Source organism: Pseudopipra pipra, chromosome 16 (assembly GCF_036250125.1).
Source record: "Pseudopipra pipra isolate bDixPip1 chromosome 16, bDixPip1.hap1, whole genome shotgun sequence".
Taxonomy (NCBI): Eukaryota; Metazoa; Chordata; class Aves; order Passeriformes; family Pipridae; genus Pseudopipra; species Pseudopipra pipra.
The window spans coordinates 747,978-1,022,281 of NC_087564.1; the positions used below are offsets into that span (position 1 = coordinate 747,978).

A 274,304-nucleotide genomic window follows, 5' to 3' on the forward strand; every position below is an offset into this window, starting at 1 on the left:
TGGGTGCAGCAATGGAGAGTGATGAGGAGGGTGGAGCACAGCCCCCCCCCCCCACTCTTCCAAAGGATTGGGCTCTCTTTAGTGAAAAGCAACAGATGGATATATCTGGCAAGTTCGGGCTTCCAGGGCAGGGGCGTTTAATGATGTCTTTAAACAGTGTGAGCGTGTCCGTCTCTCACTCGTGTCCCTTCTGCTGTGCAGTGGGGATGCCTCTCCCCAGGCCGATGCCTTGGGAAGAGCCCTCTCGCCAGCAGGGCAGGTCAGGGAGATGAAAGCATGCCTGCGAGTCCCAGCTCCCACCTCCTAGGAGACGGACATCGCCTCCCAGCCCGGGGACAATGGCGGGGTCTGGTCCCCCCGCGTCGTCTCTAGGTGATGTCACATCGATCAGAGCAACCGTACTGAGGGGAGGGGAACAAACACGCCTCACACAAAGGAGTCTGCTTTGAAGTCCCGCGGAGGAGCGTGCCTACTGCCTCCGGGCTGTCCGAACCTCCCGGCGCTTGGGCCGCGGCTGTGTGTGAACGGGGCCGGGCCGGCTCCGCACGGGGCAGTGCGTGGACAGGACAGGACACCGGAGCCCGCGAGCATCCACTGTGCTTCCGGGATCCAAAGGGATGGAGGCTTTGTTTCCATACGCCTGCGCCTGCCACAGCTCTCCTCCAGCTCGTGGAACTGAACTGCTTTGCCAGGGGCTGTGAAAGCCAAACCGGCCTTTTCGTGGCCAGATGGATGTTCATGGATCCTCACAATAACCTCACCAGCCACGCTGGGTTTTGAGTAGTCACTCTGGGTTGGCAGACAGTGGTGCTACCGGCAGTGACAGAGAGTCAGTCACTTGGCCACCCAGAAACAGGGCTTCCATTGCAGGTATTCATTAAATATGTTTGGGTTCTATGCATTTCTTTCCTAATGGACCAATTTTCTCCACAGCTGATAGGCCTGGGAGATTATTCAGTAAAAATGGAAACCCTTGTTGCATCACAGAATTGCAGGATCATAGATTCACAGAATGGTTCAAGTTGGAAGGGATCACAATGGGTCATAGAGTCCAACCTGCCGGCTCCAGCAGGGACATCTCAGAGCACATGGCACAGGATTGTGTTCAGGTGGGTTTTGAATGTCCCTGGTGAGGGAGACTCCACACTCTCTCCAGGCAGCCTGTTTGGTGCTCAGTTACCCACAAAGTGAAGAAGTTTTTCCTCATATTCAGATGAAAATTTCTGTGCTTGAGTTTCTGCCCATGGCCTCTTGTCCCACTACTGGGCACCCCTGAGCAGAGCCTGGTCCATCCTCTGACCCCTTCCTGCAGATCCTGACACACACTGGGGAGGTCCCCTCTCAGCTGCATCTTCTCCAGGTTGAACAGGCCCAGCTCCCTCAGCCTTTCCTCATAAGAGCATCACATGACTTCAGGAGCTGGAGATTTGCTGGGAAAACACCAGGATAAATGCTGCATGTGCTGGCCACTGCCATAACCGAGCCTGTGCCTTCAGCAGCTTGTGAAGCAGAAAAGATATGGGCAGATTAAAATGCAACAGACTGTATGTATCAGTGACAGGATTTGCCATCAGATTTTCTCCTTGGCTGTGCACAGCAATGGGTCCCATCCACAAAAGAAGGAACATGAACCCACCACCCTATATCACGTCCATCTTGCTCTTGCTTCAACCAATGTTGCTGCACTGGAGGCATTGCTGCATTCGCCAGGGTCCTTCCAGCTGCCTACTGCAAGAGGTAAAACACATGAAACCCCCATGGAACAGCCCGGGCCAGACCTCTTGGTACCACAAACGAGGGAGATGAGCTCAGAAAGCTGGGTAGAAGAGCAGTGAGGAGCTGCTCATGTCTTCAAGATGAGCACATGGAGCAGGGGCAGTGACAGCAAACTGGATGAGTTCTCATCCATCAGGAGCTGTGTCCCCAGCCCAGTCCAGTGCTGGTGGGATGGGGAACATTTCCCATTGACTTCAGAGTTCATCTCAGAGGCTGCACTTACTCCTCAGAGAATAACTCACAGATTGATATAATTTTCACTTATTTTACACACCCACTAAATGCCACATCGGTGCCAGCCACCCTGGTTTCAACCTCCGCCCAGAGTATAACTTCTGGCCTTCGTCACATCACAGCTGAATGAAGTAAAAGAAACTGTTGGCTCCAATTTTTAAAAAGTGACTAATTGTTTTCAGCATCTTCTTTTTAATTAAAAAATTAGGGATCAAACCAAAAACACCCGAGAAGAGCTTGATTTTTAGAGAGAGCAGCACACTTGTCATCTGGAAAAATCAGACAGCAGGCGGCTAAAAATAGTGATCTCCTGAACTCTGGAAAACTGTGCCCACTCGCGCTGGTTTTCTTCCTCTCCAGCCACATGCGAAGCCACCAAAGTCTTTTCCTCTGCTCCTCTGTTTGGGCACCAGTTTAGTCAGACAGCCCAGGGAACAGCGTGCGCCGGCAGCTGCCAGGGGGGCTGGCAGACGAGCCCTGCTGACAGGCAGGCTCTCTGTAAACTGTGGCTGCAGCGTTTGTTTGCAGTGTTAAATGGCCATGAAAGTGGTGGCAATATTTAAAAATAAAGATGTTTTTTCATCTTCTGAATGGAAGTCCTGGCCTGGCCTGTGTCGTTGTAGAGAGGCACTTACAGTCCCTCAGGAGCCAGGAGATGCTGCAGCAGCTCCCACAGTGAGGAGGGTGACATTCACACCAGGACTCTCTCCTGGCTGCCTCTGCATCCTCCGTGCCAAGCTGGCACCGGGTCCACTGTGACCTGCCAACATCCCTGTTCTCCTAACCCCTTCGGACAAAGGACACACCTTCGTACCAGGTGGGCTGTGCCTGCCTTGGGAACGCAAGCTTGCTGATGCCCACAGCCTGCCCACACATGCCCACACTGCCATCCTTGCTGGTGGAGATATGAGTGTGCAACACCCAGGGTGTCCAGCTCTCGCCCTCACTGTGTTGGCAGATGTGCCTATGTGGCACCAGGCACAGGACGTTTTTCAATGGTAGAGCATCTTCCAGGGCATTCCTGCATTTAAAAGAACCCCCTTGGAAGCTTGACATGGAAATCTTCACAGACAACTGAGTGGACAGTCCCATCTTGCATCTGTGTGTTGGGTCTGCTGCCTCACACTTGGAGAAGACGAGACACCCAAAAACGAGAACTCAACCAACAAAAGGAAAACACCAACACCACCATGCACGGCCTGAGGGGATGGGAGGGAAGAGAAAGACATGACAAATTAGCTAAATATTTAAGCAAAACTTCTAGGGGATCTGAAAAGGAAGGAGGTAAAAGTACCATCACGTCCTTCTCTCTCTGCTCCCGGTAGAGCTCCTCTCCCATAACAACGCAGGGCATTATTGCCCCTGTACGCTGGCAAACACTCACTAACCAACCGATGGAAAACCCCTGGGCTTTCATTTTCCACCCAGCAGGTACATTTCTTTGGCATCTTGGATGTCAAGCATTCCTGAGGCAACACGGTGAAAACACACTCAGCTTGCAAATGGGGGATGTTTCGGGGCTGCAGTAAACACCAGAGCTACTCCCTTTCGGGGACTTCTCCTCCCCTCTCCGTAACCTAGACTGCACCACAAAGCAGCAGATGCTGGTGCTGCTGCAATTTATTTTAATTCCAACCCCCCCATCTTTTTCTTCTTTTTTTTTTTTCCTTTTTTTTTCTTTTTTTTTTTTGATTTTGCGTGTGTCTGGGTAAATTTAGTTCCCATAAAAGTGAAGGACTGTCAACACCAGCTTTGGAGCCAACCATACTGCCGGCAGCTGTTGTGCGGGCTGTGCACACAAAGCCCCCGAGTGCACCTCGGTCTGTCCCCCCAGCCCCCACACAGCCCTCCAGCAGGTCCAGCTCACAACCTCTCAGCTCCATCCCATGTCCTGGAGCCCCCGCTCAGCTCAGATCACACAGCCCTCTCCCTGCCTCCAGATTCCTTCAGCCTGGTTTGATACTTCCTGATCTCAATTCATCCCCACACCCAGGCTGCTTTTCCCAGGCTTCCTCTCCTCTCCCATCTCCCACAACCTTCCAAGGGGACAGCCAGGCTGAGGTATCATCCCTCTGGCCAAGGCAGTGCCCCAAAGGCAGTTGAGGAGAGACAGGATAGGGTCCTGCTGAGGGTGCTCTCCTTGGATGTAGGATCTCAGTAAGAGAGCTCTCCTTGGATGGAGGATCCCACTGAGGGAGCTCTTCTTGGATGGGGAATCCGAGTAAGGGAACTCTCCCTGTACCATGACAACAGGGATCTCACCAAGGGAGCTGCACATGGCCCAAATGGGATAGCCATGTTGGAGGGTCCTGCAGCTCTCCCCACTCCCGCCCTTCTGCCCTCATCCTCTTCTGAGCATCCCTTGGCTCACTCTGGGCACCAACGGAATCCCAGGGGAGCTTTCAACCCACCTGGATCTCTGCCATCGTGGGGTTGCTGCGTGCAGCCTGCTGCAGGCAGGGCCTGAGGAGCTCTGCAGGCAGCAGCCCTTTGCCAGCTGCTCTTCCACCAGCAAAATTCAGGTATTTGGGGATTTTCCTGAAGTTTCATGTGAAATAGTATCTGGAGGACATTTGGTAGGAGCATGTCCCCTGCAGAGTGGGGCCAGCCCAGCCCTCACACCCGGGCTGTCACCACCTCAGAGCACAGGGGAGCAACACTTGGGCTTGGGGTCACAAGCCTGTTCCTTGGAGTAGGAGCCAGAGAACAAACAGAGCTTATGCTCACGGAGCAACATCACCTCCAGAGTCCCAGGGAAGCAAATTGCTTGTTATTTGGGTGCTGAGGGACCCCATCTCCAGTGTAGGCAGCCCAAAGGGAACCAAGGGTTGAGAGCCTCTCTCCACTCCCCCACAGCTCCAAGATGGCAAGGGGAGGAGACCCTTGAGGAGAGGGGCAGGTGAAAGATGAACCAGAGGAGGGAAAAGAGGGAACTGGAGAAGCAGAGCAACCCATGTTAATTTTATTACCTATATATAAATGTGAAGGTTCGCATGTGCCAAGTGGAGGTTTGCATGACCTCCAGAGCAGGCAAAGATGAGCAGATGTGACCTCTTCTCCCCGAAATTGTGAGCTGGCTCTTCAAAGCTTGAGGGAGCATTTTGTTTTCATACCGCTCTTCCAATGGAGAAGTTTGAATGTGATGTTGAATGTGTTTTGTGTTTTGATGGACCTTTGCTGGTGCCTCCTCGCTCCTCCCTGCGGGGGTGCAGGACACCCTTCAGCACCGTGCTGTTGGCATTGCCCACACGTCCTGCTGCATCCCTCTGCCCCTGGGTTGCCAAAACACTCAAGTTGCTCTTGCTGCCTCTTGGCATCACATCTGCACTACCTCTTGTGCAGCTCCTTGCCCTGCTAGAGTGTCCTGATTTTGGTTGGGGTTAAACCACAGCACCAGGGCTGCAGGTCCTGCAGAAGAGGCAGCACAGGTCTGGACCTCTGGGCTTCCTCCATCCCTGGAAACATAGTTCTCCAAGGTAAGGGGAAGGCAGATCCTTGTTAGGCCCTCTTCTCCAGGTGGGAGACAGAACCTCTAGCACAGGGTCAAAATTTCTTGGGGCATGGCCAGAGGGACTCCAAGTCCCAACAGGAGCTTGATCTCAGTAAGAAACGCAACCCTTCCTTGTGGACTTGTACCAGCAAGCCCTGAGAGGCTCTCCAGAGCATTCGATACAGCTCTGCACTCCACATCCCCTCTCAAATTCCTAAACACATCTGACAGGAGCTCTCAAAGTCTGCATCAGAGTCTGCTGAGTGGGCGAGGAGGACATATGAGCAGGTGATGCTCAGCCTGTCCCTGGCACTGCTCAGAGGGATGTCCTGCCAGTGCGCTGCAGTCCCATGAGGACTCGGTCTGCTGGCGAGCCCATCCAGTCCCTCCGAGCTGCTAGTGGGTTGTCCCTGCCAAGGACTCATCCTGCTCCTGATCCACTGGGAAGCCAACTGGTCAGACAGCCAGGCTCGCTCACCCTCTCCTGCTCTGCTCTCCGGCTGGAACCTTCTCCATCCAGCACCTCCAGCAGCCCACGTGGCTCTCCTGAAGGCTCACCGTGACTTTGGATGTGCCACTAGCCTCCTTTGTCCCTCTTCCTGGGGAACAAAGGGTGGTTCAGGAGCCGTGGGGCAACCTGGAAGTATGGCAAGGTGACATTTTTGCCAGGGACAACTTTACCTTGTTTGGAGGAGATAGCTGGGAAGCGGTTAACATTTGGTACTGGATTGATTTCTCCTGAAAGGAAGGAAGTGTCCTCATGCAGAAAAAATGCAGAAATAACAGGGTTGGGGTGTTGTGTTTTTTGGTTTTTTTTGGTTTTTTTTTTGTTTGTTTGTTTGTTTGTTTTGGGTTTTTGGGGGGTTTTTTGTTGTTTTTTGGGGGGTTGTTTGTTTGTTTATTTGTTTTTGTTTGTTTTTTTGTTTTGTTTTGTTTTTAAATAACTATTCTTTTTTTCCCAGCCATCTGTGCCATTTGCAGCTGATGGGAGGGGGGACGATGCTGGATGGGGGGAATCATTTGGGTTTGGGACTGATATTGCATTTACAGTGTACTAAACAAGGGAGGACATCTGTCCCCAGTGGAGTATTACGCACAGATCCAGGATTTTAACGTTGTGCTCACGTCCAGTGCTATCACTGCAGATGCACAGAGATGGTCATGCATAACCCTGAGCTCCCTCCTCCTTGCTGTCCTCCTCATCTGCAACCCGCCATGGCTCCCATTGCCCATGGTCCCACCATTCCCAAATGTCTGAGTGTTTTCCAACCTCCTCCTGCCCTTCACCCATCCTTTTTCCTGCTCATTGATGCTTTGGGGAAGTAGCAGGCAGGAGCCAAAGGCTGGTCCTTCACACCTCTCCAAAGCCAGCCCTGGAGAACAGAGCAGGGGTCTCCAAGACTAATTCAGGAACAGCCCGCAGAGAGTGCAGACTCATCCGTCATCCAGATAAAATGTCATTGCAGACAGCAGCATGCCAAGTGCTGGATGTGTGGTGCTGCAGCTCACCTCTTTAGTGAGCCTGGCCCCTGACTGTGCTCCTTGAGAGCAGCAAAATGGCATTTCTGCCACAGCCTGCCAGGCTTCTCTGCAGAGGAGGGTCTGGGTGCTCCTCTGGTGCTTCCACACTGGAGCACGTTGGCTGGTGCAGAGCAGTGGAACCGCTCGCTGGGGAACGGCTGCTGGGAGCATCCCAAGAGAGGAGGCTGCTCCTGCCAAAATCCAGCCCTGCCAGGAAGATGGCAATGCTGAGATGAGACTTTGGCTGGGATATCCTTGGGCACAGTCCTGTCACTCGGACGATGGGCCCTCACCAGCCCTGCCCAAGGTCCCTGGGCAGGCTCTGACTGTGGGCAGTGTGGCTTTGCCAAAAGCTTTTCAACAAAACCTTCAGCCCGACTCTAGCTTTCCCTTTTGGCGTGTCCCTCCCCTACCTTTCCAGGTTATTTCCAGTGGTGTGATCACCCAGGTAGTATTTTCAATCCTGCCAAAAGAGGTCAATTGAGTTGTTAGTGAATACTCTAATGAAGAGAGATGCTGCTCAGTTGGCTTGAGTGACACAGGACCCAGTTGTGTGCAATGTGCGCAACATGTGAGGGCTTCAACAAAGAAGAGACATGAGGAATTTGGCTCTGCTGGAGAGGTCCCAGGTGCCCTGCTCCTGTCCTTGAGGAGAGGGGCAGGTGAAAGATGAACCAGAGGAGGGAAAAGAGGGAATTGGAGAAGCACAGCAGCCCATGTTAATTTTATTACCTATATATAAATGTGAAGGTTCACATGTGCCAAGTGGAGGTTTGCATGACCTCCAGAGCAGGCAAAGGTGAGCAGATGTGACCAGGAGGACAGGCAGTGATGGCAGGGCAGAGAGGCCTACCAGTGGCTGGGAGAACATGCTCTTACAGCAGGGAAGTGAGCACGTGCCCCACGGCTCGTTACAAGCAGCTCAGGCAATTAATCTCCCTTGCCTTGGGACTTCGGAAGAGAGAAGCAGCAGATTGGTGGCTACGTCCCATGATTTACAATACATCTGATAGTTCTAGCCCATTAATAAAACATGCAGTTGGCCATGAAAGGCACATCTGCCTATTTTAAAGACTATAATAATGGATAAAGCTCTGACACATGGATTTCTGTAAGAAAACTAGCACTGTAAATAGCATTCCAAAATTATGTATTCCGTCAAATTCAATGGGACAGTTATTGTATGTTAATTAAATACTACTGAACTATTCAACAGTTGGATGGTGAATAGAGACCTGATTTTAGAAAGGCACACAGTCCCTCAGAACACCCACAGATTCTCAAGGCTTTTATTGGCATCCCCAGCCTGCAATCAGCTCTGATAACAGCAGGCAGGACAGGAATTCACAGGTCAAGTGACCCATCTGTAAGGAGCTCTGGGAACGTGAGGACATGGTTTAGTGGTGGACTTGGCAGTCCTGGGTTAATGGTTAGACTAGATGATCTTAAAGGACTTTTCCAATCTTAACTGTTCCATGATTCTATGAGCACAGATGTAATCCACTTTTCAGGTGATTAAATGATCATGAAAAAGGATTACTCGTCCTCTCTTCTGGAATCAGACCATCCAGAGCAAAACCTGCTCCACAATTTCTATTTGCTTCTTAAGAAGGGCCTCCACACCCTCCTTACTGTTGCCTCTTCCCCCTTCCTGGGATGATCTCCTGACTGCACTGCCTTCCAAGACCTTCTTCACTTTGGTTGACCTGGGCCTGTTGGATGTCTGTCTGGGACCCTCCAATCAGTGCAGACCCATTTACATCCAGGGTACGAACAAAGACATAAGAAAGGGCTGACTGCAATGGCAAGGCCCATATTTGCAATGGGAAGAGAAGTGGGATAAAAGAGACAGGTTTTGCCCCAGCTCTAAACTGATCCACTCCAGGCTTGAGATGTTCCCTGGCAGGGATGGAGAGGCCTGGTGGGGGGTCTCCAGGAGTGATGCTGTTCTCCATGATCCCACGGGAAACCCTTCTCCGAACTCCTGGGCTGTGTCATATCAGCTTTCACCCATCTCCTGCTAGTGGGGTTTCCTCCTCTTCCTTCTCCACAAACAGCCAGACCAAAAGCTAATGAAGTAGAGACAGACAGACAGACAGACAGAGGTACTTCCAAATCTTCACTGGTGCCTAATGCAGGAGTTCCTAAGGGGATCTCGTTCTACCCGGTGCTTTGGTCTGGGAGCTTTCCCATGATCCAGCCCAGGACTGCCGAGCTCTCTGCACCAGAGCCGAGTATTGATAAAGCCTGTGGACACTTTCAAGTCTGCTAAAAAGATGTTCTGAGGTGACAGATCTTAAGCAACACACAGAGCCGAGCGCTGCTTTGCTCTCCACACCCTTCCCCGCTGCCAGGGAAAAGCAGCCACTATCAGTGATAGCTGGATCCAATTTATTAGGCGCTTCGAGGAGACATTCATCAGGCAGGGAGATAAATAATCTTCAGATGGGACAATTAAATTTAATTGCCTGAAGATTATTTGTCTCCTTCCCTGATGATTGTCTCTGCTGAGCGCCTTATAAATTGGATCCAGCTATCAGCAATATTAACGGCGCTTCCCCTCAGGACTGGCCCAGCTGCCCAGACCAAAACACTGGGCTCAGAATGAACTTTCGCTGTTACAAACTGTCACTGTTATCGAAACTGATGCTGACTCAAGGCTTGTGGGTGTTTTTTCTTGTGGTTAGACAGGTCTGTGCTTAAGGTGGCTGGGTTTTCTGGTCCCTGCTGGTGCATCCCAAGCTCGGCAGAGCTGCCCCCACTCCGATCGCCCCCTGACAGTGATGTCCTGCTTGACAAAGGCTTGAGGAGGGAAGTGCTGAACCCCAAGGTGGAGCATGCAAGGTTTCAGTGGGCTGGATTTTGTTGTGGCTGCAGAAACAAGGAGGCTGTGGGGTCCATACCACACTACGGAGCAGCAATGGCATATTGTGCTGGCCATGAGAAAAATGTTAACAGAGCCACATCTTGGACTAAAGAGACCTTCAAAATGTGTGTGGGCTCACAAATGCCTGTCCCAGCCAGTCTGCCAGCTCGACAGCCAGCACACCGTGGGAGCACAGCCTTTCCATGCGGAGACATCACCAGGGTAGCCACCTTAGTCATGCTACTCCAGGCCAGGACCAAAGCTGGAACCTCTTCAACAACCTAGGAGCCATCAACTCCCTCCTCTGTATACGTCTTAAGTCTGGAAAATATCTTAAATATGGGAGAGGAAAGGGAGGGGTTTGATCCTCAGCTGGTGTAAATCAACGGAGCTCCATTGACGTTGTTGGACGATTACTAAGACTTATGTCCTCTGACCCCAAAAATTTCTAGGGAGGGAGGTAATGACTGCAGAGCATTCCAGTGTTGCAAGAGATCTTCCTCCAGCCTGACTTCAGGAAGGCTATAACTCCGGGGGCTGGGAAGCAGAGGGATAAGTGTCTGGGTGAAGGAAAGGGAGAAGGAAAGACCCAAGATTCCCAACTCTAAGTCCCAGCTGGAAGCCAAGCTGGAATCCAGCAAGGTGGAGCTGTATGGACCACACAACATGGGGAGATCTCATCCTCCTGTACCTTTCTGAGGGCAGAGGATGGATGGGGGTAGATGTGAACACCATGATATTCTGCCCTCACCCTCCTCTGGGCAGTGGTGGAGACTAAAGCATCTGTGATTCAGGACCAAGTCTAACTGCCCTGGTGCCTGCCCTACACATGGTGTACCACGGAGCAACCAGTGGCTCGCCCCACATCATCTACCCTGCCTGCCTTGGGAAAGCTTTGGGCTGTTGGCAACTGCCAAGGGCCACGGGCAACATAACCCTTGGCTCCAACACCGCCAATCCTGTGACGGATGAGCTGTGTCCAGGGGTCCCTGAGCGAGAGGCAGCGCTCGGAGGTGCAGGCCAGGGGCCAGCGCTGTGCGCTCCTTCCTGCGAGCAGCGCCGAAAAGACCCTGGAATCAACATGTTTACTGACAGACTCCTGCGCTGTTGGCCTGGTTTTCTAAGGAAATGAAGCTTGTGCAATCACATTGTCTGGGGGTGTCTGTTCCTAATAACTTCTCAGTCCACCAGCCAATTCCAACCCAATTTGTCGGAGGGGGAGAGGTCTCAAAGTACTGCATCCTCCCCAGTCTCCTGGTGGCACTCTGGGTGTCCAGCTGGAGTGCAGGTAACTTGGACCAGGCAACGAATAGGAGCATCTTCTACACAAAGTCACTGAGAAGAGCAGCAAGGTCACAGTTGGTGGCCAGTAGGTAGCCCCCAGCCCTGTTGGGAAGAGGACCTCGCCAGCTGTGGCCAGAGCCGGATGCACACCATCAGCTGAGGGAAACATGCGTGTCCGGAAGGACGCGAGCTCCAGCTCGTTAGCACACGTCTGGGCAGAGGAGGACAGAGTCTGCAGCAAGCCATGGCTGCCAGAATGCGTAGAGCTGAGTGCTGAAAAGCCTCCAGCTCCCTGAAGCACCGGGACTGAGGGATTCTCAACTGGAAGGCATGGGCTCCCAGTGGGCAGAAGTCTCTCTTCCGTGGGGGATGGACACTTCCAGGAGCGGAGCCGCGCCGGGGGCACCCGGCCAAGCAGTGTGGGACCCACGGCACGCCTTGTCTTGCTTCAGTCTGACAGGATCTGGACAGTAGTGCCTCGTTTCTCCTCTAGATGCTGGTTTAATTTGCTGAAGGCATTTGATGGTGCACATGGTCTCTCTAGCTCAGCCTTGCCAGTAACATGAGCTTAACAGGGCTGGAGAAGACTATTTTTTTAAGCGCCTATACAAACATGATTTGTTTTGTAATAACTCTTCTGTTCTGTTTTGAAGGGGATGATGGCTCTGGGATCTGAGGGGCTCAGAGACAGCTCAGAGCAGCTCAAATTCTTCCCCACATGCTATCAATTAACATCTTCATTAAACACCCATTCAAAGCCACTTCCAGCCAGAGCATGACGGTGCAACAGAGCTTGGCTTCATGAAGTCACCCACAGTCAGTGACAAATCAAAAAGGGCTTGGTGTGTCCTGTACCAGCCTCACATGGAGATGGGAGATAGCTGCCGATGGAGGGAGCAAGTGTCCCTCCTCAGCTCCTCATCACCACCCAAGACCCAAGCCATGGTGAGGGACCTGTTGCATGTGCACTTGTTGGGAGATGCACTCACTGCAGCAGTGGATCACATCCCCTGCTCCCAGGCCAAACCTCTGGTCCCACCAGCATCAAGAGCAACTCTCCAGTTGACTTCACTGAGACTTGACTTTGAGTTAACCTGGCAAAGCAAGAGGACTGGGAAAGCCATCTGGAAGGAAACATCACTACAAAATTGTCCATATGGGTGTTTCCTAGAGACACTCCAATGTATCTTCTGCCTCTATTTTACTTAAACTATTGGCACCCAGGAAACTCAGCCCCTAGCAGAGTACAAGCTGCCTGTCTGCACCACCATGCACATCTTTGTGCCCTCAGGGGTGACCACCAAGGGGACACAGCCTTCTGCTACCATGACTCCATCTCTGCTGGCCGTGGCAGCAATGGCACCAGTTGGCCCTGAGCCAGTCACTCTCACATCTTGGACTTGGTACAGATATCTGTGCTTCAGCCTGGGGCAAAAAGGTATGTTTCCATTTCTGGTCAAAATCTGGGATTTAAATACCTGTGGCAGCTTGGGTGCACCGATAATCCATGCTCAGTGCTCAGCCTAGGCTGCAAACCCTATCACAGGGTCTCTCCCTTTGTTAGACATCAAGAAAGCTGAACCTCTTGGTGAAACCAGACAGCACTGGGTCCCACCATGCAGGCAGCCCATCCACTTCTCTTCCCACCCTCCTTCCTGGTCCTACCATCTTACCATGGTTTCTCTCTAGGTGCTCGCAACACTCAGGGTGGCAGGACAAGGCAGCTCCTGTGAGAGGATGAGACCAGGAATAGCCAGGGCCTGTTCACCAGCCTGGGGGTGTGATCTACACTCGTGTTTTACAGGGTAACAGTGGGTGGGATCTTGGAATATCCTCCCCCCTTGCTTCTGTGCCCAAACACACACAGTATTTGTGTCTGTTGTACTGAATGTTACCCGAGGGACCTTTTCTTTAAAGATACCATAAAATCACAGAATCATAGTGTGGTTTGGATTGGAAGGGACTTTAAAGCTCATCTTATTGCAACCTCACTGCCATGGGCAGGGACACCTTCCACTAGTCCGGGTTGCTTCAAGCCCTGTCCAATCTGGTCTTGGACACTTCCAGGGATGGGGCAGCCACAGCTTCTCTGGGCAACCTGTGCCAGGGCCTCACCACAGATTCAGCTATATGGATCTATAATTAGCTGCTCATTTCCCCCTTCCTTAAGATAAATTTAGCAGACTTTGGCAGCTGGTTCCAGTTTGCTGGTGTCATTGTAGGGCAATCTGAGGGCAGTGACAGTCCAGCATGGACAGAAGTGGTGCCCTCCTCTACATCGAGCTGTTGTATGAAAGCCTCCACCCATGACCTGCTTTGCATTGATGGATGGCACCAGACTGGGTTTTGCTCTTAATGCAGATCATTTAACTGGGTGTGCTGCTCATGAAGGATCAGGAACAACAGTGCTGGGACTGGGAATAGGGAATATTAGAACACTTGGGGACACAACACCTCCCAGTACTCTGCCCCACCATGTCACTGACCTGTAAACCACAGCACACGCTCTAATCCTTTCTGGGACACTTCACCCTTCTCCACTCCCTTCCCACGCAGTGTGTCCAGGGGCTCAGTGGGATGGATTTCTATGGCCTTGCACCTTGTGCATTTGATTTCCAGTTTGGGGGCATTGTCAGCAAACAGCTGTGTTGTGGGAAAACACTGGGAATCAGATTAACTGAAGCCATCATGGTGACGGGTTCCCTACACCTGCAAGCAGGAGAGGTGATATTTGTTTGCGGACTGCTCTGTTGTGGTTTGGTTGTGGCTGGCTTTGGGGAGACCTTAGAACCCTTTCCAGTGCCTAAAGGGGCTCCAAGAGAGCTGGGGAGGGACTTGAGACAAGGGATGGAGGGACAGGCCAAGGGGGAATGGCTTCCCACTGCCAGAGGGCAGGGTTAGATGGGATATTGGGAAGAAATCCTTCCCTGTGAGGGTGGGAACAGGTTGCCCAGAGAAGCTGTGGCTGCCCCATCCCTGGAAGTGTCTAAGGCCAGGTTGGACAGGGCTTAGAGCAACCTGGGCTAGTGGAAGGTGTCCCTGCCCATGGTGGGAGTTGGGACTGGATGGGCTTTAGGGTCCCTTCCAAGCCTAATCGTTCCATAATTCTGTGAAGTCAAGGACTGCGCTCCATCAGTTTAAAAGCTTTCAAAAAAAGAAGAGCAGAATCATAATTTGTCCCTATCTCCATGTACAGATCAAGTTAAACTTCATCAGGACAAGCACATGGGCATCTCCAAAGGTTCTCTGAAGCCCAAGACTGCAAAGCGCACGCTCAGCTTTGAGCATGTGGTTTATGAACTATCACATTGGACTGGGGCCTGAGGGAATACTGATATAAAAACATTGTCTTAACACATTATCTGTTGGATTTTTCTTTTTTTTCCCTACCAAAACCAATCAATTTTAGCCATAGTATAAATGTCCATAAAGGATTCTTGGTTTCAACAGAAGGTATCCTCCCTAATTCTTGAGTTAGAATAAACTTACAGATAGTCGCCAGTCAGTTTCCATGTTTTGGTTTTTCAGGTGAAAGTGAGTTTTGTTAAAAAAAAAATCAGGTTTACTTTTCATTTTTAAGTGGAAATGAAATAAAAAAAATGCAATATTGCTTTCCTGTGAATTTATATCTTCATATTTTCAGTTCCTGTTTTCACAATATTTTATTTTTCAGGCTGCTTTGGGAACAGAAGACTTCCCTGTGTCCCAGGAATTTTCTTGGGATGGAAACAGTTGTTTTCTGCCTGCTCTATACGTGGGTTTGGAGAACCTCAAGCCAAAAAATCCTAGACACACCAAAGCCAGCCGGAGCTTTCTGATGGTGCTAATGTCACCCGGACTCTCATCTCCTCCAGCCCAAGTGTCTTCGTGGTTGGGAAATTGCAGTCTTGGTCTAAACTCTGTGTTGTCCAGCCCCGTTCCACATGGGAAGTGGCTTTGCCCACAGCGGACAGAGCAGACCAGTGTGTGTGTTCTCGGGGAGCCTGGGCTGCCTGAGCAAAGGCTCCTTGACACAAGCCTTGGGCCAGTGGTGTTTTGCTCAGCAAAACCGCATCCTCCGTGGGCATCTCGGCTGGCCATGGAAAGTGTGGGCAACCTGCAACCCCTTGATTCCACCCGCCATAAATGTGATCACAGCACATTTCAGTTCCACGGCAGTGCTATTTATAGGCCACGTGGGTAAACAGGCTGTGTCACTGCACAGGCGTGGTACAGAGTTCCTACAGATGGTAGAGCACAGATTAACTTGGTAATTGCATGTGCCAGAGCGGCCCTGGAACTTCCACTGTGTTTTGGACGGCTGGGGTGGCTCTTGCTTGTGTTCTTGCCCCTTGTTTGAGGGTAGAAAGGCTTCTGCTGCCTTCACTGGGGCAGGCTCAGAGCACCCTGCCTCTGTGGCCACTGCAGCAGCTCTTCAACTTTCCTATAACCAGAGCTGAGGAAAGAAGAAGCGTCCCAGGCAAAAAAAGAACAAAGAAGAAGGGACAGGGGAGGAAGAAAGAAAAAGGCAAAAAAAGGGAAAAAGACCCAAACCTCCAAACAACAACAACAACAAAACCCAACAAAAAGCCCCACCTAATCAAACAAACAAAACAAAACACCCCAAACCCCAAAACATCCCAGTGTCTCAGACTCAGAGAGAAAACCTTGAGAAAAACTCAGAGAGAAAGCCATGAATCCAGACATAAAGCTGGATTCATGTCTGATAAACTGAGCAACTCCCTTCGGATGGGATAAAAGCAGATCAGATGCTTTAGAACTGATGCCAACAAGCTCCTGATTTTGGGCAGGAATTTCAGTGTCACAAATTGTGTTTATTTCTATGAATATGCACAATGTGAGCAAAACACCACTGAGGCAGGGCTCCTCTGGTGATGGAAATGAAAACATTCCCATTAACCTCCATGGTTAATGTACTCCAGTTTTCTCCTGCTGTGCTTCTGGACCTGGGTCTATCTCCAAGTGGAAGGAGGAGAAGACCTGTTTGCCCCCCTGCACAAGCTGGTATTTTGCTTTCACTGTGCCCAGAAGCAAAAACTAATACACTGATCTGCATTCAAATGCTGTTAGTGATGCAAGTGACCTTGACAGAGAGACAAGAAAAAAGCCCTCACAAAATACAAATTGTTCTGCAGCGTCATCTTTTGGTGGTCCACAGCACCTGGAAAAGGAGCCCACACATCCCAGCTGAGGAGAATGGTCCCTGCCTCCAAGGGAAGGTGGGAAATGCCTTCCCATGTGGTGCCCACTGCTGCCCTCAGCCCCTTTGCCCCACCTCCCACGTGGCACTGCTCAGCCCGACCCCTGCTCAGGGCAGATTTTTAGGGATGCACATCTCCAGCTTGTGGGATTGTCTGTGGAAGGCTGGAACCAAACCCAGGGAGGGGTGCTGTGTGTGGGCAGGGTGTTGGGGTGGCAGCAGGACCGGGGCAGTGCCCATCCCTGTGCTGGCACTGCTGAGGCACCTGCAGCCCTGGGGGCAATTCTGGGCCTCTCACAACAGGAAAGACATTGAAGGGCTGGAGCGTGTCCAGGGAAGGGAACGGAGCTGGGGAAGGGGCTGGAGCAGCAGGAGGGGCTGAGGGAGCTGGAGGGGCTCAGCCTGGAGAAAAGGAGGCTCAGGGGGGACCTTCTGGCTCTGCAACTCCCTGACAGGAGGGGGGAGCCAGATGGGGCTTGGGCTCTGCTCCCAGGGAACAAGGGACAGAAGTGGAAATGTCCTCAAGCTGTGCCAGGGGAGGTTTAGATGGATATTGGGTAAATTTCTTCATGGAAAGGGCTCTCCAGCCCTGGCACAGCTGCCCAGGGCAGTGGTTTAAATCCCTGGAGGGATTTAAAAGCTGTGTGGATGTGGCACGTGGGTCAGTGGTGGCCTGGGCAGTGCTGGGGGAGCAGTTGGATTCAATGATCTTAGAGCACTTTTCCGACCTAAATGGTTCCATGATTCTGTGATACCAGTGCAGAGGGGTTAGTGAGCACTAAAGGTGCCCACCTGGGCTCAGGTGGGTGCAGGTACAGGTAGAGGTGCCTCTGTGCCTGGGACAGGCTGTGCGACTGGGGACATGGACACCACAGGGACAGTTATATCTGTCTGGGTGACACAGGTCTGTGCAGGAGCAGTGTCCCCAACCCCCTGCATTCTCACCTGCCTTGCCCATTAAAATACTGGAGAAAAGGGACACTACAAGCCAAATGATGCCTCTTCCATATCCACCTCCACTGCTTCCCCAAGTGGGGAGAGAGCAGGGCTGAGGTCAGGTGCTCTGGGAATTTTCCTCCATTACTGGTACCGTGGGGTGCATGCCAGGTCCCCATGGAGAAAGCTCCTTCACCAAACCCCTGCACCACTGTCTGGAGACCTACCACAGCTAATGTTTTCAATCCTTATGCTGCCTGGGGTGACTGCTCCTCACCTTTGCATGCCATGTCACCTCGGGCAGCCACCTTGGCTCCCCACCGCCCTTAACATTGAGACTGCAGCCTTAAAAGCTGCCACAGACAGAGCCTACTGGTTTCTATTCCCATTCCTTGGCCACGGAGAAGGTCAAGAAAGCATCTGAAGGCTTTGCAACCTGTTCAGGAAGAAAACATTGGGATGTACCCATGAAACCACCCAAGGAGAGAATGAGAATGTGAAAGGAAGCAACCACCTTGCAAGTGAAGACTGAGAGGAGGCCTCATCAATCTGTACAAATGCCTCCAAGGGGTGTCAGAGGATGGTGCCAGACTCTTTTCAGCGGTGCCCAGCGACAGGAGAAGGAGTAATGGACATAAACTAAAACACAAGCTGTTCCACCTCAACATGAGGAAGAACTTCTTTCCATGGAGATGGCAAAGCGCTGGAACAGCTGCCCAGGGAGGGCTTGGAGTCTCCCTCTCTTGGGACCTTCTAAACCCACCTGGACATGTTCCTGTGTCACTTGCTCCAGGTGACCCTGCATGGGCAGGGAGTTTATGATTGACCGGATGATCTCCAGAGGTCCCTAATTATTCAGTGATTCTGTGAGGAGTGTGTTGCATCAGGACATCACACATCCTGGTACCCCTGGTTGGAGGGCTTCCTATGCAACTGATATGCAACTCCTACCCTTCCTACTCTGACTGATCCAACTCTGCTCCTACCCAGGCCCCTGCTCTTTCCCTCTTCCTCTTCCAGGCAAGGGGAAGAGGTCCCATAAACCCATGTACTGTTCCTTGCAGCCAAGTGATACATGTTGCTGTGTGGCCAGAGAAAATCCTGCAGAAAAGCCTTCACAGTCAGTGAGATCCTTCCACAGGCAGAACTCCCCACAGAGAAGTGTGGGCAACCAGCTCCCAGCAGGGTCCAGCTGGTCCATGTCCACCCTGGCCAAAGAGCCAGCATCTGGCTTTGGGCCATGGCTCCATCTTTCTCGATGGAGCAGGGCTTCTAGGAAGGGAGAACAAATTCGTAAGGAAAAGGGAGGCCTTTTTCCCCTTTGGGGTCAAATAAAAGGGCAGCAGGAGTTGCACGGCTCCATGCTGAGGAGCATCAGGAACCCAGATGTAGCTCTCTGTATGTAGCCCTGATCTAACGCTCTATTCATTCCGTGACTTCCAGAAAGCCATTTAGTTTTCCACCAGTCGTGCCTTCCCTCTCCCCTGCCCCAGGCTCTGAGCATCAGTAGGTGACACATGTGAAGGGAAGGGCCACCCTGCAGCTCCTGCCTCTTTGGGATGTCAATGCCCGTGGATGCCCAACAAGGACAAACTCCATGGGAACCTATACACTCACCAACCCACTTCTCCCCTGACCCGGGAGAGTGGGATTGGTTTTAACTTGAGGCAGCAGACAAGCAAAGGAGAGAGGAGATGGGAGAAGTGCCTTTTAAAGCGCTCCTTTGTCGCTCGCCTCCACGTCCCATGGTGGTGCCTGCGCTGACGTCAATGTGGTGTCGTTGATTTGCACCAGCTGAGGGGCTGGCACACGATCCTCCCCTTTCAGAGTGGCTCTGACGTGGGGCGGGGAAGGGCTCGTGCTGGGATATATCCCTGCCCGTGCCACACAGTGTGTGCCGCAAGGCGAGAGCCACAACCCTCTGAGGAGCGGCAGCAGAGCCATGTGGCTGCCCACAGAGCCCCTCCTTCACCCCAGCACCCAGGGATGGGGGTCTGCTGTCCAGCCCTAACCCCTCTATGCCAAGAGAAGGGCAGCGAGGTGGCTGCTGAAGGGCCATCAGCATCAGGAGCCTCACCTTGCCAAGGACCACCCGACTCACACCTTGCTCGCAGTGCCTGTGCCAGCTGGGATAGACCTGGGAGCTCTCCTGCCTTCCCACTCCTCTCCTGGGCTTCTTCCCTTGCTGGAGGCTGTGGGACCAGATCAATGCATTGAACTGCAGATGCTCGGGCCCTACAACCCTGGGCTTCCACTATCACGTGGAGGTGATGCCTTGGCATGCCCAAGCTTATTCTACTGCCTTCCAGAGCAATGGAGCCTGGAAAAACAACTTTAACTTGCTCTTTTCTCCCCCACACACGATTTGCATGGTAATGTAACGCTCCGCAGCCTGGAAAGCTCCTGGGAAAGATGAGCCCAGCCCTTGGAATTGGGGCTGGTTTGGGAGATCACAGAATGCTACGCGTCAAGCAGCAAGAAGGACAAGGGATATGCAGTCAGCAGCAGTCATTTTTACTATGGACCACAGGAGATCAGAAAAATTACCTTGGTAACAGGAGACCTAGTGGCTAACAAAATGTCATGCTGTAGGACGTACAAGAGAGGCCAAGCACAGTCACCAGAACAAAACAGCACCCAGGAGGACAGGGAAGCCCAGGGGGTTGCAGGAGATGCCCTAAAGCAAACCTCTAGTGGTATTGACATGTCTGCATGAGCGTGGGGTCCTTGGAAACAAGTCAAAGGGTCTTTACCTCTTCCCCAACTCCAGTGGCTCTGGCACAATGATTATTGACTTTTCCAGAATAAAAATAATAATATAATTTTGTTCCAAGAACTGTGCGCGAGAATCATTTCTCCAGGTGCAATGAAAGGAGGGCAGATAGGAAAATACCCTTCCCAGGGCTGGCCTTGTGGCTCGTGCCCTCTCCTTACTGACACTCCAGCCCTCCCCAGCAATCCTTTGTGGTTTTGCCTTCAGTGAATCCCAAACAAGGTTTTTCAGAAAAAGAAGAAAGGGCATAAAAAAGGTATTGCTTCTTCTTCTTGTAATATTTTTCCTCTCTTTCTCCCCCCTCTTCCTCCTTAAAAATGTTTACTTTCAAAAATTCCATTCCTGCAGAGATTCCTCCCGAGCTCTGAGGTCTCTGCACTCCACCCTCCTCTTCCCCTGTCAGAAAAACTGAGTCTCCATGCCTCTTTGGTTAAAAAAAAAAAAAATTAAAAAAATAACACAAACAAATAACACACAGCCCAGTATGATCCCATTCCACCCTGCGGACGCCTGATGAGAGGGTGTCTGTGGAAGAAGGAAGCATCAGAGACGAGCTGTCTGCTCTGGAAGCTGAGGTTCCCGCGCTGCCCCATCGGCTCTCCTCCTCTCATACGGTGGTCGCCGGCCCGTACTGGAGCACCAGAGGGGAGGTCTCCTTGATCCGGACGTAGAACTGCCCCTCGGGCCGGCTGGTTTGGAGGGACAGAGGCAAGAAGTCATCGGGAAGCCACCGCTCGCTCTCGTCGGAGGCGAACACCAGTCCGAAGTGCTCCAGCTGCTCCTCGCCGTAGCAGACGGCAGCCGAGCTGCCCAGCACGCCCCGGGAGATGTCATTCATCTCCAGCACCACCAACTTCACCACCTCCCCGGCGGACGTCTGGCTGGTGATGTGCAGCTGCAGAGAGAGAAAGGTGGGAGAGACGGATGGTAAGGGGGTGGAATGAGGAGGAAGCAGGGGCCAGCGGCAGCACACGGTGTGGAGGAACAGTGAGGGCGGAGGAACAGCAACCCCAGTGGTGCCCAGTGGTGTCAGGGCCCAAACCCATGGACTGCTGTCTCTGAGTCCTTACTGCTCAAGTCTTGCATGTGCCACCTACAGCTCTGCTCAGGCTGCCCCACCACCAGCTGTAGCTAGAGAGGGACAGTCCCAGCCTTGCTCCTGACACCATGGAGGGACCTGTGTGAAGTCCCTCTTGTGCGTAGGGTCCAGACTATCAGACCAGCTGGACCACAACAGCTTGGCCAAACTACAGCTGAAGCCTCTTCGGGACCTGGTGCTAAATTTCATCCCATTCACAAGCAGCAGTCATCTTTACTATGGCGTTCTCTCACCAACAGCCACCCTTCCCCCCCTCCACTACCCTGGGGACAGCCCTCTGAATCCCAAATACTGTCGAGAGAATGAGCTCAGTTGGCTGCTACCAACTCTGTGAGCCACTACTTGACTTCCAAAGCCCGAGGGTAGGACATCCGTCCTCGCCCGGGCACGGTGATGGTTTCCTTTGGCACATCCGTAGGAGCTCACAGTGCCCTGGCAGGGTGGTCCGAGCCCTCGGCCCACGTGAGCCCTGCCAGCTCTGCACAGCCGTGGCAGGGCTCAGCTGATTTATGCCAGCCGAGGAGCTGCGCCTTTGAACTCGGCTTTCTTTGAGTGGAGCATCGTAAAACGCTTTCAAGCAGGCGTGTCCAGAGCTTTGCAACTTCAAAAGCCACGTGGGCAGCCCGCCAGAAACCCGAGGGCTGCACTTCAATTCCATAGAAATCTATGGGCATTCCTCAAGTGGAAAAGAGTACTGCAAGGCAGAGCCCTCTCTGCTAGGATGTCTCTGCTGGGTGCAGAGACACCGGCTATCAAACCTCCCCAGCAACAAACCCATCAGCTCATTGGCTCTGTCCTTCCTCTGCCCTTTCTTTAGGGTCTGTTTCAACACGAAGTACTCGATGATTTAAGGATTTTCTGCTCCATCATCCTCAGTCCTGGGCACCAGGAATGTCTCAGAAGGGAAATTTCAGCAGGGGAAGGATCTCCATGGCTGGGACCAAAGGAGGCCGCAGATCCAGAGGGTGGCCTGTCTAGGATGTTTGTCCTGGGGATTGTCCTCCATGGGGGATCCCACCTGGAGCAGCTGTGAGTGATCAGAGCTGGGGGGTCAGCTCTTGGCAGCAAAGCTCTTGTGGAGAGGACTCATGTCACAGCTGCACCAGCAGAGCCCAGTGCCTGCAGCACAGAGGCAACTCTGCCTGCTCCCCCAGCTGGGACTGGAGTGAGTCCTGCCACTGGAGTTGCCACGGGCTGGAGACGAGTGGCTTCTGCTCTCCAGGGGAAGGCTGGAGCTGGGAGCACAGTCCCAGGGAGGGGAGGCTGTGGGAGGGACATGGGCAGGGCAGAGGGGTGACAGCTGAATTTCAGCCGGGGAGGATCATGTGTTTGAACACCAGGACATGGTGAGGGAAACCCACCAATGTGTCCTTTGGTCACTGCCTGCCCACACTGGGTGATGCCAACCTACTGTCAGCAGCTGAACCACAGACCAAGAGCTGAAATGCAGCTTCACTGCCCTGTACCCTAAATTCCCTACAGGTGGCCCTGGATCACTCCTTCCACAGCAGTGGCTGTCTCTCCTGCAGAGCCATGTACCTAGTCCTGCCAGGAGCCTCAGCACTACAGCAGGGATTCAGGGCAGGAGTGCTGTGGGTCTCCAGGAGACCTCACCCCTTGGAGGATGGGAAGGGCTGTGCCTGGGTGGGCATGCAAGCCCCACTGCCTGTGTCCCCATCCTGCCAGCCCCATCCCTCCGGGCGCGGCAGAGCCGCACCACTGCCCACTGCAGGCTCCAGTACCTTGACACTGGTCTCTTTGGAGAGTCCTGTTTCATACTGAGGGCAGACCCGCAAGGTGACAGAGCCCGGCTTCTTCCCTTGGTCGGCCAAGAACCCTGGCTGCTCTGGCTGCTGTTCTGGAAAGTTCTGAGTCCACTCATCTGAGCGTGTCCGGCAGACAGGCTCAGAGCCCTGCCCGCCCCGGCGGTGCTCAGGGCTGGGCGTGGAGCCAGTCCCCAGCCTGAGCTGGTCACAGTGGCCTGTGGTCCTGCTCTCTGTCGGGGAGCTGTTGACAGAGCCAGGGCAGGACTTTCTGGGGGCCTGGCAGTGGGGTTTGGGGAAGTCCAGGCTGCTGGTCCGGACGCAGTATGCCTGTCGCTTCTCTGTGATGCGCAGCAGCTCAATCTGCCGGCTGGGCAGGACGAAGTCGCTGTCGTAGAGCTCAGGGGGTGGCCGGTGCTCCTCGGGCGGTGGTGGTGGCGGTGGTGGTGGGGTCTTGAGCTCGTGGGTCTGCAGGACATCCGGGGCGCTGTCCCGCAGGGTGCGGGCGGCTCTCCGGCTGCAGCACTCGGGCCCTGAGGGTGAGTACACCAGGTCGAGCTCCTTCGGGCTCTGAGCCCGGCTGGAATCGTAGTCGCTGTCGGTGGCCAGGAACACCTCCGATGAGCCTTCCTCATCTGACAGCCCGTGAGAGTCTGCAAGGGGGTGAGAGAAGCAAAGAGGGGCTCAGTCTTAGTGTGGACAACCCCAGCTGAGGGTTTGCATCAGGTGGAATCCAAGGAAGCCCCCGAGGTTTTACCCCCTTGTCATACACCCGTGCTGCACTCGCCACGGCACAGGCAGAGCTGAGACTGGCTGCCCTGCCCTACTCCCGACTCCATCCCTGCCTGTACCTTGGGTGCAGCCACTGCAGCACCTCTGACCCCCTGAGCATGGGCAGCCCCCTGAGCCCACCAGGCAGGAGCATGCACAGCCGGGCCCCTACCAGAGTTGAGCTTGCGGCTGGTCTCTGGCGAGGGCACCGGGGAGGGAAGGTAGTCGAGGTGGGATGAGGAGGATCGGGTTTTCTCCTTCATTGCCCCCCCAGCCTCGCTGAGGAAACCGCTGAGAGACACCCCACAGGAGGGCTGCTTGTAGCGGGCGTGCTGCAGGGCGTCCATGATCCAGCGCATCTCCCGCCAGATCTCCTCCATTTGCTGCCAAAATAGGAAACGGAGGATCCCGTTCAAACAGCAAATTACAGCAGCAAAAAAGCCCCACGGCAAAACACGGGCTCTGCCCACACACCTCTCCCAAGAGCTCTGGGGGAATCTCAAGAAAGCACTCTCAGGTGGGAGGGTGCTCCAGCTGCTGGTTCAGCAGGACCTGTCTGCTGCAGGCAGGGTGCTGGGGACAGGGGTAGTGTGGGATGCTTTTTTGCAAGTCCATCTCAAAATGTACTTGCAGGCCCTTTTCTAGCAAGGAGGGGACATGCAGAGCAGAAGCCTTTGTCTCTTTCCTCCGGATTTTTAATGTGATCAGTGCAGTAAGAAGTTGCTAAAGTAACTGCAGCCTGGAGAAGAGAAGACCTTAGAGCCCCTTCCAGTGCCTAAAGGGGCTCCAAGAGAGCTGGAGAGGGACTTTGGACAAGGGTCTGGAGTGACAGTTCAAGGAGGAATGACTTCCCACTGCCAGAGGGCAGGGTTACATGGGATATTGGGAAGAAATCCTTCCCTGTGAGGGTGGTGAGGCCCTGGCACAGGTTGCCCAGAGAAGCTGTGGCTGCCCCAAGCCTGGAAGTGTTCAAGGCCAGGTTGGACAGGGCTTGGAGTAACCTGGTCTAGTAGAAGGTGTCCCTGCCCGTGGCAGGGGGTGGAACAAGGTGAGCTTTAATGTCCCTTCTAACCCAAACCATTCTGTGATTCTATGAAAGCCTGGTCTGCTGTTGCTCATCAGCCACATCAGAGAAACCCCACGGGGTAAAAGCCACCAAGGCCAGGGAACAGCCCCTGCTCAGGTGCTCCTGCATGACTGTCCTGGCAGGTCCCATGGCTCCCACCCCATACCTGGATGTAGTCCTGAACCTGTTGGTGCCTCTGCTTGGCAGTGGAGAGCTCAGCATCAGAGAAAGCCTCCCTGAGGCTCTGCTGGGAGAGGAGTGACTCCAGCTCCAGGAGGGCAGACACCTGGCAGTACTGGGTGATGAACTCACGGTCGTACGTGAAGAAGTGGACTGGGGAGAGGAAACGAGAGGGGGGATGAAAAACATCAGGTCCTTTGCTGTGGATGTCCTACACGCTCCTCCCTATCAATCAACACAAGGAGGAGGCAATGCTGTCCACTAGTGCAGCCAGACAGCCCTCAGCACATCCCTCCACTCCTCCTCTCCAGGGAGGTGAGGGAGCTCCAGCCCACCCCACTGCCCGACCCAGCTCTCAGGAGGTCTCAGGGGACAAGGGGGCCAGCAGGATTGGGTTTTGGCATCCCCTCTCCTCACCCAGCTCAAAGATCTGCAGCGGCAGCGTGAGGAAACCAGAGCGAGGGGTGTAGGGGTTGTTCTGGCCTGGAGCAGTGCAGACATCGTCTGATGGAGGCAGCAGTAGCAGGAAGGAGACCTGATCCCCAAAGTCCAGCACTTCTTGGCTGTACAGACGGAAATCTTTGGCCTGCAAGAACACAGTGAAGGTAGCAATGACAAACATCACCTGGTGGGCCCTCTGCCAAGTCCTCATGCATAGAGGGACCACCTGCAGCCAGGGGACACTGCTGCTTCAGCACACAATCAGAGGTTCCTTGCTTCCAGTGTAATCTGCACTTCTCACTTCCTCTCCATTCTCCTAAAAGTCTCCAAACTACTGGTTAAAGTTTCCATGACAGGGTCTCGGGGAAGAAGTGCCACACGATGATCTCAGTGCAGGGAGATGCCCTCACAGCTGCCCAACCAGATGCATGTGCCTTGGCACTGGGGCTGCTGGGCACCTTCCCAGCAAATACTTGGCATGGTGGAAGAGGGTTTCTCCCCACACAGTCTGACCCCAGGGGCTGCAGCTCCAGCCCACCACTGACCAAGGGCCAGCCTGCTTCGGAGGAGCAGAGTTGGGCTGGTCTCATGCTGCCCAAGACTAAACCATGTGCAGGCAGTAATGCAAACCCAGATTCACTGTCCTTGCTTTGGAGGTACAGGTGAGGGCAAACAGCTCCTGGAGACACTGTCCCTGGGATGGCAGATGCTTCAGACTTGCCCATCACTCACCTTCTATTTGCACAGGACTGAAATGTCATGGGTGCTTCATTCCCGTGAGGAGGGCCCGGGGCAGAGGTTCCCCACCTGCTGCAGTGACCAGCACGTGCTCACAGCCCCTTCCCCTCCCTCCTCCCCACACCTCGGCACCTGCCTCTACCTCTTGCAACGGGATGTTGACCAGGGTCATCAGCTCCTTGATGGCCACTTGGAGCTCATGAAACAAGGGGTTCTTGGAGGTGTCAGCCTCTGGCTCTGCAGGAATGGACTCCTCCACACTGGCCATTTTCTGCAGCCATTCCCACTCCTCCCTGGAGAAGGACAGAGACAGGCAGATGAAGGAGAGAGTAGCTCAGGCTGGACCTGGACACACAAGCTCTATGAGAGCTGTGTTTGTTCAGCTGTTCCTCTCCAAAAAGTGCAGCATCCCAAGGAAAGTGCGAGCTGTGGAGGTAGAGAGTGAACTTGGTTTGCACCAGCTCCAGGCTGAATCATAGAACCAAAGAGTATCCTGAGTTGCAAGGGACCCACAAGGATCATTGAGTCCTGCACAGCATAATCCCAGCAATCCCACCTTGTGCCTGAGAGTACTGCATGGCAGGCAGCGGGGATTAGAGGGAATATTGCGCTGCTGCCAGGAGCTCGGGAGCAGAAGCAGGAGGTGATAGTGCTGTCAGGCTGGATGGGACAGAGCAGCCTGGCTGCCCTGGCTGAGCTGCCCTGGCTGAGCTGCCCTGCAAGCCCCACCTGGAGATGTTGGGGTTGGAGCGAATCTTGACGTGGCACAGGATGTTGGGGAGCTGCTCCGGTACCAGCACTCGGATCTGATCCACGGCACTGCAGAGCTTCAAGTAGCCCAGGTAGAGGCCCGGGGAGAGGGCATGGCTGCTCCTCTGGTGGTAAGCCAGCTTGTCCTGAGGAGAGAGGCACTGCTGGACTGAGCGAGCCCTCACAGCACAGCTCTCACCTGCCTTTGTGCTGATGCCATGGCACAGCCAGCCCAGATGGAGAAGAGGAGAGGCAGAGCAAAAAACCCAGTGCTGCCAGGGTGACTTCGGCACCAACCTGATGCCTCCCCTTGAAACAACAGGATTTTTGGAGGCTGGCTGGGCTGTGCTCCCTGTTTGCCTGCAGCCAGGACCAGACCCTTGGTGGCCTGGGCTCTGCCATGACCTTTCCAGCCCGAGGGGGAGCAGGGAGCACTGGTGGTCCCCACTGGAGCCCACTGCAATGCCCTGTCCCAAGGGCCCCGACACACACCTGGATGGAGATCAGCAGTGTGTCCAGAGCTGTGGGCTCCTCCGGGGAGGACACAGACTTGCGGTTGGTCTGCAGCTTGCAGATGGGAACCCAGCGGACACTCTCGAACGTCTGGTTGGTCTTCACCTCCTTCAGGGTGACGATGAGGATGTTGCCCTGCTTGTCTTTGATGGGCTCAAAGAAGATCTGGCCCAGGTCCTGAATGCCCAGCAGCCCCTGCACAATGGGGTGGGAGGGCAGGAGAAAGCAGAGTGTCAGGGGACATCCTGGAGGCACAGTGCTTGTGGGTCTGCGCAGCTGGGATGTGACTGCAGCTGCTGGAAACCAGTCTGCCCAGCAAAGCACCCTGATGGCCCCCAGGCCTTTGCATGAGACTGCCATGATGCCTGGCACCTCATTGTCCCACAGCCAGGGTGCTGCCAGGGAGGACAAGTCAGGGACATATAGTCCATGGACCAAGACATGGGCAGGACCGGCAGACCCCAGGCTTCTCCTGGTTGTGCTGCTCCCAAGGAAGTCTGGTCCCTGGTGTCCCACCAGAAGGGTTTGTTCCCCAGCCAGGCTCACCCTCACCTGCATCTGTGAGATGGCCAGCAGCATCTTGAAGCGTGTCTGCAGGATGCAGGAGCAGGACGACTGGGACACGGTGACACACTGCCGCAGCCACAGGATCTCATCCCACATGCACGACACCTGCAGCACACAGCACACCAAGGGCTGTCACTGCCACAGATGGGTCACAACGAGGTGTTTGGGGGAAATCCATGTGCCTTTCTGGTTGAGCTGGGTTAGGAATGTGCATGGGCACACAGCACCTCTCAGCAGGGGTGCCAATCCCCGTGCCACAGACATCCTGATACGCCTCCAGGGCCTGTACCAGGCGTGTCCACTCAGATATCCATCTTCCTCTAGGACCTTCAGTTTGAATAGAACTAGCCAAGGGAGTAAGGGAGAAGAAAGCCTTCTCCATCAGTAGATAAGGACCATCCAGCAAACTATTTTGACCCTGAGCTGCCCACATACCCTTTCCCTAAGTCTGCTGACAGTGGAGGACCCAGCAGCAGCACCCTGCACCTCCTACAACAGAGGCAGAGTTGCTGTGGCAGGATGCTGAGGTGAAGCAGTTCAGCAGTTGAGAAGCCACTGCCATCCCTGTGGAGACACAGTGCCCACCCATCCTGGCACACAGCCTGCCTGGTGGGGCACTGGTCTGTCGCACACCTTTAGGCTTCCAGGGACTGGGATGAAATCCTATTCCCTGGTGGTTTCCTGGTCTGTGCTGAACCCCAAACATCAGGCCCATGGGCTGCCTGCACTGCCAAACCCCAGAGCTTGGGCTGGGGGGGAAGCTGCTGCCAGCCAAAGGCATCAGTGGTTGCCTGATGCCCATTTGGGTCACCCTGACACTCCCAGCTCTCCCAGTACAGGGTCCCTGGGCCACCCACCTTGGTGAACCAGAGAAAATCTTGCATGAGCAGGCAGGAGTAGGTGTCATCAATCTCCACCACGGGGATCTGGTCTTCGTGGGTCACCAGGATGTTGTCATCCTTGTAGAAGATGGCTGTCAGGTAGAGGCCCCTGCATGGGAGGGAAGACACACTTCAGTGTCACCCCCCGCTTCCAGCTTCACCTCCCAAAGGGCCTCTCTCCTGAGGGAAGATGAAATGCCCAGCCCCAGGGCTCCGCTTCCCTCCAACAGCCCATGGCAGCAGAGGCCCAGGGCCAGTATGGGAGCAGGAACGGCAGATGCCATGGCCAGTATGGGAGCAGGAACGGCAGATGCCCTGGTTGATGCGCTCCTGGCACAGGGGAGGGTGATGGGGCCAGCGCAGTCCATGCAGGGGACACACTGGAGTGCCTGAAGGCCAAGCACAGGGGTGGGCAGTGGGAGGGTGCTGGGGTCTAGAGGAGGTGGTGCTGGGTGACACTGGGATGGTGCAGGGATCTGGGTACCAGCACAGCTTGGCCAGTCCAGATGGAGATACCAAGGAGAACGTTTCATCTCTGGGTCATGGGACTCATCTGCACTGACACCACCAGCTCTCTCCAGCTGAGGACACACGTCTGAGCGCCCTCAGCCCCCACCCTGCAGGCACAGCTCCTGGTGACACCCAGGATGGGCAGATCTACAACCCCACTGGGAGAAGGGCTCTCCAAAACCCCATGCACCAGCCTCTCACCGTTTCAGCGTCTTGAGAAACTTGCTGCCGGGGTGGAAGAGGTGCTTGAGGCTCTTGGAGACCGAGTGCTTTCTGCTCTGGGGCTGGTTCTTGCAGGGCTCTGTGGAGCAGAGAGCAGAGGATGCTGCAGCAGGAGATGAGGAGCTGCAGTGGCAGCCTCTGGCATGGCACATCAACCCACTGGGAAGGCTCTGCCATGGTCTCTACTGCCTGAGCTGTCTCCCTGCTATGCTCATCCATGGCACAGAGCTATTCCTGGTACCGCCCCAGCTCCGTGGCTCACACCACAACCCTGGGGGACTCAGCTGGACCCCCCACCCCAGCCTCCCTGCAGCACCATGCCTGAGCTCACCGTGGCAAATGCAGTGCTGGTGGACGGTCTTCACCTGGCCCAGAAGATGGTCCAGAGCTTCAGCTTGTCCCCTCCGCCGCGGGGCCCGGCCGTCGTACTCCCGCCAGTCTGTGGGGGGACAGACTGACATCACCCCTGGCACTCCCTGGCCTGGGGGAAAGCGGGGTTCCTATCCCCTCCTCCCAGAACATCTGTGTCCCCCAGGCACAGCAGTTGTGGATGCTGGGCACCTCTGGGGGTGCTGGGATTCAGGAGATCTCCAGTTCTGTGCCACTCTTCCCAGGAACTCCCAGCTCTGCCCAGCTCCCTGTGACCACTGGCCAACCTGCAGCGTGGGAGGGACATGGCATAGGGAAGGAACAAGGTCCTGTCTGTTGCTGCTGCGCTTTACTGGCTTTAAAAAATAAAATTCTTTCCAGTGTCTTCCTCCAGGTCTTCCCCATTTTCTCTGGGCAAGTGCTGGGAGCTGGGCTCACCTCAGCAAACACATAAATAAGCTCCCTCCACCTCCACCCGTTGTGGGACAGCAGCAGGACCAGGAGTGGGGTCAGGGACCTGCTGGCTCTTCACCCTCAACTTTACATTAATTGCTTTAAACACCCCCTGTGTCCTGCCCGCTGCTGTTTTCCATGGAAAGTTCAGCTCTGTTAACTTTGGCTGGGACTTGCCACTATTTTTAGTAGCTTTAAAAACAGCCAGGGAGGTGCCTGACTATATTCTGTTGGGCCAAGGAGGGATCTCTACTGAAGGGAGAAATATTAGTGGAGATAAAAATAAATAAACCCCACTCCTGTCTGATTCACTTCAGCCATACTCGATTGATGCTTCTGGGATCTCGGTCATGGGGAATGTGACCCATGTGGGGTAGTAAATGGGCTTTAAAGGGGGTGCAAACATGACAGGGACAGGGTAAAGCCCTGTCAGTGGGCTGTGCTGTGCCCTTGCTATGTGCATTCATAGACATGCAAATGGATTTCTGGCAGTTTCCATACCAGAGCTATGTGGATCTGCAGCCAGAGCTGCTCATGGTGCTGCACATCTCTGACCATTGCTGTTCACCTCCACCTGCTCATGGTGCCCACCCCTGCTCCCTGGGCACCATGGTGGCAGGGAACATGTCCCTGCCACCTGCTCCTCGGGACAGGCTCAGCCTCCCCTGAGGCTGCTCCTTACTCTTTCACAGCACTAGTCCTGACGGACCACCACACAGCAGGGACCTGTTTTGGGACCTGAGGCAAGGGGCAGAGGCATCCTGGAGCCCCCTCAGCCCTGAACTTCACCACTTGGGCTGCTCCTTCCAGGTCAGTCCTCCTGGCCTGTCTCTGCCCAGCATTCCAGGGTGCCTTGTGTGACATTGGGTGCCTGTTCCTCACCACTTTTCCTGGTGCCAGCATGGGGAGGAGAGTGCTGACAGCCCAGAGCCGGTCTCTCTGGGGTTTGTGACCTCCATCCCAGCTAAGTGCCAGGGAATGCAGGTCCTTGGGGCTGGGCTGGATTGGGGAGAGCACGTGGTGGCACAGGGGGGGCTCCAGGCCACTGCCACGCAGGACTGGGACACTGAGTCCTGGCTCTTGGCCACCTCCTTGGCCTGAAATGGCTCAGCCTTTCCCAGGTGGCGAGGAGAACTTAAGGCTGAAAAATTACTATTTGGCAAAGCACCTGATGGCTGGAGGCAGCATCCCAGACTCCCAGGCACAGCCTCCCTGCCTGGCCTGAGACCCCAAAATTCTCCTGGGTCCACCAGCTCCCATCCTGGCAGCAAGAGAGACCCCCGGGTGGCACAGGGAGCTGCCACCTGCCCCACCCACCCTGCAGCTGGTGCTGCTCCCATGGGTGTTCCCAGTGGTACTTACTTGAAGGGATGGCACACGGGGGCATGGAGGCTTGGGGGGGACCCCAGCCCTTCATGTTGTAGGCAGACACCCGGACGTAGTACGCTGTGCCCTGCAAGGAGGGAGGCCCCACTCAGCACACAGGCACCCCTCCCAGCTCCGTGTGCCAGGGCAGGAGGGTTCCCCCCTGCCCAGTACCCCAGTATTCCATGAGGAGCACTGAACTGGAAGCCCACAGCCCAGGTCACAGACTCTTACCTGCTCCTCCTGTACATAGCCCTTGTTATCAGACACTAGAGAATCCCCGTGGCCCAAGTGGGAGGGTTTAGGAGGGGCAAAGGAAGGACTGGCCATTGCAAATGCTCCTTGCCAGAGGTGCTCCAGCCCCACAGACATGGGGCTTCTGTAGGTTGGGGTGCTGCCGTGCCCCTGGGATGTGCAGGGATCTGGCCCCTGGAAACAGGGAGCTGGCCAAGCACTGTCAAGGGCTTGTGGCACTGTGATAGTGATTAAATCCTCTGATTAAAGCCCAGCCAAGCTGCCAGATGTTGCCAGGCCTCCAGGCACTCATGGAAGCAGACAGGAGCCCGGGAAGCAGCTCTGAGAGTGTGATTGATGGGCTCAGACCAGCTTCTTGCAGCAACACGGCTCCAGGCTCTGCTCGAGCCCCCTCCTGCCACACACCAGGGCAGCTCTCCCACCCCAGCAGTTCCTGAGCTCCAGCACTGCTGCCTTGGCTAAGCCCCTCTGACTCACCAAGGGCATTCCCCGCTCCTCGAGCCAGTGGTCTCTACCTGCCCACTCCTGGTGAGGGTGACCCCACCTATCCCAGCATCTCCCCGTGTTCCCATCCCGAGCTCCATCCCACCACAGTTCCCAAGCCTGCCCCTTCTCCCCGCTGCTGGCCCAGTGCGTGCTGGAGACGGGACGGCAGCCCCGGGGAGGGGACAGCTGACAGGCAGCGTGGCTCTTGCAGTTCTCAGGGAGATAAAACAGTGGGGAGCCACAGTCCCACCAGCCCATGACCTTGCCGAGCTCCCGGACATGGAGACGGGGCCAGTCCCCCCCTCAGTGAGCGACAGGGCTGGTGTGACCGGTTGGACTGTGCAGGTGGCAGAGGAACGAGCCACTGATTTATTGCACAGGAAGAGCCTGCGTGGAGACGGGAGCCGGGTGGGGGACGGAGGATAAATCAGGAACAAGCTGAATGGGCCCATTCTGCCTGTCACTGCCCAGGCACCCCGTGCAGGGCGGTTCCCCGCTCCCAGTGGCTGCAGCCGTGCAGGGACAGACAGTTGCCTCTCCCAGCCCCGCACTCTCAGCTCTGCCCAGGCTGTGCCCGTGGAACGCACCACACCACAATCTTATTGTTTCTGCTCGGGATGATAGTAGAAAAAAGAATTCTAAAGGTTGCAAAAAGGCCTGTAAGATCACCGAGTCCAACCATTCTCCCAGCACTGCCAAGGCCACCATTAAACCATGTCCCCAGGTGCCACATCCACATGGCTTTTGAACACTTCCAGGGATGATAACTCCCTGGGCAGCCTGTTCCAATGCCTCCCCGCTATAGCTTCAGGGAATGACCCTGTGGGCTGCCCCGTGGCCAGTGGCTTTTCCCAGCTGTGGGCTCTCCCCCCGCAGCCCTGATCCCTGTGGGGGTTCCCCAGGGCTCACCGACACCAGCCCCTGGATGGTGAAGTTCAGGTTCTTCAGCTTGTCAACCACAGCCTCCCCCAGTGGCGGCGAGAAGGTGGAGGAGCAGCTCCACTCCACTGCAAGAGAGAGACCCCAAGGTGTCACATGGCCCCAGAGCAGGGACAGGTCACCAGGGCACATCACTGGTGGCAGCTGAAGAGGGACCCATGGGCAGCACAGAAGCTGGGGGCAGCGGAATGAAGGCAGGGAAAAGGGGGATTCCCAATGGGGGGAGTGTCACGGGGACCTGTGGTTCTACTCACAAAACCACATTAGATGGGGTCAGCACCTTTAATTTATGGGCCAGAAGTGGGGAATAGAAGAAATCCTCCCAGAAGTTAAAAGTATCTGATTCAAGTGGGTGAGGGGCTCAGGAGAGGCAGCACAGCAAAGCCCTCCCAGTGTGCAGGATGAGGGGGCAGCAAACAAGTGGCACCCTGAGTTTTGCCTTGCTGCAGGGTGGTATTTGGTTTAGCTCAGAGCATTTGGCTGGTGGCCAGGCTGTCCCGCAGCCCTGGCTCCTCCTGTGCTCAAGTACAAAAGTGACCAAGGGCTCTGCCATGCTGACGTGGGGCATGAGGGGTGCCAGGCACTGCCGTGGCTGTGGCCCCCCTGCACTGCTGCAAGGATCCTGGTCCTTACCTTTATACTTGGTGACAACGGCTGAGTTGACGCTCAGGGGCTCCCAGAAGGTCACCTGCACCGAGGAGCTGCTGGCCACCGAGAGGTGGACGTTGGTGGGGGCGTCTGGCACTCCTGGGGACAGAAAGTACAGGGACCACTACAGCGAGGACGGTCACTCTGCCCCCCTCAGTGTCCCTCTTGGGCCTCCCCCCAGTCCCAGGGACATACTCCCTGAGTGGAACACATTCTCCCTGCCACGCACCCATACTGTGAGCCCTGGTTACAGGGAGTGGGGACATCGATGGGTGCTGCCACAGCCCCGTGCCTGGACCACGCACAGCCCTGCTCCTTCCCCCAGTGCAGGGGCTGCCCCCGGGCCCCCCAGCCCTCCTGTGGGCACTCACGGGCGTGCTCAAACCCTGCCTTCATGCGCTTGTAAAGCCGGAACCGCCACTCCCAGGCCTTGAGTTGCTTCTCCTTCTCGGAGCAGTCGGTGTTGGGCGCCTCGTTCACCACCTGCGCCGTCAGCTCGTTGACACGCTGCTCCGCCTCCCGCACCAGCGTGGAGAGGTGCAGGGAGCGGCTCTCTAGGCTCACGACTGTGGGGAGGGGGGGACGGCCGTGGGTCCCAGGAGGAGAGACAGGAGAAAGGAGGAGAAGGTGCTTAGGACAAGCCCCGGCTCTGCTGGTAACGAATCCCCACTCCCAGATGCCATCCTCCCCTTGGTGTCCCAGTCCTGGGATCCACTTGAGTGCATGGCCCTGCTACAGCCTGCACCAGAGCCCAACGACCACTTCCCCACCCATACCCCACTGCCTGAGGTGCCCTGTTCCACCAGGCTGGAGACTCAGGTGATGGGCACAGCACAGCTCCCTGTCCCAACTCACAGTGTGGACTCTCCTTTGCTCCCGCCTGCAGCAGGGCCCTGGCGATGGGAGTGTTGTTGGTCATGATAGCGATGTCCAGGGGCAGGAGCCCCTCGCTGTTGGGGGTGTTGAGGTCCAGCTCCTCGGGGCTATACTGCTTCAGCAGCTCCTGGACCCTGTCGAGGTCCTGCAGCTCCACAGCCTCGAAGAGGGCAGCATTGCTCTGGAACTGGGTGGAAGGAGAAACACAGGCGGGCTGAAAATGGGGCACCTTACTCCACCCCACCTCTCACCAGCACCTCATGAACCCAATCAGGGAGAGGGTGCCCTTGTCTCAGAGGCTTGGGAGCATCATCTCTTTGCAAACACATCTGGATGGTGCCAAGCAAACCAGCTCCAGCTGAACTTGCTTCAGGGTGGCTTCACTTAACACACTCTTGGGCTTCTACCTAGGTGACAGCATCACCCACACACAGACCCTCTACCCCCATGGAGCCCCTGTCCCCCTCTGGATGGAGCCCAGCAGGCACTGACCAGGTAGGACTTGCGGAGCTTCTCCTTCTCGCCCCGTCCCACCAGGCTGCCCTCGTCGAAGGACATGTAGTTGACGCGGAATTTCCCCGACAGGTTCCGGTAGAGCCTCTTGGCCGCGTTGGGTGAGGAAGGGCCTGGTGGTTTCCTGGCCTGTGCCAGCTGCAGGTCCCGCATCTGCTGCGTCATTTTAGGGGAGGATGACCTGGGAAAAAGCAAGGAGGTGTGAGGAGATGAGGCACGGAGGGTGTGCCAGAAGGGCAGAGGCACATCTGCAGCATCAGGACTGGGACACAAATCAGGAGAGCCAGAGCAGTGCTGAGCAGCACCAATGTGAGTGCCTGCAAGCTGGAGCCAGTGCCAGCAATGCCCTCCTCCATCTGTTATCACCTGAGGCAGGGCTGTTTCTCCTCCTCTCCACTGCTGCTGGCCCTGCAGGCGTCTCAAGGGGCTCATAGGAACCCTGCAGGTGAGACCTTTCCTTCCAGACCCAAACTGAAATGCCCAAAGCAACCTCAGGCTGCTCAGCCCTGCCACTGCTCTGGATCCACTACAGCAGGGCAATCTATCCTTACTCCCAGTCCCTAGCATTCAGCTCCTACAGAGACAGGTTGCCCCATCCAGGGCTGCCCAGACCCCTGTGGCAGTGGAGGCTGCATGGAGTGACAGTCCTCAGCTCTGTGCTGGGTGACCGCTGTCCACCACACCATTGGCTTGGGATGGCCTTGTGCACCCTCTCCATGTCCATCGTAGCAGGAACCCACATCCTGCACTTATCACCATCCCTCAGCCCTTTCTGGTACATGACTTTCCTTGGGGTTATTATTCCAGCAAAGGGTACCCTCTGAAATTGAAGCGGGAGCAGGGAATGGACAAAAGGCCATTTCCAATGTCATCAAGACAATGCCAGGTCCTGATGGGGACCAGTGACCCCAGTGTCCTTCTCATCAAGAGACCCAGGCTCCACAGCTGCTCCTCACCTTCTCCATCCACATTGATTGTGCTACAAAACCTTTTCTTCACTATGATTAGAGAATCAAAGGCTACTTTGGGCTGGAAGGGACCTTGAAGATCATTTAGTTTCAACCCTCTGCTGTGGGTAGGGACATGATTTTGATTGCTGCTTTCAATAGCCATCATAAATATCTACAAGTCACTAGGAAAGCCAATGTCTTTTCTGGGGCTTCCCAGAGTGGGAGCTGCCCCTCTCCCTGCAGCCAGGACCCTCCTGTCTCCATCAAGACCTCATCCCACCAGGGAAAGTCTCTAGCTTTGGTGTGAGCGTGGCCTCATTGCTGTGTGGGGCTTTCACCCATAAGTCATCCTTTACAGCATGGATGGTTTCCACTGGCATCAAACATCTGATCCCCTTCTTCAGTGCTGGAGCTCTGGCACACTTCCTAGACAAGGAGCATCAGGTCTAAAGAGCATTTAGCATGACTTAATACAGCTTCTCTCAGTTTTGACCCCATACCCCTGTGTATAAGGACAGATATTTGGGGGCAAGGTCTTCCCCGAATTGCTTTATTGGTTAAATATCAAGTGTGATAAAAGCATGACATTTGGCTGAAGGTCATACCAAAAAGGCTGTGCCTGTGGTGATGATGTTTATAAAGCCATCATCAGGAGACAGGATATTAATAACCACCTCGCTCCGCGCTCTCCATCGTCCTGATTTCAGATGAGGCACCGTGGGCTGCAGAAAGACTTCAATGATTATAACCTTTTATTGCTGTGATATTTAAGAGTGGAAAACGCTGGGGAGGTTGGCTCCTGGCAATCATTCATCTCACCAGCTTTAGCCTATGGATTTAGAGGTCTCCAGTGTGGCCCAAGCCACGGTGTCAAGTTGCTGCCCTGGGTTGTTCCAGCACTGGATGTTATTTGAACAGAGGCTTTTATGGATCAGACAGTGAACACCAACCACACCAACCAATCGGCCATCTGCAAAAGCAGCCATGCAGAGCTGGGTGAGTTCTGTGCAGCAGGGTCCTGCTGGTTCCGGGGGGGAGGAAGGGATCAGCACCCACCAGGAGGGTCTCACCACAAGGTGAGAGGCCTGCACAATGCAGGGAAGGGCTGGAGAACCGGCCCTGGGCTCTCCTGGGCCTTCCCAGCTCCTTACACAGAGTCCTCAGCTTGCAGCCTGAGCACATAGTGCTTCATCATGGACATGGAGCAGCTCCTGGCACGGCCACTCCTGAAGTCTCCTCATGCCAAGGGCTCACACATGGCACATAAAACCTTCTACAGATGGCAAGGACAAGATCCCAGAGATCACAGGAGCAGGAAAGTATCACACAGCCCTGCTGTCACTGGTGGACAGAGATTACGGGAAAAACCACCCGTACCTGAGCCAGCAGAGTGTTCTGGCAGGAAGAGGCAGCCAGGAAGGCAGGTCTGACCCTCGGGCAAAGCCTGAGACACAAAGTGCTGCCTGATATATTTAGGAAAGAGAAATAACTGATTCGAGAGGTTCTCCAGCAAAACCTTGCCCTTTCTATCGTGTTTAAGAGTTTCCTGCTGCCCAGGTCCTCTTCTCTCAACCTCCAGCTGCTGCTCAAGGGTGAAGATGTTGAGGCTACTCAAAAAGATGTCTAATTCCACTGCGTCTCCCCTTCATCTGAGGAGGCAACAATGCTCTTCCCTCTACGGAAGTTGAAGGAGACCGTGTTGTAACAGATCCCTGTTCCATCCATGCCTGCAGAATCAGGGGTTTAAAATGAAATGGTGCTTTGGAGCAAAAGCCTTTTTTTTCTGCCAATTAAAATACATGGCAAACGACCCAGTACAGGCAGACTTCACAACTGGGTGGAAGCTCTCTCAGAGAGGGTAGAAACTGAGGTGAATAGAAATTTCTCCCTGTTTTCCCTCCTCTGATTTGCTTTTAATGAGAACTAAAGAGATGGAAATTATTCAGCACTCAGGAGTGAACATCTATCTATATTAGATCAGCTGCCCCAGAGATAAGAGTTTCCTGTCCTGTGGTTATGAGTCATCTGGACTCAGTGAAATAGTCTTGATTTATCTAGAGCTAAACTTTGCCCTGGAGCAACTGATAGCTGAAAACAACACCCACAGATGTCCTGCCCTTGGGGGCCGACCAGCCAACACCAGTTCACCCATGGCAAAGCCCCATCCTGCAGAGAGGTGTGGGAGGAGATCCCACCTGCTCTGCCTTTAGAGTCTCAGTGCAGCCAAACTAAATTTATCTCAGCCTCAATCAGTTTCTGTTGCTAATTATTGTCCTACCTTCTGCAGAGAGGGGACAGGTGCTTTGCCTGCCCCAGCAGTTCAGTTCTCTGGCCATGGGGTGTGTTTGTGACCATCAGGGAGGTGGTGTGGACACCAGGTATGCACTGCCATAAAACCACATACCAGCAAAAGTCCAACACCCTCTCCATGGAAGAGGCTGAGTTTCTGTGGAGGGATGTGTTAGGGCTGGACAGATCCATCAGATTTGGACCTCTCAGACAAGAGAGACATTGAGGGACTGGAGTGTGTCCAGAGAAGGGAATGAAGCTGGGGAAGGGTCTGGAGCAGCAGGAGCAGCTGAGGGAGCTGGGGGAGCTCAGCCTGGAGAAAAGGAGGCTCAGGGGGGACCTTCTCCCTCTCTCCAACTCCCTGACAGGAGGGGGGAGCAGAGGGGATCAGGCTCCCAAGGAACAAGTGACAGGACAAGAGGAAATGGCCTCAAGTTGTGCCAGGGGAGGTTTAGGTTGGATATTGGGAAAATTTCTTCACAGAAAGGGTGGTCAGGCCCTGGCACAGCTGCCCAGGGCAGTGGTGGAGTCCCCATTCCTGGAGGGATTTAAATGCTGTGTAGATGAGACACTTGGGAACATGGGTCAGTGGTGGCCTTGGCAGTGCTGGGGGAATGGTTGGACTCAATGATCTTAAAGATCTTTTCCAACCTTTGTGATTCTGTGATTCTGTCTCATAAAACAATGCAATAGAGGTGGTTTTCTCTTTTTTTAAAGCACATGAGGATGGATGTGCATAAGGCACCTTCATTTTCTCCCTCCTCCTGCATCAAACACAACCAAATCCACTGGGTAGTTCATAATGTTATGGTTTCTGAATATTCTGGGTTGTAATGGTTCCAACACTGCAGAACTTGGCCTAGTAAACAGTGTTAATAATTGTTGTAATTCCACGATTTTAAGTGCATTTTGTTGAAGGGTGTAGCCTCTCTAAGTCTCCAGCAGAGAACCAGTCCCTGTAAGACACATCTGGTCTGTCTCACTGGCAGAGTCCAGAGACCAGGCTGGCAGAAGGAGCCCAGCAGGTACCTGACCAGGCAGGGGATGACCATCCTGCCCAGAGGACACCAGACTAGACATAAGGAAGAAATTTTTTATGCTGAGATTGGTCAGGCCCTGGCACAGGCTGCCCAGAGAAGCTGTGGCTCCCCCATCCCTGGAAGTGTCCAAGGCCAGGCTGGATGGGACTTGGATCAGCCTGGGCTAGTGGAAGGTGTCCTGCCCATGGCAGGGTGGTAGGATGAGATAAATGATCTTGAAGGTTCCTTCCAACCCAAAAGAATCTATGATTGTACGATGGGGCTGGTGGGGACCACGGTGGCCATCCCACACCACCTCCCACCAGCGGGAGCCCGGGCTGTGAACAGGCTCATGTGCAGGCAATGCTGCTGCTGGTGGCAATGACCTTCCAGCCAAAACCTGAGGCTGCCTGGTCCCTGCTGCCCTCCATGCTGGCTGTGGAAAGGATTAGCTCATGGGTGCCTGCCCATGGAGGCAGTGAGAGGGCAGATTCCAGGCTGCAGATATGAGGTCAGCGCTGCACTCTGGTCTTTGGGGTCAGTGTGGGTGGTTATCCCTTCAGGGAGCTGCTCCCCACCATCTGCAGCCCGACGCAGCAAAGAGAAAAACAGCAGGGCTCTGTGCATGAGAAAAAGAGTCTGAATGATGGAGAATGAAAGGTGCTGATGCTGGCGTGGGGAGGAGAAGAAGGACGGGGTCCTTGCAGATCCTGTAGCCTCGTGGCTCCATAAATATCAGTTGTCCATTAGCACAAGCTGCCAGGGATGCTCTCCTGAACCGTGGTCCAATGTAGTCTATAGGGTTATCCAAGAAACAGGCAAAGGACAGGAGAAGCCAGTTATCAGGGAGAGACAACCCAACCTAGCCAAACTCATCCTTGTGCACACAGAAATTCATGTGCCATGGCCACGGACACTCAGGCACTGAACACTCTACAGAGGAGCCCAACACAGAGAGCAGCTCCTCTCCAGTAACAGGGACATGAATCAGAAGTGCAGTGTCCAGCATGAAGAGGAGCTGCTGATGCACTTGTATTTTCCACTCTTTTTGCCCAAGTATAAGCGATTTTTCATGACTGGCAAAATATAGAGACTGGATCTAAAGTGGAACATGAAGAGTGGGATTTCATAACCCACCAAAAGGCATACTCAAAACTAGGACCAAATTCCATGCTCAGCATCCCTGCGAGGCAGCAGGGATCACTGGAGCAGCAGGCACACCAGTTACCCACCCTGGGGTGTGTGGACCACCAAGGTATTTAGGTATTGTGCAGTGACCCAGCCATACAGAGACGGAGCAAAACCCTCCTGCTCCATAGAAACATCTGCGTGCCTAGAAAATGCACTTGCTTATTGAAACCTGGGTCCAGAGAAAGGCATCAAAGCAGACTTTGTTTGTTTGTTTCCTCCAGCTTTTCTCTTTTCTCCCCACTTGGCAAACCCACTGGGTTTTGTTTTGAGTGGAGCCGAAGCGAGCATGCCTCTTTTGTTTAGCAATAACAACTAACTTATATAGATGCTGCTCCTGCCAGGACATTTTTGTTTGAGCTCCAGAAACCCAGTGCTGTTAAAACCTGATGCCTGGAGGAGCTCAGTGTGGTTCAAGGCTCTGGGGTCAGTGCAGAACCTCCCGAGCATCAGTGCTGGTACAGCTGTGGGTCATCTGTGCCGTCTCCACTGCAGGCACACCACGGTGCCTCTCTGCTGCTCGAGCAGCTCGTGATCCAAGGGAGCAGAGAACAGACCCCATGGACACACAGCCCACCACGTCATGGCATAGCACTGGAGTGGAAAGCTGACTCCCAGGACCCAAATGAAAAGCACATCCTGGGTGAGATCTGCAACATCCACCCATGCCCAGCGCCTTCCAGCTCTGCAGGGGATGACGTGGAGGATTCCCCCTCGGGAGCAGGGCGGGGTCAGAGCCGTGCTGCACCATCCCCAAATCAGGAGAATTTGCATCCCCTGGGGAGTGCTTGCGCTGGGAGCGGATGGTAAGGACCTCCCAGGTCCAGTCCTCACTCAGCCATGGCAGAAGGGACTCACACAGGCCGGATAAACAATATCCCGCTGGGGGTTGGTGGTGTCCTCCTGAGGCACGGCCATGTCCCCCGGTCTGCCACAGCAGGGAAGAGCCTGCCTGCACAGCTCATCCCCACTGCACCTCCCTCTTAAATCACAGCCTGAATCTGGGAAAGATGGGGAATTCAGGGCTCGGAGAGAGGCTCAGAGCCAGCCAAGAAGATCACTCGCTGACAGTCTCCCATAAAACACTCCGTGCTGCAGGCTCAGCAGCACCTTTGGGGGAGGAAGGGAGCAGAGAGGCTCGAGTAAATTCTGCTGCAACACAATAATGCTGCTGCTTCTTGCTTTTCTTTTGCTTTATTTTTTTAATTAAACATCCCAGTGTTTAAAAGTGAGCCCAGAAGGACCTTGTGGCTTAACTCCATTTAAAATATACCCAAAATAAGACTTTCAGTTCCTGGATCCCCTGTGACATCTGCCATCAGGGTCAGGGCTGCTGTCAGGCACACATTGCCATCATGAAGTGTCACTGTCCTGGCCGTGCCCACACAGGGCATCCCTCCTGCACACACTCCTCAAGCAGCACTGCCAGGACACGAGGGCACCTCTCCTTGGGGCCTGAGGGACAGGGCACAATGACTGGCTCCCCAGCCAAGGCAGGTGATGCTGCCAGCACCATCAGCCTCTGAGCACCAGCCTTGGGCTGCTGTAAGGGGGCACTGGTGGGCACAGCCTGGCTCTGGGCATCCCAGCCACTCCAGGCACTCAAACCATCCTTTGAGGGAGGGTATTCAACATCTCAAAGGTTCACACAGGCTCTATCCACAAATCTGGGTCAGGAAGGAGATACTGGAGGCTTCTGCAACCAGTCCAGCTCCCCTGGCTTTAAAGTTTTCACAATGATTTACCCCAGCAGAACTTCTGGGTGACCTGCCCAGACGGTCCCACCTAGAAAATCCACTTTCCCAATTCTGCACAACCAAATTCCAGGGGGATGGAGCCAAGTGGGTCTGTGCATTATGGACTGATGGACTCTGGTCTCTGCCCAGAGGGGTTTGGGAGCCTCTGCTCAGGCTGCAGCATCCCTGTGTGATTCACACGTGTCCCTGGGGCATCTCCCAGTGCCAAAAGCCCACGGTCCCTTCCCACAGTGCAGGCACTGGGCATGGCTCAGCCCTGGGCTCCCACCTCCCGGCCAGGGCAAACCCTCCTCACTGCCTCCCCACAAAGCCAGCCTTTAATTGCTGCTTGACATTAAGTATCTGAGCAAGGAAGTCTTGGGTAAATGTTCTTGCTATGGGAACACACAGTGCTGAGTCTCTTTAATTACATTGTTTTTGTTTGGCTTTTTTATTAGTTGTGCTGCGGCTTCCCCTCCCTGACAGGCCAGCGGAGCGCACGCTAAATAAGGCCGGGTTTAAAGCCCGCCGTGAAACCCGACCCGCGGCACCAGACTGGCTGGACGCGGTGCAAGCCAGGGTTACGCGGGACACGCATTCCAGCCGCCGCGGTCCAGCTCCGGCCTTGCGCTCCCCCCGTCCTGCTCAGGCATCGAAGCCACTCCGAGCACAACCGCCACACTCCAAACCACCTCTGCAGCCTCGTCCTCCCCTGCTAGGAACAGCCTAAGCCCGGGCCCCACGCTGCCCCATTTCCATCATACCCATCACTTCCACACTGACCCACATCCCCGTGGTACCCACCGACTCCGCCTCCATCATACTCATCACCTCTGTGCCGGTCCCCATCCCAAACTGCCCTGCCCCACACCTGCTCAGCCCACCTCCAGGCTGCCCCTCGGGGCCAAAGAGTCTTCTTCCCACCAGCCACACTGCTTTCATCTTCCTCTGCCCTCCTTGTTATTTTAAAGGCATTCCAGAGGATGCTGTCAGGCTTGGATGTGGTTTGGTTGGGTTGTTTGTTTTCGTACTGGAGGTTTTATGATCGCATTGGGAACAAGCCCTAATTGAGCTGCAATTCGAATTGCAGTCCGTGGGTATTTGTTTCATTTTTGGAAGGGCTCAAACGACTGTTCAGCTTAGCTGGAGAACGCATTCGGTTTTAACTGGAACCTGATGGAGACAGGATGGAGCAGGACAGGCTGTCCTGAGCTGTGACCGAAGCTCCTGGGGAAGCCCAGTGTGGCCACCCCGGTGCCAGGTATGCAACAGGCAGCTCTGGTTGTGACCATAGCCCTGCGACCACCCAAAAACCCTGGCACTGTCAGGGAGGAGGCAGATGGAGCCAGAATTCCAGCGCCAAGAGCCAAGCGTGCAGCCCTGGAGCCTGGCTCCACAGGGGCTTGCAGCCACCCTGCAAACCCCTGACCCCTGCAAAACTCTATGCCCTGCAAAACCCTGCCTTCTGCAAGCCTCTGTTCCCCCAAAATCCCTGTCCCCCCAAAATCCCTGTCCCTTCCAAACCCCTGTCCTCTCCAAACCCCTGTCCCCTCCAAACCTCTGTCCCCTGAAAACCCCTGTCCCCTGACAACCTGCATCCTGCAAACTCCTGCACCCTGTAAATCTCCTCACTGCAGGGTTTGTGACCTTGTGCTTGCCCGGCCCCCCAAAAAAGGGAGCTCAGAACCACCACCTGCTGCTCCTCACTGGGTCAGGAGCTGCCTCCAGATCGGAGCTGCTTGCAGGGAACAGGCAGCAGAAACGGGCAGGACCTAAAGGTCAGTGCCCAAGCTGCCCTTCATGGGACCTACATTGGTGTCACCTTCTGCTGACCGAATTAGTGCTCAGGCCCAACACCCAAAATGTGCCCGATGCTTCCGGCACAGGCGACCAGCTGGACCTTTGCAGGTAGGGATAGATGGACACAAAGGTTTCCAAAGCACAGAGGGACCAGAGGGCACCTGCTCTGCTCCGCTCCCTTCTTTCCAGGATCTCACAAGCTCAGATGCTGGAGCAGGTCAGCGGAGCTCTGAAGACACCTCTGACCCGCTGGCACCATCCCAGCTAAATCAGACTTCCGTGTGTGAAAGGGGATGAGCAGTGGGGACTCGCTGCCCCTCTGTCAGGAAGAAATCCTATCCCGGCCTGGCCTGCCAGGAACGAGCAGTGTTCTGTGCCACAGCTGCATGTGTGCAAACCCTGCTCCAGGGATCAAATGCACAAGCTGAGTCATACGACGCCTGGGCTCAAAGATCACTAGAGGCAAAAGGAGGGAGAAAAAATATCCCTCTGGGTTCACAGGGGCCCAGTTTGGATCCAAGCAGAGCAGAAGGTGGATGTTCAGCGTGGGGATGCCCAGGGCCCAGCTGCCATGGTGGGAGGACTGAGAAGGGACGTAAGGTCACATCGTCCAAGCCTGGTCCTGTCCCCTTCCTGGGGCCTGAACACACACTTTTGGTAAGGGAGCAGAGCAATTCCATGGGAGCAAGTCCATGGGGCCAGAGGCTGTCCCAATGAGATACATGACCCTGGGGGCTGGGATGGCACTGCCCCAGCTCCTCTGGGGGCTGCTGCCATGTACCTGCACTCCAGTGGGATGTCTGGGACCTCCCGGGGCCAGGAAGAAGCACTCACCTGTCTTCCCTCAAGATGGCTTGAGCTTGTGCAAGAGGGATGTTGTGTGTTTGATGATGGCCCCAACTCAGGGTACCATCCCACACTGCCACCTCCTCACCCCCACTGACACCCACCAGGACTGTCTCCTCTGCATCCATCTCCCTATCCTGGGATGGTGGGAGTCCACACCCAGGCCCTCCACTCTGGTTCAAAGGTTGGCTCAGCTCCTTGTTCTGCTGGAAACAGGGCTGCTGAGAGCCGCATCGCTGCTGCCTGGCTCTGGGGCTGCAGCTCGCCCTGGCATGGAGGCACAGCTACACATGGTGAGGGCTGAGACCTGCAGACTCATCACAGCAGTGGGAAGCAATGGATTTGCACCCAGACCTGCAGAGACAACCAAATCCTTTAACCTCCTGCGCCACCTGGTGCCACCAGGAAGAATGTGCCAGTGGGATCCCGGCTCTTATCAGAAATCACCTCTTCTCCAAAACCATCAAACAGTAGAAAAATGGCCCAAGAAGGACTTCTGGAGGTCTCCTGAGCTCACTCCCCCATGCCTATGGCTGGGCTCCATCCTCAGCCACCTACATCCCACCTGCTCTTCTCAGTCCTCCAGGAGACTTCCCCATTCCATCACCGGGATGTTCCTTCTGGTGGAAACCCACCTTCAGTCCATCATCCCACCCAAGCCACGCAGCTGGACGGGCCCAAGCCTTGCGACGGAAACCAGGCTGAAGACTTCCAGAGCTGCACCCAAAGGAGTTACCAAAGGCAGCCCACAGACATTGATCTCAGCAGGGAGGAGGAGACAACGGCCAAGACACAATGGAAAAGCAGACAAATGCACACACCCGGCTCCAGAGCTGCTGCCCAGCTGGTAAATGTTACTGGAGTCAGAAACCCCCTTTCCCACTGGAAAGCAACAGCAGGAGCCATCCAGCAGTGCTGGGCATGCTGGCCACTATCCACACACTGTCCCTGGCACTGCCACCAAGAGCAACCACCCCCCAGTGGGGATCTCCTCGGACCACTGCTGGCATGTCCCAGCCTGGCAAAGCCCTTGTTTGGCACAGCTTCATGCAAGGATTTGCTCCTGCCTTGCCCTGTCCAGCACCCACTGGGGTCTTCTCTGACCCACCCATCCCACCATGGTGCCCTGCTGCTGGTCTCGTGCCAGCACCACCCAACTCCTGCAGAACACCAGAGGAGCTGGGGCACTGCCACCCAACTGCAACAGCACTCACACATACCAGAGCTGACCTTCCCTCCATGCATCTCCATGGAGTCAGCATCCAAAGCCTGCAGTCCAAGGGAAGAAGTCAGTTTTTCTCACCATTTTGCTAGAAAACATCCCACAAGTGCTAAAGTGTTCTTTTAACAGCACTAGCTGGGGAAACGGCACCACCAGCCAGGCCTCTTTCCAGCTGGGGTTTGCCTGTTCCTTCATCAGATGGGAGCTTTCCCAGCCCATGGCACAAAAGCAGAAAGCTTTGAGATACCACCATGTGGAAAAGCCCCAGCTGAGGATAACAGAGCTTGTGGAGGAACTGCCAGAGCCCTCAGAACAGCAAATAGAAGAGATTTCCACCCTGATATGAAAGAGCAGCTTTGAAAACCACAGGGATGACCAGGTCAAACTTCTGACCATCGGGACATGCCCTTCATGGACTTGATGATCTTGAAAGTCTTTTCCAACCCTAACGATCATATGACTGTGTCTATCCATGCATGAGTGTGATGTGCTGCTGAGCACACCCATGGGACAGGGAGGCCTGCAAATATCCTTTCCCAGGTCTCACAGGATATGGGAGCACTGGGAAACGATCTCAGCATTCTCCTCACCTAGAGCCCAAGCTGACCTGAGCTCTGCTCTTTGCTCTGCCACTGAGGGGAGAGGCAGGGGATGCCCACAGCCAGTGCCTCAGTTTCCACATGGGCAGTGGAGACAAAGACAATGTTGCTTTTGGTGAAGTGCTTTGAGATTTGTCATTGAGGAGCAGTTTGGGCTCCTTCAGCCACCACCCCTGATCTGGACTCATGTGGGCAAGGGGGTGTCCCTAGAGAATGGGACAGGAGGTGCTCTGTGCAGCTGGTGAGCAGTGGGAGCAGTGGCCAGAGTCTCTTTGTGGATGGGGACATCAGCAGAGCTCCTCCAGGCATGCCCAACCACGCTTTCCAGTGGCTAACCTGTTTGACCAAATCCGTGTGGATTTCCAGCAGGAATGCATCATCCCTGCCAAATTTCAAGTCTCTTTTTCAAAGACGAGACACCAGAAGTCCTCAAACAAAGAGAGAGGAGGAATAAAAAAAAAAGAAATTGGCAAAGCTACCATTTTTCCTCAACTTTCTGCTGAAACTTGGGAAAAATAGAGGAAAAAAAAGGAGAGAGAAAGTTCAGCCTGAGGCAGAGAAGCACAGAACAATCCAGCCCGAACAGTTAAAGTCTGGCAAAGGTAAAAACAAAGAAACTTCCACTGGGAAGTGTTATACAGCCTTACCAAGGCTGTCTGCTGGCTCCATCCATGGTGCCCTCCTCGTCCCTCCATGCAGCACCCAGGGATGACTTCCCTGCAGCATGGAAGAGCAAGGGTGGAGGTGGCCCTGGAGATGGGAGGCAGCAGTGGGGAGTGAGAGGAGACCGCTCTGACCCCAGCACCTCAGAGATCTCCTAAAGCACCTGGAAGATCCCTGCTCACACAGTTACACTGAGCAGGAACTTTGAGCCACACACAACCAGCCTGGGCTCCTCCATCAGCAAGAGGCTGGGAAACATCTTACAGAGCTGGTGGCCCTACCACTTGGTGGGTGCTGCTGTCTCCCTCCTCCCCCTCATCATGCCCTGAACAGCAAGACAAAGGGTGGAAACACCCTCATGCTCCTCAGACACCCTGCTCTTCCCAGCATGTTCCTCCCCTGTTTCTCCTGCCTGCTGCAAGACACTTTCCTCCAGACCAAGATGCCCATGGACCCAGAAAACCCCTTTATGTGCCCACTGCTTCCTGTCACCTACAATCACAGCTTCCCATTTACTGAGCCAACAAGCCTCCAGCCCTGAGGGCCTCTCTTCCTCCATTATCCCAGTTTTTCCAGTGACAGACCAAACAACCTGGTGTGGATGCATGCAAAGCTAGCAAGTGTGAACTACAGGAAAAGTGTGGGAGCAGGACAAGGCAGGGGGATTTAACTCTCTCCCAGACCACCTGGGTGACTCTGAGCAGGTCACTAAAGACCTGGTGCTGCAATGGGGTGCCCACCATGCCCCTGAGACCAGGGAGAGCAGCAGTTATGGCAGCACCGTCCCAGTGCTGACAGGGACAGCTCTGTCCATCTGCTGGGGGTTCCACCTGGGGTGAAGAGTGGCTGCTCAGGCAGCAGACACCCTGATTTATAGAATCATAAAGTATCCAGAGTTGGAAGAGACCCACAAAAATCACAAGTCCAACTCTTGGCCCTGCATCAGGGCACCAGACACCCCAACAATCCCACCATGGCCCTGAGAGCATTGTCCAAACACTCCTTGAGCTCTGGCAGCCTTGGGGCTGTGACCACTGCCCTGGGGAGCCTGTACCAGTGCCCTATGCAGTCCCCCTCTAGGGAAAGAACCTTCTCCCAAAATCCAGCCTAACCCTCCCCTGACACAGCTCCAGCTGTTCCCTGGGGTCCCGTTGCTGGTCACAGAGAGCAGAGATCAGCACCTGCCTCTCTGCTTCAGAAGGATGAGGTGAGTATGTCAGTGCATGAGGAAGGCAGCCTTGGGTGCCTGTGCAATGCAGCATCCTGATCCTGACCTGCATCATCAGGAAAGGAGACAGCCAAAGAAACTTCCCAAGTTCATGTGAAGTTCATCCCAGTGGAGCTCTGCTCCATAAGCAAAACTTTCCTGCCTGTCATGACCAGGGCAGAGCAGGGCCAGGACTGCACTTGGGAGGATGAGATCTCTTGGCAGCATCCATCTTCCCCTTGCAAAGCAATCAGGGAAGTGCTCTGCCAGGACATTCAGCTCCTTGCTGAAGGAGCTCCAAGGGCACGCTCACAGCTGAGCTTCCCTCAGACCCCACTGGGACAGCAACAGGACACTGGGAGCACACAGGGAAAGCAGGAACACTGACTAAATGTCACGGCAGCTTATCTGTGTCCAGAAGCAGGCTTCTTGCTGCCCAGGATTTATCCTAGTGCGTTGCAGTGCACAGGATGCCCCAGCTCTCCTGCCCTCACGCACCCGCCCGGCTGTGGCACGTCAGGACTCGGCTCCGGAGCCCGGCTTGGAGCAGGGAGGATGGAAGAAGAGGTGGAGCACGGGCAAGGACATGGTGCAGGTTGGACCTCAGATGAGCTGCACTGGCTAACCCAGTCCTTCACCCAGCTGCAGCTCCTGACAGGTCGGGAGGCAGGGCAGTCTGTCCCGGCACCACAGCCCAGCCTCGGGGGGGTCTCTGCCCTCCCGGCTGGGCCCTGGCACGAGGCAGCAGGGACTGACCCCCCGTCAGTCTCTGGTGAGTCTCTCCTTCAAGGCTTGTGTGCTTTGACACAGGCCAGTCTTGCAGGGGCTGATGGATCCAGCACACAGCACCCTCCCACTTCAAGGCCCAGTGCACAGGGACATTTAAACCCAGAAGAAATTGGTTTAAGGTTATACCTGCCTGGATCTCCCCAGACTAGAAGGAGTTGTCTGCCCACCTCTGCTCCTGCCACTGCCTCTGTCCACAATAACTGCTTCCTCCTCCCCAGTGAAGATGCTGAGGAACAAGAACATCACTTGGAGATGAAAACAAAGACACCTTTTTAGTACCTTCTCCCTGGGCAGAAGTTCCATCTTGCAGGACACCGCTCACAGCACAGAAACCTTAACTTCGGTACTCTTGGCTGAAGCGCCAACACAAGCTGCCAGCTCCAGATTGTGATCCCAGATGTACAAAGTCTACCAGCAAAGCTTGACCTGCCAGCCCTGAGCTCAGACCAAGCCCACATCTCATCCCTCAGTCTGGGGAACAAGTTGGCCAGCAGAAGATCCCATTTGTCAAGTGTCCTGGAGCAACAGTAGCTCCTGAACCAGTGGATCTCACAGAATCATATAATCCTGGAATGGAATGGGTTGGATTGGAAGGTACCTGAAAGATCATCTTTTTCCAACCCCCTTGTGATGGTTTCACTCTAGGCCTTCCTGGAGACCAGCTTGTAACCAGGAAGGAACTAGGAAAGTGATCACGGAAGTATTCCATGCTATTCCTTTACGTAACTTGAGGTATAAATAAAGCCAGCAGGAGGGACCTCGCTCTCTTCCTTTCCGGCGAGGTTCGAGAGCGGTGGGTCCCTGTCTCGGTCTGGCTTATCTGGAGCTGAGGCGCACAGTGACTGCTGTTATCAGCCACGCGTGAGGGGAGAGCGCTGGGCCATGTCCAGCCATCCTGCCTGTTCAAAGGGAAGTGGTGAGATTTTGCTAATTTACCTTCAGTTGGCTGGTTGACTTGCTTGGTCTTTGTCCCTTTTTGTCCTTTTCCCTTCTCCCTCCCCTTCTTCCCTTTTTGGAGAGCTGTTTGGGATTTCTGGAGTTGTGGTGGTATAGTATTCTCATTGTATATATCTGTCTCATATGTAAAATATATATTTTTTTTTGCTATAGCTTTGGCTGCTTAAGTCGGTTTTTTTTCTCTTCCCTCTCTGGGAAGCAGGTCCTTGTTGTCAAGTTTCGGGGACTTGGTGGGAAGCCAGCTCGAAACTTGCACACCCCTCCATGGGCAGGAATGCCAAAGTGCCTGAAAAAAGAGGTTAACATTGCCATGTTCCTTTTAAAGCCTGAGAATCCGAGGGACGAGAAGGGCCAACTCTTGCCCTCAGTTGCTCAGTGGGCAGGGGAAGCGGGTACCCCATGCCCAGGCCATCACTTCATCCCTGCCCCCAGCCCAGGCCAATCTGCTCTGCAAGGGGTGAAGCTCCAAAGCTCTGAAAATTCAGTTTGGGTTCTGGTCACTTCAGTGCTTAAATGTGGAGCCTGGGGGTGGAGAGGAGAAGCAAGACTAGGGGAAGGGGTGAGTAACCACAGTGCCAAGTCATCCTGCAATCCCTGCCTTCTCAGAGTCTGCAACAACCATGAGCTTTGAAACCTGCAGGGTTTGTGCAGAAACCACCAGCTCAACAAGCCAGAGTCCCACGAAAGGTGACAATGGCTCCTCTGGGGGCAGTGGGCCAGACTCCATGCTGGTAACACCAAGAAGAGATGTTTCTTGGAACTCTGCTCATCTCAGCAGCTGCTCTGTTGGCCTTGCTTAACAAATGCTGCTACATAATGTCAGATGTTCATTTTCCACAGCTCCAAACCAACAGCTTTTTACAGCAAATCAAGAACACAACACAAGAAAGACATAGGCTTGTTAGAAAGATTCCAGAGGAGGACATGAAGATGCTCCAAGGGCTGAAGCCTCCCTGGTATAGAGACAGACTGAGAGAAGGCTCTAGCTAGGGAGACCTCAGAGCCCTTTCCAGTGCCTAAAGAGGGCCTACAGGAAAGCTGCACAGGGACTTTTTTGCAAAGGCATGAAGGACAAGGAGGAATGTTTTTAGGCTGAAGGAGGACAGATTTAGGTTGGGTATTAGGAAGAAATCCTTCCCTGTGGGGGTGGTGAGGCCCTGGCACAGGTTGCCCAGAGAAGCTGTGGCTGCCCCATCCCTGGAAGTGTCCAAGGCCAGGTTGGATGTGGCTTGGATTCACCTGGGCTAGTGGAAGGTGTCCCTGCCCATGGCAGGGGATTGAAAAGAGATGATATTGAAAGCCCCTTTCAATGCAAACCATTCCATGAATCTATGATCTGAAGCCTGAAGAGAGCTTGGACCTCTCCAGTCAGGGCAGGGATGGGCAAAAGGAAACCCATTCCATGACTGTGTGAAACCATTAGTAAGGAGCCTGCTCTGGCTTCAGGTAGGAGATGTGCCTCTCAGTTACTACCTGATAAGCCCTGACAGGCCCTCTTGGGACACTTCTTGGATAGGAAGAAGACTTTGAACAGACCTGTAGGGAGCTCAGGTGAACCTCTGCACCACGGGCAGAGTGAACACCATAAGCAGTTTCGCATGGTGATGCTGCCAAGTGTCCACTTTGGACAAAGCAAGGCATGAAACTTTGCCTTTTCCTGGCCTGAAACTGGAAAGTTTCTCAGATCTGCGCTATCTGGCACTGCCTACATGGAAAAATCTCCTTCATGTTGCCCAACAGTTCCTTGTGGTAGAAGATCATCCCTGTCTGACTTTCTCTCTTTTCAGTGAACTAAAGGTAACAAAGCAAAGTGGGACAGGGAGAGGAATGTCCCCGAGGAAGGAGCTGCTGGGGTAAATGGATGAACAGTTCAGTGTTGGGGACAAAGGGAGGAAATGTGAAAGTGAGGAGTGGAAGGGAACATAATTTCCTCTCTGACCTCCACCAGGCACTTGGGCTCACAAGCTTCCCTGAAAAGCAAGTCAGCACACAGGGGAAAGGTGGGTACGAAGGATGGGGAAGAGTTAGTGAGCAGGAAGACTCCAGCAGAGGTGGAACAAGGTCGCAGCACATCCAAGGACCTGGTCCTCAGTGTCCCGAGTGTCCCGGGCTGACTCCTGCCTCCCGTTTGGCCTCCCCGCTGAGCATTGCCCGTCCTGCCAGCGGCCAAGCCAGGAGGTCCAGTGTTGACCTGGCACTGAGAGACACTCTCCAGGAAGATAAACAGGAGGTTCCTGAAGCTCTGGCAGGCAGAATTGTCTCTGCCAGGGGAAAGTATCTAAGAGCAGAGGAAACCTGCCCAACAGTGACTGCCACTAGTAAAGGGACAAGGAAGGATTAAAAGTACTGGAATACCTTGGAAGCGCCAGCTGTCAGGACTATCTGGATGTGTCCATGCTTCTGTGTCTCCTGACCAGTGTCCCCAGCAGCATCAGCAGCAGGACCAGTGATCCCTTCTGCTCCCAGGGATGGAGGGAAGTGCAGCCTGGCATCCCAAGGCTGGAGTGGGCTGCTGGCCTTGCTGGAGGTGCTCCAGACATGACTCCTCCACACTGCCCTTCCCTAGGTGCAAACCAGCTCATGGAGAGACCAGGTTCAAAGCTGGAGGTCTGAAGACCTGACCACTAATAGGAAATCAGGACTATTATTGATATTCCCACTAAAATAAATACACTGAGGTATTTTTGTGTGCCGGATAAGGAGTCTGGGAGAGCTAAGACGCTCCAAATCCAGTGCACTGACACCATGTGGTGATAGAACAAGGGGAAATGGCTTCCCACTGACAGAGTTAGATGGGATATTGAGAAGAAATTCTTCCCTGTGAGGGTGGGGAGGCCCTGGCACAGGTTGCCCAGAGAAGCTGTGGCTGCCCCATCCCTGGAAGTGTCCAAGGCCAGGTTGGACGGGCCTTGGAGCACCCTGGGCTGGTGGAAGGTGTCCCTGCCCATGGCAGGGGGTGGCACTGGATGAGCTCTAAGGTCCCTTTCAACACAAACCATTCTATGATTCGGTGGGAATACCAACTGGTGTGGAGGATCCAATGGGTCCATCTGTGAGGGTTTGACTCACACTAAGATTCAGATACCCATGAGATTTCCCTTTCATACCAAGGATCTCCCTTTCATACCAAGGATTGCAACACCTCTGCAGTTCCCTCCTGCAGTATAACCATGAGACTTGGGCTGCCTGCTGTAGAAATTCACTGGCCCTTTCCGGGCGTGGAGAAGAACCAGTGGAGATCCTGCAGGATGAAGAGCATCCTCCACACTCTTCAGCAGGGACCAAGGCATCCACCCTGCTTTGCAGATCCCAGCCATGGGAAATGGCAGAGGGACGATGACAATAAAACAAAACAATCAGGCAATTGGGCTATTGGAGAGAAATTAAAGTGTGTTGAGGGTAATGGACTGAGAAATAATCTTATCGGGGCTGGGAGGTATCAGCTACCAGCAAAGGGTATATTTTATATTTGTCTTTTAAATAAATGTTATTTGCTGCCTGTGCTCTCAGTGAGGAAGGGATCTGACTGAGGGGTCTGGTCCCAGACAGGGAGAACCTGGACATCAGCCTTCTCCGAACATTTTCCTTCTGTCTCTTTCCCAGAGGGCTCAATTTTTCCCACTGAAGTGACATGAGAAACAAATGCAGACAAGAGACCTGGACCTGCTGGAGCCAGAGCCTGCAGCAGCACACAGTCCAGCCCTCAGTCTGCTCCCAACCTCTTCAGGCTCATCAGAATCACAAGCTGAGCTGCCTCTCCTGAGACAAGGAGGAAAGTTGGGCAGACAGAGGCTTGTGGCATCAGGAGGCACAAGATCTCCTTCCCCATCTGCACCCATTGGTCAGGGTGAAGCAGAGCTGCATGGGCCATGGCTCCTCTGCCACTGCAAAGGCTAAAGACTGGGCTAAGGACTGGCTGCAGCACCACATCAGTCCCACCAGGACCAGCAGTTGCCCTCAAGCCTCTGTCTGTCTGCAGGTGACTCAGGAAATGAGGATAAAAAGTGATCATGCACAAGTAGATGATCCCTTTGCAATACTTTCCTGAAGGTTAACCCAACTGTCTGGGAGGTATTCGGAGGGCTCACTCCTCCCCATCCCCTTCAGCATGTCCATCACAGTCACTGGTGAATCACTGTCCCACCAGCTCTGGGAGGGTGAACTCCTGCTCTCCCTGCACATCCAGAGGCACTGGCCATGGCCATTCCCAGGCTGCTGGGGATATGGCCAAGCTCTGAACCACATCACCCCATGTGCAGTTAAACACCGAAAGCTCAGGGGCTCCCTAACTGGTGTCCACCGGAGAGGTGTACAGGGAGAGGGAGGGATGGCAGCCCCAGGACAGGCAGCCAAGCCCCCATCCTGCCCTGGACCAGGGGGTGTCCGCAGACAGAGCCCTCCTTGTTCGCTGGGGCTGCAGCTCCTCTTGCCCACATTTATCGCCTGTGAATGAACTTTCCAGCATTCTGCTCAGGCTGCCCGGAGCCCCTGGGCGAGGGGCCCTGCTGTGGGCTGGCTCCCCGGGAGCCTGGGCACCCCGGCAGCCCCCAGTGCGGTGTGGAAGTCCAGCTCCCACCCGGCTAATTCAATAAGTCACAGATACCATGACTTCATAAGGCACAGAGGCTCCACAGCTATTAGGGGAATTGGCAGCGGGGGGAGGAGCAGCTGAAATGGAGAAGGGATGGAGACGGGGAGGGTGGAGAGGGGGAAGCTAAGACAAGCAGCAGAACAAAACATCCCATAAATCATGAGGAGCTGCTGAAATACCAGAACAAATGACCCCATAGCTTGGCCATTGTTCCCGAGCGAGGGCTTAAAGCGCTCCCAGTCGAGACAAAGCGCCTCGCGTTTCGTTTCAACACCGCGCCAGCCCAGCCGGGACCTGTGCTCGGCACAGCCGGGCTGGGGGAGGCTCTGCTCCACCCCAGCTCCGTGGTGGGACCTCCAGGATGAAGGTGAAGCTCTCAGCAAGGCTGGCTGCCCCACAGCAGCTGCTGCCAACATGGTGCCCACAGCTCAGCCTGCCCAGAGCATTTCCTTGCTCCCAGATGTCCCCACACCTCCCTAGCTCTGCCACTCTCCTCTTCCGCTGAAAGGCTCACGGCCTCATCTTCCTTCTCGTTTTCCCCTGCTCAGGCTAACAGCTTCCTGGTCTGGGAAGAGAAAGGGCTCCAGGACGTCTTCTCAGGAGTAAGACAGCTCGAGCAGGGCTGTGAAACCTGGAGGAGCTGTGAGCCCACTGTCTCTATGGTGCTGCTCCTCTTTGCCTCCCAAAAGTTGCTGACAATTCACTTTGTGCAGGCTGCCCCTGACAAAGGGACAATTGTCATGCAGAGAGTCCTGGGGACACTCCCAGATGGCCTTGGAGTGCTGCAGGACCTGAGCTGTGCAGTAGCAGCTCTCCCAGACACTGGATCAGAGTCAGAAGGATCCAGCACCTCCCATAGGCCCTGCAGTCCCACCAGGACCACGGCACTTGGGTCCAGAAGGCGAGGGGGGGCAGGGCATCCATGCTACTCGCCCACATCTGCCACTGCAGCAATGGCAGGAGACTGAGCAGTGCCAGGCACCTCCAGAGCGTGGATTCCATGCCCAGCAATCCAGGGAGAACTTCCACACCATGCGGGACCACTTAAAGGGGAAATATTATACTATGAAATTTTTAACTAATTTCATGAAAACAGTTTCCTTATAAAACTTCTGCCTTGCAACTAAACCCAAAGCACCGGGCAGAGGACAGCAACACCTGCGTGTGCCACCTCTACCAACCAGATGGTGCCAATGCGGTTCCTGCATCTGGTGGCTTCTGCCCACTTGGCACCTTCCAGCTGGGCCTCTGTGCTCTGCACTGGGGGCAGATCCCTGCGCATCCCAGTTCTCGGCAGCGGGGAAGCGAGGAGCTGGGATCCAGCACCGTGCCAGGGCTCAGGCAAGAACACAAGCTGCAGGCAGGGCTGAGCCCGAGGCGGCCGCCTGTCGCCAACCACCAGACACGCGGCTGCCAGCGCGGCCTCGGCGCTTGTGGTGGGCAGCCAAGGAGCAGAACCGAGATAACGGGATGGGGGAGAGAGGAATGCGCCGCATTTTTCCTGAGCCACCAAGGGAATTGGCTATTCTGACCATGGATTGCAGGGAGGCTGTCTGACAGGAACAACTCCAGGAGCCGAAATAGGAAAAACAGCCAGTAAGCAAAGGAAAAGAAAACAGAGAGAAATCAGGCTGAACAAGGCTTGAGTATGAGGAAAGGAGTGTGGGTGGAAGGCAAGCAGAGGAATAAATGGAAGAAGGAAAACTAGGGCTAGAGGTGGGGAAGGAAAAGGATGCCAGGAGAACAAACCTGCCAATGCTGAGACTCCCGATGAGCACCGGAGCTGGAAGGATGTGAGAGGGAACAGAGGCTCCCAGCTCTGCACACACAGGAGCAAATCAGGGATCACAGTCCTTTTATTGGATTAAGCCTCGCTAAAGAGGGAAGATAAACGTGGAGCATATCTCAGGTGACAGGCACAAGAGGAGAGGAGGCCTCAGTTCACTCTAAGTGGGGAGAACGGGGATTGCTGGAGTTTTGCCTATAGGGCAGTGCAAGGTCTCCACAGGAGTCACCAGCTTTCACCTTCTTCACCCCAACAGCAGAAGGCAATGGGCTTCAACTCAAGAGCAGTCTTGTGCTGTTTAGGCTTGGGAGCTAGATTAGGATTCCAGACTATCAGAAAGCAGAGCTTTAATCAACCAGACCCCCAAACCCTCCTTTGTCTCAGTTAGCAGATTTTGCCTCATTTGCAGCACATCCCGTGAGCCCTGGCACAGATCATCCAGCAAAGACAAGGAGAAGAGAATCAGCAAACCTGGACAAAACCAGACATGTGCAGTCCCCAGGTTTCTCCCCCAAGATTGGGAAAGATCCCTGCAATGCTTCTCTCCAGGCACCTCCCAGCAGCAGGACAGCGGCTCACGGGAGCAATGGGCTGAGGTGATCGGGCACATTCACAGCCTGAACACTGGGGACTTTGTGGGGCTGGCTTTAAAAAAAACACCCTAAAAAAGCCTAATAATGAAGTATTTATTTCAGTAAACAACATATGAATGAAAGAAGTGTTTTCTCAATACTTCACTTTTTCCTCTGCCTTCTCTCCCTTCCCCCCAGCAATTTTGTTTTTAATAAGTGGAACTAACGAGGCTTCGCTCGCTGCCGGCCGAGCTGGGGAGCAGGACCGTGCTCCGCTCGCCTGGTGCAGCACATGAACATGTGCCATGGGAATAAAGCCTGCCTTGTGCCCGGGGGGAACACGACCCGTCAGCGTGGCCCAACCAGGGAGATGTGCTTTGATGGACACACGGACTGTGAGAACTGCCATGGGAGCAGCCCTGAGCTTTTGGGTAGGCAGCACAGGACATCCAGCACCTCCTTTATTGTGGCAGCAAATAAACTGCATCCCCTGGCCCAGGGACTCTGGCCCAAGGTGTCCCCAGGGACTGGGAAAAGGGCCAAGGGGAGCTGAAGGCCTCTCTGTCCCATCCTACCTGGCTGTGCTCAGGCAGCCACTGTGACACTGAACAGCTCCTTCTCTGCTACCTTGGTTCCATCCAGCCCTACCTGAGCACCTGAATAACTGGAAAACTGGCTCAGTTTGCCCTGTGTGGGGATGCTTTGGAAGGAGTTTCAAGCAGGAAACACTAATTGCTTCCCCAGATTGACACAAAGCAAAGGGAACTGAAGATGTTTGGCTTCTCTACCTCCTCCTTGGCAATAGGTAACAGCAGGTTGAGGAGCCCTCCCTTGCCTTCAGGCCTTGGGGTTATGATAGGCAGGATACTCAGGAGCTGCTGATTTGGGAAAAAATGGTCCATCGCTTTTCCATGGCCCTCCAGCCCATGTGGGGTGAGCTGAACCCATCACACACAGTGTGGGTGTTCACCTCTGCACAGAGGTAAGGGAAAGGATGCAGTGGTGGCCCTGGGTTATAAATACAGACAAATTTGATGCAAGTATTTGCTCTGGAAGACAAATGAGTCACCTGTAGATTGGCCAGGGGGTGAGCCATGTTTTCCATCCGCCACAGCCCAGGATGGTTTGGAGAGACTATCTGACGATGCTGATCCCACTGTGATGGGCACAGATCCCTGGTGACATACAGGGAACACAGAGAAAAGCTGTTCACACCAGGGAAAAGGCCAGGGGATCCCTTTGGAGGTCTTGGCTGCAGAGGAGGCTGAAAAAAGCCTCTGAATTGCCTTGCCAAGGAAACGTGCACACATGTGGGCCAGGCACAGGCACGGCTGGAGGTGCAGGATGCCCTGCGGAGCAGCAGCACTCCAGGATTCCTCTGCAGGTGCCACAGCTACTCTTTGGGAACAAAATTCCCGCACTGTAACAACTCAGCTAAGACTGCTCCTGGGTGTCTGCTTAACCATGGCAAGGAGGAAAGGAGGAGGAAGAAGCACGCTGAGATGGTTGGGAGCAGGCGGTGGGCAGGGTCCCCTCCTTGTCATGGTGCCCCCTCCTCTGTGCCCTGCCGGCACCTGAACCCCAGCACCCCGACCCACCCGAGCCTGGCTGCCAGGCTGGATGTCTGATCCAGCTCAAGGTGTCTCCAGCCACAGATAAAACCCGCAGCTGCAGCCTGGGTATCATCCCTGGCCGGGCCACCCGTGCCTGTGTCCCTGCAGGAACAGGGACATTGGGTCCATCTCTCAGGCCTTGCAGCCTCCAGCTCCAGTGATGGCACATGGAAAACCAAAAGCAAAGGCCATCCCTCTTCACCCAGAGCTCATTTCCAAGCTGGTTTACAAAATGCCTCTAAAAGAGCATCATCTCCCACTGCCGCGAGTCGCTGCTGCACAAGGTGCTTTGCCAAACACAAGACAGATGGTTTCCCCCAGGAAAATGCTATGGAGCGAGGGAAAATGTACCACAAATATCCCCTGACAGGGCTAAACTGGGATCCGAGGGCTTCAAAGAGACATTTAAAGGGAGGAAGGAGATTTGCTGACTTCTCATGCTTTGTTATGAATAAAGACAAACTTTGATTGTTTTTAATGAGCTCTTTGCTTGTTTTCCTATTTGCTACACTACAAATTCACATATTTGTCTATTTGGGAGATGGAGAGTAATTGCAGACCAGGCTTCCCAATGACACCGTCTTAGCAAAGGGAGGCAAGTTGTGCAAGTGAAGGAAGAAGCAGTCTGTCCCCAAATATCCTGAATTCTTTGTCTGGTTCATTAATACCTAGTGAGCTTTGATGCCCAACAAACCTCACAGATAAAGGAAGCCTTTGAGGAGGGTTCCACAACCTCACACTGAAGTGTTAGAACACACAATAGATGCCAGAAAGATCTCCAAAAAAAGCAGGGAAAATGAAAACCAAACTTGACATTCTTGCAATTTCTAAGCATTTCTTTTTTTATTCCTTTTTCCTTCTTTTTTTTTTTTTTTTAAGTTTTACCCTCCTTTATCCATCTAAGGAAGCAGAAAGCAATGCAATTCCCAGCTCTTTTAAATCTCCTTAGCAGGTCACCTCTAACAGTGGGAAGGTTGACTGTGATCTGCTTCCAAGACTATTGCATCAGAGCTCAGAAACCCAGGATAGGGAAAGGAAGGTTTGGGAAGGGAAAGTTTGAGAAGGGAAGGTTTGGGAAGGTTTGGGAAGGTTTGGGAAGGTTTGGGAAGGTTTGGGAAGGGAAGGTTTGGGAAGGTTTGGGAAGGTATGGGAAGGGAAGGTTTGGGAAGGTATGGGAAGGTTTGAGAAGGGAAGGAAGGGAAGGCAAGGCAAGCACCAGTGGTGATGTTTGCCAGAGGTTATGTGCTCATGTGCCCCAGCACACACACAGTTCCAACACCCATGTGAGCCCTGAAAGACTCTCATGGCTCAGTTTGTGGGGTCTCCTTCAACCTCCCAAGGAAAGAGCCCCTGGGGCTCCTCACTGCTCCCTGCACTGGGGCAAGGAGGATGCTCTGGGGGGATACCCTGGGGCAGCCTCTGCAGCAGGTGGAGGGGTTTGAAGGGGTGTTGTCCCATGGGACATCTCTCTTCCACAGGGACAGAGAGATGCAGCAGCGGGGAAAGGGGACAGGAGGGGGACTGGAGAGGCAGGAGCTCCTTCCCCCAGCCCTGTCCTGCAGCTCTTACCATTCAATGCTCAGAGACCTGGGCCGGAATGCAGACAGCTCGGCCGAGGCATACTCAGCTTTCCTTCTCTTCTCCTGCTTCTGCTTCACCGACAAGCGGTGGGCAAACCTAGCGAGGCTGCTCTCCGACCTGGGGAGGGGAGAGGAGAGGCGTTAATGGCACTGAAGTGCCCAGCTCCCAGTGGCACATCTGTGGAGATGCTCAGCACTGAAAGGAGGGGGCTCCCAGAGGGTCAGTGGCACAGGGAAGCAGAAGAGCAGCAGGTTTAGCATTCTTTGAGCAGGACAGGACCAGCACAGACCCATGTTTGCCAACTGAAGGTGCACCCTGGCAGGTTGAGAGCACCAGGTCCTGCTCCCTCTGCAGCAAAATCACCTCCCCAGGCTTTGGATTCCTGCTCAGACTCCAACCGATGATGGGCAATGCTGGAGAAACAGTCCAGCATTGTTGGTGGAGAGAATCAAAACTGACCCCTGCCTTGGCCACACACTCCTTCAGAGAAACCCTGGAGCCCCTGTGGCCTCCCAGCTGGGGCTCCCAGACACTGGGACAGCTTCCCTGAGGAGGACTGACACAGAAACCAGCTCACACTGGAGAGATGTCAGAGGAGAAAACAGAAATGTGTGGGAGCAAATGGGTTCAACTGAAGGACCCATCTGTGCTAATAAAGCCCCTTCCCACCAGGTGGGATGTCCCAGACATCCCTGGGACCTGGGAAAAGAGCATCTGCAGGCTCTGGGAACATGCTGCACACCCCTCTCCACTCCAGCCCTCTCCAGAGGAGAGCTGATGTTCCAAGGCACATCTGCACTGTCTCCAAGCCCAGTGGCAGAGAACTGGCACTGAGGTTTGCTCAGGAGGCACCTGCCTTGCAGAAACCTCCTTTCCTCTCCCTCTCCCTCTCCTTCTCTTCTCTCTCTCCTTCTTCCTTTCCTCTCCTTAAACCAAACCAAATACCTCCAAAAAAAGAAAGAAAAAGCAAAGGTATTTCTCAGAACTGAGAACTCCCTGCCTTTCCTCACAATAATTAAGCCAGCCCCAGCCAGCTAACAGTTTTTTCCCTGATACATTTTAAACACAGACATCTTCAATTCATTAACTCTGGTTATTGATTTATTTTTCAGCTTATGAATTGCTGTTGCTGGGGATAGGGTGGAGACAGCTTTCTGGAGAGGGCTCTTGTCTCTGCAGTCACTGCCGGCAAAGAGCCGCTCAGACCTTCCAGGGTCATTCTTTACATTCTTGAGAAGAAATCCTACTTTGATGTAAAGGATGAGGTTTGCCTTAAAAGAAACCCAGCAAGAAACCCAAACCCCAGCTTTCCTCCGCTCACACCCGGAGGAATAGGCGATGAAGAAGAGCGATGTGGGAGCCCAAGGAGCAGAGCCCAGCACCAACACTGTGCCCAGCACCTCGCTCTCCCTTGATGTGGTATCAGAGCTCAGCTGCCATGGATAAGAACCCCGCTTGTGGAAGGGTGAGGGGCGGGCATGGAGCCAATGCTCTGCAGCACTGGCATGGTGTGGACCCCAGGGTGAGCAGGACTGACCCCCAGGAATGGGGCTGGGTGCTGGGAACAGGTGCTGCTGGGTTCCTATAGCACCTCCTTGGTGCCATTTGACTGTTCCTGCCCCCTTTTCACCCACCCAGGAGAGGCTCCTGCCACCCTGCAGCTCCAGCTGAAGGGATGCTGGGGGTGTTGACCTCATGAGATTTGGGGACTGCCTGGAGAACGCTGCCCTGTTTGTTGCACTTGCCCCATCCTCACCACACTCCCTGCACCATTACAGCCACCCCTCCCAAATTGGTCCCCAGCAGGAATGAGGTGCTGGGAAATCCCAGCCCCCCTGCATGGATTCAAGAAGGCAGCAACCCCCATGACAAACAAGTGCCTCTGTGGTGCCAGTATGTGCCTCTTGCAATGACCACCACTGGGATAATGACACACTCAGGAGGTTTACCTGGATCTATCCACCTGCCTGAGCAGGGAGGGAGCAGCCACTGCATCCTTCAAGTTGGACAGAGCCAACAGCATCTGCCAAGAAGAGCTGGTGGGGAAAAGAGGGCAACAGGGCTGAGGATGAAGGAGAGTTAGTCCTTGGGTCAGGTGTGCTGGTGGGGCTGGAGAAGCCACCTGGGAGCTCAGGAACATGTGGCCTTGCTGTGACTCCCTAATCATGGCATCAAAGGGAAGGCACAGGGAGAAAGGCGATGGATGCCCAGGGCATGTGCTGCCTAGATCTGCCTGACACAGGACAGGCAAGCCAGGCCACATACAAGCCAGAAGTTGACCAAGAATCTTGGGGTGCTGCTTTCACCCCCCAGAGCAACCTTCCAGCCTGCCAGCCACCACCTCCAGCTGCTCATAGCCCCATGAGAGGAGACAGCCGTGAGGGCTCTGATAGGCAGGCACCTCCCCCTTGAGAGCTGTCAGCAATTCATCCAGCCATGAACCAGCCTCCTCTCACCTCTGCCAGCCCCAAAAGCTCCAGCAGAAGCATCACTAATTAGAAGCCAGGAGCACATTACAGATCATCTGGCTATTTATACAGAGCTGCTTTACATAAACTGTGCTGCAGAAGGGGGAATGAATCATACCTGCTCTGCCGTGACTGCAGCCTGCTCTGCCCCTCTTCCCTCGCCCCACCGAGGCCCTGTTTGTGGTCAGCTCCCCTGAGCTCCTCTGCTGGGGCTACTCCCATTCCCTAGGATCAAGGTGCTCCCAGGGTCAGGATGCTCCCAGGGTGGGGATGCTCCCACAGCTCTGGGCATTGTGCCCAGGTCTGGGCTCTGTGGTGTTGAGCTTCTAACATGGGGGATGCTGCCAGGACCACCCTTCTGCTTCCCAAGCGCTTTCCAAACACTAATAGATGCCCCTATCCCTTGAGAAAGGTCAGCATTTGGGATTTTAAGGGAAACTGAGGCATGAAGACGCTGTGCAGGTGAGACAGGTTCCCTGTGGTTGGCAGCATCCATCCCTTTGTGTGCTTCACTGAAGACTTCTCTGCCTTCCCCCACCAGTACCACACACTCAGCACCACAAGTGCTGCTCTGGGCAACAGGCAGCCCCAGGGAGCCACTGTCATCTTGAGTCAGCTTCATGGCAGCTGTGGGATGGGGACAAGGCCAGCACTGCCCCCCCAGCCCTGCCACTGCGTGGCACTGCTCCAGGTCCAGCCGGGCAGGATCCGGACTCACCTGCCCAGCCCTCCAGCAGAAGCAGCATCTCTGCAGCAGCTCAGTATTGGCATGGTCAGGGCTTGGCAGACCTAGCTGGCACCTGCCAAGGCTCTGTGGCAGTGCCTGCACCCCAAGGGGACTTGCCAAGGCTCCGTGGCAATCCCTGCACACCGAGGGGACACACGGGAAAAGCCATCAATTGGAACACCAACCACAGTGCTGGGGAGAATTGTCTCCTGACAACCAGAGAAGGTTGTTCAGCAACTGTGCTGTATCATAAATCACACCTCTATGACTTGCCATCTGTCAGCCAGATTACACATGTTCAGAGTCCCATGTCAGTGTTTAAGTCAGAACACAGCATCTTTCTCCCAGAAATAATTATTGGTGCTGAAGGCTCTTGCAGAAATACCCATCATCAGCCCTTCCATCCAAAGCTCTGGACAGAACAGAGCTGGCATTCCCAGAAGGCAGGACCACTGCTGCGGCACAGGGATGCACAGCCTCCATATGACATGTCCCCCATAAACCCCCTGCTTCAGGCACACGGGGGGTGGCAGGGTCGGACACAGCGAACCCCCCACCCTGGCACCAGGCATGGCACCCAGCACCCCGCACAGAGCAGGCAGGGGCAGCCAGAAATGGAGGCTGCTGCTGAAGGGAGATGGGGACAGTGCTGTCCCCAGCCTGGTGTGCACTGAGGGCCCTGGAGTGTCCAACTAGGATGAGCAAAGGGTGCCCAGAGCAGCACTCAGACCCCAGCCTAGCCAAGGGGGCAGAGATGGGCCCAGCGCAGGGCACAGCTCCCACAGCCCTGATGTGCTGTGTGTGCCACCAGCCTGTGCCCATCTCTTCATCCTACACGTCTTCTGGGAGTCCAACCCCACCATGGGCAGCTGCCGAAGCCCCTGGTCTGCCAAGGCAGTGGGGACACAGGCAGAGCACGGACACGGTGAGCTGGCAGCCTGTCCCCATCCTGTCTGTGGCTCAGGCAGCTCGCTGAGCCAGCTCAGGACACAGCATCCCAGCACAGAAATCCCTCAGCTGCCCTCTGGGATGAGGACAAGGGGCTGAAGTGCCACCCTCCGCCCCCTCACCGGCCAGGCAGGCGGATAAGCAGTGACATTTCCCAAAGCTCAGCACAGAAATACACAGGGACTGGATTCATCCCCCTGGCTTCACCCTCTGGGCACAGGCGTGAATCCGGCCGGGGGCTCGCAATGCCTCACCACCACTTCCCCCATGCCACAAATGGGAAGTGATGACAAGCAAAATCCTGGTCCCCTCAGCTCTGCATCCCTCCCTCCCCTGCGGTGCCCCTGGAGGAACACCGTGGGCTGATCTGCTAAGAAGCCTTTCGGCAGTTTGCAGCCAGGGTGAGCGTGTGCCCGCGGACGCCCAGGGTGCCAGCGTGTCACCTCACCCAGTGCTGGCACAGCACGGCCGTGCCACGGCCAGAGCTGCAGGGAGACCGCGGTCCCGGCAGGCACAGCTGCACCAACCTGTGGGTGAGGGATGACCGAGGTCACCAGAGTGCCAGTCCAGGCACCAGCCCCGGCAACACCTCTGCTCCACCAACACACTCAGTCAAAGCCCTGCCCACCTCACGGGCACCAGCCAGCCATCCCTCAGTGATGGAGATAGCACATCCAGGCAGGAATAGCTCCCACTTGTTGCACGCCTTAGCCTGAGACTTGGGAGTCAGCACGTGCCTGTACATGGCTCTGAACTAACCCAGCTCCAGGCAGGCAGCTCCCAGCCTCTTCCATCAGCACAGACAACAGTCCCGGGATGAGCCATGGGGTGGCTGTGGGCAGCCCAGGTACTTGGCATCAAGCAAACAGGCAGCGTTTCAGCTGGTCCTCCCTCCTTTGGGAGCAGCCACTGCACAAACAGCTTAGAGCTGAGCTTATCCCCACGGGCATCCCGGTTGCAGCCAGCCTTGAGAAGGTGGCTGTGCCTGGGGTGAGCAGGGCTGGAAGCACATAGCCCTGCGCTCCCCATAGCCACGGGGTTTGGCTCCTGGCAGTCTTATTTGCACAGGTACAGTTGAAATAAAATAGAGGGAAAACAAAGCTGGAAAGGTACTTCCCGAGCAGGCAGCAGTCTTTCAGGAGAGGGGGGTTTTGGAAAGGGGAGACTCGTAGCCATGGACATGCAGTCACAGCCCCCGGTCACAGACCCTGCTCACTGGCAGCACGCTTCCCACTGCCCACGGCTCCGTCATGAGTGTGCCGCCAAGGCAGCAGCCGGGACAGGACCCCCAGGAGCCGTGCGCAGCGGGGCCGTGCAGGGAGAGATGCTCGGGAGCGGCGCGAGCGATGCTCACTCACCTGTACAGCCTCTGCTCCCTTCCCTCCCGGCTCTGCCGATCACCCACTGCTGGAGCAGCAGCTCATCCAAGAGTGGCTCTTCGTGACAGTCCCTGTCCCCTCTAGGCACACTCCCATCCTGGCCGGGGTCCCCTGCTCCCACCCGTCGCCCGACCTCCTCAGCCGCCACCTCCGCTTCCCTCACCCATCACCTCAGGTTTCTCGTTTGCTCTGTGCTTGGTTCTTTTTTTTCTCTTTTTTTTTTTCCTCCCAATCTTGTTTCTATAGAAACAAGATTAGCAGAGGGGGAAATAAAACAGCCCCATGTGACTCAGATTCCGACACTGAAGAATCTCCTGGTTGCGCTCGCCGCGGCTTTACATAACCACGAGGCTGTGCGGGCTCAGCCGGGGGGACCCGGCTCGAACAGGGCACCTGGCTCAGTCAGGGGGGACAGGGATCAATCAGGGAGGGCCAGGCGCACATGAGAGGGGGATCAGGCTCAGGTGAGAGGGATCAGGCTCAGGTGAGGAGTACCAGGCTCAACTGTGGAAGGACCACCAGACAGAAGGCAGCGATACCTCACCTTCGCTGGCACTGGGCTTGCTGTGACACTCCTGATGCTACAACATGGCACCAAACCCCACTGCCATCCCCAGAGGACGCTGTGAGACCCTGTCACCCTGCACGGCCCTGCTTCACTACCTGTTGCCATTGAGAAAGGGAGAAAGCAGAGGTAAGGATCCTGAAAACTGCCCTGAGTGCCACCACAACCTCTGGGGTCCCCAGGTGAGCTTTGGAGGAGGAAGCCCCAAGACCCCTCATGCTGCCAGGCCATCCTGCCCCTGCCCTCACCACTCAGGAAAGTGGTTTTGGCCACTGATCTCAAATCTTCATGGATTCATTGGTGAGCTGCAGACAGACATGTACTCCATGCTCTGGACGTTCCTCCTCCTCAGTCTCCCAAATTCACGAGCAATGTCTGTTGCTGGGGCACACAAACCATAGATTGAGCTCTTCCACCACTGTTTTGGTGACCAGTAGGGGACAATGCTCACAGGCACTTCCCATGCCCAAAGGGGTGCTGCACACCAGAGCTCCAGGTGAGCTGGGAAGCACTGAGGACCCTGTCTGAAGCCATCCTCTGTGTGTTCCCTAAGCTCCAGAACAGATTCTGACTGCACGTGGCCATTGCTGCCTGCCAGGATCACACACTCAGGGCTTCTGTCGATGATCTCCCGTGTCTGTTTGGGACACTGCCCTTCTGCTGCACCTCGAGGGGGCTCACCCCCTACTCCCCAGGTGCTGCCCAGGGCTAAAAAAGAAGCAGAGTGACTTTTTACTTAGACAGTGATAGGACAAGAGGAAATGGTTTTAAACTAAAAGAGGACAGATTTAGATTAGATGTAAGGAAGAAATTCTTCCCTGTGATAAGGGTGGTGAGGCCCTGGCACAGGTTGTCCAGAGAAGCTGTGGGTGCCCACAGTTTGAGCAAGTGATGAATTTGAACATATCCACCCAACCAAACTTTTCCACGAGTTATCTCACTGGGCTGGGGAGCAGCATCATGTGCCAAGCTTGGGCGATGCTGCAGAGAAGGAGCCAAAGGCTTGTGCAGTCCTGAGGGGATGAGCTCTGCCAGGGTGCTGCCTCACCCACCCGCCAAGGGCATGGCTTCTCAACCCAAACCAGCCAGTCTGGTGGGACCCAGCCAAGCTGGGGGTGCCTATTTTGACCTCATGAGAAGGGTGCTCAAGGGGAGGACAGCTGGACAGCAGGCTGAGGCTTCCTGAGGCCAGGGAGGGAGACTGTGGGGATGCTGCAGATGGGGAAAGAGTGGCAGGAGTTGTATGAGAGGGTAAAGAAAAAGGGTAGAGGTCTCAACAAAAGGGAACAAGAAGAGGTGTCTGCAGCTCTGGACAAGTTGATCCTGAGACCCCTGAAGCACTCCTGCCCGTGCCACAGCACAGCTCAACATGAGCCATCTCTTTGATTTCCCTGTAGCAGTAAAGGAGAGATGGGTCAGAGCTGCAGCCCCCCAGTAATCACAGCCCAGGGCAGCCCCTGCACTGGCCCAGCACAGAGAGCTCACTTGGGACTTGGGGAAGGGATTTTTGTAACAGTAAATCTCTCAGTGGTCACTGACATTTGCCAGATATTGGGGGGCATAATCAGTGCCCCAAGATTGTCAGTGAGTGCTGCTCTGCCAAGGCTGGCTCTTCACAAGCTGAGCAGGCACCAGGACTGATGCTGGGCTGGCCTCCCTGGGAAGAACCAAGCTGGACGCTGCAGGACCTGGCTCTGCAGCCAGGAGCCAGGCAGAGCAGACGGGATCCTCTATTTAAAGTCTGAAAACAGGGTCACAAAAACTTCCGCCAGCAAAAGCACTTGGATACCTCAATCTAATTATAGCTGGCATTATCAGGCTGCATTACAATTAGCAAGTCAGTGGCCAGTCTCTATTTCTGGTCTGCAACACAAGGCGGGTCAGTGTTCCCAAGGATGAAGGAGAAGGGAAGCAGGGGCAGAAGGACGGAGATACCTCGCGGTGTGTTTAAATAAGCAGCACAGCTGCTTCCGAGGGCCGTGCAAAGGCAGGGTTTATTTGGAGGGTGTTTACGGGGAAGGCCAAGGAGAGAAACACAACCCATCCCTTCAGCACAGTCTCTGCCAGTCACTGGGGGCAGCTCGTGACTCTGTGCCCCCTCGCTGCCCTCACTCTTCAGGTGAACTCCGACGTCCCACCAGACCCTGGAGCAGAATCGTGATCTGCCTTTTCATAAAATTAAGGTTGGAAAAGCCCTCTAAGATCATAAAGCCCATTCACTCCCTCAGCACTACCAAGGCCACCACTAAACCACCCAAGTGCCACATCTACATAATTTTTAAATCCCTCCAGGGATGGTGACTCCACCCACTGCCTGGGGCAGCTGTGCCAGGGCCTGACCACCCTTCTAGTGAAGAAATTTTCCCTAATAACCGATCTAACCTTTTCTGAGCTATTTGGAAGCCAGATTAAAGCAGCATCCAGGAAGGAACCCAACCACACATCCTACTCAAATCCCACAGTCTATTCCCGTTGGCCTGTCCAGTGTTCAGCACCAGGTCAGTTGCTTCAGGACAGTGGAAACACATGAGAGTACCAAGAATCCCTGGAAATGGATAGCGGTTTTAGAACTTCTTTCTTGTTTTCTTTGAAAACCAGAGTTCTGTCAAACTTACAGCATTTGATGCAAAGAATGTGATGCTAATCCAAGCAGAAGGAACCATCTGATGAGCCTCAAATTAAAATGTTCCTTTGTTTTGGCTTTCAAACACTGCATTTTAATACTAATGCACACTCTGAATGGAAGGTAAATTTGCATGTTCTTCTTTCACTAAAAATTCTCTGTCAAAACAATAATTTTATTCATTTGCATTTTGACAATAACAACTGTCCCCCCTCTGACCAACATCTGTGCAGTGACAGAGATGCTGGGCACATGTGCCACAGCTTGGTGAGTCACACTGCACCCCCAGCATGCCTGTCCCACTGTGGGGCCTGGGACCTGCACCAGTATCATCTCCCTCCCTGGGCACACACCTTCCAGTTGGGAACCCAATCCCAAGCAAGTACGAGCCAAGGAGGCAGTGGAACATGAAAGCCCATTGATATGAACGTGGCCCAAAAAGGGGGAGCAGGATTTTGGAAGGGGTGGGATCCTGAAGACAACGTAAGATGATCTGGAAGTTTTCTCTCTCTCCAGATTCTAAGCAGTATTTAGGCTGGGATCTGCATGCCTGCCACCTTGTCACATTAAGATCCTGTTGTCACCATTTGGTGCTGTAAAACAGCTTAAAAGAGGAGAAGGACTTGGGGGTGCTGGTGGGTGAGAGGCTGGACATGCCTTGTCTGTGTGTGCTGGGATGCAGAAACCCTCCAAGTCCTGCGCTGATCCCACAGCGTGGGCAGCAGGGGAGGGGAGGAATCTGCCCCCTGAGGTGAGACCCCCCTGCAGAGCTACCTCCAGATATGAGGCACCAACTTCAGAAGGACGTGGAGCTGCTGGAGAGAGTCCAGAGGAGGTCACGGAGATGCTCCAAGAGCTGAAGCCCCTCTGCTCTGGAGCCAGACTGGGACAGCTGGGGGTGTTCACCTGGAGAAGAGAAGGCTCCAGGGAGACCTGAGAGCCCCTTCCAGGGCCTAAAGGGGCTCCAGAAGAGCTGGAGAGGGACTGGGGACAAGGGATGGAGGGACAGGCCAAGGGGGAATGGCTTCCCACTGCCAGAGGGCAGGGTTAGATGGGATATTGGGAAGGAATTGTTGTCTGTGAGGGTGGTGAGGCCCTGGCACAGGTTGTCCAGAGAAGCTGTGGCTGCCCCTGTATCCCTGGAAGCGTCCAAGGCCAGGTTGGACAGGGCTTGGAGCAACCTGGGCTAGTGGAAGGTGTCCCTGCCCATGGCAAGGGACGGAACGAGATGAGCTTTAATGTCCCTTCCAACCCAAACCATTCTATGATTCCATGATTCTTGTAAGCAAAGTTCTTTTTCTAACTCCCAACCATAAACCATTGAAAAGCACCATTTCATGTCAGGCACGTACCAACATACTTCATCCTCAAAATCAGCATAATCTACTTTAAAACCAAAAATCCATCCATCTACAGACAACAAATAAATAAAACCCATGAAATAAAATAGGCAAAAATTCCTTTCCTTGGGCAAAATCCCCATCACTTTGTTTATTTTTCAGAATTCTGTCATTTCCCTCTGTGATTGTTTTTAATGAAGATATCTATCTCTCCTTCCTGAGCAGCAGGACGGAGAGCTTGGGCTCTTCCAACCGGGCTGTGTGAGCGTGATTGATTGTACGTGTGCAAGGCAGAGGGACGTGCAGACTTGCTCCCATCCTGCCTGGGGCCCGGAGCTCTGGTAGCTGATTTTCAGAATTCCCCCACTACCGATTACAGCTTTTATCCCAACCAAAAAGATTCCAGGGAAAACAAAGATCGAAAAAAAAAAAGAAAAGGACAAAATCCAACAAATCCCTTTCCTTGTGTGCAGTCAGCGGGGACGGGTAAGTAGGTCCCTGGAGGGGCTCAATCCTCCTGGGACCTTCACCCTCCTCTGTTCACTCTGGCTGAGCCCACATACGGTGAGGCAGCACCACGCTGTGCTGGCATCGCTGCCGTGCCGTCCCGTTCCACCCCACAGCTGTGATTGCAGCCAGGTCCCCTTTGCGGGGGACAAACGCCCCGGGGGGATGTGCTGCTGTTTAGTCTGAGCACGGCGCTGGCGCTGGAGCCGGCTCTGTTTTCCATGGCCTCGTGTCCCACGCTGCAAGCAGGAATGGAAAAGCTTGTTATTTTGGGCTGCTGGGTGGCCAGGCCTTTCCAAGAGAGGAGAGGAGTGATGTGGTTAATGCGAGCCGGCCACAGGGCCTCCGTGGTTGTTCTTTCTGGCTGGCACCCGGCCCCTCCAGAGGACCACACCGCCCGCCACCAGCGCCCGCCGGCGGCACGGGCAGGTGGCAGGAGCTGTCACATGTGCTTACGTGTCCAAGTGTGCTTACGTGTCTGAGTGTGTTCACGTGGAGGGAGGGAGGGAGGAGGATGGGAGAATAAGCTCAGACCCCAGTGGCACTAGGACAGCTGCCCAGAAAGGACCCAGCAGCATCCCTCTGGCCTCACTGCTTGGGGACAGCACAGAGCAGGGTCAGGACGTGTAGCACTGGGTGATGGAGTGCTGGGACAGGCTGCCCAGAGGGGTTGTGGGGTTCCCTTCTCCAGACATGCACCTGGACTCGATCCTGTGCAACCTGCTGTAGGTGACCCTGTTTCAGCAGGGATTGGGTGAGATGATCCCCATAGATCCCTTCCAACCCCAATCACTCCAGTGGCACACACGGCCTGACCCACGCCTCTGCTGCCTCCTGCAAGGTCTGGGTAGCTTGGGGTGCTGGTGGCCCCCAAGGGCACCCAGAACCTCCACGATTCACTCACAAAGCTCCTCAGAATGGTAAAGTGGCACCTATTGAAGAAATACCTATTAAACCCCAAGCTATGGGGGGTCCTGGGCTTTTTTTTTAAGCAGCCAAGGGAAAAAAAGAGATAAGTCTGACTATGAGATACAACACTGATCTTCACCAGCACCAAATGGGAAAAACTCAGCGAAGTATTTTTATGGTCAGAAGAACAATGCCATAAAATGCCACCATGCTACCACAGCCCTACTCTACCCTCTGTGCTTCCTCTCCTACAGAGAGTAAGTGGTTATTAGGGGCAGCTGGGTCCACACCATCCACCACACCACAGACCCCTCCTGGTGCCAGGATGGGCAGTAGGAAGGTGCAGAGCTGTGTGGGCATCCATGGCACCCATGGGACTTGTGCCCAGCATTCCCCATGCCCTGATGGCAGGGACAGGGGTAGATCTGGCTGGAGGCTGGAAGGTGGGGACCCTCCAGGTTGTAATTCCAACCACATCTCTCCATGCTAAACGAAAACGTCCCTCTCTGGTTTTCCCTTAGGACTTGTGAGCATGTCAGGAATTAAAACTCAGTCTTCTGGGCTCATTGCACTGGTGCAGGAATGTGCATCTTTTTCTCCTCCCTGCATCCCAGTTCTTCCCAGTTCAGTGAAAACCCCTCGCCACCCTACCCAAGGCACTTCAATCCGCAATAATGGGGACCAGGAGAATGGGAAACACATCCCTACAGGCAAACCATGATTCATCCAAACTTCCTCCCAGTCCAAAATTCCCCTTGAAAAGGCACGATTTACAAAATCCCCTCTTGAAAGGAGTGGGAAAACACAGGAGAGAGAAAAGCCCTTGGCGTGCCTCCCCCGGCCAGCTCTGGCCCCTGCGGCTGCCCCTCGGCGGGGAAGCGCCGTGGAGGTTTGAGGGACTTGAAGGGATTTGCAACGCAATAAAAACATTCCTGCTTGCAAAGCATGAAACCCCAAAAGTTTATGGGAAACCACTGTCTTCGGGATGTCTGCATATCTTCAGGCATCCTGGGAGCTGTAGTTCAAAGAAACCATGAAAAAGCAAGCAGCCGATAATGATGGTTTCTGGATGGAGGCTGTGTGACTATTGGCTCCCACATGAAAGCCTGAATTTCTGGGATGCTGAGCCCGTTTCTGAAGCCAAGGGAGAGGAGAGGGTCGGAGAGGAGAGGGTCGGAGGGGAGGGTCAGGGAGGGTCAGGGAGGGTCAGGGAGGGTCCAGGAGAGGAGGGTCAGGGAGGGGAGGGTCAGGGAGGGTCGGGTCGGAGAGGAGAGGGTCGGAGAGGAGAGGAGACGAGACTAGAGGAGACGAGAGGAGACGAGAGCTCCTCGGTGCTTGGGGCACGAGGGACTCCAGCAACACGGAGAGGGAGAGCAAGAGGCACTCACAGCCCCGGGGAAGACCCACAAAGCCGAGCACTGGGGACTGGGAGGACGGATGCACTGCAGCAGGAGCCAAGCAGGATGGGCCAAAGCCATTTCCTGGACTGGGAACCTGGCTATGATCTGTCAGGTGTGTGTTCCCTTTGGGGGACCCTACTGGCTGTGTGGGGATCCCCAGCGAGGGACTGAGCATGGGCACGGATCCTGCCCTAGGTCAGGCTGTGGGAGGGCCCAGCCCAGTGGATTTCATCTGGTGCTGTGAAAATTGCAGGACACCAGCCTGGGCAGCATGGCCTCACCCGGGAGCTAAAGCCTCTGTGCCTCAGTTTCCCCATTATATTATCCACCTACCCCCAAGGGCTGCAGGGATTGGCCTCTGCTGTTTGAACACCCCCAAGCTGAGCTCCTCAGAAGCCAGCTGTCCACACTGCACCAGCAGCATTCAATCACCATCAGGCCCATTTCCTCAGACCCCACGAAGGATGGCCATGCCAGCCAGGCCAGTGAAAGGCACTTTATTCCAACACAAGAGACTCTTCATGCAAGAGTCATCTCCCAGCAGGAGAACCAGCTGCACTCGACATCCTCCAGACGAGTCACTGCCCATCAGCAGAACTCTCACACCCAAAATGCCCAGGAGGCAGGGGCAGCAGTGGGGGACAGAGATGTGAGAAGTTGTGTATCATCCTGGACTGAGCCTGGAGTGATGCAGGAGACGAGACCCTTTTATTTCCAAACAAGGAATCCTGCAGCACAGACCACAACCCCTGGGCAAAGCCAGTGCTAGAGATATGAGCCATGGCAGGTGACCTTCTCACTACCTGCCTTTCATCGTGGGCTTGGGCTTCACAGGTCAGGCCACCAGACTGCCCCATGGCTGTGCGAGGCCCTCTCTGGCACTGGGCACCATCTGCCCACCACGGTGCAGAGTCGCGGTGACGAACCCAGTCTTTGCACCAGCTGACTTATAACCCCAATGTGAGGTGTTCTGCTGGCTGCTGGGAGCCTGAAGTCCCCAGAAGTGGCTTCAGATACTTGGAAAGCAAAGAGCCAGCAAGGAAAGGTAAACCACAGGACAGTTTGTCCTTGGAGAAAACCTTCAGCCCTGAAGAGGTGGACTATTCACACTGGCAATAGTGGCACAAATGCTTTCCAGGTGTCTCATCTTCCCCCTCCAGCACAGAACACATTGCTAGTTGTTGCCAAAACCACACCTCGGTGCACAAAAAATGCTGCTCTGGGGGTGGGGACATCACAGGAGGCAGGTCCCCCAGGGACACAGCACTTGCGCCACTCCATCCAGGCTGTCACAGAGCAAGGGCTTTCAACTCCCCAGGGTAAACCACCTTCTGGTTGCACCACAGGGTGCTGCAGCCCAGAGTTGTCTCTCTGGAGGCTCTGCAGAAAGACACCATGTTTTTGCAGAGCTGAGCCCTCTGCTCTGGAAGAGAACAGCAGCTGGAATGTTTCTGGGTCACCTGTGCCTTTCACAGGCAGTTGAAAAGGCACCCCTGAAGTGGTTAAGACCATGACAGGTAAACTGGAAGACCTTGTCTTCAAGATTTAGGACATCATGCTGGTGCCTCCTGCTTCCTTTTCCTTGACTGCCAGACTCACACAGCAATCCTGATCTCCTCTGGAACTAAATCCCAGATTTACTGAAACCATCAAATGGACACAGCTTGTTCCGAGGTGACTAAATCCTGCCTGGTACATATCCCTTCTCCATAGGGAAGGGTCCCACCAAGTGAGTGGGCTCTTGACTCTCTCCATACCAGCAGCAGACCCTGGGACTTGGGACCGGGGTGCGATGCCAGCACTTGCTCCACCTCTCCCAAGGGAGGAAGTCAGACCATGGCCTTCCAGTGCTTGTCCCTGCTTGCTTCAAATCTCAGTTTGGAGTCCTTGGTTTGTTCCTCAGCACTGGTAAAACCCAACTGAGGAAGATGGTGGGAGCTTCAGGAGCAGAGCAGATGCTCAGAAACCAGAACCCCCTCCCAGCCAACCCTAAACCACAGCACGTGCCTCCCAGTCCCTCCTCTCACACCTTCTCCTCACCGCCCGCCCCTGTTAAAGGGTTTCCATTGCACCACAAGCCTCAGCAATGGGCATCTCCAAAGCAGAACCTCAGGGAGGGAAGGGAGGAGCTATTACAGCCCATTCCTGAAAGGAAAAGCAGCCATCTGGGTTCAGAGCACCTCTGAGCAGCTCGGGGGGAACACACACACACTGCCATGGTTTGAGACAGGTGGGCTCAATGCTCCCCAACACGGACCGTGGGCCTTCTGCTGCCATTTCCCTGTGAATTAGCGCTGCTTCTCAGACCTGACACAATGCTGACGTCTGTCTCTTATACCAGGAGTCATTCTCAAAGCTACTGTCACTTTTTCTAAATGAGTCAAAGCAGCAAAGGGTTATTAACTGGGGAGACAGCAAGGACAGGGTGGGAACATGTTGTTCTTTGACAGGAACTGTGCTAATGAACATTAGAAAGTTAAAGATTAGAAAAACCTAAATAACAACTTCAAGCCTAGAAAAGCTGCATTAAGACCCCAAGCAAAACAGCCAAGAGAGGAGAAAGTCCACAGTGGATTTTGGGTCCACCTTCCAAACCTTTCACCTCCAGCATCAGGTTGCTCCATTAAACCAGAGTCTGACATTAGGCTCATCACAGTGGTATCCCAGGCCCCTCTGCTAATTCTGGGCATGATTTAAGCCGACCATCACCTGATCCTGATGGAAAACAGTTAGGTGATGGCTGAACAGTGGCTTTGCAAGCCACCAAGAGCAGCACTGCAGGCATAGAGCCCTGTCTTCTCCTCCAGCACACTCTGCGACACATTCCGTGGGGACGTGTGGTCCTGGTGGCCTCCCTCCTTATTCCTCCTTGCATCTGGTTAATCCATGGAGAGGAAGAGGAGCTGCCACACCATGATGCTTGTGGCTTTGCAAGTGGCTTTCAGGTTTGCTTGGATGGTTTACTTGAACACTTGAGTGGTTTTCAGGCTTCGGCTCCCTTGGCTGCTTTTACAGGACCAAGTCCAACCAAACCCTTCAGCATGTGCTCATCTCCAGGTAAGGGCGGCCCATGGAGATCAGTGCTTCAGAAAAACACACTTCCCTGGATCAGGGCCGTGGTAATGGAGCTGCCACCACCAGAGCCCTACCTGAACGGGACCTCCCAGGGCTGCCTCTCCCCAGGAAAACCAGCAAAGCTGTAGAGAGTATCAACCTCTATTTTAGGTGTTTAAAAATAAGCAAAAATCACTCTCCTCTACAAAATAACAAAAATCCTGGAATAAACAGAGCACAAACTGTACCTTCACACATCCCCCAGGGTGAGCAGAAGGAAGCTGAGTCCAAAGAGAGTCACATTTTCTAGGGAACATGTTAGTGCAGCCCAGAGCTGGTGGTGACAGGTAACCCCCGGGCTCCCAGCTGCACCATCTCGGTGGGAGACAGGGGGCTGGACCCTGGCTGGACGGATGCTCTAAATTAATAATGAAAACATTGCCCCCCTGCTCAGCAGAAGGGTACACTCAAAGTGAGCCCTTGTCTGGGACAGCCAGCAGGCAAAGCTCTGCCAGAATCCAAAATACACTTGCAACTTGTTTTGAATTACTTTATGCAGGGCTTTAAAAGACACTGAAAAATTTCCACCCAAGCTGGCCATGGAGCTGCAGGAGGACCCTGGGGTTTGTTTCCACGTTCGGTGATGCTGATCTGAATTTCTTCCCCTGGGGAGTGAAAAGAGACAACTCTCAGGGAGGGCAGCGCCGAGAAGAGCGAGGGGACAGGAGCCACCCAATGTGCTCTGACAGTGATTTCGGGTGCACAGCACCCACACCAGTGGCTGTAGGTGGGAGTGATGCTCCCTCCCAGCCTGATCTCTCAGGGCTCCCGGACCCCATGGACCCATGGACCCATGGACCTCAGCTAAACCCACAGATAAGCAGTTCCATGAGCATGGCAGGGCAGGCCCCGCCGCTGCTGAAAGCTCCTGCTCGTGGCTCAAATCGACGTGGCTCCATTACAAACAAACCTGTGGGAGGGAGAGGGAATGAAAGAATCCCTCGAGGAATCTGTAAGGCACTGGAGGAGCTAAAAATAAACACCGGCACCAAGTCAATCTAGAAGCAGAAAGCTAAAATCCCTAATAATACAGGGTTGCCAGGTGGAGGAGGGAGATGCCCAGCACCCTGTGCCCCAGCTCTGCTCATCGAGGATCCCGTGGAGAGTGGGGCCACAGGAATGTGGGACTGAGGGGGCATTGCTGCCTCTGACTGCCCCCAACAGAGCCCAGTTGTCATGTAGGGAAACTTGGCACTTGCTGTGTCTTAGATCTGTGTTTTCAGATCACCTCGAGATGCGCCAGCCAACCCCAGGGAGCCAAGGGGCTTGCACCAAACTCCCCAGTCTCTCCTCCATTCCATTCCCAGCTCCAGAAAGGAAGCCAAATCTGGTGTCCTTTCCAGTTCTGGTCACTATCTTTCCCACATCCCTCAGATGATATCATTCCAATCTCAGGACTCATTTCTGTAGCTATCAGTGCTCCGCTCTGCTGTCTGCCCCCTTCGAGGCCCCTCCAGAGATATGTACCCCAACCCAGGCTTTCCACCCCCTGAATATGTGCCATCACAGACAGAAACCTCAGAGTGTGGGCCATGATGATCTCACAGCTATAAGGTACCAGAAACATTCCTGGAAAGTGGATAAAAGGCTCTGGATGGCAATTCAATTGCAATGTGAAATTCAAATGTGAACTTTAGGACTTCACAGGACCAGAAAAGTCTGGCTCGGATGTGGTTGCGGTAGGTGAAAAGGGTGGAAGAGCCCTGAGTTTATCCACCAGGCACAGAAAGAAAATTCCAGCCCACTGGAAGGTCCCAGCACCTGGGCAAAGACTTGCTCCTGTTGTCCACATCCCCAAGGCCAGCAGGGAAGGATGCATCCCAAAGGCCATTGCAAGAGACCCTCCATGCTTGTACCATCCCAATGCTGCTGTCCATAACAGGGCAACCATGTCCACAGCCAGAGATGTGCCATGGATGGATGCATCCATCTGTGGTCAGGAACAACACCTCTGCCTGTCTGGCTGCCCTGGCAGAGCCAGGGTTCCGAAGGGCAGAACTGGAGGGTCACAAGGCAAGGACAGGCCCCTGGGAGCTGGGGGAGGAGGTAATTCGATGACTTGCACTTGCCTCCCACACCCTGGCGTCAGGCTCGGGTGACTAATGCTCCAGGAAGGGGATGCTGCTCTCCTGACATGGGACACGCTGCTAATCCCGAGGGTTTATCTGTCACTTCCGCGCGCCGGCGGCTGCGGGAACCAGGACCAGCTTCGGTGGGAATTACAGGGCCCCCGCCTCCCACCCAGCCCTGCTCTCCACATGCCTCCTGCCTTCCTGATCCCCCATCCCCGCTCCTTGCTCCCTCTTTTTCAATAAAAGGAGGGAAAAAAGGGTGTTGATGGGTTGTTGGTTAAATCAAAGGAGCTGGGAATGCGTGGGAGCCTCATCAAGATACGCTCCCAACTCTTCTGCCGAAAAGGTAATTCCCTGGGCTGAGAGGGGAGAACAGGACTAGAGTGGGGACAGGGACCCTGAGATTAGCTCAGCTGGTTAAAACTTGGTGCTAAGAACACCATAGTCATGAGTTCAATCCCCTGTGTGGGCCATTCACTTAAGATTTAGACTCCATGATCCCTTCCAGCTCAGAACGTTCTGGGATTCTGACTTGCACCTGGGGTCGATGCCAACACAGAATAGGGAACCACGGAAGCATGGGGGCAAAGTTCCCAGTGACCACCAGCTCTGTGCCCTGCAAAGTGCCTCCCTACCCTGCTGCTCGTTCCAGGGACACCCATGGCCCCCAGCTCCAGGGACACCCATGGCCCCCAGCTCCAGGGACCAGCAGCTCACCCTGACCTGCCCATCGCTTGCACATCCAACACCTCACCTCTGGCTCTGAAGCAAGAGCCCTGGACATGCCTAGAAGGATCCACTCAGCGACACAGACCCCACACCCTGGGTCCCCATGGCAGTGCCCACCAGACCAGTGCCAACTTTTGCCCATGGGCTGATAACCTGTCACCATGCAAGTGCTGGGGCATGCAGCTCAGCAAAAGCCCAGCTCTCCAGCTCAGGAATGTCCAAATAAATACAGAAATACATAAAAAGGCCATAAATAAGGTTGCCTGAGATGGCTGTTTGTCTCCTGCCTGGCTAGGACCCCCTCTCCTCTGCTACTGTTTGCCTTGGCAGATGACAGCTGGGTAATTTGTTTCCATTGCAATGAAGTCCCAATTAACTGGAATAAACTTTTTACACTAAGTGTGTTTGTTTAACAAACTGGCTCTTTCAGAGCCTCACCGAGACCTGATTGATGCATTTGAGGGGAGTGGAAACACGCTGGGTGCTTGGACATTAAAGCTGCAGTGTCTGAGCAGGCCGGGGCTGAAAGGGCTCTCTCTGTGTTTGGGAAATCAGAACTGACACCTCTGATGTCTGGACTGGGACGGGGATTTCAGTGTGGCCTTTGTGTACAAATATTGATGGTTTCACATTTGCTGTAGCTGACACCCCCCTCCAGTGTCCCTGCTGGCTGGGACATCCCCCAGGACCACGCTCTGCTCTGGTGGGAGGAGGTGGGATCCATCACGCTGGACTCAGCAGGTGGTCCCTCCTGGTGACAGCACTGGTGGCTCCAGCCAGCCAACAAAATCCCAAAGGTGGGCCTGACTCCACAGGACACTCTCAGTGAGGCAGGACTGATGTCTTCAGCAGCAGCCATGCTCCTCCTCCCAGCCTTCAGAGATTGGCTTCATGGCTTGTGAAGCCAGGGATTTACAGCAGCAAACCCAAGATGGCTAGAAACCAGTCTGAGATGGCTAGAAACTGGTTGGGAGTCTAGGATTGGTTTCCAGTTCACACCAGAGTTTTCAGCAACTCCCCAGCTGGGGGGAGGAGGGGGAACACAGAAGCTTGATAGGAGCCCAGAAGCAGAGTCCTCCTCATCCTCAGAGCCATCCAGCTGGGATGGAAATGGCAAAGGCAAGTGGACAAATTGCAGAATAGGGTTCTGGCACAACTGGGACCCAACACAGGTGGTCAAGATGCTGTGTGCAGCCAGAGGGGCTTCCTGGAAACATCTGGGAACAAGGGAAACATCTGCAGGCAGCAGCTCTTGTGCTGTACCTCCTTCAGGAAGATTGCTGCTGAGACGACCCTCAGGACAAGCAAAGCTAAGCCCACGCATCTGCTGACAGTGGCCTAGGATCCAGGACAAAACCTTGAATCCAAAGAAGGACAAAAGAGGAGTGCAGTGGGGAAAAGATGACCCAACCACCACTAGCAGTAGTGCCCAAAGGTGGGCACCAACCACCACTCTGGTGGCTCCGGTGGAATATCCCAAGAGAAAGGAAAATCCACAGTGCTGCATGGGAGAGCCCACACCAGGAGCAACCCCCCCTGGAGCTGTATTCCAGCTGCCTGCTGAGACACTGTATGAATAATAAGCACTTCTGTAAAACAAAGCACCTCTGACATCCGAGGGGAGAATGAGTGCAGCTGAGCTTTCTCTCCCTCTGTGCTTTTCCCTTCCTACCTCAAACTGCAAAGAAAAATATCCAATGGCCCCTGCTTGAGATCTGTCAGCTCTGAGGTTTTCTTGAAGCATTCATTGGGAAGGCTTTTCCATTTCAAATGTAAAAATGGGAATTTGCAGGTCCTAGGGTTCCTTTCATCTCCTTCTCCAGCCCATTTCCTCAAAGCACTGCACTCATTCCCATGGGGCAAGGTGGTGTTTTCCTGTGGCTGGGGGTTGAGCTGATCTCGCACAATCCTCAGTAAAATGCCCAAAGACAACTTCCCTGGGCTGTCCACAGCTTGATTCAGTCAAGTCTTTCATTAGGTGTAAAAAACATTATTCAGTGTTTCAGGCCCTGGCACAGGTTGCCCAGAGAAGCTGTGGCTGCCCCATCCCTGGAAGTGTTTCAGGTCGGATGGGGCTTGGAACAACCTGGAACAGGAAGGTGTCCCTGTCCATGGCAGGGGTGGAACAGGATGAGCTTTAAGGTCCCTTCCAACCCAGGCCATTCTATGATTCCATGATTCTTCAGTAATTATTATCAACTCTCCCTGACTTCAGGGTGTGTTGAAGCCACCAGTGGCAAGACTGAAAGCGGAGCTCTGTGCTGGCTGCCCAGGCTCCCTGTGCAGTCCATAGGGAGATGAGGCACTTCTGGGTGAGGAATTAATTTCCACATAAATTAGGTAGCAATACTGGAGGTGCTGCCCTTTTACATGATGTCCCAAGCATGAAGATAGAAGCGAGCACCCTCACCCTCATCTCTTCCCACTGCACATCTCCTGAGAGCCACCACACTCCTCTAAATCCGGTGTCTGTCAATGCCAGGAACTGTGGGAGAGCTCAAAGCCACGGATCACTCCTCTATGCACAGCATTTTGTTAGGATGCAGGAAAGACAGCGCATTTTCCTCCTTTTAATACCCTTTGTCGCACTCTTCCCTGAGCAAATTAGCGCTACCTCCATGTCTCCCCACAGTCTGCCCAGCACAGCCCTGTTCCCTCTGATTAGCCCTCCCAGAGCAGAGCCAGAGGATAAACACCAATGCTGGAGCTCCCAGAGACCTGGCTGGTTGCTTGCAGGGCTAATGCTGTTATTTCTACCACTACTGGAAATCTCGCTTCTCAGGAGCTCAGGAGCTCGGAGAAGGGCTGTAGAGCCACCACCCACAGCACACGGCAAGTCCAGAGGAGGCCACGGAGATGCTCCAAGAGCTGGAGCCCCTCTGCTCTGGAGCCAGGTTGGGACAGCTGGGGGTGTTCACCTGGAGAAGAGAAGGCTCCAGGGAGACCTGAGAACCCCTTCCAGGGCCTAAAGGGGCTCCAGGAGAGCTGGAGAGGGACTTGGGACAAGGGCCTGGAGGGACAGGCCAAGGGGGAATGGCTTCCCACTGCCAGAGGGCAGGGTTAGATGGGATATTGGGAAGGAATTGTTGACTGTGAGGGTGGTGAGGCCCTGGCACAGGCTGGCTGTAGAAGCTGTGGCTGCCCCATCCCTTGGGAGAGCACGCTGCCCAAGACTAGGTTGGATGGGGCTTGGATTCACCTGGGCTAGTGGAAGGTGTCCCTGCCCATGGCAGGGGATTGGAATGAGATGGTCTTTAAGGCCCATTCCAATCCAAAGCATGCCGTGATTCTCCAGTTCCGTGGCCCAGCTGTCAATCTGGTGCTGACGGTGGGAGCGTGGGGAGAAAACACCACAATGGGGTTTGAATAAAAAGCCAGATTAATCTGTGGCTGTTCCAGGAAATTGTACCTGAGCCCTTGCTCGTGCTGTGCTGAGAGGCAAAGCAGCGAGCTCTTAAGCTGCTGTGAGGCAGAGAGACTGGGAAAGGAGAATGAGGAAGGGAAATTTTCCCTCACGAGCAGAAATTTAACACACTCAACCCTCCTGAAACCTGCTACGATGAGGTACGTGATCAGCAGTCTCTGCGTAGGAGGGTGGCAGGATTGAAGAGGAGGGCACTGCACACTTACAATACACGGCATTGTACGTTTTTCTTTAGAATTACAGATCTTTTAGCAGTTGGTACTTGAATAAATATAGGTTTTACCTTCTCACCAAGGACTGGGACAAGGCACAGCACATCATACCTGAGCCACCACAGCACTGCGGGAGCTCAGCCTGAAATACGTGTTCACAGTGGATAAGAAATAATGTGTTATCGAGGATTTGGGTCTGTGAGTTGTGCGGTAGAAGATTCACAGAGCCAGCAGTTAAATCATAGAGTCATGGAAGGGTTTGGGTTGGGAGAGACCTTTAAGGGCCATTAGTTCCAACCTCCTGCCATGGAGTGCAGAATAGAGTGGTCAATACAAATGAAAAATTACAATGTGTAGGAAAGTGATTAGGGAAACAAAAGAAGGGGGAAATGCATGGCTGGACATGGAAAATCTGTTGCTGGGAGCCAAAATCTAGCAATAGGTCTGGTTTTAAGGAGCATTAGAGCTACTTCAAAGCAGAGTCTGTAGGACTGCTTAAATGATGCAGAAAAGAAGAAAACACAGTCGATTGTTATTCTGTGTTTGGGAAAAAAAGATGAATAAAATAACTCCTAGGAGAGATAAAACTCTCCTAAACCACTAGCATCCATGCTTACATCTAATGTGGCCAAACAGCACCAACCAGCCAACGCGTACCCAAGGCCGGGGAGAGTTTTCTGGGCTCTGCTGCTTGTTTTGAGCTAAGTTCAAGGCTGCCACATCCAGATGGAAATGACTCCTTCCCACCAACATTCCCATCCAGCAGAGAAGATGACCTAGTCAACAACAGAATGGTCAGCCTGATACAGGGCCCAGAAGGCAGGGCTCATCTGGAATTAAATTAAGAAATAATTAAAGGATGTAAGTTCTAATTAAAGTCAGCCAGTGTGTCTTGGTGGAAGAGATGTTGTCGACTGAGCCCGCTGTCACTCTTTAATGAACACACCTTCCGGGAACAGGCCCGCTGGACGTTACGGCTCAGTTCAAAGTGCTTCCTCACGTCTTGATTTCAGAAGATGGGACTGCACAGCACCAATAAAGCACATTAAATAGATTTAGAGCCGTCTGACAGGCCTCACACAGGAGCTGTCGATGGGGAATCGTTAGCAAGGCTCCAGGGGGAACACGCCAGTCGATATTTTCATTGATGATCGAGACAAAAATACAAAATCCTCACTCAAAAAATTAGCAGATGACAGGAAGATTGATGTAATGGTAAATATTGATGAGGAGAGAGAGAAATGTGGGCTGCTTGGTAGTGCTGAGCCCATTCAAACACTGTACATGTTAATGCCGCCCAGCGCAGGATGACGCAGCTATGGAGAGGGATTTCAGGCCGTATTTATGAACAGGGACTGGATCCCAGACAAGAGAGAGCCTCCAGGAAGGCTCAAGGGTCACCACGGCTCTAATGTGATGCTGTGATGAAAAGAGCTGAGGCAGCTCTTGGGGGAGCTGCATGTCCTGCATTGCTGGGACTGACAGTGACACTCCTGTAATTAAGGTGCCCACGTTGACAGGGGACACTAAAACAGCAGAGCCTGGAGGGATGAGTCACAAATTGATCTGAAGGCTGGAGAGAATATCTTGCTGTGAAAGATTTGAGCTATATTGGGTTTATTGATAAAAAATCTGCCACCCGCCCAAAACCAGAGTGGTGCCAACTGCTTTTATCCAGTGAGACATGGCAAGAGGCAGGGACTGGGAGATGGAGTCCAACAAGTTCTAGTAAGTTTTGGGTCAGGATTAGGTGCCTCTCAAGGATGCTTAGAGGATTAGAGAACTCTCAGAAGGCAACCACAACCTCTTCAGGAGCTTGTGGCAACATTTACATCCCTGTAGAACACAGGACACCAAAGGAGGGATCTAATAGACCTTTTCTTACCTGAATCCCACCCAAATGACTCCCAGAGGATAACTGGCCCTCCGAGGCTAACTCCTGCCATACACCAGGGTGAAGACTCAGGAGATATGTTTAATGGCTTTAAACTGATAGAGAGTACGTTTAGATTAGATCTGATTCCTCCCTGTGAGGGTGGTGAGGCCCTGGCACAGGTTGCCCAGAGAAGCTGTGGCTGCCCCATCCCTGGAAGTGTCCAAGGCCAGGTTGGACAGGGCTTGGAGCAACCTGGGCTAGTGGAAAGTGTCCCTGCCCATGGCAGGGGGTGGAATGAGGTGAGTTTTAAGGTCCCTTCCAACCAAAATCACTCTGTGATTTTATGAGACAGCACCAGCCTTGGAGCAACGAGGAGCTGGGGAGGCACCGAGCTCCTTGAAGGTTCTGACCTACATGTCTGGCTTGCTATGAGAAGTCCCCATCAAGTGTTGTGCCAGAAGCAAAGCATGAGGGAAAGGGTCCTTCAGTCCTGGAGAAAGCCCAGCAGTGATTGCTGGCTAAGCAGCTCAGGAAAAACCTCAACCCACTTCTCCCTCTTGGTACCTGGCTGTGGGACTGGTGGCTGCTGTGGGCGGGAGCGTTATCTCCCAGGGCTAAAGCACCTCTGTGTTGACTCACTGCAGCAAACACTTTGCTCTCTTGCTTAGGGGAGAATGCAGCCTCGGTTATTTGTTAAAAAATGCCCATCTTCCTACGCTCGGCTCCCTCCCTGTGATTAATGCCGAGCGCCGCAGTCGTGGCAGGGCTGCAGCTGCTGCTGAGGTGGCTCCTGCACCCGGCTCAGCGCTGAGCTGGCACCATCAGCCTCCCAGCACCACCAGCAGGGGAGGCAGACCCGGGGTCAGAGCAGCAGGGCAGGCAGTCGCCATCACAATGTCCCCACCAAAGGCCAGGGATGCCCAGTGCCCAGGTACGAAGGGGCCATGCCCGCTCTGCTCCTGTTTGCAGAAGCAGCAGCAGGGAGAGGTACCCCTGCTGTGGGCAACAAAGACTGAGCACCCGCCCCAACCCCAGTGGACATTTTGGGGAACAGAATCCAGAAAGTGCCCAATTCAAGGGAACACAAACCCTTCGGTTGGGACAACAGGAAGCAAAATTTAAAGACTTTGAGTCCTTGTGTGGCAGTGCTGGAGGCAGGGAATCAGGGCCAGGCAGGTTTTCAATTGGACTGGAACTGAAATTACAGGGGGCTTAAAACCCCATCCCTGCTTTGGTTTAAAGAAAGGGGCTGGGGGGATCGGAGAAAAAAGCCCTGCAAGTTTCTATGACAACTGGTACAGTGAGAGCCCACACTGCAACCTCACTTAACACATTAAAACCTGCACAGAAACAATGAAACCCAAAACTTTATTTCACACCAGGGCTGGGAGGGTCATTCCCAGCTGGAGAGCAGGGGCATGGTAAGGGGTTGGTCTAGGGGTGCCCTGGCCTGGGCACCCAGAGCAGGGTGAGTTCAGCCAGCCCCAAAAACTCGTTCTGCTGTCCCCTGGGCTCTGGGGACCACTGAAACCAAGCAGTCCTTGTTCTGACCTCCCTTGAGATAAGATATGTAATTTGGTTATAAAGGGCATCTTTGTCCTGAAAAATCATGGATCTAGAATGGTTTGGGTTGGAAAGGACCTTAAAGATCATCATCTTCCACTCCCCTGCCATGGTCAGGGACACCTTCCACTAAACCAGGTGAATCTAAACCCTGTCCAGCCTTGCCTGGAACACTTCCAGGGATGGGGCACCCACAGCTTCTCTGGCAACCTGTGCCGGGGCCTCACCACCCTCACAGGGAGGAATTCCTCCTAATACCCAATCTAAATCTCTCCTCTTTTACTTTAAAACCATTCCCCCTTGTCCTATCACTGTCTGTCCATGTAAAAATCGTCTCCTTCCTTTTAATAAGCTCCTTTAAGGCCACAATGAGGTGTCCTTGGAGCCTTCTCTTCTCCAGGCTGAACACCCCCAGATCTCCCAGCCTGTCTCCAGAGCAGAGGGTCCAGCTCTTGAAGCATCTTTGTGACCTCCTCTGGCCCCATTGTGGATGCAGAGCACTCCACTTTGATCCTCCAGCCCCAGCAGGCACAGAAGCCCAGGGTGAGCACTCTCACCTGAGAAGCAATAAAAAAGAAAATGTGTAAGAGCTGTATTCACCCAGGCTTCACCAAAACAGTGGTTTTCAGCAGGACACAGAGGTCCTGGCACTGGAGCACTGATCAGGCTCCCCAGGGCAGTGGGCACAGCACCAAGGCTGACAGAGCTCAAAAAGCATTTGGATGATACCCTCAGGCACAGGATGTGACTCTCGGGGATGGTCCTGTGCAGGGCCAGGAGTGGGACTGGATGATCCTCGTGGGACCCTTCCAACTCAGCACATCCTGTGATTCTGTGATTCTGTGACTTACCAGGCACATAATGCAGTGCTGCCCTCCGAAGCTGCCTGGAGAGGGGGCCAAAAGCAGGACAGTTGGACCCTTGGCAGGGGCCCTTTGCTGTTCACCAGCCTCAAACCGGCACCAGTGTCACAGCTTGGGAAGCAAATGGCAAAATTAGCCTGGGTGAAGAGCCTAGATGCCACTGGGCAAAACAGTGGGGTGATGGCCTCCTCCATGCCCGAGCTTCTGCTGGATCCCTGCCAGTTCTGCTCCTCATCAGGGTGTGTCCTGCTCCCTCTGCAGCCACAGAGGAACAGCAATGGAGCTGATCCAAGGCAACTCTCTGCCATGCCATGAGATACCTCCCACTGCTCATTCCCACTGCTGCTAACCCCCAGCTCCCTCTTACCTCCCCCTGTTCATTCCTGCTTCTCCTAACCCCCTGCTCCCAGGCTGCTCAGGGTCAGCTCTGCTCTCCATTCCCAGATTGGCATTTGTCAAATAACCACGTTTCTCCAAAGTGCCTTTCCAGGATTCCCTTCCTTTCCCAGCACTCCAAGAGGATTAAAGCCCCGTTACCTGCCTGGAGCTTAGACTGAATCCAGTGGCCAAACTCCAGGGGAAATGTTGTTTAAGTTTGCTGTACAGTTTCAGTGGCTGAACCCCTCTGGTGAGATACCAGCACTGGAATCTCCTTGAATTATGTTGTGTGTAAAAGAGTTCACTCTCGACTCTCCAGTAATTGCCTTAGCCAGGATTTGGGGTTGGAAGTGAGGAGCCCATGTTTCTAATCCCTTCTAGAGGGCTCCACTCCCCTTCAGCTGCCAACCTGCACCCACCCCACAGACCTCAACACCTCTCTTCCACCCTCCACCGTTTTGGTCGTCCCATTCCAGAGATGCTAGTGGTGGCACTTCATCCTTTCCTACAACCAAAGCTGGGAAAAGTGTTCTCCAACCCTGTTGGGGGTGGTCTGGGAGCAGTTTCTAGCAGCATTGAGTATCCCATGGTTCAGTGCAGAGAGATTGTCTTGGCATTGCTTCCCCTACCCCATCATTCCTTGCCATCATCAGCACCATCTCTCCCCACTTTCCATGTGCATCCTCCTCCCACTGTTCAGCACTTGGAACCTGAGCTACCTGCTGAGCATCCCAGCTGAATGACTCTTAGCCACTGCAGAAGTCAAACATAGCCTGTATGTGTGTGATTATCATCGTTACCAGAGCAATAATGTCTGAGCGAAGGAGGCAACGAAATGAACACTCTGCTCAGGAACACATCGCGCTTACTATGATGGCCCTTAATGCTTCCAAAATGTAAATACTGATTTCTAGATCTTTAAAACCACCACGGTTTTACAAGATAATGATTCAGCAAGGAAACACTTTCATCTAAGTGCTGGCACAGAAAGGTTTGAGTCTGGGAGATGAAATGTTCTGCTGTACGAGGAGGGTGACAAGGAATTAGCTGCGGAGACAGCTCGGTGTAATGACTGCGAGGCAAAACAAACAGGAGCTGCTGCTTTCTGGGAGGTGGTTTCAAAGGTTCCTCGTGTGTTTACACATCTGAGGCTGGAGGACAGAAGGCGGGGGCAGCCTTTAATCTGAGATGGAGGCAGATCTACCTGAAAGGGCTGTGGGATTCTGCTGGAGCAGGAATGGTATCCGAGACAGCAGGGCTCTCCAGCACAGCCACATTGTCCCAAGGGACAGGAGGAGCGGATCAATGGAGAGCCTTTTGTGTCACTACAGCTGTGTCTCTCTTGACACCTCAAAGTGCCAGGCACACATTCACTGCTCCCAAGTGACAGCTCTCCTGACAGCTGAGCATTGCTCTCGGCACAGGACACAGCGCGGGGAGGGACGTGGCAGCTCCCACTGCAAATCAGTGACACTTTAATTAAGCCCAGGTATTTCACCCTGCATTTGCCAGGGGTTTTATGAGTGTTATTACTACCAGCAGTTCCTTCTGGTTTGAAGAAACTGAGTTCCAGTTGGTGCCTGATACTGAAGAGCAAAGATGTGCCCGGGGGAATCAGCAAACACACCGGACAACCTCGGTTCCTGACAAGAGACTTCCACACAGATGGTAATTACGTCCTGTCCCAGAAGAGCCTATTCCTGTCTCTGAGCAAGGTGTCCCTGGGTCCTCAGCCAGTGGCTCCTTGCTTGGGAAACTGCCTTGAGAGAGCAGCCAGGGCCCTCTGTTAGAAGCTTGGAAGAACCTCTGGAAGCCTGGATATTCTAACAACTGTATGAGCATCTTACAAAAAACTGGGGTGACAAAGGAGTGAGCAGGTCAGGGGCTGGACTCACCCCACTTGGTGCTTCTTCCCCGATCCCTACAAGCTCTGGTCAGATCCCAGATGGAGCTAGGCTGCAGCCAGGGTTGCCCAAACTTCATCAGATGAGAATTATTAGCTCAGGATATATCAATATGACATCTGAACAACCTGCTTTGGAAACACAGGAAGGCATCCGTCCCTGTTCACACAACATGGCTGGAGCAGCCAGTGTAGATGAGGACATCTGTGCAGATGTTGACTCACAGCTGGAACTGTGGCCATTCCCAACACACCAGGCTCCTCTCCCAGGCATTTCAGCTATGGGAACTCATGGTGTGCCTGTTCTTCCTTGCCTGGTCTCTACCCCTTTCAGTTCACAATTGATGTAACTTTTCTTAAAATTAATGCTTCAGCCTTCTCAACTCAGGCTGCATCCCCCCATTTAACATGGAAAGAGGGAACAATAATTCCCAGACCAAAAGCCTGGAGTCCCAACTCCTAATATGGGCCAGCTCTTGCAGGAACATCCATAAACATGCTCACTGAAGCCCTTGGAAGCAGAAGTGCCTTCCCCAGAGTGGGCAGAAGCAGCGTTTCAGCTCCAGTGGCTCCAACCTGGGCACCTCTGACCTCCCTTCCTTTCCACTCCATATTTGGGGCAACGCAGAAGAAGATCTGTACCTTAAAACCTCATGGATGTAATGGGGGGGGGAAGAGCCATCAAAGGCTGGTGGGTGAGGGTGGACACTGCTCCATGCCCTTGATGAGCACTGGGATATTCTGGGCACTTAGGGAACACCCAGCTGCTGGCTGAGACAGACTGATGGTAACTATGGGGTGAGAACAGCATTTCCATTTCTGAAGGGAAGAGGCGTCAAAGGAGGGAACTCAGGACAACACAAGAAAACTCAGCTTGATGGAGCGTCCAGGGAGGAGGAGGAGGGCACCTGATCAGAGAAAGCTGAGCATGGCAGGAATGGAGCAAGAGTCACTCCCAGAACAAGTGGTGACAAAACCCACTGCTGATATTTCTGGCATGTGTGTCTTTCCTTTTTCTATTTCCACAACCTCCACCTTCTGTGAGAGCCCCGAAGCCCCAGCCTGAGAGCAGGGCTGTTCTGACCCTGCTCCCGCAGCTCAGGGCTTTGGTGGCAGGTGAACTGCTGCCTTGGAAGCCAGAAAAGGAAAAGCAGAGGCGAGGCACATTCAGTTTGCTTTGGCATACAGGAGCTGGAGGAGCAGCAGCCCCCTCACAGACTTCTCTGGGCTCACCATCCTTGCCACACAGATGTGTCCAGGAACCGGCACAGCTTGGCTCAGCTCTGGGAACCAGCTGCTTCCCACGCTCTGGCTGCTCGCCACCACCTTGCCCAGGGCTCAGGGAACTGTGAATGCAGGCTGTGGAGCTGCTGCAGAAGAGCTGAGCTCTTCCAAGCCCTTGGCAGGTCCACCAGACCTCTGGCAGCTTGCATGGATCTTTCTTTGCTGAGGAAGACCAGCTATAGCCCTGCCAGAGACTGAAGGGTCTGTAAAGCATCTGGTCCAGCCTTGCAGATGGGTTGTGACAGTGCCAGGGTCAGCCAGTGGATCAAAAAGCCGAATGGGGTGGGGGCAGTGGCAACAAACTCACCAGTCACAACCCCAAAACAGCTACTGTAGAGCATAAATAGGATGGGCATTAACCAGTGTTATGACTAGCCAAGTCACAGATGGTATCACAAGCTGCTGGGCCAAACCATGGAGGTCCCGTGGCCTCGTGGCACAGAGGAACAAGCACCCATAAGACAACCTGTATCTACAAGACCTCCTGCACCAGCACTCCCCACTCTGACCCAACAGCTCCACGCCTTCAGCGAGATGGGAAGCCCATGTTCTCCCACTCAAGATAGGGAAACATTCCTCATTTCTCAGAGGAGATGAGTTATAAATGTAGCCCCACAAATTGTTGCTACCTGCCGCCAAAACCACCCCGCAGGAAATCCCAACAGTAAAAGCTTTTTACATATTTCCTCCAGATCTCTTGCTTAAAGCCTCCCCAAAGCTTCAGCTGGAATAGAGACACTGGAGATGCTTCAATCTGTTCTAAGCCTGCTTGTCAAAACACAGACTCCTCACAAGCACACAGCAGCACTACAGAAAGGAGCACCGAAATCCTGCACAGCTGTTGGGAGAGGTCACAGAAACACGGAGATGAGTCCTTTGCCAAATGTGTGTTCATTTTGTTGTTGCATCCACAGTGACTCCACAACCTCCTGAGATATTCCTCTGATCTCCCAGAAAGCCATACGGGATTAAACAGCCTGGGAAATGGCTCAGGCTGTATTTCCAGAAGTCTTTAGCTGCCTGCAGTCTTGGAAAGCTGATGAGCTGCACTGCCTTGAGGTGAGGGGGCAGAGGAGCTCCCTGCAATCAGACTTTCAGCATGGACCTAAAAACCAGCATTGAGCTTTAGAAACTTTTGGTGGCATAAAGAGGGACCAGCAGACAGGGGAAGAACATGCACACACACACACTTGCTCTCCCATCAAAGACAGGGAGCAGGCAGGTCTGTACAACGCTCCGTGACAGAGTCTGCCCTCTTTGGACATGCTCCCTCTGACGCCAAGCCTAACTCGGACCAAGGATGCTGCCAGGGTGCTTGCACTGCCGGGATGCAGCACTGCAGGAACCCTTTGGAAAGCAGCAAAGGGCAGAAGAACAGTGAGTTTTGGAGAAGAAATTTCCTCAACCCAGTTCCTTCTGAATTTTCCGAAACCATGCTCCTCTGACAATCCTGCGGGTCAAAGCACTGTCCTGCAACTCCAAATCCACCTGTGGTTTTTTGTCACAAGAAAGATGATAATCTATAGACCTTCACTCCCCCAAGGAGAGCAAGAGCAACACAAGGTCCCACACACGACATGCTCAGCAGCACAACACCCAGTTCTGTGTCAGGGCAGAACCGAACCTCTCAGCAGGAAGATTCTGCCGTTATCCAAACAATGATGGCCACAAATCCATCCTTCCAGCAGGCACAACCTTCTCGCTTGAAGGTGCCGTGCCGGGGCAAGGCTCTGTTACCTGGTCTGCACACTAAGTAACCAACTGCCCACATTAGTGGGGTGGTTTGCAGCAACTTTGCTCATGTCCAGGATTCCAAAGAGCCTCTCCTCCCCCCCTCAGCTCATGGTGCTGTTCCAACCCCAGTGGATGGAAGAGGACAGACATCACCATCAAAGCACGGTGGTGGGAGACGTGCGTCAAGATCAGCCCGTGGTGACACGGAACGAAACCCTTCTATTCTCCAATGCAGCTCAGCTGTGCAAATCAGGAGCAGAGGGAGTCAGAGGTGGGAAAGGTCACCCCTGCTCCCAGCTCTGTCCCTCAGGCTCAGCCAAGCTGTCATGGTTCCTTCTGACCTGATTGAGCGATTTGCATATGCCCCGAAGCCAGGATGACTGACAGCCCTTCCACTGTTATCCTCACTTGTGTAATTGCAGCAGCTATTCTTGTACATTGAAATGTCTAATCTTAGCAAGGCACGGAGCTGCTGGGGAATATGGACCAGCCGGGAATTTCCATGCAATTACTCACCACTGCTACTGGCACTTACTTTGGCTGGTAGAAGTCCTTCTTGTCTGCAGACCCCAGGCTCTGTAAAACACAAAAGACAGAGGTATTTATTTTTTTTAACCCTTCGCCAAGCAAGTATCACTGATAAGAATGTGTGGGGAGCAGGGAAAGGACATGTCTATTATTTTTCTGCCCAGTGGGTCTGAGTGGGCTGGACAGGACAGCTCAGACCTCCAGCCACCCAACAGCCATAGGCAGAGCCCACAGCAGCCAAGGATGTAAAAGCAGAGAGCTAAAGCAAAGATGAAGGGATGCATTAGATCTGAAACCAATGTATTCAGGCATGTCTGCATCTCCTGTCACCTGCAGAAGTGTGGCACCTTGTGTCAGGAGGGCACTCATGTCCTTTTGAGTCCGCCCAGCTGGGAAGAGGACAAAGTGCAGGGTTTTGTGGAGGGACCAAGCTACCACCACTGCAGAGACCCTCCGGCAGGGCAGTGGCTGAGCCCTAGGCCCACAGTTACCCCCAGGAGCAGGACCACAAAATCCTTCTGTCAAAACAATGTCAGACCCCAAGCATGCACAAAACTGGGAAGTAGAGACAGCCCCAATCCTCGCTCAGGTTCCCATGTGCTGCCAACTCCACTCCCAGCACGATCTAATAGAAGTCTGAGAGAATCAAAGATGGGCTGCTGGGGTGTCAGGGTCCCCTGGGAGACCCTAGCCAGGCTGATCCTCCCCACGGGGACCCTGGGGGCGATTGGCACTCCACAGACCCCACTTTGGGTGCAAAGTGCACAACAGAGAGCATGGGCACAGCCCCAGGCCTGGCCCTGCTGTCTGATGCACCCCACAGACACCATGGGCTCTCTCCCAACACCTCCTGACACGGAGACACACTAGGTGGGGGCTGGCCCCCGACCCTGCTCCGAGGCCCTGGCTCATGGCACGCACTCTGTGAGCACAGGAGAGTCCCTGCACCGTGGGATGTGCAGGGACAGGCTGTGCCCAGCTCGGCGGGATGCTCACGGTCCTGGGACAGACAGACACAGACCCACCGAACCTGGGTGTCAGCAAAGCCGTCGCACAGCCACAGCCCTCTCCTCCTCCTCCTCCTTCCCCTCCTGGTCTGGGGGTGATCCTCGTCCTGGCCCCGTGCTGGTGGGCAGCAGTGTGTGCCAGGGTGGAGCAGGCTCGTGGGAAGCCCGCTCGGGCTCTGGGGCGGCTGTTGTAGTTTTGCTCCGTGGTTGCCAGGCAATGCCGAGCTCCAGCTCGGAACAACGGGAGCAGCGGGGCCGAATGCTAATCAGGGCTGCAAGAGCAAAGCTTCCCCTCACCAGCCAAAGCCATGGGGAGCTCCCACCCTGGGGCTGAAAAGCCAGCAGGGAGAGGAGGGCTCCAGCTTTTAAGCAGGTGGGGATCCACTGTCACCAAAACATCCCCCAAAAGGGAGCTCTGGCCAAACCAGCGAGATGGGGACATAGTTTGGTGGTGGCCAACCCTCTCCATGGCACAGAGATGTTGGTCAGCCAGTGGCACAGTGGAGAGGCTGCAACCACCCCACAGTGTGGGGTACGTGGGCCTGGATGTATGTCACCCTCGTGCTCATCTCGGGGCACACACCTGAGCTCCATCTCGAGGTAGGGCTGGGAGCACACAAGGAGTTGCCCTTTGGGATGAGAAGCTCATTGGAAATGGCTGAAGATGTGTCAGGGGAGGTTTAGGTTGGATCTCAGGAAAAGGTTCTTCCCCCAGAGGGTGGTTGGGCACTGAACAGGCTCCCCAGGGCACTGGGCACAGTACCAGGGCTGCCAGAGCTCAAGGAGTGTTTGGACAACGCTCTCAGGGACAGGGTGGGATTTTAGGGGTGTCCTGGGCAGGGCCAAGAGTTGGTTGGATGATCCTTGTGGATCCTTCCAACTCAGGAGATTATGTGATTCTCTGGTTCTCAGATCTCACCTGCCCATGTGCCAATTGCCATGTTGGTGCAAGAGCTCTGAGCAATCCCCACCAGCTGGAGATGGGTTCACCCCTGGGCTCTCCCTGACGCTTCTCTGACCCGACGGCAGCAAAGCCCCGTGGATCAATGGCCAGAGACCAAACTGGGGTGATCCAATGCTGTCACAGCACGCCCAGAGAGGTGGGGGAGTATCCATCCTTGGAGACATCCAAGACTCACTGGACATGGCCCTGGGTGTCCAGGACTATTTGGTGTAGGTGACCCTGCCTGGAGCAGGGTTGGGCTGGGTGATGTCCAGGAAATCCCTACATCTCCTAAACCACTCCATGCATTCCTGAGGCAACAGAGAAACAAGCACAGCAGTAACTTCACAGGGTGAGCACCCTGAGTGAGGGGATCTGTCCTCCAAGCCCACAGCATATCTTTGTTGCAGCTATGGATTGGTTTCAGCAAAGCTCATGAGTCACAACAAATTCAGTTCCTTCTGCTCTCTGTCCTAGTGGGGATCACAGACAACTGTTGATATTTAAGGAGAAAACACCTGCAGTTTTCTCAACACTACTGAAACAACACCTGCAAAACCTGCACCCCACACAGCCAGGCACTCCACCTAGCTATGGCTGAGGTCCATGGGAAAAGCTCCCATCAGTGCCAAAGCCAGAACTAGGATTTTCAATATCTGGGAAAAAACAATGAGGCACTAACTTTGCAGAGAGATAACCCCCCCCCAACAGTAAATTGGGTGGTGATCGCAGTAACGACGAGCCAAAATTGCTGATTTTAAAGCTTAGTAAGAAAATAGCAAATAAGGAGGAGAAGCAGAATTCCAGCAATATGACCAAGGAATTGGGACTGGAGCAAGACCAGGAGCAGGGCTATTGCCCCTGCACAGCCCTTTGCCTCCTTACTCTCTTCCCAGAGGAGAACAGCAGGCAAATGGAGTTACACGGGTCCATCCCACCACCCTGAATTTCTCTCTGCCAAGCAAGCACAAAACCAAGGTGGCAGTGGATCCAGAGGGCTCCAGGAGAGCATCAGAAATCACCAGTGAATGGAGGAGAGATTGCTGGAGGCCTTTCCAAGGGCAGGGACATCACAACCACCTGGTAGGAACTGGCCCAGAGCACTGAGAGAGCTCAGAGCAGAATCTGGGCAGATCCTCCCAGTCAGGGGATCACTGATGGTTTGAAGAGAGTAATAAGGAATCATGTAGGGAACAGGTGATGGGAGGCTGAGGGCAGGACCGAGTGTGGGCATTGCCCTCTGTGGTGTCACACATGAAGGGACATCAGTGTGGGCTGGGACAATGCCACCAGCCATCACCTCGGTCCCACTGGGCAGCAGTCTCAGCAACCCCCAGAGGGGAAGCTTAGGGAAAAGTGGCCAAAGGAAGGGTGGGATGTAAGGAAGCAGAGTGGGGCAAAGGGAACACACAGCACTGGGATTGAACAGTTTTCAGTGGGAAGGATAGAGCTGACTAGATAAACCAGTGCAGAGGGGACTGGCCTTACTGGGAGCTGGGACTGTCTTTTCTTTTCCTGCCGGTGCCTGAAAACGCAGGAACTGAAAGAAGCAAATGAGCAAAAGGTGGCCTGGTGTTTTCCTGTGCCTTCTGGGAGGAAAGATCAATTCCTCCCAAACTGAGAGGGGATCTGGAGGCTTTCATCTCTGCAAGCAAACAATAAAAGCTCAAACGCCGGCCTGCATGTGTGCACTGCTCCTGGATGGTCTCCAGGCTTCCAGGGGAGCATCTGCTCGTGGCTCCTGTGCATCAAGGCATAGCTGGGGACTCCAGAGAGGCACGGCTGCAGCGGGATGGCTCAGCTTCCAAAGAAATCTGGGAGGCCCACAGGTTCCCAGAGACCTCCTGCTGTTGCTCAGGATGCTAGGGACACCCTGGCCTTCCTGGGATGGGGCGAGTGGAGCATCACCTGGTTCAGAGAGTCCCCTGTGAGCCCCAAGCCTGCAGTGTGAGTCACCTCCAGTGGGACCTGCTCCTTCTCGTTTGCTCACTTCATTGATGACTCAGGATTTAGGAAGCACAGTTTAAATCCCTTAATGAAATAATGGAGAGAGTGATTTTTATCAGCCTGTCTTTTTAAAACAAATACCTCAAGCGAGCCTTGTGCCCACCTCCACCCTTTCCTCCCAAGCCACATGGGCATGGGCAGCATGGAGGCACTGGGGGGGGCATGAGCAGCCCCTCCAGCCCTGGTATGTGGCACTGGGCAAAGCAGCTACCAAAAGTTACCAGCCTTCCCCCTCCATCCCCTGAGTGCTCATGCTCCCGCTGCCAGCAGGGCCAGGAGGAGGAGGCAGGGCACCAGGGAGCTGTCCCAGATGATGGAGGTCCTGCCCCCAGAAGTGTCCAAGGTCAGGTTGGATGAGGCTGGGAGCAACCCGGTCTAGTAGAAGGTGTCCCTGCCCATGGAATGGCAGGGAATAAGAATGTCTTTAAGGTCCCTTCCAACACAAATCCTTCCATGGTTCTATGATTCTATGGTCCCTGGCAGTGCCCCCAGTGCCTCCCCCCCAGTCACGGACCTTTGAGCACCTGCCCTTTTGGGTGTGTCTTCGGGCATCATCTTGGACTGATTTTCTCTGGAGAGAAACCAGCCACTGGAGCAGAGGTAGCAGCAGAAGGAGACACTGATGTCAAGCTCCTGGGTGCCAGGATGTTGTCTACCAAGGAGCAGGGCCTGCCTGCCAATATGATTAACAAAGTGTCTCGAGGTCATTGTCATTTCCATCAGTATCCTCTGTCTCTCCCCATGCATGAGCTGGGCTCACATTGCCTCTGCTGTGGTTAAGGGACCTCTGTGTGATGCTCAGAGCCCTCTGCCCTGACAGAAAAGCCCAACATCAGTGCTGTAAATGCAGCCTCACAGAAACACCTGGGAAATGCTGCAAAGGAAAGGGAAGGTAACAGGACACCAGCTTCCCTGGGGCTTTTAGAAACAGAAGATCACAGAACAGATTGGAAGGGACCTTAAAACTCATCTTATTCCAGCCCCCTGCCATGGGCAGGGACACCTTCCACTAGCCCAGGTTGCTCCAAGCCCTGTCCAACCTGGTCTTGGACACTTCCAGGGATACAGGGGCAGCCACAGCTTCTCTGGGCAACCTGTGCCAGGGCCTCACCACCCTCACAGGGAACAATTTCTTTCTAATACCCAATCTAAATCTCCCCTTTTTCAGCGTAAAGCCATTCCCCCTTGTCCTGTCCCTCCAGGCCCTCATCCAAAGTCCCTCTCCAGCTCAGTTGAAGACCCTTTAAGCCCTGGAAGGGGCTCTCAGGTCGCCCTGGAGCCTTCTCTTTTCCAGGTTGGACACCCCCAACTCTCTGAGCTGAGAGGCCAGACTAGATTTACCAGACATAAGGGTCCATACTGAGGTTCTCAGAAATCACCTCTGCCAGGGTGTAAAAATGCAGCCTCCAGAGGAACACCCAGTGACATCTGGGCCTGTGCTAGGGCTTGTCGAGTGGCATCGAAACCAGTGGACCAGGGAGAAGATATCTCATCTTCCTGGCGGTGTTCCCAGCACTGCCCTTCCCACCCCTCCCCTGGTGCAGGGTGATGGAAGGGACACACAGGTGACAGCCCAGCTCCCTCTGGCACTGCAAAACAGGCTCCTTGTGCACATAAGACGTGTACAAAGTGTTAAAGACATTTCTGGGCTCGTCTCTATTTAAAACACAACCTACAGTTATCCAAGGGCTTTTTTAACCTGTTAGCATGAGTCCAGGAGAGGACACAGGCTGGAGCCCCTCTGCTCTGGAGCCAGGCTGGGACAGCTGGGGGTGTTCACCTGGAGAAGAGAAGGCTCCAGGGAGACCTGAGAGCCCCTTCCAGGGCCTAAAGGGGCTCCAGGAGAGCTGGAGAGGGACTGGGGACAAGGGATGGAGGGACAGAGAATGGCTTCCCAGTGCCAGAGGGCAGGGCTAGATGGGATATTGGGGAGAAATTGTTCCCTGTGAGGGTGGTGAGGCCCTGGCACAGGTTGCCCAGAGAAGCTGTGGCTGCCCCATCCCTGGAAGTGCCCAAGGTCTGGTTGGACAGGGCTTGGAGCAACCTGGGCTAGTGGAAGGTGTCCCTGCCCATGGCAGGGGGTGAGATGAGATGGGCTTTAAGGTCCCTTCCAACCCAAGAACATTCCTTGATTCTACGAATCTGGGCCAATATGAGTGCTTGAAATTGTTCACTTAATTTCTCTTTTCATGCACTAACTACATAATTTTGCATGTTATTTAAATTCTATATTTCCCAAGCTCCAGTTACACAATACAGATAACATACCAGGCCAGCTTCCCTAGGCCAGCTCATCTCCAGAGCCAGCCTTGCTGGTCCCTGGTCAGAATTAGCACAACATGCTGCAGACAGAAACAATGAGTGATACAAAGGAGTGTGCTGAATTCCAAAATTCAGCCAATAAGCTGGGGAGATAACAGACGCTGAGTTGGAAACAAGGATGCTCACAGAGGGGCTAAGACAGATACCTCTGTATTATTTATGTATTCCCTCCAGCAGACATCAATCTTGTTGTACTTTTTCCTCTCCTAAATGTTGCCAAGCATAATCTCAGCTCATCTTTTTTTCTAGGCAGTGTCCCTGGGAGAACGAACTTATTAGTGAGGCTGGAGAAGCCTCGTGCAATTATTTAGAAACTACACCAAAATAATCCCCAAAGACCGGCGGCCGCTCACAGGTGGCAGCTTTCGAAGTCATTCCAATAAAATCTGGCTCAGTAACTCCCAGCGTAATCAATGCCCACACAAACAAATGGGAGAAAAACCGAGGGATGAGTTATTTTTCCACGCTAAAAGAGGATTCTGCAAAACAAACTTGGGGGCCACGGCTGGCAGAGGGCTGTGCCCTGCCATCCTCACCTGCTCACCTGCCTCAGAGCCCCAGAGCTGGGCTCCTGAGCTGGGCTGGGTATTCCAGGGGGATTTGGGCACAGGCAGGAGGTGCTTGGCCCCCAGGGCAGGACAGGGATGTGGAACCAAGGCTGCACAGCCTGTCCCCCCCCATCCCGGTTTCTTCCCCTGGATCCTGGTGGTTCTGCTCCCAGGCACAGCCATTCCTCAAGCTCTGTGTATCTGCAACATGCTGCAGTTATGAGTAATCAGGAGGTGATGCCTGACTGTCGGAAGAGGAAGAAAATTCAGAGCCTGGGATGCGAGTGGTTGTTTGGGAGGAGGAGCTACCAGCTACCAGCACCCCCCAAGCATGGGCTGGAGCAGCCTGGGGCTGGGCACACCATGCTCCCCATCTCCCTTCAGCCCCCTGGCATGGGCTTTGCCAAGAAACCAAAGGGCTGTGGGAATTCTGTCTCCTCCCTGACAGACACTGACTTGCTTCCATGGGATCCAGCTCCCATCCCACCTGCCCCCAGCACCAGACCCTTCAAACAGCCCCAGCACTGCCAGGGCCTTGGGCTAGTACAGCTCTGAGCACCCCCAAAACATGAATGGAGGCCAGAGGAACCCTCAAATTCTCAAACCTGAATTTCAAGCTGGATGAACCAGGTTGCTCAGCCAAAAATCATGGGTGATAACTCCTGCCTCCGATGTGGCTCCCAACCTGGGGGGAACTCCAGGTCCCCAGGCTGGCAGCAGCTCTGCACCCCCAAAGGCCAGCTGGGATGGAGAGCAGATCCCACCTGCATGCTGGAGTATGGGAGGGATCAAGGAATGGAGAACAGAGGTGTCTAATAAAAGGTCACACAGCAAAACAAAATCTGGTGGCAGGGGAAGGGTCAGGTGGGGCAGGCAGTGCTGCTCAGATGGAAAGTCCTGGCTCGAGGGTGGGAGGGAGGAGGACACATAACCCTGGGAATAAGGAAAAGGTCTTTGTTGGAGGATGGCACCAGTGGACCATGGGGAGGTGTGTGAGCCACCAGTGTGTGCCAGCCCCAGCCTCTCACCATCGTGGTCCTGCCTCCCCCCACCTCAGCTACAAAGGCTCTGCGAAGGGAATGGCGATTCCCTGGAGATTCATCCCAGCCAGGGGAGGATGCCAATGGCTCCAACATGTTCATTCTTCAGCAGCAACCTCATCCCGGCCAGCTCTGGAGCGGGAGCCTGACTCAGCTATCACACCCTGACCCTGCTATTACACCCTGACCCCGTGCACACACATGGGGCATTGATGCACATCCAAGTTGGGCTTTGAGTTCAATGCAAAGTGAAAAACAAGCTGGAAAACAGAGAAGAATAGTTTTGGACCATTTAGGGGGGAAGGAGGAGGGAAACATGGCTATGCACACATGGAACACTGAAGTAATTCAGAAAACAGAACCAGGCCCTGTAGCCACCCCCAGCAGAACAGGTCAACCCTCACCTGAGAGATGGAGGAGCTTCTGGTGTCCTCCAGGCAGCTGTTCTTTCTGGAGACACCACAGATCTACAGGGGAAGAGGTGCTGTGTTTCAGTGGCTCTCTGATGCCACGGTGTTGCTCAGACACTGACCTGACCCCAGCATCTCACAATGCCAGGAGGTGGGAACCCACACTCAGGCGCTGAATGCTTGTCTCTGGTTGCTCATCCATCCTCACATCTGGGGGCCAGGAGGGGAGACCTTGGTGTTTTTCTAGGAGCTGAAACACAAGTGTAAACCTGGTACTTTGGAAAATGGGGTTCATCTTCCGCCAGAGGGTGGTTGGGCACTGACCAGGCTCCCCAGGGCACTGGGCATGGCCCCAAGGCTGCCAGAGCTCCAGGAGTGTTTGGACAACACTCTCAGGGACAGGGTGGGATTGTTGGGGTGTCCTGGGCAGGCCCAGGGGTTTGACTGGATGATCCTTACGGGTCCCTTCCAGCTCAGGATATTCCATGATTCTGTGATCTCTCCAAGCCCCAGGACAGTGATGGGACATCTGCCCCATTACCAGCCCCTTACTCCAGATCACACTTTTTCTCGATCTGGCCCTGCCAACAGGTTGTTCTCTTCAGGGCCAGGCCAAGCTGAAGCAGTGCCAAATTCCCCAACATCATTAATTCTGCTTCCTCCTCTTCCTCCTCAGAGCTCACCCTTACAGGCACACTGCACAGCAGAGCATCGATCCACGGACACCTGTGCTGGACCGAGGGGAAAGGGAGCCAGGCCCCGGTGCTGGCACAGCTCCACTGACCCCCCACCTCCCACATCTCCTCCCACTAGGCAGTTACACCCACACAACTTGGCTGGCTGCAGCACAGACCCTCACAGTGACTTTGGCTTCCTCATCAGCTGGGTAAGGAGGAGCGACTCTATCCCTACCTGCCCTCCTGCTGGAGGAAAAGCGAGTCTGCTAATGAGCATCTGCCAACACCCCTCATTAAGCAAGTCCATTTTCACTCTGTCCTTGCCTTCCCACCCCCTGGCAGCATCCTCCCAGCCCTGCTTTCCCCAGCTGAGCCTCTTCCTGGCCGCGCTCCCTGTGCTCACCCGCAACCCCCTCACAGCTCACACCACACTAAGGCAGACCCGAGCTCCAAAGCATTTCTCTACCGAGACCTCATCCAGGAAACTTTGTTTTTCTCACTCCTATTGTACTGCTGCACGCCCGCAGGAGTTCAGTCATGCACATGTAGCCAGGCACACACGCACAGGTTCCGTGTGAGAGTCTCCTGTGGAAGCAGCTCCCGGAGCCGTGCCGGGGCCAGCACAGCCCGACCCCGCACTTGCCACTCGGTGCAGCTTCTCCGGATGAAAGAACTTGTCAAATTGCCGGCAAAACCACCAGGGCTTGTAAACCTGCCAGCTCAACCGCACCCAGAGTGATATGCATGCACGGGTGTGGGCACCTGCACTCCCAGTTTGCATTACTCCAACCCTCTGGAGAGCCTAGGAGGGTGCAGGAGCTGCCAGGCTGTACAGTCACCCACCGCCAGTGCCACCCGTGGGCTGCATATCCTCGACTCTCCACCTTATCTCTCCTTCTTTTTCATGATTACAGCCTGCAAACTATTACAGCAACTCAGAGCACGTCAGGAAGGAGCTGTGCTTGGGCTTAAGTGTTTGCAGGATCAGGGCTGAGCTGAACATGCTGCTATTTATAGCACAAAGCTCCGAGTACGGCAGGCACTGGAGGGGAGCATGGACGGGTTTGTGTTCCTGCTAAAACCTGGTGGGTTTTCTTATTTTGCCTCATTTTGGGGATGTCAGCTGTCTGATCTCATAATTGCATCCATGTGCTGCTTGGTATTTACAAATGTTTTTGTTATTTTTTAATCTCTGGGCACACCAGCTCATAGAATCATAGAGTGGTTTGGGCTGCAAGGGACATTAAAGCTCATCTCATTCCACCCCCTTGCTCTGGGCAGGGACACCTTCCACTACACCAGGTTGCTCCAAGCCACGTCCAATCCAGTCTTGAGCACTTCCATCCTCCTACGTGTTTATACTGGTTTATAGGTGAAGCTCTACATTTCATCACTGATAGAAAAAATAAAAAAGGCACGAAGGGAGGCTGGATGTGAGTAGTCAGCTCCCAGCTCCCAGGGCCTGCAGCTAATTACACCCTGTCCTCCAGCGTGTACTTCACACGCGGCACCGCGCGCCCGCAGCCTGGCTGGGTGTCAGGCAGCCTGACAGCAGCTCTGCCTGCCAGCCTGGCTAATTATAGTGTGGGGAGCAAATGAGGGTGCCCTCCCCCCCCGCCCTTCCCTTCTCTTGCTTTCCCTCCCATCCCCTCCTTGTCAGCTACAGCCTCCCGGACACGGAGGACCCAGGGCTGCAGCTTGGGCTGGGAAAGATCTTTCCCTGAGGCAACCAGGGTGGGCAGCACAAGGATGAGGGTCTCCAGGAGAGAGGGTCAGGGGGTGTCCAAGGGCCCTGACCCCACCATGGGGCACCTTGGCAGGGAGCAGACTCACCAACACCCCCCACCCATCACCCTACCCCACTGGAGAGCCAGGCTGCTGGTCCCATCCCAAGCCTGGCTGCTGTCCTTCCAGCCACCCCACCTCTCCTCGGACAGACCTCTGCATCTCCCTTGTCTTCTCCCTCTGCCTTCATACACACCCATGGCACTGGGCCTGGGGGTGGCCCTCCATTCCATCTGGAAACATGAAGGGTCTGTCAGCAGGGACTGAACAGAACCCAGCCCTTGCACAAGACACAGAATCCTACAATGTTGGAATGGGTTGGAAGGGACCTTAAAGCCCATCCAGTTCCACCCCCTGCCATGGGCAGGGACACCTTCCTCTGGACCAGGTTGCTCCAAGCCCTGTCCAACCTGGCCTCGGACACTTCCAGGGATGGAGCAGCCACAGCTTCTCTGGGCAACATCCAGAGCCCAAAATGCCATCAGAGAGCAGTTCTCTTTCATGCTTTTGGCCCTGAGAGTGACTTCCCAAGGTCATACAACGTCTGAGTCAAACGGTGCACACGTGAATCCCCACTCCTGCTAATGTGCCTGCCACTACAATATGCCCTTCACTGCTCTTAGCCCTGGAGGAAGAGCAGAGCTGCTGCAGAATGACTTGCCTACCACAAAATAGTGATGCTCCTCAGAGCTGGCCACTTCATCATCATCCTCTTCCTCCTTGGTACCCAGCAGTGAGCCCAGCTCACTGGGCAACCTGCTCCTGCCCTGCTCATCCCTGGGGAGCTGTTAGATCTGGGCAGGCTGGGCATTACAGAAGGCTATGACACACTCTCGGGGTGCTGCCTTGGCTTTATCCCAAGCCAACAGGAGCTAAAATGTGGTTTGGTCAGGAAAGGGAGCAAATGTGACTCGGAGGGAGAACCTGAGCTCCCTCTGTGACACTTTATGGAGCACAACCACTGCTTGGACAGAGCAGGCACGACTTCAGTGCCCAGGTGATGCTTCAGGGTCTGTGCTGAGCACCCCTTTCCCACCATCACAGACTCAAGGTAACTCATACAGGCCTAAAAATTTACATTTAGTCTCGAACTAAAAGTGGTTCTATTAAAAATAGGGCTTGAAGCATATCAACCAACCCATTTTGGAGCAGCAAGACTCTCTGAAATTAATATGCAGCTGTGGCTGCCCCAGCCCTGGAAGTGTCCAAGGCCAGGTTGGATGGGGCTTGGAGCAATCTGGGCTAGTGGAAGGTGTCCCTGCCCATGGCAGGGGGTGGAATGAGATGAGCTTTAAGGTTCCTTCCAACACAAATCATTCTATGATTCTATGATAATATGCCACAGGCATCACCAGCATTTGTGCTCCTCCAGTCCTTGCCTCTGCAGCCCTTGTCCCTCTGCAGGCCCCAGGGACAGCAGCCCTGCTCTTCAGCTCATCCTCTTCACCTGCACCCCTCTGGTGGTTGGCAGCTCTTCCAGACAGCCCCTCTCACCTGGCACTGCCCCTGGGCATGAAAATGGGTTTAGGAGAGCTGGGGAAAGGAAGGGGGGGCACTGGAAGAGCCAGGTGCCCTGAGAGTCCACAGGAAAACAACCCCAGGGAATGAAGCCCATGCTGGAACCGCTCAGCACAGTCAGGTGTTGGAGGCTGAATTTCCACTGCCAAGGAATTCTGGAAAAGGCGCATCTTTGGATGCTGCCCCAGGGAGGGTGGAGTGGGGTTGTAATTAATGTATATACCCCCAAAAATGTTTAAGCAGAAAAAAACTTGCAAGAATTTCATGCAGATTACAGGTGAGGCTTTAAGAAGAAAAAGCCCTTTAAGCTTTGCACATTTCCCTTGGAACAGCCTTTCCTGAGGGGTGAAGGCACCAGTTCAGTCCTGGCCACCCACTTCTCATCTAGAAGGAGCTGGGAAATAAGGATACCCTTCCATCCCCCCAAAGCACACAGCTTCCCCCTAAAGCCACCCCAGCTGGGAGTAAGGCTGAGGACAGCACATGAGATGGGCACAGTGATGACCTTGCCACATCCCCAGGCCCACCTTCCCAGGTGGGAGACAGCTAGTCCCTCTCTGCTCTCTCAACTGCATCCATACCCTGAGCATTTCCACAGGCTCCAGCCAACCAAGCACCACTAAATATTTAGGAATCAAACTCCATAAAGGAAGCACAAGACACATTACAGAATAAATTGAGTACATTAGAAAAAGGCCGGAGGGGAAAAATAGATTTTTGGAACGTGTTCTCAATCTCATTAATTGGGAAGACAGCCTTGGAGGAGAAAAAAATGATTATATTCCTCCCCAAACCATTATCCGCTCTTCAGAGTGTATCATATGAAAACAGTTATATAAAAGAATAAATTATATTTGGAATGGCAAGAACCCCAGAATAAAGCTAGGAACTCTGATGTTCCCATATAAAGATAGGAGACAGTTATCTGTTCCAAATTTTCCAGTTTTCTGCTGCGCCAATTCAAATTCACTACATACCAGCATGGCCATATAAAGGGGACTCCACCCATGTGAGCTTGGAAAGAGCAATAATCCCCTAAACTATCAATTTAATGTATGGGGATACAAACTGAGGGAAGAATGTACTCCCAGAAGGAGCACTCCATTAATGACATGGCACAAGGCTCTGGAACGTGCATACAGGAATATCTATTTACAGTGACTTTTCCTTGCAAGGCTGGATCTGAAATTGAGATTTCTGCACGCAGACATCGTCCATGCTGCAAATTAAATGTCCAATTCAAGGTCCAACGTGAACTTTATTTTTCCTTTTATTTTCTACTATTTCTTCAGTGTCACGTTTCTTGGCCAGCACTAGGAAATCATCTCTTCCTTGGGGGGTTTTAAACTAATTTTCAGCCCTTCTTGCCCAGGCTCTCCTGAGCAGCAGAGGAGCAAGGATGGTTCAGGGTTGGCACCAGGCAGGGTCCCCTCAGCCTGACCCCTGTGGAGATGCCCCATTCCCAGCCTAACGTGCAGCACCCAAACACACAGGTACCCACTATCTCGAGCTCCCTGCACAATATCCAAGGTGGATAAAAATCCTCCTTTTTCACAGATTTCTGCAGATGCAACACAGCATTGGGAAACGGGATGCCGTCAGCACGTTAGAACCCGGTTTGGCCCCAAGCATGTGGGGTTGGTGTGGGCTCAGGCACTGCAGGGAGGGGCAGGGGTGCAGTACAGGGGAGGATGGGATCCCGTGTCTGATCTCCCACTCCCCAGCTCCCAGTGAATGCGTTGTCACAGTTGAAGCCACACAGCGAGCTGGTTCCTCACCTAAACCATACAAACAACATGTAAAGTTCAGGTGAGATCTTTCCAAGTTTCCTCTCCTGTTTGCAGTTCCTGTGCAGAAGACCCAGGGAGTGCCCCAGTAGCTCCAGGTGCCTCCCACCAGTCCTTGGAGCTCCCCACTAACAGCTCTAGGTGAGGAGATGGGAATGAGGTCTAGCAGATGGGAATGATCTGAAGCTTCCAGATCCCCATCCCTGGAAAGGGCTTGGAGCAAATTGCTCTAGTGGAAGGTGGCCCTCCCCATAGCAGGTGGGTGAAACACGATGAGCTTTAAGGTTCCTTCCAACCAAACCATTCCACGATTCTATGAAGCAGAAGCCTGAAGAAGAAAAAAATTATTTTCTCCAGCTCTACCAATCTAATAAAAATCATTAAAATCCAAAATAAATAAATAAATAAATTAATTAATAATAATAAAAAACCTAAAAAATAAGAACCTTCTAGAAACCACCTCTGCTCATGCCCTGAGACCATGATGAGTACCAGCAGCACCACGTCCGACCTCCCCCCGCGCCCGTCGGAGCCAGTGAGCGCCCTGGAAGGCGCCAGCAGCAGGACCTGTCCAAGCCATCGGGATGGATACGCAGATAAACCAGGTCAGGGAAGTGTTTCCATCCCGGCCAGACAGTGACTAAGAGACGGCATTAATTTGTTACTCAGCCAAAGTTAAACTTTTCAGACCAAGAAGAGCCAAACGGTCGTTCCAAGTGAAAAAATACTGCAGGATGCATTCCTTTGGCCTGTCCCAGGAATACCCAGGGATTCATGATTTCAGGATGGAGCTGACAGCTCTTTCATATATCACTAAGAATAACAAACGAGCCTTTCTGTTTTTCTTTTCATTCCCCAAATGCTATTTACTGGTCGCAAGAAGCCGCGCGTCATGTTCACGCAGCGCTCGGGGAGGTGGGGGCTGGACGAGTTCCACGTGCTCTTATCGCAGCAGATCAAACCACCACAGAGAACAAAAAGTTGTTTTATCGGCAGTACTGCTGTCAGCACGGAGAATGGAGTGTGTGTGAGGGAGCATCCACCTTCCACCCCTTCCTGGCTTCATCATGAAGGCCTATGGGAGCTCTACCCGGGGATGTGAGACTGACAACTCAAAGGACAAATCCTTTGGAGCTTGGAAGCCTTTTCAAATTTCTTTGGAATTTGGTAACCTGCTCCAACACCTGTGGCTCTTGCACTGCCTGGCTGGGATAGACTCCACAACACAGCAGGTACAGGGCAGCACCTCCGTGCCCGGTGGAGGGACAGTGACCTGGCTGCAGGGCCCAGTGACCCCAGTACCACACAAAGGGCAGGGGATATCACCAGAACCTATCACACAACAGCTTTTTTATTTATTATTGCCCTTTTGAGCCTCTAGAAAATGGTATTCTCAATGGCCAGACTCACAGACAGGGAAGACTCATCCAACATCGTCCCACGATGGTGGCAGTTCTGCCCAGGAAATGCGGGGAGAGGCATCCCCAGCCCTGCCCCGATGCCACGAGCCTCCTGTCCCCGGGCTGAGACCGCAAGGCCTGGGGCACCACAGCGTCCCTGGGATGCCCCAAACCACTACAAAGCATTTGTTCCAGCAGGCAGAGGAGATTTCACCTCATCAACCTGCAAAGTGTGCACGGCAGAGCTCTAAACAAACCCACTGCCACAGCCATCATATCCAACTCCATCCAAAACACCAGCTTAGGGAACTAAGAACACAGCAGACATCAGTGACATGATACAGCCTTGGTAAATCCTTGCAGAGAACACAGGCCACGTCATACCCACATCTCGTATTATAAAGCCATGCTGCTGTCTCACAGGAGGTCAGGCCGGAGCTCTGCAGAGCTCTCAGCCCCAGCATCCCTCTCCTGAAAAGCTTCAAAACCATTCTGACAAGGTTCCATGCTCTGGAGCTGCAAATTGAAGTCCCACCCAGCACAAGACCTGGTACCACATGCTGTTGCCCTTTTGGAACCCAAACAGTCCCCTCTCCTCCATCACCTGGGAATCAGTTTTTAATCCATAATCACACAGGCTTAAGGAATCCCTGTGGGGTGATGGAAGTGCCCAGAGAGGCCCCAGCCCCAGTGAGGACCTCCATGGCAGCGTGCTGCCACTTGAGGGACACCATGGTGACAGTCCTCACACCCCCAAGACGTGGAGACCAGAGAGGCAGGCAATGTGCTGACTGCCCCTGGTCTCCAGTAAAACACCTGACAACTCCAGCCGAGCCCAGCACCACGGGCAGGGCAATAGGCACCGAAGAGGCGGCTCTTACGCTCAGGCAGGGCATCGTCCCGCGGCGGGGCAGGAATGTCGGGAGGGCTGTGCTCAAACTCAGCAGCCGCTCAGGTGGTGGGTGACACATCCTGTGTGCAAAAGGTTCATCTCCAACCCGCTGAGGCTTTCAGGGCTGGGCAGGGCTTGTGCTCCTCCTCCTCCTGCCGCCCACGGCCCTTCCTTGTCGCACCTACTCCTGGGTCCCCACCCTGCGGCTCCTGCCCGTGTCCTCACACTCACCCCATCCTGCTGACTCCTGTCCACCTCCAGCGGGCATGGGGAACCCTCCACAACCAGGTATGGTATTGGGCCAAATCCACACCCCACTCAGCCGTGGCTCAGAGCCACGACGGCTCAGGGCCAGCTGCCGTGATGCCACTGGAGAGGTCCCTCTTTTGGCATGTTCCTCCTCCATCACAGTCCCTCCTCCCACACATAGGGGTCTGACCAGCAGCCCCCACAGGGCAGCAGCCCCCCAAGCTGCTCACCGAGCCCATCTGTCCTTCTGGCTTTCAGCACAGCCAGAGCCACAATGTCTTCATGAACTACGTGAAAAAAACCAGCTGCCTTGAATTCATTTTATCTTTTTCCCACCAAATCTCTTTGGTACTCCTGTAGTCTGATGTGAAATCACTCACCATCTCTGTAGTGCTGAGAGCTGCACAGAGGTCCCTGCTTCTTCCCTATCCTTCTCCTCTTCTTTTTCCTTCTCCTCTCCTCCTCGTCGTCCTCCCCTCCCTCCTGGTCAGGAGGGCAGCAGCCTATTCCTATCCGACCGCCCACAGCCTCTCCCAACAATTACAGGCCTCTGCGGCTGTCCCAGGTAAGCAGCAATGACAGGGCTCGAGGCAACTTCCATGGAAATGTCTGTTCAGAGGCAGGTTTACCTGCCCCTGCCACCTCCTGCCTGGAAAGGAGCATCCTGCACACCCCGACAGCATGATGGTGCCAAACAACTGGGTGGAGGGCAGCAAAATGACATCAACCTGTCCCTAGAAAACAAGGGTATGGGTATTCCCTAGGAATTCTGCCTTATTCCAGCGCCCCCAACCCCAATCCCATGGCTCTTTTCCAGCATAGACAGGTCTGTAAGGCTGGGGTGGCCACCCTAAAAGCTGGAAACAGCCCAGGGCTTGCACAAGCACAGTGTTTGCAAGATGCACACATCCAAAGGTTAGTGCCACATCCAAAGGTTACTGGTGAAAACCCACAGGACAATGTTTGCAGGCACACTCGGAGTGTGGGTGCTGGGGCACTGGGACGGGCAGTGCAGGGTGCAGGGAGAAGCCTCACACTCCTGAGCTCAGGATACAGCTGGACCCCGAAGAGGCACAGCCCAGGGGGGGCTGGTGGCAGTGGGGGACATGTCTGATGTACTGTGGCTTTCATGAAACACTCACCTCACTTCTGACCTCTTGAGCGTGGTCACCATGAAAGCCCAGAACCCCCATCCAAAGGGCAAAGCTGGGAAGTCCCAGTTCCAGCAGACATCAAGCCCACACTGCTGATAGAAATGGCTTGTACAGGGCAAGGCAAGGCTACAGCTCCTCTCCCCACAAACCTCTCCATACTCCACAAGCAATAAATGAGTTGTTCCCCGTCTCACAGGAGCTGAAGAGCCCATCACCCCTCCTTTTACCTTATCCTGGTGTGACTCCCAGCCCTGCCCAGCAGCACCAGCCCTGCTGGATTAATGCTTAGTGCAAACTCACCCCAGCTCCCCTCTGCTCTCAAGACAGAAGCCTCTGACATCAGGAAGGGTTTGTGCCCTCAAAAGGATCCCATGTTTCCCATAGTTGGCCCCATAAAACCTCTCACACCTCCCCACTGAGCAGGACAACCAGTACCCCCAGTCCTGTGCATCCACTGTAAGGAGTTCCTGGGTCACTTTTTACAGACACGTGCCACACGGGCACCTTGAGGAGGATGCAGGAGCCTCTGGTCCAGCACAAATCCAGTTTTAATCCAAATAACATTAAAAAGATACTCCAGTGATCAAATGACCTGGCAAGCCACAGGCACAGCCAGGGACAGAAAATTAATGGTCTGTGTCACAACTGGGGTGTGATCACATGGCTCCCCTGGCACTCACCCCACGTGCCTCAGTTTACCCAGATACTGCAATACCCGAGTCCTGCAGGGCAGGGGGAGGTCAGATCACAGAATCCTGGGGTCACAGGATGGTTTGGGTTGGAAGGGACCTTAAAACCACCTCATTCCAACCCCTGCCATGGGCAGGGACACCTTCCACTAGCCCAGGTTGCTCCAAGCCCTATCCAACCTGGCCTTGGACACTTCCAGGGATCCAGGGGCAGCCACAGCTTCTCTGGGCAACCTGTGCCAGGGCCTCACCACCCTCACAGCCAAGGATTTCTTCCCAATATCCAATCTAAACCTATTCTCTCTCAGTTCAAAACCATTCCCCCTTGTCCTATCACTACACGCTCTTACAAATATATATACACACACACAGCCCCACACACACATTATATATATATATTTGTATTTTATGTTTAATAGTGCCATTTCCAGGACTGCTCTCATGGGAAGCACAGCCCTCTGCTGCTTTGGCTGGGGATGGGATGCACAGGCAAGAGGAGGAAGGCAAGCCATGGCCCTGGGGGTCTGCCAGCAATCAGGCAGCATTTCAGCTGTTGGGAGGGAAGAAATTAAAGAAATAAATCCTACTTTGTTCATGCTTGGTGAACACTCTCTAGAGAGTCATAATGAAACTGTGCATATGTTTTTCCAGGCAGGAGACAGTGGTGCAGGAATGTGGCACGGGGCTGTGGGTGCTCACAGCAGGAGCAGGATGGATGCTGTCGGCGTGGGAGGGGTGAAGACAGGGATGTCAGAGCACAAGGAGCTTTGGGGATGTGGAGTTAGACAATGGACTTGCTGTGCAAGAAAAGCTGGGCTGAGATGGGATGGTGGAAGAGGAGCTGGGGGAGAAGAGGAAAAGTGCAGCCTGAGCCCCACCGCCAGCACGGACAGGGGCGGCAGAAAACCCCTTCCCAGCTGTGGCTGGGGGACCACCTGTCCCCGGCCCTCCAGAACCATCCAGCCAGGGCCATCCCCACACCTCGGCATTCCAGGCAGCAGCAGAGCGGGCACAGCTGCCTGCTGCAAAAAAAGGCAGTTTTGGGGCAAAAAGGGCCCTTTTTGCAGAGGAGGGAAGAGGAGGAAAAAAAAAGGAAAAGGGAAGAAAAAACTGCTGTGTAAGAGATGAAGGCAGGAGAAAAAAAGTTGAAAAGAAATCCCTGGGGAATTGTGGAGAAGAAGAAAGAGTGTAGGCACGCCAGGCGAGCCGGAGCGAGAGCCAGGGAGCAGGAAGCGTCTAACTAGGATGGAGACAGAGATACTACAGAACCGTGGTGACGTCATGCCGGAGTCGCAGCGGTTTCCAAAACAACTACAAACTCCAGCGCCCAGAGAGGGAGTGAGGAGCGCGGGAGAAGTGGAGACGAGATGGTGCTAGGCGCTCGGAGTGAGCTGGAACAGAAGCTGGAGGAGTCTGCGGAGCTGAGCCCGCTCCCGGCTCCCCGTCGGCTTGCGCTGGCGGGACGGGCTCTGGGGAGCCGGCAGCCACGGAGACAGAGGTTATTGTAGAGCCAGGCAACATCAGAAAGGAAATTCCTGAGGGTGTTTTCCTAATTGACATGTACAATGAAGTTACAGTTCCCCAAAGCCCCTTGCTGCAAGAAGGTAAATGCTGGATGCTCCCAAAAGCAGAGCCAAGGAGCGAGCAGCAGCAGAGCCAGAGACCCAGAGGAAATAAATCTGCACTAAACGGGAACCACACACGGAGAGTTGTCCCGATGGCAGCGGGCGGCTCTGCCCCAGCCTGTTCGGATTAGAGGCTTTTATGGCTGTGCTGGCCGCGGGGAGCGCGGCCAAGGCAGCTGGGTCGGCTCAGGCTCTGTGCGCAGTGTGGAGAACAAAACGGGGAAGGCAGAGAGAACCCCACAGGGTCAGGCTGTGATGCCCCTCGCCCAGGGCTTGTGATGTGGGGCTGCTCGCTGTGCCCCCAGCCCAAGCCGTGGCCCGGTGCTGGTCGGGTACAGCAGCCCCAGCGCCCACCCTGTGGATGAGGGAGGGTGACTCAACAGCCACAGTCACTCTGAACAGGGACTTTCCTTGCTGTGTGGACAACCTGGTGACCAGGCAGCTCCTCATCCTTAGAAGGGAGTCAATTCATCCTTATTTCATGCAGGGAGCTCATTTCAGACAGGCACAGTCTGGCACAGACCTCTGCATCCTCCTGGGGTGCGCACAGGACCCCAACATCAAGGGCAAACAGCCCAACTTCTAGGAAGTACTTCTGGAAGAGATTTCTCTGCCAGGACAGTGCCAGGCAGATGGGAGAATCCCACCTTGATGCCTTCACTTGCATCTCCCCTTGCAATGCTGCCAGAGCTCAGGGACTGGCATCACCAATGCCCCATGGTTGAAATGCCTGTGAAACACCTGCACACCCTTGGGTGAGGGTGACCTGAGTGCACACTCACACCACCTCAGTCCAGCTGAGCCTGGTCAGTCCCTCCTGCCACAGTCTGTCCCTGCAGCACCCACAACATCCCCATCCTCCTGACAGCCCCGAAGGCAGCCGGGATGCCCGGAGCGGTGCTCCTGGCACAACTCACGTGGCATGGGGTTGTTTCCAACATGCGTCTTCCAAGATCAGAGCTAACCAGCACTTCACAAACTGCTCTCCCACCATTTCTCTTATGCCTGCAAGTTTGGTGAAGCTTTGACTTTTCCTGTCTCCCTCATCCCAGGTGTGTTTCTGCCGTGGGCTGCAGGCAGTTGTGTAGGTTCTGAGGCCTGTCCAGCTGGACACAAGCCCAAGGCAGCCCCTGGGTGCTCCCACACCTTTGCTCTCACAGCTTCACCTACTGCCAAGCTGGAGCCCAGCTGCTCTCATGTGTTAACACTGTGTTAACTGGCAAGGCTGTAACTGGGGCTGTCCTGGGGCTGATCCTGGGGATCTGGTATCCTGCAGCAGTCCCTGGGTCCTTCCAGGACACAAGGCTGCCCACTATAACCACCACATGTGATGAACCTGTTTGGTCTCAGTGCCGTCCTACTGCTCCTATGGCTTCTCCCAAGGGATGCAGCATGCAGGGAATGATGCCAAGGAGGAGGGGTGTCAGGACACACCTGCGAGCTGGTGGATGGGTCCGGGTGGGGAAAGGGGCTCCCAGCCTTGTGCCACACACCAAGAGGGGTGTGCAGGGCACAATCATCTCTCTGCCTCCAAACCTGTGATGAGCAGCAGGAGGGCACACGCTGCACATGGCAGGTTTGGCCATGAGCCCATCATGCAAACTTCACCCCTGTGCCCAGGGAAACCCTCAGGAAGGCAGCAACACCCCTGAGCTGGCAGGAGAGGGGATTGCTAGGATGGAGTGATGCAGGACCACCAGGAGATGCCCTCAGTGCCAGCATGGCCACATCCCCCCTGCACACGCTGGGTGGCTCAGAGCTGGCAGCACCGGGACAGGTTGGCCACCAGCCGCAGCCCCTGCCTGTCACCCTCCCTGCTGGCCCCTTCCCGGCTCCCTGGTTAAATCCCACCGCGGCTGCTTTCCTGCCCGGGGGCGAGGAGAGCCTGACTCACGCTCTAGAAGGAATTAATAGGCGAGCAGAGGAGCCGGGCTCATCCCCTCCACCCGGAGCGTGAATCACCGCCCGACTGCCTCGTGTATTGTTCCAGCGCTGAGTCAGTGCCGCTGCGCAGGTTAACGAGGGGAGGAATGAAAAGTTATGGCCTGTGAAATGCAGCAGCACGGAGAAATTAAAAAAGAAGTGCTGCTGGAAGCAAGCTAATAGGGCTACCCACGAAGTCCCAGAAAAGCAGTGCTCTGGGCTCCAGCTCAGAGATCCAACCCTCCAGCCCCCATCACAGGCAGGTTCACAGCCCCCAGCACGGGCAGCAAGCTTGGCAGCAGCAGTTTTTTTTCTGTTTAAAAGCTGCCACCTCTGTATTTATCATTTTTTACGTACAATCTTAATTAAGTGACGTGGTGTGGTTGTTCCTCCCACCCTGGCTGGGCCACACGTGCACTGCACACACACAGCCCAAGCCTTCCCCAGCCCTGGAAGTGTCCAAGGCCAGGTTGGACAGGGCCTGGAGCAATCTGGGATAGTGGAAGGTGTCTCTGCCCATGGCAGGGGGTTGGAATGAGATGGGTTTTAAGGTCCTTTCCAACCCAAACCAGTTTGTGATTCTATTCCCAATGCTACCAAACTTCCAGCCCTAGTCTAATGCTTCTCCAAAAGTACAAGATGGGATTTGGGAGGATGAGAAAACAGTAACTCCTGGAGCAAGTTTTCAGGGCAGGGGTGTCCAATTCTGGGTCCCTCAGACAAGAGCAACAGACTCCAGTGCAGCTGTGGGAGCCCTGAGTGCTGCCAGTAGCCCACCTTCACTCCCCTGTGACCATGGTCATCCTGCTCCTGGCTGACCACAGTGGTAGCGGTGGGCAGGTCCCACATGAACACAACGCGACTCCCACTTGTCCATCATCCTACCCAGCGTCATCCAATCTTCAACCACATTAATCTCCATCAACCATCAACTCAAAACAAAACAAAATCTGCTCAAAAATCCTAGTGAGCACCAGGTTACCTCTGTTTGCTCCTACAGGGATCTAATTCAGGTCTAATAGGACAGTTATTATTACATATTAAATGAGTGGCAATTGATTTTTAAGGGCGTATTCATTGGACCTGGGCAGATGGGTAATCAGATACCTGGCTATTACATAGCTGTGAAACCACACTGAATATGCTTCTAATGACCAACTGGTATTTACTTAACATTCAATATCCATCACTAGGAAAGGTCTCTCTAGATTTAATAAGCCTCTGTTATTTTATGTTTAATTAAATACCATCCACTATTAAAAACATATTTAACTGAGGTCGAAACCAGTAAAAACTGTATCTTATAACACAGCTGCTAAACCTCAAATATCTTTTTAATGATTAATTGGGATTTAGCACATGATCGCCGTCCTACTGAGAGCGGATGGAAGGCGGAAGCTCAACGATTTGGGGACCAAAGTGCTTTGCTTCTGCATACAATTCTGCTGGTTAAATAGTTTGGCTAATAAAAGTAAAACAGAGCAGTGGGAGCCTCGGTTCCTACGTCACCCGACTTTGGAAAATTCAGAGTACACCACAGTCACTTCCACAGTGCCAGGCAGCTCGCATGGCTGCACAGGGAGCAGGACCACCGGCCTCCTCTGCTCGGAGATCTGGGCACCACGGGGGCATTCCTGCAGGCCTGACATCAGCAGGACCTTCCCAGGGCTGCTCTGCCCCACCTTTGATGCAGAAGTTCTGGAGCACTCGTGATGGGATAGTTCCAGTTGGGATTTTGAATGACATTCCATCTGCTTGGGTTGACCAGCTGGGGTTGTTCAGTGGTTCATCGCATCCACCAGCTTCTCCAGCAGAAACCAACTGTGTCTAAAGAAGCTGGAGACAGATTTCATAGAATCATAGAATGGTTCAGGTTGGAAGGGACCTTAAAACTCATCTCGTCCCACCCCCTGCCATGGGCAGGGACACCTTCCACTAGCCCAGGTTGCTCCAAGCCCTGTCCAACCTGGCCTTGGACACTTCCAGGGATGGGGCAGCCACAGCTTCTCTGGGCAACCTGTTTGACAGGATAGTCCAAAACCTTGTTGTTAAAAACAGAGACATTTTCAGGCCAAAGGACCAGTGAGCTCCCAGAACCAAGGACCCTGCAAACACAAGTCCTGCAAGAGCAACAGACTAAGGATGGATGTTTCTGTCACTGTCTCACACAAGTGCCCTCTACGCAAAATGGGGTTCACTTGGTTCCCTGGTCCTGAACACCCACAGCACCACACACACCATGTGTCACCTTCACCACTGGGAACAGAGACAGCTGATGGGGGAAAAGGGCCTCTTGGCAAGAGGGAATAAGCTTGAGCAGGGAGCAGGGAGAAGTCCAAAGCATGTCAGTGCTTGGGAAAAAGCCATTCCACCTCAGTGACCTCCTGCAAAAGGATTTATTTTTATTGTTTTTGTTTTGAAAGCCCTTGAAAGCAAAATCTGATACTAACAAAGTATTAAATTTAGCAGCACATACCCACACAGATTGCACAAGAAAACAATTTAAGAATAGAAACAGCAAGAATGCCTATAAATGCCGAGAAAAATACCAGGAGAGGAAAGCCAAGAGGGTCCTTTCTTTCTGTTGCTCCCCTCCAACCTCAGGAATGCTGGGGAAATCAGGGTTAGACAGTGGGCTGCATGCTTTGGTCCTGGGAAATGAGTCAGGAGCCTGGAACGTGCACTCAGAACCAGGAAAGCCAGGGCAACCCTGGGTTATGAGCTCACGGGCTTCCTCAGGGGGACCCTGGTGTGTCAGACCTGGGTTTGTGGTGATCCAGTGAGAGGCACTGGGGGAGCGTCACGAGGGAGCTGCTGGATGGGGTTGGAGGTAACCAAAGCTCTTCCCCAAAGTCATGTCTCAAGACTGAATCATCATCCTGCCATGAATGACATACCAGAGGAATAAGAAAACGTTCCCAGTGTCTGAGAAGACACCGTGCTATGCACGAGGGGGGGTCTAAATATCCACATGAGAAGATGTCTTTGGAGGAAAACCTCGTTGCTATTTGGCGTTTCTGAAAACAAGAGTCTTTGGGATGGTTTAGGTTGGAAAGGACCTTAAAGCCCATCTCATCCCACCCCCTGCCATGGGCAGGGACACCTTCCACCAGACCAGGTTGCTCCAATCTCCATCCAACTTGGCCATGAACACTTCCAGGGATGAGGTAACCACAGCTTCTCTGGGGAATCAGAACAGGTCTTTGTCTTCTTCTTCATCGGCAGAGAAGTCCAAGAGAGTCCAAGCACCAGAGACCCAAGCTCCTTAGCCAGAGAGAAGCAGTTCAGAACAGACCTGGGCGGTTGCCTCTGCAAGAGGCTGCCTCCACAGATGCTCCCAGGAGAGGATATGAATGAGAAGTATCTCTTGGGGGGACATTAGTGGAATAACCATACCATTAAAAACACTCCATCACCTCCCAGATTTGAGGATCAGAAGGAAAGTCCAGCTGGATTTCATTTCCTTCTCCAAGCACTGCCATGTATGTGTTTGTATGTATACAAATATACAAACTACCTCCTTACCCTCCACCACATCCCTCCCATGAATGAGCCACACCACCAGTGTAAGCAGCCACAGGAGATACCATCTGGGCTGCTTCAAAGCCATGCAGCTGATTAAGAAAATAGCAGAGGTGCCTGTCTGAGGGATATGGTGATTAAGGATGTCTCCATCTCCAAATCAGCCTTAGAGACTTTGCTGGAGACTCACGCTCCACAATGTCATGGAAGGAGCTGCACATCTATGTATCCTGTTTCATTCAGGAGAAGTAAGGGGATGTGAAGAATGAGGAGGAAGCCTCTGGAGATGCCTCCCTCATCCAGTGGAGGAGAGTGAGACACCTGCTCTGGGCACATCCATCTCTAGTGGACAGGGCTGGACTTCTCGCTTTCCCCTCATTCAGACAGAAGCCACCTCTCATCTTAGAGTGAGTTAATCTCACTTTTGATCAACTCTTCACAAGAGCCTTACAACCTACAACTACATCTTGGTATCTACAAATGACTCCTCCAGGGTATGGGAGGCCTCAGGAGCTGCTCCAGCACAAACACAAGGGTTTGCCTTCTTCAAATATCCTCTTTGTGTCCTTGCAACCCCACAGTTTCCACGAAAACTGGCTTAGGAGCACCTTTTCCACCAACACAGTCCTCCAGCTGAGGCTCCAGTGCACATCCCGTTGAGTGTGAGTGTTGCCAGGAGAATACTGCAGAGTTGACAACGGGAGAAGGGCCTGGGTGGGCATCAAGAACATGTGGGATAAGGAAATGGAGATGAGATGAAGGAGCCTCCACAGAGATCCCGTTGCAAGTATCGTTCCATAACAAGCACACTCCTTGCCCAAAGCTGAAGTGGGCCAAGCCCTTCATGGAGTCAGACAACTAAACGCATACAGGGCTCATGACAGAGCCAAATCCCACTTCTACTCCTGCTGGAGGTTTCTCACATCACTGGAAAAACATCATCAGGAATAGGCTTGACACCTTCCTTTCCGTGTCTGCAGCAGAGGCATCTTCTCCAGTCAATGGCAAGATAGAGGTGTCTCCAAATACCTTCCTCTCCTGCTTCACAAGCCAACAGCACTCTGGTGAGGCCCATTTCCCTCCATCATCTAATGAAGGGGGGACTCCAGACACCCAGCCTGCACCACCACATCTCTAGCTGGACAGGCTAATCCCGCCCTTCCTCTTCCCATGCCTCAGTTTCCTCAGCAGCAGAAGCCTGTGGGTGCCATCCCAACCCAACCCCAGCAACACAGAGAAGCTTAGTCCATCACAGCCTGCAAACCACCCTGATCCTCCACGCTGTGCAGATTCTGAGCTGGTGTTTGTTTAACCCCAGCACACAGACGGGGGCAGGCACCCAAACCCACAGCCCCACCGGCTTCCCAGAGCCGCCCCGGCCCCATGAGGGGCAGCAGATGGATCAGCTGCTGCAAAACTACAACTTTCTTCTTTCTTTTTGCTGGAGCTAACTGGGGTTTGGGCTGGGATTTCGGTTACATTTGTGGGCAGCCTTTCTGGAGACAACCACCCACCTGATGCTGGGGGAGTACGACATGTCTGAAACCACGGGCAGTTTGGGTGTGTTTGGATTCCAACCTCCCCATCGCTCAAAATCCTGGGAAAAATGAATAGATGTCGCCGGGGTGAAATTTTTGGTTTGGAAATAAGTGTTAGACAGGAGGTAAGCGGTTGCTCAGCCAAGCAGCCGGGAGGCTGGGCTCCCTGCTTTGGCTCTCTGACGCTCCCCTGAGCAGGAGCTGTGAGGACAGAGCGATGTGCGCAGCCCCCGAGCTCCCCGGGGCCATGCGGGCCAAGGCAGCACTCAGGCACTCCCGGAGCCTGCCCTGCGCCAGAACCCGACACCGCTCTGGAATGTAGAAAATTGCAAACGATACTTTAATTCCACAGTCACTCAACAGTAGCTCCAGCCATGGGAAATACCGGGAAAGGCGCATGCTTGGGAGCGCTTACACGGAGCATGTCCAGCCCCAGCCTAATCCACTGGGCTGGAAAGCACCGGCCTGCCTTTATCAGAACTGCCAGCGCTGGCAAGTCCCCCCACCTGCCTGCCCTGGGATCAGCGAGAAACGCCGCCAGGCATCGGCCGGGTCTGGGGCAGCTCCCATCAGCTCCCCATCGGAGCCACAGGCGGGGATGCTGGCACGGTGCCATCCTGCCACCCTACACCCTGATGGCAGCACAGCCACCCTGCCACCTCAGTGGCCACAGTGCCATCCTGCCACCCCACTCCTCGATGGCCACAAGGCCCTCTCCTCCAGCCCAGGCACTGTGAGTAACCCCACTGATCCCTCCACACAGAAAACTTGGGTGCTGAATGCTTTTGTCCAGATCTCCCTCCCACAGGGAACATCCCAAAGCACATCCTGCACCCCCTGGGTGTGGGGTCCTGGCACTAAAGTCCTCACTGACTCCCGGCCACCTCCAGCTGCCGCCCTGTGCCCGGTGCTGACAGGTCAGTGCTGTGGGAGGCTGTGTCCCCTGGCCCACTGTGGGGCTATGCTCACACACAGCACCTAAGGAGCCAACAAAACCTGCAGGACTCACCCCCTGGGTGCTCTGCTCGCCCCAGGAGCTCATTGTGCTTTTATCCTGCTCTGCACCTTCAGCCACCCCTGCAGGGGGCCAGAATGTCACCAACAGATCCCTGGGGACCATGAAGAGTCAGGATAGATCCAACAAAAGCAAAGATGAGAGGGTATGGTAAACTCAGAAGAGTCACATCAGGAGCTCAGTGACTGCCACGGCTGGATATATTACCAGGAGGGAGGATGTGAACTTCAAAAGGGTTTGCAGTTAAGATTTAACACCACTTAGTGCTCAGCCACAGGCATTGGAGAAGAGAGGCTCAGCACATTGGGATAAAGGCTGCTCTCGCCTTTCAGGAACTTCCTGCTCCAGTTTCAGGTCTTCCTTCCTTCCTCTCGAGCTGTCCCCTCCAAAGTGGATGGGTTTGGAGACCAAAGAATGACACAATTTGATTCTCTGTTGCTGAAAATGTGCTCTCAGGTCCCTGCTCTCCTCCAAAAGCTCTCAGTGACACCCAAGGGGCAGCAGGGGTGGGCATTCGCAGGGTGGATGCCACATCCTACAGCTCAAGAGACCTTCCTGGGCTCCTGTTTATGCTCCTGCCACCCCCCTACCTGCTCACTCACCACAGGCAGCAGCAGATAAAGCCCTGTTCCCATCTGCAAGCTCCTATTCCCCTCCAGCAGCGAGCTGGAGTCAGAACTGTCCAACAGCATGTCCCTGCTGTCACGCACCATGTCAACCACAGAGAGCCCAGTACTGTGTGTGATACAGCCCAGACCTGCCACACGAGATCCCTCTGCATGGCACAGCCCACCTGGATGGAGATACACTGTGCCTGCACAGCAACAGGAGCATTCAGTGCTTCTCCTGCCCTGGGTGACATAGCTACTGCGACTTCACCTGCCCCAGGCATGTGCCACAGGTGACCTGCATTGCAGTAAGGATATCACAATGGAAAAAATCCACAGTATTTGGAGTAAAATCCTCCTCTAGCCTCTGGCACTGAACCAGCCCCTCAGCTGGAGGCTCTGCACCACAAACATGCAGGGGCAAACTGCTGCTCCCCCTGTCCTGCTCCCCAGTGTCTCTCTGTTCAGTCACACTCCAGAAAAACAGGTTTCTTCTTGTGTCCTGTGCCAAAATACTGGTTCTTCAACAGAAAAGACTCAGTGGGATATCTGAGGCTCTGCACGAGCTCCCATCGATCCTGCATGGAGCTCATTTCTGAGCATTTCATAACACTGGAGAATCACAGAACATCCAGAGTGGGAAGGAACCCACAAGGATCATCCATCCAACCCCTGGCCCTACACAGACACCCCAACAATCCCACCCTGGCCCTCAGAGCGTTATCCAAGCCCTCCCTGAGCTCTGGCAGCCTTAGTGCTGGGCCCACTGCCCTGGAGACCCTGGTCAGTGCCCAACCACCCTCTGGGGGAAGAACTTTTTCCTGAGATTCAACCTGACTCTGCCCTGACACAACTCCAGCCTTTCCCTGGGTCCTGTCACTGATCACAGAGCAGAGATCAGAGCTGCCCCTCCACTGCTCCTCATGAGGAAGCTGCAGACTCCAATGAGATCTGACCTCAGTCTCCTCCAGCTGAACAAACCTGATGCCCGGAGCCCCTCATTTGGTCTGGTGATGTCCCCGCACCATGGGGGACAACACCCAGAGGTGAAGGTTCCCATCCCCTGCAGTATGAGCACCCTCCTGCGCTATCTCCAAGGGTTCCAACTAGTACAAGCTCTGGCACTGGTCAGGGTGCCCAGCATAGGGTGCCCAAAACCACACCCATCACTCCCAGAATAGCTGACTCCAAGGTCAGTTGGAACCTTCTTTGGGAGGTTCAGATCCTCCTCACATCCGCTGGAGAACATCTCCCTCCTGCCTGCACGCTCCTCCATGTAGATCTGGTTTCCTTAGAAGGTTTGACCCACAACCAAATCCCTCCAAATCACGAGTCAAAACAGAGCCCTGACTATTTTAGGGAGTGTGTCACAGCAGACAGTGGGGAAAGCACTGGTCTCCCAGTGCCACCTGTACTGCTCTCTGCTCCCAGAGAGCCCCGCTGGCCCATTGGCCACTTGGAGTCAGCAACCTCCACCCTGCCTGTAGGGTGCCTTCCCAGCAGTGATCCCTCTTCCCACAGAGCTCCTGCAGGCCAGGACTGGGCTCAGTGCTCTGTCTCAGCAAGGCAAGGAGGGAGAAGCCCCTTCTGCCTCCTCGCCAGAGCATCATGCCGTGCGCTGGAAGAGGCTAACCCAAGCTGTGGTTTCCCAACATTCCTTGTGGCTCCAGCTCCCCAGCCAAAACAAAACCAACATTTTCCTTTTTTTCTTTTTTTTTATTCCCTCCTCTCCTTGAGCCAAACAGGAGGGGAGGGGGTCCCCCACAGCACTTAGCCAAAGTCACGTTGCTGGAAAGCAAGCAGCTAATCCCAGCTGATTCCCTATTCCCAGTCGCATTCCTGCAGCCCCCTCCCCGCAGCAGTCCCTGGGCGAACAGGGCATGTGGGGTGACACTGTGGGGTGATGCCATGGGGCCTGGGCACACAACAAACACAGAGGGACACTCTGTCTGCTCCTGGCTCGTGGAAATCAGTGCTGCTCCGAGAGGAGCCGGGGAAGCTCTTTAGAAACTTCCTGGAGCACAGCAAGTGAGGGGAGAGATGATGCGGCTCCAGAGATAACATCAGTCATGTTCCTGTGACCCCACGGCCACATCAGTAGCTGTGGGGCTGTCCAAGGAATGTGGAAAATGATCCAGAGGCTGTGCCCTACATGGTGTTCTGAGCACAGCAAGTGTGGCCTGGGAAAAGAAGGAGGGAATTGCACCTCAAGGCTGCAGAGTGAGGCCAGCTCGTGTCACCCCAATGAGCTGGTGGCACCCTCCATGTGCCACTTTCACAGCACTTATAGAGAGGCTCCTGCTATGGACACCATCCCACAGCAGGGCAGGTAGCCGTGGGAGGGGGTGTAAGGAGGGGGCACAGTTTCTCTGCTGTCACCAAGTGCCCAAATCCACCACCACATGCCATCCCACTATGCCATGGGGCACAATGAAATGCAACTGGAATGCTGGGACAAGGGGACATGCTGAGTCCTGTTCCCAAGCAGGGAAGGTGACAGGGAGCAGCAAGGAGCCCCAGCTGCCAGGGATGGCTGACCTTTACCTGACTGGCTGCTTGATAGCCCCAGGCCACCCTCTTGGTCCCCCTCCTCAACAGCAGCCCCAGAGCTGCAAATCCCAAACAACCCAAAGCTGGCTTAGGAAGCTGCGTGGTTTGCTAAAGCAGAGCTCAAAGCCCAGAAGCCCACGTCATAAGCCAGTGTGCAAAGCACCTGCCTGGGCAGGGCAAAGGGGCTGGTGCTGAGCTGGGCCATCCCACGCACTGAGCAATGGGGTCAGTGGGCACGTCACGCCGAGGGACTCTGGGATGGCAGGAGGAGGGTGAGCACAATGCCCCCACCATAGGCAGATCTTTTTCAGACCCATACACAGTGGGCAGTGCTGTGAAACTCAACTTTCATCACCTCAAGAGAAATCCTGGCACTGCTGCTCTGCAGCCGAGTGTGAGCGGGGTGAGCAGGGTGAATGGGGTGATAGGGGTCAGTGGGGTGTCAGGCTCTGCTCTGTGCAGAGCTGCCCTCCAGCCTGGGTATCTGCTGCAAATGCTAGAGCTGAAATTCTCTGTCTGAATTAGAGAGCACAGATCTAACAATTATAATTGCGGGTTTGAGGCCAATTTTATGAAGGTCAACCAGGCTCAGTATCGGCTCCTGCACTTGGGTCCAACAACCCCATGGAGCTCCAGGCCTGGGACAGAGTGGCTGGAAAGTGCCTGGCAGGAAAGAACCTGAGGGTGCTGGTCAGCAGTGGCTGAGCACGAGCTCAAGTGTGCCCAGGTGGGCAAGAAGCCAATGGCCCCTGGGCTGTGTCAGAAATAGTGTGGCCACAGGCCCAGGGCAGTGCCCATCCCTGTGCTGGCACTGCTGGGGCACCTCCAGCCCTGGGGGCAGTTCTGGGACCCTCAGACAAGGGAGATTGAGGGGCTGGAGTGTGTCCAGGGAAGGGAACAGAGCTGAGGAAGGGGCTGGAGCAGCAGGAGCAGCTGAGGGAGCTGGGGGGGCTCAGCCTGGAGAAAAGGAGGCTCAGGGGGGATCTTCTGGCTCTGCAACTCCCTGACAGGAGGGGGAAGCTGGGGGGGGTCAGGTTCTGTTTCCAGGGAACAAGGGACAGGAGAGGGGAAACAGCCTCAAGTTGTACCAGAGGCGGTTTAGGTTGGATATTGGGAAAATTCCTTCACAGAAAGAGTGGTCAGGCCCTGGCACAGCTGCCCAGGGCAGAGGTGGACTCACCATCCCTAGAAGTGTTTAAAAAAGGTGTAGATGTGGCACCTGGGGCCATGGTTTAATGGTGACCTTGGCAGTGCTGGGTTAATGGTTGGACTTGGCAATCTTAAAGGTCTTTTCCAACCTTAATGACTCCATGACTGTGATTCTGTGATTACCGACCTACAAAACAACTGCTGCCTGCTGGTATTGGCCACTCCTCAGTACTGCCAGAGAACTGAGTCCACAGTGGGAGGAAAAATGGAACATGATGGGAAAAATCCCTCCGTGATGGGACAAAAATGACATTCAGCACTAAGGAATGGGAAAGAGGGAACTGTTGTCCTGGTGAGCAGGAGATGTCACAAAGGACAGGACAGGAATACGTACCAATTTGAGGTGGGAAGTGGTCCCAGCTGGGTTGGTACAGATGAGAGGCAGAGGCACTTCCCTGGTGGGGAATATCCACTCTGGAAATGCTAAAAGCTGTCCCTCAGTCACCAGGACAGGAGAAAAAAATCAGAGATGTGCCAAATTCAATAGCAAGCAATGCCTTGTCATTTAATGTGACTGCATTGATAAACTCCTAACTAATTTGTGGTAAAATGTGCCTCACTCTGCACCCCTCAGCCAGGCTGACAGCAGATGGGGAGGGACAAGGTGCCCATTGTTCTTGTCCCTGTGCCTGTGGTTGTGCAGGGAGCAATCTTAGGATGAGAGACCTCCCAGTGCTGGGTTTGAATGTCCCCAGCCCTGACCATGGGACCACAGCTCTCCCCCAGAGGCTCCCACCGCAAGCTGCAGACTAGGAAAGGAGTTAACGCTCCCCCAGTTTCTGACAGTGTTATTCAATACATTATTGACGTTGAAAAGTCGTCACGTTACAAGCCAGCAGTCCACGAGTATTAGGAGGAAAATAGAGGCACGCAGAGAGAGACACACACGGCGGAGCCGAGGGCCCCTCCGAGCTACGGTTACGTTGCCGCACAGAAACTCCTTTCCCAGACTCATTTTCCTCCCCCATTTGGGGCAAAACCGACTCGTCTGTTATTTGCATTTAATGCCACAGTGAATCCCTAAATCCAGCTCAGAGAACAGATTACTGAGGGGGGAGGGATGGCTGCACCAGGGTTTTTTTCTCAGGCTTCAACAGTTCTGATGCTCTGTGGCTGAAATGAGGGCCGGGACAGCGGTGCCAGGGACTGGAGCCCCTTCATGGCTGTTTTCCCAGGCCTGTGTCCTCAGATAGGGGTCTCTTGGACAGATCCCCTGCAGCACCCACCACACCAGCTCTCCTGGCTGCAGTGCCTGTCCCCAGCCAAGCTCATGTGCTCAGCCTGGCACTGCTGCCCAGCACACCTCTCCCAGCTCCCATTGCTGTGGTTCTCACAGAGCTGGGGATGGCAGCTGTCTGTGCCAAGTTCACAGAATCATGGAACAGCTGGGGTTGGAAGGGACCTTAGAGATCATCCAATTCCAACCCCCCTGCTATGGGCAGGGACACCTTCCATTATCCCAGGTTGCTCCAAGCCCTGTCCAACTTGGTCTTGGACACTTCCAGGGATGGGGCAGCCACAGCTGCTCTGGGCAATTTCTCCCCAGCATCCCATCTAACCCTGCCCTCTGGCAGTGTTAGATGCCATTCCCCCCTGTCCTGTCCCTCCAGGTCCTTGTCCCAAGTCCCTCTCCAGCTCTCCTGGAGCCCCTTTAGGCACTGGAAGGGGCTCTCAGGTCTCCCTGAGCCTTCTCGTCTCCAGGTGAACATCCCCAGCTCTCCCAGCCTGGCTCCAGAGCAGAGGGGCTCCAGCCCTTGAAGCATCTTTGGGGCCCTTGGAACCAGTAACTCCACAGCACCAACATCACAACTGTTCACAGGAACAGCTTTATTCTCTGTCTCTTCCTCCAGCCCACCCCTCACCCTCCACTATGGTGCTTCTCTGGGGAGGTCAAGCCCAGCAGCACTAAAAGAAAATTTAAAAATAATTCAAGGAGTGTCATCCCTACAGCCAGCATTAAGGAGTGGAATGCCACCACGGTACAGACCTCAGTCTGCCACGAAGCAGGAGCATCCCGAGGGCTTCAGGCTCCACCAGCCGCTCCAGCCGTGGGCATCTCCACCCTGCCAAGCCCTGAACTGCACCATGTTCCCCTGTCCACCCCAGTGCAGGAGCAGCCCAAGTGAGCCAGGGAGCGATGGCAGGCAGGGGATGGTGCCCTGCCCGTGGACAGGGCAGGCAGGAACCTGGCAGCACCTGCCCAGCGCGGGGTCCGCCACGCGCAGGGTGGGGGAGGCTGGACGGGGAGAGGGAGCTCGCCAGGCATGCTCCCTCCCTGCTCATATTTTATTTCATCTCCTGATGGGTGAAATGTGTCCTTAATTTGTTCGGAAAGAAAAAGCGAGTGAGCTGCATTCTCACACTCATAACGAAGACAACACGCAAAGCCCTTTAAAAGCCGGCGCCACACATACTACGCGCTGCCTTGTTCTAATTAACCATGTCTTTTCTCGTTAGCCAGGGCCACGTGTGCTCCGGGCGCTGCTGCCTGTTGGGTGAGGGCCCCACGGTGCCCACTCCTGCCCAGTGGCCCGGAGCACCCACTGGGCATAGCCTGGCCCGGGGCTGAGCGGTGCCTCGGGGCTCCAGGGCCGAGCACTGGCAAAGGAGCACATCCAAGCCCTTCCCAGACGTTCCGTCCCCAGAGGGCTGTTTCTGGCTTTGCTGGAGTTTGAGAAAGAGGGGTGCATCTGGTTTCAATCTCGCCCCTCGCGGTAGCTGTCACCATGGGTTTGCTGTCAGGGTAAAAGATGCCTTCGCACAGCCCCATGCCAGGGCGGCAGACATGGAAACCTCCGGCAAAACCCCCGTGTCCTGGGCTACCCTGGGCCCTGCACCTCAGCCTGGTGGGCAGGGCAGGGCAGGGGCCATCCCCCTGTCCCATTGCTCACAGGGTGGGCAGCTGACAGCGAGCACAGGAGCCGAGGGACGTGGCATCAGGGAGCAGCCAGGCCGGCGAGAGGGGTCCGGTCCCCGGGACCCCGGGTGGGCAGGCTGTGGGCACCGGGCCGGGCACTGCAAACCCTCCCAGCGCTGCTCGCCTGCCCCGGAGCACGCCTGAGCCGCGGGTCTGTGCTCCAGCGGCCTCTTCCCTTCTCCCAAAAAACACAGGGAACCACAAGAACCGCAAAAATGCAGCTTCTCCGCAGCGCAGAGCTGTCTCTCTGAAGGGCACGGCACGCTGCCGGAGCGCCCGCGCCGCTCACCCCCGGCTCGAGCTGCCTGGAGAGCCGCCAGCCTTTGGAAGCAGCTGTCACATAAAAGCAAGCCCTGAGAGCCATTACACTGGCAGCAGAGCAGCTTTGACGCCGGCTCGGGGTTTGCCATTGCTCCGTCCTGGTTCAGCTCAGTGATTCCCCCCCCAAGCCCCTCCCGTGTGTTCGCGCCTGCCGGGAGGCTCCTCCTCCGAATTTGCGCTGCTCTGACATCATGCTGCCATGCCACGGTGACAGCAGTGAGGTCACAGGCTCACATCTACCCCCCTCCCAAGCATGGGAAAGAAGGGGAGGAAGAGGGGAAGATGGTGTGGAAATCACAGAATCATGGAATCCTTAAGATTGGAAAAGCCCTCTAAGATCATCAAGTCCAACCACTAATCAAGCACTGCCAAGGCCACAGCTGAACCTTGTCCCCAAATCCCACATCTACATGTTTCTTAAACACTTCCAGGGATGGTGACTCTACCACTGATGTTACCAGAGGCTGGAGCAGAGCAGCACACGGGTTGTCCAAGCAGGGACTTAACTTGCCCCAACCCCAGGCTGTGCAGTCATCCCCATGAAGGGAGTTGGAAGCATCCTTGGAAGCCAAATCCACGTTCCCCAGCTGCACCTGGGAATGCCAGCCAACACCACTGTAGGAAAATCACATCTCCTTGCCATGTCCTGGGCTGCCCTGGCGGGCACAACTCCTCCCGCACCATGCCTGGCTGGAGGTGGGATGTGGGATGCTCTGGCATCCCCCATAGCCCCAACCAACTGTATTACTGTGGGTGGACTGCACACATCTTCCTCACAGAAAGCTTATGGACACGCTGCCCTTGCTCCTCTGCATCTGCTCTGTAGTACACTGAGGTGGGTCAGAGGCTGAGGAGCGGGCTCACAGCACTGCACAGTGCAGGTGACATCCCATCAATGGCAGGTCTGAGTTGCAGAGTCTCCACAGAGTCCCCACAGAGTCCCCACAGAGGGCAGGACTCTTGCCCTGGAGGTGAATCCCATTCCTCTCCTCATCCCCCCAAAATCCTTTGGCTTTACAGATCCCATCGTCATCTGCCTCCACTGCCAGTGGTGTGGTGAGAGTCTCCAGGGCCACAGAGGCAGTGTCAGCTCAGTGTCCTGCAGCATCTCCCATCATTCCACAGGGCACAACACCCCTCCCTTCAGCCAGGCTGGGGAAGAGAGACCAGCTCCAAAATATCCCCTGCTCCATGGGCCATGTCCTGCTCCACACCCAGGTCTGCACCAAGGAAATCCTCATCACCACCCCTGAGACTGGCCAGGGTTTCATCCTCCAAACGGGGCAACCAAAGTACAACAGCATCCCTGGAATTTCTCAAATGGGCTGAATCAGGACGAGGACAAACAAGGCCAATAAATGCCAATGGGCAAACATAGGGGCTGGGTCTCATGGAAGGCCCTAAGGGATGTGCATCCCAGTGATCACAATAAAAAGTGCAGCGTGGCAGAATTTAGGGCACTTCATGGGCTGGTGTCTCCTCTCCCAGGTACAGTCTTCCCCCAGGCTGTCACCTCCACAGTGAGCCTGGAAATGGCTGATGGGCTGGGAAGCAGCTCCCTGGAAATGGCTGATGGGCTAGGAAGCAGCTCCCAGCTGGTTGCAGTGTCCTGGCAAGTCTGGTAGCAAAGGGTTCCAAAGCTGCAAAAATACCCTGACCCCTCCTTTGCTTGGGCTGAGCAGCTGCAGTGGGGTGGGAGGACAGACATCCTGAAGTGCCCGAGGCTTTTACATCAAGGTCATTTTATCTGAGGATGGAGAAGCAAAGGCAGGTGCCCGGCACACCACGGTCCACTTCATCACCAGCTGGAGTCACGTGGGGGAAGGAAAGGTCATGCTGCCCAGGTGCCCCTGTCCCAGCCCCCAGGAACCTTGAGCCACACATTTCAGTGGGCACAAGTTCAAGCCCTCCCTTCTAAAGCTGGGAACGGTGCTGGCAATCCTGATGGAAAATCTGAGCCAGGGCAGCGCCTGCACTGAGAGCTGCCACCACACCGCGGCCAGAGGGTGCCTGGACTCTGGCGCTGGACTGGCTCCTCTGACTCCCAAGGACTTCCATTTCGCCCTCGGCAGGGTTTGCTGCCTCGCCCACCAGCCAGGAGAATTTTATGGATCTCAGCGATGACCGGCACAGCCCCAAAGGCCGGGAACAAGTCTGTCCGTGCTGTGTCCGAGCCTGCAGACAGGGAGGCTTGGAGGTGCCAACTGCCCCCAGTCCCGCTTAATAAGGTGTTAACTCCCGGCCTAATTGCCACCACTTAACATGTCAACACCCTTCACCTCGCTCCTGCTGAACAAGGAGAGGGTTTGAACCGGCACGGCTCGGCTGTGTTTTCTTTCAATCTCTCCCCCTCCATCTCTCCAGTGTTGGAGCCCCATCTCCTCGGGTCTCCCTCCCGAGCAGGAGCAGTCAAGCATCTCCCCTCCAACCAGCCGTGTTCCACCCTCTCTGTTTCTCCACACACAAGTACACAAAGGGAACTTCACTCGCAGCATCCTAAGGTTGCACAGGGGGGAAAAAAAAGGCAGGAAATTAAAAAGGTTCATGTAACAATATTAACAAAGCTGCAACGCACACCTATATAAAATATCTTAGAAAATAATATGTCAGCCGAGCCTCTCACCAGAAGGGCAGGAGCACGGCAGTGCCTGTACCCACACAGCACAGGATCACACATGACTGCCATGATCACAGTTGTGTCCTTCCAGTTTTTCCTAAGACTTTTCAGAATTTAGTCATTATCATGTTTTATATCTGCTCACATCGCTCCATCTTTTGCTTTTAAAGGCTCAGAAGATGAAATCAAATCAGTCTCTGAGTTTAGTCCTCTGCTCCATTCACAAGACAGTTTCAGCAATTTATTTCAGAGGCTGCTGTTATAAATGCCTCTTGCTCATGTCCTAACAAACCAGGAGCACAGAACTCTCCAGAAAAAGGACTTTCATGCATTATTTTGCTTTTAAAAGGCTCCTTCCTAGGACATCCAAAGCAGCTCTTCCCCACTGTACTGGGATACAGTTCTCATCCTTGCAGAAGTGAGCAGGAGAGAGGGGATGGGCTCACGACTGAGAACCAGCACCAACACTTATACTTGCAGAGTACCTGCCTGACACCCCCCCTCCCCAGGACTCCTCAACACCTTCAATATTCAGCAGAGCAGAAAATTCACCTGGACTCCACGCTAGTCCAGGCCTCCCACAGTTCTCTTTCCAAGCACATCCCTGCAGGGTCCCAAGGGATGAGCTGATTCCACCCTGGAGGTCTTGCAGACTCCTGAGTTCAGGGTGGAAACTCATTTTGGGTGATCAGACTCTTTCCTCACCCACCTCACTCCCTGACTTGGAACCAGGGATGTCTGAGCAGTGGTATTCCCCCCCTATCACCTCCATGGTCTCCCTGCCTCACACTGACTTTGAAAGTTGCGGGGTCCTGTGTGATAGGAGGTGGCAACAAATCCACCCCCTGAAGTTACAAGGCAGCTGGCAGCACAGCCATGAGATTCCATGCAGATGTTCCCTCTCAAAGCTGGGATGACCTTGGGAAGCAGAGGAAGAGACTCCAGCCACTTTGCTACTAATTAGAGGGACACTGATCTACATGCACTGGCTTCACCCCTTGGGGACACACCTGAGCTCTCCCCAAGTGCTCCCACGGAGCCAGACGGGTGTGGGTGAGGAGCCACCCCCCTGACTGTCACAGCGAGCTGTGGACTGGGACAGCCCAGCCTGGTGCCAGCCAAGAGCCTCTCCAGCACATGGACATCCACCAGACATTAAAGAGCTCATTTTCTGCAACTCGTGGCCCTGCTGTTCCCCCACCCCTTCCTCACCAGGAAAAGAGATGAGAGCTGAGCAGGCCAAGCTCTGAAGAGCGTCCTTTGCCATGGGTGGCCCAGCAGCCACGTGCAGACCCTCAGAGCCTGGCAGACCCTCTCATGGCCTAAGCTGAATGGTTGAGATGAGCTCACCCTCCACTGTAGTCACAGACACCCTTACAGGGCTGGTCCCATCACTGACCTACTGGCGACTGAATTATTAAGAGAGCCAAGTCTCTTGGCCAAACACAGCCAGGTCTCCTTCCTCAGTTGCCCACCTTTCCTGAGGTCCTCCCGTGAGTGGAGAAAACAGAGATGAAGGGACAGCAGGGAATTAATTATTCTGTGTCAGACTCTGCTTTCCCGCCAGCACACTCCACCGGAGCAGAGCAAGGAGCTGATGGGTGTGGATCCCACACAACGATGGCCTCAACCAAGCTCCTACTGGCACTACAAACTAAAGCTCAACGAGAAATGAGGAAGGAGATGGAGAACCTGCAACGTGGGCAATGCTGTGGGAAAGAGGAGGGAGGGTCTGGAGAAGATCAAGGAAGAGGAAGGGGGAAGGCAAGGTTTGAGAAAGCAGAAGCCAGACAGCCGAGGGATTTCGCTCCATCACCAGCGTCGGGAGCCGTGGCCCTGAGCGCTCAATGGGGCTGTGAACAGCGAAACCCGATCGGCTGTTAACCCAGGAATGCGTGGAAATGGCAACTGCACATAACTCCGGGGAATCCGCCACCGGTGCCCCGGCACCCGGAATCGCACGGATAACCCGCGCGCTTCGCGCATGAGCTCATCCCGGGGATAATGCTCTCACATGAGCCCAGCCGGCAGGAATTCGCCGCACGCTCAGCGGGCCGGGGGGGCTCGGGGGACACCCTTCTCCTCCCGCTCCTTCCCCCTTCCCCTCCTGCCACCATCCCACTTTTCCCACGGATCGCGCGTTGCGCCCTGGGAGCGCGCGGCTCCCAATGCCCAGCGAGCTGCACTCGGCGCTGCAGCATCCAGTGCTGGGGAACCTGCTCCATCCCACAAAACACTGTGAAGTCAGAAGGAAAGGAAAGGAGGGGAGAGGCATCTGTGCTCCCACATTCCCAGCACTGAACTGTCTTCTTTCTGTTCCTCCAGCCTGCTGGGGAAGGGAATGGGAATGTCTTCTCTGCTTCACCCTCGTCCCAGCTGCTGGTGGTGCTTCATGTCCCCAGCATGGCACAGTGGGACCAGAAGGGACCACACTCCAGCCCTGGGAGCATGTTAGACCCCATTAGGTGTTGTACCATCCCTCATGGCACTGGATCATGAAGCTTCTCTCCTTACCTCTGCTTTCCCTTTTCACCTCATGGAAAGAAGCTGAAATCCATGGAAGTACCTTCTCCCTGGGAACCATCCAGCAACCCAACACAGCTTCCTTCTCCTAAGCAGCAAACAACCCACATAAATATTCTCATTGTGTTCCTCCCTCTCCTAAATGCATCAGCCCAGATCCTGCTGAAACCGATCGTAAAAATCCCTCAGAGCAGGAATTGGCCTTGGGGGGGGGATTAGCCATGCTCTGCAGGGCAGACGTCCAGGTGGTCACTGCAGCCAGCTTGGCCCACAGATGACACATTTGTCAACTCTCAAGCGCTGGCACCTCCTGCTCATGGTGGCTTTTCTGGGGACTGGCTACAAGGGAAAGTCAAATACCTGCCCCTTCGACACCTCAATGTGCCTCCTCCAGAAAGCAGCTTCCCTGTATCCACCTCCTGGTCTGAACCAAGGGGAGACAAAGCCACCACAGCCAGAGGGAGAGCTCAGACCTGCAAGGCCATAATTCAAGCTGCAGATACTGGGGACACAGGGCTGTCAGTGCTGACAGGGTCCCTGTGCAGGGGTTCCTTGCAGGGGGCACAGCACTCATGCCCAAGGTCAGATAACTGGAGTTTCGAAAGTAATTCCAGGCTTTTTGAACTGCCTCCAGAGAAGCAGGATCTTCTCCCTTTGAATTGAATGATCCAATCTTTCCACAAGTGCTCCCTCCTCTCCAGCGGCTCAGCTCTGGAGCCTCTGATGTCATTCACCCTGGAAATGCCAGGGCAGGAACAAAATGAGCCAGCCCAAAAATAGCTTAGCCATGACAAAGTGCGGGCTGGGCACGTGAGTTTGGGTCCCTAACATGTCGTGCTCCAGCTGGACAGGCCCCCAAAGAGGACTGGAGATGCAACTTCATGTGCCAGCAGAAGGACAGGTCCCTTTAAGCCTGGACAGCTCTGCTCAAAGAGGTGCCAGCCTCTTTAATTAGCTGTGGGTCTCTAATAAGCTGTGGGTCTCTTGGAGACCCCCTATGGCTCCCCCGGCGCTTCCAGCTTCTCCTCCAGCCAGGGCTCTCCCCTCCTGTGGGGCAGCATGACCCAGCAGCTGGCTCAGGATCCAGGGGTGGGCAGAGAGCTGGCAGTAGGAGGAGAAGGAACCAGGGCTCAGACTGCAAAAGGAAGAAGAAAATGAAAAATTAGACCAAGAAAATGGAAAGCTGAGAGGTAACACAACAGTGGGACAAAAATGTGAGGGGGAGAGAGAGACAGCAGAGCACACAGAGGACACAGACAGCCTATCCTGGAGGAGAGGGGTAGGAGCAGATGCAGAGTAGGGGTAGCTCCTAGTTTTGACCCCTTCCAATCCTCCATCCCACCCCAGAGCGGGATTTCTGCTTCATCACCAGTGTAGGGGACACGGCGCAGCAGGAGATGTGTGTTCCTGTCCCAGGAGTTCCCAACCTTCCCCAAACGTTGCCCACACCGTGTCACCGCCAGGGAACTGAGATTTTTCCCCCAAGCCGGCCAAGAACCCTGAGCAAACCATCGGCATGTGAGCCGGCCCCACAAGGAGGATGCCTGGGAGCCCAGGGTAACCGGACACCGCCCGGCTCCCGAGGGCACAGTGATTTATCCCTTTCCCGGGAGAGCGGGAGCGCCCCGCAGGGTGGGGGGAGCGGCAGCGGGCAGCCCCCGGGAGACCCCGTGAGATCCCAAAGATCCCAGGAGATCTCCAGGCTGTTTCCAACCCACACACTAGAGCCGTGCCAGCCCCCTCGCTCCGTGCCAGGCGCTGTGGTTGGGAGTCACGGCTCCGCGTGACTCGCCCCGCGCCAGCCGCCGGCAGACAGACAGACAGACAGAGCTCCTGGAGTGTCCGCGGCGGGGCTGCGGGAGAGGAGGAGGAGGAGGAGGAGGCCGAGGGCTCGCGGGGGACTCACCGCTCCAGCGCGACACCTAAAGGGCTCCTCGCATGGGTGCACCAGGAGGAGGATTTTGCTGCACCCCAGCTCCCACCGGCTCCCTCCCACACCGGCACCGGCGCTCGACACGCACCGCGGCTCCTGCCGGGGCTCGGGGGAGATTTACGTGGTGCTGGGCTTAAAACACCGGAGGGACTGCACACATCTCACCCATATCAGCACAGATTTTCAGTCCCGGGTGGGACGGGAGAGGGTGGGGGGTGCAGGGATGCTCGATGTGGCCAAAGGGGAAGCGGGTTTGGGGTGGTACCAACATCTCCTCCTCAGCTCTTTGCCCTGTCCAAGGGCTGCAGAAACAGTAGCTCTGCCCCTTGCAGACACATCCAGACCTGGCCAAAGCATCCCAAAGCTCAGGGAGGAAGGTGCAGGATGCTTTGGAAGGTGAGGAGCAGGACCCGGGCTGCAGAGGCAGCAGTGGGGGCTGCATTTTATTCTCTGCAGACTCGTGGGCTCCTGTCACATTCCCAGTTCAGGCAGTACCTGCTGGAAAGGAACAAAACTAGTGCTGAAGACGAAAATAGGCAAGATGGAAAGGTGCAGAGCACAGCAGGTGTGGGCACTGAGCCAAGGGCAGCCCCCACACCCAAAACTTCTGACTCTCGCCACCCTATGGAACTGCTTCCCAGCACTCCCTGCCCCCTGATAAAAGCCTTGAGGCAAAGTCCTGCAAGGAACTTCACAGGTATCAAAACCTGGGGCTGCTCAAGAAATTCTTTTGAAACCCACAGAGTTTATTATTCTCGAGAGTCTTTGCCATGTTTCTTCTACATCAGTCTGAAATATTCCTAGGCAGGTGCAAATTTCTTTCCTAAATTCCAAACAGCTACTCCTAACAAATTACAGTCATTGCTGTGTACCAGCTGAGAGGTAGCAGTGCAAGGGCCTGACCCCAACTAAATCCCTGGGACCTCCATTTGCCCCACTAAGAGCAGGACATTATTTCTGTTAAAGGGAACAGGATTTTTGGAGCAGCCACAGGCAGTGCAGAAGTGCACTGGGCTTGGTACTTCCATTCCCAAATCCCTGCAGGTGATGAGTAAGCTGCAGACAGGGCTCTGACACCAGACCTCAGCCAGAAAACACCTATGGGTGCTGCCTGGGGCACAGCACCTGTGCTGAAACAGCCAAGGGATGGAACACCTCTCCTATGGGGAAAGGCTGACAGGGCTTGGAGCAACCTGGTCTAGTGGAAGGTGTCCCTGCCCATGACAGGGGAGTGGGACAAGACAGTCTTGACCCTTCTAACCCAAAACACTCCCTAATTCTATGATCACCCTCTTCCTATGCTCCCCATCCAGCCCCTCTCTGGCCCACCTCAGCATGGACCTGCTCTTAGAAGGGGGAACCAAGATGTTCCAAGTGCCTCAGAAACTTGTCCTGTTACTCCCAGCACATTTCTCTTAACCAAAATCCCTCTCCAGCTCTCTTAGAGCCCCTTTAGGAACTGGAAGGGGCTCTAAAGTCTCCTCCACAGAGACTTCTCTTCTCCAGGCTGAACAACTTATTAGAAGGAGACAGACCCAAGACCAAATCAAGCCCACTAATTACCTCGGCTAATTCCCTCATGGAAACCCTAGGTTGGGGTGGTGGGAGCAGGGGGTGGGAGCCCCTCCACAGCCAAGGAGGCACCTCCCTTTTCCAGTCAGCGAGGGGGAGCAGGGCAGCTCTGCTCTCCCTGCCAGCAGTCTCCCATTTCCAAACACCTCGTTCTCATGGCCGGGGTTGCATCAGCTCCCGCGCTCGTATTTACAACCGGGCTTTAAAACCTGATCTTCCATTTCCAGTAGCTCGGTGGGGGGGAGCTGAATCCACAGGGCCCCCAGCCAAGCAGCTGCTGCCAAGCGTGATCCTTCTTCCCTTCACATCCTGCTCAGAAAAGCTCCCCACCGTCAACCTGGTGCCACAGTTTACTGGCATGGGCTCTTTAATTAGCTGAGTGAGGCACGAGGCAGGCCCTCAATAAAGGGAGAGCTAATTGAGCCCGGGCAGGGGGACGAGGATTTGGTGCTGTTTCACACTGTGCTGGTTCATTGAACAGTGTGCACGTTCAGGCACATCACTCCCTCCCCTTCCCAACAAGCCTTACCACCAGCCTCAGGCTGTCCAGGTTAAAAAGACCCCCAACAGCTATTTTTAAACGGATGGATGGGTGGGAAGGGGCTGCATCAGAGAGGGAGGGGAGCCCCTCTCCATCCCCAGCGCTATCTCCCAGCATAGCCTCTCCTTGCAAGAGGAGCCACAGGCTGGGAGGAGCTGGAGGACCTTCTCCAGAGCTGCTTCTCTGCTCCATCCCCATGCCAGAGCGAGGGAAATCCCCTCTCCAGCCATCACAGCTCTCAGGATGCCAACTGGTGACAGCAGAAAGACCATCCTGGCCATGTCCATGCCAGTGCGGCTCCAGGACCACCACTCCCTCCAGGAGGAAACTTCCAGCTGCTCCAGGTTATAAATAAAGGATGGCCCGATGAGAAGGGCCAATCTCCTGGGCACCAGGATCAATCACACACCTATTAAGTGTGCAGAGCTGCCTCTCAGATTAACAGTAATCCATAAACCCTGACATCAGGAGCAGATTTGGAGCTTGGCTGGGACCCATCATCCTGTCTGCTTCCATGTCCCAGTTCCACAGTTATTTTGCCTTGGCTTTGTGGAGAACCATAGACCCAACTCTGGCAGAAACAGCATAAAAAGGAGAACTCAAGCCTGGGACTTGTAAATAAATCCTCTCCCAGCCTCAGCTGCACTGTGTGTGTCCACAGAGGCCAAGCAGCTTCCGTGTGCACAAGATTGCTGCCGTGGAAAAGGAAAATACCATTTACTAGCCTGAAAGGGGCAGTAAAAGAAAAATTTGCCTATTATTTGAAGCATACTTTGGGAACCTCTGCTGAAAAGTATCTGGGAAACACAAAATAAACCTGAAATTATCCAGGCTCCTGGCTGGATGCTGCAGCACTGCTCCATCCCAAACTTGAGCACTAAGGACCAGCTCCTTTTTGGGGGGTATCTGGGGCAGGAGGGTGGGTGCCCAGCAGGCAGCAGCACATTTCCCTGCCTTTACTTCCAAAGCAGCCACCTGGCCCTGTCCCATCCCCCCTGGGCATCCAATGCTACCTCCACAGCTCTGAGCCCTGCTCTCCAGCCCCGTGCAGCACTGGCCAGAGAAAACCTTCCACGAAGGAAAAACACTGCACAGCTCCAGTGCTGGGGGAACATCTCAACCCTCATGGCTGCTGTTGGGATAACGCCAGCCCTGCCAGCTGCAGGTGATCCCTGCAGAGCAAAACCATCACCTGCTTTCATAAAGGCCCAAACTAATGGAGACGAGTAATTTCCTGGTACTCAGAATGGGTTTCAGAGCTCTTATTTACAGGAGAGTTCACCTCCATAACCAGCCCTCTGTCATCCTGTCCCCCTTCATTTTGGGACTCCCAGCTGCTGCTGCCCAAGGCGGAACAGGCTGGAAGCATCAGACATTCTGTGACATTCAAGAGAGGGATGTGATCCCATTTTGGAGAAGGTGGCTGTTACTGCCTGATAACCCTGGAGAAGAATCTGAGCAGAAGATGAAAAATAAATGTGAAACTCAGTTCTACTGCAGACTGGAGCTTGAGGCCATGCTGAAACCCATGGCGAGTTCCTGATGGGAAGCTGTTTCAGACAAAGCTTTTTCTGGCACCCACAGAGCAGGAGAAAGTATGGGGGTGTCCCAGCAGTCACGACAAACTGTTGGGAGCTGAACATCCATTTGCCTGCAGCAGGGAGGCCAACTAGGGCTTCCTCTGATCCACCTCCCCCTCACTGCCCCCACACAGCACCCCCAGAAGGGAGCAGCCTGATTAAAGAGGTATGAACAGGCCTTCAGACCCTGCCATGGCCAGTGACAGCTCCTGAGCCTCAGTCCCATTACTGGGGAGAAAGCAGAGCATCCTCAAGGGCCTTTTCCTGACCAGCTTCACCTCTGGGAAGCAAGAATAAGCCTAAACCCTGAGCAGACCATTAATCATAGAATGGTTTAGGTTGGAAGGAACTTCCAAGGCCATCTCATTCCAACCCCACTACCGGGACACCTTCCACTAGCCCAGGCTGTTCATGGCCCCATCCAACCTGGCCTTGGACACTTCCAGGGATCCAGGGGCAGCCACAGCTTCTCTGGGCAACTGTGCCAGGGCCTCAGCACCCTCGCAACCAACAATTCCTTCCCAGTATCCCATCTAACCCTGCCCTCTGGCAGTGAGAAGTCATTCCCCCTTGTCCTGTCCCTCCAGGCCCTTATCCCTCTCCAGCTCTCTTGGAGCCCCTTTAGGTACCTGAAGGCTGCATTCATAATTTCTACTCAAATCTGGAATTATTTCCTCTGCTCTATCTGATTCTCCACCCCTCCTGTGTTACAAGAGTCGAATATTTCAGCCATGCACTGACAAGAGAGGAGGGATCTGGTGGGTTTGCTGAGCCCCCCCAGACCTGCTCCCAGCCCTGCTCCAGAGCTGCCTCCTCTCCCAGGGAGGACAAGGACTCCAGATGCCTCCTTCCTTGCTCATGGCTTGGAGCTCCTCAGCTGAGAGGCACTGGAGTGCTACAAACCACTAGTGTGTTTGAAGTCAGAAGGGTTTAAGAAACATTCATCTTTATCAGTTTTGAAATTAACAAAAGCCTTGTACCTTGTAAACTGAGCTGAAGACATCCCAGTGCTGGAAGCAGAGAGGTGCTCTCTTAGATCCTTATCTACGACACCAAGATCCTTCCATGTGATACCACCACCAAATTTTGGTCATTATCTTGCAGTTACCCAGCAGTCGAGTTTTGTTTGTGCAAAATCAGTAACAAGCCATTATTTCCATCCCCATTCCCCCCTCGTATCAGAGGCATCATCACAGGAAGGCAAAGCAGGCTGCTCGCCCAGGGGCAGCGAGCAGAGCACAGCAAAGCACACACTGCTTTCACACGCCACACCTGGACTGTCTGGATAAATGTGGTTCTCCACCTTCACAGCAAGACATTTTTGGGTACCCACTCACATTGTGAGCAATCCAGCAGCTGAGATCCAGGTGGGAACTCCAGGTTGAATTCAACTCTTTAATCACTCTAACCCCAAATCTTGGAAAGCTGCAGGAAGCGGCAGCAGGATGTGCAGCATCTCCACTCGGACACCTGCATGACCTGCAGCTCCTTTTAGCAAGGAAACGATGCTTTCTTCTCACCCAGGTGATGTGGAGGGCCTTGGAAATGCAGTGGGAGCACTCCAGGAAAGGTGTGTCCTGGTATCCAGCTGGTCCCAATGACTTGGATCCAAAAGAGTCTGGAGGACAAGGGGCCTCCCTGCACTTTTCACTGACCAATAAAGCAAAGTGGAAACAGATTCACAGAACAGTTTGGGTTGGATGGGAACTTAAAGCTCATCTAATTCTGACCCTCAGCCATGGGAGGGTCACCTTCCACTATCCCAGGTTGCTCTGAGCCCTGTCCAACCCAGCCTTGGACACTTCCAGGGATGGGGCAGAGGCACTGCCTTGCTGCCATTGCTGCTTGTCACAGGCAAGGACAGCAACAACAAAGCTTGTGACACTTTTGCTTTGATTACAGGCTCCCTGTAATTAAGAACAAGAGCTACTGCAACAAAACAAATTGCAGGGCAAATCTTCTGCATGAGTCAGGAGGGCACAGGCAAAGTCATCACCACCACCTAGGGAGGGGTGAGGTGACAGCCCTCCTTTCTTGCAGGGTTTAACAGGGTGAGGGTGGCCAGGTGATGTGTTCTACATTAAAATGTGTGTCTCACTAGGCTGAATGCTAAAGAAATGTAGGAAGTGTCAATCTGTCTCAGCTTGTCTGAGCTGCCTTGTCTCAGCTATAGGAGACAAGGCGTTTGCAGGCTGGCCACCCACTCCTGCCCAAATGCACTTGGTTAACAGCCAGGGTGCCCCAGGGGCCTTGACAAGTGCCAAAACACCCCAAAAACCACAGGGATGAAGAAAGGACACCGTGGAGCAGCTACATCCAGAGCAGACCTCATGGCCCATCAGGACAGAAGTGACTCATGCACAGAGCCTGCAGCACATGCTTGCATTCCCAAAAACTGCTCCCTGCTTGTCCCACAGGTGAACCAGCTGGGTGGAGCAGAGACAGGCACCTGAGAAAGAAATAAGGGCATGAAAACCCACAGAGGTTCAGAGGGAGGCGTCTCCTATTGGCAGGAGGTCTCTGGTGATGCCCAGCTGGCTCTTGGCTGGGAGGAGGGGGTAGCAAGGACTTGGGCTGTGTCAAGATCACAGATCACAGAAGCTACCTCCAACTGAGCAGCTAAAGGCCACGAAGCCCAGCATGAAAAGGTCAGAAAAGCCCTAAATCCAGCAGTGAACCCTGCAGTCAGGACTGGGCAGAACACAGAGGGGAGTGGTGGTCTGTGCCACCCTGCAGAGGGGCTGCAGGGCCCTGACGACAAGTACCAGAGGAGACCTGCACTGCACGGCCCCAGGGGGAACAGCCAAGCCCTCCTGTGGATTCTGGCAGTCAGTCCAGCAGCCAGGTGAGACATCTCTCCTCCTCTGACCAAGGGTGGATACCTCTGCCTGCTGCTCTCAGCAACCTCTGAATGAGCAAAGGTGGCTTGAAATACCACCTCTCCTCAGGTAAGACCTTCAAAATACCCAGCAAACCGAGATTTTGGGTCCCCAAAATACCCAGTAAACCAAGAGCCAGAGCACATCTTGCTAAGCAGGCTGTGGGAAGCAGGATGATCCCAAACTGGGTCTGAACACAGCAGGAGTACTGGTGGGCATGGCTGGCCACGGGCTTGCTGCATCAACAGAGGCAGCTCCAGAGGGAAACCTTTCTCCTGTGGCTTTGAAAACTAAAATCCACTCTTTCCAGGTCTATGGTGAAAGTCCCGGACCAGGAAACACAGCGTGAGAGTCACTGCCTCACTAAACTTCCTCACCTTTTGACCGCTTCCCTCTTAACTCTTGGCTTAATCCTGGGCAACAGAATACTTAAAACCCACAAAGATTCCTGAGAATCAACAGATGCAACACCCCAACAGAATGAGCCACTGAGTAGAAGAGAAAGCCTGATCCTTGGTTTTATCTTGCTTAAAGACCCAAAGAACCCAACTTTAGGAATAAAGAGACTTTAAAAATTTAAGAACTTCTTAAAACCTAGAATCAAACCCCCAAAAGAATCCTCTGGGTCTTTCACAGTTATTGAAGACAAGCCTGACTCCCAAAAAAGCAAAAATCCATGTTTCTAGTGAAAAAGCAAGTGTATGCACACATGAACCCACACACACGTACTTACACCCTGTGCACCCAAATTCATCACCCAAATTCACGTGGGAACACAGCTCCCACTACAGTGTGTGTGGCAGCAGCACAAGGATGTCTCTGGAGGTTTGGGGTTTGTCATGTCAGAGACACAAACTCATTTCTTTCTTCCTGCAGAGGCAGAACTCTGGTAACTGATTTCTTCCCTGCTCCTTGATCAGCACTTGTGCCATCTGAAAGATCTCTCCTCCCAAGGGAGCCAAACCTTCCTGTTTGCCATTGCCACATTCATATTAATGACGGGGAGTAAAGGAATCACTCAACTAATTTCATAGGCACATCAGTAACAAATTTCTCTCCCGAGGAGACTATAGGAACAGAGCTCAACAAGGGTTATTTTTAAAGCAGAGCAGATATCAGCCTGCCCTGGGTTTGCACACTCAGGCCTTGCTCTTTCAAGAGTGCTGGCCATGGAGGATGGAACAGCTCCCCCTGCCCTGGGCAGGTGGGAAGAGAGCTGGAGGGTTTGGTCCTTAATCTCAGTGGGGAACAAAGTCTTCCTCTCTGAGTACCCCAGACACCCAGAGACAGCTCTGTGCTGCAACAGCAGCTGGCACCTTCCACAGGGTGACAGTGGGCACTCTGCCTGCCCCTGTCCTCTCTGACAAGGACAAGCTCCTTTCCATAAGTCCACCACAGCACTGGGAATTTGACAGTGTTCACTTTCCTTTTGCTTTCCTTTGGATGCCCCAGGTCTGCCCTTTGTGCTCCCAAGCCCTTGGCCAAAAGGTAGAAGCCATGAGAGCTCAGCTGGGATCTGCTGTGCTCAGGTGAGATGCTCTGTCGGCTGCAAAACCTTGAGCAGCCGTAAGACTCCAGGTCTGCATCCAGCAGCATCAGCCCCTGCCTTTCCAGCAGCATTCCTGCTCCCTTCCAAAGTGACAGGCAAGACCCGAGGCCAAGGGTCTCTGAGGAGGTCAGCAGGATCCAGTAGCCACCCTGCTCCATGCAGCCTTTAGGTGATCCTGTGTTTCTGTGGGTGGCCTGGTTCTCTCTTGCACCTCGAGGAAGTGGGACCATGTGTGGTGTGGAGAACACCCTGCTCCAGCTGCCCCTCTGTGCTGCTCTTGGTCAGCTGTGTCCAAGCTCTGACCTGGCAGGACCCAGTCCAGTGTCCAGCACAGCCCCAGGAGGGGATAAGAACACGGCAAACCTGTGACATCATTCCCCAGGTGGGCAGACCTCACCACAACCCAGCGTGAGAACATTCTCTCCCACGACACTGGAGGCGTCTGGAAGTGTTTTGAAGGTGATCCCTGCAAAGCTCTGTGGTTTCACAGCTTTCCCACCAAAGCAGATGCTGGCAAGGCTCCTGCCAGCTCCAAGCAGCATTTCCAACTTGCTCCCAAGCCTCGGTGGGAAGTATTAGGGTGCAGTGAGGGCCAGGAGCTGGGGGGACCTCATGGCCAGAAGGGCAGGACCATCCCTCCCCTGCAAGGAGCAGGGCAGACCTGGAGGTCATGGCCAAGTTCAAGCAGGAGACCAGATCACCAGTGAATTGGTGGGATGGGGCAGGTCTGAGGTCATGCTGGGGCATCAAGGCACAGTCAGGGTCGGGATCACTGGGCAGACCCGTGGAGGCGAGGGCAGGGTCACTCTGGGGATCAGCCCATGATTTGGGGATGGAGCCAGAGGCTCCAGAGCTGAGCAGGGCAGGGCTGAAGAGCAGTCTCCTACAATGGGAGGACCCAATCAGCATCATCCATGCAGATCATGCAACATCCCTGCCCTCAGCCAGCAAGGCAGCGTGTGGGTTGGCTCCACGGGCACCTCAGAGACTGATGGATCTCGGAATAACACTGCACCACAGCAGGGGCTACTTTTCCTACCAGATGCAGGTCTTCTGCCAGGTGGCCATTCCTGCATGGCCACATTTCTTCAGCACTACACTCCTCCGTGGCTGAGGCCACGTGGGCAGCCCAGCCTCCTGTCACTGGGCATTAGCTCTGCCCACTCCAAAGGTGACAGAGCCACTCAGGGCAGTGCCTACTGACTCAAAGCAGCTGCACAGCCAGATCCCAGGGCACAGTCTGCTTCCAAACCCAGCTGGCAGGCTGAGAACTGTGCTGATCTCACCATACCTGATTGCAATGCTGGGGAGCAGCCCTGCAGCAAACGAGATGTGTGTGTGTTCTACTGCTCCACGTCACTCCTGCTCCAGGGCAGGCAGGTTAAGGCGCGGGAGCAGAGAGCTGAGGTCTGAAGTGCTGAGCAGCAATTACAGCTCTTATCTGAAATGCACTGATGCCAAAAGAAACCTTGACATTTGCTTCCACAAGCTACTGGGGAAAACCCTGTGTCCACCTAGTCAAGGCCTTGAGCAAAGATGGGTGATGCCTATAAGTAGCAGGGCAAAGCCAGCCCACGGCACAATTCCAGGCTGAGCTGCCTAAAGGAGGAAATGCTTGAAAAACACATCACTGGTGTGGTTAGCCGGGCCCAAGGGAAGCAAGGACCAGCCACTTTCAAAGGTGACCCCATTCCTGGCTCCTGGGGGCTTCAAAGGGCACAGCCACCTCCTCCTCCTCCACTAGGCTCCTGAGGCAACCTCTGCCCTGACCTCAGAGCATGTTCCCAGAAGCAAATCCTCCTCAGTGTGTGTTTGCTGTCCTTGTGCTGGTCCCTCGCAGTGAGATGCCCACCTGGGTGGGAGATGTGCTGTCTGGGCAGCTGCTCCTGAGCAAGTGATTGTCCTGCAGCGCCCCAGGGGAACATTCCCTCTCCCATCCCTGCTCTCTGCTGTGATGGACCCTCAGGAGATCATGGAATCCTAGAAGGGTTTGGGTTGGAAGGGACCTTAAAGCTCATTCAGTTCCAAATCCCCACCATGGGCAGGGACACCTTCCATTAGCCCAGGTTGCTCCAAGCCCCATCCAACCTGGCCTTGGACCCTTCCAGGGATCCAGGGGCAGCCACAGCTTCTCTGGGCAACCTGTGCCAGGGCCTCACCACCCTCACAGCCATGAATTTCTTCCTAATATCTAATCTAAATCTCTCCTTCTTCAGCCTAAAGCCCTAAAGTCCTGCCACTGCACGTTAAAGCAAGATCTTATAGCGAGGTCCCACTGGGGGTCAAGGAAGGCAGGTGACGATCCCACCGTGAAGAAGCAACACAGTGGGACAAAGATTTTGACTCAGGAGATCAACTGGTGCACAGTGGGGACGGAAAAACATCCTCAAAAGTTTTGCACTTCGCCTGTCCTAACACTTAAAATGGTACAAATCGCTCCAGCATTCCCTACTGAGGGGTGTCCTGGTGGAAACCAGACTTTGTAGATAGTAGAGAAAGATCAGGGCAGAGGCTCCCTGCAGGCGGAAGAGCCAAGGTCTGGTTTTGGCTTGGATCATTACTCATGCTCCAGCACTGCTCCACCCCAACAAAGCTGGATGTGAGGAAAGCCAGGCAGCTGCCATGGTCTTGGCATCGGAGGGTGGGGATGGCTCTGCAGTCCTCAGTGTCCTAGTGGCTGCCCAGGGCCACCAGCAGAGCTGGCCTGAGTTGAGACCTTGTCTCCTGTAGGCATCAGCCTCCTGCCTCCTCCCTGCACACACCTCCCCCAGACTTGGCGCTTTCAGAGGCACGAGTTAAGGCTGCAGCATCCCAGACCCCATAAGTATTCCCTCCCAGGGTGTTCCCAACCCTCTCTGCTTTTCCAGGCTTGGGTGGGCAGTCACATGATGCTTGGGGGCTGTGGTGGGGTGAAGTAGACCCTGACAGAGCCCTGCCCACCCCCTGCAAGCACCAGCCATGTGCCCCTGCCCAGCTCCGCTGGTACCACACTGGGAACAGCATCAAGAAAGGAGCCAGAAACCAGAGCCCGAGGCCTTGCTCTATTTTGCCCACCCTTGCTGAAGCTGCTGGGCTGGGAGCTCGTAGGAATTCCCTCTGGATACACAGGGATCATCCATACCCAGCTGGAAATCAAAAAGGGACATGTCCTTCAGGCAGTGCTGGGCATGGGCACAGCTACCAACAATGGCTCAAGAGCACTGTCAGGGCTGGGGCTGCCCCCTCTTCAGCCCCCGTGAGGAAAACAGGGGGGAGATGGAGAGCAAAAGGGCCTGTTGCAGCCCCCTCAGGCTCACAGCAGCTCAAAGGAGTTGGAGCAGCAGAGCTCAGGCCCAAATCAACACTCTGGACTCTGTGCAGGAAGGACATGCAAGGTGCCGTGCCACAGAAATCACAGTCACGTGTGCCAGGACACGCAACCACACGGAGATTACTTCATCACAAACACACTGCTTGACATTAAACACCATGAACACAAGGGTTGGGGACTGGAAGTGCTGGACAGAGACTTGGTAATAAGGGCTTTAGCCAAGAAGAAATGGGGTAGGGAGTTGGTGTTAGCACTGGGACTAGTCCCATGCATGGGAGAGAGACTAAAAAACAATTGTGTCTGTATTTTAATGGGAGAAAAACACACCAAGTCTTAATAATAGGAAAAACCCTGTTACCATTTGGAAAGGTTCAACCCCTGCAGCCCCCATCTCTCCCCTAGGAGCTTTCCTCATGGAGCTGCTGCCCACAAGAATGGCCATGTCTTACCTCTTCTCCCAGACTTCCTCATCCATGTATCCCAAAGCAACGGAAGATTTAGGGCACAGAGGTTTCTGTATTTCAAGGAGGTTCCATCACTTCCCACATGCCCAGTTCTACTGGAGAAAAAATATACAGCCAGATCCTTTAAAAAAGTGCCAGAGCTGGCCCACTGGGAACAGGGATTTTGCTCGGGTGAGTGTAAGAGCAGTGAAGGTATCTCTTCCCATGCCTATTTACACATTACCTGCCTACCTGTCCCATGGTGCTGCAAACCAGAGAGCATCCTGCAGTGAGAAACAGGCCCTGGAACCTCCTGGTTCCACAGCTGGCACAGTGACAAACAAGCACCACTGGTACAGCTGAGGTTTTTAAGGGAAACAGCAGGTACTGCCATGAGCTGCCATGGAAAACAGGCTGGAGACAGCGTGTGCAGCGAAGGGCAGCGGGAAGAACGACCCCACAGCTCACATACTTCTGTTTTCTCAGAAAACTTTGGAGCTGAGAGGTGGCCACTGAGGTTGGAGTGTTTAAAATACCATCTGGGAGGAGGCTGGGGAGGCAACACGGGAGAAGGGACATTGTAAACGAGAGGGACAGTGTAAATGAGAGCCTGTGTTTGGCCAGAGGGGGGGAGCAGCACACGGGGGACATCCCTTCCCCTCACCAAAACCTTCTGGGTGGGCTCTGCCGATTCCCTGTGTTCCAGGGAAAGTTCAAGCCCATGCTGGGTGAGGGCACAGAGAGCTCCACGATTTACTGAGGTGCAGACAGGCACCTCGAGGGCTGACCCCGGAGCCTCGGGGGGTATTTGAGGGCAGTGCCGGGAGGTGCAAGGCTGGCCCCAATAAACACATCGTTTTCTCTCGGGGGTTCATGTACAGTAACAACTAAGTATATACTGGAGGACAAGTGTGGAGTGATTTATTTTTGTTATTGTTGGTCTAACGTCCTGCCGGGCTGGAACGGCGCTGCTGAGTTACAGGGAATGGCTGGGCACACACAACCGCTATCAGAGATGTGTCATAAAGCAAATATTAGCAGGACCTGCCGTGGAGGTTGTGCAGGGCAGCGCTGCCAAGCACAGCCACCACACAGCAGGAGCCACCGCAGAGGGTGACCTAATCCTGCAGGTCCTCCAGCCACCATCCATCAGGGTGGAGGAGGAGGAGGAGGAGGACTATGGCATCATCCCGCCTTGGGAAGATGCCAAGATGCAACAGGCTCAACTGCGTCCGACTCCTGGCCACCAGGCACGAGTCAGGACAAAAATCCCCCCTGGAGAAGGGGTCTGAGTTGCCTGGCTTTTCCCTGGAGCCCACCTCTGGTAGCAAGACAGAATGCCCTTGACAGCTCCCAGCTAGGAGTTATTAGCTTTCCATGAGCCAGCGTTGCAGATGAGTGTTACAAAAATCCCAAAGCCACCATGTACTCCAGACACCCAACCCACCCAAACTCAGCGGCGCGTTTCTCTGGGATGTCTTTCCAGAATTCATTCTGTGCTGGAGGGACAGGGAGGGCACTGACACCTTTCTCACGAGGGTGTTTCCCTGCTGCCGTTCCCTGGGGTGGCCGTGCCACCATCCTCACTGCCACAGTCTGTGCTCCCCAATCTGCCCTGCACGTACTCACGGTGACTGCAAAGCACAACGACCCTCATGCCACTGGGGTGGGCTTTGATGGGCAGCAGTGACCTGAGAGCCCTCCCTGCTCCTCACCCCAGGTGCCAAGGTGCCACCTTGCCCAGGAGAAATGCCCATCACACAGACAGACTGAGACAGAGGAGAGGAACGTCCCCCCAGGGCAGGTCCACGGCAGAGCTCACGCCAAGCTGGACAGATGCTCTGCCTGCACTGGTGAGCTGTCTGGTGAGCTGGATGGTCTCTGGGAAGGAGGGTCAGAGCTCCCATGTCCTCTCCAACAGTGGAGCAGGATCTGCAGGGGATCCCAGGCAGGAGAATCAGAGCTTCCCCATCCCCCTGACAGTGGAGCAGGACCTGAGGAGCCCGACGGCTCCCTGGCCACGGCCCCGCACACAGTGGCTGCCAGCAGGCACCAAAACAGCAGTGGCAAGGGATCAAGTTGCCAAATGTTGGGAAGTTTTTCCCTTTGAAACAGCAACCCCCCCCCCTCTGTGGGCTGCTTCAGGTGGGGAGCAGGACACAGAGTGGGAACCGAACTCAGCCTCACTGAAGTTTTGGTGTACCATGGAGAGAGCTGGTTTTTAAGGAGCATCGCGCTGTGCAAGCTTGAGCCCTGCAGACCCACAGCTCACAGATCATGGGCTCCAGCACATGGAATGTGCTGAGCCCTGCAGTGTGCATTCTCAGCAGCACCCAGACCCAGAGCCCATGGCAAGGCTGGAGCTCTCCCGAGCCACAGGCACCACTTCTCATGGGAGCCATGTGGACCTGCTGCTTCCTGCCGTGGCTGCAACCTCCAACACAGCCCCTCTGGAGGAGTGCAAGTGGTAAATAGGGATGCATGGAAAACCCAGAGATGCAATTAAAGCCCAGCAATCCCTAGAAAGCCACAGACACTGCAGTGTTGCTCCTCTTCTACTTGTAGGACTCCACCTTTACCTAGCACCAAAAGTCATACCTTGCCATGGTACCCTCCAAGCAGTCTGTAGGAAAACCCTATTGAAGGAGTCCAATTTTACAAAACATTCATTTAAAACCATTTTTTTGTCTGTGGATCAAGGCTCCCTCCCATAGGATGCTCAAGACTCCATCTCATCCCCCCCCCCCAGCCCTGAACCCAGTTTGGCCCTGGCACAAGGATAGATATGGACTGACCTCATGCTTTTCTACCTATTCTCCCTATCCCAAGCAACCCCTCGTCTGTCCTACTGCCACACCATTTTAAACTGACTGCTGGGAGAAGCCCTGGACTGTGGGTAGCAGCGTTTGCATCTAACCCCCAACCACCACTGCAGTCGCAGGAGTCAGCCTGCTCCAAGCCCTCTCCCGGGCAAGCCCAGGATAAACCCAAGCCTCCAGCACACTGCAGTTGGGAAGGCAGCTCAAATAAGGCTTCTTGGGTTTGTTTCTACCTAATAACACTCCAATCAGAAACCTTCAATTTGATATTGCAAAGAAAAATGTCTCAGGCCAGTGACACAGAGCAACCAGCTCTGGAGTCCCAGCATCAGAAGGACGTGGAGCTGCTGTAGAGAGTCCAGAGGAGGCCATGGAGATGCTCCAAGGGCTGGAGCCCCTCTGCTCTGGAGCCAGGCTGGGACAGCTGGGGGTGTTCACCTGGAGAAGAGAAGGCTCCAGGGAGACCTGAGAGCCCCTTCCAGGGCCTAAAGGGGTTCCAGGAGAGCTGGAGAGGGACTTGGGACAAGGGTCTGGAGGGACAGGACAAGGGGGAATGGCTTCCCTCTGCCAGAGGGCAGGGTTAGATGGGATATTGGGAAGGAATTGTTGGCTGTGAGGTTGGGGAGGTCCTGGCACAGGTTGCCCAGAGAAGCTGTGGCTGTCCCATTCCTGGGAGTGTCCAAGGCCAGGTTGGACAGGGCTTGAAGCAACCTGGGCTAGTGGAAGGTGTCCCTGCCCATGGCAGGGAGTGGGACTGGATGGGCTTTAAGTTCCCTTCCAACCCAAATCATTCTGTGATTCTGTGATGATTCTTCGATAAGGAGGAACTTGGGGACATGGTTTAGTAGTGGCCTTGCAGGACTTGATGGACTTGTTGATCTTAAAGGGTTTCTCCAGCCTAAATGATTCCACGATTCCACAACCAACCACTTCAAATGCCGTAACTCCCCTCACCCACCTGATGCTCTCCCTGCTCCATCCCAACCAAGCTCAGGAGGCAGATGGCTGCAGACCTCAACAAAACCATACAAACTGCTTACTCAGTGCTGCTAACAGTTGTAATTTCCTCTCTCCTGGGGGCAGAGGGGTGCGTGGTTCAATGCTTCCTCCTCCCATGGCCCCATCTCACCCCCCATCCATCCAAAAGCCCATATTCTGCTATCAAAGTTCATAGGCCCTCCTGGTTTTCCCTCCCCCAGCAGCTCCTGCACACACAGTGATGCTTCCTCCACGTGAGAGACAGGAGAGCTGAACAAGCTGCATCTACAGAAGAGAAAATTAAGACAGCAAACTCTCCCTACAGATCATCTTTAAAGTTTTTTTTTTAAATTGTCCTTCTTTATTAGTCCCAGACAGAAATCTGAAACCTCCTTTAAAAAAAAACCAGAGATACATAATGATTTTCAAAGCTGTGTCACATAATTAATGTCACATTTATCTCCTCAGTTGTAGAGATAAAAAGAAACCATCTATCCATGTCCTTGTTATTTTTTATTCTCCTTTTAAAGCCTGTGTTTAAATCCATGGGATGGGGGACTCTAAAGGAGGGGGAAAGTCTGGTTTTCCCTTTACCCCACACAACTAGAAGGTTTTTCCCTCCCCTCTCCCTGCTCCCTTTTCTCCATTACGGCTGATTTGAGGGCACAGCATCCTTTAGGTAAATCCTGTGCAACTGCTCCTCTCCCTCCCTCTTCTGCCCCACTACCATAAGTGCGACAGAGACATTCCAGCACCTGGGAGCTTTTCTCCCATGTTCTTGGGCCAAGCCAAGGGCCAACCTTTCCATGTCTCCCGTGACGCACAGCCCGAGTCCTGCAGCAATGTTAGTGTTTAAAAGCCACGGACGTTTTCCCCCATTAACACAGCTTTGATTCATCTCAGATTGCATTTTGCTCCATTTAGGGGGATGCTGCCCCCATTAAAATGACATTTAACACCACGCTGCTCCCCCGGGCTGCCGGGAAAGCCTTGGAGCGGGACCACCAGTGCTTTTCCCAAGGCTGCTCATTCCCTCCCCTCGATCCCCTCGGCTCAGAGTTTCCTCCTTCTGGATCAGACAAGGACATGGCAGTCACGGCCTCATAACAAAGTCCCAAGAAGTGAGAAGGACCCTTTAAGATCTCTGATGGATGCAGATAATCTGGTTTTGATCAGCTCATGACAGCTCCAAATATCATGGTTGGAGCTCTCCGGGGCTCCCAGCATGTTTTGTGTCCCGTTTATCCACACTCAGCTTTCATGGAGCCCCATGGAATCCCTCTACCCTCAGCCCCCAGTCCCATCCAGGACCTCTGTCAGTAGGTGTTCTCCAAAAAGTGGGGGTTGAGTAACACTGAGAATCAAATGGAGCAATAGGTGAATTTGGTGGTAAGGGAAAGGGCTGCTGGACCTTGAGAAGCACAGCAGACCCAAGACCTCTCCAAGGACACCTCTCCCAAGGTGACCCCTCCTCTCCCAGCCCATCGTTGCCCCTCTGTGAGCACCCAAGCTGACTGTGCTGATACTGGGGAAGTTTCTCATCTCCTAGAATAGCCCCAAAAGCTGAACAGTATTTGGAAAAGTCCAGAACTAGAGAGCACCATGTCCCCAGATCCCTGTGTCCACCTCAGGGCAGCATAAACCACGTGGCTCCTCCACACCACTGGCACCAGCAGCTGGGCACTGAAGCTGGTCCTTCTGCCACGAATGGCAGAGGACAAAACACCCCATCCCCTTCTCCCCGTGAGAGTTCATGGCCCTGGCATGTGCTTAGAAGAATCATGTTAAAAAGAGCAAGCTGACCCACTGCCAGTGCTCCAAAGAAACATTTTTGGTGGGCAGATAACCACAGCCTTGGATGGCAGTGATGGCATGCCAGGCTGGAGCCACTGCTTTCATCTCAGCTCAGTCCCAGCAGCTCAGAGCCTTTTAATCCTGTGCCTTGAGCTGAGCCAGGCTCGAGGCAGCTGCCATGTGCCCACTCAGGCACAGAGGGGTGGCAGTGCCCGTGGTCACTGTCCCCCAGCCTGGAGCAGTCCCCATTTCGAGGGGCTCAAACACTGTCCCAGCTCCTTCACTGAGCCCAAACCAACCAGCCACAACCCACAGATAGCTGGAATTTAGCATTTCTGCCTTCACTGTGGCAGAAAAGTAGACCCATGGAAGGAAAACAACCTCGAGCACCTTCTTGGGCTGGGAGCAGCCTGGGAGATGGAGCCTGGCACCCACCTTTTGCCATCTGGGGCAGGGTGGGGGGCCAAGGCAGCCAAAACTCATCACATCTTCAGACTTGCCACAGGATGGAGATGATCACTGATAAAATAGGGTGCTGGGGGGCAGCTCAGGAAGGGGCAGATGTAAAAATAAGGGGTAGCATTGCTGTGTCAAAGCACCTGAGTGCTGCCAGGCTGGTGGGGAAGCTCTGCAGCTCCAGCAAAGAAAAGGAATCTGTGAGCTCTTCCAAAGAGGTGCTTTGCTCCACAACCACTTGAGCACACTCGTGGTCATCTCAATCTTCCTTCCAATCCCTCTTGAGAAAGAGGAAAGAAAAAGGGCATTTTTTTTTTGCTGAAAGTTTCACCAACAAAAAGCAGGGAGTCGAAGTGACTCTTCACTTGTTCCTGTTGAGCACGTGGGGTCTGGAAATCAAGCAGTTGCTCTGGGTGAGGTACCTTCAACGTGCCCTACAAGCATCCAGGTGCATATCTCACACCCACCTGAACCTCAGCTCTTCCCTCTGCCCTGAAACACACAGTCAGCCAGGGAAAAGCACTTGATGGAGCAACTCCAGCTCACAGAGCCACTGATAAATAAATTACAAACTGAAACTCTGACTTGTCCACAAAATTGCTTCTAACCAAGTGGGTGAAGAACAGGAGGAAAGCAACACCACTGCTGGGAAGGTCTCCCATGCCTCCTGAGAGAGCTGCACAGCACAGGCACTCTGAGCATCCTGCCCGGGCTGTGCATGGAGAGACAAGAGTGCTCCCCAGCATACAGACACACAAGTGGCAAACAGGGGAAGCAATGGCTCTCTGCAGGTTGCTCCAAGCTGTGGCAGGGCCCAGCTGTGCCCTGAACATGGCAGAGGGGCCAGGGCTGCTGCAGCAGCTCCACTCCCTGAGGAGAGACTGACCTAGCCCGGGAAGGGATGGGGCAGTTTGGGGTTGCCAACTCCCAGCACAGACTGGTTTGCATTGGAAGGGACCTTAAAGCCCATCCAGTTCCACCCCCTGCATGGACAGGGACACTTTCCACTATTCCAAGTGAATCCAAGCCCTGTCCAACCTGGCTTTGGACACTTCCAGGGATGGGGCAGCCACAGCTTCTCTGGGCAACCCGTGCCAGAGCCTCACCAGGATCACAGGGGAGAATTTCTTCCTCAGCTCCCCACCCCCCTGGACAGGGGAAACACAGGAGCAGCTTGGCCAGTTCCAGACCCAGGGATCTGCATTTTACCCTTTGGAAGCATCCCCACAGCGTGGGCAGCAGGGCAGGGAGGGGATTCTGCCTCTGCCCTGTTCAGGTGAGACCCCCCTGCAGATCTGCCTCCAGCCCTGGGGGCCCAGCACGGGAAGGACGTGGAGCTGCTGGAGTGAGTTCAGAGGAGGCCAGGAAGGTGCTCCAAGGGCTGGAGCCCCTCTGCTCTGAAGCCAGGCCGGGACAGCTGGGGGTGTTCACCTGGAGAAGAGAAGGCTCCAGGGAGACCTGAGAGCCCCTTGCAGGGCCTAAAGGGGCTCCAGGAGAGCTGGAGAGGGACTTTGGGCAAGGGCCTGGAGGGACAGGATAAGGGGGAATGACTTCCCACTGACAGATTCATCCTGGCAGGATTAAATGGGTTTTGGGAAGCAATTGTTGGCTGTGAGGATGGTGAGGCCCTGGCACAGGTCAAAGACTCATCGCCAGACAGGCCACTCAGCCCTGCACTTGTCAGTGAGGTTATTTACACAAGAGGGTTTGAGACACACTGAGAGCCCGTTTGCAGGGACATCCCCTTAATCTGTTTATTTATTTATAGAAAGCTATTTATGTAGGATAACACCCCCCTGGGGACACAGCCACCCTGCTCACACACTGACTGGCTCACACAAGCAGCTCCTACAGGAGGATGATTAATTAAACCCACTGTGAATTCACAGAGGGAAATACCCCCAGGCAGCACAGAGTGGTGAGTAAACTTGGATCCTGAGCACCTGGAGACTTTGAATCTTGAGACTCTGTACATGTGGTCTCGGTAAGACACTGAGCTCATGTCCCTCCACGAGGAATGACAACATCTGGGCAGCACAGAGTGGGGACAGAGGCTCCAGGCTGGTCTTTGCCACACATATCCCTTGAAGAAATCCCTTCTCTCTCCTGCCCCAGCTTGTGCAGCTGTAACAGGGCACCCACTACCCACCATACAAGATATTTGCTTGGGGAAAAAAACCCAAAAAATGGGCCAGACCAGAGCACTCTCACCTTTCCTTATTGTGGCTGCACCTACAGGTCCATTTTCTCCACCCAGGGCAGGGAGGAGAGGATGATGGCAGGAGATGCAGCAAGTTTAAATGATGAGAAACAGCAGCACTAGGGAAGAGAGACCAGGGATAAATTTCCCAAACACCACCTTGTTCAGGGATAGAGATTTTGTGGTTCAGCCCATGGAAAATTACATCCCTTCTGCTTTTATAAGACAAAACACAGGCTCCTAATCCCAACAGGAGATTTGGGAAGGCTCTAAAGTAGGGCATTTTGAACTTTTATTACAAAGCCATATCTGGCACTATCTGGGTGCAATATTAGGAAAGACTCTTAGTCTTTCTGGATTTTATCTATCCAATAATATTAGCAGTGACCTACCTGGTTTGAGCAATGTGAGACTCCATTCCATGGGCTCTGCAGCTAAAAGTGATGTGTCTCAGCAGGCACCAGGACCTGGCCACTGCTCCCACGGGGCTGTCCAGGGCTGTTCCTCAGCTCCCCACGCAGCCTGTGTGCCTCTCCAAGCACCACACCATGAAGCCAGCACGATCTGCACTGCTATATTCTCCTCAAAGTAGAATCCAGTTTCCAAAAGTCACCTCCAAGCCCCTGACCTGCTCACATGTTCATAGACTGCTGGCAGGAGCAGGGTGGCACCAGCCCTGCTGGGAGCCCAGGAAGCACATGAGCCCCACAGCTGTGCTCCCAAGCCTTCTGGGGCTCTCAGGAGAGGGTCTTCTGCCCTCAGCAAGCCTAACCCTTTGCCATGATGCTCATCCCACCCCTGGAGATGCCCCATTCCTCCAAGTGTCCAAGGCCAGGTTGGATGGGGTTTGGAGCAACCTGGGATAGTGGAAGGTGTTCCTGCCCATGGCAGGGGGTTGGAATGAGATGAGCTTTAAGATCTCTTCCAACCCAAACTATCCAGTGATTGTTCCTCCAACACAGGATATGGACCATCCCTGTGCCCCAAAATGGCCTGGCAGAGGGGAGGTACATGTTGGAGGGCTGAAGAATGATATGAAAAGAGAGAACAAGAAGAAAGAAGGATCATCCATTACACAGACTGGGTTAGTGGATTAAACCTTTCCCTTTCTACCAGGAAAGGGTAAAAGGGGACAGGAAAGTCAGACAATGACAATGTGCCCAAGGAGGCTCTGCCCACATGGAGCAGGTTGGTCTCAGCACAGACAGCAAGGGAAGAAATAGATATGACATGTCCAGAGCTGTGGCAAGGGCTTCTACCAGCCAGCTGGGGCTGCCAGAACCTCTTCCCAGCACTGCAGCAGAAGTCAGTCAGAAAACCTCTTCCACCAAGGTGGTGCCTGGCCCCAGACCTGAGTCAGTGGTACCAGCACCTACAACTCCACCGGGGACCCTCCCTGAGCTCCACAGGCCCTTGGACGTGCTCTCCTTCCCCCAGTCCCACTGCTCCACTCCAGAAGAAGGCACAGGGCATCCTCCATCCCCAGGCTCTCATCATTTTGGAGTTTTAATTTGGGGAACTGCCCCAGTCTCCATCTTCCTCCCACTTCCACCCCATATGGTTTGGCACAGCTGCTCCACAGACAGGAGAAAAATAAACATAGATTCTGCTCCTGAACATCCCCACACTTGAAATCCTAAAATTCTAAAAGCAAAGGGAAGAGCACAACACCTGCTGCCACCAGCAAAGCCCCTGGTGTGGCTCAGGCACAGGCTGAGCCCCTGTGGGGCCACCAAACTCAGCAGCTGGGTCAGCACTGACATTTGTACCAGCTCACACATTGCTGCACTGGGGAGTTTGGAGGTTATAGGCTGAATTATTTATTAAAAGGTGTACTATGAGTCAAATGAATTCCTTTTGAGTAAAGAAACCTGTTAAGGTGTGCAGATCACCCCTTATCACACACTGCAAGCGAATATGAAAAGCAGTTTGTTGGGAATTCCGCATCCTGAATTAAATTTGTCCATTTGAACAAGTGCAGTCAGTGCTGAATCAGGGACCCTTTGCAGCCCACTGAAAAAAAGCAATTCAGTGCCATGTGTGCTAAAAACCAAGGTCCCAGTTCACAGCCATCCCAGCTGAACCCCTGTGCCAGGCAGCTCCAGCCCAGAGCAGCAGCGTGTCCATCCACAGCCTGACCACGGACACAGAGCCAATCAAACACATCTGAAGCACTTGGGACTGAAAATTCCCGCACAGCTCTCGGTGTTCAGGTTGGACTGTTCCCTGCAGCCATGAGGGACCGCAAAACCAGGCCCAGCAAGTCATCTTCTCCCACCCCAGGGATGCTGGCACAGATCCTGCCCCATCCTGCTCATGCTGTGTGGCAGCTGCACATCACCAGGAGCTCAGAGCTTTGCCTGGCCAGTCTCTCTCTCTGAAGATCCATTCTCTGGATCTTTGGAGAGAGGCCTTGCTCTCACAGCAGGGATGGGCTGCTCTGCCTTGGTGATGCTCAGCACCTCCTTCACCCCCAGAGCAAAGGGCAAAGCCAAAGTTCACAGAATCACAGCCTGATTTGGGTTGGAAGGGACCTTAAAGCCCAAATCATTCCAACCCCTGTCATGAGCAGGGACACCTTCCACTAGACCAGGTTGCTCCAAGCCCTGCCCAACCTGACTCCCAGGAATGGGAAGGGATACTTAGCTCTGTGCACCCTCTACCCTGCTTGCACACCTGGGCTGGGGGCTTTTGCTTTGCCTCTCCTGAAGCCCTCACCAGGTGCTCCCCCATCACCGCTTTCTGCAGTTTTTCCCTGATTGTGACCAAATCCACCTTTCCCTGTACCACAGAGAACATCCCACCTGCAGGGACATGGCTATACAGCTCAGTGGTTCCTGTGCCACAGTCCCCTCAGAGAGTCTGTCCTTTGGTCAGAATAAAGGTGAAATAACTGATGTTGGAGCTCACAAGCCACTACTGTTCTTAATATTACCTGGAATTTTCTTTAATTTGATCAACTATGGGTTCCCCACCTATTTTTCCATCTGAAAAATGGGGCAGAGTTGGCATGACTCCGTTAAACTGTCCAAAAGCAGCCAGAGAAAATGCCCACAGCTGCTGCTGCCCAAACGGCCGATGGTGAGTCACCTTCTCACATGCAACAACACTCCCTGCGTGGAGCCACCAGCCGGGCTCCGCTCTGTGAGACCAGTCTGGTGGAACTGGTGAGACAGCTGCTCTGTTTTTCTTGGAGGGGAAGCAGTGGGATATGTGGACATTGCTGAATAAAAAATCATTGCTCCACATGAACAACGAGCCAGTCATTCAAAGGCAAAGTATTTCCAAAAAAAAAAAGAAAGCAGATAACTCTTTAGACACTTATTGCTGTTTAGCTCTTCAAAGCCCATGGAAACGGGCTTGGCCTTGGCCTCCCCTGCACATCAGGCCAACACAGGATCCTTGTGCAGCACAGCTCAGCCTCGGATGACAAAATCCTTCCAAGCACCAGGAGATATCATCAACACTGCAAATTAATGAACGCCTTCAAAATCCCACTGGAAAAGGCAGGAGCTTTGCCTGCCAAGCCCACCAAGAAGGGATGAAAGGGGAGCTCTGATGGCTGTAATTTGCACCAAGCAGGATAAATGGAGGGCTGGGTGTTACCAGTCCTCATCTGAGATGTGTCTGCATGGCTGGGGCCGACCTCGGAGCCACACCTGCTGATCACGTGGGAATCACAGAATGCAAGAGAGGTTTGGGTTGGAAGGGACCTCAAAGCCCATTTCGTTCCACCCCCTGCCATGGGCAGGGACACCTTCCATTAGCCCAGGTGAATCCAAGCCCCGTCCAACCTGACCTTGGACACTTCCAGGGATGGAGCAGCCACAGCTTCTTTGGGCAACCTGTGCCAGGGCCTCATCACCCATTATCTTCCCCATACCTAATCTAAATCTCTCCTCTTTTAGTTTAAAACTGTTCCCTCCCACTTATGGGGGTGAGAGCAGAGGACTCCTGCTGGTGGATGAGCCAGACACAGTCAGTGCCAATCTCTGTGGTACCCAGCCATGTAGGGCTCACACAGCCCCCTTATCCCTGCCCTTCTGTGCCAACCTCCCCAGCCAGAGGAGGAACACCCTGTCCTGTCCCTGTTCCCCCAGGATGCCAGTCCAGCAAAGCTCTGCTCCCGCTGCAGGACCTTGACATGGCTCTGTTCCCACAGGGGGAAATGACCCCAAGCAGGTCTCCCCTCCAGGCACTGATGCCATTAAGAAGTAAAAATAAATAAAAACAGAGCACACTATGTCCTCTGACTGCCCACAAGCTCACTCCTGCCCTGCCATTCCTGGGCCTGAGCTGCCCAGTGCATCTCCCAGCTTGGTGCCTGGGCTTCCCTCAGAAATACAAGTCTTTACCCAGGAATTCAGAGCAGGAGAAATCAAGAAGAGAAAGGGGAGGGGTGGAAAAATAAAAAAAAACACTTTTCATATTTTATCCTAAGTGTTTTGCAGGTCTGCTTCCTCTTGGCTCACTGTCTGTGCTGGGTCTACCAGCATATTTTGGGTAATGAAATGCACATTTGCTGGTCAGCTCTAATAGACCCACAGGGACTGGGTTTCGCGTGTGTTTGTTTTAAACTTAAGGGTGTTGTAAAGTTGTTCCAACAGCCCAGGGCTGGGATGATAAGCCATGGCAGGCAGCGCCTGGTTAGTGGGTGGTTGTGGTGTTAATGTTTATCCCATAACTGAAGGAAGACGTGACAACACGAGCAAAGCAAACCACCACCACGCTTCCTCACGAGGCACGGGCTGAACCTCTGCAGAGACCACCAGACAGGAGGCATTTCATACAATCCTTGTGTGCTGCAGAGAGAAAATTCTCTTAAAGGACAAGTTTATAAAAAAAAATAAAAATAAAAAAAAAAGAAAACAAAGCAGGGTTCAAAGTGGGAATTAGGCCTGCTGGCCCCAGAGCATTTCCAGCCTCATCTTTCTGTGCCCACACGTGGGACCTGTTGGAGCTGGTCCAGAGGAGGCCATGGAGATGCTCCCAGGGCTGGAGCCCCTCTGCTCTGGAGCCAGGTTGGGAGAGCTGGGGGTGTTCACCTGGAGAAGAGAAGGCTCCAGGGAGACCTGAGAGCCAGTGCCTAAAGGGGGTTATAAAAAGGAGGGAGAGAGACTTTTTATATGGGTAGATAGTGACAAGGGAATGGCTTCCCACTGCCCGAGGGCAGGGTTAGGTGGTATATTGGGAAGAAATTCTCCCCTGTGAGGATGGGGAGGCCCTGGCACAGGTTGCCCAGAGCAGCTGTGGCTGCCCCATCCCTGGAAGTGTCAAAGGCCAGGCTGGACGGGGCTTGGAGCAACCTGGGACAGTGGAAGGTGCCCCTGCCCATGACAGGAAGGAGATGAGCTTTAAGGTCCCTTCCAACTCAACCCATTCCATGATTCTCTCTCCCTTGGACAGTGCCCAAGTCCCAGCTGCCCACTGGACATCCCCCCAAGTCCATCCTGCCCCAAGCCCTGCCTGCCCCTGAGGACATGACTCCGTCCCAGTGCCCTGAGTGGCCAAACCAAGCTCTGCTTCCCCCTCCAGGCAGTTTGCAGATCACAAATTGAGATCAGCTCTCAAAGCTACAGCGGAAAGCTTCTCATGTAAATTGATTCTGTGCTTGGAAAACAAAAGGTATCTTATTCACCTCGAAAAGCTGGAATAGGCATCCTGCCTGGAGCAGGCACCAGGAATTCTGCAGAGCTACAGATCAGCAGCAACCTGCATGGTATCGGGGCAGGGAAGATTCCAGCTGATGGGAAGCCATCACTGCCCGTGGAGAGCTGTGCCCTGGGTGGGCAGTGGGTGCAGGAGGGACAGGGCCCCCTCTGCAAACCCCTCCTGCAGAAATGACAACATGATCTAAAATCACTGACTCAATTTGGGACATCAGCTTTCCCTTCCTTGAGAAATCCAGAAGAGAAAGAAAAAGGTTTCCTCAGGCCCCAAGCATGAAGAAAAGTTAACTGAAATGGTGTAGGGAGACCTGGAGATCAAACCCCTGCATTAGAGGACAGGAACACAGCTGGAGACCAAGTCCATCTCCATGACTTCCCCACCCGCTCTGCACTGGGGTAAGGACTCAAATGCTGAGCTCAGTGACAGGGAAAACAGTGCCACTCCCATGGTGGCCTCTTGTCTCCCCAGTTCTGTTCCACAGAGCCTGACAGCAAGAGGTGGAAAGGAACAAAATTCCCCACAAAATTCCCCAGCTGTGGTCAAGAATCAAAGCAATGAATTACACTTAATGGTCATGGGATATGGAAGAGGGATGGGGAAGGCAAGGGCTGACATGGCCAGGCTGCTGCAGAGCCCAGAGGTCCCACTGGGACTTTGCTGTGCTGGTGGGCACCAAGCAGGGAGCTGGGACAACCTCAGGGCACAGACCCATCCCAAAGCCACCTCTCGTTTCTTATGGTGATTTAAGTTAACTGTAAAACAGCTTCTTCCACCCACAACCTGCCTAAAATCCCAACACAAGGCTGCCTTTACCTCAAAATTTCAGAGACCAGTCAGTAATAGGGCCGTTGGGATTTGTCCCCCAGCAACACACATTTGTCCTCTCAGATTTGCTAAGCTCAGTGGTTTCACTCCCAGATCTCTTGTGCAACACGGGTCCAGGTTCTTACATGGAGAATCCAGGACTGTTCATCACCTCTGTGCTCCCTGGGCACAGCAGGAGACGCTCCCTCACTTCAGGTCCTCCCCAGAGTGGTGCTGACCTGTGCTCTGACAACCTCCACGTCTCCCATCCCTTTCCTTTTTTCACAGGAAAGGCAGGACTTTATTTATGGTATTATTTGGTTGCTGGCAGGAAGCCACATGCACATCTAGGCAATCAGAAGCCCTGAATCAATGGCTTGAGGACACAAATTCAGTTTATCCCAATTTTAAGCTCACCAACACCAGAAGGCAACACAGCCTTAACCTGGTGCTCTGTGGTGGGTTCCTGCAGCTGATCTCCCCCAGCTTCATCTCCCTCTTGTTTGGATGAAAATTAGGAGGTGACTGACCACCAGTCCTCTCCCTGCACACAGTTCCTGCCAGGCTCATTTATGGAGAGACTCTGGGAAGAGGCAAATAAATGGTTTAAATGAAGATATTTTAAGCAAACAGCACAATTCCAACTGTTCCAGCACCACATAGGGCTTGTCCATGCAGACAACATCCTTGCCCAATAAACCCTTTAAAGGTTCCCTGATCACAGCTAGATGTGTCATAAACTTCCCTGCAGTTTATTATCCCCATAAATCTCGATAAAACTATTTTATCTCATCTGGGTTGGCAATGAAGCAAACTTTGCTCTGTTTATGGCTCACCAAGCCAGCCTCACCAAGCCAGGACACACGTGCTGCTAAAAGAGGGATGAAGATTCCACCCCTGCCCAGCCTCCCCCACGCATCCTTCCAACACCACACAACACCCCAAGCACAGCAAACAGCCCCACGTGCTCCATGTGCTTCCCCTCCAGGAACAGACCTACCATCAAATAACATTTCTTCTACTTTCTTATCTTCCAAACATGCTATTTAAAGGGAAAAAAATACCTCGGAGTCTTACTCAGCCCACTTTTCCCAAATGTGTGCCCTGTGTCTCATTCAAACAGTATTTTTGCTCCTGGGAACTTTGTAGCTACTTTGTCAACAGCTTTCCTTGGGCAATGGTGATGGTTTCATTTAAATCAGGTGGATGACTGTAAAACCATCATCTGCTTGGATTTTCAATTATAAAACTGTCATGGTTTGAGAGCCCCAAAATCCAATCCCCTAGTCTAAGCCCCCTCCCACATCTCAACCCAATGTGAGATGGTTTTTTCTAGACAACCACACGAGACTAAAAATGGGGGAAAGGGAATATATATTACAATGACTGTACAAATAAATACTACAATACATTATATACAATCTTAATTATCTCTACCATGACATAAGTATTTACAAGGGATCAAATCTCTTCTCCCCTCCAAATAAAAGTCCAGGAGGGAAGAAGGAAAGATCCTTTTCCACTCTCAGAGCAGTAGTCTCTAAGGCAGCAGGTCTATCTGTTTCGCTCTTCTTCTCGTGCAGCAGCTGGATCTCTGCCAGCACACACGAGGGGTATCCATGCCCCTCGGCCACTCGTCTTCAGACGAGGGTCTTCCTCCGTGGGCTGCGTTTCCCAGGACAGGGGGCTATCACCACGTCATATCACGAAGCGCAGGGGTCTTCGTGACGGTCCTTATCTTCAGGGCATTCAAGGTCTCTACAGAGCTCTGTGCTCTGTCTCAAGCAGCGGGGGAAGGCCAAGGTCACACCATTTGCATTCTTTCTCTGAGCTTTGTAGCTGCTCTCTGTAGTGCTGCTGCAGTTTTAGGACTTCCATTCAGTAGGAGTCCATCCTTTCCACTTAGGAAAGGTCACAAAAGCAGTTTGGGGTTTTTATTTCAGTTCTTACCCCAACTTTCTCTCTCTCTGCTGCTCTTTCTCTCTCTCTTTCTCTCGGCTCTCTCAGACAACTCTGCATCTTCCTTGGCTGCATGCTGTTTTGCTGCTTCTTCAGTTCTTATCCGTTGGCTCTTTGCCACTGCTCTCTGTCTGCTGCTGCCTCTGCCACTGCTCCGTCTGCCCACTCACGGTAGAGAAAACTTCTTTAGCTTTCAGCCACAGGTACTTAGCCCAGCTTTATGCTGTTCCAAGTTCCTGCAGCCCCCCGTTGCCGGGGGCTGGGGGGGCCCCAGAGGCCCAAAGGGGCTCCGAGCCCTTTCCTCGTGGCCTCAGAACATGGCTACCACTTCTACCACCAAACTACAACTACCTTCTCTTCCCTTCTGAGTGTGATATGTTTATATTTTGCAGAAGGGCTCATTGGGTAAAACTTCAAAACTTCAAGGGTCACCACCCCCTGGGGTTTTACCATTTTATAACTGCAGGGGGAAAACTGTTTCCCCCCACCACAAAAACACAGAAATAAATGCACTTTTCAGGTTGTCCTACCTACTACATGGCTCCCAGCTTTTCCATGCAGCCCAATCCATTTCTGTTTTAGAATCACAGGATGGTTTGGGTTGGAAGGGACCTTAAAGCTCACCTCGTTCCAACCCCTGCCATGGGCAGGGACACCTTCCACTAGCCCAGGTTGCTCCAAGCCCCATCCAACCTGGCCTTGGACACCAGCAAGATCATGATCCAGCAGATCTCCTTCCCCCCAGCCCTGGTGCCCAAGGATGCACTGAACCACACATCTGCCACCCACCAATGCCACAACAGTGCCCTGTCTATGTCACTTACAGAAGAGCTGCCCTTGTCCATCAACCTCTGAGCACAACCCCCAACCTCCTGCAAGATGTGCCCAAAAGCTCCCTGCCACAACCTGTGCTCCCTGCCAGCACAGGAGGGTCACAGGTCACCCTGAGGAGCTCCCAGACACCATGATCCCTAAAGGCAGGACCCACAGAAATCCCACCACACCTCTCTGAGCTCTCCTCTCACACTGGAGTTCTGTGGAGCTTCAAAGCTCTGAGGTGAGGTGGAGCTTAGGAAAAACATCCAACACCATCAGCAACCAACTAAGCTTCCGAGGGTGGGCTGGCAGCTGCCTGTCCTCGGCCGTGCGCCAGGATGAATGTCAGCAGCTGGTACACACAGCTCCTCCTCTCTGCAGAGACACCTCATGAGGGCACACAGCTGTGCCCACCATGGTCTGTCCTCACTCAGACCATGCAGCACAGGACAGTCAGCTCTCACATCAGCCTCAGCTCAAGGGAACACCTCGTTTAAATACTTGGGGCTTTGCTCATCACCTCTGTAAGAGTGAAGCCATCTCATCCACACTCCTCTGCTTTCCAAGGCTGCCCCCATCCTTCCTTAGTCAGGCAGGTCCCACAGCCTTGGGGACATGGCTCCCACACCCCTTGGGGACATGGCTCCTACACAGCCTTGGGCTACAGCCCATCCCGAGTTACCCCTGCCCTCTGCCACTGCTCTCCCAGGAGCCCTTCATGCCGTGCCAGGAGATCAGATCAGCCATTCCTGTTCTCATCACCATCTCCAGGGAGGGAGCAGAGGCCTGTACAGCACCCAAGGGAGAGGTGCCAGGCATCTCTGGGGAGTTTGATGGGCAAATACTGGTCTCTCAGACTCCAGGAAGGTGAGGACCAGAAGTTGTGGTCAATTCAGGAAGCTTTAGGATGAGCTGTGGAACATTTACTAGAAGAACCTCACACTAAGGCAACAGCAGTGTGGATGTACGGTACAGCTCCTAGGAACATGAGGAGGCAGGACCACCAGGGGCCAGGGAGAGACCTTCAGGTGACTGACCACCCACTGCCTTCAGCAGCACAGGCCAACACTTCTGAATGATGAACTGCAGACACCAGTAAAAAGTCAAAGTCACAGCTAAAACATGACATACATTGGTGATGCCACCCATGTCCCAGTCCCCTGATGCTGCTGCAGGGCATGTGTTGATCTCCACCTCGGTGCCAACCACGGACCCAGCAGGAATGGTGCCACCTCCACACCGGGTCACCACCAGCAGATCCAGCTCCAGCTCTCCGGCAGGCAGAGGTGAAGCAATTCCCATGGCAACACAGGGATGCCATCAGCAGAGGATTAAGCTCCAGTGGGAGGGGAAGCAGGACCAGGGGAGGGAGCTGATCAACACCCACGACAGGGACGACAGGGACGCTGCGGAGGAACAGAGGCCACGGCATCGATTTTCACGCCCATCTTCCCCTTTCAGTTCTTCTCTAGCATGAAAGTCCCAATTTAAATGGCAGACTTTGACACCATTAGAAACTATCAGAGCATTTAACACACTGCCCCTTCCTCCCACGTCATCACACCCACGGCTGCCATGGGAATAAAGGGGGCTGCAAGATCCAGACACCTCCTCGCAGTCCCAGCATCAAAGTGCAGCAAATCTGCGTCACACAGAGACCCTTTGAAAGGGGATGAATGCGAAGTGCAGGGAGAAATGATTACTTTATTTGTAAAGACCTTGTCTCTTGTCATTGTCATTCATCCCAAATCCTCCTGGTGCTGGACAGCTGCAGGTTTAATCATGAATATACAAATCAGCAACACATGGGCAACAAAGAGTCTCCAAATGCAACAGAGACACCCAGAATTTGGTCTGGTTCAGCTGCTGCTCGCCCTCCTTTGCACTGAAAAAAGGAGGGGATGGGTAAAGCCAGGACCTGCCACCTCCTCCTGCCACCACGGTGCCTCTCCCATTGACTCCCAGACATGGCAGTGCCAGCCTGCATCTCTCCCTACCCCAGCAAAGCTTCTCCCAGCTGCAGGAGGAGAGTGAACAGGAGAGGAGAGGAGGAGAAGCAAGGGAGAGTGAGCAGAGGCAAGGGCTGGGGGGAACGAGAGGCACAGAGAGCGGCTGGAGCTGCACAGGGACTCGAGCAGGGAGCTGGGAAGGGAAAACATGGGGTCTAACCTATGGAAAAGATGGGACATGGCTCCCTTTGTATGAACCTCGAGCAAGCAGAGCACAGGGGTGACCCCAGTGTACAGGGGGGGTGCACACCCAAGGGAGGGGGTGCGAGTTCCCACGCAGGCACCGATGCTGTTACACTTAACATCAAACACCAGTCCAAGAGAGGTCCTGCAGAGCTGCTGCCACCAAGCAGGTTCAGCATCCACACCTGCCTTCTGCTGCTCTGAGGGGTTTTCTGCACATTCAGGTGCTACAAGGCTGGTGAGCAACTGGACATGGGGCAGGCAGCAAGAGATACCCATCAGTGCAAAGCGCTGTCTGCCATCTGAAAAAGAGAGCTGGGAAGCAGGAGCTATCCAGAGCATCCAGAGGACTGATTTGCAGAAGGAATCTCATCACAGTCTGCAGCTTCCTCAGGAGGGGCAGTGGAGGGGCAGCTCCGATCTCTGCTCTCTGTGACCAGGGACAGGATCCAGGGAATGGCTGGAGCTGTGCCAGGGCAGGGTCAGGTTGGATCTCAGGAAAAGGTTCTTCCCCCAGAGGCTGGTTGGGCACTGACCAGGCTCCCCAGGGCAGTGGGCACAGCCCCAAGGCTGCCAGAGCTCCAGGAGCATTTGGACAATGCTCTCAGGGCCAGAGTGGGATTGTTGGGGTGTCTGTGCAGGGCAAGAAGTTGGACTGAATGATCCTCGTGGGTCCCTTCCAACTTGGCATATTCTGGGATTCTATGAAAAGGGCATGAGACGGGGCTGAGCATCAGCCCAGCACAAACCATCCCTCTGGTGCCGCTGGGAACCGTGCAGTGCTCCTCACTTCCAGGCCTGCTTGCCTAAACTCAGCGCAAAACATGGGGAATTTGCCTTCCAAGGGCCTGAAATTCTGCAGGGCTTTGTGGCAGAGATTTGGGACTGAGCCCTCAGTTTTCAACCCAATGCTATCTCTGCAGAATTACCTGTTTTTACTTTAATCACTTGGTAGAATTATTCATTTGATCTGTATTATCATTTGCCTGGAAGTGATGGCATGGGTTGCCCAGAGAAGCTGTGGCTGCCCCATCCCTGGAAATGTCCAACACCAGGTTGGATGGGGTTTGGAGCAACCTGGAATAGCGGAAGGTGTCCCTGCCCATGGTAGGGCATGGAATGGGATGAGCTTTTACTTCCCTTCCAAACCAAACCATTCTATGATCCTGATTCTAAAACCCATCCAGTGGTTCAACTGGTAAATCCAAAGCCCAGTGAGCAGGAAAACAAAAATATTGGGGACTGCCCTTGTCCCAGCCCAGCCGGGGGCCCCCAGCCAGCTCTGCACATCTGTGGAAACCATAATCTCAGCCACAAACCAGAGCCCAGGCTGGGTTGGGCCTCAGGCTGTGCTCGATGGAGCTCTCGCCACGGAGCAACACAAGATACAAACCCACAATCCCCCTGGGCCGGCTCAGTGGCTTCTAGTGGGTTTGCAGGGATGGCTTCAAAGCCTCACTCTTGCTGGGAAAACCTCTTCCCATGAAGCTGAGCACAGGCCCAGCCACAGCCCTGCCAGTGCCACCAGCTGGGCTGGGCTGATGGGCTGGGGAGCAGGGCCCCAGGGCTGGCAGGGAGCAGCACCCTGAGCACACACCAAGGCACGATGGATTCGCTTCCCACTGCAGACACAGGCTGGGTTTCACATTCCCTGCCTCCTCCATGAGGCTGACAAGGAAAGGTGAGGAAACACGTACGTTCCCTTCCATGAGTGAAGCCTGAGTGACTGTGGGAATGGCACCAGTGACAAACCCACTCCCGTGCCCACCTCTGCCCACCACAACTCATCTCTCCCTGCAGCAAGAGAGAAAGGGGTGTTGTGCCCTCCACCCTCCTTAAAAATTGCCTTTCTTAAAAAAAAAATTCCTCGAACAAATGGCAGCAAATCCCAATGCAGGGCTGCACAATGGACACTTCAGTCTGCCCAGGGGAGGAGAGACAGGGCCTTCAATGACTAAATAAATGCAATTTGCTTGTTAAGAGGGGGCTGGGGAAGGGGAGAGGGGAGCCCTGCTTATTCACTTCCCCCAATTAACATTCCAGCAGCGCTGCTCTGCTTTCTAGGAACAATAACTTTTTGGGAAGGGGGAGCGATGCCTGTGGGGGTGTTGGATGGTCCTGGAGAAAGGAGACACGTCCGAGGGTGTGAGGGTCCGAGTCTGCCTATGATGGGAACTCCTAAACAAAACCAAGACTAAAGAAAGATCAACCTTATGCAAAAAGAACCTTCAAAGTAAAGCCCTGGACCAAGATTACTTGCCTTGCTGCTGATCTAAATATTTTTCTGTGGCCAAGGCCACAGAAAAGAGATGGCTTGTCACTTTCTGTTTGTAAAAGGTCTCCAAATGCAGGGTAATTAAAAATATTTAGACCAGGCTTTGAGCTGTGTGTCACTTTTGAGTGTCCTGCAGCCCCACACCAGCTCACAGCAGCCAAGGACCTTGTGCACAAAAGAGCACAAGGTCTTGCCCCCTGCACTCTCTGCCAGGGTCCCATCACCTCCAGCTGGGGCTACAGGTGGGGTGGCCGGGAGGATGAGCAGGGCAGGGAGTTATTGTCGTTCTGTGCCAGCTGGGGATGAAGGAGCCACTTCTCAGTTCCACAGGCAGAGTCTCCTGCAGGATGAACAGAGATGGATCCCACCCTCTGCTCTTTCCCAGGCTTTCAGAGTTCGGGGAGTATTTGGACAACACTCTCAGGCATGGGGTGGGATTGTTGGGGTGTCCTGTGCAGGGCCAGGAGTTGGACTCGATGATCCTTGTGGGTCCCTTCCCACTCAGAAGATTCTATGGTTCTGTGATTCTGCCCTGGGACGCTCCCAGACCACTTTACTGAGGTTTCCTCACCACTCTGTGACAGTAACTTCCTCACTTATTTCCTTCCCAGGATGAAAAATCAGCCTTTTCTCAGCAAGGTCATTAATTTCCGCAGTAAAGCGTCTGCAGCACGCTTGGGCTCCCGGTGGCTCTCCCAGCTCCACTGATGCTCCTCCAAGAGAGGCACCTGGGCGTTTGTCAGACCCATAACCCCATGATGGGGCACACACAGAAAACAAGGAGCACAAACCAAACACAACTGCAGTGGCACCAGCAGGATGGACAAGCACCAGAGGGACTGCGGGTGCCAAGCACAGCCCATCCCAACCTGCTGCTCCCACAAGGGCTCAAAGCCCAACCCCAGACAAAGCTGAGCCTGTCACTGTCTCAAGGGCTGCAGGCCTGAAAAGAGCAGCTCACCCTTGTAAAGCTGAAAGCAACGCTCCAAAACTGAACAGGTCCATCCACACCCCACAGGCACATGTGCTGGGGCACATCTACCTCACCACACCACAGTCCTGGAGGATTGCCCTGAAAATCCAGCCCAAACAGACAGATGGCTGGAGCTCAGCATTCTCAGTCACCACTGAAAGCAAGAAAAGGGCACTCAAAAAGCAGGACCCTGACTGGACACACAACCCCAGAGGGAGGACAGACACCCCCAGAGGGAGGTCAGGCACCGCAGACCATGGAGCTCAGCGGTGTCATCTGTGGATGCCTGTGGCCATGGGTAGGGAAGGAAAACACTTTGATCTGCTGAACATGTTGGAAACTAAAACCAGTTTGGTGTTAAATCAGTGCATGAGCCCCAGGACGATGTGCTCAGCTGGCAGAGCTCCTGTCACGTGGTACTCGGTCTCCAGCTCGGTGTGTCCTGTCGGACAGACTCAGAGCAGGCCATGCCCGAGGATGCTCCAGTTATTAATTCACTCACAGCAATGCCCCAGTTGAAGATTTGCAGTTTCCCCACTCAACTTCTCAGATGACAAAGCAGCTTTGCTGATTTACTAGGCAATGTGTAATCACATCAAAAGGCTCTCTGGTGTCAATGCCCCCTGAAGAAGAAGACGGAAGGATGGCAGAAGGGCCTACACCTCCCTGAGAAGATGCCTCCTCACAGGCTCAGTGCAGAAAGGTTGGGAATGCTGTATCAGACCACCAGCATTGTCACAGAATCCCAGAATGGTTCAGGTTGGAAGAACCACTGGAGGGGTCACCTGGTCCAATCTCCCTGCTCAAGTAGGGTCATCCCAGAGCACACGGCACAGGATTGTGTTTGGGGGGGTTTTGAATACCCCCAGTGAGGGAGACTCCACACCCTCTCCACGCAGCCTGTTCCAGTGCTTTCCAGAAGTGAGATGAACAAATTGTCACCCTGAAACATGTGGCAAGAGCACACCAGAGCCACAGGGCAGCCAGAGGTCTGGGGGAAAGGCTGGATTCACCCGAATCCCTCTAGGACTCTCTAGCACCCCTCCTGCTTCCTGTCCAAATCCTCCCCATGAGGAAAAACAACAACAGAAAGTCTCCCAGGGAACTGTGTGGTTTGTGTGTTCCTCCTGGAGCATCACAAGGCTCGATCCCAGTGCAAAGGGCCTGGTGCCTTTCCACGGCAAGCAAAGGCCCACAGTCAGAACAAGCCACCTCTCAGACCAGGCGCTGGGACTCTATTTTCCCTACTTTTTGGGGCAGCCAATGCTCCACCCTCCCACCCAAGCAGCCACTGCACATCCTATTGCTCCAGAGCTGATGCCATAGATGCTCACCAGGGGTACCTGCTGGCCACAAGGAACAGTAAATGGTCATCTGAACAAAAAGCTGCATGAACCAGTCAAGCTCTGGACTGGGTTTGCTGTTGACTTTCAGGCCTGGAAGATGAACCCACCCATAAAGACACAGAGGCCAACTATTGAAAGGGAATGATCTCCCCCTCGCAGAGAGGAAGAAGCAGGAGCCCCAGCCGGGCAGGGCACGTGCTCCCCTGCAGCCCAGGTGAATCACAGACCACACGTGTGGCCCCTCCTCACCACGCAATGCAGTTATTGCCACGGGAGAAGGCAGCAGGAGTTGAACCAAGGCCCAGGTCCAGCACGGCCCTATCAATGTCCCGTACTTCCCGGGCTTCCTTACATGGAGCTCCTTATCTGCTCTGCTCCAGCAACCAGTTTCCTCCCTCTCTTCCTCAGGAGGTAATAGAGGCCTAGACAAGAGTGTCAGGACCCCAAAACCTCATGAAGAAACTGGGAACATGTAGGGTCTTCCCAGGACCACATCAGCGCACAGAGAAACTGGAAGCCCACAGGGTCATTCCAAGACAGCAGTTTCATGCTGCTTTCCTCAAAGTGTCCACAAGTGCTGAAATTTAGCACAAAGTGGAACATTTCTGCTGTCAGGGAACAGGAAGATCCAGAAGTTGAATGTTATCACTTCGACACCTCTGTAACAGCCAAAGAAACAGAGGGAAATTCTCACCCCACAAAAACATCATTCTGCCTTTCTGTTACCCTGCCAGTTGCTCCTGGGTGCCAGGTCACCTTCTCCTGGGCTGCTTGGAGGCTTCAGCAAGGACACATTCATCAGCCTGGCAGCAAGCACAGCCCTTGCCATGAAACGAGGCATCAGGAGCTCCTCAGCCACAGCATCCACCCCAGCCCTTCCTCCCCCAGGGTGAGGATCAGCAGAGCTGAAGGACTCACAGCAACCCCATCACCATCCCACTGCTTTCTGAGTCCTCTGGTGTGACGAGGCTCAGACCAGAGATGCCACTGCAGCAGCTGGAACGAGGAAAAACAGCTTTACATGTAACATGCAAAGCCCTCTAAATAGAGGGAGATAAATCTCCTTTTCTTTCCAGGAGATCAAGACCTGACTATGCAACTGGGGCACCTCCAAGGGCACCTTCCTCTGTGCTACAGCCTGGGCTCTCTCTGCCAGTGCTCCCTCGTGGAGACAAGGCTCTGCTTGTTGAACCTCACAAACTGGTCATTAAAAAAATAAAACACAAGTAAGACGAACCAAATGCTAATAGGAACCCCCAGGTCAAACCACCTCCCTGTCACCAGGGCCCTCCTCTTGCCAGCACATTCCTGCCACTAATGAGGCCCCATCGCTTCCTCCTCCCTCCTCAAGTTGCTCCTGGTGATGCAAATCCATCGTCTTTGTTTCTATTCTTGGAGTAAAAACAGAACCAAAGTAAATAGCAAAACAGCTCTTAGGTTTCAGGTTCCTTTCTTTTTCCATCCTTCCCAACTGCAACGGGGCTGTTGTTGCTGTCAAAGTGATGTGACACCTGAGCCCAGACATCAGCTTTCCCACCGGAAATGCTCCACTTAATCTCCAGCCCCAACATCCCCTTTGAGATCACTGCCAGCTCCTTCCCAGAGCCTCCACCTCGCTGTGCTCCTTGGGAAGTGTCAGACATAACCACGAGCCTCTCGGTGAGGGAGAGAACCTGTGGAGACCCTGCCAGGGACCCTGTGATGGCAGAGAACTTTCCCCATCCTCAGTCTCCACTGGACCTTCTGCCTTCCACTGTCAGCCTTCCCCAAGGAGCTCAACCAGCTCAAGACCATGCCCAGACAAACCTCACGTTGCCAGTGTGTTCCTATGTGCCAGGGTGGGCACTGATGCACAGAGGGGGAAAGGAGACACATGGCAACACAAGTTGGACACATCAGCTCTCCCCTGTCCGTGCCAGCATCCCGTGAGGCAGGGTGGCAGCTGTCCTCACACACTGCATTGCCAGGGAAGCTGCTGAAGATCAGCTCTGCCATGGGAGCTGCAGGGAGAGGCAGGTAAGGCCATCTGTGGGCCAGAAAAACCTCTGCTCAGGTGTGGGTTCTGGTCTGTAACAACATCCCCCAAAGTCACTCCCTCCTCAGCTGGGATATAAGGAAGATATTGAGCCATTAGAGAGTGTCCAAAGGAGGCAACGAGGATGGGGAAGGGCCCTGAGGGGAAGCTGTGTGAGGACACTGAGGGCACTTGGTGTGTTCAGCTGGAGAAGAGGAGACTGAGGGGAAACCTCACTGCAGTTCCAACTGCCTGGGCAGGGGCAGAGGAGGGGCAGGGACTGAGCTCTGCTCTGGGGGGACCAGTGACAGCACCCAGGGAATGGCTGGAGCTGTGCCAGGGCAGGGTCAGGTTGGATCTCAGGAAAAGGTTCTTCCCCCAGAGGCTGGTTGGGCACTGCCCAGGCTCCCCAGGGCAGTGGGCACAGCACCAAGGCTGTCAGAGCTCCAGGAGGGTTTGGATGATCCTCTGGGGCACAGGGTGGGACTGTTGGGGATGGGCCTGTGCAGGGGTGAGGGTTGGATTGGATGATCCTTGTGGGTCACTTCCAACTCAGCACATTCTGTGATTTCATGATTTTATAAGATCCAGCAACACCCAGCAGGCATCAAACCCTGCAGGAGGTGTTGGGACCCCAGAACCTGCAGCAGGATGAGCACGCCCAGGGAGCACCAGGGTCACGTCCCACCACTCACCCCGGTCACAGGTCACCCTAGAAAGTGGATGCAGCAAAGAGCCAAGTGTTGGCTGCAGGGCAGGGAGAGCACAGAGCCCTGACAGCATCACTAATGAAGGACAGTCAGATGTGGCCACCACGTGCTGACACCGTGACCCCCCCGGTGCTTTGGGGAGCTCTGGTAGTTTTCCACAGGCTCCAAGGTGCAAGGAGTGGGGAGACTGAGGTATGAGACAGATGGAAAGGGACTTTGGACAAGGGCCTGGAGGGACAGGGCAAGGGGGAATGGCTTCCCACTGCCAGAGGGCAGGGTTAGAAATTGTTCCCTGTGAGGGTGGTGAGGCCCTGGCACAGGTTGCCCAGAGAAGCTGTGGCTGCCCCATCCCTAGAAATGTCCAAGGCCAGGTTGGACGGGGCTTGGATTCACCTGGTCTAGTGGAAGGTGTCCCTGCCCATGGAACAAGATGAGCTTTAAGATCCCTTCCAACCCCAACCAGTATGAGATCCCATGATTTAGAGGCTGAGAACTCAGAGCTCTCCAGTGAGAGCAGGGGTGGGTAAAATGAAGCACTTCATCCAGGGGTGGTGAGAGGAGCCGGAGCAGCCGCTCTGTGCTGGGTGCACAAAGTGCTGTGCTGCAGAGACCTCTCGCAGCACACAGCTGCTACTGCATCTCACAGCTCCATGCTTTCTAAAGGAAAAAAATTCTTTACAGCCCACTGGTGATTTATCCAGCAACCCAGGCAGGCTGCTCCTGGAGAGGTTTGCAGCAGCCAGCTGATGGCATCCAGCACACACCAAGTGCCACCTCCACATAGCACTACACTCAAATGCTCCCAGGCCTGCAGCTGAATCCACTTGCCAGATCCTTGAGTCTCTATGAAGCCACAGAGGGTGTCCCAAAGGGCTTATTCAGGTACAAGCACCTCCCTGTATGAATTTGCTTGCAGGGAAAGTGCTCTGAAGCATTTAAACCTCAGGCTGTCAAAGTACTTCCTTCGCTGGCACGCTCCAATGGCTAATGAAAGGCATCTGGGGATTGCAGCATTTGCTCATGAGCGTGGGGCACCTGCCTCCCTCACATCAGGAAAACCCAAAGACTGTGAGTCTAAGAGGACAGACTACAACAAACAGATTTGCTCTCTGAGATCTGGGAAAGCAAGAGCAAGATGCTTGAGAGGAAGAGCAGAAGAGCAGATCTCCAAGGGACACAAAAGGAAGGTCTGCAGGAGGACCAAGAGGCCCCACAGTCAGCAGAGGATGGGACATGGTCTGAGCAGTGACCAGGCTGGATCCAGGGACCTGCCATCACAAAGCCATTCTTGTGGTTAAACCACGGAAGAAAAGGAAATCAGGATGACAAAACTCACCAGAGTGTGCACTTTGGGATTAAGAGGAACAACCCCAGAAGCCAGGGCCTGGATGGATACAGAGGCCGAGAAGGATCTGGGCAGCCGACGTGTGGCCACTGTCACCATCACAGCCAGCTGTTGGGAGGGGACAGCCAGCCAAAGGAGGAGAAGCTGTACTGGGAGAGGCACCTCCTCACCCAAACCAAACCTGCTCTGGGCCCCGCCAGCACAAGTCTTTGTGCGCTCAGCAGGATCAAGGCATCCAAAAGCGTCTGGTTTTCCACGCAGATGGACCATCGCTGGCTGCAGTCCAAAGCATCCCCAGCCCACCCTGCGCCGCCAAGACCCCGCCCAGGCTGCAGCTCCCACCCAAAAACTCGTTTGAGTTTCACGCTGTGAGACTCCAGTCCTGAGGAGGAGGAGGAACCCACCAGCTCACAAAAATAGCGTCTCACTTATTTTAAATTACTGTGGTTATTTTCTTCTTTCACACAAACTTCACATACCAAAGGACACGGTGCACATTTTTGGCAAGTCTTCCTTGAAGAAGTAGAGTAAAATTGGAAGTTGGCAAAGGACTCTGCTCTCCTCCTCCTCAGCCCTGCTGCTCTCTGAGCATTTGATGTTCCTTGTGCAGAAACAAAACGTTAATGCATCAGAGGCTGGAAACTTCAGAGAATCATGGAATGGTTTGGGCTGGAAGGGACCTCAAAGCTCATCCCATTCCACTCCCTGCCATGGGCAGGGACACCTTCCACTAGACCAGGTGAATCCAAACCCCATCCAACCTGGCCTTGGACACTTCCAGGGATGGAGCAGCCACAGCTTCTCTGGGCAACCTGTGCCAGGGCCTCACCACCCCCACAGACAACAATTCCTTCCCAATATCCCATCTAACCCTGCCCTCTGGCAGTGGGAAGCCATTCCCCCTTGGCCTGTCCCTCCATCCCTTGTCCCAAGTCCCTCTCCAGCTCTCCTGGAGCCCCTTTAGGCCCTGGAAGGGGCTCTCAGGTCTCCCTGGAGCCTTCTCTTCTCCAGGTGAACACCCCCAGCTGTCCCAGCCTGGCTCCAGAGCAGAGGGGCTCCAGCCCTTGGAGCATCTCCGTGGCCTCCTCTGGACTCTCTCCAGCAGCTCCACGTCCTTGTGCTGTTGGTTCCCCCATATCCTGAGGCAGCTCTGCAGGGGGGTCTCACCTGAGGGGGCAGAGGGGCAGAATCCCCCCTCCCCTGCTGCCCACGCTGTGGGATCAGCCCAGAGCACGGGGGGTTTCTGGGTCCCAGAACACACAGCCAGGGCATGTCCAGCCTCTCACCCACCAACACCCCAAGTCTTTCTCCTCAGGGCTGCTCTTGATCCAGTCTCTGCCTGTACTTGTGCTTGTGATTGCCCTGGCCCCAGTGCAGGACCCTGCACTTGGATTTGTTGAAGCTACTGCTTTTCCATCTGACAATCTGTAGGATGCTCCCTCCACCACCTCCTCGTGCCCCACAGCATCCCCAGCGCTGTGCAGCCCGACCCAGGCTCTCCTCCCCAAAGCAAAGCCAGCAGAGGGAGCAATCACTGCAGGTTTGCAGGGAGATCGTGCTGGGTTTTCATTGTGATTGTATTTTTAATCTAGAGGTTCTTTCATGATACTTTGCATAAGTTATTTGGAAAGAACCGAAGCTAGCCTGCATATTTTCTTGGGAAAGCCCTGGAAAATTAAATGTAGTTCTCACTAGTACCCACCCCGCAACAGCAGCACTGAAATCAAACCCAAAGTAGTCCTCAGCAAAAAAACCCTTCCAGTTTCAAGCTCAGGGTCCCACAGCTCCTGTGTGTTTATTGTAGAGCCTTGTGCTCTCACCCTGCCCAGCACTGGGCCCACATCACTGACAGCAAACAGGAGAGGCTTCACCCGCCCCAGCTCAGCCAGTCCATGCTGTTTGTCACAGATACCTGGCCCCAGCTTGGCTTTGCCCAAGTGGGATGTATCACACTGTCCCAAACCCCAACAGAACCAGCCCAGCTTGGAGTGATCCCCACAATCTGCCTCTCTAATTCCTAATTCCTCCAACAGGAGACATCTCCCTTTGTGTGGGAATGCTGAGAGCACACTCTCCTTTTCCCAAGCCATCCCTGCTTTACTACAGCCACCAAAAAGAGCCTGCTGGGACATCACAAGCTGCTGTTGGAAATAAAACCACTTTCACCAAAGAAATGAGCCGGGTAGGTTTGTGTTTGGAGCATCGCTGGGCCTGTTCACTCCCACACTAATTTGCAAAGTGGGGTGATTCACAGGGAGCCTCTTCCCTGCTCTCAGGGGAATGAGCTGCTCTCTGTCTCCAACATCACATTATTTATCAGGTTGTTGGGGTTTTTTAAATACTCAATGAACAACAGTCAAAAAATGAGCAATGTGACAGGGAGGGGCTGGGCCCAGGGAGTGATACACAGAGCTCATCCTTCACCTGCCTTTGCACCCACCTCCTTCAGGCACTCGCTGCCATTCTGCTCAGGAGGCTGGGGCAGTGTGTACGTGGATCCAGGGAGACCCACTGCTCTGCTCCACCTCCCCACCAAGCACAGCTGACCTGCCTCTTGCACAGGCATTTGTTCAGCCCAGAGCAGCTGTGGCTGCCCCATCCCTGGAAGTGTCCAAGGCCAGGCTGGACAGGGCTTGGAGCAACCTGGGATAGTGAAAGGTGTCCCTGCCCATGGTAGAGGGGTAGAATGAGATCGTTTTTAAGGGTCCTTCCAACCCAAACCATTCTGGGACTCTATGATTCTATTTTTTTATTATTATTATTTCTTTTTGTCATACTGAACTACAGGCACAGCCAAGCATTTTCTGGCTGTTTGCTGACACTTTCTGAAACCAGGTTTGTAGCAGTGTCAGAACAGAATCCAACAGCAAGGAGAGAGCTAGGATTTCACTGGTACCAGTGGGGTTACAGCAGGTAACCAACTTCACTGTCACCAAATCATCATGCCAAAGCCTCCAGCACTGGCTGCACCCCACAGACTTGGGAAGTCCCTGCACACTTAGGAACGAGACCAAACCATTGGGATAAAGCAGAGTGGAGTTCTACTAATGTCCTACTAGGTCTCTGGCTCTGCCCAGCTAGCTGGCGCCAAAAACCCAGACTGGGATATTCATATCCCACAGATTGGTGCTGCTCTGGGGTGAGGAGGTTTCTGCACTGACCCATGTGCTCCCCAATATTACTACAGTGACCACCAGCAACAGGAGGCATTTCTGGGTTGATCATTATTCATGGGAATAGGAAAACCTGGACAGGTACATGTCAGCCAATGCCAGCCCAGTCCCTGTGAGTGACTCCAGTGAGCACCAGGTGTGATCAAGTTTCTGCCACACAGTGAGTTCCTCCCCTCGTTGCCTCCCTTGCCCAGGCTCTACCATTCCGGTTTGCCTTTCCTCCTTCATCATGGCTTTGTAAGGCAGGGATTACCTCTGCTCAGCTCATCTGTAGAGCTCCCAAGACAAACAGTGCTCTAAGTGTTACCTGCAGGGCACAGACATTTCATATCAGAATCACTGCCTGGAAAAATACTACCCAAAAAATAATGATGATTAAAAAATAAATTAGTGCATGAGAGCACAGAGTCAAGTTAATTAGTGCAGAGTCAGGGAAGCAACACAACCTTGAGTCACCTACTTGTAAAACAGAGGAAGTACAGCAAGCACAAGTGCAGCTGGGGCAGCACCAGGGATGCCATGGCAATGCCAAGGGTTGATCTGCTCCATCTCCCCTGCACAAACTGGCCAACTCCTCCCTCGTGCACAGGGAGCAGCATGTAGTTTGGGAGGAGCTGGGGGGTCAGGATAGAGACCTCAAATCCAGGTGGTGGGACCCCGGGCACCACTGGCTCCTCCTCTTCCAGAGGCAGCAGGATCTGTGCCATCAGGCTGAAAGGTTTCCTTATAATGTCACAAAGTCAGTGGGCAATGCCAGAATGACTGGCCTAGATACAGAGACCTTCAAACTCCCCAGGGGAAGAGGGAAGAGCCCACATCCCCTCAGAGCCCTGCTGCAATCTGCACTGACTGTCCCTGCAGCCACCACAGACAGTGACTCAGGCCTAGTGACCTCCTTTAATGCTCTGCGAGGTTAATGCTGAGTTTAACACGGTTAATTCTGCCTTTAATGATCAGTTCTCCTGCGAAGACAAGGAGATCAGCACAGTCTGTAACTCAGCCATGTCACTCTCCTCCTGCCCCTGGGCAAGGGACACTGCAGAAGGTCCCCTCCCTGCTCCTCTTTGCCCGTCTCAGAGCCAGCAGGGCACAAAACCCAAACCAGGCCCTTGCCATGCCCAAGTGACCCCAAACAACACACCAAGGTCTCGGAGCACAGTCCCAGCCTGGTCATGTCTCCATCACAGCCGGAGTGACTGGGACAAGGCCAGGGATCTGTGTGAGAGACAGGTGTCAAAAGCAATCAACTGCTCCTCTGTCTCCAGGGCGGGATCGCTGACAGCACTACAGGCCTTGGAGGAGCTAAAAGGAAAGGCTTATTAGAAAGAAAACTAGTCCTGACAATCACAAAAATTGGAATTCATTTAAAATTCCAATTATGCAAATTCCAGTAATCTGTACGTGCAGATCCATCACACACCAGAGTGGGACCGCAGACACATGTCACCATGGGGGGGGGGGGGGGAAATCCACCCTGCACAGTGCTCTAGGTGGGGCTGGGCTCCGGCAGACACGGGAAGGGCGGCTGCTCCAGGACAACGGGGCCAGGCAGGATTTGCAGGTGCTCCCTCTGCACCTCAGCAGCCCCAGCAGCATCAGCTCTCCACATGCAGGGATGCAGGGAGGCCAGACTCCAGTGTTTTCACACGAGCTGTAATAAATTCTCCCTTGGACAAGCTCAGATGTCCATGACCAGCATGCGAAGCCTTCGTTAGGCAGAGCCTAATGATGTGAGATTTGAGATGTGCCACACAGCACTGGATTCATGGGGGCAATAGCTCTGCCCTGTCTCCATCCATCCTGCCAGCGTAGGGTCCCTGCTGCCCACCCAAAGCCTCAGGAGCCTCCCCCCTCACTCAGCAATTCCCAAAATTCTATTTTTGGGGAATGTGAAAATGAAGCTGAGCAGCCACATCGCATGGCAAAGGTGGTTCAGACTGTCAGCAGGGAAAGAGCAAAGCCAGGAATCAGTGTTACAGGTTGGGCAAGTGCAACAGCCCGGAAAAATGAATCCAGTTTTAAACATGGACTTTCCTAAAGGTCCCAGATGAGCCAGTGGAAAAGGCAAATCATGCTCTCTCCTGTGCATGCTCTGCCAGGCATGAGGAGAGTGGATCCCCCCTGGCATCGATTCCTCCACCAGCCAGGGCTGGGCAGAGCAGGTGCCAGGCAGGGTGAGGGCACAACACGGACCCAGGGGAAGCCGCAACACCTCCAGCATGGAGATGGAAGGTGACTACCCAGCCCTGGGAGGACACAGAGCCCAGAACTGCTCTAGGAAACAACTTCCCCAGGTTGGCAGGACCTTTACTTTTATCTTACAAACCAGGTTCTGGAGCTGTGTGGGGAATGCTGGTCCTGTACTGGCCCAAGCCTCAGTAAGGGTTATCAGCTCACCTTCCTCCACACTTTCTGCCCAAGACTCCTCTGAAGGGTCCTGAGGATGCCCTTGCCAAGTAGGATGAGTCTGTTTTTCTCAGCAGGTCTCACAAGGTCAGAGACCATAGCCAAGCCTACAGCAACCACAGCTTTTACCTGTCAGAATGAACCAGAAATGATGTAGCAAGGGAAAAAAAAAATCCACACCCTATAGAAGTCCTACTCTGTTCCTTGAGGAACACTCAGCTCCAGGGATACACTGAAGAAAGCTAAAGGTCCCCAAAACCTGAGGAACTCGAAGGTCAAATCAAATGGGCCACAGACAGCACTGAGAGGTGCTGGGATGGCATCGAGTGGGCAGGGGCAGGGGGCTGCTCCACAGGGCAGGGCAGAACCCACCTCTCTGTAGGCACCAGGACACTGTGCTGAGAGTCCAAGGGCTTCCACACGTGCAGAACGGAGGCCATGGGGAACAAATCCCATGGAGATACTGAAAAAACATCCCTGCAAGAGGAATGGTCCCCAGTGTCGCAGTGCCCTCCTGTCCCTCCCGCTGTGCTGGGTGCACCTGGGGCCACAGACTCAGGCAGACAGACAAAGCAGACATTGTCTTACCCCACAGCAGGGCCGCCTCAGCTTGATCAGCTCCAGCATCTTTCAGCCACTCATCTCCATCCCTGAGCTTTCACCTGCTTCCCGAGCCAAGGCAGCAGCTCCCACAGAGATGGTTCACTGGCAGCGCCTGGGTCGTGACCAGCTCGCCCAGACTCACCCCCACAGCACCCACTGCTGCCACCAACACGCTTCGAGGGTGGAACTGTCCTCCGGGGGAAAAAGCAGCATTACATCCAATGATCCACCCAAGCACAAGCAGGGAGGGAGAGCCCCCAGACTCACACTGTCCAGCAGCGACACAGCCCAGGTACAGCAGGAGTAGCTCCAGGGGAGGACCAGCCCCTCCTCTGGGTTAGAGGAACGTCAGCGATTTCGGGGGTTTCAGATGTGTCTGAGCAAAGCCTGGGGAAGGATGAGCCCCACTCCCTCAGCCTCAGCACCTCGGGGTGCACAGGCCCCCACTCCCTACTCCGCTCCCATTGTACCAATGCTCTCACCCATTGCCAATCAACACCAAGTGCTTTTCATCACGGAGACACCCGAGCCCTCATTACATCCCCAAGCCCCTAACGAGGCAGGACAAGGCCATACAAACCCCGGGATCGGGTGTCTCTGGGAAAGAGAAGAGGCAAAGCCCATTAAACATTGATCAGAGGCTCCTGCAGCTGCGGTGTAGCCCTGGCGTGTCCCGGCTGTCCGGCCACCAGAATGCTCCAAAGGGCCAGGAAGGGCTGAGCTGCCCCAGGGACTCAGTGCTGGCTGTCGTTGCCCCAGCCCCTCACTGTTGGCTCAGGACACACCGTTGGGAAGATGCAGTTCTTCATGCATGTAAGGCTGAGCACAGGAAAGCTTGTTTCCTACTTTCAGCCTCGTTCCATGCTTTGGACAGCCCAGGGACCGCGCCCTTGTCCCACACGTCACCTGGCTGAGCACCAGCCATCCCTGAGCCAGCGACAGCCCACCGAGATCAGGGAGCCAGGAACCCCCTCGGCCGAGGGGCTCTGCCACGGTGTGGGCAAACTCGAGCTGCCACTGCCAGGTGCTCCACCACACTGGAGCGGCCTCTCTGTCTGTTGTTTTGGGAATGCTGGCCATAAGAACAGCTCTCCCTCCGTCGGTGTTTTTGGGAAGCCGTGTGTGTGTGAGTGGGGGTGGGGCAGGCCCCGGTACTCACGAATTGGCGCCGCAGCTTGGTCTTGACACGCTCGGCCTTGGTCTCTGCCGGGTGCACGGCATAGCTGAGGGAGCCCAGGTGGTTGTCCACGGACAGGCTCTTCCTCATGTAGAAGGAGCGGGTGCGGAAGTAGCTGAACGGGGCGTCCTCCACCGCCGTGCCCAGCTGGGGGTCCCGGGGGGGGTCCGTGCAGTCATCCTCCAGCCGCCAGGCCTCCCCTGGGGAGGACAAGGACATGCCACCCCATCAGATCCACAGCCCAGGACATGTCCTACTCTCCAGCACACCTCGGGGGATGCTCAGTGGGCATCCCATCCCACACCCACCTGCAGGCCCTGGGGTACAGATGCTGTGGGATCCACTCCCCAGGGAGGGATCAGAGGGCACATCCCTGCTGCAAACCCCTGAGTATCCCCTGCCCCAGGCAAGAGCCCCTGCTCCCAATGTGCCCAGCCCCACCTATCCACAGGCCCCAACACCTTCCTGGCAGGGATCAGTCAAATATAGTTAGAATCATGGAATTGTTTGTGTTGGAATGGATCTTAAAGCTCATCTCATTTCACCCCCTGCCACGGGCAGGGACACCTTCCAGTAGTCCAGGTTGCTCCAAGTCCTGCTCAACCTGGTCTTGAAATCTTGCTTTGTGTATGCGAAAAATGAGGCACCACAAATGTTACAAATTACAAAAGGATTTGCTGCCATCTCCTCCTGCAGAAAAAAAACCCTTTATGGCACAGCCAGGAGCAAATCAACAGCCACATGAAGGATAGAAGCCAGACCTCCTGTCTCCACCAGCCTGTCCCCAGCAGCTCTGCAGGGCTAAGAGCCTGGGGACAAACCTCACTGACACTGTGACAGTGGTGGCAGTGGCAGAGGACAGGCAGCATCACGCAAGGCTGGTGCTCCCAGGGCAGGACTGACCACATTTTCATTGCAACAAAAGACAAAAACAATCAAACAACAGGAAATGTCTCCAGAATATCACCGCTCCACTCTTCTCCCTTCAGTTTGGATGCCGCCTGCTTTTCTTGCCAAGCTCTTCTTCACATCTGGAGCTTGCCCTGCCTCCCCCCTTAAGCCAAAATCACTGCTCAAGCCATGACAAACAAACAATAAAAGCCTCTTGTTCAATTCTTGGAAAAATTATCAATTTTCAGCCCAAAATGCATCTCACAGGGTTGTCTTCAGAGGCTCTGCCCCTCCTGCAGCCTCTTCCCAAGGCAAGTGTCTCACTACTAAAATCCCAGCACCTCTGAGCACAAACAACCATGACCCCACTACTCCAGGGCTGAGGAGCAAAACACTTCCAGAATTTGAAGCAGATAATGGCCCTAAGGTAAAACCCAGCCCCAGTCCAGTTTACCCAGGAAAGCTGTGGGGTTTACATGGAACATGATGGGACACAGGCTAGACTACAAGCCACCAGAGGAGCAACCACCTACTGACATTGCCAGAGGGCAGGGTTAGATGGGATATGAGGATGAAATTCTTCCCTGTGAGGCTGGTGAGGCCCTGGCACAGGTCGTCCAGAGAAGCTGTGGCTGCCCCATCCCTGGTAGTGTCCAAGGCCAGGTCGGATGGGGTTTGGAGCAACCTGGGATAATTGCAGATGTCCCTGCCCATGGCAGGGGGTTGGAATGAGATAAGGTTTAAAGTCCCTTCCAACCCAAACTATTCTGTGATTCCATGAGAGAGGCAACCCAGAGCACAGCACTCTGAGCACTTTGTCAGTTTTTTTCCTCCCCTACTTTCAATTTAATAAGCTGCTCCTCTCCAAATGTCACCTCACACAACACAGGAACTGCTGTTTGAAAGCTGTGATTGTTCAACGCACAAACACATCAATCGAAGGCAGATCCAGACTGGGAGGCAGAGGCAGCATCGCCCCGCCCCGGGAACACGGCAGGAAACGGGAGGAGACCCACGCGTCACGCAGGGAAATCACGGAGGGAGGAACCAGCCCCAGTGCCCCCGTGCTCACCTGCAATGGCCCAGCCACTGCCTGTGCCACCCTCTGTCTCCAGGACTGTGCCCTCTCAGCCCCACAGGGTGCTCAGCCCCAGGCACCCCTGCTCTGCCACCCTGGGCGAGGGAGTCCAAGGCTGTGTGCTGAACAAGGGAGAGGACACCCTCTCCTCCGTGCCGGACAGCTCTCCTGAGGATGAGTTGGGTTTCAAGCCTCATCTGGGTCACATCTGATCTCACTGACTCCAGTTTCCCAAGGATTTTGCTGCTCTTGGTCTCTTCTCTCTCCAAGGAGCTACAGGAGCTGCATCCTTCAGCACAGTCCAGGAGCTGCTCCCTGGCTTCCCCAGGGAGTGATCCTCACCAAACTGTGGTCCCTCCTCCCTGGGAGCCACTGCAGGAGAGAGCCTTGTCTACCCCAAAAGGATTTTCCATGTGCTGAAGGAGCTTGTTCCTGATTGCTGCCAAACAAGTAAATCAATGATCAAGCCCAGAATGGTCAGAAGGGAAACATCAAGAAGTCATAGAATCACAGGATGGTTTGGGTTGGAAGGGACTTTAAAGTTCATCTTGTTCCACCCCCTTGCTATAGGCAAGGGATGCCACTCACTAGATCAGGTTGTTTAGTGTCCCATCCAAACTGGAGAGGAAATTCCAGGGACAAGGAGAAAGCCCACAGCCTGGAGGCCAACCATCCTCATGCTCTTCTGCCCTGGAGCTGCTCACCCCTCTGGCACCCAGAGCTGTGCCCTCAACATGGGCACCTCTGAAAGGTCTTCTAAACATCCTCTTGGGCTTGACAGCAACGATTCCTGCAAAGCCTTTCTTCCCTCTGAATTTGAAGTGGTGGAGAGGACACACATCAAAGGATGAAGGGGGCAGCAAGGACAGAGACCTGGTGCCTCTTCAGTACCTCCTTTGAGCATGGACAGGATGATGCCTGCAAGCGTTAGGAAAATTAGTTCCAGGATCCTGGTCTAACTCAAATCCAGCTGCTTCCTTTTGGCTTCTTTCCTTTCCTCCCATGGGCATAACTCCCAATAAACTCACGCCAACCTTGCTATCAGTTCGCTTCTTCCCAGCTCCACAGCAGGGCACAGAGCCAGCTCCTGAAGATCTCTGCATGTTGCCTGACAGACAAGGGAGGGGGGGAGGCAGGGAAGAGCTCCAGAGTGGTCTGCTCCTTCCAGGTGCAAGAGGAGGGAATTGCAAGGCATCAGGAATGTAAACCACATGCAGCAACCTCCCTGGGCAGGCTGCAGGTGAGGGTTGCAGGTGAGAGCTGCAGGCAGCCAAAGGCTGAGAAGAATCCCCTGCCTGCTGTAGGAGGAATAGAGAGCAACAGAGAGTCTTTCTCAGTCTCACACCTAAAACTTCCCAGGAGAAGAAGGGATGAGAAGCGAAAGGCAGCTCATTTCTCTGTGCCACCAGCCTGTGTGAAATCTCTTGGCACACTGCAGTGTGACACCCAAGGGATAATTGCTGGGACAAGGCAGGCACTGCCCCTGTTCAATCAAGCCTCATTTGTGCTTGTCTTCCCCCTGCTATATCCCAGGCTTGTGGCCATAAGGATTTGGGGTTAATCCAGGAGCACTGCTCCAGGCAAGGGGTTGAAGGATATATGATGGAGAAGGAAAACCTGGGGCCTATCCCACCTGACCACACCACTGTTGTGGGTTACCTGAAGGGGAAAACCAAAACCAGACCAACAGGACATCCAGACCTGTTCACCAGCCCAGCCTCGGTCTCTGAATGAAAAGGAAGGGTTTTTTTGAGAGGAGAGGATCTGGCAGGCTCAGCAGTCGCAGGCTCAGCTCTTCTGTCCATCCTTGGGGCCCCAGTTCCCCGCCAGGCACCTTGGTACCCTCACAAGGATCTGCAGAGGAGCCGTGGTGCCACAGCAGGACAATCTCCTGTGTCCTCCCATGGAGTGACAGGACACACCCCTCCTCCAGCACTGACACACTGGAACCATGGGACACAAAGGAAAAGGCTGAGGAACATGTTCTGATGGTCAGATGAGGATGTCACACCTCACTCACTTCTCCCACCCTGCTTGGTGACTCCTCTGCTCGTGGCCCCCCAAAACAGCAGCGAGGCAGAGTGCAGTTTCCTCCCCATGGAGTGGTGAACTCTCCACGAAGATGAGCTCCCATGGACAGCCCTGCTCCTGCCAAACCTCATGTCCCTGTGGATGAGCCTCTTCCCGAGCTCATTTTGGCCATGTCCCCCTGTCTCAAATGGGGAGCGATGGCACCTGCTCAAAGCAAATTCACCAGTTCTTTAAGAAAAGGTACTTATCAGAGAATCATGGGATGTTTTGACTTGGAAAGGACCTTACAGACCATCTCATTCCACCCCCTGCCCCATGGGCAGGGACACCTTCCACTAGCCCAGGTTGCTCCAAGCCCCGTCCAACCTGGCCTTGGACACTTCCAGGGATGGGGCAGCCACAGCTTCTCTGGGCAACCTGTTCCATTTCCTCTCTCTCCCGACACCCCGCAGCCCTGCTGTAACTGTGGGAATTCCCTGTGGGAATCCTGTTTTCCTTGCCAGCATCCTGGGGCTTGTTAACTTGCCCCGTGCTGCCCCTCTCCTGTCCTGCTGCCCAGATGTCCCATCCTGCAGTGCCATCCCTTCTTTTTCTCCTCCATGACAGCATCCTGGTAGCCTTCATGAGCAGTTAATTAGCAGCTCCTAATTGAGCCAGAAAAATAACACGGGAGGATTTGGACAGAAAACAACTCCTCGTTCATTCATCCAAGGCTCTGGCTGTGCAGGGAGCCTTCCAATCTACAAGGGTTTTCCTAAACCTTCTCCTCCTCTTGGCATCCTTGGCACCTTCCAGCCAGGAGTAAAGCAAGATCCTGAACCGTTGTTATGTGAACTCAGGGCTCTTCCTCACTCCTGCTGTGCAGGGAGGGCTGTGCACAGGGCTTGCTCCAGGACGGCTGTTCCATGGAGTTCGAGCCCCTCACAGGAGAGGAGGTGCTTGCAGCAGAGGCTGACCAGTTTGCAGTGGGTCTGACTCACTCTGGGACATCACCCCACGGTCTTACACCAGCCTCCCTCTCCCTCTCTCCCTCTCCCTCCAGCACAGCTCCCTGGAACAACCAGCACACCAACCAGGGACCTGCAGAGGGGTGCTATGCTATCCCTTGTGGTGGATGCTACTACTATACTATAGGTATTCTTCCCATTCCAAGACCCACTCCAGCAATTTGATGGGCTGAAAGAAAAAACACAGCAGAGCAGTTGCTCAGGAGCTGCAGGACACCCAGGGGCTCTTCCAGGACAAGCACAGCAAGATGGGCTCAGCAGCATCCCAGATCTGCTCTGTGCACGACTTTTGGGAGAATTAGTAGCATCGCAAAACAAAATGCAGCCTGCAAAGCACTAAAATTAATCCATGGTTTGGACAGCTGCTCTGCTGGGTAACACAGGGATCCAACTGTGAGCGGGTTAGACTTAAAAAAACATAAAAATAAAAAAATCCAAGGGTGCTGTTTGAAGGGAGCTGTTTTATAAGGATTTTATTCACTGCTGTGTTGTCAGCCCTGGCTTGCAGGCCTTATCTTTGTTTCAGTGCTAATAATCCCTTTTCCCATTATTTTTATAGTCCCAGCGTGATCCTGCTGGCACCAAAAGCACTGAAACACTTTGGCCACCAGCGGTTTTGCCAATAAACTTGTTCAGAGCAGCTGGTCCAACCATATTAGTATTTCATCAGGATCAGCATGAGAGTAGAAGAACACGATAAAAACCCTCAGAGCTGAACCGAGGGCCAACACACACTGCCAGGCTGGGGAGCATTCACAAACCTCCAAGGCCAGGACTGTGGGAAGAGCACACTGAGATGCTCCTGCCGCTGCTCCTGACAGAGACCATCTATGAGTGCCCTGAAGCCACTTCATGGCACAGAAAAGAGGCACTTGGGCCTGTTGCAGAGGCCAAGGAGCTCCTGAGAGAGCAGCTCACCCAGGCACATGTGGCCAGGAGAGGCAGCTCATCCAGAGGCAGAAAGATCCAAGCACCACCCCCAGGCAGAATGCTCCAGGCATCACCTCTCCACCTGGGGTGCCTTTCAACATCCAACTCTTCTTTTTCATCAGCATAATACGAGGGATGAGGAGGTTTAAGTACCAAGCTCAAAGAAAGGCCCAATCAGGGGCAAAAAAATCCAAAAGTTTGTCAAGAAGGGCTGGTTTTGGAGTAGGATAAACCCCACCTAGGCTGGAGCTGGACTTGTTATTTATGCCCCTGGAGAAGCAGGGAAGGTTCTCTGGGGTTTTGCAGTGGGAAGGGGCGGAGGCTCATCCCGGTGCCGCAGAACTCACCGGCTGAAGGGACCGTGCAGCCTTTCTGGTGGTCAGAGGCCGAGCACTTCTTGTAGGGCTTCTGCTCCGGCATCTCCTCCCTGTAGGCCGTGGAGTCGAGGAGGGGGAGCCTGCTCAGGACCGGGGACTGTGGGATGCTGGGCAGCGTCCGGGACTTGCCCAGGAGCGGCCGCTGCAGCTTTCTGTCCAGAGACCTGGGGGGAGAGAACACAGGGCACAGCCCTTCAGCAGGAGGGATGGGGCTTCACAGGACCCCTCTGGGACACACATGCTGCCTACTGAGCATAGGGCCCTTCCTAAAATCATGGAATTGTTTAGGTTGCAAAAGTCCTCTACGATCACCGAGTCCAACCATTATCCCAGCACTAACCCATGGCCACAAGCGCCACACCTACACCTTTTTTAAACGCTTCCAGGGATGGTGACTTCACCGCTGCTCTGGGCAGCCTGTTCCAATAGCTGACCACCCCTTCCATGATGAAATTTTCCCAATATTTGATTGAAACTTCCTCTGGCACAGCTTGAGGCTGTTTCCCCTCATCCTGTCCCTTGTTCCCTGGGAGCAGAGCCCGATCCCCCCCAGCTCCCCCCTCCTGTCAGGGAGTTGCAGAGGACAGGAAGGTCCCCCCTGAGGCTCCTTTGCTTCAGGCTGAGCCTCCCCAGCTCCCTCAGCTGCTCCTGCTGCTCCAGCCCCTTCCCCAGCTCCGTTCCCTTCCCTGGACACGCTCCAGCCCCTCAGTGTCTCTTGTCTGAGGGTCCCAGAACTGCCCCCAGAGCTGGAGGTGCCCCAGCAGTGCCAGCACAGGGATGGGCACTGCCCTGGGCCTGTGGCCACACCATGGCTGGTACAGGCCAGGGGCCACTGGCTTTCTTGCCCACCTGGGCACACCAGCTCATGTTGAGCACCACGCTGTTTGCAAAGCTGCTGCTGTCCCAGGAAAGCCCTCTCCCTTGGCCAGTACTGTAATGAGGATTTGCATCTTAAGCTGCAAGGCACAAGAAGCATAAACAGCACACAAACCATGCTAGCACCCACCCCACCTCAAAACTCACAGGTAATCTGAATTAAGCAAATAAAGAAACCAGCAGGTTCAAGATTGAAGGGATACAAATTGCCTTTAAGACAGTAAAACCCCCAGTGAGCATCATCCAAGACACCAGAAAGGTATTTGTGGTAGAAACCAGGTCACTCCAGGGTCCCAGGGTCGGGCACTAGGGAAGGTCCAGACTCCAACAGCAGGGACTGCAGAGTTCACAAAGGTGTCATGAAACATGTAGAAACACAAATGCAAGGTCTCTGTGGGGTCAAAACTCACTTGAATTTGATGATGGGGTCTCCAAATCTGCAGGGGTGACCAGGACACACATCCATGTGCTGGCAGTGTGGTCATGTGTCACCACCTCCTCCAAAACCCCAGTGAGCCAAGCACTGCAATGGGAGTGGGTCCCCCTTCTCCTGCTTCACCCCAGAGCCTCCACCAAGGGATGGACCTCAGGTGCCCTCCTCAGGTCTGACACTGGCCCAGGCCATGCTGCAAGGACCCCAGAAATGTGACAAAAAGGAACAGAGCCCAGCACTGCTGTGGCGTGAGGAGGCATGCAGGGATTGCCCTGTGCTGGGGGTACAGGCTGGGGTCACCCCAAGGCTGTCCCCTTTCCCCTGCTGTCACAGAACCCACAGCTGAGCCCAAAGGAGCCCCCCAGCACACCCCAAGGGAGCTGTTCCCAAATCACAGAACCATGGAATGGTTTAGGTTGGAAGGGACCTTAGAGATCATCTCATTCCAACCCCCTGCCATGGGCAAATCTCACACTGAATGGTGCAGATCCTTCAAATTTCCATCCAAAATTCAATTCTTTGCTGGTTTATGCTCATTTGTTCTTGTGCCGATATTAACCTTCAGCTTAAATAATTATCCCCCCTCTCTGGTGTTTGCTCCCATGATTAATTTCCATTATAATGAAGAACCAGCCCCTTTCCGCCTGCATTTTTCAAGGCTGATTAAGGAAAGTTCTTTCGGTCTTCTCTCACAAAATGAGCTTTCATTCCCCATGGATGTTTCCACACCTCTCACTGCCCTCCCTCTACCTCAGACTCAGCATCCTCCACCTGTCTTGGAGCATTACAAAATCCCAGGATGGTTTGGACTGGGAGGGACCTTGCAGCCCATCCAGTCCCACTCCCCGCCATGGGCAGGGACACCTTCCACTAGCCCAGGTGAATCCAAGCCCTGTCCAACCTGGCCTTGGACACTTCCAGGGATGGGGCAGCCACAGCTTCTCTGGGCAACCTGTGCCAGGGCCTCCCCACCCTCACAGCCAACAATTCCTTCCCAATATCCCGTCTAACCCTGACCTCTGGCAGTGGGAAGCCACTGACCCTTGCCCTTGTTCAAAGTGCCTCTCCAGCTCTCTTGGAGCCCCTTTAGGCCCTGGAGCCTTCTCTTCTCCAGGTGAGCACCCCCAGCTCCCCCAGCCTGGCTTTAGCCTTGTGATCATGCAGAGCTGAGCTCCCAGTGCAGACTGCAGGGCAGCCCCTCTCTCTCCCTGCATGTTCCAGCACTAAATGTCATCCTAGTTCACTCTCCAGTCCTGCAGGTCAGGCAGGCAGAGTCTGTGGTGCCAGAGCTCCTGACCCTCAGTGCCGCCTGTCCCCACCACGTTGATCCCAGTTGGTTTTCCCTCCTGTTACAGATGTGGCAGCAGCTCCCAAGTGTGTTGGTGTCTGATGTCACCCAGAGGTGAGCAGTGACGTGGGAGTGGTGCCATGCAGCCATTTCCCACGGGATGGTCCCACTAACACCTCAGGGACATCGCTGGGGCTGAGCCACCAGCAGCCACAGCAGCTACTGCCAGCCCCGAGTGTGTGACCCCGAGCAGGGATGGGGAGCACATTTCAACGTTAGGATCAGAATTTTGGTAATACAAATCAGTCACATTCTCTCTTAATTCCCAGGTGAAGCTGCACAGAGTGCTCTGGGAATGGGACAGGGACAGTATTGCCCCCATCCTGGAGAGGCACTTCCACAGCTGTGCCAGGTGCTCAGCACCATCCTGCCCACCCCAAGCACCACATTTCACTGGGAATCAGCATGGAAACGAGCTGCACCAGGAGATACAAAGCCAGAATTAGCATCCTGAGCCGTTTCTATTCCAGCAGAACATTTGTACCTCTCATTGTAACACATTTCACTGGCACAAGGCAACGGGGATGGAGCTTAACATGTCGCTCTGCTGCATAAATGAGTTCAAAACATTCCTTTCTTCTTGCATGCAAATCCCAGGATACCTGTGTACAGCTCCATCACCTGCAGAACCTCATGAACATTTTAGTGCTCCATCCTTTTGTGCCCACAGGGCCACTCACACGAGTCACACAGCAGGGAAAACAGAAGAATTCACTCTGTTAGAGGAGTGATTTTAAGTTGTATATCTGCAGGGAGTGATTTATTTTATCAGAAAAAGCAAAACAACTAGAAAGCTGTTTAGATCTGAAATCTGAACTCGAATTCCTCTGGCTTTGTGAATCTACCATCCTGTGTGTTGTGATTGAACCCCTGTTCCACACAGCCTCTCGCTCATCCCAACCTCCCCAGTGGGATGGGGAGGAGAATCAGAAAAAAGGTAAACCCCATGGCTTGAGATAAGAACAGTCTAATAACTGAAATACAGTAAAATTTAATTATTGTAATAATAACTGTAATGAAAATGGAGATAAGAAAAGAGCGAGAGGATTAAAATCCCAGACAGACAAGTGGTGCCCAGTACAGTCTCTCACCACACAAAAAGCCCAACTGGTCCCCCAGCCAACTTCCCCAGTTTCCATACTGGGCATGACGTTCCATGGTCTGGAATATCCCTCTGGCCAGTTTGGATCAGCTGTCCTGGTCATGATCCCTCCCAGTTCCTGTCACCTCCTCGCTGGCAGAGCATGGGAAATGGAAAATCCTTGACTTAGGGAGAGCACTGCTCAGCAACAACCAAACCATCAGTGTGTCACCAACATTGTTCTCATCCTAAATCCCAACCAGAGCCCTGGACCAGCTTCTGGGAAGAAAATTAACTCTATTCCAGCCAAAACCAGGATTCTGTGCACAGCTCCAAAAGCAACTGTCAGCAGGACCTGATCCCACTGGGAAGTCACATTGTGTCTACATCTGCTTCTCAAGCAGGCTCCTCAGCTGGGTGCTCTCAAGGATGCCACATCCCATTAGTAGAGATCCCTGTTGGAGTGTAAAGCTCGATTAGAAAAGCCATAATCAACACTGCTGCAGCCTATATTTAGCTGCTGTTGAGCATTTGGGTAGGAAGGAGAGCACATAATCAAGTCATGACAAGGGTGGAAAAATCCTTCTGGCTGCATGTGAGAGCTCAGGCAGGAGCCCAGTGACAGCTCCATCACTTCCCAGTCCACAGCTAGAAGGGGAAATGTGGGACCATCACCGGGGGCCAGGTCCCTGTCACCAGCCCCAGGGACAGCCACAGGTCACCTCAAGCCAGGGAAAAGCTCCTCTCCTGGAGTCCTCTGAGGATGCAGAATCTTTATCCCCAAGTTTTCAGGGCTCATCAGCTCTGCTGCCTCCAAGGTTGCAGGTCTCCCCAGGAGAAGGATGAAGGATCCAAACCCAGGCACACATCTCACCCGCCTCTTTCCCCATCCTAAAGATCTCCTTTTGCTAACTAGGCAGCAGGCACTGCTTCCCCAGGCTCTGCTGAGAGCACACAGGCTGACACAAAGAGTCACTAGGACAAAAAAAAAGTGGAAAGAAAATAGGCAGAACACATCTCTGAAGCTGTGCTGTGTCCAGTGCCTTCCCTGCTGGGATGTCCTGGCGGGGTGGCTTCTCCATCCCCGTGGAAAGAGAGGGGAAAGGCTGAGATAAAGGGAAGGATAGAGAAAAGGTTAATGCAAGTTAAACCAGGGAAAGTCAGATCCTGCATGTCTCCTGCAAGCTGAAGCAAACTACACACACTCCCAGCTTGTTTCTGTGTGGGAGAAGCTGCTCTCTGGAGGGCACTTCCCAGCCCAATCCATGCAGTCTGCAGCTTGCCTGGGAAGCATGGAGGAGTCACAACACCAGCCCCAGAAGAAATCCAGCAGCACAACAGAGAGAGCAGCAGGAGGGGAAAAGAACCCTAAATCCACTATTCTCACAATCCAAAAAGGACCCCAATAAGCCTCCCCGATTTACATGATTTTCCTGGGAACTGAGCAAGAAAACATTCTGCACATCTCCTGGAAATGCCCAAGGATAGTGACCCTCCAGAGATGTCCCATTCCTGGGAAGAGGGAAGCCTTCACTCTGCCACAGCACCCAGTCCCAGCAGCTCTCAGACAAACTCAAGCACCCACTGCCCAAATCCAGCTCCTCCCAGCCTTCCCAGAGGAGGGCTATTCATGGAAAATGGGAAGGAGAAGGGGAGGGCAATCTGGAGTGGAAGGCTAAAGAGAAAGAGGGGCAGAGGAGCAGGGCAGCAGCTACCCTAGACCTTGCCTGCCTTCTCCAGAGCTGTGGCTTGGTGACAGCCCTGACCCGTGAGGGACACGAGAGGCCACTTCCAAGTTCCGAGGGGAACAACACGTGTCCCAAAGATCTCACAGCCCCCAATGGCAAATAAGAATTAAAAAAAATATATAGACAGAGAAGCCAAAGTGCTGCTCCTCCTCCTGCAGCACCACACAGCATCCCACAGGTAACTGGGGAGGGCTCCTCTACACCCTCAGTTCACTAAATCTGCTGAGAGAAGGAAGCTGATAAAGCTGAAGCTGAAGCTTTGGGGTAGAACAGCTGAATGTGGTGAGCCTGGGCTGAGGGAGGATGGCAGAGAGAGGGGCCAGGAGAGCCTGGTTATTGCAGAGGGACACTGCTCCCAGATCTTCTCCTGCCTGTAACACGCTGCTCAGCCCGCTCCTCCAAGGAGGTGTAACTTAGCAACCTGACCTTAAAAACTCAGCAAGGGTTCCAGCTGGATTCAGAGAAACAGGAGATGCTACAAGCCAGGAGGAGCCATTACCCACCACAGCCCCCTCTGGAATTAGGAGGAAGAAGGTGAGCACCTCCCGTACAGCCCACGGTCTCTTACTAAAACAAATCGCTGCAAGATGGAAAAAAAAATGAACAAAACACCCACGTCCACTCCCTGAAACAGCCTGTGGAGACCCCAGCAGGCATAAGGTGACAGGGAAAACAGGTCCCAAAGTGCTCACAGTCCTAAAAGGCCAACAAGGATGCTAAAGAGCCAGGGCAGGAGGAGTGCTGCATCCAGGTCTGGGGTCCTCAGCACAAGACAAATGTGGAGCTGCTGGAACGAGTCCAGAGGAGGCCACGGAGATGCTCCAAGGGCTGGAGCCCCTCTGCTCTGGAGCCAGGCTGGGACAGCTGGGGGGGTTCACCTGGAGAAGAGAAGGCTCCAGGAAGACCTGAGAGCCCCTTCCAGAGCCTAAAGGGGCTCCAGAAGAGTTGGAGAGGGACTGGGGACAAGGGATGGAGGAACAGGCCAGGGGGGAATGGCTTCCCACTGCCAGAGGGCAGGGTTAGATGGGATGTTGAGAAGAAATTCTTCCCTGTGAGGGTGGTGAGGCCCTGGCACAGGTTGCCCAGAGAAGCTGTGGCTGCCCCATCCCTGGAAGTGTCCAAGGCCAGGCTGGACAGGGCTTGGAGCAACCTGGGCTAGTAGAAGGTGTCCCTGCCCGTGGCAGAGGGTTGGAATGAGATGGGACTTTAAGGTCCCTTTTGCAACAACCCACCTTTTGGAGGAACGACCCCCTTCAGGATGGGTCATCACACCTTCCCACCTAAACCATGCTGTGATTCCATGAGGTTTCCCTGCAGTGCTCAGCTCCATGGCACAGGGATCATCTTGTACTGCCATCCCTAGGGTACTTCCCTACACTTTCCATGCCCAGGGGGAGGCAGAACCTGCTCCCAGAGGAAGCAGCCAGGACACCCCACCAGCCTGGGCTGGAACCAGGCCAGCCCAGCTCCCAGAGCCCAAAGCAAGGCACAGCTGAGCCTCTGACAGCCCAGGAGTGCATGGTGCTCAGCAGTGTGAGCTGTGCCTCGAGGGGGCTGTAAGCCCTGGGGTTAGCAGGGATTTGAGCCAGGAGCTCCTCCATCCCCACCAGACAAGCCAACATCTGCCTGCAGCTGGTTTCTGCAGAGGGGCTACACAGGAAAAGGCAGCAGCGGGAGCAGAAGGAAAGCAGAGGAGGCTGAAGGTGTCTCAGAAGCTTTTCTTGGACAGAAGCACAAGGCAGCAGTGACAGTGCCTCCAGGATGGGGTTCAGTGTGGTCCAGCACCCAAAGCAGTGGCAAGACCCCAGGGAGGGCAGGGAATGAAGTTTAAGGGGGTCACACAGCAGTGCAGAAGCCTAGAGAAGGAGTCTGAGAGGAAGAGATCAACTGGGTAAGACACAGAGTAGCCTTGGAAACCAAAGGCCAAGGATTTCAGAAGAGTGGAGCCTTCAGAGGGCATCCTCACCTGTCCAAATCACCAGTTTGCTCTGCAAACCTTATGAGCTGTGAGCAAACCCGTGAGTCACTGGCATTGTTTCCAGTGGATTGACCTCGTGGGTTGCAAATCCAAAGAAAATCACTGAGACATCTTTCCTTTGCATTCGAAAAACACCCAAACAGAAAACCTTCCTTTCTGGCTGCCCGGTGTATGTGTGAGGAGCGGAGGACGAGAGCTGAAACAGAGCATCTTTCATCTGGCTGGGAGACAGTTTCAAAGCAAAACAAAACCCAAAACAGCATTCAGCATGCAAGTTCAGAAAAGAAAAAAACCAGCCATGTGAAGCTATAAAAATACCTTCCCAGGCTCAGCTGCGAGCTGGTAAATACCATGATTTCCACCAGCTGGTTTGCAAAAGCTTCTTCTCCTGCCACCTCTCTGGCTTGCAGAGCATCTCTCCAGCTGGAGCACCGAACAAAACACCACCGGCATCCAGGGAATAATTGCTCCTGTCCCTGCAAATGTGCTTTGACTCAGAGGGACGGGCCAGGCTCCAGGGGCTGGGGGAGGTGCAGGAGAGGAGGGCACACACCCCATGTGCTGAGGGCAGCCTCAGCAAAATGTTCCAGGGCTACTTGGAGAAGGATTCAGCACCACTGACTGCTATGAGCTGCTGTGCCCCGAGGCCCAGCCCTGCTCCCAGTACCACCCTGCTGGGCTGGGCACAAGTTCCAAATTTCCCAGGAAAGGGCCAAGAGTCCTTTTTGTGGCTGAAGCTGCCCTGAAGAGCACTGAGCACTCAAGTGGGCACCTCTCACCCACCAGGTAAAGAAAGACCTGCTACTGCTGCTCACACCCAGCACCACCGACACCACTCCAGAGTCCAAGCTGGGCAACAGGCAAAGCCACCCCCAGGGATGAAAAGAACAAACTCTGCACATCAGCAGGCCCAGACCAGGCACCGTGGCTGTGTTTCACTGAAATCCAGTTGTTAAAGAGGGATAAGGAAATATGGTGGGGCCAGACACTGCTGTTCATTCATTCAAAGGATGTTGGTTTCTTTGTTAAAAGAACGTGTTTTTCCAGCTCTGCTGCAGGCAGTGAACCATACCCCCAGCCAGCAGGGAGCTCTGCCCACTCCCCAACCCAGAAGCACTCCCTGGGTCCCTGGAGGCCCTCACCGGGCTCACCCTGCCCTCTCTGTCATGCTCTGTCCCTGTGGTACCACCAGACCATCCCTTCCCCATCCCACAGGTGAGAGGAGCCCTGTGCTCCCCCCTGCCCACCTGCTGCACTGCTCACACACCATTCAGGGGTGAAGCAGGGACCAGGCTCTCAGGGGGGGCTCTCGGGGGGGGCTCCAGCCCAGTTGGAGCTGCACCTCCACAGCAAAAAGTCCAAAGGCAGAAAGTCCCCAGTGCAGGGAAAGAAGCAGGAACATCCATGGAGTGTGAACATCTATCCTGCTCGCAGAGTTCCCTCTGACAAATGGGCAGGGAGGGCAGACGAAGGTGAACACACTGAGTCCCGGCGCGGCGGAGAAGCAGACGAGCATCCTCCCTCCCGGCAGCTCCAGAGCATGACCTGCATCCTCAGGACCAGCGTGGGGAATGTCCCAGCATCCCTGTGCTCGTAGCCAGGCTCTGCCATCCAGGTGATGCAGAGAGGATGGCCAAAGGCATCCAGAGTGCTCTGCAGGGAACACAACACACTCTGCGGAAGGAAGAGCGCTGAGGCTGCACTCCCCACCTTAGGAAGGAGGGTGTTTGAGATGCATAAAGAAGCTTACAAGCCAAAGGTCTTGCACACTGAAAGTCAGCTCATGAGCAGGATTCAACCCCAGGGACACACCAGTGACTTGGAAACGTGGCCAGCCCCGAGGCAGGAGAGGGACTGCAAAGCGTGGCTGGGACGTGGTTGGGACACAGCCACGGCACGATGGACACACTGACTCAGGGCAGAGACAGCGGCCCAGAGCAAAGCAATGCAGGAACACAGCTCCTTGCTGTAAAGGACAGAGTGCCCAGTGCCACCTCACCAGTAACCACACACTGATGGGAATGAAAAGGAGGGAGAGCAGAGAGGAGAAGGGGTTCTACGACCTGCCAAGGCTGGGGCACAGCAGACACCTCCCTCTCCCCACGCTCACAAGACACAACCACAGACGTCGTGCCCTGGCTCCTGGCTTTTCTTTTCTGGGGTTTATGCACCTCCTGTCTGCCTTGAGAAATTTCGGGGACAAAAGCTAATGAAGCACAAGTGACATGGATGACAAACATCCCAGCTCCAGTTTAAAAGGCTGGCTAATGTACAAATAAATACAAGACTGCCTCCTTCATACCTGCAAACACCTTTCAGGGAGGATGTGAAGGGGTCCAGCACTGCAGCCACCTCCAGCACTGGAGCTGTGATGCCCCTGCACTGCTGCCCCCCAGCTCCTGGTCCCGTTCCCAGTCCCATGACACAGGGCTGGTCTCCCCTGGTGCTTCAAAATCCAAGTCACACGACAGAGGAGACAAAAAGCCGCTGAGATCATCTTGGAAAGAACGCTGCTGCTCCTGACAACCACGGGGCAGAGGCTTCAGGCCTGAACTCGACGTGCTCCAGCACAGAGACACTCCAGACAGCTGTCGGAGCAGCTCAGTTTGCTTTAAATCCCATCATTTCTGCAGCGTGACCAAGTTTCCCAGCACTGGAGGCGAACAGTGGCAGAGCTGATCCGTCTCTGACCACTAACCCCTGGCAAAAATAATTATTTCATATGTTTCGGTCAAAAAACAGATTTATAATCATAGGCATGTTGTTGTTTTAAACCCTCCTGGGCACCACCTTTCATCCAGAACCCTGGGCTGGTTTTCATTTTCATCTGAAGCACAAGAGGGAGGTCACTGCCAGGGTCAGAGGGACAAGCCCATTCAACAAGACACATTTTTATGCTCCCAACACAATACAGTAAAATCCCTTAAAAAATGGCTTTCAGTGCAGGACTAATGGGAGCTGGGAGGAGCTGGGAGCAGAGCTCCAGCAAGGACCCCTCCAACAGCTGCTCATAGCCAGGTTAATGGATTTTATCTGTCTTGTGAGGGAAAGAACAGGAGCAAAGAGGCCCAAAACAGCACAGAGGAAGTCCAGCCCTGCCCGTGACAACCACAGGGGCCAGGCAGGAGCACTTGGGGATGGGTTTCCTCGAGGGCAGACTCAGGTCTGGTCCCAGCCAGCCCCTCACTGAACTTGAGCACTGAGGGCAAGGAACCAATTCCCAGGGCTGGAGGTCCAGCCATGGGATGCAAGGAAGCAAAGCCCAAAAACATTTCATTTCCAAGCAAGAGCTTGGGCACAGCTTCAGCTGCCAGGCTGTCTGCAGAATCACAGGACCATGAAGGTGGAAGAAGACCTATAAGATCACCAAATCCAACCATCAACCAGCACCACCACCGTGTTCACCACTAAACCACATCCTCAAGGGCTGCAACCACACAGCTTTTGAACACTCCAGGGATGGGGATTCAGCCACTTCTGTGAGCAGTGTCAGCTCAGCTCCCGCAGAGGAAGGCAGGGACAGGTTCTGCCAGGGGAAGCACAGCCCTGCTGCAGGATGCACCTCCCTGCTGGTGGAAAAACAGCCCCTAAAATCCTCAGCCAGAATAATATCTCCCTCTCCCAGTGAAGAGGTTGTGGCTGCCCCATCCCTGGAAGTGTTCAAGGCCAGGTTGGACGGGGTTTGGAGCAACCTGGGCTAGTGGAAGGTGTCCCTGCCCATGGCAGGGGGTGGAATGAGATGAGCTTTAAGGTCCCTTCCAACCCAAACCAGGCTGTGATTCTGTGATAAATTTTATCCATTTGTTGTTTAAAGCAACATAAAAATGCACTGAAGCTTTCCAGCTTTTCCACAAACATGGATTTGCAGCTGAAAAATAGATGTAACAGAGACAGTCACACAAATTCTGCACACAGGGCAGGCAGCAGGGCCAGGAGCAGCCAGCAGGTACAAATGCCAGCTCCAGTGGTTTCCAGACATCTGTGGAAGCACATGGGTGCTCCAGACAGGTGTATCCATACCAGGGGCTGCCTCAGGTGGGGGATGAGGGTTGGGGCTCTGCTCTGCTCCCCTCACGCCAAAGTGCCTGTTATAGCCAATGAACCAGAAGGATCTGCTTATTCCCTCCTGCATTCTCTCCCATCAAAAAAATGCAAACTAAAAATATTTTGCATTAATTTGTATAATTGCCAAGTATTCCCCGAGGAGAAAACAAAAATTTTTGTGGAAAAAAACCTTTTTAATTATTAAATGAAGTATTCTAGTTTTTCCATCTGAAATATTCCCAGCAGCACTGTCCTTTTTTTTTTCTTTCCTCTTTGAAATGCTTCTTCCTGGGTCTAGAGAGAGTCTTTTTTGTCAGTATAGCCCCTCTCCCCTTCCTCCCCAGCTCTGCCTGAGCCAGCTCATCCTCACACATGTGACTGCCCAGTGTCCCCCCCAGTGTCCCCAGACATTTCAGGGACCACCCAGCGTCCCCACACACCCTGGAGACAACCCAGTGTCCCAACCACCCCGGGAGCTGCCCAGTGTGCCCACACACCTCGGGGACCTCCCAGTGTCCCCACACACTCCAGAGGTTGCCCAATGTCCCCACATACCTTGGGGACCTCCCAGTGTCCCCACACACCCAGGAATGCCCTGCACAGGCAGGAGCAGGCAGAGAAGGGCACACAGGGACAACCCCCATTCAAAAACCTTCCCCTTGCCAGCCACCACTTTTATTAGAAGCTGTTAACATTCCCATCCGCTGTCTGGAGTCAATTCCTTCCCCCCTCCGTGCGCAAATCCCACTGGGGTTGGTTGCTGGTGCTTCTGTTTCCTACCTGCGCCCCCACCCAGCTGTGACTCAGAGCCAAAACAGTGGGGGAATCAGGAATCAAACAGTCTTTCGAGCAACTGTGACTCACAGGCCAAGGCTTTCTGCTGAAGGAAACGTCTCCTGCAGTCACACCACCTATGTAATTCCCCTTAATGCCAGTATCATTTACCCTTCCTCCCACTACCCCATCCAAGTACCATTCAAAAATAAGGGATGACCGTTCATCTTTTTCTGCCTAATCCAGGCAAAGATTAGCTGCAGCTTGTGCAGAAATTAGGCAGCCCCCAACCTCATCTCCCAGCCCAAAAACTGACTTTCAAAAGAGGCCAAAGCCAGGCAGAAAAGGACAATACTGGGTACAAACCACACCCCTTGGCATTAGATGCAACATGGCCCCAAAAGATGACACGGACAGCTCGGATGTGCTTTCTCAGTCTGTCAGATCCAGAAATTTTTCACAGCCAGCTCCAAGTCCCAGAAATGCAAGCACTTTCATGGGACAGATATTAAACACTCAGCCATGGGAGCAGGTATTTGAGGAACATCAAGAGGCCCAAGCACACCTGGCTCTGTGCACATCGCTTCCCCTGCCCCGAGGGTGTGGAGCCAGCATCCCACTGCAGCACTGGGAGCTCTGCAGAACTGAGACCAGCAGGTTACTGGGTGCTGGAACTGGGAATGCACCCAGATGTCCCCCAGTGCACAGAAACCTCCACAGAAAACCAGGACGAGTCAAGGTTTGGTAGAGAGGCCCCATGCAAGGATAGGTTTGATGGAGAGATGGATTTCTTCTCCGTGCTGCTTCCCAAGCCCCTTCTTGACAGTTTCCAGCCCTGGCGCTGCAAACAACGAGGAAGAACAAAGCTAAAAACCTCTTTAGTTTTAATATACAGAACCCAGGCAGCTCAATCAAGAAACAAAGCTAAATGTCATTTCCTCCCGTGACACTGCCACTCTGCTCACAAAACAGAGCCACTCACGTCTGACAGCTTGTCATGGCTGTGAGACACTGGGGACGTGGCACACACAGCCTGGGGAAAGGCTGGCACAGAGCAGAGGGGACGAGGGCTTGGTCCTGCAGCTCATCATGGACCACCAGCTCAGAGGGTGAAGGGGGCAGATGTGAAATTCAAGAGCTGAAAGTCACCAGTGACCCCAACAGGCACAACCACTCAGCGCCGGGACACCAGGGCAGGTGGGACAGAGCAGAGCCAGGAATGGTTTGCATTGGAAGGGACCTTAAAGCTCATCTAATTCCACCCCCTGCCAAGGGCAGGGACACCTTCCACTAGCCCAGGTTGCTCCAAGCCCCATCCAACCTGGTCTTGGACACTTCCAGGGATGGGGTAGCCACAGCTTCTCTGGGCAACCTGTGCCAGGGCCTCCCCACCCTCACAGGGAAGGATTTCTTCCTAACATCTAATCTAAATCTCCCCTCCTTTAGTTTAAAACCATTCTCCCTTGTCCTGTCACTGTCTGCCTGTGTAAAAAGTCACTTTCCTTCTTTTTATAACCCCCCTTCAAGCACTGGAAAGGACTCCAAGGTCTCCCTGGAGCCTTCTCTTCTCCAGGTTGGACACCCTCAGCTCTCCCAGCCTGGCTCCAGAGCAGAGGGGCTCCTGACTTTGGAGCATCATTTCAAACAAGCCTCACCCAGGAGCACACGAGCTGCCCCTGAGGACACCCCACATCCAGCTGTGCAGCCCAAGGCCCTCCATCCCCCTGAGACCCTGACCTAGAGCATCTCCAGCTGAACGAGGCTGAAGATTTCAGCTCCTAAAGCTCTTTCTCATGTTCTTGCCCAGCCAAGCTGTGAAGATGCTGAGTGTTCACTGTCTGTTGCAGTTAATAGGATTAATGGGTGGTCAGCACCTCAGTGAAGCAGGCCATGGACTGAGTCACTAGCACTGGATTTAGGATCTATTTCCAGCACCAGCACAGACCACTTCCATGCAGTAGCGATGGCCATCGATTTTTTTAACAGGTTACAATGATCTGTTACAGCAAAAAATGTGAGTCCATGCACCCACACAGGTTTTCCTGCTGGCACCTCAGCAGGCAGTTTGGAATACAAGTGCTGAAAACATCTTATTGACTAATTTCAGGTGGAAACTTCTCACTTAACCCAAAACACTTCCAAGTTCCTTACTTGTTTTCTCCTTTAAAATGCAGGTATCTTTCCATACGGATGTGTCATTTGGGAGCAGAAAGGTTTTGTTCAAAATGTGTCAAAAAACAAGTGGGAAAAGTCAGGCAAACTCTCAACCATGTAGGAGAGACTCTCAGAGCCCCTCAGAGAAGCCCCTTTGAGCATCTCTACCTGCCACCTTTGCCTGTCTCATGCTGTGTGCAGCTAACACAGGAACTATTCCTTCCGTGCACTTTTCCAGCCCCAAAACTTGCCAGTTCCTCTCTCCCCCATCACGACCATGTGCTTGAGCAGAGACGTGCTGCCAGAGCTGAGGAGATATTTTTAAGCACCCAAAAACAACTAAACACAATCCTGCCAGGAAAACATACCCCACTACCCCTCTCCACCTCAAAGCCCATCAAACTACACAGCAAGAAACATGGATCAGGATATCAGTGTGGAAAACATCCCCAGGGGAGGGCAGGTAACAACAGCTCCCTGCTATAAAGAGCAGCTCCTCAGGAGAGGCTCCAACCCTGACAGCAACAGGGACACACGGACCCACCTCTGCCCTCTGTGAGTGCAAAGCTGGAGCATCACCTGAAGCACTGTTCCTTCAGCTGGACATTATCAAATGACATGGGCAAAATCAGGCCGGGCAAGTTGAAATTTTTATGTAATATAATTCTTACATAATTTAATTCATTGTTAATTAACACCAACTTCCAAGTCGGGTGCTGAGAAAAAAGGCAGTGGAACCTTAAAGGTTCCATCTTGCCTGCCTGCTCCCTGCTCACCACGAGCCAACCCCCTCTCATCCTTGTTTCCCAAGCTGAGCTTCCCTGGGTTTCACCAAGCTCACCCCAAGACAGGGAAGAACTCGTCTCCTGGAGCCCACTGAGGACACAGAATCTTTACCCCCCAAGTTTTCAGGGCTCTTCAGCTCTGCTGCTTCCAAGGCTGAAGGTCTCCCACAGGAGAAGGATGCAGGATCCAAACCCAGGCACAAGTCTCTTCCTCCTCTTCCTCCATCCCAAAGATCTCCTTTTCCCTAACTAGGCAGTGATCCCAAAGGGAGCACATCAAAGCCCCTCTGTGGGGCTCTGGGAAGCACAGAGGAGGGGAGGGAGACCTTTGGCAGGTCTCAAAGAGGGAACAGGCATCGACCTCCTGAAGCCAGGTGAGTGGATCTATCCCAGAACAGTCCTGGGCCAAGAGAGGAAGCCACTGAATCAGCCCCTGAGTTCCCACCTAGAGGAGAAAATGCCTTTCAAAACCCACCCCTGGACAGGACTTATGATTTTATAATGATTTTTAATTGGGATTTTTTTTAAATTAATTGGTTACTGTTGCAGGTCACCACTTGGGTGATAGGACTGGCATTCTCAGGGAGTTCTGCTTGCCCCCCCTGCATCCTGTTGAGACCAATTCCAAGGGTGTCCTTGAGAAATTCTCCTAAACCCGTGAGCTCTGTCAGATGACAGCAGACCCTCGTCCTCCCAGAATCACTGCAGGCACCCAGGATCCCAGCCTAGGGCTCTGCCAGCCCAGCTCCCTGGCTGAAAACAGCAGCCTGGGAAGGTGCCAGCCCGCTCCCGAGAATTTCAGCTTGCCCTGGAGCCTCCCTGGCACACTCAGAGCAGAGCAGAGCCATTTTCTCAGCTCAGTTACAACACAATGGCTTTCCATGATGTTCTGATCCACTTTCAAAAGCTGCAGGAACCCAAAATCAATTGTCCAGACCTTTCAGCTTATAAATACCTTAATAAGAGAAGAGCTATTTCATATAACCTGCCTTTTTCTTTCATTTCTCCTCCATGCCAGAGCAGATCCTCTCTGCCCTTCCTACCAACACACAGCTGGGCATGAGCACCTCGGGGCTGGCACACTGAGGTAACACAAAGAACAACCCCCCAAACCTCAGCAGGCCCCTCAGCCCTTGTGGTTCCCCCACAGGTACCTGCAGAGAAATCCCCTTATCCCCTATCCCTGCGATAGGCCCTCATCCCACATGGAGCAGTGCAGCTCTGGAGACCGTCAGATGCACTTTTTGGTTCATCCATCACCGCTCCTGCTGGATGGAGAAAAGTTGCTGCAAATAAATCACCTGCTGTCCTGGGCTCGGCTTGGCTTGCCAGTCCCTGCCCCAGGACGGGGACACGCTATCACACCTTGTCACCCTGGGGCCTCCCAGCCCTGGGACCAACTGTCCTGTTGATTTAACAACACCAGGCTGCTGTGCCACAGCTCCAGAGTGGAGCATTTGCCCTCCTGCCAGGCACAGCAGGCATGGCTCAGGCTGGAGAAGCCTCCAGCTGAGAGAACACAAATCCCAGCACAGCTCTGTGCCACAGGTGGTGGCAGAGCAGGAGGGAACATCGAAGGCAGCATGATTGCCCAAAAGCACCTGGATGAGGTGATGCTTTTGCTGGGCTCCTCCTCTATCCACAAACTGTCCAGCCCAGCAGACTTACTCACCCCACCTCGTTCGCGTTGCTTTATCCGGAGGCGTCGTTCGAAAATGCAGGATTATTTAAAACCATAACTGCACACCTGCTGATTCCTGTTAGGTCCTATGAGAATGCGTGGGACCACTATATTTAGAATTTAATAACTCCAGTCAGTGCATCCTCTGCACTGAGCACCGGCCTACGTCTGTTCCCTCTGGTCCCAGGGGATCACACAGCTTTGGGAAGGGCAGTGGGAGCCCGGCTGCCCCGAGCAAGACCAGGGCAGGGCTGCAGTCAGGGCTGTTGGACATCACCCTGCTGAGCCTGGGGTGCAGGATCTCTGGTGCATCCATGCACTTGGAAATATGGGAGCTGAGCATCTTATTTCCATGCTTGATTTGCCCACATTGGAGTGAAAAAATCAAATAAAAGCAGAAAGTTGCTCAGCAGAGCTGGAAAAAGCACCATGTAGAGCAAGGACAGGGTCAGCCATGGCAGCAGCTGCCTTGTGTTGGTTTTTGGATCACAGCTGTGAAGATTTCCTGGGGTTTCTCAATGTAAGACATTTTGGGGGGGGAAAAACCAAGCAGAAGCTCAAATAGCTGGGGTGAAAAGTGACAGTGATTTCAAAGCATCCCACACTTCAGTCAACACTTCTTTTTACTTCCATAATCAACCATGAGCAATCAAGGGAATGGGCTTGGTATCCATAGGGGCACTCGAGCCCTGTCCCTGGGGGAGGCAGGGACACCAGGAACACTGTCCACACACTCGGATCCAGCCTGGAGGAACTGCCCTGGAGCACCTGCACAGCCCAGGAGACAAAACAGGGCTGCAGCTCGAGGTTGGCTGCACCAGAGCACCCAGGAACGGGGAGAAACGTCAGCTGGGGGGAGCTCCTCCTCCAGCCCCACACAGGGCATGGCTGGTGCACAGTGAGCCACATTCCTGCATGAGGGGAGAACTCAGACACAGATGGTTTGGGTTGGAAGGGACCTTAAAGCCCATCTCGTTCCACCTTCCTGACAGGCAGGAACGTGGAATCACAGAATCAGCCAAGTTGGAAGGGACCCACAAGGATCATCGAGTCTAACCCCTGGCCCTGCTCAGGACCATCCCCAAGAGTCACACCATGCACCTGAGACCTTCCACTAGAAGGCTGCTCACATCCATAGCCAGTACATCCCCATGGAAAATCTGGTACATGAGCTACATGCCAGCAAAGCCACTTTTTAGCTCACATCTCAGAGTTCAGAAAGCACCATGACATCTCTCATTATGTAGGAAACCACCCAACTCTCCCCAAAATCCAAGGTCCAGGACTGTAGCACCCTGTGCATGGGGGACTGACAGGCTGTGAAGCCCTGGGAACATCTCCTCATCTCCCTCGGGCCAGAGATGTGGCACATGCTCGGCTGCACACCAGCAAACCCCCGGGACTCGCCCTGCTCGGCTGCACCCAGAGAACTCACCTTCCTCACACCAGCTCGGCACCAGCACAGCAAAAACCTCAGGACAGAAACCAGGGTTTCAAACCAGGGTTTCTGTCCACAAAGGCAAAAAGGAGCAGAACAAAGCTCCTGGCTCAGCCCCGAATGTTTCTGCGTTTCCGGAGAAACGCGTGAGCGGGGAAGAGGCGACGCTCCTTCAGCTCCGAGGGAAGAGGGGAGACAGCAACGCCTCAGCACGTCCCACTGTCTCAGCAGCAGCACGGACAGCAGCAGGAGGGGCCCCAACTTCTTTTTATTCTGTAGATTCTTTAATAACCTTTCCAGAGTATGAGGCACTTAACAACCAGGGAAGAAGGTGAATGGATTCCTTGGTGCTATTTTTCGCCCTGTGTGTCTCTACATAGACCCACAACCCTCCAGAAGCACCCTGTGTAGGTCAGCAGGAGGGTTTGGGGACGCACACTGCTCAGGCTGAGCCCACGCGGAGAGGGAAAAGCCCAGAGCAGCACCAAGTAATAGTTGTGTCCTACAGGCTGCTTGTAACACCCAAGGAGAAGCCAACTAGGCACAGAGCAATTTTCTTAATTGCAGTAACTGTGTTTACACGCAAAACAAGGACGTGTGCACCCCCCACACACAATGGCCCTGAGCACTCCAGCGGCAGCACAATCCCAGGGGATTTCCAGTCAGCCCACTGCTCCCCATCCCCAGCGTGATCCCCTCCTCAATCCACACACCAAACAAGCTGACAATGATCCATGTGTCTGTGTGAGCTCCCCTCGCCACTGCACCCTGTCCCCGAGCACAACTCAGACCCTGCCCACCCCTCCTATATGCCAGGAGGCTCAGCCAGCACCTCATACGCACAGGTTCAACTTCACCCGAGAAGGTGCAGCTGAGGATTTTGCATAGGGCAGAGGGAGGGAAAGGCGATTTTGGTGCAATAACCTCGCTCTTCTAACGTGGAGACAGAGCAGCATGACACAGAGAGCACCAGACAGAGGCAGGTACAGCTGCACGTGGTCACCCAGTAGACACCTGAGATGTGACACAGACACCTGGGACGTGCCCTGGGCAGGGTTGCCAGGTCACAGAGCCTGCTGGAGACATCCTGCAGTAACGAGCCACTTGGGAGCCCCAGGCAGGAAAGGGTGATGCTTCCAGAGCCCTTGGCTTGTTCCCAGCCCCCTCTGCAGCCCCAGGAGAGGTCAAACGGGAAGCAAAGCACCAAGGCTTGCACCTCCCACCCCGCAGCCCCTGGGCACACACGGAGGCCCTGGGACAGTGGGGTCACAGCCACGCCGTACCTGCACTCCACGACACTACAGCAACAGCTCCCGCTCCGCCGGCCCCAGCGCCGGGAGCGCAGCTCCGGCCTCGACTTCCTCAGGCTGAAGTACTCCGTCAGCTTTCCGAACGAAGCCATGGCTCCCGCGGCGTCCGGGCACGCGCCCGCCCGTGTCCCTGCGTCCCACCGCGCCCTGGCGCATGCTACACCCCTGTGCCCCGTCAGCCCATGGCACCGCGAGGGAGCGGGGCCACAGAGACACGGCACAAGGCAGGAGAAGTTCAGCCAGGAATTCCTTGGACAGTCTGCAGCGGCTCCACAGTGATCCCTTGGATTCGGAGGGTACCAAGTGCTGGCCCCCCGAGGCAGCCGCAGGTGGCAGCTCCGAGTGGCCGGTGGCTCCACAGGTATTCAGTGCGACGCTGCAGAGCTCGGTTAAGCAGGAGGGGGAAAAATGAAGAGTGCCCGCTGGAAAGGATCCCTTGGGAGTGCTGGCACAGGTCTGCGAGCTCCCACAGCGAGTGACGCTGGGCAGGGGAGGAAGCTGCTCTCTGGAGCAGTGGCCAGGGTGGCTGTGGTGGCCCTCAGATGAGGGAGGGGATGCTGTTTGATTAGAGGTGACGAGAAACCCCAAGAAATCGGCTGTTCAGATGAATTTCCAAAGGGTCTGTTCCTACTGCGTGTGGCGACCAGGTGGAGAGGATCCTTGACTGCTCCTCCTGTGAAGAATCCCCGCTTGCTCTTCCTGAGGCTATTCAGAGTCCACTAGGTTTCCTCCCTCCCTGTTTTCCAAAGCAGAAGGCATCCTCAGCCTCCAGCAGCACCTACCTACCATGATTTTTCAGCCTGTCACCGAACACCTGAGTGCAAGGAGAGGGACAGACGTTCAAAGCAAGCGAGACTGATCCAGTTAGAGATCACCTGCAGGCTCTGCTCCCCACGCTCCAGCACAAAGCCTTTCCACAGCAGACAGCAGACACGGGGACACTGCGAACCCAAAGGGAAATCCTCCTGCCAGCCCTCCCCAAGTCAGGAGCACTTGTCTCTGCATCCTCAGTGCCTGACGCCAGCTGGGCGGAGGAAAAACAAGGGCTTCAGAAAAAAAAACACCCAAACCTCGCTCCAGCCCCACGGAGCAGAGCCAGATGAAGTCAGTGAAGCATATCCAGGGAAGAGGTGTCTGACGGCGACTCCCAGCCACGCCAAGAGAGGCAACAAGGAAAACTGGTGCTAACTCAGCTGGCAGAGCCCCAAGCTACCTGCATGTCCTTTTATCCCTCCGGTCTGGATGCCATGTTAAAAAATAAACAACCCCTCATTCATTGCTGTCTCCCTGCTTAGATCTATCCCCTGCAAGCAGCCTGCTCACCACAAGGGATGGCCATCCACTGCCGAAAACCCTTCCCCAGCCCCAGCCCCGTTTCCCTCCCTCCTTCCCTTCCTTCCTTTTCCACTAGGCTCATGTTCAGCTTCTCGCTCGGAATTAAATGCCTGAGCAGCCTGGTGCGCCCCGCGGAGCACAGCCCCACGGCCACCCGGGCGGCCACCCCCGCCAGCTGCTTGTGACCCGCAGAGCCACCGTCCCCGCCCGCGCTTTTTGGGGGGGTAATTTGCTTGCAGCATCCCCGCTCGCTGCCTCCCGCTCCGAGGACATTCATCCCGGCACACGGAGGCAACCGGCACAGCCTCGCACACAAAGGGGGGGCTGGCGATGCTCCAGGGGGCCCCACGGCCACGGGGGACCCTGCCAGCACCTCCACACGGTCCCTCGGCACGTAGTGCCTCCCGCTCACACACGGGGAGGGCAGAGCTAAGCCTCGCTCCTCTCTCCCAGCCGGGGAAATTAAAGCTGTTTACGCGCTGCTCCGCACTGCCACCCCCCTTGTCTCCCACCTTCTCCCTCCGATGGGCTCCACCGCTGCCGGGGAGGGGTCCAGGGCACTTCCCAAAATCGCTGGGTTTGTGGAGAGGGCAGAGCATCCGCTGGCTGGCTTCCTGCGGCACAGCGGGGGCCGGGAACACGGTCACCCCTCTTATCTCCCATCGGCTCTCCGTTACCGGGGGCCGTGAAATGCAACACGTCAAAGCAGGTCAGAGGAGCCGGGCGAGAGCGAAGGGGGCTGGCGGGAGGCAGCGGGAAGCAGCCGAGGGGAGATCAGAGAAGGGGAGGCAGAAGGGGACAAACTCTTGTTTCCCTGCTATGGGAAAAGGCACAATGCCGGCTCTCCCGGAGGCGGCTGGGCTGAGGCACACACACACCTGGGGAGAAGGACGGCAGGGTTACCTGGCACAGGTGATGTTATCTGCTCCTGAGCCATGCCAAGGCAACAGGAGAGGGGCTGGACGGGGCAGCGGGAGGAGTGGAGAGGATGAGTGGAGTTAATTTGAATCCCCTCTTCTCCTTTTCCTCCCACCACCTGATGGGAGCGCAGAGGAGCAGCGATGCTGCCCCAGGGATCCTGCTTTGGCATTTGCAAAGCAGAATTGTTTGGGGACAAAAGAGCGATTTGGAAGACTGTAGAAAAACCAGCAGGAGGATTAGACAGATTGATGGACACAAAATCCAAGGAGCAAGCCAGCCTTCCCCAGCACTCCAGCTGCATGGGGGACAACCCTATGGCCAGGGACACCCCACATTTCTGCAATAGGTAGGAGAGACAGCTCTTGGCAGGGAGTCAGGCCTCCAGCAAGGCTGCAAATCTTAATCCATCTTGCATTGCCCAACAATGATGGCACTTGGAAAACAAACAGGAGGAACCTCTGCCTTCCTAAAATCCCATGTCTGGATAAACTGGGGGTGATGGGATTGAAGATAATGCCTGAAAGCTCAGACAGCTCCATAAACACTCCCATCTGTGCCCAGAAAGTGATTCTCCAGAGGGGATTACTGCCCCAGAGACTCCCCAGTGTATCCCAGTCCCCTGAACCAGGCTGACTGGGACTCATCTGGCTGGAAGCACAACCAGCACTGGGGCAGACACAGCACAAGCTCACACATCTCTCCTTTGAGTTTTAGCCTCTGCTTTTCCTCTGGTGGCTTAGGGCAAGGTAAGGACTGCCTCCTTTCCCCAAGGACATGGAACAGCCCTCAGGCCCTTCCTTGCTCAAGGAATGGCTGGTCAGCCCTTCAGCAGGCCTGTCACAACAGCTGGCTCCCAGAGGAGCTTGGTGTCTCTTATGAAGCAGCAGAGGCAATCTGCTGAGATATTGCTGAGCCCTCTCTAATTTCACATTAACAAGCTGCTGTGCTGGGGTTTGCAGCCACGTCCTCAGTGATGCGACAGCTTCCCACTTCCACTTATCAGGGCAATGAAATACTTTATAAGTGAAACAGTAGCTTAATTTGCAGGAGACATAAACTGATTTTTAAGAGGAGCTGTGGAGGAGACATTAAAGCAGAAATCAGCACCAGTAGGGTGCTGGGACTCTGTGCCAGGGGATGCAGAGCACGGCTGCACACAGCACCGAGACGCTGGCACAGGCATCTCACACCTCTGGCTGCAGCATTTGGGAGGAGGAAAATACCCCCACAAGTCAAACACAGCCTGGTTGTCTGGGTCCATCTCACACATTCCTGTACATCCACTGGTTCAGGCCCTAGAGACCAACATTATCTGTTTCAAAACCCTCCAAACACAGTGAAGCTATCGCAGACGTGAGAACCGGCACCGGGCCCAGCTTGCAAACAACCACGATGATTTTCCAGGCTGAAATCATCACAGCTACCTCACAGCAAGTCAGACACCCCAGGTGTGAACTGGGAAGCAACTCTGCCAGGTCCTGTGCCCAGTCAGCATGGCAGGACAAGCCAGACAGCCTTGGAAGGTGGCCCTTGCACCATCCCCGGAGAACCCTCACAGCCCCCAGTCACTGTGCTCCTGAGCCTGGGGTGAGCAAACCAGGCCTAGTTACATCTCTGTGGCTTCCCCAAGCAGCTTTTACTCTGATTACACTTCCTAAGCATGGATAGGCAGAAGTAGAGAAGGAGGAAAAGGGGATTCTTTGGAGATGACAGCTTCTCCATCTGGTCCTACAGTGCCAGAGGACTCCAGCCCTGTTTCTCCAGGGCTCCAGTTTCACTCCACACCCAGACCACTCAACACCAGTTAAACACAGCCACTCTCCAGCCTTGGCTCTTCTGGGGAGCTGCATCCCTAAGGGCCACTCAGCAGCTAAGGCAGAGCCCATCCTGCTCCTCCTTCAGCTGTGCTTCCAGCAGCTCATCCCTCACCCAGCACGGCACAGGGGATGCTCACCAGCACCCGACCTCCCCGTGTTTGGGGGAAGCAGGTAAGGCAGAGTTAAGCCATGCTGGGAGCAGCCACCCCACGTCTACAAGCAAAACCTTGCCTGGTTTGAGGCTCCCTTCCCACATGGCCCCTTCCCAGGCTGGCTGATACCTGGAGAGCAGCAACTGAGGTCTTCCAGCAGTGCAGAGAACAGAGTCCAGCAGGATGCATGAGTGCAGTCCTAGAGAGCAGGTGGGACATCAAAGAAGTGACAACAGCAGAACAGTCCAGAAAAGCGGCCAGACTGGCCAAAGGAGGAGCCAGGGCCTGGGCAGTTCTTCAGGAACAGAGCCTGGAGCAGAAGGCACTGCTGCCTACTGATCCCAGGATGTCCTGTGGACAAAGGGGCCATTTCACGTGAGGAAGGAGTGTGTGGGTAACCCAGTTCCCATCTGCTGTTGTCAGAGTCCCTCCTCATGAGAGAGAAAAATACCTGCTGAGATCCCCAAAACCGGGTGAGAGGAAGATTCCTAATCCCCAAGAACATCTGTGCCCTCAGGTCAGGTGGAAGAGGATTTCTCATGAAAAGGATTCTCTCACTGCCAGCTGGGGAGGGATCGGCTTCTCCAAGTTACCTGGGAAGCACCATGAGGACTTCAAAGGAGTTTGGGGTGGGACTTTTCCAGACTGCTGAAAATTGGTCACTGATGTCAGACATCAGCTCCCTGTCAAACCTCACATGGAGCCAATAATGAAGAATTTTGACAATCATCATTTTTTTTAAGTAATAAGCACTAATTCTTGGGGGTTGGGAAATAAATTTCTTCCACTCTGTTTTAAATAACAGTGACTGGGGCCCTATTTTTCTCTGCCAGTTAACCCAGTGTACCAGGGAGCCATCAAATGTTGTGGGATAGCTATAAAAATAAAATCAGAATACATTATTTCACAGGATGTTCAAAACCAATTATCACCATGTGCATGCAAAGAAACATGTTAAATGCAAGTCTGAACTGATTTAAGGAATAGATGCACAAGAGACATTGGAATGAATCTAGAGGAGGCCATGGAGATGCTCCAAGGGCTGAAGACCCTCTTCTATGCATATAAGCTGGGACAGCTGGGGGTGTTCACCTGGAGAAGAGAAGGCTCCAGGGAGACCTGAGAGCCCCTTCCAGGGCCTAAAGGGGCTCCAGGAGAGCTGGAGAGGGACTGGGGACAAGGGATGGAGGGACAGGACAAGGGGGAATGGCTTCCCACTGCCAGGGGGCAGGGTTAGATGGGATACTGGGAAGGAATTCTTCCCTATGAAGGGACATGGGTTAGTGGTGGGCTTGGCAGTGCTGGGGTAACAGTTGGACTGAATGATCCTGGAGGGCTTTTCCAACCTTAACAATTCCATCAGAAATTCATCAAATCATTTCATCGTGACTCTAAACGTGCCTGTGCTCTGTGCAAACATGAGCCCACAGTGACACAACCCATCACAGGTCCTTTCTGGTGCCCAAAGCCCTGGAGAAACATGGCCTGAGACTTCTGGAGCCGACTCCTGGGAACAGCACACACTCCTGGGAACAGCCCTGGGAGGACACACACTTACTGGCAGAGCTGTGAGGCCCTCCAGGAAGTGCTACATCTTAACACAGCTGTAATAAAGCTCAGAGGATGTGAGAGACTCTGTAATTTCAGCCTAACCAGGCACTTTGCTGTAATTGGCAGCTCTATTGCATTACACACAGATTGCCGGGCCGGTACCTGCCATAAGCCAACTGCATCAATTTACTCATTTGCCTGGAGTATCACTGCACTACAACTCATTTAGCACAATTATTCTAATTCCAGCAGCAGATCCAGATGTGCTGCCCAAGTTAGAGCACTTGGGAACAGCACAGAATTACACAGGGAGAGCCTTGAACTACGAAAATGCTGAAGGGTTTCAAGGGGAAGCCATACAAGGAGTGGCTGAGGGCACTTGGCTTGTTCAGCTGGAGGAGACTGAGGTCAGACCTCATCAGGGTCTGCAGCTTCCTCACAAGGGGCAGTGGAGGGGCAGCTCTGACCTCTGCTCTGTGTGACCAGGGACAGGACACAAGGGAACGGCTGGAGTTGTGTCAGGGGAGGGTTAAATTGGACATTAGGAAAAGGTTCCTCCCCCAGAGGGTGGTTGGGCACTGACCAGGCTCCCCAGGGCAGTGGGCACGGCCCCAAGGCTGCCAGAGCTCAGGGAATGTTTGGACAACGCTCTCGGGGACAGGGTGGGATTGTTGGGGTGTTTGTGCAGGGCCAGGAGTTGGATTCGATGATCCTTGTGGGTCCCTCCTGGGGTTTTATGAAAGTTCACCTTCCCAGAGAAGCACCCAGGGAGCAGAGGTGGAACCAACACCAAATCCAGTCTGTTTGGCAGCACAGAGGCAGCCACAGCCACCACCACAGAGACACCAGGGCTGAGCTGGTCACCCACCTGCAGCAGCTCCTCAGTGTCTGTCCCTTTGGGAGCAGCATGGGATGTGCATGTGAAAACCAATTCCCTTTTTAACCCCCCAGATCGATGGAAATTGCCAAGTTATTTCATCCATTTCATCCCACTTCAAAAGGTTCCCACCGCACGCAGCACTGTGCAGTTAAATCACAGCACACACAGGGACAACTACCTCCCAAAGCACAGCCAGCCCTGGTGCCTGCTCCCTGACGGCTGCACAAAAACCTGGCTCAGGCTTGCAGGGAAGAGATAAGGGCAGGAAAAAGCAGCCAGCAGCACAGGCAGCTGAAGGAGTCACAGGAGCTTTTAGATACTTGCTAAGTGAAAAAAAAGAGAGAGAAAATTGGTTGATACCTCCTAAAAATAGTTTGTTGAGTTCAAAAGGACTGAAGAAAGTATAAAACATCAACAGTGAGGTGATGGGAGGAAACACAGCAAGAAGAGAAACAAAGACAGAATAATTTGGAGACTTTTGGAGCTGACAGGGCTGTTTTAAGAGCAAGGGCTGCTGCTTCTGCCCTAACATGCCCATACCTGGTCACCTTGGCTCTGTTCCCCTGCTGCTGGAGATCCACCCAAAACTCATTTGATCCCCAGTGGTCATGGCTCCAAGGCTGCCAGAGGTCAAGAAGCCTTTGGACAATGATCTCAAGTGCATGGTGGGATTTTAGGGTTTTCCTGTGCAGGGTCAGGAGTTGGACTTGATGATCCTTGTGAGTCCCTTCCAACTTGGGATATTCTGTGATTCTATGATTCTTTCAAATCAAAAGGGGCAAAACCCCCAAATTCTGTCAATTCTGTCCAGTGGGACAAACTGGGACATGTGTAATCCCCACATCCTCAGCCAGCCTGGGAACAGACACACCTCAGCACTCACCACTTGGGGTCTTTTCCCCCTAAAGACCAACCCTGGCAAAACCCGAAGCAAAAATTGGAAAATGCATTAACATGATCAAGGATTTCAGAAAACGGAAAGGAGAATAATTCTTGCAATTAGAGCCCAGCAAACTTCATCTGCCTTCAGGAAAAAAATGATAATCAATATGGAGCGAGCAGTCTCCAGGCTGGGAGAGCCACAGGACTCAGTCGATACGGCTGCTGCACCCTCAGGCAGAGGATCTCCGAGGAGGAGCAGCCCCCTCCCACACCCTCCTCCCCACCACCCTGCTCAGACCTGCAGGTGTTGTTAAAGGGTTTCCTTAGAAAGCACACAGAATCACAGAATCACAGAGTAACAGGATCACACAGTCACAGAACCACAAAATCCCAGAACGTGCTGAGTTGGAAGGGACCCACGAGGACCATCCAGTCCAACCTTGGCCCTGCACAGGCCCAGCCCCAAGAGTCACACCCTGTGCCCCAGAGGATCATCCAAACTCTCCTGGAGCTCTGGCAGCCTTGGGGCTGTGCCCACTGCCCTGGGGAGCCTGGGCAGTGCCCAACCAGCCTCTGGGGGAAGAACCTTTTCCTGAGATCCAACCTGAGCCTGCCCTGACACAGCTCCAGCCATTCCCTGGGTCCTGTCCCTGGTCCCCCAGAGCAGAGCTCAGTCCCTGCCCCTCCTCTGCCCCTCCCCAGGCAGTTGGAACTGCAGTGAGGTCTCCCCTCAGTCTCCTTCAGCTGAACACACCAAGTGCCCTCAGTGTCCTCACACGGCTTCAAATCAAGTCCCTTCCCCATCCTCATTGCCCTCCTTTGGACACTCTCCAATGGCTCAATCTCTTCCCTACATTGTGTCCCCCCAAACCGCCCCAATATTGCAGGGGAGGCTGCCCCAGGGCAGAGCAGAGCAGGACAATCCCCTCCCTGGCCCGGCCGGCCATGCTGGGCCTGGTGCCCCCAGGACAGGGTTGGCCCTCCTGGCTGCCAGGGCACTGCTGACTCATGGCCAAGTGGCCATGGACCAGGATATCCCAGGCCCTTTCCCAGCACTGCTCTCCAGCCTCTCATTCCCAGTCTGTCTGTCCATCTGGGGTTGCCCCATCCCAGGGCCAGAATCCAGCCCTTCCCCTTGTTGAACTTCCCATGGTTGGTGATTCCCAGCCCTTGGATCTGTCCAGGTCTCTCTGCAGGGCCTCCGTGCCCTCGGGGGACTCAACAGCTCCTCCCAGTTCTGGGTCATCTGCAAACTTGCTGAGTGTCCCTTCCAGTCCTGCATTCAAGTCATTGCTGGAGATGTTGGAGAGCACAGAGCCCAGAATGGAGCCCTGTGGAGCCCCACTAGTGACCCCCATCTGATGTCACCCCAGTCACTGTCACCCTCTGTGCCCGACCCCTGAGCCAACTGCTCACCCCCCACAGGGTGTGTTTATCCAGCTGTGGGCTGGACAGTGTGTCCAGAAGGATCCTGGGAGAGACACAACCTCCCAGTCTTCCCAAAAGGGGCCGGGACTTGCAGTGGTCCGGCTGGAGAAAGAAAAGGCAGAAAAGGAACAGAGAGGTTGTGCCCAGCTGCCAACCCGTGGGGCAATTTTTGCTTTGTGTTGTACTCTCTACATCCCTCCTGAAACTGCAAAACCAGGGTGGCTGCTCATGGAGCCTCTGCTGCTCCCTTCATTCTACCTGCAGCTTCCTAAATGCCTGTGACTGATGAATATTGCCCAGGGCAAAGCTGGGCTGTGGGGTGACCCCTCCTGGGGTGGCACCAGGGCTGGACAGGGAACAAACTGAAATGAACAGTCAGCCATGGGAGGTCATCTCATACACGCCAGCATGAGCAGGGGGAGCATCCAACCAGCTCCCTTCCAGCACTCAGCATGGCCTGCTTCGGACAAATCAGAGAAATATGGAATTACACAATGGTTTGGGCTGGAAGGGGCCTCAAAGACCATCCAGTTCCACCCCCTGCCATGGGCAGGGTCACCTTCCACTAGCCCAGGTTGCTGCAAGCTCTGTCCAACCTGGCCCCAGGGATGGGGCAGCCACAGCTTCTCTGGGCAACCTGTGCCAGGGCCTCACCACCCTCACAGGGAAGAGTTTCTTCCTAATATGCAACAGCCTCTCTGGGGAATTATTCACCCGTGACCTTGAGCTTCCCTTGACTTGTATGAAGTCCTTCCACTGATCCCAGGGACATGACAGCACAGTCCTGAGGAGCTCTCCTTCCCAGGGCTTCCCAACACAAACTCTCCTGGAGTTTTGTGAAGGGGCAGCAGACCCAGCCCGGCAGCCAGAGGTTTGTGTGGTGGAGAGGTTGTCCAGGAGGAGACAGTGGTCAGACCTCTTGGGAATTTGCATCCTCCCTGCCCCCCCAATAAGTGCACAGGGTTCCCCAGGGCCAAGCACAGAGCCCAGAGGGACACAGACATCCTCAGCAGCCAAGGCTCCATTGCCAGGCTCCCATTTCTATTTCTAACCTTTTCCTTCCCTCCTCTCACCCAGTAATTATCTATCCCATTTCTGCATCAAAACACAGTCTATTAAAATCTCACTTCTTTCCCAGACAATAGATTAACGTAATCCTCTTATGCCACCGAGCCTGTTGCAGCCAATGATTGCAAACTTTCAAGCCCGGAGTCAAATTTTAACTTTTCCTGTCAAAACTCTGAACAGCACAATCACCAGCTAGACAGGGATGTTGGATTTACTTGGAATAAGGCTTTCCATTTAAATGAAGCCAAAAGATTTCCCCCAGGTTTTAGCAATTTAATTAAAACAAAGTCAAAACAAGCCTCTAAAACTTACAAAATGCTAGTTGTATAAAATTAAAACCTCCAGGACTGCCAGAGAGTACAGGGCCCAAATAACAGCCGAGGGAAAACAAATACTTTGACTTATTTCAGGAAAGCAAGACGACTGACAAAGCAGATCATGTCCAGTCCTTCACAATGTAGGCAAAAATATTTAGAGCCCCATCGGGCAGGACAAAGACAATTACCCAGATGGTCACTGGCACCAAAATGAGAAGTTGCATATTAAGACTCCTCACCTGAGATGAACTCCACTGCCAGAGCTCCAAGGCAGTGCTGTCCCTGCTCACATCCTCCTGGACACTCAGCAGGGACAGACCCCTGGTCACGGAGCTGCTCAGGGCACACACACAGCTCTGGGACCTCAGGGACACTGCAGTCCCTGGAAGATGGTGGGAACAGCTGTGGCCTCAAGTGGCAGCCACACACAGGGCTCCCAGGAAGTCCCCCATCTTCCAGCATGAGCCTTGAGGAACCCCAGTGCTTCTAGGAGTCTCTTCCACACATTCTCCTTGTGCTCATTCCATGAATACATTTTTCAAGCCCAACACTGCAACCCCATTTAGCCAAGACCATGGTTTCTACTGCTGAGGGTAAAGGATGCAGAGAGAGAGGGAGATTCTGCCCTGGCATCCTGCACCCTCTGCAACATCAGCTCTTCCCACCTCTGTTCCCAGCTTTGCCTTGCTGTGTGCTCCAAGGATGCTGCCTTGCCACTGGCAGAGGGAAGGAAGGAGGTGTCTGGGCAGTTGGCAGGGACTGGCTATGGGACAGATGTGTGTCACACTGTGAAACTCAAACCACCACGAGCAGAAACGTGCTGTGAGACCCTGGATGAGTCAGCTGAGCTGGTCTGGTGAGAACCAAAACACAGACCACCCACACTCCCTCAGTACCAGAGCTGAGTCATCCCACACACAAGGGCAGTGGAGGGAGGGGGCTCTGGAACATGTCCCCCCTGGGGACATGGGGGTCTAGACCCTTTCCCAGCACCCACCAGATGATGAGCAATGTGAAGCTGTGCCCTAAAGAGGTATGAGGTCCCAGCCCCTGCAAAGCATCCTAGGGTGCTGCAGGGCCTGGACCACAGCAGGAAAGGCACCATAAGGCACATTAAAACCCCAAAATTTAAGTGCTTACTGGCCACAGGGTTTAGCCAAGGGGGTTTCTGCCCAACAGGCAGGGTCAAGGAACCACTGGATTTCCACCACAATTCAACACCCTTCTCCAAAGAGGGGGGGCAACACCTCTAAGGCAACACCCTTTACCAACAGCCACTGTGGTCTGTGAAGCTGTGCCTTGACACAGGGGTAGCACAGGGCAAGCCAGAGCTCATTGTCTGCAGTGTGGAGGAAGGAGGTTCAGCATCAGAGCCACAATCCACAGCAGCAAAACCCCCCAAACCTCCAACCCCATGATGTCAACGTGGTGAGAAAAATAACTCAGAGCATGGGCTCTGCACAGGCACTGCTGGGAAACAGCAACCACTGACAGGTGGGAAACACACCTTTCACTTAAAAGATACAGAGATTTAGAAATTGAAACTTCTTCAGCAGTGACCAGCTGCTGTGGAGAGGAGATGCTGGAGCACAAGGCCCTGAAGTCAGTGGTTCTCCATGTCAAATCCCTAAAAACAAGCATCATAAGGGTATGTGACAGAACAGGCTACTTACTACATCTGCTCTCAGCAATGTATGCACACACAGGTTATCTTGAGCTAAAATGCCAAGCAATCCATCCCTTAATGTCCCAAATGAGAAAACAAAGCTTGAAATACACCAAAGAAAGATTTGTTCATCACATTTCTGTGAACCTCAGCTCAGTCATCTCTGCACCAGCAGAGACACCATCACACCTCACCCCAGAGTCGAGGTAGGACACAGCACCACAGTACCTGTGGGTTGAGCAGCTTCTCTGTCCCATGCAGCAGTTAGCAGCAGCCAGGACACCTCTGCTGGCACCTCAGGCAGGTCTGGGAGCCATGTGGTGGCCTCCCAAATGCTGGTGAGCCCCATCCACCGTGTTGGCTTCCCCCCGGGCAGCACGGCCGGGTCTCTTGCTGCCCGATGTTTGCAGCAGCAGTAGGTGGGAGTCACAGGGAGCATCATGACAGCACCACAAACTAGAGCTTCCCCCTTCCTTCCTGGGTCCCAGTCCCCCCACCTCAGCCACGGCAGATGAACTAACTGGGGCAGAGACCTGTCCTTTGGCCGCGGGAACTGGGAATTGCCTCGGAGGTCACCTCTGGGCTGTGGGAGGCAGGCAGGGCTCAGCGGGCAGGCAGGGCTCAGCGGGCAGGCAGGGCTCAGCGGGCAGGCAGGGCTCAGGAGGCAGGCAGGGCTCAGGGGGCAGGCAGGGCTCAGCGGGCAGGCAGGGCTCAGCGGGCAGGCAGGGCTAAGGGGGCAGGCAGGGCTCAGCGGGCAGGCAGGGCTCAGGAGGCAGGCAGGGCTCAGGGGGCAGGCAGGGCTCAGGAGGCAGGCAGGGCTCAGGGGGCAGGCAGGGCTCAGGAGGCAGGCAGGGCTCAGCGGGCAGGCAGGGCTCAGCGGGCAAGCAGGGCTCAGCAGGCAGGCAGGGCTCGGAAGGCAGGCAGGGCTCAGCGGTGCAGCTGGGCAGTGTGCAACCCCCAAGTGATTAAAATCGGGATATGGCCCCTCTCTTGGGCCTGCAGGCAAAACCAAGGGTGCTGCTTTCCCTTCCAGGAGGGGCTCGGGAAGGTCTCTTGGGCAACTTCCAGACCTGGAGCCCTTCTGCTCTGGAGCCAGGCTGGGAAAGCTGCAGGTTTTCAGCCTGGAGAAGAGAAGGCTCTTAAAGCCCCTTCCAGTGCCTAAAGGGGCTCCAGGAGAGCTGAAGAGGGATTTGAGACAAGGGCCTGGAGTGACAGGACAAGGAGGAATGGCATCAAGCTAAAAAAGGGTAGATTTATATTGGGTATTAGGAAGAAATTTCTCCCTGTGAGGGTGGTGAGGCCCTGGCACAGGTTGCCCAGAGAAGCTGTGGCTGCCCCTGGATCCCTGAAAGTGTCCAAGGCCAGGTTGGACGGGGCTTGGAGCAACCTGGGCTAGTGGAAGGTGTCCCTGCCCATGGGGGGGTGGGGGAGGGGAATGGATGAGTTATAGGATTCCCTCCAATTCAAACCATTCTGTGACTCTGATGGATGGTTGTCCCAGGTGCCAGCAGCTCCCCATCTGACACAGGCTGTTTTGGGGGCACAGGAAAGGTTTCCCCAGCTGTGACACCTCATCGGAAAAAGGGGAAAAACAAGGGAAAAAAAAAAAAAAGGAAAAAAGGAAGATTGCCTCTTAGCCCATGCTGCCCCTATGCTGGGTGCCTCTGATTTGCTCCCTGGTAGCAGCTCTCAGCCCTCTGGACCAACCCTTTTGTCACACCACAGTCACATCCACTGTCAGACCCTCAAACCCACCTCAGCCTCAACTTCCAGTGGCAGGAGCCAGCACCTCTGTGAGCCCCCAGCCCACCATCCACACATGTGCCAGCTGGGACCTGGGGCATGCAGGGAAAAAAACCCACTCCCAAAGCCCCCAGAAGAAATTCTGGAAAAAGAAGCCACAACCCCACCAAAATCAGGAGCACTCCTCATTCCCTTCAGTCTTCCTAAAGCAGCTAGATCTGACCGTGGCAGCCCTTCGCCAACACATAAAAAGCAAAAACTGAACACAGGCAGACACATTTTAAAATCAGAAGCTTTTAGACATTTTTGTTTCAATGGTTTTCCCTGGTGCAGTGTGGCCTCATATGGCTCATCTCCACAGGTCCCACCACAGCTCTGCCCTCAGCTTGGGGCCAGCAGCATCCTCACAGGAAGCAGCAGTTTTGGGATGCTCAGCAAAGCCCTGGGGTTCCTTCACATCAGCTGCTGCAAAGCACGGACAGAGCAGGGCCACAGAGTGAGGGCCACTGCAGCCTCGATGGCCATGGACCACCCCACACCCCCACCCCGTGCTGCTCTGCAGCATCCAAGCTGGAAAAAACAGGCTGATACTTTTTCACTCTAATATCCCCAGTCTCTGCCCAGTGGGTGATGGTTCCAGCTCAGCTGTGTCTTTCCAGCCATTGATTTTCCAAACAAAGCCTAGTTTTCCTTCCATCTGCAACGAAACATGAGCCCCCCTCTGCTCTGGGGACCATGGCAGGACCAGGCACTGTCCTGCCACAATCCATGTCCTGGGCCTCCTTGCTGGCCAGAGATTTGGCTCCAAATAGAGTGGGGCTGAAAAGGTCAGGGGTTGATTTTCTGCCTGGTGCTTGCAGCAGGGGCTGGGAAAGGTGTCCCTGCCTGCCAGGGCAGGTGTCAGTGATGCTGCTCAGAGCCCAGGAGTGACCACGCAGAAATGCTGCTCAGCAGGACCATCCTCCCCATCTCCAAACCAGCAGGTTAAAGCAGGAATGATGCACCAGGGAAGGAGCCTCTTGTCCTGCAGGAGGGCCAATCACCAGGACAATGTGACCCACATCCTCCCCAGTGCACAGCTTGGCATCTCTCTGCCACCCCCAGGGATGCAGAGCAGGCAGTCCACATATGCCTTACAGACAAATCCTCACACACATCTAGGAAAACACATTTTAAAGGTCACTCTGCATCTGGTGCCTGGGGCAGAATAATTTGGAAACAAGCAGTGAAGGTGGGAAGTACCAGAGGACATCAAACAGGCTGATATTGGAGCAGAGATGTGAGAGCAGCCAGACCTGTGAAAGCTCATGGATGAATGCCCTTGGAACAGCATGAGCAGCCCCACTGGGCTCAGGAATCACATTAAGTGATAACAGGGCAGCTCTGGCAACTGGAGCAGCTTTCTTGTTACAGATAGCCCAGAGCAACAGAGTGTCAGGGTCTGAACCAGGTGTCACCAGTGGGGCACATCTGCCATGTTGGGTACCACTGTCTGGGAGCTTTGGGCATGGCCCACATCTCTCTGAATCACCTTAATATGTGGGCAGTAAGTCCAGCTCTGGAGCAGGATAAGGGACAGGGCTCCTCTGGGCCTGGACTAGGTCCTTTGCAGCCACAGGTGCTGAGATTTAAGACCTTTGCAAGGCACCAAGAGGCAAATAAAAGTAGACAACAAGAAAATTAAAAATTAAAAAATAAATAGGAGAAAGATGCAAAGCATCTTTTTCATCAATAGACAGGCTTCATGCAGAACCACAGCTACAGGAGCAGAGCTGTGCAAGCCAGATTTAATATCCCTTCCTCCAGGCTCCCAGCTCTGGTGACCAGTGACATCCTCTCTGTGACCAGTGACAGGACCCAGGGAATGACACGAAGCTGTGTCAGGGCAGGGTCAGGTTGGATCTCAGGAAAAGGTTCTTCCCCCAGAGGGTGGTTGGGCACTGAACAGGCTCCCCAGGGCAGTGGGCACAGCCCCAAACCTGGCAGAGCTCAAGGAGTGTTTGGACAATGCTCTCAGGGCCAGGGTGGGATTGTTGGGGTGTCTGTGCAGGGCCAGGAGTTGCACTGGGATGATCCTTGTGGGTCCCTTCCAATTCAGGACATTCAATGATTCTGGGATAAGTCTGAGGATTTCCCAGCCATGCTCAGGCCCGGTTTCTCAGGGAAGTTGCTGAACTCTGCCTGATCTGCAGATGTATCTTTACTACCTGCCTACAATTGGCACAGGAACAGAAGGGGAGATCACACCATATTAAGGTGCACCCCAGGCACCAGCTTTGAGTCTTTGATTTACTCTTTCACAGGTCACTGTCTCTGTAAATGTCTATCAAAGGCAATTGCCAGCACAGTCAACAGCTGCACCAGTGGTTGAGCATGAAAAATTAACGAGGCTTTCCTCCCAGATTACTCCTGCCTCGCAGAGAAGGCTGCCAGGGCAGAAAGCAGGGGAGAGGAAGGAAGAAAAGGTCAGAGCATGCAGCAAATGCGACATAAAAGTCAAATCAGCAAAAGTAGGATGGGGCAGTGTGAGCTGGACCAGCACAGCCCTCTCTCTCCCCTGCCCAGGAGCAGCGCAGGCAGCATCAGGCTCAGCAATGTGCCACCTGATTTCCTTTTATAAAAAAATCTATCAAAAATGACAGTCAGCAACCCTGAAACTCTTAAGAAATTGGGGCAAGCAGGGATTTTTGAGGATGGGAAGAAAGGAAATTACAGGCAGAAGCGTCCTGCTGTAACAGGGCTGTTGGTAGCAGCCCTGCAACACCACATCCCAATTCCTGCACAGTTTATTTCATATTATTCCAGCTGATGTGACTGAAGTACACACAGCACAGAGAGGATCCTGCTTCCCTGGCATTAAGCGAAGGACAGGGAGAAAGCAGAAGAGCAAAGAGGCCGTTTGCCACCCCAGCTCCCTTCCAAAGGCTCCAACTGCACCAGCTCCGGCTACTCCAAAGGGGAAAACCTCTGGGGTAACATTAGGGCTGTGCAAGCAATCCATAGGAAAAGCAGGGAGCCTGAGCATGTTCCCTTAGCAGCTGGCTGGATTAAAGATTTAATGCAATGGGTCCCTGTGGAAGAAATTACTCAGGCTATTAAGAAAGATGCGTCTCTCCTCTGATGAAATCCAGCAATCACTGCAGCCATCCGGGCAAACCAAGCGGGCTCTGTGGAGCAAAGGGAAAGCTGCAGTGGCTCTCGTGAGCCCTTTCTGGGTGGAGGAACCAATGGGTAAAGCAGCAGCTCTATTAGCAGTAGAGCAAATGTGCAGACACAGCCTGCAGAGAGTGAGACGGACATTGATTCCAGGGGAAGAAGCAAAGCAATGCTTGGCAGGGTTTCCCGCTGGAATCCAGGGGCTCCTGAGACTGCAGGAACAGGACAAACAGCCCCAGACCAGAGGCAGCAGGGACCTTCACCACCTCACCAGGTCTTGTTTCCCAGAAAAGAGTGGGGACAGACCAATCCCCTGGAGAAGGCAGCACTGTGGCACTTTGGGAATCCGAAGTACTGGCTAATGCTTGTCCTGACAGACCAGCAGGAATTAACTCCAGCTCCCTTATCCAAGAGATGACAGGACCAGAGGAGCACAGGCTGTCACAGCAACAGGAGCATCATATGCTAAAGAATCTCATTCCCTCTGGGAGATAACCCAGTTCAGTACAGCGTTACTCAGGGTGTGCCAGCTCTGACACAGCGCTGTGCCGCACACAGCAGTGCTGGCCACGTTCAACTTGGCTCCAACGTCCCCTCTGAGCGTTCAGCACCTTCGCAACAGAGCCTGACCAAAGGAGGCAGCTGCAGGGGAAGAGTTCATGTAACAGAGCTCACATTAACACCCACGGAGCCCTTCTGCAGAGCAAAACCATCCACCCAGCACGAGGCACCTGGAGACAATTCCCAGGGAATCTGAGCTGACACCCGGGTTCTTGCTCAGTGTAGACCACAAATCCAGGGAGCATTCCCAGGTCCTGAGTGTGACCTGCACACCTGGCACTGCTCTGCTGCCCTCTGGGCTCACAGCTGCCCATTCCCACTCTTTTCCAAGGGAACCTGTTGTCTTGGATGCTGTGCCAGGCTCCACACCACAGAGATCCAGGCACCTTCCCAAACACAGTGTGTGGAGGGGTTACACAAATCCACCCCCAGCAAGTGTGGGGACCTGTGGATAACACACCTGAAGACAGGTGCTTGAAGCAACTCCCCCAAACACCTTCACTGCCAGAGTGCTTTGCTCCTTGGAAAGTCTCAGCCTGGCTCCGGGAACACCCTGTGCAGCCAAGCACTCCTCTGTGGTGTCAGTCCCCCTGTCTGCCACAGGGCTGGGCTCAATTCCATAAACACAGCCCACCCTTCACTCATTTCCCCTCTGCTTTCCTGTTCCAGATCCTCACAGCTTCCCATTGCAGGGTGAAGCTCAGCCATTCACATCCTCTCCCAACACTTCCTCCCTTTAGACCCCTCACAGCTCAGGAGCTTGTGCAGAAGCCCCTGCAGGACCCAGCTGAAGGTGGACTTACAGAAGGAAATAACAGCTGAAATGCAGAGCTGCTCTGATCCAAGCAAGGATGCCCACAGGTTTCCAAACTCTAGAGAGGAGAGAAGTTGGAAAAACTGGAAAACAGAGGTGTCTGCAGAACAGCTGAGAGATGAGCTCGTGTGAAATGCCAGCTCCTGCAGACAGCGTGGGAACCACAGGATGGCCCTTTGGGGTGACAGCAGCTGCCCACAACGTCTCCTGGTGTGCCCCCAGCACAGCTCACAGGGGCTGCTGCAGGCAGAGCACTCCTTAGCTCGGTGTTTTCTGCTACGTGCTGCCTGTGAGTCCCAAGAAAACACCCGTTTTTGGGGTGACCCTCAGCACCAGGGTGACTGCAGCCCCACAAAGCAGCCCCAGCAGCTGCACATCCTGCTCTGCCCACAGGGTTTAGTAGCTAAACGTGTCAGCTTTGAACACTGGTGCTTTTGGCAGCTCCTTTCGGCCGGGGAGAGAGCACAGACACATCCCACCGCTCAGCTGGTGAGCAGCTATTTGCAGGTTATTAATAAATCATTGACTGTTTATTCCAATGATCCTGCCAAAACACAAACAAAAAGCACTGCGGTCACTACCAGCAAAGCTGCCCCTCCACACAGGTCAGGAGAACAGAAGGTTTGGGTATTGCCTTCTGAGAAGGGGGCTTTTGGAAGCCCTGGGTGGCCCAGGCTCCTCCAGCTGTGACAGCTGCGCCTGTACAATGGTGGCCAGGACAAACTCTGCCTGCTGCCGAAAGCCCTTGTGCAGAGGAACACACAGCAGCAAAATCACTCTGTGTAAGCACTCTCCTGAGGAGCTCATGTTCTCTCCAGGCACTTTTTGGCAGGGCTGCAGGGAGCCCAGCATGGCTGGGAGTCTCTCCCCCACCTTCCCACAACTGCAGCAAAGGGCTGGATCCCTGAGTAATCCCAAAACACTGCAGTCGGGTCCAAAGGACGCTGACAGCCTCTTCCTCCCAAAACACCATGGGGAAAAAGCAGAGGAGCATAAAAAGGAAAGAAACTGCCAACCTGCCCTTACTTTGCTGTTGAACAGGGAATCCGCTTTCATCAGCACATCAAGAGCCTGTGGAGATCAAGGAAATATATTCTTTTATATGCTCTCCAGGGCATGGAGCTATTTGCAACCTGAAAAACAGCTGCTGTCACTGCACATCTGAGGAATTATCCTGAGCACAACAACAAGGCTTTAACGGAACAAGCATCACCCACACTGCAGCTTGTTGCATGTTCCCTCCAAAGTGGCCTTGGATGGAGCAGGGAGCAGGATGCAGGCATGGCCACAGGGAGGACCAGCACCATCCCACCCACAGGGACAGGGCACAAAGATACCCCAAAATCCCAGCACTGTCACCAGATCTCTGCAGATCCTGTGAGATCCCTGTGGCCAAGGCCCTCTGTGACAGCCCTGGCCAAGGTGGAGGTGCCCACCCCAAACAGGGAGGCTGGGACAGGAACATCAGTCACAGGGACCTGCAGGAAGGAAGAACAGCAGCACAGGCTGAAATCATAAGAAAAAGGACCAGAGCAACACACACAACTCCATTATAACGTGCTCCCCAATATGCATTTGCACAGAGGACGTGCCCAAGGGACACCCGGGGAAGGGCCAGCAGCAGGTGAAGGAACCCTGAGCAGGTTTGCCTGCAGAGTTGGGAGCAGGCATTACCCTCCCTCCCCCTACTCTCGGAATAATTAATCCTCCAGAAATTAGTCAAGTCTTTAAATAAGCCAGCTCAGCAAACTGAGTGAGGAATTTCTAGGTCAGAAATACAAGGAGGGCTGGGAAGAAAAAAAAAAAAAGGAAAAAAAGCCTTAGTGCTCTGCCTCCTGCTCATTCCCAAGGGATTAGCACCTCTGCCCAGCCAGAGCCAGCACCTCTGGAGCAAGAGCTCGGATGGGAATCACACCTTGCCATTTTGACAATCTTGACATCTCTGATACCTCAGCTGCCTCTGACATGGGCAAAGAGCACATTTCTGTGCAGAGCATCTCTCTCCATCTCACACAGCTCATGCCCACAGAGGAAAGCAGCTCATCACAATTACATTTATTATGTCCCTCCCGCTTCAATGCCTTTGATGTCTTAACCATCATCTTCTGCAGAGAGGCTTTTCCCTCTTCCCAAAGCTGTAACCCAGGGATGGAGCATGTAGGAGAAGCCCCAGGAGTGTCACATTTCACAGCACCAGAGCAAGAGCAGCCTCTGTGAAGCCCCTCACAGCCCACCCATGTGGTACCATCCATTGCCATGCCCTGGCACAAGGGACAGGCAGGGGACATGCCAAGGGACAGCAGCAGTTCCCACAGGGTGCTGTGGGACAGATGCTCCTTTGGTAGAAGCTGTATCCAGTGCTCCAAAAGCACAAGGTCTGTCCTTCTCAGGAGACAACCCCTGTGAAAACGAAGAATTCTTTAAGATGCATCTTCCATGAGATAGATGCAGATATCTGACCACTCAAAAAGACCTGGGACTGTGGGAAGAGCACACGGAGTTGGGGTGCAAGGAGGATACTGGGGTCAGGGCAGGGTGGAGGGCTGAGCAGAGGGGAGGGGGTGCCAGCAGTGCACCCCCCTCCCACGAGTGCCAGAGCTGTGACAGCAGTGGTGCTGCGCTGCCCTCTCGTGTTCCCCACCCCACACACACGGGGACACGACCCACAGTCCATGGGGACACACCATGCAAGAGCAACAACCTCCTGATGCTGCTACTCCCTCCTCTCCTCCCACCTCCATCCGGGAAGCAGGGGGGCTGTGTGGGGGAGCAGACGCAGGGTCAGCACTTGCTTCTCGGTGAAAGAGTTCAGCCTGAAATTCCACTCTGGAAGTATGGAGGAGGGAGCAGAGGGCTCTGGTGGCAGCTGCCAGACTCCTGGCCATCCCCACACAGACAGGATGTGCAGGAAGGAAACACAGAGGGATCAGACTCCTGCCAGGAGCCTGAGGTGGAGGGACCCCACAGAAACCTGCTCTTGCCTTTGCTCACACATTAAAACAACCCTGACCATCGTTACTGCAACCTCTGGGAACAGGCCCAGCCCTGAGGGGATGTTCCCAGGCAGATCCACAGAGGGTGGGTGGCAAGAACAGCCCCTGCTGCACCCACCTCCCATTTGCTGCTCTGTACCACCTCTCCTCACACCACTAACAAGGCCCTCGTTCACTGAAGCAGCCCAGTCTCAGACTCTCCCTGTCAACACACCTGCTTGTTTCTTCCTTCAGTTTAACGTGAAGGATCCTGCAGTCCTTACTTGCACCAGGAGAATGGTCTGCAAAGAGTTTCCACATCTGCCACCAGAGCTCTGTCCCAGCTCCAGCACCCCCAGCTTGTCCGTGCACTACTCACAGGTTGTTTGTAACACCTTCTCCTTCTGCCCTCTAAGACAGATTTGGACAAACGGAGCCCAGAAGAGGGCAGGGAGCAGCACTGCAGAGGGCTGTCCCCTCCACCTGCTGGGCCACACACTCCCTGAGGCATCCCCATCCCTGTGTCCCGTGGCAGCAGCAGCACCAAAGCCTTGCTGGAATGGGGATGTCCAGCATCCCTTTCTCTCACCCACAGAGAGTGCCCATGGCAAAGGCTGAGGTTGGTGCATCCCCATCCAGCCAGGACCACGAGTCCTTTGGATGAATCCGCGTGGGAGGGTGGCACCCAGGAGAGCAAGGGAGCCATTGGGGACAGAGGGGCAGCAGGACTGGGGTTGCTCTATGCCCCAAGGCACTGCCTGGCTCAGGGGGGTGCTGGGGACCCAGAGCAGCCCCAGGCAGCAGCAGGGTGGGGGGGCCATGGCAGGGCTGTCCCCCAGGGGAGGTGGGGGCAGTGCAGACAATCCCGGCATTGAGCGGCCGCTCGTCCCGGCCCATCTGCGGCTCCCGGAGCCCGGGGCACACAAAGCCAACGTTGGGCCATGGCAAGCCCTGCCAAGGCAGGGACACAGACCTGCCTTTGTGTCTGCAAAGGCAAAGTTAGCTTTGGGGAAAAGACTAGAAAGCTCAACCACTGGAGCCTGTGCTTTGGCTGCTCTCCACAGGGAGGTTTGTGCCCCATGTGCACAGGACAGCACGAGTGCCCAACGCTCCCCTTCTCCTGCCTGTCCCACCCGTGAGATGAGCTGGGGGTCTCACTGCAGGTCCTGCCTCGTGCAAGGGCCTGCAGCATACAGAGTGTCCGTGAACACACACTCAGAGCAACAGGAAGACCAAGCCAAGAGGGGTTTCACAGAATCATGGAGTGGTTTGTGTTGGAAGGGACCTTAAAGACCATCCAGTTCCACCCCCTGCCACGGGCAGGGACACCTTCCACTATCCCAGGTTGCTCCAAGCCCCGTCCAACCTGGCCTTGGACACTTCCAGGGATGGGGCAGCCACAGCTTCTCTGGGCAACCTGTGCCAGGGCCTCGCCACCCTCACAGGGGAGAACTTGTTCCCAGTATCCCAACTAACTCTGCCCTCTGGCAGTTGGAAGCCATTCCCCTTTGTTCTATCACTACTCACCCTTATCAAAAGTCCCTCTGCAGCTCTCGTGTAGCCTCTCCTCTTGTAGGGTTTGACACACATCCAAACTTCAATCCATTTATCATCCCTGTTTTTCTTTTGCCCCCAGACTGGCAGAAAGCCAAGGATTCCAAAGTGTTCCTTCAGGGGAGTAAACCAAGCAGGGCCTGCACTCCTGCCCTCGGGCCTGGCCCATCCTGTCCCTCTCCAGTACTTGCACCTCACATCCCTGCCAGCAATGATTTCCATATGCAGAAAAACAAACCCCCAAGGGCAAGAGGTTTTATCCCACTTCCTTCATTCCCCAGCTCTGGGGTGAGAGCAGCCCTCCTGCCTCCTGTCCTCACTTCTGCCCCCGTCACACACCAGCACATGCACTGTGTTCACTCCACACCCCTGGGATCACTCCAGGGATCTCAGCTCAGATCTCACAGGTGGGAAGCATCTAGCAGTGGCCACTGGTGGCTGTTGCACAGCCAGGACAGCTCAGCCCAGCACAGGCTTCCCAAGGGATCCTCCCTGGAAAGGCAAGCCCTCCCTGCAACTTAATGTGAAAAACAAGACCAAATATAAAGGGAATCAGGAAGAATTGTTTTCCTTACACAGCACTCACTCTGGAACACTGACATAATGGACAGAGATTAAATAGATGTATTTAACCACTGCTGCAGTGAAACCTCAGCTGTGATAGTACCTGGTTCTCACCACTGTCACTCATACCTTCCTCAGTCACAGCCAGTTCACAGGGCATTGCTCCAATTAAAAACTACAACTGCCCAACAATCCCAACGGCTCCCAGCACTTCCCAGGAGTGCTGTGATGCCAGGAGGTGTTTGTCAGGCTGTATGAAAACACTGAAACACGGGGACAGGCTGGAAGCCCCCAGCCCTGGCACCTACTGCTCCTTGGCACAGTGAGGCACAGCGTCTCCCTCCAGTCTCTCCCATATTTCTCCCTGAAACATGAAAATGGAACTAAGGCATGGTACATGCTGAACGCTCACACTGGCGGGCCAGATGTCAGCTTGGCTTCCCCAAAACCAGCACATCTTTTCAACCAGCCATCAGGGAGTGAGAGATGGGGAACATGGTCCAGCCTTGACTCCCTCTTTGGCAAGGTCCATCCTGCCCCTCGCCTCAAGGGCCACAGCAGCTCCTCCTGGGCTCCAGGCAGCCAAGAGACCACGGTCCAGCACGCAGATATCCGTGCTCCAGCAGTGCCAGCCTGTGCCAATGGGAGGGAGAGAGACAAAGAGAGCCTGCCCAGCACAGAGCTGGACAGAACGTGGGACATCCTCACCTCATAACAGAGAGGGGAGTGACACTCGAGCCCAGCACAGGAGAACAATCACTTCCCACTCAAATGGGGCCAAGAACCCCAGAAACGTCTGGTCCAGCACTGTCCCACCCAGCGGCTTCAGCTCATCCCACCCTTCAGGTCTGAGCAATGAGCTCAGTTTAAAGGATCTTAATGGCCCCAAGCTTAAGGATGGAAGGTTTATGCTGAATATTGGGAAGCAATTGTTGGCTGTGAGGGTGGTGAGGCCCTGGCACAGGTTGCCCAGAGAAGCTGTGGCTGCCCCATCCCTGGAAGTGTCCAAGGCCAGGTTGGACAGGGCTTGGAGCAACCTGGGATAGTGGAAGGTGTCCCTGCCCGTGGCAGGGGGTGGAACTGGATGAGCTTTAAGGCCCCTTCCAACCCAAACCACTCCATGATTCCATGATCCCAGCAGCCATGAGCCTGGGCACACTGGTGTGACAGCACACTCTGGGGGGAGGCAAACCTCCCTTCCTTGCTCCAACATTAAAGCAGGATGTGCTGTCCTCTGTCAGGATGATTATCAGTCACTGGATTGATGATGGATTGCATTAGCTAATGGATTACATTAATTTCTTACTCAGCAGTGAAAAGGAAATGTGTGAGTAAGAACTACGGGCTTTTACTTTCATATATCCTTCCTCCACTATAATTGGCAGTAGCAGCCAAAATTTATTAGTGCCTCCTCCTGACCCCAGCAAATATGCCTGGCTTGGCAAGAGTGCCCAACACATTTACTCGCTGCCATACTGACGATAATTTATTAATTACAGGGCCACATGCTCGTTATCCTGCAGCCTGGGCAGTGGGGGAGGGGACGTGCCCCATTTGGAAGCCAAGGCACAAGGATGAACTACTGGGAAAAGAGAAACCCTCCCTCAGGAGTGGGAACTGGTGTGAATCAGTGACACTGTGGGGAAAAAACCAGCATATCCAGGCTGTCCTGGCTCTAGGCCAGCCTGGCACTACAGAGAACAACATGGAGATGGGAAGGGAAAGGAATCAATGGGGTGAGACCATGAGCAGACACTGTTGTGGGACGAGGGCTTTGCTGCCCAAGGGGAGCAGCCAATGCTCCAGGACACACAGCACTTGTGAGCCTATGGGGCTGTGCCCCCCAGGCCTGGCAGGATGCTCACTGCTGCTTCTGATAGCAAAACCCAGGCACCACAGGGAAGTGCCCAAAGCTATCAGGAGAGAAAGCTTCAGAATAAAGTCTTCCTCCATTAGGGATAAGAGAGGAAAAATCCACCCACTAAAGAGAGGCCTCTCAGTGCTTTTTGTGCCGTATCACAACATTGCTCCATTTTCCTCTGTTCCAAGCTCATGATACCAGTGCTTTTAGCCCCCAACGTGCCTGTCACTCACCTGCCTGTTGCACATTTACCCTGTGGCAGACAGGAAAAGGCAGCTGCCAGCTTTCAGCATCACTGAATTTCAGACAATCTCAGCCTGGCCTCAGTCTCCACAGTGGAGCTGCTGTCTGCTCCAGCATTTATATTCAAAGGCAATTTGTGGGGGGAAAACACACAACAGAGAAAATGATTTGCAACTCATTATTTTGCTTCACTAGAGCTGGACTCTGATGCAAAAGGAATATTTGAATTGCACCCTCAGTCACACTTGCTCATCAGGAACCCTGCTCCAGGACTGAATTCGTATTAATGCACACAACCAAGTGACCTGCTTCCCTCACTCCTGGCCCAGCTGGGGCTGCCAAGGCAGGAGAAAGCATCTCCCAAAAATTATTAACCCTCAGAAAATCTTACAAAATCCAGGCAGAGAATAGAATGAGATGATCTTTAAGGATTCTTCCAACCCAAACCCTTCTATGACTCTCTGACAACTGAGAGGTGGAAGCCTGAAAACCCCAGTTTCAGCCAGAAATATTTTTCTGGTTGTAAATTGGAGACTGCAAGCTCAGCCAAGTAGTTATGGATCTGTGTCTGATACTAGGAAAGGTGTCAGGGAAATTTTATTACAACACAGCTAATGGGGTTTGCCCTTCAGCACTGGACAAATCATCCCGTTCATTACCCAGTGTTAAGAGTCACTCGGACAAATTAGGGATTGGGAAGTCGAGCCTGCAGAGCAGCTCTTTGATTTACCTTTAAATGACCTGCAAAAGGTAACTGTCACCTATATCCCTCCTGCTCGCCCTCACACAGCAGCAGCAGGAGTTAGGGTAGGGTTAGGCAGCTAATTATGAAACTGCTTTCCTCCCTCACTTTCTAAGCACCTTTTAGCCAAGGGATGCTCTTCCCTACTTTTCCTGGAAAGCTGACACAAACCTGAGGCATCCTTGGGCTCCTGAAGTACAGGGGAAGCAGGACATTTTTGACAAAGAAGGAACTTTTGCACACTCAAGAGATGCAGATTGCAAGAATTTAAAAGGCAAAATGCACAGGACAACTCTGGCAGCCTTGGGGCTGTGCCCACTGCCCTGGGGAGCCTGGTCAGTGCCCAACCACCCTCTGGGGGAAGAACCTTTTCCTGAGATCCAACCTGACCCTGCCCTGGCACAGCTCCAGCCATTCCCTCGGGTCCTGTCACTGCTCACAGGGAGCAGAGCTCAGAGCTGTCCCTCATGGGGAAGCTGCAGACCCCGATGAGGTCTGTGCTCCATCTCCTCTCCTCCAGCTGAACAAGCCAAGTGCTCTCAGCAGCTCCTCCTGTAGCTTCCTCTCCAGACCCTTCCCCATCCTCATGTCCCTCCTTTGGACACTCTCCAACAGCTTTAGATCCTTCTGACACTGTGCTGCCCCAAACTGCCCCCAGGACAGAGCAGAGCAGGACAATCCCCCGCCCTCCCTCAGTGATGCTGTGCCTGATGCCCCCCAGGACATGGTTGGCCCTTTGGGCTGCCAGGGCACTGCCAACTCATATTCAACTTGCCATTGACCAGGAGCCCCAGGTCCTGAGGCAGGGAAGGAAGTTGGGGAAGAGCCGATGCAGCTGGAAATGTTCCTTAAACAGTGGCAGTCATAGGAAAAACCTTCACCTGGTGCTTCAGGAATGAAGACCATGCTATGGCTGAGGGTGGTGAGGAACCTCTGGAGATCACCCAGTCCAAACACTTCCCAGCCAGATGCCCAGGACGGCTTCTACTTCAGTTCTGAACATTTCCAAGGCTGGAGACTCCACAACCTCTCTGGGCAGACTAACCCAGTAAAAGAGCATTTTTGGTGTTTTAAGTGCAATTCCCTGTGCTTTAGTTTGTGCTGTCTACCTCTGTCCTGTCACCAGCACTCCATGAAGAGCCCACCTGAGGGCAAACCCCTTCCCACATGGTAACACAGCCAAGCAGGGCTCGCTGCTGCAGTGCCAGGGACTGACACCACAGCCACAGATGGGGCTTCTGTGAGTGCTGAGCACTTCAAAACCCATTGGTGGCTGTGCATAGGGAACCACAGCACCCGGGGGCTGGAAGGAGCAGTTCCCAGCATTCCTCCTCAGTCCATGCCAAACCAGGTTTTAGCAGTCAGAACAGTGCCATTGAAATTCTCACTGAATGGAAAGAAAATGGGGGTTTGCCCTCTAAGGACAGACACAGAAGGAGCTGCTTCTTGCCTTGCCAACATCTCTGGCCATGGGTTTGCTCTCTGAAACTTGTCCAGGCACCCATAGTGAGCAGACACAGTCCCTGGGTCAAGACTCCTCTTCCTCCATGAGCTGGAAGAAAGGACATCCAGGGAGCTATGAGCTCCTGACTCCTGAAAGGCACCTTGGCCTTTTCCCTCTGCAGAGAGTCTACTTGGACACAAACTGAGTTGGAAAAAGCTCCCTGTTATTGTCACTGCAGGACAGAGCTGAACAGCAGCAAACCTGGATTACTCCTTCCATTTTTCCAGTGCTGCCACTAGGCCTGGGGGATCATTCTATCAGACAGAGTAAAACTCTCCAGACGTGCACAGGACTAAAATGATGCTCATTGCAGGTTTGGTCCCATGGTCTTGTGGCAGCTGCTTCCCAGAAGAGGATTTATTCCATACACCAGGACATCAGCACTGACAGCCAGAGATGCAAACCCACAGCCCACACAGGACCCCTTACAGGGACAGCACACTCGTCTTCTCTCAAAAGAAGGTTTGGCTCCTACACTGTCTAGTCATTCCATTTTTAGCCAAATCTTGTGCAGTATTTGCAGAGTGAGGATCACTGGCCTGGCAAACCCTTGTTTTCACATTAGTGATTTTGACTCCTTTGCATAAAATGGTCCCAGCCAAGCAGTGTGGAAATAAACGGCTTCAGCAGGTTCCTCCAGAGGAAAGGGGAGAAAATCCCCTTTTGCCAAGAGCAAATACAGACCATTCAGGAATTCCTGGGAACTTGGGTTGGTTTTGTTTGTCTGCTCTTGCTTTCAATTCATAGTCACTGAAAGAGTTTTGTGCCCTTAACTATCGCATGTGCCACCAAATCAGCACTTAATGAAGAGGAGGCGAGAGTTTCCCAGTCACTGCTCAGATCGGAGGGGGAGAAGCAGCTGTGCCAGGCTCTGCAGCCCCCTGATCCAGAGCAGCTGGCACAGGGACTCCCAGTCCCTGCCCACACACCCCTCAGCCACCCCTTTGCTGGTGCCAGGTAAGATGGGAAAGCTTGGTACCTCATCAGGCACGAGGGGAACCCACGAGCCCCACGATACCAGAGCCAGGGAGCAGCCCTGTGTCCCCAGGCAGGGACAGCTCTGATGTCACCTGCCCAACACAGCCCTGCAGCCCTTGAAGGGGCTGCCCAAGCTGCCAAATCCCCCCCCCCCTTTCCAATAGCAGGCACCTGGGAAAGATAAGGATGAGAACAAAATAAGGAGAAATGTTCAGGCGAATGCTGCACATGGAATAAGAGCGATGCCATAAACTCTTACCATAGCCACAGCCAGCTCAGGGGGGGGAGCTGGCAGAGGACTGCTGGGAGTTATAAAGTCTACCCCAGCTCACGGAGGGAGCAGAGCTGCACTTGCCCACAGGGAGGGACATGGACACACTGCTCATGGGACTGAACAACACAGCATCCCCTCAGCACCCACAGCAGAGAGGGAAGAGATCAGCCAGGCAGTGCTGCACACACAGCCTTTAGAGTGCTTTACCCCTTGGGCTGGGCTTTGTGATCAGGGAAGCTTTGGGCTGAGAAAGCTGCTGGTCTGCTGTGGGTTACACCCCCTGGGAATGGAGCAGGACCAGCACAGGGGATGGGCTGGAGTCCACGAAGAGGGATTAAATCCACATCCCTCCGAGGCAAAGGAGCTCAGAGGGGGAGCTGATAACTGCCAAAGGCTGCCTGCCACCCCCCCAGTCCTGCCACGGCAGGGGGGACACGGCCCTGCTCCTCTCCAGCTCCCCTCCATGCTGCTGCCCAGCAGGAACTGGGATTGCCACAGAGTCCATGTAAAACACTCTCTGTTAGGATTGGCAAGCACTCAGGAACAAGCTGCTCCCTTCCCTGCCAACTCGAGGGGACGGAGAAAGCTCATTCAAGGCAAGACAGAGTCTCTCTGGATGCAGGTTAGGCCAGGCCATTTCAGGCACCCGTTTGGGTGGGCAGCTGTCGGTCACACCCCGGCAGATGCAGGGCAGGGTGGGCTGCATCACCAGCTCCCCACAATAGCAGCAGCTCTTCCATTTCATTCCCAGCCAGCAGCCATGCCCTCCTCCTCTTCACAAAAGCAGACAGCCCTTTGCTTTGACCACTGGCTCCAGAGGTTGCAGATTCCAGCTGGAGCTCTGCAAGGGGACCAGACCATGGAGAGCAGGGATTGTGCCACAGTATGACAGTCACAGGCTCTATGAAAGAGCCTTTGCATGCTGCTTTATGCGCAAACACAAATGCTATCTGCCCATGAACCAGCCACAGCCCTGGCTACAGAGTGTCCCCAACACCATGGCAGGACATGACTCCTACAAGGGGCATCTGCCCATCACTACAGCACCTGCCCACAGCCCAGGGGCTGCTTCACATCGGGTTCCTTTGCCACAGAAACAGGAGAGACATCACAGACACAGAGAGAACTCCAACCCCCAAGGAAAGCAAGCACCATAACTCACACAGCTCCAAACAGGGCACCAGGAGGCCGCGTGTCCCTGCGCAGAGCACGGCTCCCCGAGGAGCACACGGTCCTGGAGTAGCCAACTGGGATATCTATCCAACAACCTGGTCCAACCACAGCCCCATTCACTGGCATGACAAGGAGAATAATATTCCTTGGTTTTCAGCTTGGTTTTTCACAGCATCTCTCCTTGGTGGAAGAAGAAAAGGGGCATCACACGAGCTGTTGGCAGTTCCTGGCCAGAGCGGACAAAAGGAGCCGCACACGAACACCTATCGCAGTGACAGGCTGTGGCAGAGTCCTGTGGCTCACCAGGGACATCCTGGCACCCCAAGAGGCACAGCAAAGGAGGAAGAGAAACCGGGCTACGTACTCATCCTGCAGCAGGGCACTCGCAGGGCACTGAGCCGGGCAGCAGCTGAGCCGGGAAGTGGCAGCTCCGTCCAGGTCGGTCGCTCCAAGGAAGGATGGAGGGATGTGGGAGCCACCTCAGCCTCCTGTTCTCATCACCACCAGCACCACACAGCAACGATTGAATTCCCGGATCCAAGAAAACAGAAAAATTGGGAAGCTCTCCCACCACCCAAGGCAAAGGGCTGCTAACAGGCACAGCCTGGCACAGCCGCAGTCGCCCAGCACCCAGAGCCCGGCTCCCTGCGAGACTCCAGCATGTCAGCCAGCAAATCCTCTTTGCCTGTGGGCAAGGGAACTGTAGGGGGGAGGAAAAAAAGCATCAAGAAACTCTTTGTCTACAAACATCCCAGCCGGGCGCACGTGCAGCGTGAGCTTCCTGGCGAGGGCGGAGGGGGGGCCTGGACTTCAGAGCCACCATTTCCGCCCCCAGCCTGCCCCGCTCACTTATTGTCTTCTAAAAATAAAAGTAAACACTGAAGAAGAGCTCTTTGTTTTTATTTCTGCTGTGTCAGAGAGATTTCTCTTACAGGAACAGGTGATGGGACCTCTTCCCAAGCCTCTGGGAGCTTCCCCTGAGAGCAGAGCAGTGCTGAGGGAGTGGGGGGTGTCCTGGGGACTGGCAGGGAAGCAGGGCTGCCCTCCCTTCCCTCCAGCCTGCAGCTGCTCATGTTGGGGATTGTGGAATCCCAGGATGGTTTGGGTGGAGAGTGACCTCAAAGATCATCCAGTCCCATCCCCTGCCATGGGCAGGGACACCTCCCACCAGCCCAGGTTGCTCCAAGTCCCGTCCAACCTGGCCTTGGACACTTCCAGGGATCCAGGGGCAGCCACAGCTTCTCTGGGCAACCTGTGCCAGGGCCTCACCACCTCATAAAGAGGAATTTATTCCTAGTACCTAATCTAAACCTACACTCTGTCAGTGGGAAGCCATTCCCCCCCTGTCCTGTCACTACATGCCCTTGTGATGGTGAGGATCCCTGACCCAGGTTCCCACCCTGTGCCAGGCAAATATCCTTTGCCCTCTGTTGCAGGTCAGAGAAGAGGGTCCTTGCTTAAAGTGCAGGAAACCTCAGTCTAAGCCACATTATTCCCCTGGCACAAGGAATGCCAGGAAAGCCTCTTTAACCCAGAAAATACATATTTAGAAAGTAAGATTGAGATATGCATGTCTGTCTCACTGGTTTTGCTTCCAAATCTCTCTTCCTGACAGGCCCAGAAGCTGAGGAGGCCAGGCCTGAGCCCCACACAGCCAACATCACTGATTAAGCACAAGCACAAACTTCCTCACCAGGCAGCTGCCCTAATCTAAGCATCTCACTGCCTTCCCAGTTGTTTGTTCAGGTTCTTCCTTTACCATGGAGCTGCTGGGTAATGAGACACACACACACACACAAGTACCTTTTTTTGACCTGCATTAGGAATAAATCCAGAATTAATAGCCCAAAGCCTCAGGTATCCTCCCTGATTTGATAAAATTGCTTATCTAAGCAAAACCCTGCAGGGACCAGCCCCACTACTCTGAGCAAAGCTCTTCCCCCACACCCTGATTAACAGTGTTTCTTTAACCTGCCAGCTCAAAAAAAACACAGATTAAAAAAAAAAAAAAAGAAAGAGGAGACATTTGTTTTCCCCATTTGAGTGCTGTAACTACTTCCCAAGGAAAGCACCATGGGACGTGTCATCAGGCTGCTAAGGCATGTGCCAGGAGCAGCAGGGCTCCTGGGAGACAGGAGCGACCCATCCCAAAGGCAAGAGGCAGCTCAGAGGGACAAGAGGAGACACAAGTGGAGCCACTGCTGGCTCCTGCAGCCACCAAGAGCTCCCCAGCTCTGGGCTCTGCTGGGACAGGGCCCTGCCCTCCACCCTGCATGGGGACGGATGCAGTAAAAGATAACAGATTTGTCAGGGCCCCGGCTCCATTCCAGCAGCTCCCAGGGGAAAGAAAAGGGGGAAAAAAAAAGGCAAAGGAAAGGGGCTCGTGATTGCAAACATCCTCCCCAGGGCCTGATTACCCCCAAGAGTAATGGATTGCAATCACCAGGGCTGGGCCAGTAAAGCAGCCCAGCCCTGAGCAATAGCAGCCTGGGAATACACACACCAAAGTCTGCTGGTAAAAGTGCCATTAATTCCCAAACCGTGCACTTCTCGGCTGCAGAGTGACCCACAGTGTGTTTGCCTGAGTGTTCTTCCCCCCCAGAGCAGTGACAGTGGCTGAGTCCTGGGGCAGCCTCCGGGGCACTGCAGGATGTTCCTGCGGCTCACACAGCTGGGGGGGGGGTCTCCCCTCTCCAAACACATCTCAGCCCCCCAAAGCCCAGCAGAACTCTCCAACTGCTCCAATTGCAATTTCTGAGCACCAGGCTATGAAAAAACTTGCCATTACACACATCGTGTGGCAGGCAGGGACTTTGGGGGCTCCACAGGGAGCTGCCTCCCCCAGCCCAGGCTGGCACTGTCTCCTCTGCTCCTGGTGCCTGGGGCTCTCCAGGACCTTCCCTGCTGCTCCAGAATACGAGCTCTAGCACAGAGGGAGGACTCAACAGTGTGCAACCTCCCTCCAGCCTTTTCCAGCATTTTTCTGACCCAACAGCTGGGTCCAAGGCAGGAGGGCTCATTTTCCTCATCCATCCAATCTCTCCCTCTTCCAGCAGCTCTGGGAGGTTGCACATCAGCTCCAGTGACCTGTCACCATTCCACACCACACAAAAAATCCCTAATCAAATCCATGAAGCAGTTTTACACAAGAAAAGAGAGAAAATAGCTTTGTTGCTTATTAGTTCACCTAGGAGCCAGGAAACCAAGGCACACCAATAAAACCTGTGGGCAAGAGACAGCAGGATGTTTGACTGATGAGCATCCAGAATCCTCCCCTGCAGCAGGATGAATCCAAGACCCAGGCAAGGCTGAGCAGAGGATGAAACCTAGGCAAGTTACAAGCCCTGCATGCCCAGAGACACCTGGACAGCCAACTATCACCTCTGCTTGGCCTGGCACATCACACAAAACCCCCAGAGCCTGAAAAGCAATGCTGGGCACAGAGCCAGGGCCAAAGCCAACAGCAGCCGTGGCACGGAGGGACCAGCACAGGGACATGACCTGGATGTGCCTGTGCTGCTGGGAGTGCTGCCATCCTGAATGGGATGTGCAGCCAGGCCAGGAGCTGGCAGGAGCAGAGATGTTGTTAACCAGGAGCTTTAAAGCAGACTGTAACTAAACAAAAGCCAGGAGCCATCCCCATGAAAAACTGACCAGCAGAAAGAACATCACTGTCCTTCCAGGACCACCCAGCCATTGCAGCTGTAAACTTTTATGACACTCTTCTCTTGCAGTAGTAGCAGGACAAGCTGCATTGTTAATGCATGGTGCAGTTACAACTTTACAGGTGTATGGATTGATTTACTCAATGTATATTGCTCATCAGTGCCCATCTCAGTCCAACTCACAGCCCGGAGCTGATCCAGGGACACTTCAGGCCCTGAGCACTCCAGTGGGAGTGACTCCAGCCGGAGCCATGGAGAGACTCTGGCTTTCCTCTAGCCATCTTAGTTCATTTCAGTGTGCTTCCTGGTATTGGCATTAGAGGCAAAAGCAACAGTGACAACTTGCCAAGGCTCTCAGCAGCTGCCTGGAGCCAGGGGCAGGCCAGGGGAGCACCCCAGGGTAGGGCTGGGTGCTGGCAGTGCTGCCACGGCAGGTCATGTCCTGCCAGCCTGGCATCTCCCAGAGCCTCCCGTGCCACAGCCTGTGCCTTTTCCCTGGAAAGGTCCAACCTCCAAGCCCCCCAGGCACAGGTTCTGCTCCACTCCAGGGTGCACACACATGTCTGGAGTGGGAAAGCTTCACAACCACTCCACGACACGAGGCCATGTCCCATCTTCGCTGCCCTCCCACCCCTTTCTGTCCTCGTCCATCTGCCCAGGAGGAGCCAAGAGAGCAAGAACAGCCATGGGACATCCATCACCCCATGACAGATGTCCCCTAGGAGAGCACAGCCTGCTCTGCACCCACTGCAAAGGGAAGGAGAGCGGCTGCCTGAGGAACCACCGAACCCAAAGGCACTGCACACCCACCTTGGCTGCCAGGGCATGCTCAGCATTCCCTGAAACATATGGAGGAGGGCAAAACCCACCCCCACCTCTGCTGCCCCCTGCATGTGCAGGCAGTGCAGTGTACCTAGAAGGGGTAATTACTGGGATACCCGTCCCAGTTAATTATTACCTGGCCAGCCATCAGTGTTTCTGTGCAGGGTCAGCCCTGTTCAAATTCAGGGAAGAAGGTAAAAGTGGCACAAGCACTTTTCCACTTGCAGAGCCCCCAGCAGCCTGCCCAGCTCACCAGCTCAGCCTGTCTCTGCACACCCCGAGGGCAGGGCGGGACTCCTGTCCTGAGTGGCACAAAGGGGTGACATGATCTGCCCAGCCACACAGGGTCACACTGCCTCTCCCAGCTGCCCTATCCATTGATCCTCACCAGCTCCAGCCATACTATGGAGGGAGTGGATCACTGAAAAGCAGGACAGCTTTGCTGAGTGTGAGCCACCAACAGTTCACTTCCACCTGCACAGGACCTCTCCTGGAGCACACTCACCTCCTCCTTTTCTCTTCCAAGTCCACATCCATGTGCTGCAAAGCCAGGCTGCACCAGTGCCCATGACTGGCACCAAGGCAGATCCCAACAAGCTGCCAGAGCAGGGCTGGCAGCCCCAGGAGCAGAGACCTCACTGGGGCCCAGGGAGTGGGGGAAACAGTCCAGCAAGCCAGGCATGGAGAGGGCAGGGCTTTGACCTCCCCGGTTCTCCAAATCTGACTGCACACCACTGCTAGAAGAGGAAGTTTCAGCTTGCAGACCAAAACTCTTTCAAATACTCTTCAAATCTTAAAGTTTTTTCTAAGGGATATAAAAGGGACAACACCACAGTTACAGACAAGAAGCTGTAACTTGGGCCAGCAGCCCCCCACACAGATGCCCTTGGCTTTGGGAAGAGAAAATGCACTCTCAGGAGGGTTTGGGCTCCAAAACACCTTTGAAGACCTCAAGTGAAACCTGTTTCAGCCCAGAACATTCGTTAAGAAAACCCTATTGGATTTTGTACCTCCACTGAAGTATTCCTAGAGAGCCAGCAGTTAAAAGAAGTTCTTATTTGCATCACCATTAAAGGGAGGAAAAGGAGATAAAGAAGATATGATAAGATCAAGTGCTGTCAGCCTCAAGCAAACCTCAAAATTAAGTCCCGAGGTAAGAAGAGCAAATTAACTACTTTACCTCACTGAAAAGCTTTTCCTTGGCTCATAGGAACATTCCCATTCAGCACTGGGTATGCTCAAGGGAAATGCTTTGATGCAGTTAGTGGTACCAAGGCAGGGCAGAGCCAAGCCCACTGCAAACCTTCCTCCACAGCATCATGTAGTTTCAGAGGGGATGTTTCTCCAGGAGACGTGCTTTTCTTTCCAAGAGCTGCAGTTCCTGGGACCCCACTGAACAGGAACAGCAGCCTGTCCAGAGGCCCCAGGCAAGGGTATAGAGAGTCACCATTTAGTGATGAGTTTTAGGCAAGCTGTGTCATAAAGGCAGCCAGGAATGTCTCTGCCTGCAGGGTAAATATGTCCAGTGACCTTCCTGAGTCACTGCCTGCTGACTCACTCACTTGGGCAGCCTGGGCTGAGTCGTAGGCAAGGAGATGTCATGGTGATAGGGACTCAGTGACTCTCCCCTAACACAGGAGCCTTGCAGGATCTCCAGGACAGCAGGAGCTTGTTTGTAACAGCAATCACCCTTCCTCTGCTCTTCTGCACCCACTCCCACCTCCTCATAACACAAAGCATCATCACCCAGGACAGTGACTTCATCTGCTCTTGTGACAAGACAACTCCCAGCAGAAGCCAGGGAAGTCCTGTCACTACTCAACATACCAAGGAGTCAAGTGGAGAGGAGCAAAAGGCCACAGTGCCACACAAAGCAGAGAGCCCAGAGCCAAAACAGCAACCAGCCCCTGGCAACACCCCCTGACCCTGCTGCACTACAGCCTGGGCTCCAGCTGCCGCTCAGACCCCGTCTAGAATGACTTGCAGGGCACACACCTGAACCTGTGCTGGGCTCTCCGCAGCACAAGTCAGCCCTCTGCAATCACTGCCTTGTCCCCAGGGAGAAGGGAAGAGGGATGTAGGGCTTGGCCAGCAGCCTCCCCCTCACAAACAAAAAGATCTCTTCACAGGAACCACGTGAAAGGGCTGGTGTCAGCTCTGGGAGCAACACACAGGGTCAGAGCTCTAATATTAGAGCACAGATGATGACAGGGAAGGAGCGAAGGAACCAGAAAAGAACCATATAAATAGCAGCATTGTCCTTACTGGGTTTCACAGGGCTTCAGATGTCAAATAAGATCATTCACTCAGAGCTGTCTCTAATTGATTCCCATCTGACAGTTTCTTATCCAGCACTTGTTCACTGGCCAAACAAGCTGAGTAAATATGCTTTGCTCTACCATGAAACCCAGGGACAAATCGTTGGCTTGCAGCAAACCAGTGTAAACAGCATCCTTCCTCCTGGGCCAGATCTCCTCCTGTTCCTGTGACCCTCCTTCCTCTGCTGCACTTCAATGCTCCACCAACCCTGGTCCTGGCATGGGGCCCACCAGCAGCCCCTCCCACAGGTGCCCTTGGCTTTGGGAAGAGAAGTTGCACTCTCAGGAGGATTTGGGCTCAAAAACACCTTTGCAGACCTCAAGTGAAACCCGTTGCAGCCCAGAACATTCGTTAAATAACAGAGACATCCAGTTTACAGCCTAGAAACAAGGGTCCTTACTGGAGGCAGACCCTGGTCTGAGCAGTGCCTGGCAGTCCCCACAGGCACATCTTATGGCTGGGAAGAGTTCAGCACAGACTGGGCAAGTTCTTGACATGAGCACATTTGGCCTGACCTTTGGGGTGTCCCCAGCAGCCTTCAGCACCCCACAGACCATCAGTAACTGCCAGCTTTTCTGCTCTTCAGCTCTAACCTTCTCCAAAGGGATTTTTAGGGGGAGTACAGGAGCCTGGGCACCCCATGGTTGGTTTCCTTGGATTCTCTAAACATCCACAACTATGGGATGAGGTATGACAGTGGATATATCTCAGGCAAGTCCTTTCTAGACCCATCTATTGACCCGCTGGCCAAGAAATCTGCCCAGTGCCTTTCAAACAAATCACCTGCCTCCCCAAGCTAAGGGCACCAAGGTCCAAGCACTCATCACCTGCTTGGTGAAGCAGCACCTTCCTTCACCCTCTTTCATTAACTACCCCCAAGTTTTGCTGCCAACTTCTAGTTTTAGAATTGAGAGACAAGGTGAGCAACAGCTGCACCTTCATGTGACTCAGAGCCTGCATGATTTTGTAAGCCCAGTTTTTCATTCCATTTTGGTTTTCATTCAATCAACACACAGTTCATTTCACTCCTGTTTTCAGATTGCTGAGGAGCCCCCACACTAATCCTGAGGTGATACCACCACTGACTTCCCCAACCTTAACAGCCCAAAGGTGACATGCAGCCGACCCTTTGCCTTCTGTCACACAACCGCCTTCCAGCACCTAAAAGACCCTTCTAGAATCACAGCATTGTTAATATTGGAAAAGACCTTTAAGATCACCAAATCCAACCATTAACTCAGCACCACCCTGCGTTCACTGAGTGTCTGGGCACCAGTAGTAAGAAACAGCAGAGCTGAACCCCACAGGGGCACCAAGCAAAGGGGCCAAGGTGCTGTTTTCCCAAAAGAGCAGGTGTGAGCACCTCTCCAGGTGCATCCCACCACCCAGCCAGCACCTGGACCCATCAGCACACACACCAGGCTCCATGAAAAAGCTGGCTGGTGGAACTTGAGGGAGCGATGCACACGTGTACCTCCTGTGTGTCCAGCTGCCTGGTCACCACAACATAAGAAAGATCTGAAGCCATTAGAGAGTGTCCAAAGGAGGGCAAAGGAGATGGGGAAGGGCCTTGATTTGAAGCCATGTGAGGACACTGAGGGAACTTGGTGTGTTCAGCTGGAGAAGAGGAGACTGAGGGGAGACCTCACTGCAGTTCCAACTTCCTGGGCAGGGGTAGAGGAGGGGCAGGGACTGAGCTCTGCTCTGGGGGACCAGGGACAGCAGCCAGGGAATGGCTGGAGCTGTGTCAGGGCAGGCTCAGGTTGGATCTCAGGAAAAGGTTCTTCCCCCTGAGGGTGGTTGGGCACTGCCCAGGCTCCCCAGGGCAGTGGGCACAGCCCCAAGGCTTCCAGAGCTCCAGGAGGGTTTGGATGATCCTCTGGGGCACAGAGCATCCTGGGGATGGTTCTGTGCAGGGCTGAGGGTTGGACTCAATGGTCCTTGTGGGTCCTTTCCAACTTGGCATATTCTGTGATTCTGTGACTCTGGATCGGGCTCAGATACCCTCAATTCTCCCGTGCCAAGAGCACAGAATCCTTCAGTCAAAGCTCCTGGCTCATGCTCCTGCTGCTGTGACCAACAGCACAACCCCAGCGTGGGCAAAGAGCAGGAGATCAGCACTGCAAAGGAAAACAAACCCTTCTGCCTCCCATTGTGCTGCAGCAGCCACTTCACCAGGAGGCTTTGCTTAAACACCCTGTGATCCCAGTGTAAGCTACGTCTTTGCTTCCTGACATCTGCTAAACCCCCAAGCACTCGGCTTGGCAGGAATCCAGAGAGAGGAAGGGAAAAAAAAATCCACATTTTTCAGCCAGATGATTGCCGAGAGCTGAGGAGAGCTTGTAGTTTTGTGAAGGTCCCACTCAAAGCATATATTGCTTTTTAAACCCAGACGAGGACAACTGCCAGAACAACAGTCTCGTATCGATTTCAGCTCCAGTGAGGAAAGCAGAGAAGGGGGTGAGGGTAGAAATGTAGTGTGGATATTTGCTGTAAACACCAAAGGTGTGTTCATGCCTATTGAGGGACACATCTGAAAACACGCTGAGGACACACAAGTATAAACCTCTACCTGAGCCATATTTTAGGACATTTCCTAAGCGCTGACTTTAGTGCTGAGGTTTGGAATTTTCCTAAGCAAAGCTGGAATTGCACATTCATCACATGACTCCAGAGGTTGTGGAAGCAGCACAAGCCAGCATAAGCCCAGTGGGTAGGGGTGGCTCTAACCAAACAGGATGAACCGGACCCTTGGAGCTGCACACAGAGGAGATGTTTTCTTCCCAAATCCACTGACAAATGCTCTGCCCAGGGCACTCCCAGATGGTGCCAGACCCATGCCCTCAGCAAAGCCTCATGAGACAGGGCCACAGCGACCACTCCAAAGGTGGCCACAGAGCCACCCTGCAGGGATGACTCCCAGTCCCTGGCTCTGGAGGACAGCAGTGCTCTGTCCCTTGGGAACATTGTCATCATCTGGGAAACAGAGGGATAACATAGTCACAGGTTTCTGATATCTCTGTTTACAACTGAATTTCCAAGTCCTCGCAGAAAAAATCTCTTGGGAATGTTTCTGTAAGCACAGCTTAGCTGGAAAACCTTGGGCTCTGACTTGGGGGTTATGGCAAATCCAGCTCACGTGGCTCACAGTAAGCTGGGAGCCAGTGACAGCTCAGGGCTCAGCTGAGAGCTCAGACAGGAGAAGGGAAAGTGGGAGCACCCTCAGTCACACTCAGCTATCACACACCTCTGGTTTAGCACACCCTGAGCTCGGCTGTGTACACACATGGCAGGTGCTCCCACTCTCCTCAAAAGCCACACAAGTCTATGGCAAGAATTCCCCCCCAACTCTGCTGTCACTGGATCTGGCCCCAGGTAATCCCTCTGATTATGCCAAGCCAAGTTACTCACACTTAAGCCCTTATTCCAGGGTGAGACCTGCTGCAATTGTTGCTTCTGCAGGAGGATTCCTAGTTATGTTTGAATTTTAATGTCCCAATAAAAGGAGGGTTTGTGATCCTTTAAAGCTGTAATCTTCCCTGTACAGGATTTGAAGGATGCTCTTCATGTTTCTGGTATGGGTAGAGGTAAGGTTTACAATGTCCTTAAACTGCCATTTCCCTGTTTTTAAGAGTCTGGGGTTTATAAATGATGCAGCACATGACTGCACCCCAAACCACCGTCCCTCGGAACCCTCACAGCTTGGGAACTTCCCATCTCACCCCATCTCCTTGGTGTAGGTACATAGAAACATTTCTCCCAAGTTTCAAAGAGTTGGAATGGAAAGACTATGGAGTTCAAAGTCAATGAACAGTGGCTGAAGCCCAACATTGTTGGGTTTCAACTTGAAGGGCTCCAAGGTGGGTGGAAGCAGCACTTCAGCCTCCTCTGCAGCCATCTGCTGTCAGGGATGGGGCTTTCTGCAATGCTCTCCCAAGAAGAGAACGTGGCTTCCAAATACCATCCCTGCTCTTGGGAAGAGGTGTCTCCTCCACCTCATTAGGTCACCTCTCTACATGGAGGGCATGCCTAACTCCTCAGTATTTCTGTGCTCCATCTCTGTATTTGCTCCTGCCAGGCCCAAAGGATGGTCCAGAAGGAATCCCTGCACCAGGTGCCCAAGAACTTGGCCGGGCTGCTGGGACTTCACTAGGCTGTACGTGTGGCTGAGTATCAGCCCCTGGCCAGGGGGTTTGGAGCCTGGCGCGTGTGTCCAGCTGCATCCTGGGCAGATCCTGGTGCCATGCAGACTGCAAGGCACATGGCACAGCGCTGGCAAGAGTGGCAAGGCCTGGCAATTCCCTGCCTGTGGAAGACCAGCCTTGCCTCTCCACCAAGCACTTCAAGGTGTGAACCTGAAAAGCAGAGCAAGAAAGGACCACACATAACATGAAACCTCAAGTTTCACCGAGCTCTTTTCCCAGGGAACTGCAAATATTTGCAGTGTTTTATCCAATATCCCTCTGTGTTTACCCAGTGCCCAGAGATAAATGAATGGGTCATGTACACTTAAGATATAAAGATTTCATGAGACTCCAGCACAAACACTGTTGCCACAGTGAAACAGTACAGCATCCGTGGGCACACGGGGACCCTGAGTGGTGGTGCCACAGCAGGGCCCTGTGCCCATTTGGTCACCCTCCCCTTGCCAACCCCAGAGATGGATGTTCAGATCACATACCCCAGTTTGTCCATGTCAGTGCCCACTGTCCCCACAGCCTAGCAGAAGCTACCCCACAGGACTGAGCCAGCACGAGCAAGGCAATGGCTGGAGGTGAGTGCCAGTGCTTTTGGGGGGGCGAGGTTTGCAGCAAGCACCTCTGGAGCCTCCTCCAAAGCCTCCCCAAATGCCAGACAGTATGTTCTCAAGCTCTTTATACTGAACAGTGACACAATAGGTTGTGACCCTCGTGTTTGGTTTGTATGGCAGCGCCCCAGAGCCAGTCCCATATCTCCACACAGGCAGGCAATCCGTCACCAGCAGCAAAATCTATTCCCTCTACATGTTCTTTTTTTTTCTGCTCTGTTTCTCCTAGAAATGCTCCTGACCAATCCTAGTAGCCCAATTTCTGAGCTCTGACTCCCTCTCCCCTACAGCCTGTTTTCAATCATGTGTTAAAAGGGCAAGTAATGCAGAAACAAATCTGTACTAAAGGTCAGGCAGCTTCCCCCACCCTGCAAGGCTGAAGAAAAGCCCCTCCAGCTCCAGCTGAGCAGAGTCCCTGATCCAGCCCCAGCCATCTCATCCTCCCACACTGACAGTCACCCACCTCAGCCCCAAAACAGATGGGCAAGGCCGGGGCCAGCTGAGCCACAGCCAGGACCTGTGTGCCACCAGCCCATGGCACAGCCACACCGGGAGATGCCCAATGCTCCAAAACATCACTGTTAGAGTTTTGAACTGCTTCTCTGTTTTCCTGGACATTCTGGGGCTCCCAAAACTGCCCAGCAGCATCACACCAGCACCAGGACTGCGCTGGCCTCACCTCAAGTCCTCTGGGCAGTTTTGGGTGCGACAATATCAGAAAGACTTAAATAGGACAACGTCCAAAGGAGGGACACAAGGATGGTGAAGGGCCTAGAGAGGAAGCTGTTTGAGGAGAAGCTGAGGGCACTTGGCTTGTTCAGCTGGAGAAGAGGAGACTGAGTTCAGATCTCATCAAGGTCTGCTCCTTCCCCATGAGGGGCAGCTCCAATCTCTGCTTCCTGTGACCAGGGACAGGACCTGAGAGAATGGCTGGAGCTATGTCAGGGCAGGGTCAGGTTGGATCTCAGGAAAAGGTTCTTCCCCCAGAGGGTGGTTAGGTACTGCCCAGGCTCCCCAGGGCAGTGGGCACAGCACCAGGGCTGCCAGAGCTCAAGGAGCATTTGGACAACGCTCCTGGGGACAGGGTGGATTGTTGGGGTGTCTGTGCAGGGCCAGGAGTTGGACTCAATGATCCTTGTGGGTCCCTTCCAACTCAAGATATTCTGTGATTCAGGATTGGAATAATGTCTCCAGTCCACCTTGGGCACTCTGCTGAAGAGGAGACTGCCATGGTGGCCCCTTTCAGCATCTTTTTCCCCCTCCTGCAAGATCTCCTCTACCACACAGGCAGCAGCCATGACTGTCATTTCAGAGACAGTCACTGACCACAAAAATAAAGAGCAAGAGCCCTGCTGCCCACCCTATTGCTTCCTCCTCCAAAACCCACTCACATGTGTTCAGAAAATAACAAGCTCACCCTTAAGGTCTGCTCTTCCCCCCAGTAAATGTGCTCTTCCCACACAGAAATCCATCACCCCGGGTAATCCAGCTCCCAGCTACCCACAGAAAACTGGTCTGCTGGATGGAGACCACAGTGAAGCCCCAGCCAGGCCCTGCACTGTGAGATAAGGAGCTGGGAACAGCACAGCCAAAGCTTCCCACCAGAGACAGAGCAGGGACTGCTGGGAGCAGGGCCATCAGCATGGACCTGGGAGGGCAGGCTTGGATCTGCATTCAGAGACACCCGTGGGTCCCCATGTCCTGGGAGCACACAGGGAAAGGAAGCAAGGGGGGAACAGCCATTCTCAGATTTTGCTTCAGCTGAAACCAGCCCCACAAGGTCAATGCTCCAGCAGGCACTGGGAATCTTCTGAGATGATGTCTGCTGGTTTAATTATAAAACATTGCAGGAATGGCTCAAATAATTAGTTCAGTTGGTCTCCAGGTACCCAGCCCCCTGAGCTGGAGACAGGGAGCCCCCATAATCCAAGGGGAAACAGTCAGGGAGCTGCTGCAGCACTCAGACTCTCACGAGAGCCTGGGGCAGGATGGGGTCACCTCAGGGTGCCGAGGGAGTGGCTCACCAAGCCACTTCCCATCATTTACCAACAGTCCTGGATCACTGGGAGGTCCCAGTTGCCTGGAGGTGCCAATGTGATGCCCATCCACAAGAAGGGCTGGAAGGAGAATCCAGGGAACTGCAGGACTGTCAGTCTGGCATCAGTGCAGGGGAAGGGCACGGAGCTGATCATCTTGGATGCCATCACACAGTACACTTGGGACAACCAGGGGGTCAGGCCAGCCAGCATGGCTTTATGAAAGCCAGGTCCTGCTTTACCAACCTGACCTCCTTCTGTGGCAGGATGATCCCTTTAGTTGATGGGGGAAAGGCTGTAGATGTGTCTACCTGGACTTTAGTAAAGCTTTTGATCCTGTCATCCTCAGCATTCTGCTGGAGAAACCAGCTGCTCGTGGCTTGGACAGGTACAGTCTCTGCTGGGTGAAAACTGGCTGGATGTCCAGGCCCAGAGAGTGGTGGGCAATGAAGTTACATCCAGTTGGCAATCAGCCACTAGTGGTGTTCCCCAGGGATCGTTGCTGGGGCCAGCTCTGCTCAGAATCTGATGAGCTGGACAAGGGGATGAAGGGAACCCTCAGTCAAGTCACAGATGACACCAAGTTGGGTGGGGTGTTGATCTGCTGGAGGGCAGGAAGATCTGCAGAGGGATCTGGACAGTCTGGATTGATTGGCTGAGGTCAATTTTATGAAGGTCAACCAGGCTCAGTGTCTCGTCCTGCACTTGGGTCCAACAACCCCATGGAGCTCCAGGCCTGGGATAGAGTGGCTGGAAAGTACCTGGCAGGAAAGAACCTGGGGGTGCTGGTCAGCAGTGGCTGAGCACAAGCTCAAGTGTGCCCAGGTGGGCAAGAAGCCAATGGCCCCTGGGCTGTGCCAGAAATAGTGTGGCCACAGGCCCAGGGCAGTGCCCATCCCTGTGCTGGCACTGCTGGGGCACCTCCAGCCCCAGGGGCAGTTCTGGGACCCTCAGACAAGGGAGATTGAGGGGCTGGAGCGTGTCCAGGGAAGGGAACAGAGCTGGGGAAGGGGCTGGAGCAGCAGGAGCAGCTGAGGGAGCTGGGGGGGCTCAGCCTGAAGAAAGGGAGGCTTGGGGGGACCTTCTGGCTCTCTACAACTTTGGAGCCAGGTGGAGCTCCGGCTCTGCTCCCAGAGAACAAGGGACAGGACAAGGGGAAACAGCCTCAAGTTGCACCGGGGAAGTTTTAGACTGGATAGTGGGGAAATTTCTTCCCTGAAAGGGTAGTTAGGCATTGGAACAGGCTGCCTAGGGCAGTGGTGGAGTCCTCATTCCTGGAGGGATTTAAAAGACACATGGATGTGGCACTTGAGGACATGGATTAGTGGTGGCCTTGGCAGTGCTGGGGGAATGGTTGCACTTGATGATCTCAGAGGGCTTTTCCAACCAAAACAATTCTGTGAGTCTATGAAATACCAAGTCCAATACCCCCAGCAGAAGGGTGAGTGAACCTGCTGCGCCCTAAATCGATCCTTAAACAGGACTCCCTGGCTTTGGAACACAAGTGGCAGGGGCTTGCTGTGAATAGAAAAGCACATTTTCCTGCAAAGGCCACACTGGGCTTTCCCCAGGGAGTTCCAATCCTCTCTGGCTTGGCAAACCCCAGAGGAGCATGAGCTGCTTGTGCTCCCCTGGGTGTTGCAGCAGAGAATGTGACACAACAAAAGACTGTCCAGAAAATATGAAGTTCTGTTCAAACACATGACCACAAACCCAAATTATCACCTTCAAAACCAAGGAAAAAGCCACAAGATGGGGTTTGTCCCCAGAATTCCCTCCAAGACGATATAACACAATATTTTCTCCTGAACCTGTGGATCCTGCTGCAGCCCCCCCTTGGAGGGGCATTGGCAGAGACCCCTCAGTGCAGGCTCACCCCTGGAGACCAGACCAGCTTCACCAGCCTTGTGCTCAGGACGTATTTAGCAGATTTTTATCACATTATGTGTTTTTACCCAATTCATTTCACTACAATGGGAAAAGAGGGGGAAAGCTGCACTGAAGCTGCAGAAGCAGGAGTGGTTAAAAATAAAAAAGAGAGATCAAAGGTCTGTCATTTTAAATTAATTAATTCAAGCTTTAACTATTAACATAAATTAAAAATTCAAACCACACACAAGGATACACTTCTTTCCAAGTAATTTTGAAGAACCTCTAGTGCTGCAAGATAAGGTAATGGCACATTCCATTAATTTGCAGCATGCACAGTGGAGGTTAACCTCCACTTAATTAGAACTAATTGTAATTTTGTGTGAATAGGGCAAGAACACTTTAAGAGAGATCCTCTTGACATTGCACCTCACAGGGAGAGAACAGAGCTCTTTATGCTGCCTCCTCCCCTCTCCCTACACACACTTCATCCCCCTGCAGCCCCTGTGCAGACTGAGCTGGAAGAGCAGTGGCCTTTCCCAGGGGACCATGGCCACTGAGGAAGGGGTGGCAATAGAAAGAAGAAGGTGGAGGATTTCACTTCCATGGCAAGGAAGAAGGGAAGGGCACATGGACACCAAACACCAGAGTCACTGGAGAAAGGGTCACTGAGATCCGATGGACCAGTGTACATCAAGTAACACGCAATGACCACGCAAAGTCACACAGAGAAGCAGTGCTGGGCCCCGCTGGAGCTGTGCCACACGTGCAAGACGGGACAGATAGAGAGGAGCCGAGGTGGGAAGGCTCAGCCTTGGAGAGCCCTTCCAAGCAGCCTGTGGAGCAAGGTGAAATCCCAATGCCCTCCTCCCTCCCACCCGACCAGGCCTGGAGCCAAACCTGCATCCGCCGGCGCTCCCGCGGCTCCGAGGGCAGCCAGGGCCCGTCCCAGCCTGACTCCGGAGCTCGCTGCTGCCCCAGCACACGGCTGCCTGGGCCCTCTTCAATCCCCACCACAGGAGCTTCACCGAGGACTCCTCACCCACCAAACCAGCCCTGGCCAGGAGCCAGCACCCGAGTTGGAGCCTGGGAAGGCTCCCGGCACTTTCGTGCGCCGCCAGCTTTGCCACCAGCCGTGCTCCAGCCTTCCCCCACCAGCTCTGCCTCTTCCCAGCCTGGCCCAGCTCCCAGAATAGCTCTTGGTTTAACCTATGCAAAAAAATCCACACTAGGGGGTGGCCTCCAGCTCCATTAACCCAAATTCATGCAAACCAGAATTCAAAGAGAGTTAGACATCCACCCTAAAATAGTTTAAATTTGCCTAAACCAGTTTAAAGACTCCAATCCATCCTGCCCGGAGCGGAAGGATTTGCTGCACTTCCACCAGCTGGGCCAATGCCAACCCCAAAGACTGCCAGCCTAGCAAAGCAAGCATCTCAAGGAGCTGTGGGGACACCCAAACCTGCCTTCCCTGTGGGCTAACACCAGCCCTGCTGCACCCACCTAAAATCATCCCCAAACCACCAGCACAACCAGTGTTCACAGGACACAGCTGAGGTTTCACTCACACCCTGTGGAGGGAGGAGAAGGACCAGATGTTGGAGAGCAGAGATCCCTCTCTGGTGATGGCTGTGTTAAACCTGCCCATGGCAGGTGTTGGAACAAGATGACCTGTAAGGACCCTTCCAACCCAAACCAGTCTGTGCTTCTATGAAACACAGGCCACCCAGTGTGGAGGACAGCTCAGGCACTGCACAGCAGGTTTGCCAGCCCAGGGACAGTGCCCTGATCACACCAGATGGGCCCACTTGCTTCTTAGGACCTTTAACCTGAACTTCTCCTCCCCGCCAGCACCGCTAACAACACCTCCTGCCACACCAAGCCAAGTAAACCAGTGACTTCATCGCAGCTTCCTTCACCTAAATTGTCTCAGGAGACCCTTGTGCTGCTTTCCAGTGGGCGCAGGATCCTCCACACACAGCTGCACAGTCCCCACTTCCTTCCTCTCCACTCTGCCTTGAGTCCACGCTCCGAGCCCAGCACAGTTTTAACCTCCACCTGTCCGGAACAAGCCAAACCTCTGAGTGACCAGGAGCCCTCCCTGGGATCCTCCTCTCTGGTGCTTCCGGACACAGCAAGAAGCTTCCAGGTACTCTTCAGAGTTGGTGGGACTGATGGAGACCAGAGCTGAGCAGTCCTGGAGAGAACAGGCAGGGCAGGATCCCTCACCAGCCCAGGCTCGAGCCCAAGGACAGGCAGCAGCATCACTGCCACTCTCTGCTCCGGGCTCAGCTACTTTCCAGAGCATCAGGCAGGGGAATATTTGCGCCCGAATCCCCTTGTCCATCCCCCAAAACACCTGGCATGTCATCAGCACACCAGGGTGGCAAAGCACAGAAGCTAGGGAGGGAAAAGACCTGCAAAAACCTGAAAATATTTTGGAAAGAGATGCTCTGAATCCTTCTTTATATTTTTCTGTGAGGCACAGCAAAAAGGTACTTGAAGTCATTTTATTACAAGCTTTTTGAAAGACCAGCTTGCCCAGTTAGCTCCACTAGACAGAGACACACACTCCAGTACCATCCCCAGCAAGCTGATGATATTTCTGAGGTTTCCTCTGGCTTTGGCCAGGGCTCAGCAAGTACAATTAAAGCAAATGCAGTTTAGAAATAATAGCCCTTTGGTTTCAGACTCATCTGGTGGCTTTTACCAGGCCTTCATTCCCAGCCCTGAGCTAATCCTTCATTGAAAGCATCTCCATTGATTTTGAGGGACTTTGGCTCAGCATACGAATTTTAACATCCACCTGCCCCCTCACACAGGCCAGCTCTGCAGGCCAAAACTGCTCCTCACACCATGCTTTTGTCCTCAAAACAATCCCCAAGTCTCAGCCAGGCTGCTCTTTCACAGAGACAGACAATGGTTTGGGTTGGAAGGGACCTTTAAGATGACCTCATTCCACCTCCTGCCATGGGCAGGGACACCTTCCACTAGCCCAGGTTGCTCCAAGTCCCGTCCAACCTGGCCTTGGACACTTCCAGGGATGGGGCAGCCACAGCTTCTCTGGGCAACCTGTGCCAGGGCCTCCCCACCCTCACAGCCAGGAAAAATTCCTTCCCAATATCCCATCTAACCCTGCCCTCTGGCAGTAGGAAGCCATTCCCCCTTGTCCTGTCCCCCCATCCCTTGTCCCAAGTCCCTCTCCAGCTCTCCTGGAGCCCCTTTAGGCACTGGAGGCTAAAAGGTCTCCCCAGAGCCTTCTCTTTTCCAGGATGAACACCCCCAGCTCCCCCAGGACATGAGATGCTTCTTAAGAGTGGAAGGGGCACAGTTTATATCAAGCCAATGCAAGATGGTCCAGAGACCACAGCATCACACGTGGTGTTTGTTACTTCTTTTTTTTTTTTTTTAATTTTTAGGTTTTATAAGCTTGAACAGCTCTATCTCCCCCTTAATTGGTGCAATTGTTTTTAACCCTGCTCCTGGAGCCACGTTGCCATGGCTACTCTGCAACAGCCTCGGCGAGCGAGGTGTATTTTTAGAATTGCCAAAATACACATCTCTAACAGAGCTTTTCTGGACAGAGCCCTCTTGTTCCATGACACGGGAATTAAGGGCATTCAATGGAATTAAAATGTGGGAAATTCAACCCCGATTAGGGGAGAGGCCAATGGTGCAGCCAGTGCAGGGCTCAAGTCCCCACAGCCCAGGAGGCTGCCTGGAGGCAGGGCTGGGGCAGAGCTGAGGCTACAGCCTCCCCAGGACGTGGGGGGACAGCTGAGGTGACCAAGTGCTGCCATGGGATCTGTGGGACAGCGAGGAGCTGCTTGGAGCCCACGGGGCTGTGCCTCAGGATGGCCCATGAGCCAGTCGAGAGCTTAAGGCTCAGGGCTGGGGGACAGATCAACACAGGTGACATTGTGGGGGCTGTCAACAGACCACCTGATCAGGGCAAAGTACTGCAGACATTCAGCAAATGGCAGAGGCCTCATGTCTGCAGATCCTGGTCCTCGGGGGGGTTCAACAACCCAAATTGTGCTGGAAAAACACCACGGTGGGACTCCGGAGGTTTTGGGCAGTACTGGGGACAGCTTCCTGACACAGGAGAGAGGGGACAATGGGAAGAGACACTGCTGGGCCTAGTACTTACAGATGAGGAAGAACTGGTCAGGGGTGTGGTGGTGGTGGGCAGTCTTGGCTACAGTGCCCATGAGATGGGAGAGTCAGGATCTCAAGAAGGATGAACAGGGCCACAAGCCCACAGACCACAGCCCTGGACTCCAGGAGAGCAAACACTGGCCTGTTCAGGGACCTGCTTGGAGGAATCCCATGGGATACAGTCCTGGGGACAGCAGCAGTTCAGGATACCCCACTGATTGCCATGGATCATGTCCTGCAAGCCCAAGAACAATCCATCTCCACTTCCTGGAAACCAAGCTGTAGTGACAGGGACCTGCATGGATGGGCAAGGAGCTCGAGCTGAACTCAGAGCTTAAAGGGAAATACACAAAGGGTGGGAGCAAGAACAGGTGACCCAGGAGGAACATCAAGTCACCAAGTCTGCCCAAGAGGGTTGTGCTGCCACTTAAAAGTATCTTGACAGGCTGGAAAAAAGGACCATCAGGAATCTCAAAGTTCATCAAGAAGAAGCATCAAGTCTTTTTGTCTGTTGAGCTCCTTGAACTGACTCACCACAGGAGGAGAATGTGTGTGAAGGTATGGGAAGGAGCAGGAGGGCTGCCACAGGTGGCAGCTCAGCAGCCACAGCCTCAGTTGGTGTGTCAGGAGCTTTCACAATGCAGGTCTATGCTGCAGCCAAACCTCCAGAGCTGGATTTACAACCTACAGACGTGGCATCAGCTACACAAACTGTATTCAAATATTTCCTCCCCTCAGTTCTTGTTTAGGGAAGAGTCCATTGGAGCATCACCTCTCAGAGCCCTCACAGGTGGTGGGGGAGCAGTGGTGGAGCAGCAGAGCCAGTGAGGCCCTGTGTGCTCCCAACAAGTGCTCATGGCCAGCCAGGCAGGCAAACCCTGAGGTGCAGAGATCACAGCCCTCAAACTGCCTCAGCTCCAACAGCCCTGGCACCCCTCCAAGACAGAGCTGCTGCCCAGCTGCAGCTCCCTCAGCTTCAGGAGGAGAAACACATCTGAACCAGGCCAGAAGGAAACACCAGGAAGGAAATGGAAAGTATACCAAGGATTAACACTGTTTTAGCTAAAGTCAGGAAGCAGATTAAGGGGAAGGAGAGCTGGGGGCTCCAACACAATCTCATCCTTTTGCAGGAGAGGACAATTTAAGTAGAAGCTGCTGAGCTGTGGCTCTGTGAGCCTGACCCAGGTTCCTGTGAGGATCCATCAAGGAGAAGGGGGGGCACAATAAAAAGGAGGTCACAGTGCCAGCAAGAACCATTCCCTGTACCAACTTCAGAGGACTGCAGCTGTGCTGTTCCTGCCCCACGCTCCCAGGCAGATGCTGGAGAAGAACCACTCATCTCCAGCATGGGTGGGATAGTTGAGCTCAGCCTGGCTTTTGGTCAGAAGCTACACTCTCTCTCTGTTTACAGGTGCAGATCTAGTGAGAGAGACCAAGGGCACAGTGCATCCTGTGATCTCATAGCCCACCCTGGCTCCCCTGAGTGAGGCCCAGAAGGTGCCTGCTGCTTTTCTCTTGCTGGACAGCAGTTGCTTATGCAGAGGGCACATGCACGACCATCACATCTGTAAGGAGAAGCATGACTTGCTGACAAGCATTCCTCCTGAAACCAGGGCACCACCAGAGCAGTGGCTCTCAGCACCCTGCCCATCCAGCCTCATGGCCACAGGTTGCCTTCTCAGGAACACACCACTGACATCAGAAAAAAAATTAAAAACAAAAATAAAACTAAAATTAAAAATAAAAATAAAGAGAGGTGCAGATACCCAGGAGTGCATCCTTTGGTTTAGAGAGCAGCTGTATTTGAGAGCCCCTGGGGCCTTGACAATTTACATAGGAAGGAAGAGTTCAGAGAGTCACTTAGATGCCTCAAGTCAAATAAGATCATAAACATGAAGACAAGCAGCAGAGTCCAAAGATGTTCCTGCTGTTAATGCCTCTCTGAACACCCCTCTGTACAGCTCTTTCCAGGAGTCCAGCGCTATGGGCCATGACTGTTCCTGACTGAAGCTGGACTCTGGCAGCATCACTCCAGGGGCACTGGAAAGATGCCCTCCCAAAAATCATCTGCATAATTCCTTTCAGAGTCAGAACAGTCTGCCAGCAGCTCTAGTCATGCTGTCCCATCCCTTTCACAAGGACATGAGTAATTATTGAGCACTCTAGCTACTAAAACTGATTAGAGCAAAACAAACTAATTTGGTTCCAAGGCAGTGATCCGACCTCGTTAACGAGGGGAGTAACGCACTAAGAATATTTTTCTCTTGCACAGTGATGTCTTTCATTAGCGCTCAAGCTGTTTTGTAAAGGAGCTTAGTACATTCCTATAAACTCATTCGCATAGGAGGAAATCCAAGCCAACACCCGCATATCCAGGGGCTGTTCCCTGGGAAGCAATCTGGATGGAGAGCACGGAGAAACATCACCCCGCAGCCGGGAACAATAGCCCGAGGTGCCGCTGCCGGTGTGGGGAGCAGCCTTGGCAGCAGCCTTCCTTCCCTTCCCGTGCCTCTTCAAAGCAAGCACCAGGGCAAGCAGGTACATCCCAGCCAAGGCAGATCCCTGCCGGACCTGCACAGCAGGTTTCCTCCTCCTCTATCACAAACCCGCGGCTCCTCTCTTCTTTTTGAATGAAGAGAACGTCGGCCATCCAGACTCACTGCGAGGACTCACAGAGATCTGACACACTTCACACCACAGTTATTAACCTCAAGAAACACCCTGTTGAGCTGAGCTGAGCAGCAGCTTCCTAAAGCTCTCTCACACCTCCCCTCTCACGAGGCACCAGCCACTAAATGGAGCTACCAGTCCCATCTCCTACAGCAGGCACCACCACACTGACAAGGATCCTTCCTAATTCCTTCCATGAAGAGCCACCTCTCCAGATGATGTTTTCCCCTTTGCCTCTGGGGAGGATTAGTGTGCTTACAGACACCCCAGGGACTCCCAAACGTGGGTACAGCCTCGTTAGCTCATCACCACCTTCAGAGCCTGGGGAATGAGCTGCCCCAGCAAGGGTGGCTTTTTTCTCATGCTCAAGAAGGAGAAGATCGAGTCTGTCAGATTTTAGGGACAGAGGGAAGACCCCCAGACTGACACCCTAAGGGCTGGGATGAAGATCCTCTTGCTCAGGAGGGAGAAGGGTTAGGATGCCAGCGGGCAGCAGCAGGCAATGAGGGTTTAAAAGACTCCTCACTCAGCAACACCTGCAGTCAGGGCCTGATTTAACCTACCGATACCATCGAGTCACCTCCTCCCGGAGCCGTGCTCCAGCACCTCTGGCACAGTCACAACACAGCTCCCATTCCAAGGCCAAGCCGAGGTTTTCCCTACACTTGCAACAGCAGGAACAAAAGACCTCAAGGTATTGCCTCCACATAACAGCCCCATCCCCTAGCCTGCCTTTGCCCCTGCCCTGCAGCCAAAAACCTCCAAGCACTTGCTAATCGCTCATTAACAAGGTCTTACAGCTCTGCTCTTGAGCGGGCCTGGGAAATCCCTTCTCTCCATCTCACTTAAGGAAAAACCTACACAAAAGGAGGAGGTGATTCTGTTTGTGGTCCCCAGAGGCATGTCTGGAGCTCAGCAGATCAACACACACGGCCTTGCAGGGCCGCTCTAGGAGAGCAGGCTGCCTTCATCTGCTGTGAGGTGATGGAGGGTTTTGTGTGCATGACCCTTACAGTCCCCAGCCAAGGCTCATACGCAGGTTAAATGAATTTAAGGAAACGATTAGTCCAGTTTCCCCTCTGCACTCTGTTAGAAAGGGATGTTTTAGCAGCAAAGTACCAAAGAGATCCAATCTAAGAAGCTCAAGAATGGCCAGAGGGCAACTCACTCTTCCCATTTAACCGGCACAGCAATACATGGCAGAGGGGAACTTCCAAGTGAAAGAAGCATCCCAGACACTTCTGGGCTCTGTTATCCGTGTGACACATTCTTAGCACTAAAAGCAGGACAGGCAGCTGCCCTGCCCGACTCTCACCACTGGCAGGCTCCGGTGTGTGGGCAGCTCTCAGTGTCACTCCAGCTGCTCCAAGACCAAAGTCACCCTGTGCCACAGCCGAGTCTGCTGAGATGTCCCTGCAAATAAACACAGACCGAGGACCGGGTGTCACACTGGTTACACATCCCCAAAACCAGGCTGGGTACTGGCACCACAGTGACTTGCAGACACACACAGAGTTCATCCAGATGCTTTGTAACCCACGGCAGCTGTGGGGGAAACAGGGACAACTCCTTAGCACAAGGCAGGTTGCTGCCTTTCTTTTGGGAGAGGGCTTTTGAACGCTAACCCCAAAGCACCCAGAACAGGGCCAGCACAGATACTGCATCCCCAGGAAGCTAAAGGAACAGCAGGGGAAGAGATGACAGCTCAGTGACAGCTGCCTCACTGCACAGAGCACCACTGGAGCTGTCAGCACTGTTCACACAGTAGGACCAGACCCCAATCGCTGCTGCCACTGGGAACAGCATCAGAGGAGCCCTGCGGGCCAAGGGGCTCAGGACCAAGCAGTGCTCAGCCTCCCTCATTTTAGCATTTCTTTTTTTCCCCTCAATCTACTTTTCAATCACTGAAATCCTTCTATAAGTCTGGAAGCCCTTGTCCCTTGGTGTCTCTCCGGGAGCTTCACAGCCATCAAAAGAAAACAATTCTACTAAATCCTCCCCATTCCCCTTTTCAACTCTGCTGTCATGCAGACACAGACTCTGAGGCAGAGGAGCTCAGCCCGGGACTCAAGTCTTGTTTCACACTAAATTTGGTCTGCCAGACATCCAAAAAAAGATCACATCAGTCATTCTGCTTCAGAGCTGGCTTCTCAGCATGGAAAATTACATTTCCTACATGTAGCTAATGCATGAAAAGCTTTGAAAGGTCAAAAAATGAAGCCATCAATTTATCACAAAAAGTAACTTCCTATTAAAGCTTCTGAAAGCTTGGGCTCTCCAGTGCAAACACTCCACCTAGAGCCAGCTGTGCCAGCCCTGCTTGTCCAGGGCTGCAAGTGCCAGGGGGTGACTTGGGGTGATTTGGCATCTCCACTGCAGTCTGATCAGGCTGTGCCAACATCTGGTACCACCAAGCATCAGCCATTGCTCCCAAGGGGCCCCAAGCAGACCCTCAGTGGTACAATCCTCCCCTGCTTGTGCAGAGGGTCTTGGCACAGAGACCAAAAAAAGGGGGACTTGTGCTCTGCCTTTCCTATGGGCACCATCCTGGGGCGAGGCCACCCCTGAGGTGATCCCAGCCAGCCACATCCTGCCCCTTGTCCTCACAGGGACAGCATGTGGCTGAGCAAAGCATGGCTTGGATGGGAGCAGTAAGGGAGTCAGAGGGCCCCAGCCCACAGGTCCCTCTCCCACCCTGCCCAGCAGCTGAAGGCAAGCAGAGACCACGGTAACTGCTTCCACCTGAGCAGCAGCATCCAGCCCAACCTGGGACTCTGCCAGGACAGTTCAGTGCCACTGAAATGGCACTGCTGTCCCCCAGCTCTGTGCCCATCCTCAGTCTATGTGGCCCTTCTTTATACATTTTGCATGCCCAAAAAACAAAGCAGTGCCAACCAAGGCAGGATTTGGCCCATATGCTCTCATTCTGACCCAATGAGACCCAGGTAAGTGTCTCACAGGTAAGCTGGAGGATCCTGCAGCATTTGCTGAGCAGACAGGCACAGGGATGCAAGAATGCAGCAACAGGGTCATGGGGCTGCAGGAGTTGGCTCCTTTCCTGCTTTAGGGTTGCAGCAAACAGGCTCATTTCACATGGCCTTAGCAGGATACAGCATCCCTCCCCTGCCACAGCTCACCACAAAGATGTCATCTGACATATCTACCTTAAAGCTGGGAAAAGCTTGAAGCAAGTGGGAAGGGAAGGGCCAGCCCAGCCTGGAGAGGATGCTGGCTGCAAGGAGAAACTCCTCCCCAGGCTGAGCACAGCCCCGGGCTGGGGAAGCTGCCAAGACACATTTCTCCTTGTGGGATGGACACAAGCCCCACAAGTGGCAGCTGCAGCCATGCCCCCAGAGCAGCCAGGCCCTGCCAGTGGTGCCCCAAAGGGTGTCCCCAGGTCCTGGCCAGCTCCCGCTGCCCGGAGCCAGGACAGCCAGGGCTCTCGGTTACACTTTGGCTCAGCTCCCTGCCACAAGTGACATTCCCTGCAGTTCTGCTTCCAGGGCTGCCCGGGATTCCCCAGCCACAGTGCTGCTGGCTCCAGACACTGCCTGTGCCCCAGCCCTGCACTGCTCCCTGCCATTCCCAACGCCAGCCATGCTGCACGTGGAGGGCAGGGACGGGAATTAGTGTGGCTGCCCCCTGTGCAAATGATTTGCCCTCTTCAAAAATTAAATCCTTAAAGCCAACAAGAGTGTTTGCTCTCAAGTTATAACTTGATGATAAGTTATAACTTATTTACCTCGATGGAGGTAAAGGGCTGAGGATTGACAAAGCTGTTGCCTCACTGGGGGTTACATCTGACACCCTTCTGACCACTCTTCTAATCACAGAGTCTTCTGAGTTGGAAGGGACCCACAAGGATCAAATCCAGCTCTTCAGTGAATGGCAAGGAGGGTGGGATTGAACCCACAGCCTTGGTATTATTAGCACCAGGCTCCAACCAATGGAGCCAATCTCAGGGTTAAATCATCCTGTAGGAACACACAGTACATTGCTCCCAAGTTCTCTCCCAGATGAACACCCCAGGCTCCCCATGAACATCACAGCAGCTGTCACTGGAGAAAGCTGTGATAGCTCCTGGCACTGCACAAGGATGGAGATGCCTCATCCCAAAGGAAGCTGTTCTCCAGGAAGAGGTACCAAGGTGACATCACTTTCCCTGCAGGGGCTCTGGCTCTTCTGCAGCACCAGAGCAACCTCACCAAAAGCACTTCCCTACACCCGGGGAAGACCCTCCAAGACTGACACAGCTCCAGAGAGCAAATAGGAATGGACTCTACGTTCCCTGGGGCTGGGAAGCATATCAGCAATTGTTACTGGATTTTTGCCAAGTGGATTTTTACTTAGCAGAAGGGGAGCAGGAAGATCTCAAATCACCCAATAAATCCATCCAACTATTATCAGAAATATCTTTTCATAACTTTAGATAACATGAGTCACTTTAAAAAAAGATGTATCAATGAAGCCCACCTCTGGTGAGGTGAAAGCTGCAAAAGCCAACTTTCAGGTCCCCAGGGACAGGCAGGGATAGGAAATTTCCCACCTAACAGCACTGCCTTTCAGGGAAGAAAAGCAGCTACTCAGCAAGTTCTGAACTCCTCAAAATGCAGGACGACTTCCAGAGACCACAGGGGAGTTTCTCATTGCCACAATAAAATTAATTCAGGCAAGTAAAGCAGAACAGCCACACCCAAGAGGATGAGACCACCAGGGGAAGCCCGGGTTTAAGATGCACAAAGGAAATTTCCTTGGTTTTAATTCTTTTTTAGGGTTACTGTTTGACAAGGAAAATATGTACAATAAAGAAGGGAGACAAATAGCCCCCTCCCTATTTTACTGCTGGAATTGTCAGTTGAGAGCAAGAAAAAGTACCCATAGGGGGAAGATAACAAGCAGAAGAGAGTTCCTGCTCACCACAGTGCATCATCCCCTTCTGAAGGGGAACACCCGGCGAAGCTGAGCGTGACACACACTGGTCCCGCACCTGTAGTGGTGCAAACACATCTGGCCAACCCAAGGAGCAGCTCCAGGTTGCTCTCATCCCCACGTTGAAGCATCCTGCTGGCTCCAGGCCTAAGGAATCAACGCCCAGCACTCACCTCATCAGTGCTCTTTTCTACAAAATACACATAACATGTTGCTCATATTCAAGAACAAGCTGTTCAGGGACCACATCTGCACATCCTATATTCTCAGGGGAGGATTTCTGCCAGTTTGGCTGGCCGAACTTCAGTGCTACCTGTATGAGAAATCCCCCTGTCCCCCCATTCTCAGATAAACCTGAGGAAATCCAGCTTTCACCAACAGAGAAGGAAGATTAGAGGTGCTCCACACCGTGACAATCCATGGCGGCAGGAGCCAGGACACCAGCCAGCAGACTGGGAACAAACAGCCCGCGGCTGCACTGCCACCTCCCTGGAGCTCACATTTTCTACGGAAATCTCGAAACTAAAGAAAAAGAAGCCCCAGCGATGGAATGAACCTGCCAGATGAGGAAGCCTCTGGGCACACAGCAAGGACCGGGATTACTGCGGGACACGCTGTTCAAAAGAGCAAATCTCCTCCGGAACCAACGCAACAAGAGAGACAACAAATCGCCCTTAAAGTGAAAACCTGCTGAGGAAAAAGGCGCGGGCGGCACCGCAGCGCCCGCCCCTCCCGCGCCCCGGGGCAGCATCGCCGGGCAGCCGCTATTCACGCGAAAGGACCGAAATCGAACGGCAAAACAGCATTGCAAGAGCATGAAGTAATCCCACCCCTGCACTTCGTGTTTTCCTACCCAATTAGCTACTCCAAGTGTAAAGGGGAAAAGGCAAGGGAAAAGAAAAAAAAAAAATTAAAACGTGCTGCAAAGTCAGGAGATGTTTTGCAACTCCCGGGCTCCCGGGGCAGAGCCCTGCGCTCCCGACGGCCACGGAGGAAGGGGAGGAAGGGGGAGAAGGGGGTAGAAGCCTCTCACTTGCTCCGCCGTCCCTCGGTCCCGGTGCCGCTGGGGGAAGGCGCTCCGGCCGGGGCCCGGGGCAGGAAGCGGGCGGTGGGGACGGAGGGGCGGCCCCGGGAGCCACCCCCGCCCGCCGCACGGCCCGGCCCGCCCCGCCCCGGGATGCTCGGCCGGGACGGACCCGCCCGGCCCGGAGCTCGGTCTCGTCGCCCCGGGGAGGGCTCCGGGATGCGGCGGGAGCCGGTGCGTGTCCGCAGGCCCGGCCGGGGGTTCCTGCCCGGAGCGGTGGCAGCGGCGCTTACCGTGGCTCGGCCGGGTCGGGAACTCGCTGCTCCGTTGCGGTTTGTTCCCGAGTTTAACAAAACCGGTTTGAAATCGCTGTGCAAAGTGCCGGGAGCAGCAAAGCCCGCCGAGCCCGCCGGAGGGCAAGGGGAGCGCTTGGAGCACCGGCAGCTACACCGGAGCCCCGAGCCACCCTCGAGCCCCCTCGAGTGCGGGCAGGGCAGGGTGACAGACCCCGCGCCCCACACACAGCCCACGAGCAGGGTGACGGCCTCCCCAGGGCACGGGCAGGAAGACAGCCCCACGCACTCCACCCGCTGGAAATCGTCCTGCTGCTTTTTTTAGTTCTTAAGTAGTTACGGTTCTAACCTCAGAGTCTGGTGGAATCTGCTAGAGCAGGATGGCTGGAGAAAGTGAAACGCTGTCCCAAGCCAGATGCTCATTTTAGGTCATGCGAACCCACCGTGCTGGTGAACAGAGACAGGATGCTGCAGGCAGCACACGTGCTGCTTCACAGGCTCCGATGTGGGGTCTGAAGTGCATCAAAGCAATGTGCCAGACCCAGAGCTTTGATGGCTTGGGGATCCCTGCTCTCCTAAGAGAAACCAGAGAACCGAGGAGCCGCGGTGCTTTGCCATCATTACAAACTCTTCTTTGAGGGCTGCTGCTCTTCCCTGTGTTCCCTCCATCCCTGCTGATCATTTCTCTTCCCCTCCACCACTTGCCCTGCTGTCCACTGGTGATGCAGCTGGAGCTGGTAATGCTTCCCAGCCGGAGCCCCCAGCCCCTCTGCACCCCTCTGCCTGCTGTCTGGGGCACCTGCAGACACAAACCCACCTCAGCCCTCGTAGTGTTCACATGCACTGAGGCACAGGCAGGGCAGACAGCTCTGATGGGTTTGGGTGAGTGCCTTTGGGCACCTCTGTGTGCTGTGGCTGCACATCCCTGTGTGCCAGTGCCATGTGGATCAGACCCCTGCCACCACTGCATCCCTGCAGCTCAGTGCTGAACAACAGCGAGATGCAGCTTGCTCTCAGTTCCTGCTGTGTTGCCCCAGACCAGTCTATGGCAATGCAGATGGAAGCAGGGTCAGGCCCTCTCTATGCAGCCCCCTCAGCCAGCCCAAAAACTGGCTTTGTCCAGTCATTGGGGCTAGATGGGGTTTTCTCAGCAGTGCTCAGCTGATGGGCACTGCAGGGTGGGCTGGGAACCAGGGGAAGGTAGGGACACAGTGCCTCCCTGGACAAAACAACAGGGTGTTAAGTCTGGGACATACTATATACATATATAGTTATATATATAACTATATAACATACTGTTAAATTCAGACACTGAACAGCTCAGATTTGCCACGTTCTTCCCATTGGTATTTTGTGCACATCCTTCTGCCATGCTGCAGGGCCGTGGAGTGTTTAATTCCAGGGAAAAAATTCTAAGAACACTCAACCAGTGATGATGTGTATCATCAGCCTGTGCTGCTAGCCCAGGGTTTATGTGACTGCCTCTCATCAGCAATGCCCCTGACTTGAGGCTTTGCCTGGTGATTTGGAGGTTAAGGCTTCTGGGATTTACCAGTGGAGATAAATGAGCTGATGGGCAGCCCAAGGAGCATCCATGAAACCCTGTGTTAGCATTAATCTTTGGGCTGGGAATAGCAGGGCCTCATCTGTCTGTCGCCAAAACTGCATCATTCTCACACTTTATATTTGGCAAAACACGAACACACAAAGTAAACCATGTGATTTAGTTGGGGGAAAATATACTCTAGGACAAGGAAAGAGACACTGCAGGGAAACTATCTGCTGAGAACAGCAAATGCATTTTTTTTTGTATGATTAAACAGAAAAAAACTCATGATAAGCCCACATCTGGCAGAGGAGCTGCAGTATGAGCTGAGCTCCCAAGCCAAAACGCTCGAGGCGTGCTCTGGATACGGAAGGGAAAACACTTTCCCCTCTCAGTCGAGAGCAGCCTTGATGCAGAACATCAGCTCCAAGAGAGGGCTTGGGGGGTGGAAGTGGCTCCTCACTCAGGCTGAGCAGCTTCTCTGGAGAGATTGAGCCTGAGCCCTCAAACTGCACAGAGGGCAGGTCCTGACCCACATGGTGCTGTGCAGTCAATAGTCACTGGGTGTGGATGGAAGGGGGGCTGAAAGGCTTTGCTGGGTGCATTTCACAGCCCTTGGGACGTGCTACTGCCCACCTGGAGCAGAGCAAACTGCAGGGGCTGCCCCTCTGGCCTGACTGCCCCAGGCTCTCCTGATGCTGCACAGCTGCTCTGGGGAGAGCCCAGGAGGGGAATGGTAGCAGGGCACGGCTGCCCAGCCTGGACGTCCAAAATCTGTGTGTCCTGAAAGCCAAGCAATGCAGAGGCCTCAGGACAAGTGGAAGGAAGGTAGGAATGCTGATGAGCTTTTTGGCTGAATTGATTTTACATTGCATCAAATATTGCTATTCAATAGGACCACAGAGATGCTCCAAGGGCTGGAACCCCTCTGCTCTGGAGACAGGCTGGGAGAACTGGAGATGAGAAGGCTCTGGGGAGACCTGAGAGCCCCTTCCAGGGCCTAAAGGGGCTCCAAGAGAGCTGGAGAGGGACTTTGGACAAGGGCCTGGAGGGACAGGACAAGGGGGAATGGCTTCCCACTGCCAGAGGGCGGGGTTAGATGGGATATTGGGAAGAAATTAATGTCTCTGAGGGTGGTGAGGCCCTGGCACAGGTTGCCAGAGAAGCTGTGGCTGCCCCTGGATCCCTGGAAGTGTCCAAGGCCAGGCTGGACAGGGCTTGGATTCAACTGGTCTTGTGGAAGGTGTCCCTGCCCATGGCAGGGGGGTTGGACTAGATGGTCTTTGATGTTCCTTCCAACCCAAACCATTCTGTGATTCTATGATTGACCACTCTGCCTTAGCAGGGAGCAAAGGCTGCTGCAAGGACATGTCATGGTGCCATGAGCATCCTTCTCCCTGCAGGGACTGTGACCCTGCAGATGCTGCCCTGCCACTGACCCCAGTCTGGCCAGTCATGGCCAACCCCTATGACATGTCCATGGAGGCTGGGGGGGCAGAAGGTCAGACCCCAGCCAGTGAGGGTTAACATGACCGTATTTGACCACAAATCAGATCTGACTGGGCTATGGATGGAGCACAGCCAGGGGTCAGGTGAGTGGGTCCTCCTTGGAGCAGCAAGCAGGTCTGCAGTCAGGGACTCTCCTGTTGAGTTGAGGTGCTGCCCCAGGGAAGTCCATGAGGCTGAGAATCCTCACTCCACTGGGCGAGGGATTGCTCATTCTGGGTTACCCTTTGAAACCTCAAGAATTCTGAAATCAGTCAGGTAGCACCAATTCCATTGGACACCATAAAGCTGTATTCAAAAGTTGATGAAGCTTAATTGGTTTAATAAATTCAGTTAATCTGGTTTAACTGGTGTATAAAATAAATCTCATTTGAATACATTATTTGTCTCCATTTCATAAGCCTCCACGACACTCCACCATCACACTATTCATATTTTAGATCACTTCTCCAGACAGTTGGACATCTCTTAACATCCCTCCAGGCAGCTCTAAATCTGCTGTGGAACAGTGGGTTACCAGAAAAATGAGCTATAATTAACACTGAAAGTCCCTCCCTTTCCAGTCCTCTGTAAGCTTATGAAGGGCAACGATTCTGTGATGGCAGGGCAGCCTCATGGACAAGTCTTCTGGAAGGTGTTGCTTTTTCAGGATCAAGATACCAGCTCTGCTTTAAAGCACCAGTCTGTGTGATGAGCTTGGCCAACAACACTGACATCAACACTGACACTGTGCACCCCCAAATCCTGCCTGGCAGTTCAGCTCCAAGAAACCTGGTGCATGTGCACTCCTGTTCATCGTGCTTCAAACACAGGTACTATTAAACCCAGCCTGGGGTTGCAGATGAGACAACGACAAATCATCCCTTTTGATAGACCTACTTCACTTCTGGGACAGCTGCTGGGCCTTACCTTCTGCTCATCAGTGGCTGCAGCCTCCCTACAAGGCCTCCTTCCAAAAAACTATGTTGATGTGTCTATAAAACATAAACCATGTTTATGTTTATGCTGTCTGTGGTTTGAGACCCAGCCACAGAACCTCGTCTAACTCCCCTCTTACTTCACAGGCTTCCATGTCCAGGACTTCATGCACAGCTAATGAGCTGGGTTTATAATGAAGGCAGCTCCTAATGAGCTGATACAAGATGCAGCAATGGATGATACTTGCTTTGAGAAGCACTGATCAAAGCCCTGTACCTTCTGCTTGGAGAGTGTAATTAACAATTTCTGAAAAATCAAGTTCAGGTTGATTAAAAATGCCATCTGACAGCTCAAGAGTGTTAAGATGTCTTGTAATCTGCAGCACAGACTTGGGATAAACTCAACACTCCTCCTTCCCGAGAAGAAGAAGGGCTTTTTTTTTCATTTCCCAACAGCCTGCAACCTGTTGCCCAACCAAGCCTGGCACATGGTTTTGCAGGGGGATGGATCTGCCCCAGGAGGGCTTTCAGGGCTATGGGACCATCCCTCCACATTTGAAGTTCTCATGCTGGCCTTGGCCCCACTCCCAGAGAGGTCTGGCACATCTGGTACATCCCCACATCTGGTGGGGATGGAGGGGTCTGATGCCAATAGCAGCAAGGTGCAGAGTCCTTGTAGTGGTTTGGGAGATTCCTGCCTCAGAGATGATGGAATGAGAGCTGCAGAATCCTCGTCAGTCTTGAATACAACCAAGTCCAGGCAGTTCTTTGGTCCTGATAATCTGTACTTCTTGCCAGGCCACAAACTCTCAGGCTGTGTCCAAGCTACTTGATCCCTGGGTTCACTTATGCATCTCCCCAACATGCAGGTGCTTAATCCTCCCTTTCTGGACTCCCACTTTGAGATCCTCCTGCTTAACTCTTCAGCCATGTGAGGTCTAGAACACACAAACTGACTCATTTGACCCCAAACCCAGCCACAGCCTGTGCAGTGAGTTTCCAACACAACACTGACACCTCCCATGCCTGGCAGGGGAGGGCACCACGGGAGAAAATCACAGGCACCCAAAAGCATCACTGCGTGCATCCGTTCTCCTGCCTCAGGGAAAGAACCATAGCTTTGGGACAGTCCCCTCTTGCCTTCAGCTCCTGCTAAAGCTGAATTCACCTGACACAGAGAAAATTTTTTATTCCCAGTTTCTAATACCTCTCATCAGTCTTTTTCCAGGTGGTTTCTCTGTCAGGGGAACATCTCCCAGACCACATCACTACAGCCACAATCAGCCCTTATCTGCAGCTTTTGAATTTGAATGGAGGCCAGGGCCACTAAATGACTCCCTGTTGTAAGGCCAGAACTACTTTGTCACCTCAACTTCGAGAGAAAACTGAAAACAAAGGGGGTAAAACACATTCCTGGAATCTGATCTACTGAGTGGCATCTTTGCCCATGGCAGGTGATTGGAACAAGGTGATCTTTAAGGTCTCTTCCAAGGAAAACAGTTCTGTGATTCCCTGATAAAGTACAGGTGGATGTACTGGGAGCAACAGGGTCTTGGAGACCATCTCAGTCACCCCATCAGCAGCTCTGCACTGATGCCTGTGCTCTCCTCACAGGAGCTGAACCAGACCTTCCTCATTCAGGCCAAGGCTGGGTTCAGCCCTTATAAAGACAAATACCCATTTCACAGGGAACTCACCTGTGTTTTCACAGCCAAGTGTGATACAGATCCAGTGCTGCCCACTGGAATGATGCTTCTGATTTAATATGATGGAAACAAGAGCTGTTCAAAGTTGCTATGATCTTCCAGAGTGTTGGGCATGACCAAACTGCCTGGGGAAATTAGAGTGCTGTGGAAGACAGCACGGAAGAC

General features: G+C 54.0%; 1 protein-coding gene across 8 annotated transcripts; it reads right to left on the minus strand.

Annotated features, from left to right (window-relative positions):
• Positions 1 to 19,800: 19,800 nt before the first annotated feature.
• Positions 19,801 to 240,254, minus strand: LOC135422882 (ankyrin repeat and fibronectin type-III domain-containing protein 1-like). Of its 8 annotated transcripts, none has more exons than XM_064672436.1 (23): positions 240,237 to 240,254; positions 190,037 to 190,230; positions 183,735 to 183,952; positions 93,447 to 93,487; positions 60,882 to 61,010; positions 35,465 to 35,666; positions 34,952 to 35,159; positions 34,468 to 34,662; positions 34,082 to 34,195; positions 33,419 to 33,516; positions 31,766 to 31,856; positions 29,913 to 30,020; positions 29,561 to 29,660; positions 28,826 to 28,958; positions 27,954 to 28,073; positions 27,381 to 27,596; positions 26,868 to 27,034; positions 26,281 to 26,431; positions 25,377 to 25,545; positions 24,946 to 25,112; positions 23,886 to 24,096; positions 22,922 to 23,595; positions 19,801 to 20,975 (listed from the first exon to the last, which is right to left on the minus strand). In XM_064672436.1, the coding sequence occupies exons 2-23, from the start codon at positions 190,107 to 190,109 to the stop codon at positions 20,688 to 20,690; spliced, it is 3,873 nt and encodes a 1,290-aa protein (XP_064528506.1). In that variant the 5' UTR covers positions 190,110 to 190,230; positions 240,237 to 240,254; the 3' UTR covers positions 19,801 to 20,687. The 8 variants fall into 8 exon arrangements, with proteins under 8 accessions (XP_064528506.1, XP_064528505.1, XP_064528503.1 ...); XM_064672435.1 differs by lacking the exon at positions 240,237 to 240,254 and adding an exon at positions 211,564 to 211,700; XM_064672433.1 differs by lacking the exon at positions 240,237 to 240,254 and adding an exon at positions 209,690 to 211,034.
• Between the last annotated feature and the right edge of the window lie 34,050 nt (positions 240,255 to 274,304).

Excerpts from the sequence above, each read along its gene's own strand:
- LOC135422882 (XM_064672433.1), bottom strand. The coding sequence starts at position 209,808 with ATGGCTTCGTTCGGAAAGCTGACGGAGTACTTCAGCCTGAGGAAGTCG. Across the intron at positions 34,196-34,467 it reads GGCAGGGTTTGAGCACGCCC|GAGTGCCAGACGCCCCCACC; the intron begins GTGAGTGCCCAC and ends TTCTGTCCCCAG. Across the intron at positions 29,661-29,912 it reads CCAGCACTGCATTTGCCACG|AGCCCTGCAAGAACCAGCCC; the intron begins GTGAGCTCAGGC and ends TCTGCTCCACAG.